The sequence below is a fragment of the Sminthopsis crassicaudata genome, chromosome 1 (assembly GCF_048593235.1).
Source record: "Sminthopsis crassicaudata isolate SCR6 chromosome 1, ASM4859323v1, whole genome shotgun sequence".
NCBI classification, from domain to species: Eukaryota; Metazoa; Chordata; class Mammalia; order Dasyuromorphia; family Dasyuridae; genus Sminthopsis; species Sminthopsis crassicaudata.
The window spans coordinates 9046819-9325336 of NC_133617.1; the positions used below are offsets into that span (position 1 = coordinate 9046819).

The window sequence follows — 278518 nt, forward strand, 5'->3', positions numbered from 1 at the left end:
AAGTCAGGCTTGATTTTATAATTTGACATTTGATTTTCATTTTTTTGGTGTATGGTTGTTCTTTCCATTTACATTGTTGCAATCACTATGTATATTGTTTTCTTTTTTTCTTTTTATATTTTTATTTACCAGATATATATGCATGGGTAATTTTACAGCATTGACAATTGCCAAACCTTTTGTTCTAATTTTTCCCCTCCTTCTTGCCCCCCAATGGCAGGTTGACCAATACATGTTAAATATGTTAAAGTATAAATTAAATACAATATATGTATACATAGACATTCATTTTTAGAGCTGGCCAAAGTGGGGATTTGTTTTGTTTGACTATATTCATGTTATAATGAAGGATTGTTGTTGTTTTTTTAATATGGGAGAGATTTTGAGGGCCCCTCAAAAAAGGAGAAAGAAGAAAATATTGTCAATTTAACAGTTCTTAAAATGCCCAGAAAAGAGCAGAAGAAAGAGTTGAGAAAGAGAGATGTTAGCATAGAAATGTATTACACCTGCATGCCTTGAATCTGGGATAGACAGTGCACCAGAATAGCGACTTGAGGGGTCAAAGACAGAGAGCCTATGTGAGCCCAAGGAAATAAACTAGGGACCTTTTATTCCACCAAAATGATATCAAGAGATCAACTATGCTTAGCTACCCTGGAATGGCCCTGAATTGAGGCAGGATCAAGGATATTCCACAGTTGATTTTCTTCTATCCCCACCTCCAAATCACTTGACAGCCTGTCTCTGAAACAAGGAGTATGATTGGGTAGCTTGACCTGATGAATATTGGGCTTCTTTTGTTCTTGCCTCTAATGATGCATAAAAGTTTATTTTTAAAATGTGTCTATCTCTTTCTGTTGCAGAGATTGGCTGCCCTATCAGACAATGTTAATTAAACTTTTTTATCTTCCAGTTTTGACTCTCGATTTATTGATTTCCAGTCAAAGGGACTTTGGTAGGGGGAATTATTCTCAGGAAGATCTAGATTTCCTAACACCTAGTCAGTTTTGGGATCCACATCATGAACATGTTTATGCTTTTTTTTTTTTTTTTTTTTTTTTTTTTTTTGCTGAGGCAATTAGAGTTAAATGACTTGCCCAGTGTCACACAGCTGGGAAGTGTTAAGTATCTGAGGTCAGATTTGAACTCAGATCCTCCTGACTTCAGGGCTGGTACTCTATCCACTGTACTTATTAGTTGCCTCCCACCCCGTGTTTATATTTTTTAAGAGAAAGACAAGGGTAAGAATTGGGGTTGATTGAGTCACTGGAACAATCATCTCACCCCACTTACCTCAAATATTTTTATTGAGTGAATCCAGTGGATGGGGGTGGGGACAAGCATTTATTTTATTTTTTTATTAATTTTATAATTATAACTTTTTTTGACAGTACATATTCATAGGTAATTTTTTTTTAAACATTATCCCTTGTACTCCCTTCTGTTCCAAGTTTTTCCCCTCCTTCCCTCCATCCCCTCCCCTAGATGGCAGGCATTTCCATACATATTAAATATCTTATAGTATATCCTAGGTACAATATATATGTGCAGAACCGAATTTTGTTGTTGTTGTTGCAAAGGAAGAATTGTATTCGGAAGGTAAAAATAATCTGGGAAGAAAAACTAACAAAAAAAATGCTCACAGTTTACACTCATTTCCCAGTGTTCCTTTTCTGGGTGCAGCTGATTCTGTCCATCATTGATCAATTGGAATTGGATTAGCTCTTCTCTATGTTGAAGATATCCACTTCCATCAGAATACATCCTCATACAGTATCATTGTTGAAGTGTATAATGATCTCCTAGTTCTACTCATTTCACTCAGCATCAGTTGATGTAAGTCTCTCCAAGCCTCTCTGTATTCCTCCTGTTGGTCATTTCTCACAGAACAATAATATTCCATAACCTTCATATACCATAATTTACCCAACCATTCTCCAATTGATGGACATCCATTCATCTTCCATTTCTAGCTACAACAAAAAGAGCTGCCACAAACATTTTGGCACATACAGGTCCCTTTCCACTTTTTAGTATTTCTTTGGGTTATAAGCCCAGGAGTAGTACTGCTGGATCAAAGGGTATGCACAGATTGATAACTTTTTGGGCATAGTTCCAAATTGCTCTCCAGAATGGCTGGATTCTTTAACAACTCCACCAACAATGTATCAGTGTCCCAGTTTTCCCACATCCCCTCCAACATTCATCATTATTTGTTCCTGTCATCTTAGCCAATCTGACAGGTGTGTAGTGGTATCTCAGAATTGTCTTAATTTGCATTTCTCTGATCAATAGTGATTTGGAACACTCTCATATGAGTGGAAATAGTTTTAATTTCAACATCTGAAAATTGTCTGTTCATATCCTTTGACGGAACAAGCATTTATTAAACCCTTACTGTATATCAGGTACTATGATCTCATTGGATTCTCCTACAATTCCATGAGATAGGTGCTATTATCCTTGTGTCACAGGAATTGAGGAAACTGAGGCAGACAAAACTTAAATTACTTGCCCAGGGTTACAGAGCTCCTACGACTCTGAACTTGTATTTGACCTCAGGTTTTCTAGACATTAAGTCTAGGCACAGCCCAGTTAGATACAGGAGGTAAACAAAGCAGTTTAGAAACTGCAACAACTTCAAGGCAGCTAAAAAAACTTGACGAGATTTTATGCTTTCTTGACACCTCCTAATTCTGGTGCTTTCTCTCTGTTAGCTACCTCCAAATTGTGGCTAATTTGTATGTAGTTATTAGTGTGCTGTCTCAAGAGACTGTGAACTTCTTGAGGGCAGGAACTATGGAATGCTTTTTATCTGTGTGTCCTCAGTGCTTAGCACAGTCCCTGGCACACATGATTGACTTACAAGGAAAAGGAAGGAATAAAAATTCTTTGATTCTGGAGAGCCATCTGGAATTATGCTCAAAGGGCTATAAAACTGGGCATATCCTTTGATCCAGAAATACCACATCGAGATCTGTATCCCAAAGATCCCAAAGAGATCAAAGGAAAAAAAATACAAAAATAAAGCAGCTCCTTTTGTGGAAGCTAAGAACAAGAAATCGAAGAGCTACCTATCAATGGGGGGAATGGCTAAATAAGCTATGCTAGATAATTGTAATAGGATATTATTGTTATATAAGAAATGACCAACAGGATGATTTTAGAAAAACCTGGAAAGACTTACATGAACTGATGTGTAGTAAGGTAAACAGAACCAGGAGTAACATTGTACATAATAACACTGTTTAATGAAGAACCATGAATGATTTAGCTATTCTCAGCAATACAATGATTCAAGACACTCCTGAGGGACTAAAAAGGAAACATACTATCTGCCTCCAAAGAAAGAACTAATACTGAGGACAGACTGCCATTTCCCCCTCTTTAAGTTTTTATTCAAGTTTTTATGTGGAAAATATATGAATATTGGATTACTTGCCATCTAGGGGAAGGTGGAGGGAAGGGGGGAAAAATCGGAGCACAAGTTTAAAATTAATTAATTAGATTAGAAAATAAAGTTTTTATTTTCAAAAAAAAAATCATGAGTTCTCTATACCAAAAAAAAAAAAAAATATATATATATATATATATATATATATATATGAAAATGTTTTACATGATTGCAAATTGTATAACCTATATCTGCTGAGGAGGAGGGAAGGAGGGAGAGAAAGAACAAAGAATTTGAAATTCAAAACTTTAAATAAAAATGTTTTTTAAAAAATTCATTGCAAATTAATTTAATCCTAAAAAATAGATGAGTCAACAAGCAAATCAGAGAAATAACCACTAATGCCACTACAGATAAGAGTGAGACAAATAACAAAACTCTTGGGATGTTTCCAAAATAGTTAAGACAAAATATATAACTAAACACTGTCATAAACTAAAAAGAGAAAGAACAAATCAATTAATTGGGCATGCAACTAAAAGTAGTCACAAAAAATAAAAACACCCAAACTTAGAAAACCAACAAATTTACCTCTCCCTTAAATAAACTGAGAAATCAAGGAAAAGATTAAAACACACACACACACACACACACACAAGCCCACAAATAAAACTGGCAGCAGGGTTGGATTTTTGGTGATAGGGGGAAGAGAAGTAATAAAATAGAACATCAGCCAACTTGCCAGCTTCAATGAAATAGATAAATCTTTACAAAAATGTAAAATGCTCAGATTAACAGAACAAAAACCAGAAGTGAAACAATCTAATTTTGGGGAAAGAAATTGAAGAGACAATAAATGAACTCTCAAAGAAGATTCTGGCACCAGATAGATTTATAAGCAAATTTTAACAAACATTGGAAGAAGAGTTAATTCCAACATAATTTAAATTAGTGGGGAAAATAGAGAAAGAAGGCCCCCCCTTAAATTCCTCTTATTATATAGATATGGTCTAGATATCTAAATCAGGGAGACTCAAAACAGAAAAAGAAATGCTTAGGAAATATAGATACAAAGATGTTAAATGTAGCATTAGCATAGAATGCAGAGTTATTTATTTAAAATATTATATGATGGATTGATGCCAAGAAAGCAAGGTTAGGTCAATATAAAGAAAATGATTAAATAGAGGCAGCTAGATTTCTCAGTGGTTAAAGCGTTGGCCCTGAAATTAGGAGAACCTGAGTGCAAATCCAACCTAACACTTAAAATTACTAACTGTGTGACTCTGGGCAAGTCATTTAACCCCAATTACCTCACACAAAAAAATTTAGATGAAGTTCCAATAATAATAATAATAATAATAATAATAATAATAATAATATAAACTACATTAATAGTAGGAACAATAAAAACAATATGATTATAGCAACTACTGCATAAAAGGCCTCTGATAAAATATAACTTGCATTTCTGTTTTTGTTTTTTTTTAAGACATAGAAATAAATGGATTTTTCCTTAAGATATGCAGTATCCATGTAAAACCAAGAACCAGTTTTATACATAATGGGGGGAAATTAGGGGTCTCTCTAATAAGATTGGAACAAATCAATAGGGACTATTATCACCAAAGTTATTTGATAGAGAATTAGAAAAAACAAGTTATACCTATAAACAAGGAGAAAATATCAAAGGAATAAGCCTAAGTGAAGAGGGAATACAATCGTTTTTTACAGATGACATGATGGCTTACTTTGAGAACTCTAGAAAAATAAGTAAAAATTAAAAAATTTTAAACAACTTCAGCAATGTAGCAGAATAGAAAATAAACAATAGAAATCATCAACATTCCTGCATATCACCAATAAGAAGAAAAAGAAGCTCCATTTAAAATAACTGCAGAAGATGGTTCTGTGTCCTGGATCTGGGGTCATGAAAACCTAAGTTCAAATGCAGCCTCAAATACAAATAGTAGCTGTATGACCCTAGAAAAGTTACTTCATTTCAGGGTTTCCTCATCTGTAAAATGGGGATAATCACAGCACCTACATTCCAGGGTTGTTGGTAGGCTTAAATATTTACATAAATATTTGTGAAATACTTTGTGATCCTCAAAATACTATATAACTCCTAGATATTTTTATTATTAATATATAAAACATTTGAGAATCTGCCTACCAAGATATGTATAGAAACTAGGTGAGTACATCTATGAAACACTGTATATGGATACAGAGACTTAACAGGTGAAAAATGCTCTAAATCATTATTGATTAGAGAAATGCAAATTAAGATAACTTTGAGGTTCCACTTTATGACTCTCAGATTCACTAAATGTTGGAGGGGATGTGGGAAAACTGGGATACTAATGCATTGCTGGTAGAGTTGTGAAATGATATGACTGTTCTGGAGAGCGGTATGGAATTATGGGTAAAGGGCTATAAAACTGTGCATGTCCTTTGATCCAGCAGTGTCTCTACTGGATCTATTTCCCAAAGAGATCATAAAAGAGGGAAAAGGACCCATATCTGTAAAAATGTTTATAGCATTTTTAATTTTTTTTGTGGTGGCAAGGAACTCGAAACTGAGTGGATTCCCCTCAGTTGGGGAATGGCTGAAAAAGTTACAGTTTATGAATGTGATGGAATGTTACTGTTCTGTAAGAAATGACCAGCAGGATGATTTCAGAAAGACCTGGAGGGGGGGCAGCTAGGTGGCACAGTAGTTAGAGCACCAGCTCTGAATTCAGGAGGACCCAAGTTCAAATCTGGTCTCAGACACTTAACACTTCCTAGCTATGTGACCCTGGGCGAGTCACTTAACCCCAGCCTCAGAAAAAGAAAGAAAGAAAGGAAGGAAGGAAGGAAGGAAGGAAGGAAGGAAGGAAGGAAGGAAGGAAGGAAGGAAGGAAGGAAGGAAGGAAGGAAGGAAGGAAGGAAGGAAAGAAGGAAGGAAGGAAGACCTGGAAGGAGTTACATGAACTGATGCTGAATGACATGAGCAGAACTAAGAGAGTAATTGTACACAGTACCAAGGAGATTATGTGAAAATCAACTGTGATGAACTTGGCTCTTCTCAGCAATGTGGTGATTCAAGGCAATTCCAATAGACTTGTGATGGAAATTGCTTTCCACATCCAGAGAGAGAACTATGGAGGCTCAAACTGGATCAAAGCACATTTTCACCTTTTTTTCTTATTGTTTGGTTGTTTTTCCTTTCCCTTTTTTGCCTTTTGATATGATTTTGTGTGTGTGAGAGCAGCATAATGAATATGAAAATAGGTTTAGAGGAATTGCATATGTTTAATCTATGTCAGATTGATTGCTGTCTTGTAGAGGGGAAAGGTAGAAAAAATTGGAACACAAGATTTTGCAAAGATGAATGTAGAAAACTATTTTTGCATGTATTTGGAAAAATGAAATACTATTAAAAAAAGAAAATTCCTAAAAAATTAGAGATGAATAATTACAGAATTATTCATTGCTTATGGCTAGGCTGAGCCAACATCACAAAGCTGATGATGCTATTTACAATAATTTATTTATTCAGTACCATATCAAACTACTGATGATTACTTTATAGAAGTAGAAAAAGCAGTAATAAAATTCATCTAGAGGAATAAAACAGCAAAAATCTCAAGTGAATAATGAAAATATAGAAATGAATCTTATAAAATGATTGAGCAACTGATGATGTAGGCATAACTCCTTGGTCCTGAAGTTAGAACTTGAGTTCAAATACAGCTTCAAATTGCACATGTCTAACATATGTTGGATTACTTGCCATCTAGGGGAAGAGGGAAGGGGAAGGGAGGGAAAACAAATTTGGAAAAGAAAGTTCTGCAAGGATGAATGTTGAAATCTAAGCATATGTTTTGAAAAAAGCTTTTAAAATATATTTTTTAATTCATAAAACCACCAAATATAGCTTCTGGTACTTAGTAGCTGTTTGAGCTTGAAGAATCAAGCTCCATCTATCTCAATTTTCTCAATGGCAAAATAGGGTTAACAATAGCCCTTATCTTGCAGAGGGGTATACTCAGTGCAGTTCCTGGTATATAGTAGGTACTATATAAATGCTTCCTTCCCTTAATCATTCTGGAAAGCAATTAGAACTATGCCCCAAATGGATGAAGCTATACATTCTTTTTGATCTGGTGATATCACTACCCTATACTGCAAAGAAAAGAGAAAAAAGACTGATATATTAAAAAATAATAATAATAGCAACTCTTTTTAAGGTGTTGAAGAATGGAAAACTGAGGGAATGGCTATCACTTGAGGAATGGCTGAACAAATTGTGATATATTCTGATGGAATATTATTGTGCTATAAGAAATGATCAGGGCAGTTGGAAACCTGGGAAGATTGCAGGGACATGGGAGGATGTTAGATTACTAAGTGCTAACTCAGGTTGTCTAAACAATTCTCTAGCTCAGAGTTCACACCTTTAGTTCAAATCTTTAAGGGAGTTTATGCCTTCGAAGGAATATTTTAAAGGAGTTTGCTCATTGGTCAGTAAGAAATTCCCACAAGCCCCTGGGAGTACGCACAAGCCCATTTTCTGGGAGGATAAAAAGAGGAACATTGAATCTAGAAAAAATCAGTCTAGATTGGGATAAGAACAAGATTTCTCAGGAGAACTTCAGGGAAGCTCCAGGGGATTCAGAGCCAGGATGCAGGAAGAAGAGGATTCCAGATTCTACCTTCGCTCTGGCTCTGGCTTCAGAAGCCTCCCAAGAAACCTGCTCACAGGGAAAAGGATTATAGAGAAAAGAAACCTCCTCCCAGACTAGGATTATAATTGAGAGACAATTAGAACATTACAGGAGGAACTAGTAAGGACAATTTGAATGGTCACAATATTGAAGAGAGACAGTACTGAAAAACTTCGGAGCCCTAATCTCCTCTTCCAGTCTTCTTTCACCTCACTCCAAGCACACCCTCACTGATCCAGAGACCCTAGCCTCCTGGTTGTTCCATAAATGAGACCCTTTTCTTGCCTCTGAGCATTTTCTGACTATACCCTGTGGCGGGCAGGCTTTCCTACCTGCTGTCTTGTGTGGCTTTCTTTAAATCCCAACTAAAATCTCATATTTTACATGAAGCTATTCCCAATCCCTCTAAATTTTAGTGTATTTCCTCTGTTAATTATTTCTTTTTCATATGAAATGTAATTTGCTTTGCATATGTTTGTTTACATATTGTTTTCCCCATTAGTTTTCCCCCCTTGAGAGCAGACACTGGTTTTTGACTTTAAAAATTCAGCTCAGGAAGGACTTATTAAGGGCCATTTATGCCAGGAACTAGTCCAGGTGCTGGGAATATAAAGACAAAACGCAGAGAGACTCTGCCCTCAGAGAGATTACATGCTCCCAGAAGATCATGATGAAGATGGACCTGAAGGGATCTTGTAGAAGGTGACTCTTGAGATAGAAGGAAAGCATGTAAAGAGGCAGGAGGGACAAGGAAATGTATCCCAGGCAAGGGAATCAGCCTGGCTGGGCAAAGGCACAAAGGATGGAGATGGCTTGTCAATTTCAATTGCTGGTCAGCAGTCTGGCTGTCCTCCACACTACGTGAACTATGCCTGGAAAAATAAGGAATTATCTTTAAACTGGTCGAAGAGTATGGAAGAGACAGATGAAAGACCTGAGCTCAAACTGGTCCCCGATACTTACTAGCTATGTGATCCCAGGCAAGTATCTTGACCCTGTTTACCTCAGTTTTCTCATCTGTAAAATAAGCTGGAAAAGGAAGTAGCAGATCACTGCATTATCTCAGTCAAGAAAAAACCCCAAATGGAGTCGTAAAAATTGGACATGATTGAAAACTTAAAAAAAAAAAAAAAAAAAAAGCATGTCATTCTAGAGGCAATAGGGAGCTGCTGAAGGCTCTTGAGCAGGGCAGCAGCATCTTCAGGATCATACATTTGTAAGATTATGTTGGCAGCTAGATGGAAAATGGATTGGAGAGGATGAGATTGGAGACTAATTGGAGAGACCAACCAGGAAGCCATCATCATAGTCTAGGTGAGAATAAGAGCCTTGACTAGGATGTTGGCTATTTTCTGGGTCTGTGTCTGCTGCCTTTTAAAGGCCAAGCTCCTATGCCCAAAGTACTATAAAACTGTTCATCCCTTTTGACCTAGAAATGTCTCTACTGGACCTATATCCCAAAGAGATCTTAAAGGAGGGAAAGGGCCCCACATGTGCAGAAATTTTTGTGGCAGCCCTCTTTGTAGTGGCAAGGAACTGGAAACTGAGGGGATGCCCATCAGCTGAGGAATGGCTCAATAAGTTACAGTGTATGAATATTATGGAATATTATTGTTCTGTAAGAAATGACCAGCAGGGGGCAGCTACATGGCGCAGTGGATTGAGCACCAACCTTGAATTCAGGAGGACCCCAGTTCAAATCTGATCTCAGACACTTAACCCTTCCTAGCTGTGTGACCCTGGCCAAGTCACTTAACCCCAGCCTCAGGGAGAAAAAAAAAAAAAAAGAAAAAAAGAAATGACCAGCAGGATGATTTCAGAAAGGTCTGGAGAGACTTACATGAACTGATGCTGAGTCCAATGAGCAAAACCAGGAGATCATTGTACACGGCCACAACGATACTGTATGAGGATGGATTCTGATGGAAGTGGTTCTCTTCAACAATGAGATGATTTCCACCAATTCCCAATGATCTTGGGATGATGAAGAGCCATTTGCACCCAGAAAGTGATTGTAGGCACTGAATATGGACCATATGGTAACTTTACCTTTTGTTGATTTGCGTTCTTCATTTTTTCTCTTTTTGATCTGATTTTTCTTGTACACTATGATAAATGTGGAAATATGTATAGAAAAATTGCACCTGTGTACCAATATTGGGGAGAGGCGGAGGGAAGGGAAGCAGAAAAATTTGAAGCATGAGGTTTTACAAGGGTGAATCTTGAAAACTATCTGCATATATTTTGGGTTTTTTAAATTTTAATTAATGCTTTTTATTTTCAAAACACACACATGGATCATTTTCAATATTCATCCTTGCAAAATCTTGCATTGCAAATTTCCCCCTCCTTCTCCCCACTCCCTCCCCTACCTGGCAGGCAGTCCAATACATGTTAAATATGTTAAAATACATGTTAAATACTATATATATATATATATATATATATATATATATATATATATATATGGTGATACAATTATCTTGCTGCACAAAAGCAGATAAAAATGCAAACACTAGCAAAAAGTGAAAATCCTGGTCTACACTCAGTCCTCTCTCTGAGTATATTTGGCCCTCCGTCCCAAGACCATTGATTGGAACTGGCCTCCATCATCTATCTCATTGTTGGGAAGAGTCATGTCCATCAGACTTGATATAATCCTGTTGTATAATTGTATAATTATTGTATAATTGTATAATCCTGTATAATTGTATGATTGTATAATCCTATTTCGGCGTATATTTTGGGGGGAAAAAAACTATTTAAAAGAAGAACAAGCTCAGAGCGACAGAAGCCATGCTTCAATGGATCATTGCCATCAGTGGATGGAACACGGGGCCAGGCCGAAGAAGATCCGATCCAGCCTCAAGCACTCGCTAGCTGTGTGGTGCTGGGTAAGTCACTTCCCCTCTGTTCCCCTCAGTTTCCTCAACTGTAAAATGGGGATGATCATTCCCAAATGCCTCGACTCAATCATCTGACTTGGGAATGGGCCCCAAAGCACCCAAGGCCAGTTTACTTCCCATCGAAGTGATACCAGCCAAGTCTCAAATGTGATGTCAGGTTTAATTTGGGGAAGGAAGAAAGTTGGGACCAAGTGAGCATCAGTTCTTATATAGGGAGAATTCTCCAAAGCAAAAAAGCACATCCCCTTAAACTTTCTTAATCACCTAGGCTTTTCCTGGGCACACCCTCCATAAGTAAATATGAGCTAATTAGGGGAGGGTGAAACACTAACAGCTGGAACATCAGGGAAGTCCTCCTGGAGGAGGTGGTGCCGGAGGTGAGTCTGGGAGGAGGATTCTGAGAGGAGACATCAGTAGAGAATGTGCTCCACCTGTAGTGGACACCTGGGGCAAAGATCCAGAAGTGGGAGATGGAATTTCAAGTATGGGGATCGGCTACTAGTCCAGTTTGACCAGAATGAGAAGTGGGCCGAGAGGAACAGGTCAAAATAGGCCTGGCAAGGTAGGGTGGAAATGCCTGCCCTGCCTGCCTCCCACGACTGTGCTGGGGAGGCTCCCGAGACTTTGGAAGGGCCTATCACTAGAACACAACAGAAAACCCAGGTTTCTCTCTTTGGGAGAGTTTTTGAGAATGCCGAGAGCTCAGCGCTACTTGAGAGCATCTGGGCTTCTGCTCTCCCCGCCCTCTGACAAACTGGCTGGTGTCCAGGGTGTTCACAAGAAGTGTTTCTCCAGCTGTAATCGTTTCAGTCGTGTTCAACTCATTCTGACTCCATCTGGGGTTAGAGATACTGGAATAGTTTGTCATTTCCTTCTACAGTTCATTTGACAAATGAGGAAACTGAGGCAAACGGGGGAAGTAACTAGTTTAGGGTCTCTCAGCTAAGTGTCTGAATTTGAATGAAGCAATTTTCCTGACTCCAGGTCTATCCCTCTGGGAGTCTCGTGGTCTTGAGAGGGATGCATAAGGCCAGAAGAATAACAGTAGCCATAATCAGCAACAATTTAGATGTGTAAAATGCCTTTGGGTGGATAATGGCAACATTATCCATTTGTATAGGTTATTTTCAAATGTTCTCTCATTTGATTTTCACAACAATCCTGGGATATCGGTCCTGTAATCATTCCCATTTGACAGAAGAGGAAACTGAGGAAAACAGAATAAAATGATTTCCCTGGGTCACACAGTGTCTGAGGTTGCATTTGAACTCAGGTCTTCCTAATTTTAGGCTCATCACTCCACAGCTTAGTTGTGGGAAGTGCCAGCTGCACATTATTTCCATGGATAACGGTAACATTTATATGAAAACTATTACGTGCCAGGGGCTTTACAAATATTACACTTGTTCCTCATAACCACCTTGGGAAGGAGGTGCTTTACCCCATTACCAATTACTTATCTCCATTTTACAGTTGAGGAAACTGAGGCAAACAGAGGGGAAGTGACTTACCCAGCATCACACAGCTAGTAAGTGCTTGAGGCTGGATTTGAATTCGGATCTTCCTCAGCCTGGCCCTGTGTTCCACCCACTGAACCACCTATCTGCCCACCGTTACCCAGAGGGCACTAGACTAGGACTTAAAAGACCTGGGTTTATGTTCCTACTCTATCAAGTAGTGGACAACTCGACGAGCCTGTTGTAACTCCCATCCCTCTGCCTCTTGGAAATGGCAATATGGAACCCCAACTTTGGAAGGGGCCTCTGAAAACATCTGGTTCCACTTTTATCTGAATAAGAATTTCCAACAAGTCCCCACTCGGGCTCTGTTTGAAGACAGGGAGCTCACTACCTCCCAAGATGGCCCCTTCGACACTTTTCGCTCCATTCATCTCAGGGATTTTGTGGGACAGAACATCCTGGGTCAACCCAAAAGCAGACCGATTATGGTATCAGAAGACTAATAAGGCATAATTGCCACTTCTTGGCATAGAGGTGGCAGATTGGAGACAGAAACAGTCATTTGCCAATATGACCTGGGGACCGGTTGTTTTATTTGATTTGTCCAATTGTGGCTGATTCTTCATGACCTGTATGGAGTTTTCTTGGCAAATATTGGAGTAATTTACCATGTCCTTAACCATTGGATCAATGGTAAAGAGAGACATTACTTGTCCAAGGTCACTAGTGTCCAAAGCCAGGTTTGAACTTGGGTCCTCGACGCCAGGGCTAGCGCTCTACCCACTATATCACTATATAGTATTTCTCTGTTAAAAGGAAGGGTTTCTCTTGGAGACTGAAGATGAGGCTAAGTTATCAATGGCAGAATTACAAAAAAAGAGCATCAATAAAACATGCAGAGAAGAAAGGGCAAAGTTCAGAGAGGGTTAAACTAGCAGGGCAATCTTGTTACTACCGTCAACTACAATATGAACATTCGACTATGTAGCAAGTCCACCACTTCAGACGTAATTCTTGTTTAGCTTTCTTGGCTCCTACAACATTCATGTTGGTTGATAAATTCATAATCCTGAAGATTATGGGATTTTAATTTGGAATTGTGATTCGAAATACGCCTGGAACACAGTAAAAATGGGAGCTCAGGCTTCGGAACTCTCCTCTCCACAGGGGCCATCGTCCATCGCTCTGGGGTAATGTTGGGGCCAGAGATGTCAGGCTGGAAGGGACCTCCGAGGTCATTGAGCTCAAGCCCCCAGCCCAGAGAGAGGAAGAGACTTGTTATGGGCTATAATGAATGGAACTCAGAGCCTCTTCCCCCAAATGCAATCTCTTTTTCCACCGTCCTAGGCAATGACAGAAAGGAAACCTGGGGCTTTGAGGCTATATGGTGTGTCTTTGGGCCTCAATTTCCCTGGAGAAGGAGGAGGTTGGCCCCTGGTTTTTGAGGCCCCTACCAGACCGGCCGATCTAGAATTCCAAGGCAAGTTCCCTCCCCCAAGGAGCAGTCTGGCTGTGCTGGGGATAGCACCTCTGCCCTCTACTGGCAGCTGAAGAGGAGACTCATGGGGGCTGGACAGCCCTGACTCTCCTGCTCTCCCTGCAGCTTCTGAATCTCCAAGTCCAGCTCCCTTGGCTTTCTTTTTGAGGAGAGAAAAGTAGCTTCTTGTGTAACCTATACTGGATTGCTTCCCATCTAGGGGAGGAGGGAGGGGGAAGGAGGGCAAAGTCTGAAACACAAGGCTGTGATAGGGTCAGTGTTGGCAAATTATCTTCGAATATGGTGTGAAAATAAAAAGCTTTATTTAAAAAAAAAGTTTCATAATAAGTTAGCATTTCTATAACACCTACTGTGTGTCAGCTGCACAAAGTGGCCCAGTGCCAAGTCTAGAGTCAGGGGGACCAAAGTTCTTACTTACCAGCTGTGTCACCCTGGATAAGTCACTTAGCGTGCCTCAATTTCCTCAACTATAAAATGAGCTGGAGCAGGGAAGAACAAACCACTATTTTTACCAAGAAAACCCCGAATGAGGGGCAGCTAGGGGGCGCAGTGGATAGAGCACCAGCCTTGAATTCAGGAGGACCTGAGTTCAAATCTGGTCTCAGACACTTAATCCTTCCTAGCTGTGTGACCCTGGGCAAGTCACTTAACCCCAGCCTCAAAAAAAAAAAAAAAAAGAAAGAAAACCTGGAATGGGATCAGAAACGACTAAACAACATGTGCCAGGCACTGGCACTGCACTTAGTACTTTACAAATATCTTACAACAACCCTGAGAGGCAGATGCAATTATTAGCCCTCATTTTTTACATTGAGGAAACTGAGGCAGCAAAAGTTAAGTGACTTACCCTGAGTCACAGCGCTAGTCCAAGTGTCTGAGGCTGGATTTGAACTCAGGTTCTCCTGATTCCAGATCTGACACTCTAGTCACTGAGGCTGTACCAACTACCTTTGGCTCTAAAGGCTTTTGGGAAGGACACTGAATGCCAGCTCTGCTCCCTACTGCATGACTTCACGTTAATAATTTAAGCTTCCCTGAGCCTCAGTTTCCCCGAGATGACTTCAGAGCCCCTTCCAGTGTGTAGAGCTACGAGTCTGGGACTAGGTGACCTCTGCAGTTCCTGCGGCTATTGTGTGTGCAGGGGTGGTGTTTTATTCAGAAAACTGGGGTTAGTCTAGGAAGTCCAGTTCTTCCTCTGACCCATACTGGCTGTATGACCTTGAGCAGTCACTTCCCCTCTGCCAATGACCAGAATCCCCAGGTCTGAGAACTGCAGGACTTCCTTAGACATCCAGGCCGGGGTACCGACTGTGTGCCTGTGGGACACTCAGTTTCCTCTTCTGTAGGATGAGGGAATGGCTGACGGGACCTTCCCTCTCTAATGTTTTAATGGAGCTTTCATGTCTTTGCTGTTGTTCAGTCATGTCTGACTTCCTGGGACCCGGAGATTTTCTTGGTAGAGATCCTGAAGTGGTTTGTCATCTCTTTTCCCGGCTCATTTTGCAGATAAGAAAACTGAGGCACTTAGGGTAAAGTGACTTGCCCCGGGTCTTACAGTCAGTAAGCATCTGAGACTGGATTTGAACTCAGAAAAATGATGATCCTGATTGCAGACCTGGCACTGTCTCTGTGCCAAACCCCCTCAGCTACCCTGACTTCTTTCTGTCCTTCTTAATTTCTTCCTCCCTTGGTCCCACAGCTAGGAAATGTGTTTGAGGCTGGATTTGAATTCAAATCTTCCTGACTTCAGGTCCTGGGCGACCTTTCTCACTTCCTGGGAGCCAGGAGAGCCCAGACATTTTCTTAGAATGAAACCAAATGACCAGCCTTTGGGAAGTGACTGCCCCACACTGGTTGTGAAAAATCCCAGGATGCTCCAGGCACCTCTCAGCCTTCCCCAGACCAGAAGCCACGGCCCGTGTTGTAGTTTCCTCTCCTCTAATGATTCCTCGGGTCTCCTCTATTCTTCCCATTTCTGAAGGATTTTGATCCAAGGCACTTTCCCTACTGCAGCCCTGCAAGGGATCTGGGAGGAGGAGGAAATGTGAGACTCCCCAGCTTTAAAGGTTAGGCTCATTTTACAGCAACCTCTCCCTCCCATCCCTGCTCTCTCTTCCCCTCCCTCCTTTTCTCCCTCCCTCCCTCTCTTGCTCTTTTTGTTTCTGTCCTTTCCTTCCTCTTTCTCCCCTCCTCCTCTACCTTTCTCTCCTTCCCTCCCTTCCCCTCTGTCACTCTCTCTCCTCTCCCCCCTTTCTCTTTCCTTCCCTCCTCAGACTGCCCGCTTCTTTTCCCTCTTCCCCCTCACACACAGCCTCTGTTCTCTTTCCCTCTCCTCCCCCTCCTTCTCTTGTGTCTTTGTCTCTGTTTCTCTCTGTCTCTCTATTTCTGTGTGTCTCTGTCTCTCTCTCTGTCACACACACACACACACACACACACACACACACACACACACACACACACACACACACACACACACACACACACACACAGAGCGAGCACACGGCGGAGCTGGGATTTGAATCCCGGCGCTCCGCAGCCCGGTGCAGGGGCTCCTCCTCCTCCTCCTGGGGCAGACTGGCCCCTTGATCACCTCTGCAGAGACAGCACTTCATCAGTCAGGAGTTTCGCTTCCCTAGTCCGTAAAACGACTGGATGTGGAGCCCCCCTTCCCCCCCTCCTCCCCCTCCCGTTTTGCTGTTCTCGCCAGCGGCGCAGGCGCGCGGCCCCGTTGCTAGGGGATTCCAGTCCCGGACCCCGGCCCACGGACGGGTCACCGAAATTTGCGTTCACTGCCCCCGGGGAGCCCTGGTGAGAAGAGCCCCCGAAGGGAGCGGCACAGCGGGGGCGGGAGGGCCCGGAGCGCCTCCTCCCGGCTGCCTCGATCTCCTCCTCTCTCCGGGCCTCAGCCCCCCCCCCCCCCGCCTCCCCCCAATGCAGCGGTTGGCCGGGATGCTCTCTGAGGCCCCTTGGGGCTCCTCGGCTTCGGGGCCGCCGCACGTGCCGGGGCCCCACCCTACAGGACGCGTCTCCGGAGCAGGCCGGCGGGCGCGGCGCACGGCCACAGGGGGCGCGCGGTCGGGGGTGTTGGGGGGGGGCGGGCGGCGCGCGGGCCAGGGGCGGTTAAGCGAGGCGTGGGGCGCCCGGGTCGAGGGCGAGGGCGTCGGCCGGCCGTTGCGGAGGCAGGCTAGGCCCAGGGGCCAGGCTGAGCTGAGCGGGGGCAGCGGGGGGTGGGGGGCACCATGACCAAGGACACACCGAGCCCCGCAGGGGGCGGGGGCCGCTACTCGCCCAAGAAATCGCAGGCCAGCCCGAGCCCGGCCGTGCTCCTGGAGGAGCAGCGGCGGGAGCTGGAGGCCGTGCGCGCCGAGCTGGAGGCCGAGCGGGCCCGCTCGCAGGCGGAGCGGCGGCGCTTCGCGGTGGAGGCCCGGGAGCTGCGGGAGGCCGGCGAGCGGGAGCGCCAGCAGCTGGCCGACCAGCTGCGCTCCCGCTGGGAGATGCAGCGAGTGCGGGAGCTGCGGCAGCTGCAGGAGGCCGTGCTGCGGGAGCGCGACGCCGAGATCCGCCAGCTGCTGCGCTGGAAGGAGGCCGAGCTGCGCCAGCTGCAGCAGCTGCTGCACAAGGAGCGGGACTGCGCCGTGCGCCAGGCGCGGGAGCTGCAGCGCCAGCTGGCCGAGGAGCTGCTGAGCCGCGGCTACTGCGGCCGCCCGGGCTCGGTGGCCGGGGGCCCGGCCGCGGGGGGCCCGGTGGGCGCGGCCGAGTGCCGCTGCAAGCTGCAGGACGTGCTGGCCAAGCTGCGCTGGGAGACGGACGGCGAGCAGGCCGCGCGCATCCGCCACCTGCAGGCCGCGCTCGACGTGGAGCGCAGCCTCTTCCTCAAGTACATCCTGGAGAACTTCCACTGGGACCCGGCCTCGGTGCTCTCGGCCCGGCCCCCGCGGCCCCACCTCGCCCGGCCCGAGCCCGCCACCGCCGCCGCCGCCGCCGCCGCCGCCGCCGCCGCCGCCGCCGCCCTCGTCGCCGTCCACTTCCAGGCGGCGGGCGCCGGCGAGCTGCCCACGCCGGGCGTGCCGGAGCTGCCGACCACGGGCGCCGGGGAGATGCCGGCCTCCAGAGCCGCGGCGGCCGCCACCCTCGCCGCCATCACCACCGCCCCCGCCCCCGCTCTCAGCCCGCCGGGCCCGGCCGCTCCCGCCTCCCCGGCCGCGAGCCCCGCCTGCCGCCCGCGGCCCGTCACCGCCGCCGGCCGCCCGCGCTCCCTGGACAGCCTGTGCTCGCCGCGCCCGCGCTCCCACTCGCTCTCCGCGGACGACGCCGCCGCCGCCGCCGCCGCCGCCTCCCGCTCCTCCCGCTCCCTGGACGGCAGCCCGAGCCGAGCCGAGTCGCCCGAGGCCGGCGGCCCGCTGGAGCGCGGCCCCCACCACCCCGCGCGCCTGCAGCTGGCCCCCGACAGCCTGGGCACCGGGGAGCAGGTGCCGTGCGAGGCGCCGCCGCCCGGCCCCGACGAGCTCCCGGCGCTGGCCTGGGCCAGCCTGCAGCCGCCGCCGCCGCCGCCGCCGCCGCCGCCGCCCGGGAGCGAGGGCGAAGCGGGCGAGGCGTCGCCGGCGCCCGCCCCGAGCCCGGCCCCCGGCGCGCCGCCGGACTACGAGGACCTGGTGAAGCGGAACTCGGAGCTGGCCGAGGCCCTGGAGACGCTGGCCAAGCACTGCTCCGGCCTGCGCGAGGAGAACAGCCAGCTGCGCCGCGGCTTCCCCGACTCCAGCGAGAAGGTGCGGCGCCTCAAGGTGAAGAACGCCGAGCTGGCCGTCATCGCCAAGCGCCTGGAGGAGCGCGCGCGCAAGCTGCAGGAGACCAACCTCCGCGCCGCCGGCGGCCCGGGCCCCGGCGAGGACGGCCCCAGCCTGGAGCTGTGCCGCCAGGCCTTCGCGCGCCAGCGGCCAAGGACCTCACGGAGCAGACCAGCGCGCTGCTGGCCAAGGACCGGCAGATCGAGGACCTGAGGCGGGAGTGCCGCGACCTGCAGGCCCGCGTGGCCTCCTGCCAGGGCCAGTGGCTCAACGTCACCGACTTCGACCAGCTGCTGCGCGAGTCCCAGAAGGAGGTGCTGCGGCTGCAGAGGCAGGTCACCCTGCAGAGCTTCCGGGGCCCGGCCGCCCCGAGGGCCGCCTCCCCGCCCCCCGGCGCCCCGCTCCGGGAGCCCGAGGAGCTGAAGCTCCAGCTGCAGGCCCTGGAGCGGAGCCTCAGCGAGCGGCAGAAGTGCTGCGAGAGCCTCGAGCTGGACGTGGACAAGGCGCAGCAGAGAGTCCAGGAGGCCGAGGGCCGCCTGCACCAGGTGCTCAGCGAGAACAGCTGGCTGGCGCAGGAGAACAGCCGGCTCCAGGACCAGGCGCAGTGGCTGGAGAAGGCGGGCTCGGAGAACAGCGAGATGCGGGGCAGGCTGGAGCTGGTGACGGAGGAGCGCGACTCGGCCGCGCTGCTGAGCAGCCAGCTGCAGCAGCAGGCCAGCCAGAGCGAGGCCGGCCGCCAGCAGCTGCAGAACGAGCTGCGCGAGGCGCTGAGCGCGCTGGCGGCGCAGCGCGGAGAGGTGCAGCGGATGCAGCAGGACCGCGAGCGCATGCAGAGGGAGCACCGGGAGGCCGTGCACACGCTGGAGGCCCACATCCGAGAGCTCGAGCTGCCCCGCGCCCAGCACGCCCACGACTCCAAGCCGGCGCAGCCGCTCCGGGGGAAGTGGGCCAAGAGAGCCACCCGCCTCCCCGACGCCCGGACGCCGCCCAAGCAAGCCGGCGCCGCCGAGGCCGCCGAGGCGGAAGACTTCGAAGCGGACGGCCTGCCCCGCCCCCCCGAGCCGCCGGGCCCCCCCAGGGGCCCCCGCGGCCAGGACGCTCCGGGCTCTTCGAAGCTCAAGATTTTCCTCGCCCGCTACAACTACGACCCGTTCGCCGGGCCCAACGATCAGCCCGAGGCTGAGCTGCCGCTGACCGCCGGCGACTACATCTACATCTTCGGGGACATGGACGAGGACGGCTTCTACGCCGGCGAGCTGATGGACGGCCAGAGGGGCCTGGTGCCCTCCAACCTGGTGGAGCAGATTTCCGACGGAGAGATCCTGAGCTTCCAGCCTCCGGAGGGTAGTGATTCCTGCCCGGACTCCTCCCAGGAAGGGAAGTCGCCCAGTGACTGTTCCAGCGCCGACGGGAAAGCCGCCGACTCCCCGGAGGAAGCGCCGGGCGGCGGCCCGCCGCCCGGGAAGGACGGCGCGGACGAGGCTTTGGACTTCTCGGGGCCGCCCTGCTCCCCCAAGCTGACTCTGATCCAGCAGCTGCCCCGGGGGGTGGTGGTGGACTGGGAGGCCCCCTTCGCCCCGCACCCGTACGGGGCCACGCAGGGCTACAACGTGTACGTGGACAACGAGCTGAGGCAGAACATCCGCGCGGGGGCGCAGACCCGCGCCACCATCGACAACCTGGACCTGAAGAGCAGGGCCTACCGCATCTCGGTGCAGAGCGTGCTGGAGCGCGGCTGCTCCAACCGGCTGCAGTGCTCCTTCCTGGTGGGCCGGGGCTTCTGCTCGGCCCCCACGCAGCTCAGGCTCCGCAGCCTCACCGCCACGTCGGCCGAGATCAGCTGGCTCTACAGCAACAGCAGCTACCCGCACATGGTCTACCTCAACGAGCGCGAGCACAACCTGACCAGGGCGGGCGTGTGCCGCTACACCTTCCAGAACCTGCAGCCCAGCACCAGCTACTGCGCGCACGTGGAGGCCCGGCCCCTCGGGGACGCCGCCCAGAAGCCCTGGGAGGAGAGCTCCTCCTCCATCGCGTTCACCACCCCGTGGGCCGGCCCGCCCGACCCCCCGCTGGACGTCCTGGTGGAGGGCCACACGGCCCCGGGCGCTCTGCTGGTCAGCTGGATCCCCGTGACCATCGATTCGGCCGGGACCTCCAACGGAGTCCCCGTGGCGGGCTACGCCGTGTACGCGGGCGGCCACAAAGTGGCCGAAGTGCCCTCGCCCACGGCGGGGAACGTCGTGGTGGAGCTGGCCCGGCTGCCGCAGCAGAAGCTCTCCCAAGAGATCTCGGTGAGAACCATGTCTCTCTACGGCGAGTCCCTGGACTCGGTACCCGCCCACATCCCCGGGGACTGGCTCAAGCAGTGCAGCCCCTCCAGATCGGCCCACAGCTTTCCCGTCAATCACGCGGGCGCCGAGCCGGCCCATCCCCACATGCAGGCCCCGCCCAGAGCCCCCGCCTCCCAGGAGAAGGCCGTTTTGGCCTGCTTGGGCCTCAAGACCTGCGGGAGAGCCAAAGCCGCCGCTTCCGACGGCTTCCCGGAAGACGGCTTCCAGAGGCGAGTCCCGAAGCTTTCGAAGCTTTCGGAAGGAGGGCCGGCGAGCCCGGGAGACGCCCCTCCGGGGCCCGCGGAAGCCTACGCCCTGAGCCTCCTGCCTTCCGGCCGGAGAGAGACCCCCGGACCCAAGACCAGCAAGGACTGCAGGTTTGGCGGCCCCCGGCATCCCGCCGACGGCCAGGTGATTGGGCTGGAAGAGCAGAATGCTAGGAAGGTCATCTCCAGATGGAACCTGATTCAGGAATTGCTCGAGACCACAGAGATCTACAGGGAGAGCAGTCCCGGAGGGAAGATGCCGAAGATCAGGCCCGAAGCCGATGCACCGAAGGGGACCGCTCAGCCGCCCGAGGCCCCCGCTGATCGAGGCCACGTGGTGGAGCTGGCCAGGCTGGAGGAAGAGGACCAGTACGGGAACATGTGGGGGACCAGGAGACCCGGCCAAAAGAAAGAGTTCAGGCTCCAGCAGGGCCAGGGCAGGCCCATGGGGCTGCCCAAGGAGGCCCCCTGCCAAGAGCCAGAGGCCTTGTTATATCAGGCCCCCTCCGGGAGGATGAACAAAATCCTGAAAGGCAGCCCCATGGTGCCGGCCCCCGAGCCGTGGTTCAGGGCCCCGGGAGGCAGCCCTCTGAAAGGAAAGGCCGCCAGTGACCCCATGCGAGTGTTTGTGGCCCTCTGGGACTACGACCCCCAGCTGATGTCCCCCAACCCAGAGGCTGCCGAGGAAGAGCTCACCTTCCACCGGGGCCAGCTCCTGAAGGTGTGGGGGGATCGAGACCCAGACGGATTCTACCACGGAGAGTGCTGCGGCCGAATAGGCTACATCCCCGGGGACATGGTGTCCGAAGTGCAGGTGGAGGGCAGCGACGTGCTCAAGCAGCTTCTGCGGCAAGGCCTCCTGCCCCCCGAGGTGTCCCTGGACAACCTCCTGGAGCTCTCTACACAACCACACAGCCCCAAGAGGAGCTTCTCCATGGCGAGAGGGGCCCCCCGGCCAGCCCAGTTCTGGCACCCGCAGACCATGGTGGCCGCCTTTGACTACCGGCCCCGGAAGGGCTCCAGCCTGAGCTTAACCGAGGAGCTGACCCTGAGCGCTGGCGACGTGGTCACCGTGCTGGGCTCCGTGGATGACAACGGCTTCTTCTATGGGGAGCTCAACGGGCAGAGAGGCCTGGTCCCGTCCAACCTGCTGAAGACCCCGGCTCTGAACGCAGAGTAACAGGCCCCCCCAGACCCGGCTCCTTGCCCCCGCCTTAGTCCAGGACGTGCCGGCCAGCTGCCGAGGCCTACAGCACGACGACAGTCACGATATCTATAAAAAACCAGACCCCCAAAACCAAAACCTTTTTTCCTCCATAGAGACTATAGGATTGTAATCATTCAAAGCCCCTTACCTCTGAGAACATGGTTTGAAACCTGGCTTCAGGTAATTAAAAGCAACAAAGAACAACCAAAATGAGAGTGCCCCTCAGCATGGTTATTCTGGGGGCGTCCCACCGAGGGGTGCCGCATTCGATTGATTTGGGGAATTCCCTCCACAGAAGCAAAAGATACCTCTTCTGCAACTCAGCAGAGCTGTCCCAGGGTCCTAACAGGCGCCTTGCCTAGGCTGGCCTAGCTACTAAAGGAAAGAGACTGGATTTGAACTTGGGGGGGGGGGGGCATGACTCCTGAGGCCCCTCAGAGTTATCCACTACCCCTCTTGGCTAATGAAGACTGAAAAGCATTAAAAAGAGTGGGCTGGCCCTGGCAGTTTGGAACTTGCCTAAGATCAGTCACAAGAGCTGATTGGGAACAGGGACAGGACTAAACTGGGGGCTCTCCACCTGGACAGGTCTCCCCTCCCGGGAGTTGAGACCACCATTTGGGTGCCTTGAGCAGGGCCACTGATCAGCAATCGGGTCCCCTCCAGGATTGGATGCTAGAAAACAGCATTTTGCACTCCCTCTATTGTCCCATGATTCCCCTTGTGCCTTTCAAAGTGCAGCCCTTATAAGCCCTAGGGTTTTTCTCCCAACTCCCACTATAAGGAATAAGCTGCATCCCCAGGCTATAATATCTCACCCCTGGAGTTCTAGAGGTACCTCTGGGAGTCTGGATTCTTTAACATCAACGCAAGCCTCTATTCCAATGTTTTCTCCCCAATATCAGTTTCTCAGCATCCCAGTTTCATTTAACCAATTACCATCAATTCATTTTTCCAAAGGGCTATTTCCTGAGACAACTTAGTAAGAAGAAAAGTACAGATACAATTCTCTCTACCCCGCCACGGGATCCCGTTCCTACATAGTCCTTGGGGAGATTTTACTTAACTTGAAAGCAGTTCCGATAAAGCCTTCATCCCTTCAAATGCAGTGTTTGAATTTATGGCAAAGCCCACAAAGAGACATGCCGACAATTAGTGATGGCGCCCAAACGAGGAGCCGGCTCCTCGATAATTGCAATATTTATATAATACACATATATATTCTTTACATCAATCATTCGAGCCCCACAATAAGATGCTACCTTCATTTTGCTGGAGAAACGGACCCAGAGGTGGTGGTTTGCCCAATGACACACAGGGTTGGTACCTGGGATGATCCTGACAGAGTCTAGCATCCTCCCCACTTTACTGGGCAAGTTACTCAATGTTTAATGCACTAAGTAGCAGAGATAACCAAAAAGGAAGTACAGTGTGCCCTCCAGTCACTAACAATCTGCAATAATCATCTTCAAATGGATCCTATGGATAGCTTAATCACCAGCGGAGGTAAGGTGTTAGAATTTAGAGTTAGGAAAGGTTTTCTGTCTCATGTGGGACCAAGAGATGGACAGTTTTGGCCGTGGTACAGCCCGGAGGCCAGTGTCACTGGAACAAAAAGGATGTATCAGGTATAAGACTGGAAAGGTGAGAGAGAGCAGGCTGCATTTTGAAGCCAGTCTTTATTGTATTTGATCTTAGAGGCAATGGGAGCCACTGGGGTTTACTGAGTATAGTAGGAGGGATACGGTTGGAATGGAGCTTTACGAAAACTACTTTCTGGATGGACTGGAATAGGGAGAGACTGAGGCAGGAAGAATAAAAAAGCTGTTGTAATAGTCCAGCCATGAGGTAACGAAAGCCTGCACCAAAATGATGACATTGTCAAGGGGAAAAGGGGAGCATGTTTGAGAAAGATGAGGTAAGTAAAGTCAGCAGGCCTTGGTGGCATTGGAACTGGGGTGGGGGCCGTGAGAGTGTGAAGAATCGCTGACATAGTTTGGGAGACTGGGAGGATGGGGAGGGTAAAAGCAATTGGGAAAGAAAAGGGTTTTAGGGGAAACTATGAGGGCAGTTTCGGACATGGGAGACAGCCAGTTTGATAGCTGATAACTAGAGATTTAGATTCTTAGAGCAGAGGAACGAAGGCTGGATAAGTAGATTTGAGAACCATCAGCATAGTGATTATAATTGGATCCGTGGGAAATTATGAAATCACCAAGTGAAGCAGCATAGAGGGGGAAGAGAACCCAGTACTCAGCCCTATGGGACAATCAAGGTCAGAAGGTTTGACCTGGTTGAAGATCCAGCAAAGGAGACAGAGGAGCAGCAATCAAAAAGGTAGCTGGTATAGAATGTCCAAGATGAACTTCCTCACTTTACAGATGGGGAAACTGAGGCCCAGAGAAAGGAACCCTGATCATGAAAGTAGGGGAACCAGACCAGATTCACAGAATGTGATTTGGAAGGGACCTGAACAGTGGCCCAGTTGAGCACACACAGAAAAGAAATCCCAATAGTAGTAAAAATAGTAACCAATGAGTATTCCTCCAGCTTCTGCTCAGTGATTTCCAATGAAGAGGAAATCATTGCCTTCTGAGGCAACCACTTACAGATAGTTCCAATTGGCTACTTGGCCGCCTCTTCCCAGGGTTGGGCTGGTTTGAGAGAGCCACCCAGGGGAGGACGACTCCTATTTCTGACTCATTTTCTCCCTGTCACTTCCCCTCTCCCACTTTTCATGTCTTTGGGTCCTGAGCAGCAATGTGGTCAGACAACATGGCGGACTGGGATGAGAGGATGGTTGGAAGCTTCTCTGGGCAAGAAGCTCCTGGATTCCCAATCAAAATGGAGCACGGGGAAGGGCATTGAAGTAGTTCACTTAGGACCATAATATTTCAGAGTTCTCAATTCAGTTTAGGGGGTAGAAAAAGTGGGAAGACGTGAGAATGAGCCCAGGAGGGAGATCACTGACCACTGACACTGACCCCTGACACCTACAGATCTTGGAGTCCTTAGCCTCAGTTTCCCCATCTGTAAAATGAGAAAATTCAACTAAGTCTCTTCCAACTGGGACGTTCAATACCATCTCTTTGACTGCTCCTTCTCTGCCTCCTTCTGGATCTTCATCCAGCCACACCTTCTAACCAGCCTTGTCCCATACCACTCAGTTTTGGGCTCTCTTCTCCCTTTATGCTGCTTCATTTGATCTCATCAGTTCCCATGGATTGTTATAATCACTACGCTGATGATTCTCAAATCTACTTAATTCAGCCCTAGCCTCTGTGCTGAATGGGTCTCAGACCTCTAAGCTACCATCAGATATCTCATCCCTGGCCATTTCTTTCACTAAGGCAGCTGGAGAAAGGAAGGAGTGGTGCTGGAGAGATGGGGAAAGGGCTGAGTGAGGAGGAGGGAAGGATACAGAGTAGTGGGTTTGAAGACCTGAATTCAAATCCCATCTCACCCCAAAGACTGATTTTCCTGCCTCATGTCTCTCATCTTTCCTGACTCTTCCAAGGTAGAGGAAGCAATCAAGGATAAATAACTTGCCAGGGTCAAAAAGCTAGTGTCTGAGGCTGGATTTGAACTCCGGACCTCCTGACTCCACACCCAATATTTTATCCATTGCACCACCAGAGGCTCCCAGACCTTTCTCTACTCATCTGAAGTTCTGGGGGCACCATACAAAGCAAACGTTCACAAGGTGGTCAGAAAAAGCAATGCAAGGAGACTCAAGGTTTCTCTTCAGAACTTTGGGATTGATTGCATGACGTGGGGAAGGAACACTGACACAAGAACGCCCAGCATGGCGTGACCTCGTCAGAAAAGGTGCTCAATGAGCAAAGCAGAATTGTTAACTCAGAAGAAATCCGAGACACACAAAGTAGGAGAAGTCGCCCCAGATGTTCACAGGAACCGCTTGTGTCCTACTCGTGGCAGAGCATTCTGAGCTTGGATCGCTCTGATCGGCCACAGTCGGACACTGTAACTCTACTCATTTTGGTGCTCTTTGAAAATAAAAGACAACCATATCGTGTCCTTATTCAGTAAAGTCCAGTGGCTCCCTGTTACTTCCAGGATCCAATATAAAAAGCCTCCTTTTGGCTTTCAAAGTCCTCCATAATCCATCCTCCTACCTTTCTAGCCTTCTTAGAGCATAGACCTCCACTCCTCCATATACAAATTAATCAGCAAGTCTCTCTCCCTTCTATTCTATTACTTCCCTTTACTGATTATCTCCAATGTATCATCCACCAGTCAAGTAATAAACATTTCATTAGTGCCTATTATGCCCCAGGTACTGTGCTAAGTATTTTATTTTATTTTTGCTGAGGTAATTGGGGTTAAGTGACTTGCCTAGGGTCACACAGCTAGAAAGTGTCTGAGGTCAGATTTGAACTCGGGTCCTCCTCCTGATTTCAGGGCTGGTGCTCTAACCACTGCACCACCTAGCTGCCCCCTACTGTGGTGTCTTATGAATGCAAAAAAAAAGGCATAAGACAACTCTGTTGTCAGGGAGCTCCCTGTCTAAAGTGGGAGGTAAGGGCCCTTGCAAATAATGGTACAAACCAGGATCTAGCTAGGATAATTGAAGATAATCTAGCATTAAGGTGGATCAGCTAGAGTTTACAGGGTTGTCTGCATTCATCTCCCATTGGACTGTGAGCTCCTCAAGAACAGGGACGAACTTTTCCCTTTTTTGTGCCTGGTATTTAGTTGGTGCTTAATAAATGCTTATTTGCTTCCCCCCTTAGTTGATCAACTCACTGACACTTGTGTCCTCAAATGTAATTCCACCTTTTTGCGCTTCCTCTTCCCCACCTGAACAGTGAAATAATTAGACTCAGTGACTTCAAGGAAGAAAGGGAGCAAATACTTGTTCCTTTATTGTGAGGCAATGGGGGTTAAGGGGCTTACCTGAAACTCCCACCTTGGGAGCCCTCCCTGTTCCCCGGGCTGCTCCTGAGTTCTCTTCCTCTCTCACCTCCTTTCCCACCTGGCAGACTTCCTGGATTTCACCTTGTTCTGCCAGATGACACCAATTCTGTTTTGTCAAGTTTGTTTCTCAATTACATGTAAACAAAAGCATTTGAATATTCATTCTCAGAAATATGATTTCCAAATTCTCTCCTTCCCTCCCTTCCCGGAAAAGGCAAGCAGTTTGGTATAGATTATTTATACATGTGCAATCATGCAAGTCATTTCCATCTTAGTCATGTTGGGAAAGAAAACAGACCCCCAAACCCCTCGAGAACAATAACATGAATTTGGATGGAAACCGCCTTCCCAGACAGAGAGGGGCCTGTGGAGACGGATGGGGATCGCCTAATACTATTCTCACCTTGTTTCTTTTTCTCTTTCTCGTGGTTTTTCCCTTTTGTTCTGATTTTTCTCTCCCAACATGACTCGTGTGGATATATATAAAAAATATATAAAATATATTTTAAATATATATATATATATAAGGTTATACATGTATAACCTAAAAAAAGAGAAAATATATAGTATTTTTAAAATATATATTTAAAAAGACAAAGTCTACTTCAATCTGCCTTCAGACCCCGTCAGTTCTTTCTGCGGAGAGCATTTTGCATCACGAGTCCTTTGGATTTGTCTTAGATGGTTGTAGTGTCCGGAAGAGCTGAGTCCATCAAAGACGAGCATCAATCACAGTTGCTGTTACTATATAGTTCTAATTCTTTGCATTATCAATGACCAACTCTGGAAAGCTCCTCTCAAATCTGCAGGGCAGCAGGTGCTAAGTGGAGTAAATTCCAGGTTCTGCCTTCTAGAAGGGAAGGCACTGGGGAAGCTAGGTGGTTCAGTGGATAGAGCACTAGTCCTGAAGTCAGAAGACCTGAGTTCAAAACTGGCCTTAGATGCTTAAGACTTTTTAGCTGTGTGACCCTGGGCAAGTCACTTAATACTAATTGACTGAAGGGGGGAAAAAAGGAGAAAAAAGAGCTCTCTGCCCCAGCCTGAGGTACCCTTGCTCCAATTACATTTTACTCATGTGCCAGACACAGTTCCTCAGCTTGGTGAAGGGAATTCTTTATATACATGTCCACTTTCTCTACAATTCTAAACTTTTGAGAACAAGCAACTTAAAAAAAAAATCATTTTGCCACTTTTGAGTCCACTGAAGTTTTTTCCTACTGGAATTACTTCTGTTATATTTGCATCAATAGCTTTCTCCCTTCCTCTCCCCCAGGAACTTTTCATTCTTATTTAGGTCATAAAAACCCTAGTATCCCCATTTTACAGATGAGGAAAATAAAGGCTTACAGAAAGGAAAAGCATATATTAAGAACTGGAAGATCATCGATGCTAGATGACCTCCCTGATATTTTACAGATGAGAAAATTGAGTCCCATAATCTAGCTGATTCATACAATGTCAAAAATAGGTACTCTGCCTTCCTTAAAATGCCATATGAATGTCAGCTATTGCTTGGCTCTTGTCTAGTTCATTCTCTACCACCAAAACAATAAGGGAGCCTTGGTATCTGACAAGGGTGGAGCTACCCACTCTTCTTACAAGCACATGTGTTTACAAGGCTTTAAGAAAGAATGGGTAGAGGGGCAGCTAGGTGGCGCAGCGAACAGAGCACCAGCCCTGAAGTCAGATGGATCCCAGTTCCAATGTTGTCTCAGACACTTCCTAGCTGTGTGGCCCTGGGCAAGTCACTTAATTGCCTCAGCAAAAACACCAAACCAAAAACAAACAAAAAAGAATGAATGGGTAACTAATGTCTCAGTGATAGAGCACCTAACCTGGAAATCAAGTTTCCTCATCTGTAAAATGAGCTGGAAGGGGAAATGTCAAATGACTCCAGTAAATCTGCCAAGAAAACCCCAAATGGGTCATAAAGAGTCATACGTGACCGAACAAGAAAAAATGAACCCGTTTCCTTATAGGCCGGGAAACACAAAGACAATCTCCACTGGGGCTTTTGCTTCTCACCCTGTGTTTTCTTCTGACTTTACCCATCAATGCTCTGAGGCTGAGGAAAATCAGACAAAATCCCAGAGAGTTTTGTGTATTATCTTCAGAGACGAGGCTTCTAAGTGAGGCTCCGGGAGAAATCTGGAGGGGGAGAGGATCTGTGGGCCACTGATGAGGTTGATTTGAGAAACTGGGCCTGTGGCCACAGCCATACTGGAGCATGGGGGTGTTGGTGGGAAACGGGGACTTAAATCGCAAGAGAGACTTCAGGGCTAGAGATGCAGAGGAGAGATCATCTCTGTGCAAGGATAGGAACTCAGACTTCAAGCCAGAAGGGACAGTTAGGGACCACTGAGCTTTCCCACCTCCTTTTCCAGAGGAAGAAACAAGCACAGAGCATTAAGAGGATTTGCCCAATCTGACACAGCTCAGAAGTTTTTGGTGCAAGATTTGAACCAAGATTCTCTAGCACTTTTTTTTTTTTTTTTTTTGCTTTTTTGCTGAGGCAATTGGGGTTAAGTGACTTGCCCAAGGTCACACAGCTAGGAAGTGTTAAGTGTCTGAGGGCAGATTTGAACTCGGGTCCTCCTGAATTCAGGGCTGGTGCTCTATCCACTGCGCCCCCTAGCTGCCCCCTCTAGGACTCTATCTTAAGACTTGATGAATCTTAGAGGAAAAATAGGGAGGCTGAAAAGTGGGCAGAGAAGTAGGAGGAGAATCAGGAGAGTGCCCCAACATGGAAGCCAAGAGGAGAGGATCTAGATTGAGGAGCAAATCCACAGCATAAACCTGCAGAGGAGACAAGGAGGATGAAGACAGAGAAGTCCATTGGCTTTGACACCTGAGTCTCTCTTAAAAAAAAAAAAAAAAAAAATTGATGAGGTGATTGGGGTTATGTGACTTGCCCAAGGTCACACAGTAAATCCTATGTCTGAGGTTGCATTTGAACTCAGACCCGGAGTGCTCTCTCAGCCTGAGGCACTCCAAATCAGTGGAGACTGCAAGGGATTGAAAAGAAAGTGGGTCATGAAGTGAAGGCCGCTAGGGGGTGTCACAGTGCACAGAGTCCTGGGCCTGGCTCATCTTCCTGAGTTCAAAGCCAGCCACAGACACTCTCCAGCTGGGTGACTCCGGGCAAATCCCTTTCCTCTGTTTGCCTCAGTGTCCTCCTCTGTAAAATGGACCGGAGAGAGAAATGGCGAACCACTGAGGGATCCTGGCCAAGAAAACCCCCAATGGGGCCATGGAGAGCTGGGCAAGACTGAACAGGAGGAAGCAGAGGCTTCCAGGCCAGGGGACAGAGCCAACGGTGACGGAAGCGGGAGAGGCAGGGAGGTTAAAGAGAGCTGGATAGTCTGCGACCAGACTGGCAGGAGGAGAGGCTCTGGGTGCCAGAAAGGGTGGTGGAGGGCCCAAGACCCAGAGGAAGCAGAGGGGGAGGGGATGAGGGGTCTAGGGGGAGGGATTAGCCCCGGCCCCAGGAGAGTAGGGTGTGGATGCTAAATGACAGATAAGGGAATCCACCCTCCAGGACTGCAGGCTTCCAGCTTAGCATACATTATGGCGGGGTTTATTTGGGGAGTTCCCCCATCAACTCCATGAACCTCCCAGGGAAGCAGAATCTCTGTTGGGGCCTGCCCATGGTGGGGGATTATGAACTGCTTCTGTTCCTTAAGGAGGATTAGCTGGCAGCAGGGACCCGAGCCACCCCTTTGTGCCGGGGCTGCTCTGGAGAGGGAGCCTCTTTACCCCTTGGCCGGGTTCCATTTTTGGAGGAGAGCCTAGAGAGCAACAGAGCTGGAAGTGCACCTGCATCCCCAGGGGGAAGGGGCTTCTGGGAGGGCACTTGGCAGCCACCTGGGGAAGGGGCTTCTGGGAGGGCACTTGGCAGCCACCTGGGGGAAGGGGCTTCTGGGAGGGCACTTGGCAGCCACCTGGGGGAAGGGGCTTCTGGGAGGGCACTTGGCAGCCACCTGGGGGAAGGGGCTTCTGGGAGGGCGCTTGGCAGCCACCTGGGGGAAGGGGCTTCTGGGAGGGCGCTTGGCAGCCACCTGGGGGAAGGGGCTTCTGGGAGGGCGCTTGGCAGCCACCTGGGGGAAGGGGCTTCTGGGAGGGCACTTGGCAGCCACCTGGGGGAAGGGGCTTCTGGGAGGGCACTTGGCAGCCACCTGGGGGAAGGGGCTTCTGGGAGGGCGCTTGGCAGCCACCTGGGGGAAGGGGCTTCTGGGAGGGCGCTTGGCAGCCACCTGGGGGAAGGGGCTTCTGGGAGGGCGCTTGGCAGCCACCTGGGGGAAGGGGCTTCTGGGAGGGCACTTGGCGCCACCTGGACCCTTGCTGAAGTTGGGGTTCCTGGCAATAGGTTGAAGGATGATAAAATCCACTGAGAATCTTGGTGGTTTTGGAGAAGGGGCCCCTGGGGATTGGATGCAGGAGGAAGCCGGGGATGGTGGAGAGGGAAGGAGGCAGGGAGAGAAGTAGAAAGGAAGGAGGGAGACAGAGACAGGCAGAGGCAGAGACACAGACGGGAGAGATGGAGACACAAGGAGATACAGAGACAGAGAAGCAGACAGGTGGGAAAGGGAGACAGGAAGAGGGAGAGGAAAGAGACAGACAGAGGGGGGAGGGACAGAGGCAGACAGACAGTAAGACAGACAGACGGGAGAAAGAGGCAGAGACACAGAGACGGGGAGGACGGGAACAGAGATGACGGAGATATGGGGGAGACAGATGAGGGAGACAGAGATGAAGGCCGGGCGGGAGGCAGCCGGTGACAGACCTGCGGGGGAGGGAGACACAGATGACAGAGATATGGGGAGACGGACAGATGACAGAGACAGAGATGACAGACAGTGGCTGGGGTTCCGAGCTGGGGCTGAGTAGCCTAGATCTGGGCCAGGTTCTTATCGGGGACTGGGGGGGTCCAGGAGCGCGTCACGGAGGAGGCCCCCAGCTCTGGCTCCGGGAGCAGCTCCCGCCCCCCATTCGGAAGCGGCTGCTCCACCAGGCTGGCCGAGCCCCTCCCCCGTGCCCCGGAGGGGAGCGCCCGGCTTCCCTCGGAGGTGACCCCGGGGCGCCCGGCCGCGGGGACGGAGACTGGCTCCGGTCCGGGCCCCTCCCGCCCCGCTCGGCCGGAGGGACTGCCGGGAGGGAGAGCCGCCACCTGCACTTAGCCCCCGCTCTGGACGGGGGATTGTTCAGCCCGCGCGGGGCGGGAGGTGGGAGAGGGATCCGGGTCCGCCCCGCTCTCGTCCCGGCCATGAGCCGGGGACTTCCCGGGCCTCGGTCTCCACATCTGTGAAATGGCACAGCTTCCCTCGCGAGCCTCCCCGAGCCCACGATCCCCAGGGGGCGGGGCGGGGATCTGCACCACGTCGCAAGCCTGACCCCGGGGCAGCCGGCTTAGTCCCCCCCCCCCCCCGGGGCGGGGGCTGCAGCCCGGAAGGGCCGGCCTGGGCCAGCTCCCCCGCAGGGAGGCGGCTGTATCCGGGGCTGGGGACTGCCCAGGCCGGGGGCGAGGGCGAGGGGACGGACGGCCCACCGGACCCCGGAGACGCGGCTGCGCACCCCGCTCCAGGGCCGTGGTCACTCCGTGGCGCTCCCCAGCATCCCCCGGAGGGCGGCTGCAGGGGGAGACTGAGGCGCGCGGGGCGCAGGGAGGGGCCGCCCGAGGCCAGACTAGAAATCCGAGAGGAGGCTTCCGGCCCCCGCTGGGCGTCCCTCCCCCCGCCCCCCGCAGCTGCTGGGGGAGCCAGGAAATAGCTCCCGGCTCCGGGAGGCCGCGGACTCTGGCTGCCGAGCCGCGTCTGGGCGCCAGGGGGAGCCGGAAAGCCGAGCCAGGCCCGCGGGCGGGAGCGGCTGTGAGAGTGTGTGAGTGTGTGTGTGTGTGAGAGTGTCTGTTTGAGTGTGTGTGTGTGAAAGTGTGAGTGTGTGTGTGAGAGTGTATGTGTGAGTGTGTGTGTGAGTGTCTGTGTGAGTGTGTGTGTGTGTGATGTTGTGTGTGTGAGTGTGTGTGTGAGTGTGTGATGTTGTGTGTGAGAGTATGTGTGTGAGTGTGTGTGATGTGTGTGTATGAGTGTGTGTGTGTGAAAGTGTGAGTGTTGTGTGAGTGATTGTGTGAGTGTGTGTGTGTATGTGATGTTGTGTGTGTGAGTGTGTGTGTGAGTGTGTGATGTTGTGTGTGAGAGTATGTGTGTGAGTGTGTGTGATGTGTGTGTATGAGTGTGTGTGTGTGAAAGTGTGAGTGTTGTGTGAGTGATTGTGTGAGTGTGTGTGTGTATGTGATGTTGTGTGTGTGTGAGTGTGTGTGAGAGTGTATGTGTGAGTGTGTGTGTGTGTGATGTTGTGTGTGTGAGTGTGTGATGTTGTGTGTGAGAGTATGTGTGTGAGTGTGTGTGATGTGTGTGTATGAGTGTGTGTGTGTGAAAGTGTGAGTGTTGTGTGAGTGATTGTGTGAGTGTGTGTGTGTATGTGATGTTGTGTGTGTGTGAGTGTGTGTGAGAGTGTTGTGTGAGTGTGTGTCTGTGTGAGTGTGAGTGTGTGTGTGAAAGTGAATGTTGTGTGAGTGATTATGTGAGTGTGTGTGTGTATGTGATGTTGTGTGTGTGTGAAAGTGTGTGTGTGTGTGTGTGAAAGTGTGAGTGTGTGTGTGAGTGTATGTGTGAGAATGTGTGTGTGAGTGTGTGTGTATGTGTGTGAAAGTGAGTGTGATGTGTGTGAGTGGGGGTGTGTGTGAGTGGGTGTCTGAGTGTGTGTGAGTGTGTGAGTGTGTATGTGAGTGTATGTGTGAGAATGTGTGTGTGAGTGTGTGTGTATGTGTGTGAAAGTGTGAGTGTGATGTGTGTGAGTGGGTGTCTGAGTGTGTGTGAGTGTGTGTGTATGTGTGTGAGTGTGTGTGAGAGTGTGAGTATGTGTGTGTGAGAATGTGTGTGTGAGTGTGTGTGTATGTGTGTGAAAGTGAGTGTGATGTGTGTGAGTGGGGGGGTGTGTGAGTGGGTGTCTGAGTGTGTGTGAGTGTGTGAGTGTGTATGTGAGTGTATGTGTGAGAATGTGTGTGTGAGTGTGTGTGTATGTGTGTGAAAGTGTGAGTGTGATGTGTGTGAGTGGGTGTCTGAGTGTGTGTGAGTGTGTGTGTATGTGTGTGAGTGTGTGTGTGAGAGTGTGAGTATGTGTGTGTGAGTGTGTGTGTGAGTGTGTGTGTATGTGTGTGAGTGTGTGTGTGTGTGTGTGTGTGTGTGTGTGTGTGTGTGTGTGATGTTGTGGGGTGGGCTGGGGAGGCCTGGGAGTGGGGGTGGGGGCTCAGGGCCCGGCTGTAGCTGGGAGACCCCAGATAACAAGAAGCTGGACCCAGGGCTGGCTCTCTCCTCTACCCCAAGTGGAAAGACAGCAGGTCATCTGGCAGGGAGCTGAGTTCGAGTCCAGGGGGCCTGGCTTTGACCTGCCTCTTAGTACCTGGGGGAGCTGAGTCAAGGGTGCCTCAGTTTCCTCATCTATAAAACGCAGGGGATTGGACCAGGGACTTCTAAGGTCCCATCTGCCCCGTCAGAAGCTTTTGGAAGGAGGCCAAATCTTGGCTGGGTAGATTCAGGGGGGCTCCGGCAGGTGGGGAGAGAGCTAGTCTTGGTCAGGAGACCCCGGCTTCTACTTCTGGATCCCAAAGGCAACAGGTCCCTGGAAGTCTGAGGGCCTCGGCCTCTCGGATCACCGGGGCCAGGCCCCCCTCCAGATGAGGAATCGGAGGCTGAGAGATGACATTTGGGCCGGGCCTCTGGACTCTGGCTCCCCCCCCCCCCCCCCCCCGCACACCCACCCGCACCCACATGCTTGTCCCGCTTTCTGAGATTCTTCCACAAAATGGGGCTAACAAGAGCCCTTCCCTTCCAGGACTGGAGTGAAAATGCTTCAAAGACCTCAAAGTACTATATACAAGTACCTGCCATTAATTAGTAGGGAGTGGGGAAGGGAACATTTATTAATCGCCTACTGTGTGCCGGGGCAATCAAATCAATTAAAAGTGTGTCACTTATACTTTAAATTTTTTAAATATAGCATACTTTCAAATTACATTATTTTCAAATATCTCATCTGACAACACGGGGAATCGTTTTGTGGGACTCTATAACAAGTTTTAGTTTTCTCTTGGTTTCCATTAAGGGGGGAAAGTTGGTGGGGGGAGGGGGAGAAGATAGGTTTTTGCTGATTGAAGAAATAGATGTCATTTGAAAAACAAATATGATCTCATTTGCTAGCTATTGCTCTTATTATGGTTGGATAATGCCCATGGCATGTTTTGCAAGCTCTCCGGTATCAGCCTTCATGATGATTGCTGTTATTATCTATATTGCGTATTTCTGGAAGTTCTGGTAGAACCAGGACTGGGGTTCGAGTCTCCCTCCCGCTATCGCTTTTGGCCCACTGGTCTGTGGGCCATCCCGCCATGGGATAGAGTGATTTTTGGGAATAAATTTAATGAAAAAAAGCACCAAATCTTTGGTAGGTTTGTGGAAATCATCCTCAGTGACACTCCAGAAAATTCGAGCCGACCTGGAAGACACAGTGGGGATCCTCTCCCTGCCCAAGTTAGAGTTCTTTTGTTAGATGCTATATTTTAAAAGGTTTTGTTCATTAGAGATCATGAATATTTGTATTTGATACAGTGAGGAGACAGTGGACCTGAGTTCAAATCTGAATTCAGATAATTGTTAACTGTGTGACCCTGTTTGCCTCAGATCTGATCTCAGGCAGGTCATTTCACTGGGTGTGCCTCAGTTTCCTCCCCTGTAAAAAGAGCTGGAGAAGGAAATGGCAAAGCCTGCTATCTCTGCCTGGAAAAACCCCAAATGGGGTCATGAGTCCACACCACTTCTGGCAGTCTGAAAGCTTTGGGTTTTGCATCAGGAGGAGATAAGGAGTCCTTTGCATGATAACTTCTCCTAAGGGCATTCTGAAAAAATGTTTACAGATCAATGTTAGATGAGGGCAATTGTGGGCAAAGTTGCCTTTGTGATAATGGTCCAGTTTCAAGCCAGTTTCTGGGGTGAGGCCTCCAGGACATTTAGATGTTTGCTGTATCTGTCATCTGAAAGGCAGGGAGCTTCTACCATGTAATTCTGAGCCCTGGGTCACGACTCCTGAGGCACCGAGTTTAATTTTTGCAGCCTGCTGTGATGGGGGTTCAGCTTCTGGTCCTTGAGCATAATCCATCCGTCACCCCCTCTTTTTTCCAGAAACAAATCCACCTGGCTCAGCTTTGTCACCTCCACCTTCAAACTTCTGCCTTCTCAGTGGGCCCCTCCCTCTGACTGGAGAAGGTGGAGGAGGGGAGACTGGAGAGCTCCTTCCAAATCCTCCCTCTAAGCAGGGTGCCCCGGGCCGCCATTTTTTAGTTTCCTACCCAGCTGCACTCCTCTGGACATCGTCAGGCCCCCTTTAAATTCCCCTTCCTTTCAGCATCCTTTTGTATGTTGTGTCCCCTCCTTACAGTATACTGGGAAAGGCAGAGCCCTTTTCGACTTTCCTTCATAGCCCAGCATAGTAGGCACTTCAAACCTGCCTACTGATTGCCTGATTTGTGGCCAACCAAGCTGGGGCGGGAGTCGCCCCCAAAGGCCTTTTTGATTCCGCTCCTGGATCGCGGCTGTTTCTCGATGCAGAAGTACAGTACTTTCAGTTACAAGCAGCAACAGGTCGACCTTTACTTTTGCTTGCTGAGATGAGCTCTGTTTCCCTCAAAAGCATTTCTAGAAAATTTTAACTTGTTTATCATGCTCTCCGAGAGCCACTACCTTTGTCCTTTTCGGTGAGTAAGTGTTAACCGTTCTTTGGCTGCCGCCCGAGGCTTGGCAGTTGTATTAATCTCCGATGGGTTTTCCCCTGTCTGTCTTGGTCAATTTTATAGTTCCAAATGCATAAATCAGAAAGGTTATTGCTTAGTTATTAATTGCTTTAAACTTCTTTTTCCCTCCAGTGTTGATTTCAGAACTCCAGAAAATCTCTTTCCACAGCCAGCATTAGCTTTATGCTCCACACGCTTTGCCTGGAGGACACCGAGGTACCTGTAATTATGGTCCTTGGCTATGGGTTCAATTTTGCTTCTCGGAGTCCGGCAGAGCCTTTCATCTCCAGCTTTCCTTGGAATATATTAAGGTTTTTACAGTCACGTGGCCAGAGGCCCAGTCTAATATCACTTGGAGCTTCTTAATGGATTTTTCACTGGAGACCCATTGTCTCCTGTCAGCTGTGAACAAGAACCATTATCACATGATTTCTGCTGGCCAAGGGCAGGGGGTACAAAGAACGGAAACAAGAAGTATAAATGTTCATCCCTATGTATAGACAAGTTATATGTGGAATGGATAATCTCAGAAAATAGAGCCACTGCGTGGCTCCATAGTACCCAGAGCTCTGAGCCTGGAGCAGGAGCTCCAGAAGTTCGAGACCAGCCTCAGACCCTTACTAGCTGGGTGACCTGTCTGCCTCGGTTTCCTCATCTGTAAAATGATCTAGAAAAGGAAATTATTCTGGTATCTCTGCCAAGAAAACTGCAAATGAGGTCAAAAAGAACCAACTCAACTGAAAAAGGACTGAATTGAACTCTCAGGGAGGGAGGGGAAGAGTCCAGGGAGAAACCTTCTGAGGAAGGGGGCACTTGAGGGGACTCTCGAAGAGGGTCCAGTTAAATGGAAGGGCCAAGTGATTGATAAGCTGTTTGTTCTTGACTCTTGTAGCTTGGGAGCCATACTACATAGGAGAAGTCATCAGGGATTGGAGGGTACACAGAACCACAATGAAGGTTCTGGGTTTGGATACTCAGGTCTCAGTTTCCTCACCTGTAAGTGAGGACATTTCTGTGGCCCCTTCCAATGCTAAACATATGCTCTAGGATCTGTATTGCTTGTTTGTAATATTACTCCATTGTGACATGTTTTAACTAGAAAAGAGTTTTCTCTATGGACATCAAAAACTCTCCCTGTGCTTGGGTCTATATGGTACAGATTTTCTGAGCTCTAAACTGAGTCAAAAATGTTTTGCTAATAAATGAAGGTAGAGTAAACATCCCAGAACTTTGGGGCCCAGTGTCCACTACTGACCTAAATCTATCCTAAGCAGCTCTTTGAACCCCTAGAATACCAGGGCAGCTCCTTCCCTCTCCACCCCCCATTTTTCCTTTCTTTGTTGTTGCTTTTTCTTTCTAGAGGCAATCGGTGTTAAGTGACTTGCCCACTTACTAAGTGTCTGAGGCCACATTTGAACTCAGGACCAATGCTCTATCCATTGAGCCATCTAGCTACCTCCCCAACATGGTTTCTTTTCTTTCTTTCTTTCTTTCTTTCTTTCTTTCTTCTTTCTTCTTTCTTTCTTTCTTTCTTTCTTTCTTTCTTTCTTTCTTTCTTTCTTTCTTCCTTCCTTCCTTCCTTCCTTCCTTCCTTCCTTCCTTCCTTCTTCCTTCCTTCCTTTCTTTCTTTCTTCCTTCCTTCCTTCCTCCTTCCTTCCTTCCTTCCTTCCTTCCTTCTTCCTTCCTTCCTTCCTTCCTTCCTTCCTTCCTTCTTCTTCCTTCCTTCCTTCCTTCCTTCCTTCCTTCCTTCCTTCCTTCCTTCCTTCCTTCCTTCCTTCCTTCCTTCCTTCCTTCTTTCTTTCTTCTCTTTCTTTCTTTCTTCTTTCTTTCTTTCTTTCTTTCTTTCTTTCTTTCTTTCTTTCTTTCTTTCTTTCTTTCTTCTTTCTTTCTTTCTTTCTTTCTTTCTTCCTTTCTTTCTTTTATTATTATTGTTGAAGTTTTTTTATTTTCAAAACATATGCATGGATAATTCTTCAACATTAGCCCTTGTAAAACCTTCTGTTCCAATCCCCCCTCTATTCCCCCACCCTGTCCCTTAGATGGCAAGTAGTCCAATATATCAACATAGTTTCTTTTTTAAAATTGTTATTATTTTTTTTAATTTTTTTTTTTTACAGGATATACACTTAGGTAATTTTCCAACATTGACCCTTGCATCACTTCTGTTCCAACTTTTCCCCTCCTTCCCCCCCACCCCCTCCCCCAGATGGCAGGCAGTCCCATACATGTTAAATCCAATCTATGTATACATATTTCTGCAGTTATCTTTACCAACATCTTTTCTTATAAGTGTCTAAGAGGTTTTTTCCATCATAAAAGCAGGGAATGCTTTGTAGAAGACACACTGGGCTGCTTTTGGAAGAACCACTCATCTTCTCCTCTTTGGGGACTAAGTATGGGATCTTTTTATTGAGCAAACAGGGATCAAGACTTGTGTCTGAAAGATCACTGGGAAAGTACGCTGCTTGTCATCCATAAATCACTTTCCATAATTTGAGCCCATAATTATGGCTCTTCTCTGGGCACATGCTGCTTTGCAGGAAAGCAGAAGTCTCGTTTTCTTGACAGGGGTTCCAGGTTTTGTTCATTTTGGGGCTTCTCACAACTGAACGATCAACCAGACTTCTTCAACATCTTCCTTTGGGGTTTCTCTCATGTGATGTCTTTTCTCCTAAGATTGCTTGAGTTTATCTTATGCATTTTGTTATATATGGCATCCTAAAGTTTCCAACTTATCGCTATTTAGCGGCTAGACAACCATGCCTCAAATAAGGAAATTGTTTTTTTTAATTATTATTCAGTCCTTTGCACTGGTGTCTGATTCTTTGTTTTTTGTTTTTTACCCTGCTGAGGGTATTGGAGTTAAGTGACTTATCCAGGGTCACACAGCCAGGAAGTATCTGAGACCAGATTTGAACTCAGGTCCTTCTGACTTCAGGGTTGGTGCTCTATCCATGGTGTCTGATTCTTCATGACCTAATTTGGGGGTTTTCTTGGCAAAGATTCTGGATTGGTTTGCCATTTTCTTCATTTAGCCCATTTTACAAATGACAAACTGAAGCACTTAAATCAGGGTGAAGTGACTTGCCCAAGAACACACAGCTAGTAAGTATCATAGACTTTCCAATTGCATGCCCAGTGCTCTATCCAACATACCAACTAGCTGCCTAAAGCACTTTATAAATATCGCATTTGATCACCCTGAGAAGTAAGTGCTGTTCATCCACATTTATTTTTAATTAAAAAAAATTATTTTCAAAATATATACATGGATAATTTTCAACACAAAACCCTGTGTTCTAATTTTCCCCTCCCTTCCCCCTCCCCTCTCCCCCAGTTGGCAGTGATCCAATACATGTTAAGCATGTGCAATTCCTCTATACATATTTCCACAAATATCCTGCATTTTTTATTGTCTTTTTGACTTTCAAAACATATTTCACCATTCCCCTTTGCAAAACCTTGTGTTCCAAAATATGTTCCCTCCCTTCCCCCACACCTTCCTCAGGACATTGAATATTCCAATACATATCATTTGCATTTTACAGATGGGGAAACCGAGGCAGAGTTCTCAGTGCCTTGTCCAGGGTCACACAGCTTAGAGTGTCTGGCGTTGGATCTGAGTTCACTCGGGTATTCCCAGCTTTCCATTCAGGGCTCTATCCATCGGCCCCACCTTCTCAACATTTTCACTGCTGCCACTGGCTTTTTTCAGTTGCTCATGAGGAAAGGCTAGAATCTTTTACACGCTATGGTTTTCTTGAGTTTCCATTTTTTTTCTGTATAATTGGGCAGTGCCAGTTATTGAAGTCTCCTCCCGTGCACACCGTCAGTGAGCACCACTGCGTGCCAGGCTTTGCGCTAAGCCGAGAGGGCACGCCAGCTCTGCACTGCCTGAAGCCTCCCAGAAGCCTTTGCCCGGGCTTGGCCACTGGCCGTCCTCCCTGGCTGTCAGAGGCCCCTGCCATGCTGCTGCCGAACACCTGCCCTCGGGAGCTTTCCTCGACAGCTCCGCTCTCCATCCTCCACTCCTTGCCATGGCAACTGCCGAGGCACATATTGCCATGTGCAAGTCCTGAACCGTTTTTACACGTCTCATAGAACACCGTGGGAGAATGGGTGTGTTTGGCAGGGAAGCAGAGCCAGCTTTTCTTTCTTCCCCTGTTCCTGGGGAATCGGTGTGCCACTTGGAAAGGAGCCATGGGCGTCAGAGGGGGCTTTGCAGAATCCCCGGCTGGGCACGATGCCCTTTTCCTGTTCCAGAGCATGGAGACATCCACATGGGAACTGTTTTGAAATCTGCTCCCTGCCTCCACAAGCTGGGGGGGGGGGGCGGGAGCTTTTCAGTAACTGGGCGTCTTCCCCTTTCCTCGCCTCTTTCAGAAGTTCAATCTTTTCTCCACTGTAATCTAGGTGCAGGGATGAAATGAGTTTCTGGGATCATGGGCCTGCTGTGATTGGCAAAGCCTTCCTTTTGCCTGCTTGGAAGCTCAGGGTGTGGCTGACAAAAGGCAAAGATTCAGCCCTTAACTGGTGAGAGCCAGGCTTTGCAAAACATTTTACAAACCTTATCTCATTTGATCTTCACAAACAGCCTTGGGAGGTCGATACTGTGGTTATCTGCATTTCAGAAGAGGCAATTGGGGCAGCAAGTGATGCAATGACTTGTTTTCTGACACTCACCAGCTGTGTGACCCTAAGCCAGTCACTTCAAGCTCTCTGCCTCAGTTTCCATCTCTGTAAAATGAGCCGGAGGCAGAAATGGCAAACTGCTCTAGTATCTCTGCCAAGGAAACGCTAAATGAAGATTAGACAGGAGTGAACAACAGGAATAAACTGAGACAGACCGAGAATAAATGGCTTGTGCAGGGTCCCACAGCTGATGAATACCTGAAGCAAAATTTGAACTCCTGAGTCTTTTACTTTATCCCCTGCGTTACCTGATGGCCTCTAATGAAAATATGTTTTCAATTCTTTACTTGCTTTAGGGTTCGGAGCCATCTATACCAAAGCAGGTCTGACTATTTCAAATTTGTTCCGATGTTGCTTGGCTTTCTGAGGCACTAAGTGCTTCTTTAAAAATATATATTACATTATAATTGAAGCCTTTTATTTACAAAACATATACATGGATAATTTTTCAATATTGATCCTTGAAAAACCTTGTGTTCCAAATTTTCTCCCCTTCCCCTCCCCTAGATAGCAAGTAATCCAATATATGTTAAACACATATAATACTTTTTAAAATTAATTTATTTATTTTTTATTAATTTTTATAATTATAACATTTTCTTTGACAGTACATATGCATAGGTAATTTTTTTTTTTAACAACATTATCCCTTGCACTCCCTTCTGTTCCGAGTTTTTCCCCTCCTTCCCTCCACCCCCTCCCCTAGATGGCAGGCATTCCCATACATATTAAATAGCTTATAGTATATCTTAGGTCACATATAATAATTTTAAAAAATTATTTTATTTCTGATTGAAGAATATTCTGATTTTATTTTCAAAACATGCATGGATAATTTTGCAACATTGATCCTTGCATAACCCCTTCCCTTCCCCTAGATGGCAAATAATCCAATAAGTTAAACATGTGCAACATTTTTTTATTTTTTTTAATCGAAGCCTTTTCTTCCCCCCCCCCCTGAGGCTGGGGTTAAGTGACTTGCCCAGGGTCACACAGCTGGGAAGTGTTAAGTGTCTGAGAGCAGATTTGAACTCGGGTCCTCCTGAATTCAGGGCTGGTGCTCTATCCACTGCACCACCTCGCTGCCCCTACATGCATGGATAATTTTTCAATACTGAACCTTGCAAAACCTTGTGTTCCAATTTTCCTCTCCTTCTCCCACCCCCTCCCCTAGATGGTAAGTAATATGTTAAACACGCTAAAAAATGTTAAATCCAATACATGTATACATATTTATACAATTATGGTGCTGCACAAAAATCAGATCAAAAGGGAAAAACATAAGAAAGAAAACAAAGCTGCATTTAGTTTCTGGGGGCCCTTCTGTGTGCCCCTCACACTTAGGAAGCTGTCAAGAGATGCTTATTGACTATTTCTGCCCCTGAGGATGCTGAGTCCAGCCAGGGTTTCCAAGCTAGTCATCATAACTGGAGGTTGGGGCTAGCCTAGAACTCGGCATTGCCCAGAATTCTAAAGCTTCTGTCAGGCCTTCAAAGAAACTTTAATGGTTTCAGGCAGGAGTGTGTTTAGAAATGTTTAACAATCAGCTTTCCAGGGGGAATAGGAAAAATATACATGATGTACTTTTTTTTTTTAATAGTTTTTATTTACCAGATTTATGTGTAGGTAATTTTTCAGCATTGACAATTGTCAAACCTTTTGTTCTGATTTTTCCCCTCCTTCCCCTTTCCCCAGATGGCAGGTTGACCAATACATGTTCAATATGTTAGAGTATAAATTAAATACAGTATATGTATACATGTCCAAACAGTTATTTTGCTGTACAAGAAGAATCAGACTTTGAGATAGTGTACAATTGGCCTGTGAAGGAAATCACAAATGCAGGCGGACAAAACTAGAGGGATTGGGAATTCTATGTGGCGGTTCATAGTCGTCTCCCAGAGTTCTTTGCTGGGTGTAGTTGGTTCAGTTCATTACTGCTCTATTGGAACTGACTTGGTTCATCTCATTGTTGAAAATGGCCTCATCCATCAGAATTGATCACCTGATATACTTTTAAATGAACCTGATTATTTCATATTTTCCCCATCACCTTAAGTCTAGTAATCCAAGTCTTGCTGGATTGCCTGTCGGATTTCTGGGCTATGAATGCTTACAGCTCAATGAGGATTTTACAGTTGACCTTTAGGAGTCAAGTGGCTCTCAGGAGGCTCCACCCTTGCTTTTTAGGACACATCAGGGCCTGGCTGGAATTCCCCTAGCTTGCCCCTATCCCCACCCATCGAGTGTGGGGTTGGAGGGGGCTATTCTTCTTCTTGGTTTTGTAGCCTGCTTGTTAGACCAGTTGGGTGACTGGCCTCCTAGATTGGACTCAAGAGGACCTGAGTTCAAATCATAATACTTAGCAGCTGTGTGATCCTGGACAAGTTACTTCTGCCTCAGTTTCCCCCATTGTAAACTGGGGATAAAAACAGTATCTACTTCCTAGGGAGGCTCATAGTAGGCACTATATATATATTAGCTGCCTACTACACCATTTCTGAGTAGGTTGAGGAGTTAATTGGGCCTTCTTGCCTGAGCTCCAGCCCATTTTATTTACTTTCTCCACGTCCTTGGCCCTTGACCTTCCCCGGGGTGGGTGGGGGGACCCGCATTCAGCAATTTATTTGCACTTTCTCAAGCCTTAGTCCCATGATCCGGAGTGAGAATCTTATCAGAGTCTAAGCTTATCCCTTTCCTGGATTGTGTGCCCCTTAAGGGCAGGGCTTGGGTCTAATCTTGTTTCATTATATCTTCCAGAACCCAATACCAGGCTCTGCATACTGTGGGTGGCTAATAAAAGTTAATTGAATAAGTGAAAGTTCCCTTTGGACCAAGGAAATAAGGCGCTGCCTTTCCCCCTAGACTTCTTCCTTCTGCTTTTGTCTCTCTGGTCTGGTCTCTTGTGGGTTTGGTTTGTGGTACTACCTGACTTCAAAACAGAAGGGAGAGATTGGGAAATCCCGGAGAGCTCCCGGGCCCCAGTGGCCCCGGGAAGCTGAGTCAGTGAGGGATGTTGTAACGTTCCCTGGATGTGAAGCAAGTCCGGCTTCTGCAAAGGACGGAGGGAGAGGAACTGCTCCAGTCCAGCCCAGCCAGTATTTATCTGGCCCTACTGTGTGCTAGGCGCCGGGCTGATTGCCAGCGAACAAGAGGGGACCTCAGACCCTGGGAGCCTTGATTATGGGGCTGGAGAATTTGGACATGTAAATACAAATGAACCGTCCTAGGGGTAGGAGGAAAGGCTTCCTGTAGGAGATGGCTCCTGAGTGAGCCTGGAAGGAAGCCTGGGATTCCAGGAGGCCCAGGGGAGGAGGCAGCACATTCCAGCTCTGCCACCCAGCCTTTGCAAAGCCCAGCGGGGCTGATCAATCAATCAGTTGGCAAGCACTGGCTAAGCGCCTACTGTGTGTCAGGCCCTGGGCCAAAAATCACTTTGGACTCACGAGGAGGCCCCTTAAATAGAGCACATCACCCTGGGGGAGGCCTGATCCCCAAAGAGCAGCTTACCGCTTCTCCCCCAATAGCTAGTGGCCAGGCCAAGGCTTGAACTCCAAAGGGGGGCTCCTTCAACGACTTTTTGTTAATGAGGGAATGAGCTGTGAGGGAGGCCCTTGTTCGAGGGGTATGAGCTTGGGGGGTGGGGTGGAGAGCAGGCATCCACCCAATTTAGGGATGGATCGGAGAAATGGGAGGAGAGCAGGACAGGAGTGAAAAAATCCACTGAGATCGTGGGTCCGGGAGACTGGAGGGATGGGGGACCCTCCACAGTAACTGGACGTTCAGGAGGAAGAATTGGAGAGAAAGGGAATGACCTCTCCCTGGGACACGTTGAGTTTCAGCTATCTCGGGGACGTCTGCTTTGGAGTAAATAAGGAGAGGTTGGGGGTCTGGAGAGAAATTAGGGCTGGATTTGCCCATCTGGGAAGCTTCTTCATAGACATGGTAATTTACCCCGGTGGGGAGGGGGGGGCTGAGGAGATCAGCCAGTGAGATAAAATAGAGGGAGAAGAGAAGAGAATCTAGTACTGAGCATTGGGAGGGGGTGCCCATGGTTAGTGAGAGTGACAGAGATGAAGAATCAGCAAAGGAGACAGAGAAGGAGTGGTCAGACAGGTAGGACAAGAATCAGGAGGTGGGGGTGGGGGAGAGAGAGGCAGAGAGACAGACAGACTGACTGACAGAGACAGAGAGATCGAGGGAGATGGAGACAGGCAGAAAGAGAGAGACAGAGGAAGAAAGAGAGGGGCAGAGAGACAGAGACAGATGGGGGAGGGAGTCCTGAAAACCTAGAGAGAAGAGAAGATCAGAGGAAAGAGTGGTCAGCAGGGACAACCCGTCAGATTTGGCAAGTAAAAGGTTCACAGCAGAACGAGACACGGTTTTGAATAGGGAAAACGTGTGGGTTTATTTTAGTTTTTAATTTGGAAGGGATTTGAGGGGACAGGGAGGAACTAGTGGCAGTGCTGTTAAAAGAAAGAAAAGAGGGTCCTTGAAACATTATTTTTAAAATGCACAGAAAAAAGTCTGGAAGGAAACCAAGAAAAAGAGGACAGCTTTGAAAGTGACGTACTGATTTATTACATATACTGTAAAAAAAAAAAAAAAAGCAAGCTGTACAGTTAGGCAGCCGGCCAGTCAATAAACATTAACTACTTGCCTACTATGTGCCAGGGGATTTGTGGTTTTAGATGGGATTCTCTTATTTTCTTCTATTTTATTTATAGGAAAATTCACTTGTGGAGGGATTCATTAAATACATATTTAAAAGAACTATTTAAGTGCCCACAAGACCAACATGAACTAATATTCAGGACTGAACAGTTAAAAAAAGGCAAGCTCTTAATCATCAGAGCTACATTTATATTAAACTTTGTTTTTAAATGTATTTTGAACTTAATTTTTTTCATACACATTTTGTCAGTTGTTTTCTGTGGAGTCTGACTCTTTTTGACCCCATTTAAGGTCAAAGATACTGGGGTGATTTTGTCATTTCCTTCTCCAGCTCACTTTATGGATGGGGAAACTGAGGCAAATAGGGTGCTGTGATTTGCCCAGGTCACCCAGGAAATAAGTGTCTGAGACTGGATTTGAACTTAAGCCTTCCTGATTTCAGGTCAATTTTTCATACACATACCAGGACACCAAAAAAGAATTACATATGGCATCCTCATAAATCCATTTCATATTGCTAGTTTTATTTTATTAAGTACATAATAAATGTTACATGCTGCTTTCAAAACTGTCCTGCTTGTCTATGCTTCCATCAGTATTTGCTTTTGTTCTCATACATACATTTTATTTTATTTTTTATTTTATAGCTTTTTATTTACAAGATAAATGCATGGGTAATTTTTTCAACTTTGAGCCTTGCAAAATCTTCTGTTCCAAAATTTCCCCTCTTTCCTCCCACTCTCTCCCCTAGATGGCAGATAGTCCAATACATGTTAAATATGTTAAAATATAGTATGTACATTTAAGAAAATATTTTGATGCTCCTCTGGTTTTTATTTAATCATGTCAACTGCTAACTTTGCCTTCTTTCATATTTTCTAACCCAACCTTCAATTTAAAACTGAAAGAAAAAAAGAAGCAAAAATTCTTGCAACAAATAAGCATAGTCAAGCAAATGACTCCTTACCATGGCTATGTACATGTGTCTCTTTCTACCTCTTGAATCCCTCCCTTGGATGTCAAGGGATCATGCTTCAATATATGCTCCCCCCCTGAGGACACTTATTTTCTTTCCGGTGATTGTGTCCTAATCTAAACTCTTCTACTTCTTCTCATTTTGCCGCACATCAGTTGATACTACCCAAGATTTTCTGATATTATCTCTTTTATCATTTCCCAAGGCCCAATGGCACAATAATATTCCATTATATTCCTAAACCTTCAATTGTTCAGCTTTCCCCCCATTATCCAAGAGACTGTCCAAGACACCCCTTTAGATTCTGATTCTCTCTTCTGTCATCTCTATTTTTCCCTTTTAAACCTCATGCAGAATTGGGAAATTTGTGTATGAGTTCAACCCTCTTTTATCGATTTCATATGAGTGAAATCCCCCCACCCCCCATGTCTGTATCTTCTGACACACCCCAGTTATGGGAAATCTCCGGTTCTCCTCTCTCCTTCCTCTTTTCTACATTAGTGTGGTCCCCTCTTCAGACTCTGAGAACAGAACCTAGCCATGCTCCAGATCTCTATCTTTCTTGTTTATTAACATTCTGTATTCTTTGAAAACATTCAAGTGGTTTTATCTGTTTCCATTACACTTTTATCACCATGTCATCAAACAAGCCTTCCAAAAGCTCAAAGACATTTGCTTTTCTAAGTTTCTCCAGACTCTTGGGTTGGTATTTCCAAAGTTTCTACTCAGCCTGTTTTTTAAACAGAAATTTGTAAAACTCTTCTCTTCGCTTTTCCTCCAGTTGGTTGATATTCAGCTTTGTAGAGTTTATTTGTAAGAATATATCTTTTTCCTCTTGTTACATTGTAGTCCAAGATTTCCTCTCTTTTCTGGCAGAAGCTCCCAGGTCTTATGTGATTTTGGATATATTGATGACAGTTCCATGGTCTTGGACGGTTTCTGGGTGCTTGTATTGGGAGCTCTGGATCTGGGCTGTGACATTCTGGTGGCTAAATAGTGATATGCAAAATAGAGATGATAAATTCAAAGTAAATAAGTCACTGGGAGAAATCAGGGAAGGCTTCATGTAGGAGATGGGAGGCGAGTTGGGCCTTGATAAAAACTAGGGATTCTAAGAGGCAGAAATGAGGAGAAAATCCATTCCATGCACAGGCCCAAAGAGAGGAGATGGAGGATCCAGAGTGAACAACTGCACAGAGGCCCTTGTTCATTGGATCCCAGAAAAGGGCGTAAAGCTTAAGAGCAATGGAAAGGTAGGAAAGGGCCAGACTATCAGAGTTTCAAAGGCCAAAGCCAAGGGTTCATAAACCATAAACACTGGGGGGAAGAGAGCCACTGAGGGTTACTGAGTGGGATGGTGGAGAGCGGAATGGTGGGATTTTTCAGCTGTGGGGGGGGTGTGGTAGAGTTAAGAGAGACTCCAGCACTGACATTAATTACAAAGCCATGGCACTAATGGTCCAGGTGAGAGGTGAGAAAGGCTGGAATGGAGTGGGGGTGGGGCAGGAGAGGAGAGAAGGGGATGGATTCAAGATGTGCCCTTTCTCCCTCCAAGGGGAGGATGTTTCCTGCTGGGCCGGGGCTGCGAGGGTTATTCACTGGAGTTTGCCGAGAAGACTCTGAGCCTCAGAGAGGGCAGATGATGAGCTGGTAGAGCCGGCGTGGGGACCCAGATCTGCTGACTTCCCAGGCCTGGCTGTCTCCTCTACTAAACATGATCTCATTTCCAGCACATGTATCTTCTCATACAATTCACTTCCCTCTTAAACCTCATTCAAAAAAAAAAAAAAAAAAATCTCTTTCCAGGCAAAATTCTTGAGCAAGCATTTCAATGACCTTTTCATGTTTACAAAGCCCTTGATAATCGTGATTTCATTCAATCCTCACCAGATCCTAGAAAGAAGGTGCAAAGAGCTTCCTCCTTTACAGGGCAGAATTTGAATCCTGTTCCCCCTGCCTCCACGTCAGCAATGCATCCCTGATGAAAGGAATGGTTTGTGACAAATACAAAGGTTTCTGATGATCCCCAGGATGCCTCTCAGCTCCTTCAGGAACAGGCCCCACCAGAATAACTTCATTCCCTTCCTCGCTGTGCTCATTAGCCCAGCAGATCTGGAAAATGCCACAGAGAAGCTGTCCTCCCTGGGACAGCCGAGGGTTGGCTCCTGGGATCTCCTGAGGAAATTCAGGAAAAAGAGGAGTATGATGGAAAAGATTAGAAATACAAGGGAGAGACAAATGGAAATGATATGGTAATGGGAGACCATGGGAAAGAGGCCGAGACAGGAATGGGTGTGGAAAGGGTGGGAAGCCCCATGTGCAGACTTGCCTCCGGGGCACTCCAGAACCAGGTCTTGGGTCCAGGACCTCATGGTTTGCCATATTGGAATGACTTGAATGAAAAACATACAGTCTACTCAATGGCACGTTCCAGGAGAGCCAGGACCCTTTCTCCCTTCCTTTGCGAAACTTTTTATCGTCCCCTGCCCTTCACACGTCCTCTGCGTGAAGGAGACATAAGATGAACATGTGTGTTGACTGAAATCAAAGGCACATCTGTCTCCTTGATCAAATGCAGATGACCCAAGGCCTGGAGTGATAGTTAACATGCTGGGTGTTGGATGTCGGATCTGGGAGCCCAAAAAATCTCCTATGTGGTGAGGTGGTACGGGCGGATGGGGGCCAGCTTATGAAAGTTGCCATTTCTAGTTCTAGTGGACAATGAGGGTCCGGCCTTTTGAGATAAGGAAGAGTTCCTTTATAGATAGCAGAGCCCAAAGACTGGTAAATGAGTTGGGAATGCCACTCCCCTCAGCCTCTCCTTTTTCAGCTAGGAATTGGGTCTGTTTAAGAGCCTGGGGTGGGGGCGGGGGGCAAGGAGAAGGGCAGCTGCCCTAACACTTCCCCCTCGCCCCCTTCACTCACCCCCGGCCTTTTGGCAGCCACAAGCATGTATGTGGCCTCTGAAGTCTAGGCAAGCTGCAGTTACCTCTGTTGGGTTTTCTCCTTCCTCATTTTAGATGGAAACGTCTAGGCTTGAAAGTGACCCCGGGAATTGGGGAGGTCTGGAGGTCCTGGGGCCAAGAGGAGTTAATGGGTAGCAGCAGAGGAGGCCCTGGAGACCCTCCAGCTCTCTCGGAGAAGGCCGCTACCAACAAGAAAATGGGCTTGAGTTGGGATTTTTTTAAATTTTTTTTTTTTTTAACCATCAGACAATAGTTTAAAGCCAAAACGAGAGTTGTGAATGGGCTAACTGGCAACCCCGAAAGATGTTTTAGGCACCAATTTGGCATAAATACCAGCAGATCATAACAGTAGTTTTAAGTCGTTACTAAATCCCGTTTAATTACTTCTGCTAGACATGTGCTGAGTCTTTTATTTTTAGCATTTCTTTTGTGTGTAGGAATAAATTACCTGTGCCATACCTGATTCACATGGTACACGGAGTACTCTTAATTTTTCTCAAGCGTGAGTCATCCCATTAAACTGTAAGAAAAATCTTCCCCAGGGCACCAAGTTGGGGGAAATAATCGTCCAAAATATGTGGGAACGGGGAGCTTACCCTCCTTTTCCTTAGAACTTAGGGTCTCCGCCTCATGCTTGGGTGGGGAATGGGTGCAGGACCTCAGCTCCTGCAGGCCCAATAGCAAGATTAGACAGAGATAATCCTCTTTTTATTCTCTCTATGTGGAGATGTTCCTATTTATTGATGTATGTCAAGTTGATAATTAATAATTTTTCATATGTGATCACGATAATAGTCATTTGAAGAAGCTGAGGCCATTTGGCCCGAATCAAGAAAGCCTTGGGGTTAGGGAGTTGTTGAGGGGGTAGCCTTAGTAATATCTCCCAGTAGCTGAAGAGTTGCCCTGAGAAAGAGCAATCGGTATTGCTCTGTTTGGTTCCAGAGGATAGAACAAGTTGGGAAGGGAACAGTTTCAGGCAAACAAATGTTTTATTCTATATAAGGAACAATTTTCTTTTCTTTTCATTTTTTAGCTTTTTATTTCCAAAATATATGGACGGTTTTCAACATTCACCCTGGCCAAACCTCTCAGTTTTTTCTCTCTTCCTTTCCCCCACCCCCTCCCTTAGTAATCCCACATGTGGAACAATTTTCTAATGATTAGCACTGGTGCAGAGGCAAATTGATAAAGGAGCAGAAGGGACTGCTCACACGGATCTGCCAAGTCGGACCCCCTGGAGGGTCAGGCTCAGCCTGGGAAGAATGGGTGTGAAGGGAACCAGTCATTCACAGGGGAGAATATTCAGGAAGATACCCATGATCTCAAATGCCTGCATACAAATGCACAAAGGATGGGCAATTAACAGGATGAGCCAGAGATGCTCCAAACAAGAGGCAAATTTGATTTCCTAGATATCACTGCTGCTTGGTGGCTTGGGATTCCACTGGAACTCTCAAATAAAGCAATAGAGGAAAGGGGTAGAAAATATAGAGATTCTTTCATTCTTTGGATCTTTAGCACTTGGTAGAGTTTCTGACATATAGAAGGCATTTAATAGAGGCTTAATGGTTAGTTGATGATGTGATACTTGTATGAGGAAATTCAGGAAAAGGAGAAGAGAAGAATGATGAAACAGATTAGAAAATCAAGGGAGAGAGAAATAGAAGTAAGATTTTAATGGATGTTTAAGACAGACCATGGGAAAAAAAAGGAAGAAATAGATCAAGCAGAAAGGAAGGGCATACTAGCAATGGGAACTCCAGTTATTCAGGGATCTGTAGGAGCACAAGAATTATTAAATGTACTCTGGGTAAAACACAGAGGAAACTTCTGAGGAGATGAAGAAAGATTTAACAATCTCCTAATTTGTTGTTGTTGTTGTTGTTGTTGTTGTTGTTTTTGGGGTGTGTGTGTGTGTGTGTGTGTGTGTGTGTGTGTGTGAGTATGTGAGTGTGTCTGTTTACTGAGGCAATTAGGGTTAAGTGACTTGCCCAGGGTCACACAGCCAGGAAGTGTTGAGTGTCTGATTTGAACTCAGGTCCTCTTGACGTCAGGGCTGGTGCTCTATCCACTGCACCACCCAGCTGCTCCTATAATCTCCTAATTTCAAGATGATTATATCCAATAGAGGTGACCCGATATGGATACAGATAAATAAATGCAGGGGGCAGATAGATGAGGCCATAGTGGACAGGAAGTCATGAAGTGGCCTGGAGTCATGAAGACCAGAATTCCCCAGCTGTGTGACTCTGAACAAGTCACCTCACCCTGTCTGCCTCAGTTTCCTCATCTGTAAAATGAGCTGAAGAAGGAAACCTCTCTGTATCTTTGCCAACAGGGGTCACAAAGAATTGGATGTGACTGAAAAGTGACCAGAACAACTACAAAAGGCAAAGTTGTTTAGAGAATTCTCAACTTTCCCTGGTACCTTCAGAGCACCGTCCGTGTGTGGGAACCAGATCAAACAGCCTGGCGAGAGTTGATTGTTAAATTTTCAGGGTGAGTTATTACAGCTTGGAAATGGACAAAAACTACGAATCTGGGCTTGCTTATTGTTTTGTGGCTTGTCTAGACTTAAGAAAGTATTAGAATGAAGATTAAACTTAAGAGTGTGTTGCTACTTTGTTTTTGAGACTGGTTACTAATCATTTGCCAGAATAGGACCTACTCACTCATCTTGGAGTGACTGCAGTGATGTCTCATATCCTTCTGTCTTCCCCAGTCACCTTTGGGTGTCTGTTTGACGAAGCTGCACCTTCAGCCACGGCCCCTCTCCTCTGAAAATACCAAGTCCTGGGTCACTCAGGGCTCCAGGGCTCTCTGAAAAGAGAGACTTCCTCACTTTGAGCTCTGTATACTCGTGAAATCACAAGCCCAATTTAAAAAAAAAATCATGTTTGCTATCGTGGAAGTTTGCAGTTCAGTCATCATTCATGCAGCGCACATTTATTAAATGTTTATTATACAAATCAGGCAAGCTCCCTAGAGAGAAGAGGGAGAATAGGTAAATAAAGGCAGCCAGGGGGACTGAGGAGTATCCATGAGTGTAACTCCTGCCTCCAAAGAAGCCCTACCCATCCCTGTGCTTAGCCTTCTCTGACCTGCTAAAAGCAGATGCATTCCTAGTCTTCAGCTAGATTGGACTCTCTCAATATAAAACTGCAAAGCCCCTAAGATCTGTGGGCCACCCAGTAGTCAGTCTATTAACGTCTGGGAAGAACGGATTTCTGGGAACAATTAGTGGGCAGTCTCATTTCTGCAAGCCAGAAAAAGACAGTGAGCCAAAAACTGGCAGGAAGGTGAGGTCAAGGAACACATATATGTTCTTGCATCCTTCTTGTCCAGGTGATTTGTCTATTTTGTACCTGACTCCACTCATGGCCGTTTATTGATAACTGAGACACAAAATGGAATATCGAATTGAAAACCAAATGGGTGAGGAATGCTTGTCAGTAAATCAGGTGGGACTGGATGAGTCCATCAACACAACATAGCTTGGGCAGCTGCTTAACTGGCTCCAGAATCCAATAGGAGGAGGAGATAGGGTGTTGAGCTAAGAACAATGGAAAGATATATGGAGGGCACAGGCAGATTACAACCTGTGGCGTGATCAAGCCTTACACAAGCAGAGCAGCAAAACGCGTAGTTAATGACAAGAATAAAATAACGCTAAAAATGGACAAAGTTCATGAATAAGAAACCAGTCCAAAATGTGCAGAAGTCATTTTGAAACAAAGCAGCTTCACTTTACTGAGAAACAAAAGAAGCTGACCAAAGGCACACATAGTTGGATAAGTGAAAGTGGTTTATCTCCAGACAGAGCTAAGATCGGGGAGTGGAATCAAAGAGCCCTCTGGGGCAAAATCCATATGAACTCAGCCAACATATGTCAACAGAGGAGCGTAAATGGCTGAGTCATGGCAATTAGTTTATAGAAATGGAGGGTTTAACAAAGCTTTTTCAGTATAAGGTCATTGTCCCTGGTAGTTAAAGAAAGATTATCTTTAGAGAATCCAGATTTACTAATCTATGCAGATTTCTTCAGGTTGGAAACCTCTTAGCACTCACAAAGACGTGATAGAGTAACAAGAACTACATGCCAGAAATTCACTAACATTCAAAAACTAAGAACCAACAAACACCTGCACTACAGAAATGAACCCCAAAATATCCTGGAGGATTCAGCTGCGCTGGACGTGAAGCATCCTTACAGACAAAATGATTCTCCACGACCTCCCCAATGTTGCATTGACTTGCAAAAATTTGCAAAAACATAAGGTACCTAGCCTATGCCCTACCAAACACTCAATCCCCAAACTATATAGAATGAGAAATATAGAGACCTAGAAAAAGAAATAAAAACCGTGAGGGAGCACGTCTAGGTTTAGCTCATCCAAGGGGTATGCTGGAAGCATTTCAATCCTGGGCTTTAGAGCTGATTATTAAAATTTCAATACAAACATTTACACCTCAGAAACAAGTCTGAGCTTGATTTATTGATTTCTACATTTTAGAGAGGATGGAGAAAATAACAACGCTAATTCAACTTCAATATGTATTTTGGGCAAGCTTTTTTGGAGAGCCGATCGTCAAACATTTGTCACTGTAGTTGTTGCTTTTGTAAGATCACAGATTTGGAGCCAGTAGGGACCTTTGGGGACATCTAGTTCTCCCCATTTTTTACAGAAGCCCATATCCTCCTCACACTGAGTCTTGAGCTTGACTGGGATGAAATACCCCGTCTAAATACTTTTGCTGTGCCCACACAATATTAAAACACACCACAGAAAGCTTTTAGGGAATAGGACAGATTCCCAGTGGAGGATGTGGGAAAAGAAATAGATGAGATTTGGGCTTTGTGAAGAGGGAGGACTGGAAGGGCAGCTTTTGAGACCTTGTCAGGCTCAACCCAACACACCATCTGAGTAAGAAAATAGGTAAAAGCCCCTTGGGGGATAAAAGTGGCTGCTGCAAAGGGTCAGCTCCCAAAACTTGTCCATATTCTGAGGGGTAGAGGAGAAGCAGGAGGTCAGAGAGTCCAGCGTGATCTCAATTATACCCACCTGTGACAATTAACTAGGTTTTGGTCTAGGAGCAATTGAATGGCCCCCAAATTTATGCAGTCTGTTTCCAAGTGATTTTAACAGTTTATTCAGACAAGTTATTTATACAATCAGAACTGTGCCCCTCAGCATTAGGGATATTTCTCCTGTTTGGCCAGAATCAGGGGGCTCTACCCTAATTTAAGTTTGGTATATTTTCAACTAAGCCTTCCTTCATTGGACCAAGTCCATTATACAAGCCTACTTAAACAATCCTAGGTTTCTATATCTATGAAAGCAATTTAAGATACAGGAAGTACTTATACAGTGGGGGTTGGGGGGCTCCTATACGAACTCCCATCTTCTTGCCAGTCTGGGTTCCCAGAGGGTGGCTATTATGTCTGCTGTCTGTAGTCTAGGAGTAACCCACAGAGACTGAGGAGGGTAGCTTTTCTATTATCCTAATTCATGAGCCCCCACCGGTGTGCTTCCCTCCTTGATTATCTGTTATCAGTTAATAAACCTGACAACTTTTAGAAATGGATATGTAATAATTAAGGTGTTATAGTAAGTGCTGCTGGTACAAAATGACCCATCCAAATGTGGGCACAGCCTTTCACAATATCCATACGGCATTCAGTAACAAACAAGCCCGAGCTTAGAGCACATGGCATGGCATAGGGGGTGCCGGCTCCTGGAAGTCCTTTGGCTAGAATGCCTTTTTCCCCTTTTGTGGGGCCCCATGAAATTCTCTTTAGGCATGGTGTAGCTTTGGTGTGTGTGGCCGGGGGAGGAGGGTCCTTGCAGAGTTTTCATTTTCAGTGTATCTGGTTTGCCCCAGGATCCCGGTACCAATTCCGTCTTCGGCGGTTCTGGGGATACTGTAAGGACATTCACAAAGGAGGAATTCATATTTATCAGGGTTTCAGAGTTCACCAAATCCACCTCTGCTCAAGAGCTAGTAGGGGTGGGTGAGAAAGCAACTTAAGACTCTTCTCCTCCCCTCTCCCCAAGCAACTTCCTCTCCGGAGCTGGGCTAGAACTCCTCTAGACCACCAAATGCTCAAATACTCCAGCTTCCAGACCAATTTGCTAATTTGATTCAAGACCCACAGGATATGACCAGGTATCCTCGATGCCAGTATCCTTCCTGGCCCCTGTCCTTTCATTTCTTCCAATAATCTTCATTTCTTTTTAATGGCTCAAGGACTTCTTGACCCTAATTTAAATATCCTTGATTGATTGATTTTTTAAAAATTAATTTTATAATTATAAATTTTTTGACAGTACATATGAATGGGTAATTTTTTTTTTTTTTTTTACATTATCCCTTGTACTCATTTCTTTTCTGAATTTTCCCCTCCCTCCCTCTACCCCCTCCCCCAGATGGCAGGCAGTCCCATACATGTTACATGTGTTATAGTATATCCTAGACACAATATATGTGTGTAAATCCAATTTTCTTGTTGTCCAGGAAGAATTGGATTCAGAAAGTAAAAATAACCTGGTTAGAAAGATAATAGTGCAAACAGTTGACACTCCTTTCCCAGTGTTCCTTCTCTGGGTGTAGCTGTTTCTGCCCATCATTGATCAATTGGAACTGGATTAGCTCTTCTCTGTGTTGAAGATCTCCACTTCATTGATTGATTGATTGATTTAAGGGAGAATTCCAGTCCCTCAGTAATTATTGAGACAGGGATATGGATCACTCCTTTTCCAGGAAGAAGAGTGTGCAACAATCACTAGACAGAGACATGGGAAGGGAAAACTGAGGAAACGTTAAACTTTTGGAATTTGCTTTCATCTTTGAAGACTGATTACAACTGGCAGTTTTCATGAATTCTTTGTGGCAAGATGCTTACATCTCTGTCTCTCCCTCTTTCTCTCCTCTCTCCTTCTCTTTCTTCTCTCCCTCTTTCTCTCCTCTCTCCCTCTCTTTCTTCTCTCCCTCCCTTTCCCCTTTTCCTCCTCTTCCTTCATCTCCCCTTCTCACCTACCCCCAATCTTTTTCTGCTTCTTTCCCTTTTTCTTCCCTTTTCTTTTCCCCTCCCTCTCTCTCCCCTCCAGCTCTCCCTCAGTCCCTCTCTCTCTTCCCCTCCCCCTCTTCCCCTCCTCCCCATTGCTCCTGTGTTGACACTTTTCCATAGCTCAACCAGTTGAGTCCCTGGGGTGGGGGTGGGGGTGGGGAGCTGAGGAATCCCATTCCCTCCCCTGTGCTGCGATTAAGCTAGTGCAATCCCAGCTCCTTCCTCTCTGTTTATTCTCTGGTAGACTGAAGAACACAACTTATTTTTCCCCCCAAACTCCCAGGTGTGACTCAAGTCTGCTCTGCTCTGAGATCACAGGGTTCCAGATCTCTCCGGGCCGCCAGAGCATTTGTTGCTCTGAAGCACAAATCCTCCCGTGCCAGTCGGTCCTCCAGCTTTTATTGCCTTGTTAAGGAAATCTTTCTGGGAGCAGCTGGGGTTTGACTCAGCTCCGGAATTCGGGAATTCAGGATTGCCCAATGACATAACCCCCAAGGAGGAAAACATCCATTTCTCAGGATTTCTAGTCACTCGAGCGGGCTGGAAAAACAAGATGGAAGAAGCAGCCAGGAAATCCCAGTTGGAAAAACTCAAGTGGGGGCTCCCCTGGCCTGCTCCAAGGCCCTTTCTGCCAGGTGTTTCCACTTGAAGTCACAATTATTGCTGAGCGGCCGTGGGGAGACATTCCCTATCATCCTTGCCAACCCCCGCCAGTGTGGAAGCCCAAGGGCAAGGAAGTCCAGAAAAGGGGCCCAAAGATGCATCATGTCATGTCATTCTTAAAGACTACTGAAAGGCTCCTCCCAACAAGTCCATTTTCTGGAGCTTCAGTCCACCACCTGGTCTAGCCCCAGTCAATTAACATTAATTAAGCACCTACTCTGTGTCAGGCACTGAGCTAAACACTGGGGCTACAAAGAAAGGCAAAAGACAGTTCCTGCTGTGGTGGAGATGACGCTCTCCCTGGGGAGGCGACGTGTAAATGGCTTCAGATCAACAGGGTGCATTGGGGGAGGTTGCTGGTGGTCTTTCCTTCTTCAAGAGGTCCATGACATTAAGACAATTCCCACAAGTGAATTGGATTTAATCGATGAGGGCTCTGGAGGTGGCCCCCAGGCAGTGGGAGAGAAAGCATTGGGGTAACTTCAGAAGGAAGGCACTAATCAGAGGCTTTCCTTCTTGGCAAAGGGCTGGGTCCATCGGAAAGATGTATCCAGGTCCAAGAAAGTGACCCTTTTAACAGTGACCCACAATGTCCTCCCTATTATCTCAATCACTTTGATAAACTCCTCCGAAGCAAAAGCACTGGAAATGTTGAGGCAGGAAATGGAGTCCTGAGTTCAGATCCCATCTCAGTCCCTGGCTGTGTGATCCTCCACAAGTCACCTCATTTTTGTCTTTCCTTACCTGTGAAATATGAGTAATAACAGCGCCCATCTCCCAAGGTGGTTGTGAAGATCAAATGAGAAAATATTTGGAAAGGGTTTAGCACTGCCTGGAACACAGAAGGTGTTTAATAAATGCATGTTCCCTTCTCTCCTGATCTCTTCTTCCTGATGTATCCTGGTGACTTTGTGTAAAAACTATTTGTTGGTTTGTTTTAATTTGAAATGATCAAATGAGTCTTTGGTCTTTTGTAATATCCAACCTCTTCTTGGTGAAGATGTCTTTCCCCAGCTTTACTTGTGAAAGGTAGCTCTTCTGATTCACTTCATTTAAAATCGATTTATTTATTTACAATACACATTGCTTTATAAATCATGTTGGGAAAGAAAAATCAGAACAGAAGGAAAACCCATGGGAGGGGGAAAAAATAGAAAAAAGAAGGGAACATAGCATGTGTGGATTTCAGTCCCCTGGTTCTTTTTCTGGTTGCAGATGACAGTTTCTATCCCAAGTCTGTTGAGATTGTCTTGGATGGGTCACTTCTAAAACCACTTTTAATAATATGGTTTTTTACATTCAGGCCAAGTAGCCACTGTGAGTTTATTGAGATAAGGGGTCAGGCTCCTCCTTGATCCCTCAATTCTCACCGCTCTTTTCTGCCAGTCCCTCACCAACTTCTCACTTTGAGGCTCATGCTCTCCAAATTTATCATCCAATCCAGGTCTTGGTGGCTGTTATCTAGGGACCACCAGCATGCTCTCCTCCTTCCTTCCTACTGGGTGGCTGGCTCCCTGGACTTTTCTCCTCACCCTCTCCAACCCTCATATTAGGGTTCTTCAACATACATGTCTATACAGATTCATTAAGGCTCTGTTTGCAAATATTTAATCACCAGCTCTCCAGGTAAAAAACTCAACACACACAAAAAGCAATCACACACACACACACAAAAATCCCACAAATCCACATGCATGACATTTTTAAGTTCAATCACCATTATTAACATATTCCTCCTCACTTTAAAAAATGTAATCAACAAAACAATAAATCAAGCCAAGATTTGTGGCAATTGCCAAATTCTGAGGTATAACTGCTCATATTTAACTTTTTTATAAAGGTTTTTATTTTCAAAACACATGCATAAAGTTTTCAACATTCATCCATTGCAAAGTTCCCAATCGTTTTTCTCCCTCCCTTCTCCCCACCTCCTGCCCTAGATGGCAACTAATCCAAGAATCACATTATATTTTAAATACTTTTAAAAATGTTAATGCTCTCTACATAGCACACCCATGTCCTCCCTGAGCTTCTAGCCTCCTCAGTTCCTCAGTCCCTCAGTCTTTTTCTTTCCCATTCTACCTAAGCTACAGTATGCAGACATGGTCACCCATTGGTCTTGCCATCACCCATAAACGGCTTTCCATGTGTGTGACTTCTGAAATCCCCCTATCTGATCATAACTCCCTATCGGTCCATCTTGCCCTGGGCCTTCTGACCCTTCACCTGGCATACTTCGTCCTTCCTGTGACCTCTGATGCCTTCACCTCTCCTTTTGGCTTTTCCTCAGGCTCTCACCCTTCCACCATCTCCCAGTGCCTCCCTCCCCTAACTTAATTCCTTGGACATTTGGTTCAATTCTAACCCATCCTCCAGCCTGAATCTCCATGCTGATCATTCTTTGCCAATCCCCCCGCCCTTGGATTATCCATCATTACCCCTGCTCCACCATTGCTGAATGGAGCCAGAGGAAAAAAAAAAAGAAATTATATCTAGTGGGTCCACTCTGAAGTTGCTTGCTCTCTAATCTCCCTTGAGCTGGGTAGAATAGTAGATAGTTCTCTAGTCTTGGAGTCAGGAGGACTGAGTTCAAACTCTTCCTAGATTGTGACTCTGGGCAAATCACAACCCCTGTTGCCTCAAAAAAAAAAAAAAAAAAAAAAAATTGGAGCGTCACTATACCCAGTCAACTTTCTGTTCCTAACAGATTTACTATCCTACCTGCCTCAGAGGAGTGATCTTGTCTCTCAAACTTCCCAGGAACCCCCAGCACTTCCCATCTTCTCCCTCTGTCTCCCCTTCTTATTCTCTAACCTACAAACATGCTGTTTCCTCCCCCCCCATCCTTAAAAACAAAATAAAACCAAAAAACTGATTCCATTCCCTCCCATCTTCTCCCTCTATGTCCCCCTCTCACTAACCTACAAACATGCTCATATTTCCCCCAACCTTAAAAACAAACCAAATACCAACCCTAATTTAATGCTGTCACTCTATGTCTCTCCTCTTTGTTATGGCTAAACTTCTTGAGAAATGAGGATATGACTCCTGTCTCTCTAACACGATTTAATAAATTAACCAATAACCAACCAGCACCCATTTTTTAAACCATTTGTGTGCCAGGCTCTGTGCTAAGTGCAGTAGGTACCTTTTCCTGTAATCAGTAAAAGGAGTTAAACAAAACAATCCCACCCATGAGTGTGTCATACTTATGGGAAAAGGTCAGAAACGTGATTTTCCATGTAAAATGTATGGGATTGCCTGTCATCAGGGGGGAGGGAGTGGAGGGAGGGGGAGGATAATTTGGAAAAATGAATACAAGGGATAATATTATAAAAAATATATAATAATAAAAAAAAAAAAAAAAAAAAAAAGAAAGGTGATTTTCCACTGGTGCTCTGGAATCATGGCTGGCAATGAACTGATGGGACTTCCTAAGTCTTTCAGAGCTGTTTTCCTTTACAATGTTGCCGTGGTATGAATTGTTCTCCTGGTTCTGCTCACTTCACTTTGGATCAGTTTCTACAAGTCCTAATCGCAGGCTTCTCGGAAATCATCCCTTTCAGCATTTTTTATGGTGTGACACATTTCTTAACTGTCCTTGCTCAGCCATTCCCCAATTGATTCAGCTGCATTTTCAAAGCTTCATTTATTTATTTATATATTTTGGGGGGAAGGGTGTTATACCTGTTAGATAGAGATGGATTAGCTATTAGCTCATGACAAAGCAAGGATCTGAGGCATAATTATAGTTACTTAATTTTCTCTTTCTAGATATCTATTAGATGCTAAATTTTTGCAACTTGGAAGGTGGCAGCTTCCATTCCTTATTGCATAATCTCAGTCACTCAGAGGTTCTTTTAGGAGAAATGGCTTCATCTTTTCTGTGGGTAATGACTTGATACTGAGTTACCCTCATAAAAGATACTCCCTTCACTTCCAGTTCTTTGCTACAATAAAAGTGCCGCTCTGAATATTTTTGTCTCTGCGGGTACTTTTCCTCTTTATTTGAACTCTTTGGCGTATGAGCCCAGTGTATCGGCTTATAAACTGGCTAAAATACAGGTTAATGATTTGAGGGGAGGGGGATAGTTAAATTGGATGAGCTGGACCAACTCACAGTTTCACCCACAGAGCATCAGTATGTCTATTCTCCATTTCCTCCTACAACTGTTATTTGTCTTTTTTTTTTTTTCTTTTTAACTGTTATTTTTCTTTTTGTCACCTGCCAACCTCATGGATGTGAGAAAGAAACTCAGGGTTGTTTCCATCAGCATTGCTCTTAGGTGACTTGGAACGTTAGCAGTTGATGGCTTGTTTTTATTCTTTTGAGAGCTGACAAGTGATATTTCTAACTTTTACTTAACGGGGTATGGCTCTTGTTCTTACACATTTTCATCAAGTCCCTATGTACCTTGGGTAGCCGGGTGGTGCAGCAGATAGAATGCTGGTTGGTCTTGGAGTCAGGAGACGGAGCTGAGTTCAAATGTGACCTCTGACACTAGCTGTGCGACCCTGGACGAGCCAAAACCCTCTTTGGCTCAATTTCCTAATCTATCCAATGAGGTGGAGAAGAAACTGGCAAACTTCTCCAGCATCTTTGCCAAGAAAAACAACTGAAAAGAACAAAAACAGGTGGATAGAGCACGGGCCCTGAAGTCAGGAAAACCTGAGTTCAAATCTGGTTTCAATACACTTAACACTTCCTAGCTGTGTGATCCTGGGCAAGTCACTCAACCCCAATTGCCTCAGCAAAAAATTAAAAAAATACCCTGAGAATCAGATTTTTATCAGAGAAATTTGCTACCAAGATTTTCTTTCCCAGTAACAGCTTCACTTTTCATTTTATCTGCATTGATTTTTTTTTAGTCCCCAAATCTTTTCCAAGTTATGTAATGGAAATTCTATTTGTGTCCCATAATCCTTGAAATCCTTTTGGTCAAGAACTCCTCCTCCCCCATTGTTATGAAAGGCACCTCCTTCCAGGCTCCTATCTTGACTGGTGTTCTTATGGGGCAGTGCCCCAGATTGTTATTTATCTTTAAAATCTAAGTTGGTTGGGGAGTTCCCCTTGTGTCCATATCAATCTCTTTAAGAGAATTCAGTTTATCCTCCTCATTGGAATTGTTTCTTGTTGGGGCTTTAGATTTCATTCCTGGGAGATTCCATTCCTGGGAGCTGCTTTGCCTGGCAGAATTTTAGCCCACAGGCCCCCACCTACTTTTCCTTTTTTGGGATTGCCTTTCAAGTCTGTTCTCCCAAAATGTACAGATTTCCCCCCCACACCCCGTTTTTCAAGTATATCACTTAATTTCCTGGGATTGGGAGTAGTGGTTGGAAGCCACAAAGAGGTAGATTTAGGCTGGCTGTGGGGACAAACTTCCCAACAATTAGCCCTTACCCCCAAGAGCAGGGGGCTTTCCCATGAGGCCATGACTTTTCTCTCTTTGGAGGCTACAGTCATGACATTTTCGAGTTTTAAGGAACCTCAGCCGTCTCACTCAAGCCCCCAAAAGAATCCCAATTACAGCCTATCCAGGTCATCTCTGCGACCTTTACCCAGGTGCCTTTGGAAAATGGTTCATAACCTTTCATCATTCACCTATTGAGGACGACCTCCTGGTCCTATAGATTTGTCTCAATTCCCCGTGTGTCTTGGATCTCAGATTTCTGTGGCTGAAATTTGATGCAAATGTTTGTTCTGCTCTGTGGTTTTCTTCTTTATATTCATTCATTTTTATTGATGGGAAAGATTTTTAAAATCTTATATAATCAACTCAATGCCAGAGGACTCTACTTCTTCAAATAATAATGCCTAGTAATCATGGACCAGGCATTGTACTAAGTACTTTTTACATATATTATCTCATGTGACCCTCACAAGATCTCTGGAAAGATCTCCATTTTACATATGTGGAATCTCATGGATGGAGGTGAAGTGACTTGCCCAAAGTCACACAGGAACTAAATGATCTGGCCAAATTTGAACAGTGTCCTGGGGCTCTAGAGGCTGTGTCACCTGGTTGCCTGGAAGTCTTGGAAAGACTGCCACGTGGGAGGAACCTGAGAATTTTTATGGGAGTAAAGGAGGATCCCTAAACGGGATTTAGAACTGGTTCGGATACACAGCAGCTTTCTGGGGAATTTGGAATCTAATTAATGCAGATATTTCCTTCCTCTGTGTCGGTCCAGTTGGTGAATTATTGCCTATGTCTTCCCATAAACTCAAGGTGGAGCTGGCTGGAGGGGTCACCCAATGGGCTAGAAGCCTTCCTTGGTCTTCCCTAGTTTAGCACAGACTAGGGAGCCCTCTCCCTCTTGTCATGTGATCAGCCTATCTTTCCTTTCCTTTTTCCATCTTTTCTTCCTATCAGACATTTATTTCCCTCCTGTTCTTCCTGTAGCTTGTTCACATCCATCATGGGCCTCTCTACTGTCCTCTGAGTGAAATTCATCTTTAAGCTGAATACCACCGGCTCCCCGCAGAGACAACCCTGAACTCTGACCCCAAGAGCCTTGGGAGTAACAGTGCTTAGGGCCCATGGCCCACTGCCCGAGGCCAGCTTCTTGGAGAGCAACCCTTATCCAAGCAAGGGCTCTTAAAACCCCAACTCCTGCCGGTGGGCCAGAATTGGGGCCACCAAAGTCCCGGAACTGCCCCATGGCTAAGCCCCAGAAGCTGGTAGGATTTTATCCCTGAAAAGACCATTAAAAACAGCCTTGCCATCTGCTCCACCGCTCTGCCCTAATGCTCATGAGTCCTTCCCATGTGTCTTGCAACTAAAGACCTTCCCAATGTGTCTTTCCCTTCTGAATGTGAAGTCCCTGGAACAGGACTGATTGATTAACTTTTCCTTTGGTATCCTGGGCACTTAGTGCTTTGTACATCTTAAGCACTTAAGCCTCCCTCCACTCATTTACTTCTTTAGAGAAAGGGCAAGGAAAAGCTGTGCTCAGGGCCTTCAGGAGAGTAGATTTGCTGGCCTAAAGAAAGAATAGATGAATTTTTAAAAAGGTACTTAATAAGTGCTCCCTGTCTAAGCACAGGGAAGAGCACAAATGGAAAAGGCTGACCCCTTGCTCTGAGTCCATGGGGGAGACGCCACATCTGGAAGGGTTCAGCTGCTGGTCACTGGCGGGACAGGTCCCATGTTCCTTTGGGGCAGCAAGAACCAGCTGACAGCCTTTCCCGAGAACCATTTCCACTGGTTTCTGATACCGAGCTTTGCGATTTTTCCACTGTGATCTTTCTTTCCACTGGAGGCGAGAATTTTCTCTTCCAGGGCCCTCAGAGCTGAGGCTGTTGTGGAGACGAGAGCCATAGCATGTGACAAAGGCACTTCCAGAGGGCCTTTTTCATTCCCTCTGATGGCCAAGGAGCTGGGTGGGGAGCGGGGCAAACCAGGCTTGCCGCCATGGCTAGGGTGTGGGGGTACAGGTTTCTGACTTGTGCACTCTTGGGTCCGTGGGAGGTGATGGTCTAAGGGGTGGCAGTGGTTAACATTCCGCCCAAGTCTCACCCTCGGGCCTCCTTGTGGTGCTGGCTAGCTGGCCCACCCGGCCCATCCCCAGGAGCCCCTTTGAGGCCCTTGGTGGTAGGGATGGGGCTGATGGGTGGATGACAGCTGTTGGGAACTGGTAGTCTGGGGAATGCTGCTGTTCTTGGGGATTCTAATGCTCACCTGCCCTTTTTTGGCAGTTGGAATGAGCGTTGAGGTAAACTGGACACAGAGCAGGGGACTAGGGAGCACTGGCAGGTGGCGGTCAAGATGGTGGTAGCTTGACCCGTCCTGCATACTGCATCTCCCATCTCTCTCCCTGTCTCTGTCTGTCTTGTCTGTCTCTCTCTCTCCCCTTTCTCTGTCTGTCTGTCTCTGTCCCTCTCTCTTTCAGGTGGCACATTGTGAATAGAAGCAATAAATAAATTTTCCTAGGGTCAGCAAGTAAAAACACTTCCCATAACAGACCTATCCCTGGGAACTGCAGAATTCAAATGATTCCTTGCCAAGGACCTGGCGTCCTCCAGCCTGAGTCCCCTGTTAGGGGGCCCTGAGAGATCAGAGGCCACAGGAGTCACCCAGCTGCTTGAGGCACCCAACCTGAGCCCAGAATTCAGGGGCCAAGCCCTCTGGGAGAGTGACTTGGGAGGGAGAAGTCTAGCAGTTGAATTCTAGTAGGAGTCAAGTGACTTGGGCAATTCCCTATCCATCAATATTTATCAAGCCCTAGCTATCCCAAACAGTGGGCTGGGCATGAGGGAACCTGGAATGAAACAGGCCCTGCCCTCAGGCAACTTACATTCTATGGAGGGAGGCCACAAGTACAGGTATTAAGTAAAATGGATAAGAGGTAGCTTGGGGAGGAAAGGTGGCACCTGGAAAGGCTTTGGGCAGAAGTCCTTGAGAATTGGGAAGGAAACTGGGAATTCTTAGAAATAGAGGTGAGAGCTCTGGAGGAAAAGAGCTCAATGCCTCAGTTTCCTATCCTGTAAAATGAGAAAGTTGAACCAGAGGGCTTCTGGGAATGTCCAGGCTTTGGAGTGAGCAGCCCTGGGATCTTCTGCTGCATACCTGAGCTGGTATGCTAGATAGAACTCAGGGCCCACACGCACAGGGTTATTCCGTCAAAGAAGCAGAGGCTGAGCAAGCCCTTGTGGGGATGCCAGCAAGGATTCCTTGTTGGTTTTTTCTTTGGGGAGGCCTTGGGGGTTGAGTGACTGGCCCAGATTTACACGGCTAGTCTGGCTGAGGTCACATTTGAGCTCCCATCCTCCTGATTCCAGGCCTGGGAGCTCTCATAAGCCTCTGGGTTGGACAAGGGGCCCCCTTCTCTCCATAACGCTTCTTCTCAGGGGTTTTGTGAGTCTGGGAGCAATGAATGAATGAATGAATGAATGGATTAAAAAGACATTAAGTACTAACTACAGTCCTGCAGTAAGGGCGATACAACTACTAAATCAGGACAGATTTTGCTCTCAAGCAGCTGCCGTGCTAATAGAAGACGATAAGGAAGTGGTGGAGGGGAAGCCATTTAGATCACCTAGCAATGGATAAAGAACTGGATCTGGACCAAGGAGGCCATCGGCTGTGTCACTGTGGGCAGATAAATTAACTCGTCTGCCTCAGTTTCCTCAACTGTAAAATGGGAATGATACCTCCCAGGGTCATTGTGAAGATCAAGCACAATGATCTTTGTAAAACACTCAGCCCACCGACTGGCACATGGAAAGCGCCATAGAAATGTGAGCTATTATCAAGTGGCAGCCAGGGAAGGGAGTTTTCATCTGGGTGGTCAGGTCAAGTCAAAGTCAAGAAGCGTTCATAAAACACCTACTAGGTGCCATGCACCCTGCCAGGCACCGGGGGATACATTGGGATACACCGTATAGGGCACAAAGAGAGGCAAAAGCCAGGGGACTGGTGGCCCGAAGGGAGAGGCGATATGTGCAAAGCCACGTCCAAGCAGTGGAGATGCAGCAGAGATGGGGGAGAAGGCCCTCTCGAGCCTTCTGTGACCGAGGCTTGATGGAAGCCAGGTGGCAGAGATAAGAATGGTGAGCATTCCAGACAGGGGAGTCAGCCGGGAAAACGCCCGGGTTTGGGCTTCTGGGAGCACATGGAGCAGCTCGTGAGGGCTGACATCTTCTCCGGGAGCAATGGTCAGGATGGATTTGATTGAGCCACGTGTGGCTTGGGGTAAGAAGCAAATGGGAAGATGGCGGCTGGGGGGGATGACTAGATGCATTGTGGGATGTAGTAAAGGAAGGCCAGGGCCAACCCCAGCTTCCCGGCAAATCCCTCCACCTTTGAGAGCCTCAATTTCTTCCTCTCCAAAGGTAGAACAATTATAATTAGGGTTGCAGGCTCTGGAGAGGAGGAAAACCGGGGCACCCTCTTAGCCAACGAGACATGGCGTCAGTGGGATAAAAACCAGGGCCTGAGAGGCTTCCAGTGGAAGAGGCCCCGGAGCGGGAGGGGGGGTGGCACAGGGGCCACGGAAGCGGCCTCTCTCCCGCCCACCTTCTTTATCTGCCTCGGCCGCAGGGAGCACGTCTTTTAATCCCAGGAGCCTTTAACTCATTGTTGGGGAATGATTAAAGAAATGGAGCATTTGTCCAATGCCTACCACATGCCCAAGCCGGGACAAAGCCCAGAGCCCGTCCCTGCCCCGAAGGAGCTCGGCTCTAAGAAGGGAGTGGGACCCTCATTGGCTGATTGGTTGATTGATTACTTGAGGGCCAGGCGAGGGAACTGGGGCCAAGCCGACGGGAGAAGGGGCAGGGCCAGCCAGAGGGCAGGGCAGATGGCGAATGGAGAGGAGGGTGTTCCTCTGAGGCCTGAGGACGGGGGTCTCCCGGAGCGGATGCCAGGGAAGAGGCTTAGCAGCGGGTGCCAGGTGGCGGACAGTCCCGGCCCTCCGATTCTTCAATGCCAAAGCATTTAGTGAGCGCTTCTTGGTTGCCTTCTTTATAAAGTACCTACTGGGCGCTGCTTCTGGGGAATAGCACTCAAACCCCCACTCCGCGGGCTCCCAGCCGGCATTCTCCCGGAGACAACTGGTAAGTGTGGAGGGCTATTTTTAACAATGCAGAGGCCTTCGTGACTGGGGGGTCAGGCTCCCAGACGCGGTTTGGCGGGGGAGAGGTCGCGAGCACGGAGGATTGTGGGCGGAAACCCGCAGAAATGGGAAGGGACCAGAAGGGAGGTTCTCCCCTGGGCTTTTAAGCCCTTTAAACCTGGCCCCCTCCAGCCTTCCCCATGCCACGTCCTCGCCCGCGATCCTGGCCTTCTCTAGGCCGTGGCACTTCCTCCCGCTCTCGGCCGCGGGCACCGTCTCGGCAGCTCCGCAGGAGCCGTTCCCGGTCTCCCTCCGCGCCGCGCCTCCCGCGGCCCTTCTCTCCACCCGCCCCATCTGTGTGTAGCTGCGTGCGGTTGTTTACGTTTCAGACTTTGCCCGCAGCCGGGAGGCTTTAGGAGCCTTGGGCCTTCGCTCAGCTGGCACTTAGTAGGTGCTTTACGAATGCCGCTCATCGGCTAAGGTTTAGTTTGGGAGAAGCGGGAGCTGACTCGTTCCCCGGGCCCCGCGGCCCCTCTCCCGGCGCCTTAGTAAAGTCTCTCGGCAGAGATTGGCCGGGAGCCCCTGAAGTGCCCCGGAGGGTTCTGGTCTGGGGTTGACGGGAGCACTAGGGAGCTACAGCAGCCCCTGCGGAAGGAGAGATGGCGGCGCCTGCTCTCCCCTACGCGGTTTAAAAAGGCACTTAAGGAGTAAGACCCATTGGGAGGCTGCCGCCGGCATCCGGGTAAGAGGCGAGGACTTGGGAATGAAGGGCAGAGGATGTCGCAATCGGACATAGGGGACCTAGGGGCCGGAGGGGAGGGCGCGGACAGTGGGAGCCCCCACTCCACGGAGGGCAGCGCCGGGCCTCGGGGCTGCTCGGGCGGAGCCGCAGGTTCTTAAAGTGCTGCGGGGGCTTCTGTTTTGCGGCCTTGGAGACCCTCCTGCTCCTGCCCGCAGCGTGGCCTCGGGAGAACTGGCGGCCGGGCCCTTGGGGCTTCTCCCTCGCTCGGTCGGGCTCTTCGTCCACTTGCCAGGCACAGCGGGACCGGCCCCGGCCCATCCTTCACCAGGTAAGGAGCGAGCGAGCCTCGGGGCCGGGGCCCGGGAATGCCCACCCGGCCGCGGGGCTCCGAGCCTCGGTTAAAGGCCGCTCTCTACGGCCTGACGCTGGCCCGGTCGCTAGAACGCGCGGCGCCGAGCTCGGCGGCCCGGCCCCCACGAGGCCCTTCCCGGGCAGGGGCCCCCGGACCTCCCGGGCTCGGGAGCGGCCCGCGTGCTTCCAGCCTAGAGGGGGCGGGGTGGCTGCGGGGGCGGGCAGCGACGGATGGGGACCCCAGTGATTTAGGGGGCCCGGGAAGTGCCGCACGTGGGGCGAGGCCCTTTGGGATGCTCAGAGCGCTCTTGGGGTCTGGTTTACATACTTGTGGGGGATGGGGCAGAAGAGGTGCTCAGGCCCCGGCCTCTCGGCCGGACCTCCACCTCGTGCCCGGGTGCCCTCGGAGCCTCCCTAGCCTGGGGGCGGCTAAAGGGTGGGTCCCAGGTGTTTCCGCACCCAATGACCTCTTCCCGCGATGACCACGCCCCCTCATTAAGCTCCGCCTCTCGACCTCTGGTTCCTGCTCTGGGGCCCCCAACTCGGGTGAAATGGGCTGGGAGGGGGAAATTGGGGGCGGAGTCCCATTTTGGCACTCCGCCCAAGGGCCTTGTCCCGCGTCCTGACCACGCCCCCAAGAGGTCCCTCCCCCAGGGCTCTCGGGTTGGATAGGCGCCAGGGGGCGGTACTTAATTTAATCTCTCCGACTCATTGGCCCTTTTGCCACCTTAACCCCGCCCCCCACTGCGGACAGGTCCTCTCGCCCCCTGACCGGGCTCGGAGCTAAATCCCCCCCCAGGGGCGGGGTGCAATAAGGGGCCGGAGTGGGCGGGGCCATATCTCCCCCCTTAGGCCATTCGTCCTCCGAGGCAGTGCTCCGCCCCCTCACGGCTCCTGGCCCGACCCGAGGGCGGGACCCTCCGTTGCCATTGGCCCAGCTCCCTATAGCCCCGCCCTCTATCCCCGCCCGGCCCCGCCCCCCGGCCCGCGGCTGCTCGCGGCTCCCGGCTCGCGGCTGGCGGCTCGCGGCTCGCGCTGTGGGTCAGGGGTGAGAAGCGGGCGGCGCCGACGTCACCAGCCTCCAAGATGGCGCCGGGCGGGCGGCCGTGAGCGGGCGCGGAGCGGGGCGCGGGGCGCGGGGCGCGGGCGGAGGCGGCACGGGCCGGGTCCGAGGTGGCCGAGGCGGCGGGACCAGGCCGGGCCGGGCCGGGCGAGGGAGCCGCCGCCGCCGCCGCGCGCGGCCGCCGGCGGGACCGATGCACACGAGGTAAGGACGGGGGCTCCTCCGGGCGGGAGCGCGCCGAGCGGGATCGCGCGGGCGGAGGCGCGCCGCGGGGCGTGTGGCCGGGGGCGCGCGCGCGAGTGCGGCGTGGGGGGCTAGCGCGAGGGGCCCGGCCGGGGGTGTGTCCCGACCCACGCGCGCGCCGCGGAGGGGGGGCGAGCGCCTCGGACTCGGCCGGTCAGTGCCGTCGGGTCCATGGCGCCCCCGGCCCGGGCTTTGTTCGCGCCCGCGGGCGGCGGGCAGCAGCCAGGAGGAGGGGCGGGCAGGAGGAGGAGGGGAGGGGTCGGGGTGCCCACCTCACAAAGAGCCCGGGCTGGCCGGAGCCCCCCGCCCGGCCCTTTGTGCCTGACAGCCCGGGAGCCCCCGCCCCGCCCTTGCCGGAGCCGGGATGCTCCCCGGGGGAGGGGGCGCTCCCGGGCGGGGGGGGGGGCACGGCTCCGGGTGCGGGGCTTCTCCCGCCTGGCTCCCTCCTCCCCCGGGGCCGGCACATCTGGAAAGGGGTGTGCCCGCCCGCGGGGGCCGGGCTCGGGCGGCCCGAGGTTTGTCACGGGCTCCGGCCGGGGTCCGCGGGCGCTCCGGACTCCGTCCTCCCGCGAGCCTTTGTCCGCTCCCTTGCTTCCCCCGTCGGCTGGCTCTCCTTGGCTTCCCCGGCCCTGGTGCCCGGCCGTGCCCCCCCCACCGCCCAGCTCTCCCCTTCCCCCTCTTCCTGCCCCCGCCCCCCTGCCCCGGTCCCCGCGCTTCCCGGGCCCCGACCCCCTCGAGGGGCCGAGCCCGCAGCAGATGTTCGGGGCCCATTTGCAATGCGGGCATTACTTAGCCCGGGCGGGGGGGGGAGTTCCGCGGAGGGCTCGGGATTCCAGGAATGGCCCCGGAGAATCCCCGAGAGGCCCCGGGCGCGCGGCGGGGGGGGGGGGGGGCGCCCCCGGGGAGCCTTTCTCGGTCCCGGACAATTGAATTTATTAGTTGGGAGCCTCGGGCTGCGGGTGGGCGGCGGCCGGGCGGGCGCCCCGGAGCCGCCGCTTCCTGCGATTCCTGAAAAGCGCCTCTACCTGCGGGACAGGTGGCCCGGCTTAAGCCGCTCCCGGGCTCGGGTTTCGCGGTGCTTGCGGCCCGTGCGCGCCGTCAGCTGTCGTGGGCAACAACAGGCGCTGCGCATTACTGGGATGACAGGCCTCCCGCTGCGCCGCCCGGTGGGCCGCCGGGCCAAGGGCTAAAGTCCAGTTTACCCGAGGCCGGGCTGGGGGGAGGGGGCAGAGGCCGCCCCCCCAGGTGGGCAGTGCCGGGCTCAGATGGTGAGGAAGCGCAGGAGATAAGGCCCCCTCCCCCCTCCCAGGGCTGTGGCTGGGGGGGCTGCCCTGGAGAGGCCCCTGGGGGCTGGCAGGGCGGAGGCCCCACCAAGATGGGTCTGGGAGGGGGCGGGCAGCTGGGCCCAGCTGGGGGGGGAGGGGGCTGACCTCCCGGCTCCTTGCCCATTTGTTCCTGCTGCGGGCCTGGATTAAAGCAAGAAGGACCGAAGGACAGTTAAGGGACTGGGCCCTGGGGTGATAAGTGGGGACCTTTCTCCCGCCGCAGCCTGGGAAGGGCAGGAAATGGGACATTGTCCTCCCAAGGCAAGATGCCTCCCTTCCCTGCGGGGCCCCAGAGCTGCCTGAGGGAGCCCCAACCTGCGGGGCCCCAGAGGCCCAGGAATCCCCGCGCAGCAAGGCTTCCATTTCCTTAGCTGTGTCTGCAAGCGTTTATTAAGCGCCTACGCTATACATGTGTGGGGTGAAGTCCTGGCAGTGCAGAGCAGGGCCCAAACATGGCAGAGGCGGGTGAAGCCCATCCCCAAAAGGCTTCTGGGAGAAGCCGATTCCCTTGGGCAGAATGGAGGGCACCTTGGGTTCAGGGGGCCCCAGGTGGGGCAAAGGGCTCCCCCTACTGTCCTTTGAGTGGGTATGGTGAAGGAGAGCGCCCACCCGGGGCATGGTGCCCCAGGCGGGGCTCACACTTGGCTGGAGATCCTGGGGCCCAGGGTCTGGACAAGCCGCCTTTGGGGGCCTCTCTCGGGGGGGGGGTTAGATTCAGGCCCCTTCCCAGTAGAACCAGAGAAAGAGGAAGGAACGGGACCGTTTCGGGCGGCGTGGGCACATCGCTGCCCAGACCCTTGGGTGCCGCCTGGCTTGTTGCCAGAAGCGACTCTCCCAGCATGGGGGCAGGGTGACCTCCAGGCCTTCTCCCGCCCCTGGGAGCACGGGGGCCGCTTTCCAGAACAGCACCTCCCGCTCCCTGGGCTTCCCTGGGGAAACGAAGGGGGGCCCTCTGGGGGGTGCGGAGGCAGATTGAGGCCTGCCAGGAGGCGGAAGGAGGGCGTGGGCGCAGGCTGCTCCTTGCCCTGCCTGCCAGGAATGGGTTCGTGCGGACCCCCGGGCCCGGCTCGGGAGAGGGTCGTCCCCCCGGCCGCCTCTGCGCGCCACGGGAGCCGCGGGCCCCAGGGAGGGTCTGTGGGGGAGTGTTTGTGCAAACTTGCCTCCTGCAGCCCTGAGCTGCTCTGGGCTGCCTGGGTCTCCTTCCTGGAAGGGTGAGGAGCCAGAGAAGGGGCGGGAGGCACTCCCTGATAGCTGCGGGGGGAGGGGCCCTCCCTGGGGTGGCCAGCTTTACTGCTTCCTTCCAGGGCCGCCCATTGGTTATCTCACCTCGCTGCCTTCGGATTTGGGGTCAGGAGAACTGTGTTTGATCTGGGAGTGGAGGCCTAGCAAACGTGGGCCTCCGTTGGACCGGGCGCCGCACACCTGCTCCGCTCAGTAACCCTGGCCGGCGAGGCGGGTCAGCAAGAGGAAGCACTCTCTGGGTTTTGCTGGTACCCGAACCCTAGTCCGGCCCCTCTGCTCCCCAGCCCATCTTCGGAAGAGGAGACGCCCCCTCTGGGAGAAAGGGGCTTTCTGGGGACTCGGGCCTACGGCTGCCGCTCCTCAGGTGCTTCCTGGGAAATAGGCTGGAGCAGGGGGAGGGAGGAACTGCCCAGAGCGGGCATTCAGTCTTGGCCCAGGGCCACAGGGACCCGGGGAAGCGTCTTCTGCAGAGTGCCCGGGGCAGGCTGGGCTGGACCCGGAGGGGTTCTGAAAGCGGGGAAAGCCTGGACACACGTCCGCCTGACTGCCCACAGGGCAGGGTGCTCCGGGTCGGCCTCCTGGCCGAGGGGGAGACGTGGGGGCGCTTTTGGGGGCTTAGAGCAGGCCCAGTCCCTCACCACCAGGTAACTGTAGGCAAAATGTCCCCCCTTAGCTAAGAGAAGCTGGCTCAAGGGCCCCACAGCCTTGGCAGCCTTTCCCGTCAGTCTTCCCGGGCCCTGGGGCTCATGGGTACCCCATGCTAAGTCTTGTGCCCCACACAGGGGTGGGGGAGAGGTGGAGAAAGAGGCAGGAGGCCGAGAGCAAGAGAGCCCAGACTAGGCAGGGTCAAACAGCCCAGCATCCTCGAGAGGCCTGAGGGCTGATGGAGGCTCCCGGGCAAGGGGCTCATCAGGGCAGGGACCACCTTGCTCATCTCCACTGTTCTGCTTCTCCTGGCAGAGTTCATCAGTTCTTCCCTTGGCCCGGCCTCTCCCGGTCTCCTTCCTCTGGGGGACAGCAGGGCAGGGCCGGGGCTTCCAGGAGGCGCAGCTGGGCAGAGAGGGCAGCTTGTGACCGGCCCCTCCCGTCCTCGTTGATCCCTGCTCCTTTAGGAGATGAGACTGATCAAGTATTTGATCAACGGGCAAACCGGGCTCCCGTTCCGTGGTGAGGCAGCGGCGGCCCCGGTGGAGGTTGCCCCCTTAACCCTTCCTGTCGCTCTGCTTTCGTCCCTCTTCTCACGCTTCCCCACTCTGCCCTCGACGGCTCTTTGAAGTGAGGTCCGGTGCCTCCTGCCTCTCTGCGCACCCCAGACCTGGGTATCCGTTACTTTGTCCGCTTCAGCTGCCATGATCCTGCCCAAAAGAAGGGGGAAGGGGCGGAGTAGGAGAGAGGGGGCTGCCCGGGCCAGGGGCCCGTGTGCGTGGGGTGGAGCGGCTCAGCCGGCTGGATCTGGGATCTGGCGTGGAGCTCTCTGGAGAGCTCCTCTGTAGGGATAGCAGGCCCACAGCCCTCCCTGCTCGGAAGCTCCTCCGATCCCTGGGTGTACTTCCCAGTGTTTCTGAGACTTTTCACCATTTCTCTGTTTTTCTTACATCGACCCACATTTTCCCTATTTTAATTTTCAGCCTTTGTCTCCCTCTTCAGGAGGGACACGTCCCTTCGGGAGGATTGCTCCTCCATAGGATCGACATGGGCAATCGGTATTATCTGGGTTTCTGCTTTAGTCATGTTGTGAAAGAATCTGAAAAAAGGGGGGAAATCACGAGAAAGAAAACGAACCAGAAAGCCAGAGCGGGCCCCAGAAAGCGAGGGAGTCTGAAGGCCAATCCAAGGAGGCCCTGGCAGCCAGTGAGTTCTGCCTTTTGGCCCCCGGGAGGCCCTGGGAGGGTGCCGTTCTCTGGGGGACGCGGGCTGGTTCTTGGGGTTCCAGCTTGCCCAGAAGGCCGTTTCCCATCTTCTCCAGGCAGGGGCTGCTGTGATTCAGGTTTTCCTCACCGCAGCACTTACGGTGACTGCTGCTCTCACTCTGTCCGAAACCCCGGAGAAATTGTGCTGCCTTCGGGCCGCCATGCCCCCCGAGCAGCGCCTCTGCAGACCTGGAAGAGCCTCTGGAGTCGGCAGGCGTCTCTATGGGGCCATTCTGGGAGGCCCCGGCGGCCCTTGTGCGCCCGGCCATGGCCCTCCCCACTAGCCCCCTGGCCCTTGTTCTTCCAGACCTCTGGGTAGATGTCTGCAGCAAGGAGCAGAAGCCTGGAGGGGACGGGGGAGGGGACAGGGCCTGGCTCTGGTCTCTTTGCAGGAAACTCCACCTTGGGAGCCCTGCCCCCACCTGCTCTGGGTGTTACTGGGTGGGGGCAAAGGGGCATAAGCTAGAGTCCCTTGGGCTGATGATTGACTGGGGAGGGGGCCCTCTCCCCCAGCCCAGGCCATGATCCAGTCTGTCTCTTGGGGAGCGCCGCCACAGGGAGGGAAGGGCTCCTGCCCAGCTCCACCTGCAGCTTGGCTCCGTCCAGCCCCAAACATGGCGGGCCTGACCCAGGGCTCGGGCGGGCGAGGCCCTGGTGCCCGACCGGCTTTTCTCGGGAGCCCCTCCCTGAGGAGCCAGCTGGCCCTTTTCCCACAAAGACGGGCAGGTTGCGAGGGCCGCCCGCTCTTGGGTCCGTGGCTCGCTGGCTTCTAGGGGGTCTTCAGGGAACTGCCATCAACAGGCCTTTGTTTGAGGGGGGTTGCTTGCTGTCCTGGGCTCCCCAGTTAGCAACATTTATCAAACACACACATGCTGAGCAAAGGCACAAGGCTTCGGCCCTGCCTGCCCGGAGACTCGGTCTGGTGAGAGCCAGATGATCCTAGGCCAGTGCCGGGGTCCCCAGACTTGGCTTTTCTGGCCCTGCCATCCTTCTCTTTCTCCAGGGGCTCTCGCAGGAGAAGCCCTTGTTATTCTCCTGTCTCCTGGGAGCTGCCACGGGCCGAAGGGGTGTGGAGCCCTGGGCCTGGCCAGGAGAGAGGGGCAGGAGCCTCCCGGCCGGCTGCCCCCCAGGCATGGAAGGCACTTAGAGGCCAGGACTGGAGATAGCTGGGAAAGGCGTCCAGGGGCAGGGTATGCAGCAGGGGCAGGGTATGCAGCAGGGGCAGGGTATGCAGCAGGGGCAGGGTATGCAGCGGTGCGAGGCTCAGGAGGCTTACTGGTTCTGTAGGCTTCTACTCCATTTTACAGAGAACAGAACTGAGGCCCGGCAGATGGAACAGCTCGGCTCTGGTCATAGCTGGGGAAGAAAGGGAAGTAAATTTGTGGTGGTTTTTCCCATTTTTGAGGCAGTTGGAGTTAAGTGACTTGCCCAGGGTCACACAGCCAGGAAGTGCTAAGTAGTGCTAGTCCTCCTGACTTCAGGGCTGGTGCTCTGTCCACAGCGCCACCCAGCGGCCCCTAAATTTGGTTTTTATACGGTTGAAAGTGCCTTTCTTAAACTTTTCCTTATTTGTCTTGTACAAGAAAAATGCCAAAAGAGAAAAAAGAAAAAAAGGCTGCGCTTGGACCCTAGATCTGTCTGTGGAAGCAGGGGACACTTCTGCCCTTGGATCTGGCGTCCGCAGAGCTCGTCCTTGTGTAGTTGCCGGGTACGCCGAGCTCGCCCGCTTCCTGTCCGTCTCTCCGCTTTCCTGAAATCCGCCTGCTGGTCCTTTCTTCTAGAACACTAACGTTCCCTGACCCTCAGGAACCTTGGCTTCCTTCCCACCTCGGGCTCCCCTCAGTTTCCCGTGCCAGCCCGCACACTCGGGGCCCCTTTTTTTATATGAATTCTTTGAGATACAGACCAGGAGAGACAGTGCAGGATCGAAGGGTTTGCAGCTTGACAGTCCCGGGCTGTCCCGCGGGCTTGGACCACTCCTTGCATTTCTCTCACGGGATCTAGAACGGATTTGTCATGAGTCGGTGGCTTTCATTTCTTTATTTGGAAATTGCTCATGAGGCTTGATCCTTGGTCAGTTGAGGAGCAGCTTTTATTCTCGTGATGCCTTTATCAGAAACACTGGCTTCCCTTTCCCATCTTGGCTGCATTGCTTTTGATTGTGCAAAACTTTGTATTTAGTGTGATGAGAATTGCTCTTTGTGCATTTCGTGGCCACAAAGATTTGAGAGGTGGACTAGCCGTGCTCTCCCCACTCGCGCGTAGCGTCCGTCACTCTCTAAATCATGACCCATTTTGACATTATCTCGGTAGAGGGGGGGAGACGCTGGTCTCTGCCCAGTGTCTGCCGGACTTTTCCCCGGTTTTCCCAGCAGTTCTCGGTGGGGCTTCTCCCGGGAGCCGAGATCTTTGGGTTTATCCAACCCTGGCTTACTCTAGTCCCCGCTGCTTGTGTCTTAGGAGTGCGCCCTGACGCCCTGCCCGCTCCCCGGACTTGGCCACTTCCAGATGGCCACTTTCATGGCATTTCCTCGCCCTCAGTAAAGCTGGCGTTACTTGTACCCGCCAGTGCCAGGGTTCATTTTATCCCGGGCAGCGGCCGCTGCCGTCGGCCCAGGCAGACGTGGCTCGGCCAGGGTCACAGCCAGAACGTTTCCTTGGCTCCATCCGGAGGCCGGACTCCCCTCGCGGTTCCGGCGGGCCAGTCTAAGGTGGTCGTGGCCAGGCCTTGGCCGTGGCGTGGATGTCTCAGCCCAGTTAAAGAGGGCGCCCGGGGACGGCCCATTTGCCTTGCTCACAGTGACGTCAGCAGCGCTTTCGGGGGACGGGCTGTCCGTCATCTGGTGGCCCGTCCTCCTGGGCCTGTGGTTGGGCCTTGAGGCTCTCCTTGCCCAGGCCGCAGACGCTCCACAGCCAAGAGCCAGTTCTTCTGTTTCCCCCTCCCACCTGCTTTGTGTTTCCTGATGTAGAAAAGTGGGGGTGGGCATCCACACATTTTGAGCTGGGTTCCCCCATCTGGCCCCACACAGAAGCCGAGCTTCTGACTCCGAGCTCTTCTGCCAGGGCATGAGGGGCAGTGGGGGCCGCTCTGGGCTTGGCATCCGGGCAGACTGGCCTGCTGCCCACGCCGCCTCCTGCCTTCTGGGGGGGCAGGGTCTCCTGAGGAAGGCTGGGGGGCTTGCAGCTCTTGGGGGGCTGGGAGAAGGAGCTGGTATGTGGCTGAGCACAAACGTGTTCCGGGCTTTCGAGCAGAGCCGGGAACCTGCAGGCAAGTTGGAGGCAGGCAGGTTGGGGCTTGACGTAGAAGGAAAAGCACGGCCGGCCTGGGCTTCCGTGAGAGCGGGCGCTCTGTGGGGGCCCCGGCTTTGGAGGTGACCTCCTTTTGTGTAAGTGAAAAGGGGGCCATCCGTTAGACCTTTCCGAAGCAGGGGGCGATCGCCTGTGGGCCCCAGAAGGGGAGCAGGTGAGCGGGATCAGTGTCCCCGGTGACTTGGGGAGAGCGGGACTGGCCGCGTGCCCATGGTTCCCGCTCTGGGCCCTTGGAAGCGGCCCCTCTGAGGGCCTGCTCCCCACCCTGCCAGCCGGTTGTCCCGGTGGGGGCACCCCTCTGCCCCCCCCCCCAGAACTGGCTAGCTCAGAGCCCGCCCTCACTGCCCCTACAGCCCCTGCAGCGCCAGTGTGGCCAGTGCGGCGGTGACAGTGACCGGCCTGAGCGCGTGCGAGGAGAGAGGAGGCAGGCCTCCCCTTAGAGAGCCTCCTTTGGAGACCGAGCCCTGGGCCTCTGGCGAGTCTGATGCTTTCCAGGAGGAGATCTGGGCAGGCCGCCAGGGAGGAGCTGGCCGCCTTCCAGGCCCAGGCTGGGCTCTGGGGCTGTGCCCATGCAGATGAACACTGGCACTGGGCATGGGCCCAGGGAGGGTGGGGAGGTCAAGGAGGACGAGAACACGGTTCCCATGGCAGCGCCTTGGCCCAGTCCTGGCTCGCGCGACCCTGCCCCGAGCCCCCGACTCGCTCTGAAGATCCCCGCATTCCTCCCGTCTTGCTTTGAAAAGAAGGCGCAGCCGGCAAATCTGTGGGGGCTTCTGGGGGCTTGCTCTGGCCACGGGGCTGTGGGCGCGCAGGGGGGGCCGGGTCAGTCGTGTGCCTGTGGATGCCCGGGGAGTGCCGGGAGAGGAGCCCGGAGCGGGTCTTTGGGAGGGCAGGGCCTCAGGCCGGGATGGGTGCAGGGACGCGCGGGGGAGATGGCGGCTGGAGAAGTCAAGGAGCAGAGGTCACCGCGGGCAGGGTGGCCGCACTGGAGCCTCGGGACCTCAGGCGTAGGAGCATTTCTGCCTGGGCCCCATCCCCCAGGAGCCCCCGGGGTTGGCACAAGCACGGGCGGCTGTGGCCGCGAGTGCCCTTGTTCCTGGTGAGAGTTTGTGGCGGCTCTTGGCAATGGGCAGTGTGCCAGACCGAGGGCACAGGGCTGCCCCGGGTGTGAGTGCCGGCACCGGGGCCCGGGCTGGGAGCTGCCTGCCGGCTCTGCTCTTTCTTTCCCTGGATGAGCGACCTTTGGCAGCCATTCTTAGAGGCTGCAGCCCTCGTCGGCCTCCCTCTGGGGCCGCATCCTGGGAGGCTTTGGAGGTGGGTTCTCTTCCCGGCTGGCGGACTTGGGGCCTCGGTCTTCCCGCTCTGTACACGGCGTGTAACCAGTCCTGTGGCCGGCCCCGTCACAGGGAAGGAAGGAGGGACCGCTTCCATCTCAAGTTAAAGGCGGCGTTTGCGGCGGGGAAAGGGATTCTGAGCAACCAGAGACAGTCTCCCCCCGGAGCCCGGCGGGGGCGGCGCAAGGCCGGGGGACCCCCTCCCTCGGCGTTGGGGAGGACGGGATGTCCGTTGCCTCCCGGCTGTGGGCTCCCGTAACTGTCCTGGCAGGTGGAAGGGCGGCCGGGACCCTGGTGCCGCGGGGGCGCCGTGCTCCCCCTTGCCGGCCCCGCACCCTGCCTGCTTCTTGGCGGTGGGGGCTCTGTCCGCCGGCGTCGGCCTGCCTCGGTGCTCGCTGCGGAGGTGAGCTCCCGGCCGGCTGCTCTGCCCCTGCCTCTTCTGGGACTGAGGCTTCTTTCTGGCCTCCACCCTTCCCGGGGCAGATCAGGAATTCTGCTGCTGGGAGGGAGTGCCCAACGTGTAGGGACATAACCTGGAGGGAGGGAGCGCCTTCCCAGGTGTGCGGGGGCCGGGCTCGGGGGGCTCAGCCCAGGGATGAAGTTCCCTCCGTCAAACCAGGCCGGCCGAGTGCTGGACAGAGGCGGAGGAGTGAGCTCAGGGCCCGGCAGGGGAAGCTGGGAGGAGGTCGAGGGGGAGGGAGGGAAGTCGGCGTCTGTCCCTGGGGACGCTCTGCCGGCTCCTCGGGTCCTCGGCCCAGATGCCACCTTGGGCGGGCGCCCTCCCGGCTCACCTTACCCGCCGCCTCCCGCGGGTTTCTTGTTTCCCCGACGGCGGCAGCTCCGGGAGGCAGGAAGCGCCGCTGCCTTTGTGTCCTCAGCCCTTGGGGTTCACCCCTGTGTCAGGGGTCAGAAAGATGGAGGGGGAGGGGGCGGCCCAGGAAGCGAGTTGGGGGCCTCCTGCCACGCCTGATTCTGGCTTTGGGGAGGTGCCGCTTGGCAGCTTCTCCCCCACCTGGCATCCTGGGGTGTGTGCTGGAGTCTGGGAGGGAGCGCGAGATCTCAGCGATAGGAGCGGTGGCCGGGCCCACTGCCAGCCGCGGGCTGGGTCTGCAGGAACTCGGCGGCGGGCACGGGTCTTTGCCTTCTGTGCCCGGAACTGGCTCCGGCCGGGGCTCGTCACTGTTCTCCCGGGGTCGTGGGCGCCAGGAGGGGCCGGCTGCTCCTTTGCTCCTCTTCGGCAGGGGCCGAGCCGGGGATGGGGGTGTGGGCCCGGGCCACTGTCCTCACTTGGATGTTTGAAAGTGGGAGAGGTAGCGTGGGGGCTTCCCCGGGCGGCCTAGACTGGCACAGACTCGGGGGTGCCCACGGGGCTGGGCCGGCCACGTCGCTGGGCTCCAGGGTGGGAGGTGCCTTCGTCCCCCCCCAGCCATCGGGGCCCTGAGGAGGAGGGAGGCGGCCCGGAGAAGGCTCCCTTGTGGCTGCCACGTTTTAGGGAGGATGTGGACAAAGAAGAGAGGAGCCCAAGGGAGGAGGGAGGGCCCCGGGAGGCAGCTCTGCCTGACCTCTGGCTCCTGTGGAGCCTGATTGGCCGCGGTCCCTTCCCCAGGTCTTGGCCCGCCCCGCACCCGGTTCTCAGGCCGGCTCTGGGCCCGGCCCGGTCTGGGTTAAGGACCTCGTGCTGCCCTGTGTGCGTAGTCGAGGGAGGCATCCAGGAAGGAGGAGGCTTCTCCGGAGGCTCTGGGACGGGGCGTTGGCCGCGGGGCCTGCTTGGAGCCGGTGGGGTGGAAGCTGGGAACAGGAGGGGCCCCGGGACCTGGCGTCCTTTGGGGAGAAGACCCCAGACACTAGCCCCCGATGGGGGAGCCAGCGACAGTTTGGTAGCGGGAGCGAGGCCGGCTGCTTTCAGGAAGTCCCCTTGAGGTGTGTTGGGGCTGGGCCCACAGCAACACCTCGTGCTCTTATTCCTGTTTTACGGACCAGGAAACTGAGGCAGGCGGCTTTCAGTGGTTTGTCCCAGGGGTCCTGACGAACCACAGGGCCACCTAGGCAGGGGGTGGAGGCCAGCAGGGAGGCCCATGAGGCAGCGGATCCAGGCTTCCGGCTCCTCCCCGGCCCGGTTCCTGTGGCGCGCAGCATCGGAACGGAGCCTGTGCCAGCCTGGCTCCCAGGCGGCCGCCCGGCCTAGGCCCGTGGGGGGGGGCAGGGGCAGGGCCTGGGTCCCCGGGGCCCCGGCTGACCACAGGAAGTCCTTAGGCCTCTGAACCCACTGAGCTGGTCTGGCTGGCCCTCTGAGCATCTGGGCCTGTGGGGGAGGGGAGGCACCGCCTGCTGCAGGGGGACAGCTGGCAGGCCGCGCCAGGCCTCCCTGGCCCCAGGCACCCCGGGTCTGGCCACATTCCTGAGGCCCCGGGGGAGGGGCAGGGCTGGGGGGGCTCCTCCCTCACCTCTGGCCCAGGCCGCCTGCCCTGGGCCCGGAAGGGCCACTGGGGGAGGGGGCAGCAGCTTGCCAACCACCCTTTTGCCTTTTGTTATTCAGATCGCAGCCTGCCCTGAGCTGCTGAGAGGCTGGGGGGCCTAGTGTGCTGCTCAGGGGGGGAGAAGGGCCCCAACTGGGTTCGGAGCGGGGGGGGGGCGCCCTTTGTGGCGTGTGACTGGTCGTGGTTGCCCAGCGGCCCCCGCCGCCCCCGTGCTCACTGCCCTCCTTCTCCCCAGGTAACCAGGCTTCCATGCTCCGGCTGAGAGACCGCACCCTGCAGGCGGCCGCCGCTCGCTCGCATGGTTTCTGAGCTCCAAGCTTTCGGTGAGCGGGGCCCGGGGGCGGGGGGAGCCGGGCCCGGGGGAGCCAGGCCGGGGGGAGCCGGGCCAGGCCGGGGCGTTGCCTGGCCGCTGCCAGCCTTTGTTTCTCCGGTGCTTCTGCTTGGTGTGGAGATGGAGGGCCCCTAACCCCGCTGGGGTCACCCTCCAACCCCTCCAGGTCCCCTCCAGCGGGAGGAGAGCGTACCCCTGTGATAGATGAGCCGCTCCTTGGCTTTTCTAGGTCACGAGGCCACGGTCTGGGGCGAGCGAGGGAGGAGGGGGCCCAGGGTGGCGCGGGGGATGGGGCCCGAGGACTTGGGGAGGGGATGAGCCAGCCTGGGCTGGGGGGGGCGTTCCAGAGCCCCAGTAGCAGCCGTGGCCGCCAGGTCACCCTTAAGCAGTGTCCTTCCCCCCCTTTTTGGAGCCCATTGAGCCACGTGGGGGCTCCTCCTGACATGAGAATGACCGGTGCCCACACTGGGCTCGGAGACCCCTGAGACGGGCAGCTCGGCTCTGAGCCATTCCCTTCTGTCTTCTGGGCCCAAGCCGAGCAATTGGCAGTGGCTGTTCCCTGCCTCGCCCTTCCTACAATGGGTGTAATGTCCCCAAATCCTCTGAGGCGACGGGGCAGAGGTCGCTCCTCCATCCGGGTGACAGACGTGTTCCCTGCCGTGAGAGCCTCGGCCCGGGGCGCTGGGCCCCAGGTCTCCCCCGGCAGGAGTCCCGGGCACACTGAGCCAGGCCCCGCCAGCTCCCTCTGGAAGGAGAGAGAACAGGAAGCGTGGCCAGGCCCGGCTTGGCGAGGGGGGCGAGCTCTTTCCCATCCTACCTCCCCTGTGTGTTCTCCCCCCCCCCCCCCCCCCCCCAGCAGCCTCCTGGTGGCTTCCAGAGCTCTGGAAGTGTTGCAGGGCCGGGCTGGCTCTCTGAGGCCCCGAGTACTGCTGGGGGGGGGGTCTGGGAGAGGCCCCCCCCCTGTGGCTCAGGTGTCTCTGTGGGGCATGTGACCCCTTCAGAACACAGAGGTGTTGGTGCTTTTATTACTTAATGGCATCAGTCTGTGCCCGCCCGTCTGGCAGGGCCAGGCGGGCCTCCCCCACAGCCGGGCAGCGGCCGCTTTTCCTAGAAAGGGCGAGAGGCTTCCGGGCTTGGCAGAGGGCCCTGGGGCTGGCAGGGGAGCGGGGGCGGGGCCCAAACAAGCTGCAGCGTTGAGCCCCGGGGAGCTCGGTAGAGGGGGCCTTGCCCGCCCCTCGAGGCCGTGTCAGGGAGCTTCTGGGCTCATCGCCGTCCTTGCTGGGGGGACTGTGTGAGCATGGGCTTCAGGGTGGGGGGAGAGTCTGGGAAGGGGCAGGCGAGGGCGGGGGCTGACGCTACCCTTGTCTCCCTCCCTCAGGTCGTCGGCTGGCACTCGGGGCCCGTGGCCATGGAGCTGCCCAACCATTCCAAGCAGCTGTTGCTGCAGCTGAACCAGCAGCGGGCCAAGGGCTTCCTGTGTGACGTCATCATCGTGGTGGAGAACGCGCTGTTCCGGGCCCACAAGAACGTGCTGGCGGCCAGCAGCATGTACTTCAAGTCTCTCGTGCTGCACGACAACCTCATCCACCTGGACACGGACATGGTCAGCCCCACGGTCTTCCGCCAGGTCCTGGATTTCATCTACACGGGCAAGGTGCTCCCCGGCGAGCAGCCCGCGGAGCCCAACTTCGGCACGCTCCTCACGGCCGCCAGCTACCTCCAGCTGCCCGAGCTGGCCGCCCTGTGCCGCCGGAAGCTCAAGCGGGCGGGGAAGCCCTACGGCTCGGGCCGGGCCGGGGTCCCCGGGGTGGGCAGGCCGGCCCGCGGCCAGCGTTTGGCCGCGGCCTCGGTCATCCAGGCCCGCTACCCGCCGGCCCCCGAGGCCCGCAAGCCCGCACACCCGCCCAAGGAGCTCCCTCAGGCCAAGGGCTCCGACGATGAGCTGTACCTGGGCGCCCCCGGGCAGGAGAACCCCCGCCCCCTGAGCCGGATGAGCTGCAAGAACGGCGGGGACGGGGCCGGCTGCGGGGGCTCCGGTGGGAACAGCGGCGGCAGCGAGCAAGAGCTGGGCCTGGACCTCTCCAAGAAGAGCCCTACCTTGCAGCCCCCGGCGCCCGGCCCCCTCCTTGGCCCCGAGGACCTGGCCCAGCTCAGCGACAGCCAGCACGGTTCCCCCGCGCCGGCCTCCGCCAACAGTGCCTCGTACCCGGAGCCCGCCGGGCCCCCGGAAGACCCCATGGAGGTGGAGGCGGCAGGCGCCCCCGAGGAGAACCACCTGGGGCTGCTGGAGGGCCCCGGGGGCCAGCCCCGCAAGAGCCTCCGGCATCTGACCCGCAAGAAAGAGTGGAGCAAGACGGAGGCCGTGGCCTGCGCCTCCTTCGAGCGCAAGGAGGCCGGAGACGAGGAGGAGCCGGAGGACGGGCTCCCCAACGGCATCCTGGGGGCCAGCGGCGCGGGGCCCTACGGGGAGCCGCCCTTCGCCTGCAAGGAGGAGATGGAGAACGGCAAGGAGCTCAGCGAGGAGAGCGGGCAGAGTGAGGCCGAGGGCGGGGGAGCGGCTGGGGGCGCCGGGGGCGCCCCCAACTACGTCTACCGGCAGGAGGGCTTCGAGGCGGTGCCCTATGGGGACAACCTGTACGTGTGCATCCCCTGTGGCAAGGGCTTCCCCAGCTCGGAGCAGCTCAACGCCCACGTGGAGACGCACACGGAGGAGGAGCTCTTCATCAAGGAGGAGGCCGGCTACGGCGCCCCCGACGAGGAGGCCGAGGACCTGTCGGCCCCCAGCCCGGCCTACGCCTCGGAGCAGCGGCCCTTTAAGTGCTCGGGCTGCGACAAGAGCTACAAGGACCCGGCCACGCTGCGGCAGCACGAGAAGACGCACTGGCTGACGCGGCCCTTCCCCTGCAACATCTGCGGCAAGATGTTCACGCAGCGCGGCACCATGACGCGCCACATGCGCAGCCACCTGGGCCTCAAGCCCTTCGCCTGCGAGGAGTGCGGCATGCGCTTCACGCGCCAGTACCGGCTCACCGAGCACATGCGCGTGCACTCCGGTGAGAAGCCCTACGAGTGCCACCTGTGCGGCGGCAAGTTCACCCAGCAGCGCAACCTCATCAGCCACCTGCGCATGCACACCTCGCCCTCCTAGGAGCCAAAGAGGGGCCGGGCCGGCCGGCCCCCCGCCTCCCACAGCTTTAACGGGCGCCCGCCGCCCGCTCCCTCCGCCCTGCGGCGTCCGCTCTACCTCCGCCCTCCGCCGAGGGCCGCCCCGCAACCAGCGTGTGTGAGTGCGTGCGTGTGCCACGGGTGCTGCCGGGCTCGCTGCCCCCCCCCCCCCCCCCCCAAAGCCGTCAGGGTCACCCCGTACTTGAGTTTGCTTCCCCGTCCCCCGGGCCCGTTGTAGTTTCTGTTGTAGTTTTTCTCTGGTCTGGATCTCCGAGTCCCGCGGCCCCGGGCCGGGCCTGAATGTAATCGGGGCGGCGGGCCTCCCCCACCCGCCTGGAGCCCTCCCGGGTGCCCCGGGTCTGTGACTTTCTTGGCTTAGAGGTACTCGCTCGGCCGGCCCGGTGTGTGTTCCCCTGGAGGGGCGGCGGGGGCGGGGCCACGCGTCTGTAGGTACTTTTTTTTTTTCGTGGCTGCATGAGTGGGTGCGTGTGTGCGCGTGTGGCGGCGTGGACGGCTGGGTCACTTCTTTCCTCACTGAACAAGGAGTCCGGTCCGAGACTTCCAGTTTTTTTCTACCTCTTAATTCACGAGAACAATAAGTCGGTGAGCGCACGGCCCCCGGGTCCCCCTGGGCCCCGGAGGATTGGGGGCCACGTGCGTGCTGAGCGTGTCTCAGGGAGCCGGGTGGGCGCATCCGCAGGCGCTGCTCCTCCCGCCCTCCAGCAGAGGGGGCCTGTTCTCTCCGAGCGAGCGTGTGCTGGTGCCAGCGTGCTGAGTGGAGTTTGGGTGGGCAGTGGGTGCTCTGCGGGGGGGGTGGAGAGAGGGCTCCTCCCCGGCCTCCCCGCTTTCCCCTGCACATCTGGACCAGAACTGGGGCCCACAACAGCTGTACGGGTGGGAGGGCAGGCCTCGGTCGGCCGATCCAAACCAAAGCGTCTCCCCGTCTTCCCTGGGCTGGGGGGGACGAGACCTCTGGGGCGAGGGGGGGCCCGGGCGGCCGCGCCCCGTTCTCCCAGGCTCTTTCATTTGTTGTGTTTTATAACTTCTTCTTTTGTAAGTTCAGACCAAAAAGTCCTCGAGTCTCTGCCCCCTTCTCCCTTTGGAGAAGGAACCTTGAGCTGAGCCTGAGCCCGCGCTCCGGGAGGGAGGGGGTCCCCTCTCCTGCCCCTCCTCCACCTCCGGCAGCCCCTCCTTCAGCACTTACCCAAGCACCCGACACAAAGTCTGTACCACAGCGGGAGCCTGGCGGGGGGCCTCCTCCCCCCTCCCGGGCCCAGCCGGCCCCGGGCGCTCACCGGACGCAGAGGAGTGGGGGCGGGCGGGCGGCCGAGCCCCCCAACTTCAGGGACGGGGAGCCCGCGCCCCCGACACTCAATGACATTTGTACGACCTAGTATTGTATCCAACCTTAGTGTTGTATCGGGACATTTTCTGTATTTTAAACGAGAAGACAGAACACTAGTTTCATATTTAAGATTTTACGGGTGGGGGTGGGGGGCGGTCACTTTTCTGTTTGTTTTGTAACTTCATGTCATGCGTGTGAGAGCGAGTGCGAGCGCGAGTGCGCCTGCGAGTGCGTGTGGACGTGATGAGCCTCATGGGGACCGGGGGTGAGAGCAGGGGGAGGGGGCGGGGCGGGGGCCGCGGGGCACCCCGGCCTCGCCCGCTCCCCAAGGTCTTCGGAGAAACAGGAAGTGGGAGTGCAGATGGCGGGCTCTGGGGGGGGAGAAGCTCACACCCAAAATCACAAAGCTATTTTGTAAACCAAAGCACATGTAGATGAGTCCGGAACCTCGCGGGGCTCCCGAGAACCCTAATATATTGATCTCATTGTTTACATAAACTTTTACAGTTTCAGACCTCAGCAGAAGGAAGGACCAGTCCCAATGCATCCCAGTTCGTCCACTCCCGGCCCCGGGGATTTGCCTTACGCTCCCAGCAGCCACCGGGAGCCTCGCCCGCCGGGCCGGCTCGGGACCTCCCCGGGGGGCCCCGGCACCAAAGAGCCCCGACCGAGCCCCGCCGCGGGATCCCCGGTTTGGGCTCGGCGCAGAGGGGGGGCCGCCAGCAGGTGGGGGGGCTGCGGCGGGGCGGCGGTCCCCCCCGGCCAAAGAGTGGAGCTTGTGCAGGCGGCCTGGCCCTTCTCCAAGATGGTGCAGACACTCTTTGACAGTGTTCCTTTTGTATCAATCTGTACGTGCAGTGATGAATGTATTTATTTCTCAGCCTCGGGCACGCCACTGGCCCCGCTGCCCGCCTTGCGCCCGCCGGCCAGATCGCAAACAAAGACCACCAAGGCCGCACTCGAGAGCAGAACTTGGGCGCGGCCTCGCGCCCCTCACCGTGGGAGCCCAGGCCGGCTCCACAGCGTTTGCTCCTTTGGTGCGAGAGCGCGGCTGGCAGGAGGGAGCCAGGCCCGGCGTTTCCTTCCGTCCGTCACACACATCCACACACATCCACACGCGCGCGCGCTGGGCGCGGGCTGTGTCAGCAATAAGGTTCCTGAGCAGTGCCCCTCCGGGCGGCCAAAGACAGGGCAGTGGAGGGGCGCTCTTTGCCCCTCAAGCCCGGGGGTCTCCAGCTTCCCCAAATCATGTGCTGAGGGCAGGAATTTTGAGGCTGAACCTGGCTCCTGATCCCGGGGGGCGGGGGCCAACCCGGGCCGAGCCTCGAGCCCACATTCCGCAGAGGGGGGCGGGGGAGATCGGGAATGGCAGCAGCCCCCCTCGGGCCCCCTCCCCGGGCCCTTCCCGGCCAGTGGGGCACGGCGGGCTTTCCTCCCCACCCGCTCGTGCCCCCACTTTCCAGCAGGAGCCCCCCCTTCTCCCAGCCTCACTATTTATTGCTGTAATTTATTGACCTCAGAAATGCTGCATCAGGACCTCGGGGCAGGAGGATTCTCCAGGGCTCTCCCCAGGGGGCCAGGTGCTGAGGGGAACCTCCGACGTCCGTCCCTGCCCGCCCTTGTCGGGGCCCTCGGGGCCCCGGCCTGGGTGCCGACCCATTTTGCAAATACCTCGTCTGGGGGGTGGGGGGTGGGGGGGTTCTAGCTGTTATTTAAGTAAAACTGGAAGAGGGGTCTCACTTCCCGGGAGGGAGCAGTGGGCTCCCAGGACTGCACTCCCTGCCCGCCACGCTCGGCCCGTCTCCCTCCAGGTTTAGAAATTCAGGTCGGGGCCACAGGCCGTGGCCCCCGAGCATCAGAAGAGAAACTCGAGCGTCTGATCTCCACTCAGAAGCGTGCAGTCTTAATGTACAGTGACGAGAAACTGCTATTTTATGACCTTTTCATTAAAAGCTTGGTTCAAAATGGTCCGTGTCCTTCACTGCCCCTTCCGGGGCTCGCGCTCCACCAGGGTTCTACCCCTCCCTGCCAGAGGGAGGCCGTCCCAGCCTCCCCCCAGCTGGCCTCCATTCCCCTCACACCATCCAAGTCCTTTCTCCAGATGTGACCCCCTCAGGCCAGGAGGAGGGAGAACCCATCCCTTTGTGCTACCCTTGGGAGAGGGGATCAATGCAGCTGTGCGCAAGGGGAGCCAGCCCTCCACGCACGGGCCAGGATGGGGCCCGAGATGCCCTGCTGCGTGTCCCCTCGGGGACCGGGGCCTCTGTAGAGGAGCCCACATGGGGCAGGATGGGGCCCGAGATGCCCTGCTGCGTGTCCCCTCGGGGACCGGGGCCTCTGTAGAGGAGTCCACATGGGGCAGGATGGGGCCTCTGAGACGGCCCTACTGCGTGTCCCCTCGGGGACCGGGCCTCTGTAAAGGAGTGTCCTACATGCGGCAGGATGGGGCCGAGATGCCCTGCTGCGTGTCCCCTCGGGGACCGGGCCTCTGTAGAGGAGTGTCCTACATGGGCCAGGATGGGGCCCGAGATGCCCTGCTGCGTGTCGCCTCGGGGACGGGGCCTCTGTAGAGGAGCCCACATGCGGCAGGATGGGGTTTCCTTTGCCCTCATTCCAGGGCCCTGCGGTAGTCTGACTCTGCCCTGCCCCGAGATTCCCAGTGGGAAGGGGGCCCCGGCCCAGCCGTTCATGGACAACCTGGGGGAGGCGGAGGCCCCCCGGAGAGCGGCCGGGAAGGTCCCAACAGCCGTCCCAGGGGAGGGGCACATTCTGGTCCCGGGAACAGCTGGAGCCGCGTGGGGGAGGCGAGGAGGGGGGCGGTAACTGGCCCAAGCCACACTCATGTGGGAGAGCGGGGAGGCTGAAGACCCTGAGATCCTGGCTACTGGAGGCGGAAGCCCCCCAGCTTTTAGGTACTTGTGGGGCTCTCCCGACAAAACCTCAACTTGTCCTTTTCAAGGTCCGCTCGACGCTTGGGCTGTGCCCTTGGGGGCCCTTCCCCGCTGACTGGACCCCCACGTCTTCCCCAGTCTCCCGCGCCCCCTCTGACGGCGTCTGGGAATCCTGCGGCGGCTCCCGGGCCTTCCTGCTGGGCCGCCAGCCCGGGGAGGATCTCCTTCGTCCCGACGTCGCCCCCTGCTGGTTTGCGTCCATCGTCGCTCCCCCCCCCCCCCCCCACGCCCCAAGTTACTAGTTGGCAGATGGGGAAGATTCCCGAGCAAGTGCTGCGGCGGGATCCTCCCGTTTTGAAATACCCAGGAGCTCTTGGGCAAGTCCCGGCCTCTCCGGCCTCTCCGGGCCCCTCGGGACCCGGCGGCCGCTTCCGACGGTCTCGGCAGGCGGGGAGGACGCTGCGGAATGGAAGCCGCGAGGGCAGCGGCTGGCCGCGCTCCTGTCTCCTCCCTCCCGGCTCTGCCGAAGCGGCAGCCGGGGTGGGGGAGGGGAGGGTTCGCGCGGAGGGCCGGTGTAGAGCCGGAGAAGGCCGCGGGAGCGGGGGAGGGGCCGCGAGGGAGCCCGAGGTTGGGTCCGAGGGAGAGGAGTCCCCGGGAAAAAGGGAATGCTGCCTGAGCTGCCGCCTCCGGCCGGGAGGGGGCGCTCGGAGACCCAGGCCGCTCCTCAGGCGCCACTGCGTGCGGAGCCCGGGCCATTGTGATGCCCGGTGACCGTCAGGGCGGGCCCGGCGGGGGTCGCCCGGGCCAGGCAGGGCCGGGGCAGCAGGAGGGGGCTCTGGCCCGGCGGAGCCATGGCGGAGGCCGAGGAGATCCTGCTGCAGCTGCAGAAGGACAACAGGGACGGGCGGCTGCGGAAGCAGGAGCTGGAGGAGCTCATGAGGATCCTGGAGACGGAGAGCGACAGCCTCGTTCTGACCCTGAGGAGCCTCAGGGAGCGCGAGCGCAGGTGGGCCCCTTCCCGGGGGGAGGGCGGCCTTGAGAGCCTGCGGTTCTGGGGCAGGGAGTGGCCGCGGGGAAACCAATGAGCCCCGGGGAAACAAGCGAGCTCTGGGGAAACAACCCGAGGGGAAACTGAGCCCCGGGGAAACTGAGTCCCGGGGAAACTGAGTCCTGGGGAAACTGAGCCCCGGGGAAACTGAGTCCTGGGGAAACTAAGTCCTGGGGAAACTGAGTCCTGGGGAAACTAAGTCCTGGGGAAACTGAGTCCTGGGGAAACTGAGTCCTGGGGAAACTGAGCCGGAGGGGAAACTGAGTCCTGGGGAAACTGAGTCCTGGGGAAACTGAGTCCCGGGGAAACTGAGCCGGAGGGGAAACTGAGTCCTGGGGAAACTGAGTCCTGGGGAAACTGAGTCCTGGGGAAACTGAGCCGGAGGGGAAACTGAGTCCTGGGGAAACTAAGTCCTAGGGAAACTGAGCCGGAGGGGAAACTGAGTCCTGGGGAAACTGAGTCCTGGGGAAACTGAGCCGGAGGGGAAACTGAGTCCTGGGGAAACTAAGTCCTGGGGAAACTGAGTCCTGGGGAAACAGTCCTGGGGAAACAACCGAGCCCCAGGGAAACTGAGCCCCGGGGAAACTAAGTCCTGGGGAAACTGAGTCCTCGGGAAACTGAGTCCTGGGGAAACTAAGTCCTGGGGAAACTGAGTCCCGGGGAAACTGAGTCCTGGGGAAACTGAGCCGGAGGGGAAACTGAGTCCTGGGGAAACTGAGTCCTGGGGAAACTGAGCCGAGGGGAAACTGAACCGGAGGGGAAACTGAGTCCTGGGGAAACAACCGAGCCCCGGGGAAACAACCGAGCCCTGGGGAAACTAAGTCCTGGGGAAACTGAGTCCTGGGGAAACTGAGTCCCGGGGAAACTGAGTCCTGGGGAAACTGAGCCGAGGGGAAACTGAACCGGAGGGGAAACTGAGTCCTGGGGAAACTGAGTCCCGGGGAAACTGAGTCCTGGGGAAACTGAACCGGAGGGGAAACTGAGTCCCGGGGAAACTGAGTCCTGGGGAAACTGAACCGGAGGGGAAACTGAGTCCTGGGGAAACAACCGAGCCCCGGGGAAACAACCGAGCCCTGGGGAAACTAAGTCCTGGGGAAACTGAGTCCTGGGGAAACAACCGAGCTCTGGGGAAACAGCCCCGGGGAAACTGAGTCCTGGGGAAACTGAACCGGAGGGGAAACTGAGTCCTGGGGAAACAACCGAGCCCCGGGGAAACTGAGTCCTGGGGAAACTGAGTCCTGGGGAAACAACCAAGCCCTGGGGAAACTAAGTCCTGGGGAAACTGAGTCCTGGGGAAACAACCGAACCCCAGGGAAACTGAGCCCCGGGGAAACTAAGTCCTGGGGAAACTGAGTCCTGGGGAAACAACCGAACCCCAGGGAAACTGAGCCCCGGGGAAACTAAGTCCTGGGGAAACTGAGTCCTGGGGAAACAGTCCTGGGGAAACAACCGAGCCCCGGGGAAACTGAGCCCCGGGGAAACTGAGTCCTGGGGAAACTGAACCGGAGGGGAAACTGAGTCCTGGGGAAACAACCGAGCCCCGGGGAAACTGAGTCCTGGGGAAACTGAGTCCTGGGGAAACAACCGAGCCCTGGGGAAACTAAGTCCTGGGGAAACTGAGTCCTGGGGAAACTGAGTCCTGGGGAAACAACCGAGCCCCGGGGAAACTGAGTCCTGGGGAAACTGAGTCCTGGGGAAACTGAGTCCTGGGGAAACAACCGAGCCCTGGGGAAACTAAGTCCTGGGGAAACTGAGTCCTGGGGAAACAACCGAGCCCCGGGGAAACTGAGTCCTGGGGAAACTGAGTCCTGGGGAAACTGAGTCCTGGGGAAACAACCGAGCCCCGGGGAAACTGAGTCCTGGGGAAACTGAGTCCTGGGGAAACAACCGAGCCCCGGGGAAACAACCGAGCCCCGGGGAAACTGAGTCCCGGGGAAACTGAGTCCTGGGGAAACAACCGAGCCCCGGGGAAACTGAGTCCTGGGGAAACTGAGTCCTGGGGAAACAACCGAGCCCCGGGGAAACTGAGTCCTGGGGAAACAACCGAGCCCCAGGGAAACTGAGCCCCGGGGAAACTAAGTCCTGGGGAAACTGAGCCCCGGGAAAACAACCGAGCCCCGGGGCTGCCGCTGCTTTGTAAAACTTGGGGGCTTACCTCAGGTGCCCGGAGCCCCAGAAGCTCTGAAGCCCGGGGAAGAGGGGGTCAAGGTGCGGGAGAGAGGCTCCGAGAGGGGATTGAACTGAGCCTTTATTAAGCGCTTGCTGCGTGCTTGGCCCTGGGGAGGTGAAGAAGAGAGGGGCCGGTCCTCCCTCCCTCGGCCTAGGTGACGCACTGGGGCTGCGCTCGCCCGCGGGAAACTGGAGGAGGAAGCAGAAATATAGGAAGGTCACTTTAAGAAACCCGCCTTTGTCAAGCGCCTACTGAATACCGGGCGCTAGTGCCAGGGCTCCCAGAAGAGACAAGCCCGCGGGGGGCAGGGGGGGGGCAGAGCCAGCCAGGCAGCGCTGGGGAGCAGGAGGGTTTTAGCAGTTTGGGGAGATCAGCGTGGGGGGAGGGGCGCAGGGTTCGGCGCTGTGCATTTGGGCCCCGAGGTCACGCTTTGGGGGGAGGTCACCGGCTCCCGGAGGGGGGAGCCTCGAGGCGTGGCCCGGGGCCCCGCTGCCGAGCTGGCGCTGGCAGAAGCCGGAGCTCCCGGGCTGGGGGCGGGGTCCGGGGGGCGGGGCTGGGAGGATGACAACCTTCCGAGCCAGAGAACCGGGGCCCTAAAGGGCCGTCTGAGGTCCTCGGGAGCGGGGGGGTTGGGGGGGGCCGAGCCCATGGGGCGGCCGTGGAGACAGGACGAGGGGCCCTCCACACCGGGACAGACTGACTGACGCCCAGGGAGGAGGGTCCGGGAAAAGGGATCCGTGAGACCGGGCAGGCGGGCGGGGGCACGGAGCCGAAGGGGGAGGCCGGGAGAAGGCTGGACAGCGTCTCTGGCGGGTGGCGATCCCTTCTTGGGGCCGGGCGGAGCCCCCCCTCCCCCGCCAGCGCTGGGCCCTCCGGCCCCTCCCGTCAGCGCGGTGCCTTAATGGCCCCCGGCTCTTCCTCCAGGACTGGCTTTCTTTCTCAGTGGGAATTGTGCCTCCCATCCCCCCACCAGAGCCGGAGGAAGTTTCACTTTTTGGGGGGAGGTAACTGGGGCTAAGAGACTTGCCCGGGGTCTCACAGCCAGGACGTGTCAAGTGTCTGAGGCAGGATTTGAGCTCGGGCCTCCTGACTGTCCCCTGCGCCACCCGCTGCCCCCGGGGCGGTATGGCGGAGGCCGGAGCGGGGCCGCGGGGCCCGGGATCCGCCGGCCCCTCCGCGCCCGCACGTTCCCGTCCCGGGTTCTAGCCCGCTCAGCCCTGGCGGGCCCCTGTCCTCCCCTCCCCCTTGGGGTCACGGCGCTGGCGAGCCTGTGGGGCAGAGCAGCGCCCCCCCGCGGCGGCCGGCTCCCGTGGGCTCCGGCCTGGGTCCGCGCGGGGCTGGTCCCTCGGGCCCGCCTCGAGAGGCCGCGCTCACCGCCGCCCATGCGCTCCTCGCCTTTGGAGCGCGCGGGCAGGGGAAGGGGGGCGACCTCCCGACCCCGGAACCCCGCGCCTTCCGCCCGGGACGCCCCCCCCCCCCCCGTCTGGTCTCTAATGTCGCCGCAGCGGGAGCCCCCGCCCCCGGGGACAAGGGGCGCCACCCAAAGCGCGGCTGCGCCCCCTCCCCCAGCCCGGGAGCCGGCGCCGCGGGGACGGGGAGCCCCGGCTCTTCCGGGCCCTCACGGGCCTTGTCCCGCAGCCTCCAGCGGAGGCTGAACCAGGCCGCCGGGGCCCTCCGCGGGGAGGCGGAGGAGGTGGTCAAGAGCCGGGCGGCGCACACCCTGGAGCTCATCGCCGACGCCGCGGAGCAGAAGCTGATCTTGGTGAGGGGGGGCCGGGACGGGGGGCGCGGGGGGGCAGTGGAGGGGGCCGGGACTTGAATCCGGACCGAGGCCCTTTCTTGACCTTTGCCCCGCCTCCTCTGCAGGAGAGGAACAACCAGCTACTTCAAGAAGAATGGGAAGAACTTTCCAGCCAGGTACGGAGGGGGGGAGGGGGCGCAGGGAGGCAGCTGGGGGGGCCCTCGCGGGCGGGGCGGCTCCCTCCTCCCGGAGCCTGGGGCGCAGCGCGGCGGGAAGGGGCAGGGGCTGCACCGAGGGACTTCTGGGGGCCCTTCCGCCCCTCTCTGCCTCGGTTTCCCCCGCTGTAAATGGACGAGGCTACGACCTGAAGTGCCCGCCGGTGCCCAGTGCCCCCCCCAGAACGATGGGAGAGCGCTCGGGCGGCCCGCCTCCCCGCCCCCCCCCACCCCGCTTGTCTCCCCTCCCCCAGCTTTTCTACTACGGCGGGGAGCAGCAGTGCCAGCGCAGGCAGCATCGGCGGCTGCAGGCGGAGCTGCTGGGCCTCCAGGTGCGGGGCCAGGGGGGAGGGGGCGCGCCGGGCGGGGCGGGGCCGGGCCGGGCCGGGGGTGACCGGGCCCTCCTCCTGTGCGCAGAAACAGCTCGAGCTAATGGAGTCAAGGTCCGCCCTGCAGGCCGAGGGGATCCAGAAGGTGAGGGGGCGCGGGCGCGGGCTCGGGGCCGCGGGTCTGGGGGGAGGGGCGCCCCAGCTCAGCCCCCTCCTCCCCTACTCCACAGGGCCTCTTGCAGAAGGAGGAGGCGTGGTCCAGCTTCCAGGAGCAGAGTGGGGTGCTCCAGGTGCGAGAATTCCCTCCTCCGTGCTCCCCAGCCTCCGTGCTCCCCAGCCTCCAGCTCCCCAGCCTCCGTGCTCCCCAGCCTCCCGCTCCCCAGCCCCCAGCCCCCCAGCTGCCCAGCCTCCAGCCCCCCGAGCTCCCCAGCCTCCGTGCTCCCCACCCTCCCGCTCAGCAGCCTCCGTGCTCCCCGGCCTCCAGTCCCCCCCCAGCTCCCCAGCCTCCCGAGCTTCCCACCCTTCAGCTCCCCAGCCTCCGTGCTCCCCAGCCTCCAGCTCCCCAGCCTCCATGTTCCCTAGCCTCCGTGCTCCCCAGCCTCCAGCCCCCCCCCAGCTCCCCAGCCTCCGTGCTCCCCAGAGCCCTCGTGCTCCTCAACCTCCGAGCTCCCCAGCTCCACTCACAGCTCGGGAAGCCCTTGTCCACAGTCTCGCCCCTCCCCCGCAGGAGCTCCAGACCAAGGTGATGGAGGTGGCTTCCGTGCTGGACACACCTCGAGAAGGGATGGAGCTGTAAGTCCCGCGCTTGGAGGGGGCGTGGCCGGGGCTGAGGGGGCGGGGCCGCGGCCCGGGCTTCTCACCCCTGCCCTGTTCTCTGCAGGAAGGCCGGCCAGGTCTCCCCCACGGCCAAAACCCCCGGCTCCCTCATGGAGGAGGTGGCCGAAGCCAACTGTGTGAGAGGGGAGGGAGGGAGGCTGGGGGGGCGAGGGTGTGGAGGCCAGAGGCTGGTGGGGGACGGGGGAGGCTGGGGGCCTCCCCTGCCTTAGAGAGGACCGAAGGGGCAGGGTCCCGGCCCCAGCTCGGACGCCCCTCTCAATGCCCGCTCCCCTTCCTTTGGCAGGAAAACAGGCTGAGCAGCCCCGGGAATTTCTCCGGGCTCAGGTGAGGTGGGCTGGGCGCGGGGCGGCTGGGACACCCCTCCTCCCCCTGCCCCCCCCCCCCGTGCTTCTGGGGGAACCCTCCCTGAGCCGGCCGCCCCCCCTGTGCCCGCAGGCTGCTGGCCGTCACCGGCCTCCGGCTGCTGCTCCCGCTGTGGTTCCTGAGCCTGCCCCTGTTCTACCTGAACCTGATTAACCCCAACGCCATCCGGGAGGCCCTGCCGCGCCTCTGCTCCCAGGGCACCTTCCGCCGCCTGCGCTACACCCTGTCGCCCCTGCTCGAGCTGCAGACCAACAACCTGCTGCCCACCTAGGCCGGCCACGGGCTCGGCTCCTCCCCGGCCCGCCCATTCCAGCTCAGGCCCGGCCTTAATCCCCCCGTGAGCCACCCTCTCCCCTCCCCGCCCCCCCCCCAGCCTCCCCGCCTCCGCCAGTCCTCACACCCCCGTCTCCCTCTCCCGGCTCGGCAGGGACAGGGTGAAATCGCCCCCGGCCCCCAGGGGTTGTGTATGTCCCTGGATTGATCATGGATTAATGGATCTGGGCTCAGACTGGAGGTGTGTGCGTGCCTACGTGTGCGCGTGTGTCCCTGCCACGGAGCCCAGCCACCGGTGCCCCTGGGGCGGGCCGGGCTCCGCGGCGCAGGGTGTACCTGTTCTTGTGCAGGGGCGGGCGCAGGGCCCCTCAGCTGGCCGTGCCCGGCGGTGGCCAGACGTCAGCCGCAGGTTTCTGAGGATGGGGCCAAGGAGCCCCCGGGGAGCCAAGTCTGGGGTCTCCTGTGATGCAGAACCGAGACGCGGGAGTAGGCGGTGCTGGCCTCGATCCCTGGTCTCGGGATCTCGGGGCACCAGGCTCAGCCACGGGAGGGGGACCGGAGGCCCGGCTAACGCGCTCCCTCATCATGGGGGTGTCAGTGCCGGCCCCATTGGGCATCCCCGAGAACCTCGCACTTCCCTGGAGCACCCGACCTGCAGCGTCCGCCGCCGACACAAAACAGAGGGCCGGCTTTTTGGTGGGAGGGGAGATGGGGATCGGAGCTGAAGCACAGTGGAAGAGGCAGCGGGGAAGGGACAGCACTGGACTCCCTGCAGTCACGGAAACATGAGATGGAGTGTCCTCTGCGAGGAGCAGGGAAGCGCATTTGGCTCCCCGCCTCCATTATTTATGCAATTAGCAAGCATTAAAAATAAGTATTAAATAAACCAAAAAACTCACATATGTAAGTGAAGCAAAAAAATTCTCACGCTGGCCCCGGAAAAATAGCCAACATGTACGGGTGCTTTGAGGTCTGGGTGAGAAATGGATGGGAATTTTCTAAAGTTTCCATAGTTATGAAAATTAAATTGGAAAAATAAAATTTAAATCACTGGAAATGCGCGAGGACATCAAAGAATGGTGGAGGGGTTCGATTTGAACAGGAGCCCTCTGGACGTGGCCAGCTCCAGTGATCTTCCCCACCAGGATGTAAGAATATAAGCTCCTGAGGGTCAGGGACTGGCTATGTACTGAAGAGATTCACACTCTGCAATATCCAATTAATGGAGAGTCAGGGGAGGGACTTGTGCTCCAAGATAGGACATACAATCTTCCCTTGGTGTTTTCAGAAGTGTGCCGGGAGCACCCATTCTTGCAAGAATGTAAAATCTTTCCCGCAGCCATCAGGGAGTCAGGAGTTCCTGGTGAGACAGTTTTCTTTTAGAAGAGGGCTCGTCCGGGATCCAGACATCATGAGTTGGGGGCAGCCCATGTTGATTTCAACATTCTCCTGGATCAGCTCCTGTGTCCCCCACTCAAGACTGTTGATGAATGAAGGGTAGAGATTCACACTCTAACTTCTGTAACTAACTCACTTTAATGGGGAATCAGAGGAGGGACTTGCACTTCAGGAGAAGAAATAAAATACTTTGTGTTTTCCAAATTGTGTCCACTAACCCATGCACCCATTCTTGCAAGTGTGTAAAATAACTTTCCCCGCATTCATCAGTGGAGTTCTTGATAAAATATTTTCTTAGTTTGCAAAGCACATTATACATTAGGCAAGACTCATTCTGCACAACTCTACCCGAGCCTGCCCAGTCCATCCCGTCAGCAGGTGGGTCACTGCTTGGATCAGAGTTGTTTTTTTTTTTTTTTTTTAATTTTGTAATTATAAAATTTTTTGACAGTACATATGCATGAGTAATTTTTTTAAATAACATTATCCCTTGTATTCGTTTTTCCAAATTATCCCCCCCTCCCTCCACTCCCTCCCCCTGATGACAGGCAATCCCATACATTTTCCATGTGTTACAGTATAACCTAGATACAATATATGTGTGTAAATCCCATTTTCTTGTTGCACATTAAGTATTAGATTCCGAAGGTATAAGTAACCTGGGTAGATAGACCGTAGTGCTAACACTTTACATTCACTTCCCAGTGTTCCTTCTCTGGGTGTAGCTGTTTCTGTCCATCATTGATCAACTGGAAGTGAGTTGGATCTTCTCTATGTTGAAGATTTCCACTTCCATCAGAATACATCCTCATACAGTATTGTTGTTGAAGTGTACAGTGATCTTCTGGTTCTGCTCATTTCCCTCAGCATCAGTTGATGTAAGTCTCTCCAGGCCTCTCTATATTCCTCCTGTTGGTCATTTCTTATAGAACAATAATATTCCATAACCTTCATATACCATAATTTACCCAACCATTCTCCAACTGATGGACATCCATTCATCTTCCAGTTTCTGGCCACTATGAAAAGGGCTGCCACAAACATTTTGGCACATACAGGTCCCTTTCCCTTCTTTAGTATTTCCTTGGGGTATAAGCCCAGTAGTAGTATGGCTGGATCAAAGGGTATGCACATTTTGATAACTTTTTGGGCATAGTTCCAAATTGCTCTCCAGAATGGTTGGATTCTTTCACAACTCCACCAACAATGCATCAGTGTCCCAGTTTTCCCACATCCCCTCCAACATTCATCATTATCTTTTCCTGTCATCTTGGCCAATCTGACAGGTGTGTAATGATACCTCAGAGTTGTCTCAATTTGCATTTCTCTGTGGATCAGAGTTCTTAAGGCTTTCAATGGGATTTTTCCTTCACGCCATTGTTATTATTTTATACATGCTTGAATTCCTTACTCTGACCACTTCTCCTCCCTCTCATTAAGAAGAGGTTGATGGGGGAGGGTAGTTCTTAGGTTTGATGCAATCTACTGCTTTCCTATTCTCTTCCATTATGCAAAGCCCAATTTATTTATTTATTTATTTTTTTAAAAATACCTCTTCACATCTGACCATTGTTAGAATTTGTTTTGCTCAGGAAGAATCTCTCTCTCAATCTACACCCCCACCACAATTTCTTCTCCCCTATCCTTTCCTGCTGTGCTTCTAACTGTGCATGTTCTCTCTGCTGACCAGTTCAAATGCAAGTGAGGTTCATGTGTCACTCCCCCACTGCATCTCCTCTTTATAGATATCTACTTGTGCTCCTTTATTACGTAAGTTCTCACTTTTCTTTCCCAGCTCTACCCCCACAGGAACTATTTCTTTTCCCATTCCATTTCTTCTAAGATAATCAAAACTCTCTGCTCTTCTGTCTTATCTGACTTCTGTGACTTGTAATGATATGGCATTTAGAGGGGAAAATGCTTTAATTTCCCACTGTAGAAGAACCCTTTGATGGATCACTTGTGTTTACCTTTGTTTCTTCTGACACCTGGGCTGGTACTTCCAAGGGTTCTATAAAGCTGTGTCCTTTCCATCAGGAATGCTTGGAAGTTCTCAATTTCACTTCCTCCCTATGGCATTTTATTTAGTTTTTCTGGGTTATTTTTAGCTGAGTTCACATCCTTTTCCTTCTAGAATATCGTATTCCAAGTTCTTGGCTCATTAATAGTGATGGCTGCTAAATCATGTGTCTTCTTGACTGTGCTTTCCTACTCCTTGAATTCTTCCTTGTTTCAGGCAATTTTTTCTTCAACCTAGAGCCTTGAGATTTTGGCTGTATTATTTGAAGTTTTTATTTGCTTTCAGTAGATATTTCTACTGTATCTTTTGGCTCTAAGAGATCTGGGTAATTTGGGTTTTTTTGAAGCATGATGTCTTTTTGGGGGGAGGGGGAAGGCCTTTTCAGATAGTCTAATGAATCTTCAATGCTCTCTTCTTGATCTGTATTCTCAATCACTTGTCTTTGGTGAGAAATGCCTTTTTTTTTTTTTTCATGTCCTATTTCCCCATCATTTGACTTTATTAATCTCACACAGTCGTTATTTTGTTTGTTCTTTATAATCTTCAATTTGTTGCTTGTTTTGCATCTTTTCTGCCAAGCTGTCAATTCTTCCAGTCCTTTCTTCAATTCTTTTCCTATTTTTTTCTCTAATTGGTCCCATTTAACTTATTCAGAAAATTAATTTTAAACTCTTAAAAAAAAAATCCTGAACTCTCACTTCAGCCCTTCCAGAAATTCTAGTTGAATTTGGGCCCAAAGTGAGCTTTCCTTCAATAGTTTACATGTTTTGTTGATAGTGACTTCTCTTTTTGCTTGATGTCTTGTGCTTTCCTGTCACCACCCTGATCGGATTCTTTTTTGGGTGGGAGGAGGGCCAGTAGTCCGGTTTCAGCCACAGCCGATGTTTGCTACCCTTAAACACAGCCTAGGAGCCGAGTCAGATTCTTGCCTGGGAAGGCCCCCTCTGGCTCGGGGCTCTTTGTCCTCCCTGGATCTGTGGCCCCTCCTTGGGTGAGAGGCACAAGGTGAGGGCCACTCTAGGACTTCTTTTGTGTGGGCGTGCAGAACGTGGCCTGGGCAGATCCAAAGGTGAAGGGGTGGATCTCTGCAAGCAGGACAGCTGCTGGTTTTCCCCTCTGGTGTAGGTGGTCACTCCCGTCACACACCTGCCTTCACACCAAGCTGAAAGATGAGGCAGGAAATCCCCCCTCCCCCCAACAGCTATTCCATAGTCCAAGTGTGTGGTGATGGGGGGGGTCTGCACCAGGATGGAGGATGGTGTCAGAGGAGAGGAGGAGGTCACATAGGGAGGAAACATTGTAAAGGTAAAATGAACAAGAGAAACTGCCCATGTAGAACCTACAGGCCTTGGTATGAGCTTGGATGTGTGTGAGAGAGAAAAGACAGAGACAGAAGCAGAAGGAGAGACAGACCAGAGAGGAATCCAGAACGTCTCCTGGCTTGGGAGCCTTGACAGTAACAGGAAGTTAGAAAAAGAGAAAATGGCGTCTCTGAACAGGATTTGGACTTTTATTAATGGGAAAGTTGGCCAAGGGACCATGTAATCATTGCTTGAGGAGCCATCTGGTAGAAGAAATGGTGACCCCAGGGCCAGTGACATTTCATTGCTTGTTTGATGTGCTCGGAACTGACGCCGAGTGACGGGAGCGGAACCAGGAGATCCCTGTGCAGGGCAACGAGATTACGTGACGTAGTTGTACAATATAACAAAAACTGCACGCAGGGCAGCCAGGGGGCGCAGTGGAGAGAGCACCAGCCCTGAAGTCAGGAGGACTGAGTTCCAATCTGGCCTCAGACACTGAACACTTCCTGGCTGTGTGACCCTGGCCAGGTCACTTAACCCCAATTTTCTCAGAAAAAAAAAAAAAAAGAGCCTATATTTAGCCTCTGTCAGATTGCCCGCCATCTTGGGAAGGAGAGAAGTCGGGAACACAGAGCCTTACAAAGCCGAGTGCTGCACACGATCGCTTCACAGATTTGGTAAAAAAATACTGTTGAAAATTAAAGATGGCATGTGAAAGAACCCATTTCTCATGTGTCTGCTGTGTACCAGGCTAAGTACTGGACTTGGGGGGGGATGGGAAGGGGACAGACAGTGGGAAGACACAAACAAGCTGCCTTCTGGGTAAATGGGAAATGACCGAGGGGAAGCGTGATGGTTCCTGCAGAGGTTTCCACAGAAGCCGGGTTTTTGACAGGCCCATAGTCAGAGGGGAGGGGGAAGCCTTCCAGGGATGACGGGCCAAGTGGAGAGGAGGGAGCCCTTGCTCGTGGGCCAGCCAGAAGCCAGTGTCAGCAGAAGGGGCGGGGGGGGGAGGGGGGAGGAGGAAGGGCCTTATGAAGGGTTCTGAAGGCCTTGTGGCATTTGCTCCCAGAGGCGAGAGGGAGCCACAGTGACACATGGAGATTTCAGAGCTTCTCCGTGGAGGCCATTTCTGGCCCCGGCAGTGGGACGGGAATTCATCTTCCTGGGCTCGTGGGCCCACCTCGGCCTCCGCCGGGGTCCCAGGAGCGGCCGCCAGAGAAACCGCAGGCTCACACAAAGCCGGTGCTATTTTGGTCCTTTTATTCTTTCGGGTAGATTAAATAAATCTTTCATAGAGTGATTTTTATTTTACACACAGAAGGAAAAATACATTCTCCTTGTACCTATGACATAAAGGAACGTGGCGGCAGGGCCCATGCATGGCACCGGGCTGCCCCGGGATGATTATCTTCCACCTCTGAGGATCCCCACAGGATCGCCCCGGGTCCCACCCCGACCCCATCCCGGGACGCTCCGTGACTCCATCCCCCACAGATCCACCCACGTGGGGGCATTTGTGACCCCTCAGGGAGCCCGGCCCAAAAGGACTCATCTACTGATTGCGCTAAGGTGGAGGAGCTGGTGAGCTGCAGGGAGCTCTGGGGCGCGCCCCCCCGCACGCACCCGCGCACACACAAGCATGCACACCCCCGCGGCCCGCCCCCCCACAGACCAGAGCCGGAGCCGGGTACGATTGCATAGTGCATGAGACAAGACTGGAAGCAGCATTGTTGCCCCGGAAACCCCCTGCCCGCGGGGGGCCTCAATACGGGATGTCGTTCTGATAGTACTGGATCATGTCGTAGGTCCGGCTCCTGCGGGCAAGGGAGGGAGGGGGTTAGACTCAGCCGGGAAGCCTCAGGGACCCCGAGGTCAGTGCAGTCACAGGCTGTCAGAGGAGGGAGGAGAGGAGGGAGGGAGGAGGAAGGAGCAGGGGAGGGAGGGAGGAGGAAGGGAGGAGGGGAGGGAGGAGGAAGGAGCAGGGGAGGGAGGAGGAAGGAGCAGGGGAGGGAGGGAGGGCTCCACCAGGCAGGGGCCAACAGGGTGGTGGCCATCCGCCCGAAGTTTCACCAGGCCCTGAACGCCAGGCCAGGCCCTTTAACTTAATTTGGTGGCTATCAGAGAGCCAGGGGCAACTCGAGATTCCTGCCTATGGGGAGAGGATGAAGGAGGGAGCTGTGGACACAGGAAGAGGAGCAGAGAGGTTAGCTTGAGCCTCCTGGCTACTGAAGGCCGGAGACAGCAGGGGGAGGGTGGCGCCTGGGGTGGACATGCTGGCCAACCTCCTGCACTATCACCGCTGGATGACCTCTTGCCCTCTCACCGCTGGACAACCTCTTGCCCTCTCACCGCTGGATGACCTCTTGCCCTATCACCACTGGATGACCTCTTGCACTATCACTACTGAATGACCTCTTGCCCTCTCACCGCTGGATGACCTCTTGCCCTCTCACCGCTGGATGACCTCTTGCCCTCTCACCGCTGGACAACCTCCTGCACTATCACCGCTGGACGACCTCCTGCCCTATCACCGCTGGATGACCTCTTGCTCTATCACCGCTGGACGACCTCCTGCACTATCACCGCTGGACGACCTCCTGCCCTATCACCGCTGGATGACCTCTCGCCCTATCACCGCTGGATGACCTGCCCTCTCACCACTGGATGACCTCTTGCCCTATCACTGCTGGATGACCTCTCGCCCTGTCACCGCTGGACAACCTCCTGCACTATCACCGCTGGACGACCTCCTGCCCTATCACCGCTGGATGACCTCTTGCTCTATCACCGCTGGACGACCTCCTGCACTATCACCGCTGGATGACCTCCTGCCCTATCACCGCTGGATGACCTCTTGCTCTATCACCGCTGGACGACCTCCTGCACTATCACCGCTGGATGACCTCTCGCCCTATCACCGCTGGATGACCTGCCCTCTCACCACTGGATGACCTCTTGCCCTATCACTGCTGGATGACCTCTCGCCCTGTCACCGCTGGATGACCTCTTGCCCTATCACCGCTGGATGACCTCTCGCCCTATCACCGCTGGATGACCTCTTGCCCTATCACCGCTGGATGACCTCTTGCCCTATCACCGCTGGATGACCTCTCGCCCTGTCAGTGCTGGATGACCTCCTGCCCTATCACCGCTGGACGACCTCCCTGTCTCCCATCTCTGTGCTTGTCCCGGGCCCCCTCCCTAGGACGCGCTTCTCCTCCTCCTCCACATCCCAGGGCCCCTCTCTTGCTTGCAGGAATGGTTCAGGCGTCGAGCTGGCTCCGTAGGAGCGTCTGCAGGGGGTTCGGGCCCCGTGGGCCGGGCCGAGTCTGAGGGAGTGGGTGCAGGTGCTGAGCGCCGAGGGGAGGGTGCAGGACGGGCCTCCGTGGCCGGAGAGGGGCCTGAGGTCAGGCAGTGTGACCCGCAGCCCGAGTCCTAAGGAGCAGGGCCGGGCCCGGCGCCGGAGCGCTCCGGGGTCCCAAGGCTAAGCTGCCGAGCTGCGCCCGGGCAGACGCTCACCCTCAGAGCACGCGACGGGGCTCTCAGGCCTCCAAGTGCCCAGAATTCGGTCGGGCAGCATTAAGGGTGTGCAGGGCAACAGGCTGAACATCGGGGGGGGGGTGTGAGGAAACGCCCCCACGCGGCCCTCCCTCGGACATCTCAGAGCCCCCCGTGGGAGCCACCTTCCCCAGGCTCGGGCACGCCGCCCAATGCCAGGGAGCCCGGCCCTTGCTTTTTCTGTGCGGCTGCTCCAGGCCCAGCTGAGAACAGCTCCAGACTCTCCTTCCCCATCCCTTCTTCTCCCTCCTGACCGCAGGCAGCCTTCTGGAAGGCACCGGAGGGGCGCGAGCACCAGCAGAGGCCTCGGGGCCGGAGGTGGGACCGGGCGTCCCGGGGACGGCCCGGGCTCTCTGGGCCCACACCACGGGGGGGGCAGAAGGACCGAGATGTCAGGGCTGGGGAGGGCGCCCCCCTGTGCCAAGTGCAGGACGCAGATGGACGGGCCTGAGCGGGGGGAGGGGGTAAAGGGGAGGGGGAGGGGGACTGACCTGTTGCTGAGGAAGCAGTTCTGAATGACCTTCAGGATGAAGTTGGCCGCCTCCCGTTCAGTCATGTTCGGGCTGAACCTGTGCCTTTGAGGGAGACAGAAGGAGATGTTGCCCCAAGAAGCCCCCGGGGCAGCGGCCGCCCTCTGGGGAGTCGTGGGCTGGGCTGCCAGCGCGGGGTGGCGTCTGATGGGGAGGGGGATTCTGGGGAAGATCAGGGGGATGATCCTGACAAGGGGTTCTCCACAAAGGGACACTTGGGCCAGGCCCGCCCCCGGCTCTGCCCCGGCCCTGCCCGCAGCCTGAGGGGCCAGAGCCCGGCTCGACCTTCCCGCGGTCACCGCCCCGAACGTCCTGCCGCCGGAGGCCACGCCAAAGCCCGACTGGAAGTCTCCCCTGAGAACTCCCGGGCCCCCAAAGGCGGGAGAGATGACCCCCCACCAGGTGCTGCTACAGAGGGATAAGGGCCTCCCCGGAGGAAGCCACAGCAAACAGCCTGACGGGGGAGGGGCCGACGCCTTGCCAGGACTCACTTCAGCAGCTTGATTGTCTGTCCTCGGAAGCAGGGCAGCCCGGTGTCCAGCATCAGGGTGACCAAGGAGACCACGGCGTCCATGTAGGGCCTGAGGGCAGAGCAGGGGGTCTGGCAGGGGCCAACTAAAACCTTCCCCCTCCCTGCTGGGAGGGCCCGGGGTTGCCATGTGACCATGGGCTGCCCTGGTGCCCTCGGGATGGGGGGGGGGGGGGAACAGGCCCAGCATCCCTCACCTGACCGCCAGGTAGCCCCGGACACACATCTCCATGAACCACTTGAACGGCGTGGCCTCCATCTTCCCGCCCATGATCATCACCATCTCGTCCGTCAGCTTGATGTCCGGCTCCCAGCCCAGGTTGCCCCCGGGGGAGCTCTCGAACATGAAGCCAAAGTCTGCGGGGCCGAGAGGGGAGCCCCCGGTGAGGAGGTCAGAGCCAAGGACCGCGGGAGCCGGCGTTCCCCCAGGGGCCTCCCCTCCAGGCGGGCAGTGGCCGGGAGCAGGTCTCAGACACGCCCCAGTGGGTGAGCCCGGACTGCCTCGGTTTCTCCCACTATAAAATGGGCTTAAGACAAGTACCGCCTCCCAGGGTGGCACAATGGGGGCGGTCACACAACAAGTGAGGGATGCCTCGCCTCAAGCAAGGACTTGTGTCCACAGCCACTCCTGTGAGGGCATTATCGTGCCCATTTTACAGAGGAGGACGCTGAGGGCCGTGGTCAGACCCCAAGAACTCGCCAGCCCCCTCCCCTCCCAGGGGCTCCCGCTGACCGATGTGGATGATGTGGCCCTTCTTGTCCAGCATGATGTTGCCATTGTGCCGGTCTTTGATCTGCAGCAGGAACAGGAGGAGGCTGTAGGCGGCCATGCTGCGGATGAAGTTGTAGCGAGCCTGCATGGGAAGAGGGTATGTGGTCACGGGGAGTGGCCCCCAGGCCCTCCCAGAATCCCCTGCAGCAGTGGCCGTCACCGGACCGGGGGGTCTTCTTCCGGCTCCCTTCGGCACCCACCCCGAGCCTGGAGCCCAGAGGCTGGGCCCTCTGCCTACAGGTGGAGCCGGGACCCTTGGTGCTGCACCCAGAAGCCCCCTTGCCACTGCCCAGAGCCGCTTATTCCGCTGCTCCCTGACTGGGGCGCTCGGGCCGGCCTCGCTTTCTCACAATCACACATAAGGCTGCCAGAAGAACCCTGAACAGCGAGGTGTACAGTGGATCCAAAAGATCCGAGTTCAAATCGGGGCCCATCAAATGTTCTGTTCTTTATGTCTGTAAGAGGGAACCACCACAGCACCTTTCTCCTCGGCCTGGGGGGAGGGGGAAGAAGAGCTGGTGCACACAGTAGGTCCCTCCCGGGTCACCGCCTCGTGGTGGGGGAGGTCCTTGTGTGAAAGGTGAGCCAGGCCACGCAGGGCGGCCCCAGAGGGACAAGCCGCGGTGCGGAGCTCAGACCCAAAGGGATCTGCTGGAGAAGGAGATGGCAGATCCCTCCCAGACCCTGGCGGGCACACCTGGGCAGTGCCCCAATGACAAGAGGGGAGGGGAGGAGCCGGGGCAGTACGAGAATGCCCGGGGGCCCACACATCTGGGGGAGGCTCCGGAGAGCAGCGTGGTGCAGGAAGCCGGAACGAACGATCCATGAGCCAAGGTAAGCCGGGTGGTCCGGCAGGAGGGGAAACAGACACCCTGGGGCTTGGGCAACTTCAGTGGATGGGAACGAGTGAACCTGACTCGGGATCGCTGCCCGGGCTACTGTGGGCAAGATGAAGTGGCACAGCGCGCAAGGACGTAGGAGGGCGAGAAAAGCAGGAGCGCGGCCCAATCTCCCAACGCCAGGATGAGATCTGGTCACATCCAAGGCAGAGCCCCGAGTGCCGCGGGGACGCCGCTCTGTGCTCCGGCCGCTGAGGGCCAAGAGGCCGGAGTTGCTCAACTCTATGAAAAGCCAGAAATCCCGGCCCCCCAAAGCTCCCATGCACCTAAGTGCTAAAGCAGGGCATCCAAAGGGAGCGGGGCCACCGGGCAAGCTGGGCCTTGGGGTACACACGGAAGCCGTTCTGTGCAGATAACCTGCCGGAGCCACAGACCCGAGCTGCCAGGGATCTGCCTTGCCCTCTCCAGCAGAGCTCCTCGGGTCTGAGCTCTCCTTGCCCACCCCTTTCACTGAGCTACCCTCGCCCTCCGCCGCCACAAAGCGGTGACCCAGGAGGGACCTAAGTGCCCTGAGCAGCTGGCAGCTCCTCTCCCTCCCCCCAGTCCGAGGAGGAAAGGGCTGCCGTGATTCCCATTTTATAGACCAAGTCTGGGGCAACTACCCGTGGGCACCCCAGACGGCGGACCGCCCTTCCGCACTTTGCCGCCAGCCTGGAGACGCTCTCGCCCTTTAAGGCCAGAGCTGGAGCTTCTTATTGCAAAGTTCAGACCAAAAGCGAAGTTGGGAAAACCACCCGATTGTCGGAGTGTCACCTAAATGACCCTCCTCGTGAACACGAAGGGGCGAGATCTGGGCGACCGAGGGCCCGGACAGCTCCTGACCGAGGGTCACAACACGGAACGGGACGCAGCGGCGAAACATCCCGAAGAAACACGGAAGCCAAAGGGCTTCTGATGAGGAAAGAAGGTAAGGGAAAGGAAGAGGGACGGCCGGTCCCAGGCACAATTCCACAGGGAAGCAAGGGGGGGAGCAAAGAGAAAATGGGGAGGAGAAGAGACAAAAATGGCGGGGACTCCGCCCGGGCAGCAGAGACCGGCCGAGCTGCCAGGATACGCAAGAGAACGCTCTCCCGTCCCCGGATACGGCACAACGGGGTGATCACGGAGGCCGAGCCAGAATCCCCGACATCAAGGGGCCTTCGGGAGCCTGCCGACAAGCAGCTGGAACGCCCGCTGAGCTACGGATGAGTATGCAACCTCTGTGATAATGTGTAGTTATGAGATGTGTCATCTTGCATAATGTTACTGATACATGGTAATAGAGAATATTTATGGGTCATAATTACGTATCCTGCATATTATATATAAATTATATGACATCATAATTGTCCATATAAATAAACAGATAACGAAATAAAGAGTGATATGGAAACCTAGAGACAGTGAGTTTTTGAAGCACGCCGCAGGGGCCACCGCACTAGGAAACAGCTGTTTATGGCCCAGCACTGGGGAAGGGGACGGTCACGGACACGCAATCACTGAACTGAGCGAGCTCATACTTTGGCTTCGGCGCCTGAGGATGGCCGCAGGAGCGGCCTGGCTTCCAAAGCTGCCTCCGGATCGCGGAGTTCCAGGAGGACACGCGCTGCTGCTTCGCGGGCTCCACTAAAGCCGCCGACCGCCGAGTCCTCGGAGCCGGGGGGACCAGAGCATCTTACGTGGCTCCCGAGGAAAGCGCATGTGGCCCAAGAAGCCGCAGTTGGAACGGAACGTGTGAACGGTTTAGGACGGAAAAGGAGTAAAGCGCGGCCGTACGTTCTCGCCTTATTGAACTCGTACTCAAGCAGACCAAGCAAAATGCCAGAACGAGTGAGTGAAAGGCCAGAAACAAGGTCGCCGGGAGACATCTGGGCCAGCGCGGATGGGGGCGGAGAGTGAAGGGGGGGGAAGAGGAGGCCGTAAGGGCTGGAAGCTAAGACTGTGGCACTCGCTCCCGCCGCTTCCTGGGAAACAGGGGAGAAGAGAGAGGCAGGATCAGCCTGCACGTCCTTGGGCTCACGGACACCACAGAGCGCGCGCTGCCCTGAGGCGCGACGGCCTCGGCTCCCTGCAAGGAAAGCTAGGGCCCACCGCGTCAGCGCGCTGAAAAGCAGAGCCGGCCGCCGCCAGGGTCCGGGCGGCTCAGGCTTCTCCCGCGGCGAGGTACCAGCGTGCTGCGCGCCACAAGACCGACGCTTTCCGATCAGCTGCTGGGGAAGAATCGTGTGAGGGCCAATCGCTCAAGATTTACGGGAGTTGATTCGGACCATTCACCGGAAGGTCAAATACTGAAGCTGGAAAACTTTGGCCATGTGGAGAAGAGGCGACTCACTGGAAAAGCCCCAATGATGGGAGAGATGGAAGGCCAAAGGAGAAGGGGCAGGCGGGGGAGAGGGAGGACAGGGGAGCGGCGGCGGACACGAGCTCGGACGGACGGGCCTGGGGGTCCCAGCCAAAGCCTGAACCACTTCCACCAGACTGAGGTCGCCTCCCAGGGACCCTGGAGGAAGCCGGAGCAGCCGGCGAGAAGGGGAGCGCGAGGCAGCCCTAGGCCCAGGTGACTGGGTCAGTGGGGACTAAGGGGTGAGAAGCCAGGACAGAGGGAGGGGCCGGACATGGAGGCAGAGATGCCGGACTTGGGACGGGCGGCTGAGTGGGTGTGGAGGGCCTGTCCCGGGCTGGGGGCGGTGACGAAGGAGAAGAGGGGCCTCCTGGAGAGATGGTACAGAGGGATGTGGCCAGGAGGGGCATCGTGCTGGGGAGGGGTCCAGGAGGAGGATGGGGGGGATGAGTTCCGCTTTACGGTGTCTCCTGGACAAGCCAGGTGAGCATCTGTGGGAGGTGAGAGGGCAGAGGACAGTGGGAGCCGAGGAGGCCGGCGAGGAAAGCAGTGGCGCGGAGGAAGAGGGGGCGGCCGGTCCGGCCCTCTCGGCCCAGGGCGCCCTTCCCCCCGCGTACCTGCTGGAAGGCCAAGGTCGATTCGTCCCCATACTGCCGAGTGAAGTAGTCGTACATGCCGAAGTCCGTCTGCCGGCCCAGCTGGTCTCGAGAGGTGCAGTCGGGAATGCACTCGATCACCCCGCACTGAGGACCGGGAGAGCCGGCCTGAGCCCGGAGCCGCCCGAGCTCCCCTCCCCCGCGGCCTCCCACTCCCCAGCGGCCTCCCCCACCTCCCAGGCCTGGCTATGGCCGCTACACTCACCCCCGGAGCCGTGGCCACCACCCTGTAGGGAAACACAAAGAGGTCCAGGCCCACCAGCTGGAAGATGTTCTTGAAGAGGTCGATGATCTGCAGGGCCAGCATGTCCTGGGGACGACACGGGCCCGCTCAGGCCGGGGCTGCTCCCTCCGGATCCCCCCACGCCTCACTCGGCCACGCCCAGGGGAAGGAGAGGGCTAATTTCCTCCCCAAGCACCTGCTTGTTGCAGGAGGTGAAGGCATTAGCTGGGGGGCGCCCCCCAAAGGCTCGTGCCCCCCTGAAGCAGCCAGGGCTCAGGTTACCTGTCTGCAGTCATCGCCCACTTTAAAGATGGCTGCCTGCCAGGAAATCTTCCCACTGCTCTCATCCTCGTCCTCGGTGGTGGTGACAAAGTCTGAGCCGCATCGCAACCCTGGCGGGCCGAGAGGCCGGGCGCTCAGCACTGGGGCCCGGAGACCCCCGGAAGCTCCAGGCGAACCCACATCCACAGCAGCCCAAGTGCCTCCCACCCGAGGGTCACCCCCTGCAGCAAACAACTCCAAAGGTGCACCGAAATCTATGCATGTGAACATGCAGGGGAACGTCAGTGCGTGCAGTAGGTGCTTAATCGGTGCTGGCCGACGGGCTGCCAGGAGAGGGGCTGACGAGAGCCTAGCCGGTGGGACTCCGCCAGCCCCGCCCCCGCCCCGGACTATGGCCAGGGGTGTGCCCGAGGCCGAAGCTCTGCACTGACCTTCCTTCTCGAGCTCGCTGACCCCGCAACGCTTCACCTTGAACTTGGCCAGGTACGGGGCCTTGGCGGCGCTGCAAAGACGAGGGCACAGGTACGTGAGTCACCGGCCCCCCCAAGGCAGCGGGGGCTCCCCGGCCTATTTCCGGCCCCGCTCGGGGCACTCACCTCTGCATCGGGGTCCCTGACTTGTAGTCGATGTCCAGCACGATGGCCTCGGGGTTACTGGGGAGGTAGCAGCCTGGAAGGGGAAGGAGCCCTTCACGGGAGGGCCCGGGGGCGGATCCCCGGGCGCTCAGCAACGCGCGCCCCAGGGGAGGGGGCGAGCAGCGTTAGGTGCCTGGGCTCCTCGCCATGGCCCGCCCCTGACCTGGCCCGCCGTCCCTCACAGGCCCCTCACAAGGGTCTGTCGCTGCCCACCCAGCGGGCAGTGCCCGCCCGCCCAGTGACTTTGCTGCGGTTTCCTCGTGCTTGGTGTTTTTTTGGGCTAGAATTAGGCCAGGGGCCCTGCGCACAATGAGGGTCTCCTCTGGCTGAGGGGCTCCACCCCTTTGCCCCAGAACCTGCTGGGAGGACACTGGCAGGGGGGTGGGGGTGGAGAGGGGGGGCCCCCCGGGACAGACTGCCCGTGGCCCTGAAAAGCTCGGCTCCCTCTTGCCGTCGGGGGCCACCCAGCCCCGGCCCAGGCTCCCGCCGCCTCCCCGGGGCTCCTTCCCCAGCCTGGCGCAGCGGCCACTTACAGGGCTGCACCTTCACGTCGGCCAGGGCGCTCAGACACGCCTTCTTCCGCTCGTCTCCTTTGGGGTACGGCCTGGGGGAGTGCACAGAGCCGCTGGGTCGTGCCCTGGGGCCGCGGGAGCGCCCCCACCCTCCGGGGCACCCCTTCAGGTCCCCCTCGCTCCCGCCCGGGGCCCGGCTGGTGACCCCCACAGTCCCTCTCCTCGGCCCCTCACCCCACAGCTGGCAGAGAGGTAACAGAGCGCCTCAGAGCCGCCCACACGGCCAGCTCTGGGGTCGGGGTGCCCAGTGTGTGCACGCATTAGGTGTGGGGGGCTCCTCATGCCCTGCCAGGCTGGGGCTCCCTCTGACCCCAAGTCTCTTCTGCCCCAGCATGAGCATGAGGCTCTCCCCTTTTGTTCCCTGGGGGCTCCCTCCTCCTGGGCTGGGGGCATGAAGGGGAGATGGGGACTCCCTAGTGTGGGGGCTGCCGGGATCTAGAGCAGCCTCGGAGCACGCTCCTTTTTGGGCTTCTGTTTTGGGGATACCACCCTATAGACCGGGGCCCGCTCCCTTCTGCCCCCAAGGCCCCGCAGCCCGGCTCACTTGATGATGGCAGACACGTTGGTGATCTTGTTAAAGAAGTCAAACTCGCGCTGGTAGAAGTCCTTGGCGGGGCCGGACAGGGAGCCCGTGATCTCCTCCACCAGCTGCTCCAGGAGCTCCCCGATGTCCGCTGAGGGGGCGAGGGCGCGGTCACACTCCCGGCGAGGGGAACCCCAGAGCACAGCGCAGCCACCTCTGGCCCTCCCCCCACCGCACGGGTCGGGGGGCCCGGTATCTGCCGTACAGGGGCTGTGGGGGGGCTCTCCCCACAGCGGGGGCCCCAAAGGTCACGTCCCCCAAAGTGAACCAACAGGAAGGGGAAAAAAGAGCCAGGGGCAGGGGGGAGAGGGGTGTGGGGGAGGGGGCCTGGGGCAGGAAGGTGGGGGATGTGGGGGAGGGGGCCTGGGGCAGAGGAGACGGGCGTCAAACCGGGACCCCAGGCCGGCCCGCCAGCACTCACGGTCCTTCTGGTGGCCCTCTTCGTCCAGGAAAATGTTGGTCTTCATGTTCCAGATGAACTGGTGGGCCAGCAGCTGGGACTTGGACGCCGCCCACAGGATGTACTCCCGGACGTAGCCCATCTGCGTCAGAGCGGGCCCTGAGCGCGGGGCCACCCCCACCCTTCCTGGCCCCCCACCCCAGGAAGGCAGCAGCAGGGGAGGGGAGGCCTTGGCCGCCCCCAGAGGACCCCATGAGCCCTCCAACAGCATGGCCCACCGGGGACCCTCCCAGGGAGCCAGCGCCCCCATCCCGGGCTGGAGGAAGCCAGGAGCTCGAAGCTGCTCTGCTTGGGCGCGGGCTGGAGCTGAGACCCCCAAGGAAGCGCCGGGGCGCTGTCTGTGCCAGGGCCACGGAAGCTCGTGGCTGCGGCCTCTGCTCTCGGGCGCTGGACCCTGCTGGGCACGCAGGCTGGCAGAGGGCCAGCTCCCCTCCAATGAGGGCCCCCTAGCTCTAACGCGGGGCGGAAGGGGCACTGGTCGGCAACACGAGGCTCACCTTGTCGTACCTCAGGGCCTGCACGATCTGGGGGATGTAGAACAGAATGGCGTCCTACAAAAGGGGGACAGGGAGCTTTACAGATGAAAACCGAGATGAAAACCCCCCGACTCTGATAGGAGCCGGGGCCGCCCGGCCAGGCTCGCTCCTTTTTGGGGCGGCTGGGGGAGGAGACGCCCAGAGCTGCCCCACGCGTGTGCCAATGGTCCCCGGGAGGACTCCCAGAGGGAGCACGAGAGCAGCTGCTGGCCCGCCGGCCGGAGGAGGGCTCGCCATCAGTGGTGGCCAGAACCAGGAATGGGCCCGAGCCAAAGCTCTGGAGGGGGCGGGGATCCCGGGGGGCTCTTACCGGAGGAAAGGAGCGCAGGACCTTGACCCCGTACTGCGCAGTGACCGGGTGGGGCGGGTACATGCTAGAGAAGTAGGAGAGGCCAGTGGGCGGGTCCGTCGGGGCCCAGCACAGCACGTGGCTGAGCTCAGGGGCATCTGCGTCGATCGTGTGCCAGGTCACCAGGTACTGCAGGGGAGGGACCAGGGGCCATTTAGTAGGTGGACACCCGGGCACGAGGCCCACCCGATTCTCCTGCAGTCCGGGCTCGAGAGAGGGCGGTGGAAGCGGATGTGGGGGCCGGGCGTGCAGCAGAGGCCCTTGGGGCACTCAGGTTAACGTAACTCAATCAGGACCTCTCGGTTCCACCCCCCAAGGGGCTCCGACCCAAGCCCCGGGCAGCCAGAGGGGAACCACGGCCCTGGGGAAGGGAGGCCCGCTACCTTGATGGCCTCTGGCAAGTCGCTGACCGCGCCCGGGTCCAGCCGCACCAGCCGCGTCACCTCGGTCCCGATGGCTTCCGTGTTCTTGAACCTGAGACAGACCCCGGCCTCAACATCACTGGAACACCCACCGCGCCCCGCGGCCGGCTTCCTTCCCCTGGGCCCTCAGTGCTCCGCGGGTGCCCTCCCACCGGCCTGGGGGCCCCAACAAGGCAGAGACCAGGGCGGCCCAGGGGAGGAGCCCCCTCTGCAAGCCCTGGGCCTGCCCCCAGCCCTGCCCCGTCCCCGGCCCACCTGGAGGGCAGCTGCACGGCCAGGTGCGGGGAGATGCTCCAGGCCAGGTTCACGTTGTCCTTCCACTGCTTCTCGCTCATGCTGACGTACTTGGACTTCCAGTTGGCCACGCTGCTCTCCCCGGTCTGGTCCAGCTCCAGCTCGGGCGCCGACAGGGGGTTGTACCAGGTGATCAGACGCTCGATCTCCGTGGCCTGGGGGGACCGAGAACGGGGTCGGCTCCTCGTCCGCGGCCTCCACCGCCAGCCCGGCCCAGCTGGCGTCGGGCCTGCGCCCGGAACTCAGGCCAGCCAGAGCAGGCCGGGCTGAGCTCTCCCTGAGCTGCCTCAGCCCATCCGCGGCCCCGGGGGAGGCCCAGCAGCCCAGAGCCTCCTAGGGAGGGAACCTGCGGGGCTGTGGCGAGCCTTCGGGAGCCCCGACTCCCACTTCTATGGGCCCTGATCGAACACCTACTGTGCGCGCGGCCCCGGGATCAGCCTTAGGGAGGGAAACAAGGGACAAACAGGGGCTCTGGAGCGAGGGGGCGGGAGGCTGTTGGAGCGCCAGCGGTGGGGGCGCAAAAAGGCGAGATATAAAGGGGGAGGGACATTCTGGAAGGGGAGCAGGAGCAGGGAAGGCCTTGGGCAGGAGGGTGACCTGGACAGGAGGCTTCCCCTCTCCGGGCCGGGCTCCCAGGAGAAGGGAAGCTCCCGGGGCCAGGGGCTCTCTCTGCCACTCGGTGCAGGGCCTGGCATTCCAAGCACTGAGCCCGAGTGACCAAACGCCAGGGTGGGCCCTTCTGAGCCCGGGGGGTGGGTCCGTGCTGGGGGCGCTGGAGAAAGGCAGGCCCTGAGACACCTGGCATTGGCCCAACTGCTCTAGGAGGCTCATGGACCATGCCCGGTGCCCACCGAGGGCTCCTGCTCTTCCTAGCGTCTCCATGAGCCTCTGCGGCCGAGCTGAGCCCCCCATGCAGCGGTTCCACCTGGCTGGGCTGGTGAAGCAGCGACCCGGGCTCCCCGTGCCCTCCCAGAGGGCCAGGAGCTCAGTGAGTGTCGGGGGCCCGAGCCCCGGTCCCTTCCCCTCAGGGGTCTTTGGGGCCCCAAGGAGGAGCCGGGGCCCTGCCCAAGGGGCCCGACTCACCAGAAGGGAGAGCAGGAGGGTCCTGCGCTTCATGTAATACTTGTGCAGCTGGGTGCCTCGGTTGGTCTTCTTGGACATCCCTGGAGAGGAGGAAGGAAGGGAATTCTTCAGGGGGCGCCAAGGTCCGGGTCAGTGCCCAGGAGCCTGCCGAGGCCGCCCGGGGACAGCCGCCCGGCGCGGCTTGCTCATCCGGGCAGGCCCTAAGTGGAGAGCGGGGCTGGGCGCTCAGGCCGCCTTGGGCTCTTCCTGGGGCCCGGGCCCGAGGCTCCCCGTCCCACGGCCGGGCGTGACCCAGGGGTGACGAGGACGATGGGATGGCAGCGCTGATGGAGGAGCACCCCGATGATGATGGCGCAGCCGTGCCCGAGGAGAGGAGAGACAGGGTGGCGCGCGAACAAAGAACTAGATGACCTGATTTCTTGGAGATGGTGGACATGCCGCTGGACAGCGGGTAAGTATTGATCCAGCCCTGCGTGGCCTGCTGCCGAGAGCCCACGGTTATGTCCAGGTTACTCCGCGTGTCTTGATTATCTACAGTCAAACACAACAGGGACGCTCGAGAAGGAGCATGGCCGGCGGGGCACCGTGCGGCGGAGTTGGCGGCCCGGGCCGCGGGCGGGAGGGGGGGCCGCAGCCGCCCGCCGGCTCCCTCCCCGCGTCGGCATTCCGTGGCCCCCATCACGGGGCCGAGCTTCCGGGGGCGCCTGCCCCTCTGCCACAGTCCCAGCCCCGGGGCCATTTCCCCGCAGGTCCGGGCTCTCCGAGCTCCCGGCTTCCATCTGCGCCGCGCTCTCCCTCTGCGCCAGGAAAGCTGCCCGTCTCCTCCAGCCCCGCTAGACTCCTGCCTCCTCCAGGAGGCCTCTCGGGCTTTCTCTGCTGACACCTGGCCTTCCTCCTTCTCCTCAGAGTACCCTGGGCACGCCCTGCGGGCGTCCCTGACCCCCAACTCCTCGGCCGGGGGGCCCCGAGGACGAGTGTCCCTCTCAGAGCCAGTGGGATGGCTCAGAGGCTTCTAGATCGGGGCCGACTCCCACGCCCAAGGGCTTCTGACGGCTGTGGCGTCCACACTTCAGGAAGGAAGGTTCCCTCGGACCAACGGGCGGCCTGGGCCCAGCCCCGGGGAGCGCCGCCGGCCCTCCTCCTCCTGCCCTGCTGGGGACTGTGGGTAGAGCCGCTGCGGGGGCCGAGGGGCCCGTCCCTCTCCAGAGACCCCCAGGTCTCTGTGCCCGAGAGGCTTGAGGGATCCTGGCAGGGGGTGCCATTGGCGGAGGTCCTCCTGGCCGGGGACTGCTGTGCCCCCCGCACCTGGGCGAGGTGCCCCAGAGGTGCGCTGCCACTCTGATCGACGCCGGGCACTAGCGCCCAGTCCCACAGGAAGCGTGGCGTCCGTCACGGTGCCCGAGGGCTCGCCCCTTCCTGGGGAAGCCGCCCTCTCTCTGAGTGATGCCGCGCTCTCCGGAGGTGGCCGGCCCGAGCCGCAGGGCACCAGTGTCCCGAGGGACTCCCGGGAGGAGGACCCGCCTCTCGGCCACCCGGCCCGGACTCTTCCCTGGTCCTCAGCTCCAGGTGCTGCTCTCTGGGCGGCGCCAAGCTCAGTGGGGTCCCCACCCCCTTCACCCTAAGACCACGCCATCGCCTGTTACCGGGGCCTGGCTGGCAGAGCAGGCCTGGGTCCAGGTGGAGGCCGCAGGGGGAGGGGTCCTGGGGAAGCCCGCCCCACGTCCTCCCCCGTACTCACCGGGGGGCACCAGCTGGCTGGCCGTGAGGTACTTCTTATCGGAGAACATGGCCGTCCAGAACTTGATCAAGATGCTGATGTCCTCGCGCAGCTGGTTCTCTCCCTGGGTGGGGAACCTCGGGGGGCAACTGAAAGCAAGCCGGAGAAGAGAGGGGCTCACGGGCAGGCAGCAGGGCAGGGCGGCCCCTTTGGAAGGGGGGCCGCGTCAGGGCTTCTGATGCTCGTCAGATGGGCTGCGGGGGGAGCAGCAGTCGGGCAACGCTTCTCGAGGGCCTCCTGGGGGCCAGGCCCTGCCCATCAAGGGCGGGCAGCGGGCAGACCGAGGGCTGCCACCAGTTTCCCCCAGGAGGGAAGAGCCCAAATCCAGCCTCAGTTTCCTCATCTGCAAAATGGGGCTCATCCTGGCCCTGGCCCCTCAGGGTGGTTGTCAGGGAGCCCTAATGGCAGTTTGTGAAGCTCCTGGTCCAGGGCCTGGCACAAGCAGGTGCGGCATAAACCATAACTTGCTGTGATGGGGGAGGCTGGAGAGGCCTACAGGGGCGAGGGGCTGGAGGCCAGGGGCCGCAGTGCTCCCTAAGAGCCGGGGGTCATCGGGGCAGGTCCGTCCTGCTGCAATAATGAGGCGCCGCTGTCCGCCTTCGGGAGGGGGCCAGGCCCGTGGCCAGGGTTCCCGGACAGCTGGGGGGGGGGGGCGCACCTGAAGTAGTCAAAAGCCGTGGAGTAGACCTTCTCGCGCAGGACGTTGCGGATGGTGGCGTTGGGGACCACGTCGGCGTGCAGCAGCGACAAGCCGAGGGTCAGCAGCCTGGAGGAGGGAGCGCAGTCAGGAGGCCCCTGCCCATCCTGCCCTCCCCAGGGGCAGTACTTGGCGCCCCAGGGCCGGGACAACGGGCCGAGGTTACTGACGGGACTGGGGCTGTCTGCCTGGGCCCCGGAGCCCCGTCCGCCACGGGCCAAGACCAGCAGCTGCCCCCTGAGGAGGGCCCTGGGGGGCGCAGTCTGAGAGGGAAGTCCTGCCCCACCCTCTGGACCTCCTCTAGGACAAGTGCTCGGCCTGGCGGACATCCTGCCCGTGCCAGCCCCGGTGCCTGAGCCGTGCCCTGCTCTGCCCCCAAGGGCCGCGGGGAGCCGGAGGGAGCTTCGGAAGGCCCAAACACCATCCTCCAGGCTCTTTTTTCTGCTCAAGTCACTTCCTATTTCTAGGCCTCTGTTTCCCCATCTGTAAAATGGGACTGCCACGTGCTGCATCCCAGCCTTCTGACGGCCGCTGCTGGACAGCGCTCCGGCCACGAAGAGCTCCTCCAAAAGGAGCACTGCGGGGAGCACGACACGCTGCTCAGGCAGGATCCGTGAGCGTCACTAAGACCGTCCCTCTTAGGAGACGGGAGAATACGGACCCGCTCCCCGATTACTGTCGGATGGCAAGCACCCGTCTGGGACCGAGCGGACTCTGGGGTCCCAATAGCAGCCGTGCCGGCACAGGCCGCCCAGCAGGGGGCAGGCTGAGCTCTGGCCCAGGGCAGCAGCCGGGCAGGGGCCGGGGGAATGCCTCGCTGGGGGACAGTAGGACAGTGACCTCTCCTTGATCCCCCTTAACCCCATCTGAAAAAGGGGGCGCCTGCTCGGCCCTCGCTGCTGCAGCCGGGGGCTGGACGCCCCTCTCGGCTCGGCCGTCCCCGGAGCAGCGCCCTCCCCGGGGGCCCACGGGAGGCTCACTTGAAGCGGGGACCGATGGCTGCCACGTGCCGGTTCATGCTGCCCTTGGTGCCCCCGATGTTGAGGGACATGGAGCGCTGGAGGAGGCTGGAGAAGATTTCCACCTGGTCGGAGCTGCAGTACTTGGCGATTTCAAACCTCTGCACCAGGAACTGTGGGCAGACACAGGCCGCGGGATGGAGCAGCCTGGCCCTGCCCGGCCTTGCCCCCTGGGCCAGCTTGGCCAGCTTTGTCTCACACGCCAACCAAGGAGGCGGCTTTCTGCCCCCGGGGCCCACTCTGGCCTTTCTCCTTCCACATCTGAGCCCCCCGGAGCCCCCTCCTGTGGGATCCTGGGCCTCACAGTTGCCCGTGTCTGCGTCTCGGCCCCAGGAGGCGGCGAGCTGCCGGGAGTGGGGTCTGACGCCCTCGCCCCCTCCCCTCTAGCCGGGGCCCGGAAGGGCACTCACGTCAATCCAGATGTAGTGCGGCGTGACCTCGGGGGGGCACGGCTTCGGCTGACTCACTTCGGAAGCCGCCAACGGATCCGCTTCCTTCACCTCCACAGAAAAGAGCCCGTATTTCTGCTCCACCGTCATCTGCCAGGCGCCGGCCATCTCGCGCATGAACTGCAAGCACAAGGGCCCTGCTCAGAGTCCCGAGAAGGAGCCGGCGCGTGGGGGGCCCCGCGTGCAGCGGCCTCCCGGGACTGCCCGATGCCCCGAGCTGCCGCTGGATCCCCTGGGCAGAGGCCCGTCTGGCCTTGTCCTCTCCTCTGTGACCTGCTCCAAACATGTGCCCTGAGGAAGCCCCGGACGGGCAGCGAGAGCCCCGGCAACCCCAGAGCCTGGGAGGAGGGGATCTTGCGGGTCCAGGACAAGCCGCCATCCGTATCCCCGTGACGGCGAGCCCACCGCCCGCTCCGTCCTAACAGCAGCTCTGGAGGAAGGGGCCAGGAAAGGAGGGGAGAGGGGCCGGAACCCAGGCCCGAGGCCCTTCCTGGCCTTCGCTCTCCAAGGAGCGGTGACCGTCACCACGTCATGCCCAACGGTGGCCGCTCAGACCCACGTGACCCCGGAGCGCTCGGCCACAGGTGGGACACACGCAGGCCCGGGAATGAACGGGGAGGACTCCCTAACTTTGGGCTTTTCCCATTTCCTCGGAGCTGCCTCAAGTCTGCGCGGCCCCTTCCCTGAGGAGGGCACGCCACGCTGGGCGTCTCCCCGGGCACACAAGTGATTCTAACGCTCTTCAGAGAGACCTTGAGCGTGTCCTTGCTCGCTCTTTCCGACCACCTGGTGAGCACTGTGGGAGTGGTCCATAAAAGTCTTTTTGGCAGGGGAGCACGGAGCAATCGAGCAGCGCGGCCGGCCCAAGGGGGCCATGCGGCTGAATGCTGGGAAGTTTAGTGCGAGAAAGGAGCTCAGCGTCCTGCCCGGGATCTTCCCAAGACAATTCAAATGGGAGGGCGCGGCCTCCTGGCCCGGCGCCGGTCCTGGTTTCACAGACACAGCCGGGAGGTCGGGACCTTCCGCTGGGGGTCAGTGTGACGTCTCTCCTGGCCCCACTGCCCCCGGAGCCTCCCCAACACCGAGCCGGCTGCGGCGCTGCGTGTCCCTCCCGGGAGGCCGCCCTGCCAAGCTCGGGGCGCGGAGGCCAGCATTCACCACTTCTCTGGGCGCTGGAACCCATGGCTCCCTGGGCCGCGGAGCAGCAGGTCTGCTCGGAGCTCATCAGGCCAAAACAAGCCGGTGCGGCAGAGACTCGCCCCACGCTTTGGGATCTCTGCTCCGGGGCCGCGTCGCACAATCATCCGCAGACAGAAGCCGCAGACCCGCGGCCCCCGCTCGGCCGCACTTCCTTCATAAACACAAAGGCGGAGGGAAACCGGGGCCCGCGCCCAGAGGGCAGCATGGTGGCGCCCACGCTGCCCACGTAAGCTAGAAATCTCCTTGTCCTTCCGAGCCCTTCTTTCTAGACAGATCTCAAGGGAGACACCAGTGTAGACAAGGATCTAAGCGTGGACACGCAGACCCAAAGGTGGACACGGACAGAAAGGGACCCAGGCCCGGAGAGACGCGCGTGGGCCCAGAAGTAGACAGAGACGTGGGCGCAGACGCAGACCAGACAGACGCAGATGTAGTCGCAGACACAGATACAGACTCAGGGACACACATGTGGGTGCGGCCGCAGGCACAGACGTAGACACGCACAGATGCAGCTATAGGTGTAGACATCAACATAGACATACAGGTGGAGATGTAGCCTTAGACATAGACGTGGCCATAGACGTAGACATCAAGAGATGTAGACGCAGATGCAGACACAGACACAGACACAGGCGCAGGCGCAGGTGTAGACACGGATGCAGCTGCCTTCTGTGACGGGAGCACAGCCGTGTCCTCAGGGTGGTCTCGGCCCCGGAGGGGCCTGGCGGACGTTCTCCCGCCATCGGCCCCGCTCTCCCGGCTTAAAGGCAGGGCTCCTTACCGGCACTTCCACGCCATTCTTGCCCGCGAGCAGCCACTCCCAGCACGCGATGGCCGTCTCCATGCCGTGCTCGTTGAACATTCGCAGGGGGCCCCAGCACAAGTGGTGCAGGAGCTGAGGGTCACAGTCTGAAACCAGAGAGAAACGGAGCTGCGGGGGCGGCACCCAAGGGCTGCAGGAAGCAGAGATGGAGCGTTTGAGACTGAGGCGCTAAGTGCGCCCCCCCAGGTGCTGCTCCGGCGGCCACGGCGACCGCAGCTCCCTCTGTGCGAGGAGGAGGAGGAGGAGGAGGAGGAGGAGGAGGAGTGTCAGTGGGCGTCTGTCCTGGCCGGGGTCTCCCACAGGGGGAGGGGGGACCCAGGGGCAGAGGCCTCAGAGACTTACCTGGGATGCTGATCAGCATCGCCGTCAGCTTGAACATGGCCTGCGTGTAGTCCTGGGCCTTGTGCAAGTCCAGGGCGGTGTTGAGCTGCTGGACCATCAGCTTTTTGAGGTCAGACGTGTGGCCCGTGCTGTCTGAGAACTGGATCATCCCATAGACCTGCGGGGGCACAGGGCGTGGTCAGGAGCCGGGGCGGACCCCCGCTGAGGCCGAGCAGCCGGGCCCCCCCAGCAAGCCTCGGTTTCTCGCCCCATGGGCCCCCTAAGTCTTCGCTCTTGCAGGGAAGCGCCCTCGCACCCAGAGAGACGTATGGGATCGAACGTGGGGCGCTCTCTGGGCTTTTTGTCTGTTTGCTTTTTTCCTTCTCACGGTTTTTCCCCTTTTGAGCTGATTTTTCTCGTACCACACGACAAATGGAAACGTGCTTAAAAGTATCCTGGGCTTGTATCCTGGGGGGGGGGGGGTAGAGAAATGTGGAACCCGAAGGCTTACAGAAGTCAGTTTGAAAACTATTGTGTCAGGTGTTTGGGAAAATAAAGAGCAACTGAAAATTTTAAAAAAGGCCCGAGCAGAGGCAGGAGCCTGGCCGCCAGGCCTGGCCCGGACAAGAAGCCCTTAGAGGGGAACTGGCCGCAGACCCTCGGCGCCGCGCCAGAGTGTCTGAGGAAGCAGATGGCGGCCCCGAGCCGAGGAGCGTGGAGGGCAGAGGCCGCCACTCCTTCCTCTATCAGTCGAGGCGGAAATGACACCGTGTGGTCCAGGGGCCTCTGGGGCTCAGGGGGCCGCCCTGAGAAGCGCCCGGACCACAGGATGGACACTCAAAGAGCTGGCACAGTGGGCACGAGGGGCGGACCCTCCAGCTTGCCCATGTCCCCCCAGGGGGCCTGCGCGGCCTGGGGCCAAGGGCACCTCTTAGCCTGCTGCGATGGAGCCAGCTGGAGGGATCGTTCTAAGGCCCAGAGCTGATCCCCTTCTGTCCCCAGGGCCTCTACTGCTGTCCGAGGGACAAACGCCACCCCCTCTCCTGACTCTAGGTGCCAGCGGGCTGTGCACACCCTGGGCACTCAGGGCCCTCTGGCTGCCAGTGCTCCTTGGGCGCGGGGTGGCAGGGCGTTACCTCGCCTGCGTAGCGGTTGCGCAAGTTCAGGGAGGCCATGAAGTTGGAGTAGTCCTTCTTCACGCAGGCGGGCCGCTCCGTGAGCTGAGTGACCTGGAGACGGAGAGCAGAAACGTCAGCCCGGCCCACGGGGCAGAGCACGCCTGGCTGCCCCCCTGGAGGCTCTCCTGGGCCCCGGCCCTTCCTAGACCTCCCCAGCCTCGTGGGCAGTCACCAGGCCCAGAGGCGGGACGAGAGGGACACTTCTCCCGGGCGTGGGTGATGCCCCTGCAGAGCCAGACATGCGGACCCAGGGCTCTGTGAGCCCCAAGGTTCTGATGTGGACAATGACAGGGAAAGAAGGGCAGTGTGGTATAGAGGTCAGAGCGCTGGCTTGGGAGTCAAAGTCCCAAATCATGCTCCCGGCTTTCCCAGTGACCGGAGACCCCTCCCAATGGGCTGCTCCAGGACCCCTGCTGGGTCTGCCTGCTTCCTCCACTCAGCCAGGAAAGCACAGACCTGGCCGTGCCACCTCCGACTCAGTCGGCTCCTGTGGCTCCCCATGACCTCCAGGAGCAAATACAAAATACTCTGGGTGCCCTTCAAGGCCCTTCCCAGACTTCTCCCTCCCTTCCCCCCAGGCTTTGGTCTCCCGGCCGTCCGCCACAAGAGCCTCCGTCTCTCGGCTTGGAGCGCTTTCCCTGGCCGCCCCGTGCCTGGACCACGGGGCTCCCTAGCTCCCTTAGGTCCTGACTAAGGGCCCCCCTTGTTCAGCCGGCCAAGGCTGCCTGGCCTAGCCCACCCCAGCCCAGCACCTTCTCTCGGTCTCACTCCTGTACGTAGCATGGTTGCTCGTACCCGTTTGTTTGCTGTCTGCCCTATCAGACCGTGAGCTGGCCCTGAGCCCAGTGCTGGGCTGGGCACCTAGTAGGTGCTTAATGGCTGGCCGACTGAAGGGCAGCTTTGCTTTGGGACCTCCGCTGATGGCTGCTCCCCGCAAGGAACCCCGGCACTCACCCCCAGCGTCGTGTTCTGCCGGTTGTAACCGGCGAAGTGCAGGATGCTCTCGGTGGCCATGGCCAGGCCCGTGTGCTGAGACAAGCCCGACACCCAGTTCTGGTGCTTGTTCAGATATTCCTGAAAAGGAAGGTCGGAGCGTGCAGTTAAACGCAGAACAGGCAGGCCTTTCGCCAGCGCAAGGCCAAGTGCAGCAGGCCCGAGGAGCCGTCTCCTAACCGCCCTGGACATGGGAGCAACAAGCAGAACTTCCGGCCTAGACTCGGGGTGGGGGTGTAGAGCCAAGAGGGAGAAACAGCAGGAGATGGACAGCTCAGCTCTTCCCACAACGTCCAGCACAAAGGGTCCCAAGTCAGGAGACCCAAGAAAACCATCATAGGAAGGGCCCCGAGCAGGCGAGGCCAGGAGCCCGGAGCCTTCCCAGCCAGAGGAAATGATGGCCGCCCACAGCACAGCCCCGGGGCCAGACGGGGTCCCAGCGTGGGCAGGCTGCACGCAGCCAGGGCAGAGCAAGGAGCAGGAGCCGCCTCGAGGGAGGAGAACAAGGGGCATTCAGATGCAGGCCCGAGCTGAGCCTGAAGCTGGCAGAGCCTGAATCAGCCGAATCTGCGTAGCTGAAATGCTCCTTTTTTTCTGACCAACCTCTTCTTTATAATGTGGGAGAAGAAACAAATAAAAATAAAAGGATAAAAGAAGAGGATGGAGGGAGACAAACACAATAATTACTGTAGATTTCAATGGGACGAACTCCCTCATAAAATAGAAGAGAACCGCATAACTGATCAAAAAGTGGAATCAGACAATATGACGCTTATAACAAACACGGATTCGGAGTTAATTAAGACAAATTGCTGTGGCAAAATCCATAATGTTTTAGCTAAAGTAAAGAAGGTAGTGGTAGCAAGCGTGATCTCAGACGAGGCAAAAACAAAACTGACTTCGCTAAAAGGTGCCACAGACAGGGAATCATCATCAACACTAAATGTTTGCTCTAAATACTTTATGGGATAATCTAAATGAGTTCCGGGGAGAAATAGCCAGTGAAAGTAGAATAGGGAGGAGAACCTTAACTGTCTCCTTTCACAAGATAAATATACCCAAAGAGAAAGAAGATAAAGACTAGAACAGGATTTTAGAAAAATCTATAGAACAGATCTCTGTAGAATAATGAAAGAAAATTTTACATATTTTAGCTACCAATGACACCTTTTGGTCATTTTTACAATGTGAAAATCTCCCCCCCCCCCCCCCCAGAGGCTGGGGTCAAGTGACTTGCCCAGGGTCACACGGCCGGGAAGTGTGAAGTGTCTGAGACCAGATTTGAACTCGGGTCCTCCTGACTCCAGGGCTGGTGCTCTACCCACTGCGCCCCCTAGCGGCCTCCAATGTGAAGATCTCACAATGAATTTGGAAAAGCAGAAATGTTAAACATATATTTATTGGGGCTGCCCAATGCAATAAGAATTACAATAAAAAAGGACCATTGGAGAAAGGATTAAATTGGGAGATAATATAATTTGAAAAAATGAGTATCAAAGAACAAGTAGTAGAAACAATTGATCATTTCATAAAAGATAATAAAACAATGGGACAACGTAACAAAATTTTTGTATGCCAAAGTCATCCTGACCTCTAAACACTAAACAGTAAAGGTGAAAAAGAAGAGATCAATGAATTGGGCCTACAGTCCAAAAAAAAAAGTCTAAACAATTTTAAATTAAAAAAAATTTTAAAACTCCCGATATGGATCAAAAGAATTCAAAGATGCAAAAGAATCAAAGAAGAGATTAACAAATTAAAAGCAAAAAAAGTGAATTAGTAATCGAAACAAGAAGCCATTTCTTTGAAAAACTAATAGAACAGACAAGCTGTTATCTCATTTGATCCTTAAAAAGAAAACCAAGTTATCAGTATCAAAAATGAAAAGATAAATTCATAACCAATGAAGAAATAAGAGCCATGATGAGGAGCTATTTCACTCACTATCTAACAATAAAATTGACAATACAAATAAAAAGAACAATAATTACAAAAGTGTAAAATGTCAAGAGGAGCAGAACAGAATAGAGACATCAAACAGCTCCATCTCAGCAAAGTCAGAATGAACAAGTCAGAAGTGACCCTTGTAGGGAAAACTCCAAACCAAATGGATTCACCAGCGAATCTCTGAAGCATTTAAAGAAGGAATTCAATGGGAGATAAATGAGTCTTGTCAAATTCCTTCTGTCATGCAAAAACAGTGTGAATACCTAAAGTAAGGGATCAAAGTAGAGGGAAAAAACCTACAGGTCAATATCTCTGATGGACGTGGAAGAATTTCTTAAATGGGCGAGAAGTCCACAGGGAAACGCTGCTAGGAGCGCACAGCAAGAGCAGGTTGATTCGTACAAGTCGGAAAGGCTGGCGCGTTAATATCACGATAAAACCTATACAACGTGCCAAGTAATACCAAGAATGACAAATGTCACACGTCAGTAAGACAGAAAAAACTTCGACAAGCTACCACACGCGCGCTTTTAAAAACACTGGAAAGCTCTGGAACAAGCCGATCTTTCCGTAACAAGTAATATCCTCGAGCCACTAAGTTCTCCTAAGTTCGAGGCCTTTCCGTTAAGGCCAGAGATAAGGCCAGGGCAGCCCCTCTCACCACTGCTACTCAGTCTCATGCTAGACAATGCCGGTTGTACGATAAGAAAAGGAAACCGAGAGAAGGAGCATAAGAAAAACCTTTTTGTACAAATGATCGTTTCCTCGCTGCACTCACAGAGCCCATCTCCACAAACCCGGGGCCTCGTCGCCGGCGGCACACGCCCGGCGGCTGGACGGGATGTTTCACGCCCTCACCTGCAGGTGGGATTTGGTCACAGTTGGGGCCCATTTCATGGCCTCCTGGAGAATCATCTCACAGCGCGCGGCAAAGTCCTTCACGATGTTCTAGAAAAGGGTTTGGAATGTCAGTGATCTCTGGGGGAGAGCACAGCGCCCTCCCCTGGTGGGTCAGAGGCACTGCTCCAGCACCAAGGCCAGCTCCAAGGGCTCAGGCCTGGCCCAGCAGTCTATGGGCCCCTCCCTCATCTGATCCCCATCCCAGGAGGCGGGGAGGGCGGCACTGGGGGCTGCGTCTGGAGAGAGCCCGGCCCCCACGCTCGGCTGAGGCCCCGACAGACCCGTGCCCTGCAGGGGCTTTCCCTCTCCTACGGCTGGTGAACTCACTCCGCGTTCCCACTTTCCAGAGGACAGCCCAAGGTCCTCGGGGACCTCCCTGCCAGGGAGCGGCCATCTCTGGCCAGGCCCAGGGCAGGGCCTTTCCTTGTTATTTCCACGGATACGCCGGAAACTGTGCGGAGATTAACGAGCTGGGGGAGCCCCCAGTGACTCCCGCTCCGACACCTGCCCCGAGGGGAGGGGGCTGAGCCCTGGGCACCATAAACCCGGGGAAGTCTGTGGCGCGGCCGCGCTCACCTCTCGGGCTTCGCCAGTGTCGGGGACCGTGATGCGGTAGGGAGTGTCTGGAATGTCATAGTAAGGTTGGTCCTTGTGGATATCCTGGAAGGTAAAAGCCCCCGATGTTCTCAGGCCCAATGAAGGACTCTTCCCGAGCTGCCTTCAGAAGGCCCGGCTCCAGAAGGGGAAACCCCAAGTCTAATTAGAAACAGAATCACCAAGAAATGCAAAGTGTTGGGCTGGGGGGGGGGCGGGAAGAGCGCTCACTGGGGGGAACCTTTGGCAAGGCTCTGGGCCCCTCGTGGCCATCTCCGGGCTTCTCTCAGCTTTAGGGTGCCGGCCAACCTGCAGCTCCTCCCTGCTCACCCGTCTCCCCTTCTGGGATCCCGGGCTCACGGCTCCCCAATTCTGATGGGCTCCCTGCTCCCCGGCTCCGACTGCTAAGGTCCCTTGCAGTTTTCACAGCCCAAAGTTCTCTTCAACGGCAGGGCCCAGACCTTCCCCTGGGGGCCTGCGGGGGGACAGGGAGCCCGCGTGCCAGGCAGCTCCACTCACCGCGCTGAGGGACAGCGACAGAGTCTGCAGGATGTCCAGCATGGTCTTCAGCACAGTGCCGCTCCACAGCAAGTGGGGAAACCTGCCGGCGACCGTCCAGACAGAGGTCTGAGTCCGGGCTCCGGACGGGCTGCTGCTGCTACAGCCCTTGGGCCGAGCCCCGTGCTTGCTGGAGGCCCCCCGCGGCCCAGCCCCGGACCCAGGCCCCCCACCGCCACGAGCAGCCTGGGAGCAGACAGGGGCCTGCCGTTTGCGAGCTCCCCCAGCCACCCAGGAGGCTCAGAATGCCAGCTCTGCCATGCCCCCAAAAGGGGGCCGTCCCTGGACAAGACCTGCTTGCACTTGGCTCCCAGCCTGCGAAGCCTGGAAATAAGGCAGCCGGGGCCAGCCCTAGGTGCCATGCCAGTTGGGGGCTGTGGGGTCAGGCCCCCTGGGGGACACGTGCGCCTCTGCTCTGAGCTGCTCCCTGGTAATGGGCCCAGGTCAGATGTCTGCCCTCAGCCGAGATCACCTGCCTGATACTGGGGAGGGGGCTCTGGGCATTATGGGGGAGCCTGTGTGTGGGGGGGGTACATGATGTCTTATAAAAAGCCTTTCTAAAAAAGGTTGGGGGGTTTGCCCAGTGCGGGGGTCCAGGCCTGGGCTGAAGGAAGGGGGAGGGCCGGCCTTGGCTCCAGGATCAAGGAGCTGCCTCCAAGTGGAGGGACTGTGCTGGAAGTGTCCCAGGAAGTGTCGAGAGGAGGCTGGGGGCCCACTGGGAGGGCGTGTGCCTCCAAAGCCCCTCAGGTTAATGACGGCTGGTGCTGACCGTAGGGCCAGGGACTCCAGCAGGCCCAGGGTCTGCCCTCCTCGCCCAGAGAATGACGGGGACGAGACCGAGGACCTGCCCCCACCGGGGCGGAGAGACCGCACTCGGCCGTGACTAGCAGCCACACGGGTTCGATCCCTGACATCGGTGGGCGGCCCCGGACTCCCGGCTTGCTGCCGGCTGGGGAGTCCGTTTCAAAAGGCTTCCTTCACTATGGGAGGTGCACGCGGGCTGCCTCGGCTACCGGGAGAGCCTTCTGCACCCTGGCGCTGGGAGACCCAGCAAGCCCCCCGCCCCCTCCCGGCTCTGCCCAGATTTCGGGGAGTCTCCTCCATCCCCCACACGGGGACGTACTTGTCGACCAGCCCGGACAGATACTTGTCGGCCACCCTGCGGATCCTCTTGTGGATGTGATTGAAGTTCACCAGCAGAAACTGGGCGTGCCGCTCGAGCTCCTCCTCGTTCTCCTTGGTTTTCGCCTGGACAGAGAGGAGGACAAAGGCCGTGAGACCTCCGGGCCGTGCTCGGGAAGGGCCTTGGCAGGGAGGGGGAAGCCAACGAGGTGTGCCGGGGCCGGGGGACTGTGGGAGGGGCCCTCGCTTCCTGGGGAGGGCCTCTAAGAGCCCCCCCCATCCCGGGAGCCCCTGTGGCCTCTCCCCCAGAGTGTTCAGCACAGGGAGAGTCAGGACGGGACGGAAGGACAGGCAGGGAACCCTCAGCAGGGCCGGGGGGACAGGAGCGGCGAAAGTGGAGTCCCCTCCCCGGCCCCCCCCACCGGCGGGGGCAACAGGTCCGAGCAGCTCCCAGAAGGCCGGGGTCTGCGGAGGCAGAGGCCTGCTGGCAGCCGAGGAGCCGGGGCCCAGGCGGGGGGCAGAGGGGGGTCCCCTCACCTTTTCGGCCATCATGTTGAGGAAAGCGTCAAAGACTTTGTCCGCCACGGCGATCACACACTGCATCATGCCTGAAGAGACAAGGGATGGGCGGTGAAGGCGAGCACCAGGCGAGGCAGGGAGGCGGGAGCCTCCTCTCGGGCCTAGGAGGTGGGCACCAGGGCAGTGGCGCCCAGCACCCACACCCATCCCCCACCAGGGGCCCGGGCTCCGACCACCACGGCGGCCCAAGGGGCACGACCCTGCCAGGGCAGGATCACTGGTTCCAGAAACTCCATCCCGGCAGAACCGCGTCTCTCCAGACCTCTGTGCTCCCGCTCGCCCCTAAGCTGGCGAGGGCCCTGAGCCATCCCACGGACACCGACAACTCCTCGCCTCTAAGTCCCACCCCAGCCCTGGGCACGTTCGGTCTCCAAGCCGCAGAGGGCGCTGCCGATCTCCTTCCTTCTCGGCGAGCTCACGGCCTCCTCCACGCGGCTGGGAGGGAGGGGGCGCTGGCCTGGGGGCTCTCCAGGCACTGCTCGGGGCCTGCAGCTGCCCGCCATGCTCGGGGAGCGCCCCTGGAGTCGCCCTTCGAGGTCAGTCTCATCACGTGCCGCCCTGCCTCCGTCAGTATTTGTGAAGGACCTACTACGTGCTAAGGGCCAAGGGCACGCGGGAGGCAGATCTATTTTAGATAAAGAACTGAGACAGAGACCATCTCGAGATGCAAAACGGATTAATGGGAGTACACTGAATAAAAAGGTTGTGCACAAACAAAACTAATGCAAGCGAGGTAATAAAGAAAGCGGAAAGTGGGGGGGAACTTGTTTTTTAACAAGAAGTTCTCGAACGAGGGTCTCAATTCTCAACTACAAAGAACTAAGTTAAATTTAGAAGAATGTGAGTCGTTCCCCAAACGGGGCAATGGATACGAAGGGACTCGTGAGGGAAAATGCTATCCGTCCAGACTGGAGGTTTTTTGGTTTTTTGCTTTTTGGGTTTGTTTTTTTTTTTGTTTGTTTTTTTGGGGGGGTCTATATTTTCTTTTGCAATATGGCTAACATGGAAATGTTTTGCACAACTGCACACGTACACTCTAGAACAAATCGCTTTTCTTGTCAAGGAAGGGGAAGGAGGAAAGACGGCAAAAATTGGTTTTCCATGAAATTGGAAAAAAGACTTTATATACTTTTTTTTTTTTTTTTTTTGCTGAGTCAACTGGGGATAAGTGACTTGCCCAGGGTCACACAGCTAGATCTTTTCTTTTTTAATGGTATAATTCTGGATCCAATTTGCTGTTCAACTAACTATACATCATTGAAATGTCGTTACCCAAACTTCTTTTAAATGTTCTTAACTCTTGCCGTAGGGGATGTTCATTTAAATGCAGCCGGAATCTGGGCAGCAGCCTTTCTTCCTGCATTTGGGCTTTGCTGTGGGGATGGACAGTCTGGACTCTCCTCCCAGAATCCTCTGAGTATCTGGGGCTGAACATCACCGGGAGAGCGTCCTGCACAAACAGGAGGGATTGTGCCATCCAGACTCAGTTCTCCAGAACAGGGCAGAAAGCCATGGGGATCCACACCACTTTTCCCTTTAGAAATGGGATGATGAGTGATTCTACTTTTGCACGAGAACATTGGGATTAAACCCGTCTGTTACTTCTGGGAAATCTCGATTTCCCCTAATGCTTTGTGAGCTCGTGATTCGGTCTCCAGCGTCTGGCTCGATGGTCAGTTCTGGGTCAATGCTGGATGGGTTTCCAAGGCCGCCACCGTCAGAACCCTCCCACTCCCCGCCCAAGACGTGGGCTTGGGCTTCCTCCATCATGACCCTCACTCTGCCAATTCCATCTGCCAATTATGCAAACAATTTTGTTCAACTAGAGAACTGTGAACCCCAGGATCTCTCTCAAGCTTTCTCGGACTCTGTGAAATAGGCAGAGAAGGGAATAAGCATCTATAGAGCGCCTGCTGTATGCCAGACCCAGTGCTGAGCACTGCGCACAAATGTTCTCTCATCTGCTCCTCCCAACAAGCCTGGGAAGCAGAGGCTGATATTTTGCCTATTTTGCAGATGAGGAAGACGAGGCAATCAGAAGTGACTTGACCAGGGTCCCTCGGCTCCTCTGGCCTCCACTGGGCAGTCGTCTCAGTCTGTCCTCCCAAACCTGAGTGCACATCCGGCCTCTCTGGCCACTTTCTCACGCCGGGTCTTCTTACTAGTGGGAAGCAAGTCCAGAACCAACGGTGCCCTCGTGGGGCTGACGCGGCAGCCATGGCGTGGTGCCCTGTGGGGGCGGGGGCTTCCTCGGACTGCGGCTCGGGGCTCTCGTCGCACAGCACCCAAGGGCACCGGGGCTTGCGAGTCTCCCCTCAGCCATTTCTGCCTCCGCTTTCTTCTCGCCTTCTGTCTCAGATCTTATTCTTCCATTCTCTGGACTGAGGGCGGCACTGCCTCGAGCACCCCGAGGGGGCCCTTCGTCCCACTTTTTAGAGGAAACGTCCTCCGCGCACTGGCTACGGGCTGCCGAATGTTCTGGCGATGGCAGTGATTCCTAACCGCGGCTTGCGCCCGGGCAGAGAGCGCACAAGGGCAGACATCCCGCCGGCCAGCTCGGCACGAGCCCTCCCCTCCTCGCTGTCCTGAGTCATCTCCCCGCGGAGCTCCTCCAGGACGGGGGATCCCCGGGGCGGGGCTGGCCGGCCCACGGAAGGGCCTGAGCTGTGCTTTATCCCAATGCAGCGCCCCTAACACGCCTCTACCTCCCAAGAGCAGGGACGGGCTGGGGAAGGGCGCCTCCCCCAGGAGCAACATTAGCGCGGCTTCCTTCTTTCCAAAGGAGGAAAAACAACTGAAAAATGGAACTGCTGCTGCAAGGTGAGCGAAGAGGAGGGAGGGGGAGGGGTGGAAAGGGAGAAGGAGGAGAAACAGAGATAAAGACAAGAGACAGACACAGAGACAGAGACACAGAGAGAGAAAAGAGAGAGACAGACGGCAACAGAGAGACAGAGACAGAGAGAGAGGCAGACACAGAGACACACACACAGACAAAGAGACAGAGACAGAGAGATACAGAGACACAATGACAAAGAAGAGGGGGAGAGACAGAGACAGAGAGAGAGAGATACAGAGACACAATGACAAAGAAGAGGGGGAGAGACAGAGACAGAGAGATACAGAGACACAATGACAAAGAAGAGGGGGAGAGACAGAGACAGAGAGAGACAAGAGACAGACACAGAGAGACAGAGAAGGGGGAGAGAGCGCCAGAAGGCCCGCATCCGGGGCTGCTCCGGGGGGGGCCCTGCCCTGACTGACAGCCCCTTTGATCCCTGGGCCCTGGGGGAGGTGCAGCAGCTGCAGGCCCCCTCAGACTCTTGGAACCTGGCATGGGGGGGTCTGCATTAACCTCTTCAGGCCTTTCTGGGAAGATCAAAGGGGGCAGCTGGTTTAAGGGCACAGCTGTTTTGGCGATCACTTCCTGCAGGGCAGCCCCCTCCAGTTACAAATCCCAAACCTTAAAGGGGCAGTGAGGCAGCACAAGGCCGGGCCCTGGGGGGGAGGCTCCCCGAGCCAGACAAATCCTTCTGCCTCTTGGGGCCTCAGCGCCCAAAGCCTCGGGGTCTGACGGGGCTTTGGGCACAGTGGGGGAGACCTCTGGAGGCAGCTTCTCTGACTTCCCAGCCCTGAGCATACAGGAAGCTCTCACTAAAAGCTTTCCCACCCCCTCCTTGGGGGGGAGGAGGCAGCCTGGGCAGCTGTCCCTCTCCAACCCACAAGGAGGGCAGGGCAGCCCTGGGAGGCGGCACAACAAGAAGCAGCTCTTCTAGAGGGCCTACGCGCGCCAGCTCCGAGCTGGGAGGTCCATATGTGACCTCCCTCGACCCTCGCGCAGCTCTGGGAGGCAGGAAGGAAACTGAGGCAGAGGCAGCTCAGTGGCCTAGCAGGTCCCAGCCACAAAGCGCCCGTGGCCGAATGGGCCTCCCGGACCCCGGGCCCTGTGCTCTGCCACCCAGCTGGCTCTGAGAACTTGAGCCGCGTCCCGAAGGCCTGGAGGGTCTGAGAGGGGACAGGCGCCTTCCGCGCCCGGACTCCCGCTGCAGAGGAGAACTCCGTCCCGGGGGAGGAGGGCCGCTCCCAGAGACGCCTCCTGAAGGTGCTGAGAGCCATTCGGGGAGGACAGAGGGCCTGTGCGGGACTGGCAGCGGGCGCATTCGGGCCTGCCGAGACCCCCTTGGGGGGCTGCCGGCTGGGCTCCTCTCCCAAGCTGCCTCCGAGGCCGAGGCCCCTCCCAGCCCGCGCGGCGCCCCCTGCTCTCTGCCTGCTACGGCCCCACCACTCACGCCGCCGGGAAACGGGGCCCGCGCACCTGCCCTCGCCTCGCAGCTGAGCGTCTACACTTCCAGGCAGGGAACCAGGCCATCCTCAAAGCCACGCTCTCCGGCAGAGGGATTGTGCAAAACCCAAACCCCCGGAGGCCTGTGAAATTCCTGCTCCCCAGTGCAGACGCGGCAAGGCGCTCCAGATGCCCCGGGCCCGATCCTGGTTTTGGCCTCTGGTCCCTGGGCCGCCCAGGACCGCCAGGGGGCAGCAGAGCAGGACCGAGGGCTTCCTCCCAGGAGGGGGCCCACTTCTGAGCTCCCAGACCTCAGAGATCGCGCCCCCTGCGGAGGCGGCCGAGGACGTCGGAAGCGCCGCGGCTGCCATCAGGGCCCCCTCCCGGCGTGATTACCCCGTGAGCCGCCGGGGCACCATGCAATGAGGGGCCCCCACCTGGCGCCTGGAGCCCCGGCTCGGCGGGGGCCGCCATTCTGAGCACGGCGAGGGGGCGGCTTACCGGACTTGTCTTTCTGAATGGCCTTGTCCTCGAAGTAGTAGAACATCACCTGGAAGCGGTCCGGATCGGTGGAGCGCAGCACCCTGCGGAGGAGAGCGGGCATGGCAGGCGGGCGGCAGCCCCGGGCCTGCGTAAGCCTGGTGTGGCTCAGACGCGGGGAGCTCGAGCTGTGCGCAACAGCTGTGAGGTCCGCGTCGGGGAGAGGCCGGCCTCCGTCCTCAGGGATGATCTCCGGGGCCCGGAGGCCCGAGGGGCCCAGTCCGACACCCTCCCTCGGCGGCCTGCTCTCCCTCAGGAACCCCTGCGGGTGCTTGGCTGGGACCCCAGGGGGAGAGGGGGCCGGGGGTAGGAGCTTGGCCAGGGCCCTTGTCCACGCCGTGCCCCCCGCTGCCTCCGCCAGGAGCCGGGCCCAGGACAGACGCACCTCATGTACTCCAGGCGGTAGACGGACAGCAGGTAGGTGGACATGGCGAAGTCCAGCTTGTTGATGAGGGCGGAGACTTCCGGGGGCGGGTCCAGCAGGTTGCTGATGGTGCCGCGGAGCTCGTTCAGCTCGGCCTGGGGAGACAGGAGCGCTGCAGCAGGGGGGCTCCCGGGCCGGGGCGGCCTCTCCCCTTTCCAGAGGCCGGAGCTCCCCGGCCACCACTCCCCCTCAGCCCCCCCGTTCTCGTGACTGGATGGGAAAGCGAGCCGGTCGGGTTCCGGGGCTCTGGACCGCCAGCGTCCCTCCCACCCCCTTCATGACCAGGGTCAGCTCCCCTCTCAGTAAGAGGGAGGGGACCAGGCGGAGGGCCCTCTACCCATCGGGGGGCAGCCCCAGGAGGCGGCCCCCTCGGGGGACGAGGAGCCGGCCCTTACCGGCGTGACGGTGTCGTTCTTCATGGCGGAGTTGTACTGGAGGACAGACCGCAGGGGCTCCTTGCTGGGGAACGTGAGCAGGGGGGACTTGGTGGCGATCTCACAGACCCCCTCGTACCATTCCTCGGGCCACAGTCCTGTGGGGACCGAAGGGACATGGGGACACCGGGGGGAGCTGGGAGTGCCCGCCTTCCTGTGCAGGGCCGCTCTGCGAGGGCCCCCGCCCCCTCAGAAGGGGACAAGTGGGACATTTGGGGCTGTCAGAAGGAAGCCCCTCCCCCACTCTGGGGTCCAAGAACCGCGGCTGAATGAGGCCCGAGGCCGCCTCCCTACCTGAGCCTTCCACGGCGAAGCCCATGAGCACCGAGTAGAGCCAGAAGTCCCGGAAGAGCTTCTGCAGCCTCGGCTTGGCCTTCTTGATGGGGAGCAGGCGCCTCGTGAGCTAACGGGACACAGACAGAGAGGGGAAAGGGGGCTTCAGAACGCCCGAACAAACCAAGATCCCGGAAGGGCACGCCAAGGGCGTGGGGGGGCCGGCAAGGGGGCTTCCTTGCCCAGCATCCCCCGCCGGGCCCCTCCCAGCCACAAGGGCCTGTGCACTGTGCTTTGCCCACTTTGCCTTGCCAGTGATTAGTCCAGATGCCCACGAGAAGGGACCCCCAGCCACGTGGCTCATTTTACAGATAAGGAAACTGAGGCCCAGCAGCTGGTCCCAGCCTCCCGACATGACGCGGGGCTGAGGTCAGACTTGCTCCATGTGGTGCCTAATAGATGCTGGTCAGAAGGGGGAGCAGCATCCACAGGGCCTCCCGGCGGGCACCCCCAGCTGGGGATCCGTGGGAGAGCCTCCCCGGGGCCGGGCGGCCTCCCTGAGCAGCCCTATCTCACCCGGGGGGCCCCCAGACAACGAGCTCTGCGAGAGGAGAGGCCAGCGGGCCGCAGGCCTGGGCAGTACCCAGAAACTTGCTGTGGGAGCCCCCGGCCAAAGGCGAGCCGAGACGGGCAGAGCAGCCAACGTCTGGGATGGACGACGGCCGCAGAGGAGGCGGCGCCACCCTGACACCGGGCAAGCCTCGAGCTCCTCTCGGGCCCACGGCGCCCCCAAGATCTCAGGCATCCCTCGGGGGCCAGCAGGATGAGGACCGTGGGGGGTGACGGCGGCAGCCCCTCCCCAAAGAACTGTTCTGCTCGATGACCAAAGCCCTTCCACGTGCAGGGGCCTGGGCTCACAGGCTGGAATCTGGGTCCCCCTTCAGCCCCCATCTGAGCCGTCCAGCTGGACTCAGTTCTCCCACCTGTACAATGGGATCCTAGTCTCTGATGGTTCAGAAGTGGACGAGAGCATTCCCTAAGGGCCAGGCCCGGGGAGATTGCCGCCCTCGGGCGCTTCCTCGCTTGAATCAGGCTCAGGCTCTTCCCGACTCCCACCTCCCTGACCCTTTCCTTCTCTAGTGCTTTGGACAGATGAGGAAACCGAGGCAGGCAGGGTGACTTGCCCAGGTCACCCAGCCAGGGGTGTCTGAGGCTGGATTTGAACTCAGGGAGAGGGGGGTCCTCTCTGCCCTGCGGTATCACCCAGCCGTCCACGGTCGTCGCAGATGCCCCATGGGCAGCTTCCGGGCAGGGGGCACAGCCGAGGCAAAGGCCCGGAGAGGCGGCCAGAGCCAGCCTGGGGAGAGCTTCCAAAGCGGAGGGGCCAAAGTGCTCCGAAAGTCCTAAGGGCTCAGGAGCGTTCCCACGCCGAGTAAGGCCTGGGGGGGGCACAGATTGGGGGAGAAAGACCTCAAGAAGTGACCGGGGCGCCGAGGGTGGGGCGGGGCCTGGCTCCCCGAGGCCCTGCGGGCAAACACGGGGGAAGGCGCTTTTTGCTGACAGAGGCAGTTGGCGGTGTTTGGTTTGCAGCCTGTTTACCTTGGAAACTCTGCCCCAGCCGGGCCCCAAAGTTCACATTGAGACTGCACCGGCGCCTGGAGGCTGCTCCTCTCGGCTCCACGCTCTGCCAGCTCAGGGGCACTGAGGTAAGACTGGCTCCCCGTCCGCCCCGGCACCTCCTCCGCCCCTACTATGCGCTCCTGTCCGTTCCCGGCACCTCCTCCGCCCCTACTATGCGCTCCTGTCCGCCCCGGCACCTCCTCCACCCCTACTATGTGCTCCTGTCCGTTCCCGGCACCTCCTCCACCACTACTCCCGGCTGCCTCCCATCCAGACCTGTCCTTCCCCGAGGAGGGCGCGGGAAGGCCACAGGAGGAGCCCCGTCAGTGGGCGATTTGTAGCTGCGTGAGACCCCCCGCTTCCTCTAACTTGCTGGGCAGGGTGGGAAACCCCCCTTCCTTGAGCCTCAGTTTCCTCCTCTGCACAATAAGTGGGGGGCTTGTTGGAAGGTAGGGTTCCAGGCTGGTGCCCATTTGGAGGGGAAGACGGGGCCGAACCCCGACAGAGGAGCTGGAAGGGAGCTCAGCGGCCGCGCTGTGGGGCGCTAAGTTCGTCTAGTCTCGGGAGAAGGAACAAAGAGGGCTTGGGGCGGAGGCCGCCCAGATGGTGGAGGAAAGGGCTCAGTTTTGTGCAGGACAAAAGGGCAGGTCACGGCACGTCCCCGGCCCTCTGGTGGAGGGCAGAGGCTCCCGAGCTCCCCGCACCTCCTAGGGCCTCGCTCGGGCCCGTCAGCGGAACGGAGAGCTGAGACACCGCTTCCCACTGGGCACGGCTCCCACGGCCCTTCCTAGTCCGGGACCCGGCTCCTCACAGATCTCTCCTGGATTAGTCGGGGCCGCCCGCCAAGCTCGGTCCCCCCCAAAGCCCGGTTTCCTTCTCCCAAACAAAGGCTCCCCACAATTGCTCCAGGAATAAGGATTAAGAACTAGATTCCCCTCAGTGTGCGGGGAGCAGCGTTTCCCGGGCCGGGGCCGGGGCTGCCCCTGCGAGCCACTCTGATCCCTGCGCTGGACGGAGGGAGCCCTTCTGGACTGTGCCCGGCTGGGCCTGGGACGAGGGCCGGCGGGGGAGAAGGGCCTCTGGGGGAGGGAAAGGCCGGCCCAGGGCCCGGGGCCGCCTCGGCTCCCTGGGGACGCTTTGGGCAGCGAGGGGTCCGGCACGCAGCAAGTGCTTACTAAAGGCTCAGGCCACCCGGGTCACTTCCCCGCCTTGATTCCCTTCTCTGTCTAGCGAGGGGACGCCCGCCTTGGCTTCCTCCGAGGCTGAAGGGAAGGGCCTGGGTTAAGCTGTGCGGCCTGCAGCCTCCTCCTGGCCGCCTCCCCACAGCTTCCTCTCCCAAAGGGGAAAAGGCCCCTCCGGGCCCCCGCTGCCAAGTGGCCGAAGCAGCCCGGACCCCCCTCCCCCCCACCCCCAGTCAGGCTCCTCCCAACAAGGCCTCGGGAGACGGCGGGGGCTGGGGGAGGGACGGCGGTCTTGGGCCCAGAAGCCTTGCTGCGACACTGCCTTGTGGCTGGAACCTGGGTAACTACGGCCTCCTCTGCTCCCATTTCTTCAACTACCAAGTGGGGGAGCGTTCAGCAGCAGCACCCCGTTACAGGGGCTGGGCTCCGGAAACACTAAGTCACTCGAGCTCGGAGCCGTCCCCCTCATGAGCCACCAGCTTCTTGGAGCGGGCAGGGGCGGGAGGATCAGGGGGAGCAGAGCAGGCTGGGACGGGGTGAGAGGATCAGGGAGCACAGCAGTCCAGGGAAGGGTGGGAGGATCAGGGAGCACAGCCAGGTCGGGGCAGCTAGTCGGGCTCTCCTGGGCTAGGGCAGACAGGGCGGGCCGAGAGATCACCTCAGGGTTGGAGCCAAAGGGGAGTGAAGGCCTAAGGGCCCAAGGAGTGTGTGGCACTGTGAGCGTGTGCGGAGGAGGGCAGTGTGTGGAGGAAGGACGGAAGGGACCCGGAGCCAGGAGGAGGCTAGCCCCGGGAGCTGAGCGCTGGGGCCCCGGGAGCAGCCTCTCTCTCCTGAAGCCCGTGCACTTTAGCCAGAGCTCCTGACCTTGGCCCTCGCTCGGGACGACCCCGTGCGGACGCTCAGCTGACCGCAGCATGGCGGGAGAGGAGGAGGAGGGGATGCTGGCTAAAGGAAAACAGGGCGGTTCCGAGGCAGGAAGCTAGCAGGCCCCTGTGGGGCCCAGAGGCCCGGGCCGAGGCCTTGTGTCCCACACACTCGTTCACCTGGGCGTCCAGCCCAGCCACCCCTGACCTCAGCAGGGCTTGGAGGGGGATCCAGGTGAAGGCGGACCTCCACAGAGCGGGCGCCATGCCCCGGTCACCTCCCCCGGCTCCCTCCTCTCTCCAGAGTGGGCCCTGGCATCCGTGAGCTCCGAGGCCCAAGGCCACAAGCAGCTGGGCGGGAGGGGGGCGCTCCTTAACACCTGGGAGAGTTTCCTCTGCCAACTCAGTTGGGTCACGACTGTTGGTGAAGCGGCTCAGCGGGCACTGCCCCGGACGAGCCTCGAACTGTCGCAGGTGGCGTTCGGCACTGCTGGCCGGCCAGTCCTCCAGGGCCCCTTTGTGGTCAGAAGCACAGTCTGCCCTTGGGGGGTGCCCGGCTAGTTCAAGCTCCAAGAAGCCAGGGTGAAACATGGGCAGACGGGGAAGGGGAAGCAGCGAGGAGCCGTGGAAAGGGCGGCCCGGCCTCTGCTTGGGGGAGGGTGCACAAGGCCTCGGTTGTGCAGTCCCAAGAGCAGCCCCGTCCTCCTGCGCCACGCCCACCGCCCTTGGCCCCCATCTGTCCGCAAAGGGTGAGCGCTAACGGATTCCCTTCCTCTTCCGATGGCAGGTCTCACCATGAAACTCGGGCTCCAGCTCTTCCTCCTCTCTCTCGTCACTTCGCCGGCGTCAGGGAGGCGCAAGGAACCCGGGGGCCTCGTGGAGAAAGGGGGGAGATCCCCGCCGGCCGAAGGGCAGTGGGAGCCCCTCGACCTCGGCAACCTCAGCCTCCCGGCCGACTTCCACAGGGAGAACACGGTGACCCACGACCTGCTGGTGGAGGAGGAGGAGGAGGAGGACTACCTGGACCTGGAGAAGATCTTCAGCGAGGACGATGACTACATCGACATCATCGACGCGGTCGTCCCCCCGGACCCCGAGGCCCAGCCCGGGAACGTCCTGGAGCTGTTCCAAGGCAAGAGCCGCATCCAGCGCCTCAACATCCTCAACGCCAAGTTCGCGTTCAACCTCTACAGGATCCTGAGGGAGGCGGCCGGCCCCGGCGACAACATCCTCCTGGCGCCCGTGGGCATCTCCACGGCCATGGGCATGATCTCCCTGGGCCTGAAGGGAGCCACCCACGAGCAGGTGCACGCCGCCGCCTTCTTCCAGGACTTTGTCAATGCCAGCAGCAAGTACGAGACCCAGACCGTGCACAACCTCTTCCGCAAGCTGACCCACCGCCTCTTCCGGAGGAACTTCGGCTACACGCTGCGCTCGGTCAACGACCTGTACGTGCAGCGGCGCGCCCCCATCCTGCAGGATTTCCAGAACAAGGTGCGGGAGTTCTACTTCGCCGAGGCGCGGCGCGCCGCCTTCTCGGAGCCCGCGTTCATCGCCAAGGCCAACCACCACATCCTGAAGGTCACCAAGGGCCTGATCAAGGACGCGCTGGTCAACATAGACCCGGCCACGCAGATGATGATTCTCAACTGCATCTACTTCAAAGGTAAGGCGCCGTCCCTCTCGCCGGATCGGCCTGTGGGGGGCGGATGGGCCAACAGCCGGGCCGTGATGGGGCGAGCTCCCCCGGCTCCGCGAGAAAGCCGAGTGTCCCGTCAGCAAAGGGCGATCACGGGAGGCAGCAGCGGCTGGAGGGCTGCGGGGCCCCAGGGAGGGGGCTTCTCCAAGCCCACCAGTCAGGAGGAGATCCTGGAACCAACGGAACCCAAACTCGGCACACGGGCTCCAGGGTCCTCGTGATAACCCTGCGCAAAGGAGGCTCCTATGAAGAGCCTTAAGAACTGGAGGCTCAGAGAGGGATTCATTTGTCAATTAATAAGCCTTCCCTTGCTCACCCCCGGCCCATGGCTGTTAGAACCCCCAAGTTCTTGCTAGAAACAGTCAGGAAGAAGCATTGCTCTCCATTGGCCCAATCCCAACGGCCCGTCTCCCCCTGACCGTCTGTGCCCTCTCTGCAGGAGGCGGCGCGCGCTCTGCATCATGGGCACTCCCGGAGGCAGCCAGCCTGCAGAGCTGTCCCAGTGGGTTTTGTGCCCGTGAGCTCCTTTCCCCCTGCAGCAGCTCCTCAGAGCCTTTCTGGGAGTCGCTGACGGCCCGCGGCCCCTCTGGCAGTGGGCACTTCCTTCGTGGCCGCCATCTGCGGAGCCGTTCCGGGAGCGCCTCTCCGGGGGGCTCCTTTCCTTCACTCTCTCTGCCACAGCAGCTCAGGGTCAAAGTGCGTGCTTCCCTCGGTGGCCTTGCGGGCACAGCTCCGCACTGCTCTGTGGAAGGGCTGGACCACATCACGCTCCGGAGCCTTTTTTCCCATGAGCCCCTTTCCTTTTTGTGGGTGCAGACAATCTCACGGATGGCGTTTCTGATTATGAGTGCTCTGGGGGATGCTTTCAGGTGCCTGCTGGGAGCCGGGACTTCTTCCTCTGAGAACTGTTTCCTTTGATTACTGATGGGGAGTGACTCAGTCAGACCGAGGAAGCGATTTGCTTGTGCTCCCGTGGCTCACCGGTGTCCTGGCGGCAAAGCCAGTGTTTCTGAAGGGCGAAAGGCAGTGATGCCATAGGGCACTGAGCAATGGGAGAGGGCTAAAGGCAGCAGCTCGGGGACCACAGCTCAGGAGGCTCGTGAGGGCGGCTTTTCCCTAACGGCATCTACAATCCTCCCAGAGGCACGAGGCCGTGTACCGCCTGTAGGGCCTTCGCTGCAGCAGGAGGGGGTCGGAGCCGGCCGCTAGCTCAAGCCCACTTCCTGGGGCCAGGCCAGGGACAGAGCAGCAGCCTAAGGCCCCAAAGAGGGCACGGCCTGAGAAAGGCAAGGGAGAGGGAGTCCGCAGGAGCTCGTCCACACCGAGGCCGGTGGAGGGGCAGGCTCCCAGGATCAGCGGCGCCTCCTCAGGGTTTAAAGCAGGACTCCTCCACCTGGGCCATCAGCATGGCGCATGTGGCCAGCCCCCAGGGTGGGTGCTGGGTCAGGGGTCGAGCTTATGCTGCTCCAAAGTCCACCCACAGAACCAGAGAAGGAAAGGAAGCCCAGCCCCGAGCTCCTCTGATTAGGAAGCAGCCAGACTTGCTTCTGCCTTCTGTCACCTAGAAAGGCAGGTGGCAATGAGCGCGCCTGGGGAGCTTTGGCCGTGTGGGAGGGCTGGACACCCCGACGTGGGGAGTGGGCTTCACGCGGTGGCCTCCAGAACCACTCCACGTAAGCGTTGGGGGAGAGCGTGGGCAAGACGCGGTCTGTGCGGGCCGAGGACCCAAGCACGCCCTTGGAGAGGCGGCTGGCGACAGCCCCGCTCCAAACTCCACAGGGCCCGGTCTTCGCCTCTGTCTGCCCCAGGGGGCAGCATCCCGGGGTCGGCCGGCCCACCACGCTCCCTGTGTCCCAATAACCACCCAGGGTCGCCGTGACAGCCCCTCTCTTGCTGAATCCACAGGAACCTGGGTGAACAAGTTCCCCGTGGAGATGACGCACAACTCCAATTTCCGCCTGAACGAGCGCGAGGTGATCAAGGTTCCCATGATGCAGACCAAAGGCAACTTCCTCGTGGCCAACGACCAGGAGCTGGACTGCGACGTGCTGCAGCTGCAGTACGTGGGGGACATCAGCATGCTGATCGTGGTGCCCCACAAGCTGGCGGGCATGAGGACGCTCGAGAACCAGCTCAGCCCACAGGCCGTGGAGAGATGGCAGAAGAGCATGACCAACAGGTAGGGGCAGCGGCGCATTTAGGCCCAGAGACTCCTGGGCACTTCCCCAGGACTCCCCCACTCAGAATCCGGCACCCCCGCCAGCCTGGCCCGGGGCCTTGGGCTCCGGCTTCCAGGGGTAAGAGGGGAAAAGCAAGAAGCAGCGCCCTGACAGCCCCTCCTTTTAAAAAAGCATCACCCCTCAGACTGTCGGCCCGCCCATTAGGGTTAGCTACAGGTTTGCTCCCGGGAGGGCTCTCCCTGGGCCGACGCCCCTCGCCTAGTGTCCTGAGGGGAAGTGGGGGGGGATGGAAGGAGGAGGGGCTTCCACAAGAAGCCCCAAAGGCTGCTGGGGCGGGGAATGCGCTAAGCAGGAGAAGGGAGAAGGGCTGGGGAGGCCGCAGAAATAAAAGGAATCCCAAAGGAAGGAGGGCCAGGCCTGTCTCCCAAGGCAGCTGGGAGCGGGGACGGCCACGCCGAGCTCCCATGAGACTCAAAAGATCCCAGCATTTGGAGCCCCGTCTACGGCCTCCAAGCCCTGGGCCTGGCCAGTCAGGAGGCCGCGGCCTCTCCCCGCACAGGCTGGCACCTTCTTCCACAGCTTCCGGGAGGGCCGGATGGGTCAGCTGGGGCTCTAGGCCCTGGACCACCCTGAGTGGTCACATGAATAATTACCCTGAAGGACTTAAAAACAAGCCCAAAACTTTCTAGAGGCAGAAACCTGAGTTCAGTGGGCCTGGAACTAGCTGCATTTCTCTGGACAAGTTTCCTCGTCTGTAAAATGGGGACAACAGCAGCTCCCCCCTCCCAGGGGGGTTGTGAGGATGCCACAGTAAGGCACAGTAGAAGGAGCAGCCATCACCAGCGTTAAAAGGATGACGGAGGGGGCTCTGCTCTGGGCCTCAGTTTCCCCAGAGCGCCCTCCAGGGCTGGGAGGGGCTGCTGTAGCCCCCAACACAAAGCCACCCAGGCAGAGGCTGAGGGAAGTCTCTCCTTCTAGTGAAGGTTTCCTCACAGCAAGCTGAAGGGCACATACGCACCCTGACTAACTCGGGGGGCAGCACGGAGGACGGAGAGCGTGGGCGTTCCGACCAGCCTCTCCTCACAGCCCACTGGGCACAGCCAGGCGGCACAGTGTACCCCCTGTTCCGGGCCCACAGCCAGGAGGGCCGGCCTACAAATCCAGCTCAGTCCAGCTGTCTGCCTTAGTTTCCTCATCGGTCCAATGAGCTGCAGGAGGATCTAGCAGACCAAGGGGGTCCCGGGGAAGCAGCTCCCCACAAATGGCCGGCTCCCTCTGCCAATCCAAGCACCGCTCCGGGCGTCCCCGCACAGTAAAAGTGCCACGGGAGGAAGAGACCTTGAGGATCACCGAGCCCCCTCGGGTGACAGAGGAAACCCAAGAGACAAAGTGGGGCTCGAGCCCATGTCTCCTGACCCCACCCAACGCGGCCCTGACCGTGGGTGTCCGTTAGAAGGGTTCTTCTCAGGGTGGGCCAGGGTCTCCCCCATTTCCTGCAGGTGCTGTTCTCGCCCACGCTTTGGATGTCTTGACCATGGCAGTGCCAGCATCGGGCACCAGCATCGGGCACCGTGCGCTCCCCCTCCTGCACGAGCTGCTGCTCCGACCCCGGGTGATACTTCCTCTCTCTGACAGAACCCGCGAGGTCCGCCTGCCCAGGTTCAAGCTGGAAAAGAACTACAACCTCGTGGACGCCCTCAAGGCGATGGGCATCACGGCGCTGTTTGATCACACCGGGGACTTCTCTGGGATATCCGACCAAAAGCTGGTCATTGACTTGGTAAGTGCAGGCTCCCTCTGCCCCCGGCAGGGCCGGCCCCGGGGCTCTCTTTGTGGCCCCGACACGCCGGACCCGACTCGGGAGCGGGGACAGCGCCAGTCTGGCTTCGAGGCCAGGGAGCTGCCAGTGCAGTCAGCAGAGGCGCGGCACAGGGCGGGAGAAGCTCCCTGAGGGCCCGTGGGCGCACCAGACCAAGGGCTCTGGCTCCCGAATTGGCGGGGATTAAGAGCTTCTCTTTCGTGTCTGAACAGTTCAAGCACCAGAGCACCATCACGGTGAACGAGGAGGGCACCCAGGCGGCCGCTGTGACCACGGTGGGCTTCATGCCCCTCTCCACGCAGGTGCGGTTCATCGTTGACCGCCCGTTCCTGTTCCTCATCTACGAGCACCGCACCAGCTGCCTGCTCTTCATGGGCCGCGTCTCCAATCCCAGCAGGTCTTAGAGGGGGGCTGGGGCTCCCGGATCCGGTGAGAAGTGGCTCGCCCGAGGGGAAGCCGGTCAGGATCCGCCGTGGCCCCGGAACGTCTGTGTCGGGAAAGGAGTCACAGCTCGAGAGCGGTGTGGGAATCACTGTAGCCAACGGCCCCGACCCAGCGAGGCCGTGTGCGCCCCCGTGTGCCCCCACGCGCCGTTGATAAATACATTAAAGTGTCCCCAAGGAGCCGAGCCTCCGACGGCTGGTTCTTTAGCGCCTCCGCCTCACACAGGCCGATTTCTGGGCCCTTCCCCGCCGGGCTGGCATCCCGAGGAGGTGCCCCATCCAGATGCCAATGAATATCAACCACTTTTAATCTGTGCCCGCCAGCCTTCTCTCCACTGGCAGACCCCCACTAAAGGCTAACGTACGAGCCCTAGTAAATCAGTCAGCGCTCCCCGGGGCCCCAGCTCTGGGCCTGGCACACAGTAGGGCTTTCACTCGGGCTCCTCGGAGAGGTCGGAGGAAGGATCCTATTTCTGCAGCCCTCGGAAGAGGGCAAAGGGGCTCCTGCTTCTCGGGACTGTGGGTGGAGAACTGGGCAGGGCCTTCAATGTCACACGGTCAGAAGACATGGAAACGTGAGTGATTAGAGCCGAGTCCGTGGGCCTGTCAGCGGGCAGTCAAGCCCCGAAGACTGAGGGCCGGGCCTGGATCCTGCAGCGTGGGGGGATGGGCGATGGCGTGGGGGAAGGGGAAGGAGAGAGTCTTGCCTGCTGCCTTGCTACTGAAGTGTGTTCTGCAGCAGGGGCATTAAGAGCCAGCAGAAATGGGGGACACGAAACTGTCCGCAGGAGCGGCGGCCCCCCGCCTCGAGGCTCCACGCCTGTAGAAGGGAGAGACTCCTTGTGGGACCTCCCTCGGAGGGAGTTCTAGAAAAGCTCTGGACAAGCACAAAGCCCCCGGGGAACCACGGGGCTCTCCTCTCCGCCTCGTGTATCTGGGATTTGGGGGAAAGTCTTCGTGGAGCCTCCGTGGCTCAGCCCGCAGGAGCCGCGGATGCGGCCCTTGCTCTCGGGGCTCCCGCCGGCTTGCAGCAGGATGTGCCGTGGAGCAGGAAGGCCCCTCCGTCAGCCCTCGGGAGCTCGTCGCCCCCCACTTCCCCGGGAGCTGCCTTGTCGGTGCGCCTGCTGTTCCATCCCCTGCGCAGGCGGGGCCTTCAAGGCTGCGCTAATTCTAGCACAATCACTCCAAGGTCAGACCCGCTTTCCTGCTTCCTCGCCACTCTCTGGTCTGTTACAAAGTCCCTGTCGTGGGTTTCCCGTCACCGCCGCCCCCTGTCTTGTCAGACGGTCCCCAAAACCCTACAGAACACCTGCCCCTCCAGACCGCTTCCAATGCATCCCACGCGCCATTTCTGATCTGCTTTTCCCCCGAGTTGTGCTTGGACGGGGCGCTTCCAGCCGGGCTCCCAGAGAGGAGCCCGTGGGCCCAGGCCCCGCTGAGACTCGCCGAGCGCTCTGGAAGTATGAGGCCTTCCCCAAAAGGGCCGGGGGGCAGCTGGGTCTCAGCACATCAGCGTCAGTTTAGAAGCCTGGGCTCTGGGCGGAGCCTCCCTAATCCACAGCTGGGATGTCCAGGCTCTGAGATTCGGGCCCTGCCAGGATGGCCGGGGAGCGGCCCCGAGAGGCGGGGAGCCCGGCGCTCTGTCCCGGCCTCCCAAGGCGAGGGTGCAGGAAGGCTGCGGACGCCGGGCCCATCCGAGCCCTCCCAGCTTGATGAATCATCCGCGGGAGCCGAAAACAGCAGCGGGTGCCCCGGCGAGTCCAAGAGGGCGGCGGAAAGTAAACCGAGGCAGGCCTTGGGATGTGCCCTCTGTTGAGCAAGTCCAAATATTTGCTTCCTCCCCCGCCGTGTAACCATTAACTTTGGCTCAGGGCCCTCCGGGGTTTCGGTGACTCGTGCTAAGGGTCACGCCGGTTGGAAAACAAACATCTTTCGCAGGTTTGAGGGACCTTCCATCCGCCCGCATCGGGACAGAGAAGAAAGCAGCCAAACGCCCCCGCGGCGGCTCGTGGGTCCGGCTGCCGTCGGATCCGAACGCGAGCCCGCCGAGGGCCCGGAGCCCTCCCAGCCCGACTCCCGCCCGTGGGGCTCCCGGGATCCGCTTCTGCGCCCACGTGTCCGCCGTGCCCCGGCTCTGCACGGCTCCGGGTGCTCCCCGGACACCCCTCCTCGTGATTCCCCCACAGGCCGGCTCCAGCCCCTCGGGCAGAACCACAACAACGGACAGGCCCCAGTCAGCCTAAGGGAGACGGTCCAAGGCAGGGGGTCCAAGTCACACCCGGCTAAGTGGATGAAGGTGAGGTCGCCCCCCCCAGGGCGTCCTGCGCAGATTGGGAATGGCCCCTCCCAGAGGCCACTGAGCCAGGAAGCCTGGGCTCTGCTGGAAACGGCCTCAGGAGAGGCAGCAACCGGCGGCGGAGGGAGGGGGAGGCGAGGAGACCCTCCAGCCACATCCGTGGAACAGCTGGCGGGGAGGGCGCTGAATAACGGAGAGAAACCCACAACCTTCGAACCTAAGCACTCGCCATTTCCCACAGTTCTCCGCTAGCAAACGCTCCGCCTGCACTCGGGCTGCTTCCCCACAGGGCCGGGATCTCTCCCACCTCCTTAGGGGGAGCCAGGCTTCCCTGCCCTGAGGGGGAGAGGTCGGCCGGCAGGGCCCGGGTGGGGGGAGGCTGCCAGCGACGTGACGCCATGTTTTGGGGAGGCCATGCCAGAGCCCGTCTCTCCCAGGCGGAGGTGGTTCCGGCTCCGGGGTCAGAGGCTGACAAGGAGCTTCCCGGAGGGCGAGGGCTCGGCCTCCGGCCCTCTGGGGCCGTGTCCGCCCGGGGTGTCCCTGGCCACCTGTGGGCCCTGGGAGAGGAGGCCCAAGGGCTGGGGAGACCCCAGGAAGGCCATTTCATGGCCTAGAGGCAGCACAGGTGAGCGCTGCCCCTGCCCGGCCGGGGCCTGGACGCATATGGACGCAGGGGGCCCAGCCTCAAGGTGCTGCCCAAGCCCCCGGAGGCAGCGAGGAAGACGACGACTTCCTGGGTGGTGGCAGCAGCATGCGGGGGGGGGGGGGGGGGGGTCAGAGACTTCATGGGCAGGAGGGGGGAGGGGGTGGGGGTGGGACAGAGGAGAGCAGGGCGGCTCCGGGCCCTTGAGAGATGCCACCGCTGCGCTCCGGAGCCGGGGGGGGGGGGGGGGTCGAGGCTACTCACCACAGCGATGACGGGGATGAGCACGCCAAGGTTCCCAGCGCTGCTGGACGCCTGGAGAGGGAGAGAGCAGACGTCCCGTCAGGGCCCGGAGCCAGGAGCGGGCAACGCCAAGCGGGCGCTCGGACCCGAGCTCTGGACCAAGGGCGAGAAAGGCAGAGCTCAGGGGCTCTTACACACATAAACGGGGACGGGCAAGCAGGAATGCCCACTCTTGGGTGGGGGCTTTGAGGTGCCTGAGGCTGCATTTGGACTCGGGTCCTCCTTCCTCCAGAGCCGGCGCTCCCACCACGGGCCACTGAGCTGCCCCTGAACGGGGCGATGTGCGGAGGCAGGCGAGGGCTGGAGGACGGAGGCTCCATCCATACCCGCAGGGACCGGGGGGCCCCTGGTCTACACCCGAGGGGATCTCGAGGCCCCTCCGCTGCCTCTTGCAGGGTCTCCTCCTCCTGTTTCTCCCCTCCTTGGTTCAGTCATCCAACAACAAACACTTCAACTAAAAGAAGCGAGCTCCCCCCAGAAGTGCCGGGGCCAGGGGCAGCCCCCCCTGCGCAAGGCTCCACCCACGAGGGCCAGGTCCCTACGGCCCACCAGGCTGCGGGACCTTTCGTGCTCCGGGATCCCCAGTGCCGCGCCCCTTGGCTGTCCAAGCCCTTCCAAGCAATGGGGCACGGGGTGGGGGGGGAGGGGGGCGTGCAGAAGACACCACCTGAGCCCCCAAGCTCCAATTCTTGGCAGTGTGTGACCCTGCCCAAGTCACCTGACCCTCTCCGCCTCCCAAACCCACGCGCGGTTCCGTCAGGCCCCAGTGAGTGGCGCTGAACACCTGGGGGAGGCCCCTGTGCCAGGCAGGGCGGCGGCTGGCCTACCTTCAAGGCCGGCCCCTTCTCGCTGGCCCGCTCGCTGGCGCGCTTGCCCTCCAGCCCCAGTTGCACGAAGAGCTCCAGCAGGTTCATGAGCAGCTCGTCCACCAGGTGCTCATCCTGGATGTTGGCGGCGATGTTGGCCAGGGCGTTGATCACGGCCAGGGAGCAGTGCCTGGGGAAGGCGGAGGACACGTGACCCCCCGGTCCTGGGAACCGTCCTGACGGGCCCGGCCCACCTGGCCCAGGGCCCGCGGAGCGCCCGGGAGCTGCCCGTGGGCCGCCGGAGGCGTGATGCTCTGGACGGGAAGCAGCCTTGGAAAAGAGAGGCTGCCCGGGGGGAGGCGCGCTCTCTGCCGGACCTCTCCCTTTACCCAAGCTCGGGGGGTCCAAACCTGACAGGGAAAGAGCCCCCGAGTGACTGCAGGGAGCGGCCACCATGGACACCAGGAGGAAAGACCACTTGGGCTGACGGCTCCTCCTGGGCCTGGGCCACGGGACTTCGGGACCATCTCTGACCTGGGCCGCCCACAGCGGAGGCCGCCCGCCCCCAGGGCTGGCAGAAGGGGCGCGTGGCTCAGCTCGGGCCAAACGGGGAATGAGAGAAAACGTTCATGGGACACTCAGGCCCCTCAGCTGACAATCTCGGGCCCCCTGAGGAGGAGGCCTTCTCTCCCGCCCCCATTTCACAGACGGACAAGGAGAGGCCGAGAGCAGCAGAGCCATGTGCCTGGCCCCGGGGCTTGAGCCCAGCAGCTTCTCCTGTGATGGAGGCCCGGCCTGGAGACTCCGGGGAACCTCTGCGGGGTCACAGCGAATGGCACAGGGCACAGAGAGCCCGTGGCAGGGGCCCAGGACGCCCCCACGGCCCCACGCTCGGAGCAGGAGAAGGGGGAAGGCCCTTCTGGCTGAACCCAAGGACCGAAGCAGGGAGGCTCGTGGGCCACCAAGTGCTCCTGCCCACAGCCAAAGTGCTCCGGGAAAGTCCCCGGGCCTCCCCAGTCTGCTCGGCCTCTGCTCCTTTTCCAGGCCGGGCCGTACCTGTAGCCGTGATCCTTGTGGTCTTTGGTGGCCGAGTACACCACGGAACTGGCCTTGACGCTGATCTGCTGGAACAGGTTCCACACCTCTTGGTAAATGTATTGCTGGAAAAGAAGCCGTTGGCCCTGAGCGCCAGCCCTTTCCCAGAGTGCCCTGAGCAACCACTGCGGGGCCGGGCCCTTCTCCCGGGCCAGGGGGACCTGGGGCTCCTGAAGCTGCCCAGGAACACGCCTGCCGGACGGCTCCCGCCCACTGGCCTGGCGGCCCCCCTGCCCAGTCCCCGAGGGCGGCCCCGGCCCATCGGAGCAGGCTGGGGGCTTCAGGCGAGCGGGAGGAGCAGTGTCTGGGCCTGCTGAGGATTTCCTGCCAGGGCCCTTCCACCTCGGAATCCAGCTCAATTCTAGGGGTCAGAAAGGGTCTGTTCAATGCTTCCAGCTCTTCCCTGGGGTCCAGTGGGCGCTGGGAGCTCCTTTCCTTCCCTCAAACCTCAGCGGATAGGACGGGGGCTACTCTGGGGTGTCTGTGCCGGGCCCGTCCCTTTTCTCACAGGAGACGGGCCCGACGTTAGCCTGGGAACAGGCCCTGGCGGCGCCCTGGCTCCCGTCTCCCGGAAGGACGAGGAGGGGAAGGCCGGCAGGGACAGAGAAGAGGGCTCCCACAGGACCCTGGGGCCTTTTGGGATCAGCGTGACTGTGGCACCTCCGGGGGGGCTGGGGGCACCTACGTTGCCAGTGATCACCAGGCAGCCCAGCTGGTCGATGATAAGCACGTCGAGCGGAGACGGAGGCTGGCAGAACTTCTGCTGCAGGATCTGGAGGATCGGCTCCATGACTTTGGGGGTGTCCCTCAGAGCCACTGCGATGTGGCCCAGGGCCCGGATCGTGTGGTCGGGAATCAGGTGGGCGTCCCTGGGGGCAAGGATGCACCCTGACTGGCTGGCAGAGGCCCCACCTCCGGCCCATTTCCCAGAGGTCTCCAAGAGGAGCACCCCCCGTGATTAGTGGGGTCCTCCTCACCACCATCCCCTGCATCCCCCTGACCGGACGAAGCCCCAGGGAGCCACGGCCCGTGGCCCCCTCGCCGTCCCACCGCGACACCGCTCACTGAGCCTTACTTGTCACTCTCCTGCGAGATGTAGAGCCTGTTGGAGAGGCTGGCCAGAAAGGCCTCCACGATCACCGGGTCGATTGTCAAGCCTGATTTCAGGCACCTGAGGAGGAGGAGGAAAGCCCCCGAGGCCTTGAGGAGAGCGGCCGCGCGTGGGGAGCCCCGCCCAGAAGCCCCCAGGACAGCGGAGGTGGCAGGGATGGGGTCCTGCTGCTGAGGGGCCTCTCTCCGGCACCGTGGGCAGAGCCCGGCCCCCTCCCCCGGCCCGGCGAGGCCCTCGGTCTCCAGGCCGTGCGCCCTTTCCCGGAGCCTCACCTGCAGATGTTGTCAATGGCGATGTCGCGGAGCTGCTCGTACATGGAGGGCTGGCTCTTCTTCCCCGATATCACGTTCACCGTAGGCTCCGAGTGCTCGTTGGTGATGCTGATTTTGATGTCATTACCGCCAACTAAAGGCAAACGTGGGCACAGTTTGACTAGTGCCCGCCCTGCCCGCCTCAGCCTCCCTGTCGGCCTCTGGGGAGGGGGTGCCGGGCACGGGGCACCCCACACAGCCAGCTTTCTGACAGGGTCGCTTTCCAGAGCTTTCCTCCTTTATGTTTTTAGTTTTTATCATGGGGAACAGCTGGGGGGGGGGGGTGAGAGAGGAGAGGAGGCGTGCAGTGGGAACACGGGGATGTTACAGAACAGCCCGCCGTGCAGGCCGACAGCCCGCCCCCGGCGGAGGCTATGGGCCCGCTGCGGCCCCGGGCCCCCTGCTGGAGATTGGCGCATGTGGGGAGGGTGGAGAGGAGGGAACGAGCACTCGGGAGGGCCTCCTGCGCCCCCTCCTCCCAGTCTCCCTGGTCTTCCCCATAGCACCAGGGAGGAGCCCCGGTACCTGCGTGGTACTGGCTGTGGTACTTGTACAGCTTGATCAGCACCGGGGACGGGATGACCAGGAAGTCCCGCAGAGACGGCGTCACGGAGTGGACCACCACCGGGAAGCGCTCGCACAGGCGCCCCAGGCCCTGGGAGACACCAAGAGGCCACGGTCAGCGGGGGGCCCCAGGACCCCGGAAGGAGAAGCAGCGGGGGCAGGGGCAGTGACCGGATGAAGGCCTTGACAGGCCTGGACCCAGGGAAGCTGACCAAGGAGCCCCAAGTCTCTGGTGCCCGGCCCTGAGGACAGACTGGACCGCAGAGGGAGGGTGCCCGAGAGGGGCATGTGCCTCTGGGAAGGACAGTGCTGGCAGACGGCCCTCCCTGCCCTCAAGGAGCCACAACGGGCCTGCAGGCCGGGACCAAGGACATGTTCAGAGATTATCCGGGCCCAGAAGAAGGCCTCCAGGGGGAAGAAGTCAGATGCCAGCCCGGGTGCCAGGAGCAGCGTGCTGTCCAATGCCCCCGTGTGGGTCAGTCGCCAGGCAGCGCCTAAGCGCCCATGCTAAGCCAGGCCAAGCCCTGGGCACACAAAGGATGGCAAACAGTGGGTCCTGCCGTGGGGAGCCCTGGCACAAGCACGGTGGGGGAAGGCCCTCGGACAGAAGCCGGGGCAGGAGCTGAGCGTGGCGCCGGGAGGCGGAGGCGCCCTCGCCATTGGGACACCGGAGCCCAGAGGGGTTCAATCATCTCCCGAGGATTTGAGATTCTGAGATGGGAGAAAGAGGGTTGGGGGGAGGCTCCCCCAGCCCCGGGGCACAAGTTTCCCAGCACAAACTTGGAGGGGAGGCCGCCCCGGTGCCACATGGGAGCCGAAGAAAGCACGCCTGGCACAGGGCGAGGTGGGGCTCTGCACGGGCAGCGTGCCCGCTGCCAGAGAGACTCACCTGCAAACAGCAGATGAGCAGAGGCAAGTGGGCAATGATGACTTTGCTGGAGGTCTTGGACTGCAGCTTCTCGGACAGCTTCAGGCAGAGGTTTTCTGCTCCTGCGGGGTCAGGGGGAGAAAAGGGGACATCAGTGAGCCCCACAACGCGCCACGAGCCCTGCTGGGTCCGCCAGAGGCCGCGGCGGGACCGCAGGCAATGGCGCGCCCTCCACGCTCCAGATCACGGCCCACCGGGGCTCGGCCTGTGGGGGGTGCGGGCTGGGGCGCACAGGAGAGGAGGGAGCAGGAGCTCGGACGCTGACGACGGCGTGGGGCGAGAAGCCAGCAGCCGTCAGGCCCATCCCCCTTCCTGAACATTCGGAGCAGTCCCGTGGCCCGGCACACAGCAGGCGGCACCTAAATGTTCCCTTTCCTTCCTTCCCCTTCTCATAGATGTGAGGTTCCAAGCCAAGGCTGCAGGACCTGCAGGGGTGGGGGTCCCTTCTCTCCCCGCACCCCGGCAGGCCACAGCCTCCATGGACTTCCTGACCTGCACCCGACCTTCCCCCCCCCCCCCGCCCACCCCCGGCCCGCCCCCGGCCCGCCCCCGCGCCCACCTTGCTCGTCCTTCACGGCCCACACCATGAGGTCCACGCAGGCGGCGTTGGCCTGGCAGCGAAGCTTCAAGGGGCTGAGCTCGCTGGGGATGCGGTCGACGTCGTGGAGGATTTTCTGCAGCTCGGCCTGGCTCAGGTTGAACTGCTCCAGCACGAAGTCGTGCACCTCCTTCACGAAGGACATGGGGAGGTCTGCGGAGAGCGAGCAGTGGACACCTGCCTCAGGCTGGTGCGGGGGCACGTGCCGCCCCCCGAGCCAGAAGTGGAGGCCTCTGGGGGCCGCTCCGTCCCCTGCCCCAAGGCCTCTCCCCGGGCCCTGGCAGCGAGACTGGGCCCAGCAGGGCCCAGCATCAGAAAGGCCCTGGGCCGCCTGGCTGACAGGCCTGGGCCCCGACACAACTGATTCAGCGACAGCCGCGAGGCCGCCCACGGGAAGGGGCCCCGGGCCCAGCTTCCTGCGGGGGGGCAGGGGGCCCACTGCTTCTCTGAAAGACGCTCAAGATTACTGAGGGGAGGGTGAGAGGCCAAAGGTCAAGCGGGGGGCCCAGAGGAAGGGGGCCAAGAACAGGAAGTGCCCCAGGGCAGGCCCTGGGTGCCCAGATGGCAGAAGTAGAAGGTGTCAGAGCCGCAAAGAGAACCCGGCGAAGGCGGGCACTAGGGGGCAGTGAGCTGGGCTGCTGGCCATGGCCCCTTGGGCGGCCTTGCCCGGATGGCAGCTGACCCCCATGCCCAGGGCCGTGGCCGCTGACCCTGAAAGGCGGCCTTCGGCCCTGGCCCAGCCCCTGCGCCGTGCCCACTAAGCCAGGGAGCGGGCGTGTGTCTGGCTGTCACTCACCTTTCATGTAGTTCAAGGTGTCTCTCAGCATCTTGAACATGGCGACGTAGAGGGGGTCGCTGAAGGTGGAGTAGTACAGATCGATGTTGGGGTTGGCCTGAAAGAAAGCCGCGGTCAGCACGAGAAGGGCGAGGAGGTGGGCCCTGGGCCCCCTGGGCCGGGCAGGCTGCGGCTGGCCGGAAGCCCTTCCACTCTGGCCCCCCCAGCCCCGGGCGCCAGCAGGCAGATGGCGCCTGACCAGGGGTCCTGGTCAGACCTTCCTCAGACCCTCACCCTCCGGCCCAGAAGGGCACCAGGCTGCCTGAGCCTTCCCATCAGCTCCAGCTCCTAGAAGGGTCAGGACGCAGTCCATGCCTAAAAACGGGGGACGTGGCGTCACCTGAAACCCGAGGCCGGGCAAGCTGCCCACCACTGCACAAGCTCTGCCTGAGCTGCCCTCCGGGCACCGAGGGGGCAGTGCCCCGGGAACCAAGCCTGCCCTCAGGCAGCTGGGTGAAAGACACGGAAGGGCTGGACGGCCTTTGCTCCTCTGTGCTCAGTGGCAGGGAGAGCGCCCACCGCACCGAGAACGGACTCTGGAGGCCGACTGGGCCTCGCGACTATTTGCTTTTTGTTTCTCCTGCTTCTCCCTTTTGTTTTGATCTCTCTTGCAGGACAAGACTGATGCGGAGATGTATTTAAGATAATGATACGTGCAGCCCCTGCCGCAGATCGCCTGCTGTTTTGGGAGGGGGGACGTGAAGGAATCAAAATCTTAAAAAAAACGAATGCTGAAAATTGTCTTTCTGTGTCCTTGGAAATATTAAATACTATTGAAAAATTTGACATAAACGCACGCAGCCGGAAGGCGTCGGGCTGATTGCTAGAAAAAGCCTCCCTCCACCAGGCGGAAACTCTTAAGTTGGGGAGCCACTGATCAAACCAGGCTGAAAACCATCCAGCCTCTGCCCGAACGCGGGCGGAGCCCGAGTCGATCCCAGCCATCCAAGCGGCACCGTGGGCGGGACGGGACCGGGCTCTGCAGAGAGCTGATATTCTAGGGCCCCTGTTCCAAGGCCCCTTCACCCCCCCAGAAGCATGTACGAAACTCACCTCTGTGACAGAGGCCACCACAGAGTCCAAGGCTTTGAGAACAGGTTCTTCCACAACCTTCTTCACCTACCAAAGAAAAAAAAGTCAAAGTCAAGGCCACAGCACGACGCTGGTCCCAAGGAGCCGCCCCGTGGACGCATCAGCCAGTCCCACGCCCAGCGCCCAGCAGAGGCTGACAGAGGCCGAGGAGGCCTCCTGGGAAGCCTGCGCTCAGGATGCCTCCCTCACAAGGTGGGAGCCGCGCACAGCTGCCCCCCAACCCACCCTGGAGGCTCCGGGGCGACCGTTTGTGCACAAGGCGTCCTACGAGTGTGCCCCTTTTTACTCATTTCAAAAGGTCCAACAAATGACACGTTGACTTTCAGGAGAAAAACGCAGTTAGTTACAAGAAAAACTAAATTCTTAAACAAAAGAACTTTCTCCTGAGAGGGAATGTTGCAAAGACTCAAGTGAGGGACTTCCCACAATGCACCGGCCGGCCGCCGAGAGGCCACATGGCATTTCTGCAGCCCCTGCCAGCGTCTCAAGCTTCAGGGACCCCCCCACCTGGTCCTTCCTTCTTTTTACAAAGAGACAAGAGATCAAACTCGGATACCAGGAGCACCCCAAACACCCAGGGATTTACACGAACATGCATTCATAATAAACTTGGGGTGTAAAAACAGCCTCTAAGACTTGGGGTTTCAGAGGGAGGGTTCTGAATGGCCCCTGACATTGTCATTCCCACACGGCTGCAATCCCTCCGCCCCTCGGGGACCCTCACCGACGCAGCCGGCAGCCCCCGAGAAGGCGAGCCCATCCCCAAGGGCCCGCCTCTCTACCAATCCTGCATCGCAAACAGTTATGACTTAAGGTTGTGGGCTTGTGGTGTGCCAGGCTCTGGGCTAAGGCAGGAGAAGGCAGGCCAGGAGGCACACCCAGGGGGTGCCAGCCTCCTTCTGCTGCTCGCTCCCCCACTGGGCTCAGCTCTTTAGGGGCAGAGGCTGTTTCTGCCTCTCTGTGCCCTTAGGTTGGTGCCCGGCACACAAGAGGCGCTTAACAAATGTGAATGGACTAACAGAAGAGACAGTTTGGCGCAAGGAAGCGCTCGAGGTGACCCCAACGTCCTATGGCGAGCAGACGTGGCGATGCAGCAGGGAGCGAGAGCAGAAGCGTGGCAGGGGGCGCTGCTGACTGAACTGGCCGGGCCCCGGAGCCCCAGCACGACTTACCAGGCTAAGGAGGTCATAGAGCATTTCCAGGGGCACCTGGTAGTCGGCATTGATGGTGCCCGGGAGCAGAGGAGACACGGAGAAGCTGGAGCTGACGGTGAACAAGCAGCACTCTGGATCCAGGGCCTGCCCGTCGGGAAACAGAGGTCCTGCAGACAACAAAGCACTCCATCAGCAGAGCCTCCCAAGGATGGGCACCGTGCCAAGGGCAGGGAGGGCACAGAAATGGCAAAACCATTCCCTGCCTCAAACCAAGACCCTGCGCTAGTCTGTGGAGGAGAGCAGGGGACATGGAGGTGGGCGCAGAGCCAAAGGGAGCGGGAGCTGGAGGCCCTTTATTGTACTTCCCAAGGGGGGGGGGCTGGCGGGGACCCGGATTCAAAGGCTTCACAAGGCCCAGCTGGCCACTGAGGGCAGCCTGGACGCCAAGGAGAAGCCGGACTGGTCAGGTAGGAGGCAAAGGAGGCCCGCGCCGGGGGTACAGGATCAGGGGAGGGGGCCTCCAAGAGATGCTCTGGAGGCAGAAGCGACTTGGCCAGTGCTGGGCTATGGGCAATGAGAGGGAGGAGACCAGGACAACCCGGGGGGGGGGGGGGTGAGCCGGGGCCTAGACAACACTGGAGGCAGCAGGAAAGAGAATGACCCCTGAGACCCCAGAGACCCGAGGCATATGCGAGGCTGAGGGCACGAGAACCGTCTGCAGAGAGAAGAAAGGAGGTCCCCGGCCCCCAACCCTCGATTGGCACCCTGAGCACCAGACAGCACACGGCTGACATCAGCAGGAGGTTAAGACCCCAGAGGAGGGGACGCAAAAGGTCAGCTGGGGGCCCTTGATGAATTTACATCCGTTGGTACAGATGAATGAGACCCTCAAGTACAAAAGAAGGGGCAGAGAGGTACCATGTGGGCAGCCGGGGGCACAGAGGAGAGTACCAGGCCTGGAGGCTGCAAATTCTGAGTTCAAATCCTGCCTCAGACACCTCACCCCGTCTGCCTCCATTTCCTAAAATGAGCTGGAAGAGGAAGTGGCCAACCCCTCCTGTGTCCGGGCCAAGAACACCCCAGATGGGCCCGGCACCAGCGTGGCTGCCAAAGGAAAGGGAACAGACTCTGCTAATCGGATAGGGATTGCTGGGAAAAGGCCCCAGAGGATGGTGAAAGAGTTGGCTGGGGCAGGGAGAGCCAGAGCACCGGGAAGGACCTTCAGTGACCGGACCCTTCCCAAGTGGGCTGGGCCCTCCCAGCCGCCCTCCCCGGCAGCTCTTCCAAACCTCCCCCCTCAGCTCTGCCCTCACTCAGGGGTCCTCCGCCACCTCCTGGCTCGCGCTGTCTCAGAGGCTGCGTGGCCGCGCTCCTCACCGAGGCTGGCCCCCGTCCCTGTTCAGTGACCCTGACCCCTGCCATCTGCTCTCCAGTCCCCACTTTCACTTTCCTCTTCCCTCCCTGCTGACCCCTTTCCTTCTCCTGTCCTTCTGTCCCTGGTGGCCCTCGTCCTGGTTCTCCCCTGCCCTGTGATGCCGAACTCCCCGAAGAACCGTCTACACTGCTCTCCTCTCATTCTCTCAACTCCAAACAAGCTGGATTCATTGCACAAAACCACCCCCTCCGGAGCAGGCAGGGCCGCTCATGCGCCAGATCCGGAGGCCCTTTCTCACCAGCCTCCCTCTGGGACCAGCCCTTCTCGGTCTCCTCTGAGGGGTCCTCCCCTGGATGACGCCCTCTAACCTTCGGGGTCCCTTGGGACTCTCCTGGCCCTCCTCTCTTCTCTGTGCTCCTAGACTGGAGACCCCCTCAGCCCGGCAAGTTCAGGACCTCCCTCTGCCTCTGGCCCTCGGGGCCAGGCCATCCTTGTTTCTTGCTTCCATGAAGCAGCAATAAGACCCCCCCTTCCCAGCCCCCTCCCCTGTGGACCCCAGCTTATTTAAACACATCTGCTGGTTTTCTTCCCCCTCAGACTGGGTGCTCCTTGAGGCAGGGACTTTTTGCCTTCTTCTCTCCCCAGTTCTTAGCACAGGGCCTGTCACTTAGTAGGTCCTTAATGAACAGATCGTCCTGTCTCTCAGGGGTCCAGAAGCCTCGCCCTTGACATCATGGAGGCTGCTCGAGGGCGGCTGAGCTGGCCACTGACAGCTGTGAGCAGGAAGGACGAGATGTGCGGGAGGGAAGCCCGGAAGAACAGCGGGGCAGCAACCAAGGGGCAGGAGAAGGGGATGGTCAGCAACCGCCAACATCGCCTGCGGGAGTCTGGCCTCTGCAGTGGCCGGAGGGTCAGGGAGAAGCTGGGATGGGAAGGGCCTCTGAGGACTGGGCGGGAGGCCAGCTGGACCGACTGCTTGGGACTCCCTGGTTCAAAGGACAGGGAAAGGAGAGGGCCAGGCCTACAGCCAGGGCCTACAGGAGAGGCCCGACCTCTGGCAGCCCAAGGGCGGATCCCGGGGAAAGACACGGGGACAAACTAGGCCAGCAGACACAGACCTAGTGGCCAGGCCGCAATCTGCCCCTCGGAAGCACGCCCGCATCAAAGGGAATACCAAGATGGAGCCGTTCGGGAGAGAGGGAGCCTGAGAACAGAAATCTAAGGCAATCACTGCCCTCCAAGGACCTGAAGGGAGGGGAAAGGCAAACGGGAGGAGGAAGGTCAAGTTCTCAATCAACCTATACCTCTTAGTGCTTAGGAGAAGGGCCCGGGAGAACACGCTAACATTTCAGATCGCACACTAACCAGGGACATTTATCAGTGAGTTGACTCCCAGTCTAACTTTTTTGTGAAAAACTATGGAAAAGAAGGTTACTCTGCAATGATTCTATTGAACAAGTCTTTCAAAGAGCTTAGTCTCTGCAAGAGATTATGGTGGGAGGCAAGGAAAGGGGAAAAAAAGAAGCAGAGTCCTGTCCCAAGCAGCTTTTTTATTCTACAGAAAGCTGTGAAATATCCAGGGGCCCATGGATCTGGAATCAGAACACTGGGTTTCCCACGCTGCCTCGATACTGGGGGGGGGGTGCATCTAAGAGACCTCCCGGTGTGGAACCATGAAGGCAGAGTGAGCTCCCCCCCAAAGCCTTCAGACAATCACCTGGCCCCAGATGACTTGGAAGTAGGAGGAAAGGCGCACCAGGGTCAGAGTGGACCGCAGCCCAGCACAGACCACCCCAGCACAGTCCTAGCTGCAGAAAACCAGGGGCAGGCCTTTGGAGCCACAAATCAGCAGCAGCTTCCAGAGGTCTCAGCCCATAGACAGTAAGGGGGCTCACAGAAGGTCAGAAGGAAATCACAGGGATCCCTTTGCTGGCACCGAGGCCAGACTCGGAGGCTTTGTCCTTACTCGGGTCTGGGGCACAGTCCCACCAGCACACAGAGCTTGCTGTCACAGTGGAGTGGGGACCCTCATCCCCACTCCAGGGCAGAAAGGAGTGCTTGTGGTCACTCGCAGAGCAGGGCACGGCCCAGGAGAGCAGCAGACCTCTCCTTAGATCACACCCCCTTGGAAGAACTGAAAACTTACAGGCTCTAGATCTATCTCTGAAAACAGCTGCATAAAACCCTGAATCTTAGGACAGTATCCCCTCCGTCTTGGAAGCAGAGCCCCACTTAAAACAAAAAGTCAAAATTCAAAGAGGCTGGAAAATGAGCAAACAACAGAAAAAGAATCTAACCACAGAAAGTTACTATGGTGACAAGGAACTTCAAAACAAACACTCAGAAGATAACAATGTCAAGGCTCTTACATCCAAAGCCTCCGAGAAAAGTATGGTCTCACACCATGGAAGAGCTCAAAAAGAATCGTGAAAATCACGTGAGAGAGGCAGAAGAAAAATCGGGAAGAGAAATGAGAATGATACAAGAAATCAACAGCTTGATAAAGGAGACACACACACACACACACACACACACACCCAAACAAACAAAAACAGACTAGGCCAAATGATAATGGAAGTACAAAAAGCCAATGATGAGAATAAGCCTTGAAAAGCGGAACTGACCAAATGGGAAAAAATATCCACTGAAGAAAATACCATGTTTAAAAGCAGAATTGGACAAATTGAATAAAAAGATCATTGAAGAAAATAATTGGAACTGAGTAAATGGAGGCTAATGACTTTATGAGAAATCGGGAAGCAATAATAAAAAAACAAAAAAAATGAAAAATAGAAGACAAAATGAAATATCTCACTGGAAAAACAACTGACCTAGGAAACAGATCCAGGAGAAATCATATAAAATTATGCTAACATCTGAAATCCATGAGCAAAAAAAGAGCCTAGATATCATCTTTCAAGAAGTTGTCAAAGAAAACTGCCCTGATGTTCTTGAACCAGAGGATAAAAGAGAATCTGAAAGTATCCACCTATCATCTCCAAATGAAAACTCTCAAGAGTCAGCAAGAAGCAATTCTTATATTGTGAAGCCACAGTAAGGATAACTCAAGATTTATCATCTTCTACGTTAAAAGATCAGAGAGCTTGGAATATGATATTCTGGAGAGAAAAGAAGCTAGGATTACAGCCAATAATCACCTCCCAGTAAAACTGAGTATAATTCCTTTAGGGGAAGGAATAGAGAGTCAATGAAATAAGGGATTTTCAAGAGTTCTTGATGAAAAGACCAGAGCTGAATAAAAAACTGACTTTCAAACACAAGCTGAAAACAGCTGCATAAAACCCCGAAGCTTGGGACAGTATACCCTCCACCCTGGAAGCAGAGCCCCACTTAAAACAAAAAGTCAAAATTCAAAGAGGCTGGAAAATGAGCAAACAACAGAAAAGATAAATCATAAGCAACTTAATAAGGTTAAACTGTTTACATTCATATATAGGAAGATGATATAACTAATAAGAAATTTCTTATAATTAAGGTAGTTAGAAGTATATACAGACAAAGGATATATATTTATATATTTTAGCCAAATGTGAAGGGATCTAAAAAAATCAATTTAAGGGATATGAGAGGAATGTACTGAGAAAGAGGGAAAGGGAGAGGTGGAATAGAGGTAAGAGAAAGCTTTTACAATGGAGAGGAAGAGGAAGAGGTGAGGGGACTGAGTGAATCTCATTCTCATCCAAATTGGCTCAAAGAAGGATTAATTTACACCTCAATTGGGCATAGAACTCTTATCTTACACTATGAAATAATAGGAGGGGAAAGGCATGAGGGAGGTGATAAAAAGGATTGACTGGTCAAAAGTAAAATGCTTTTGAGAGAGGTTGAGAGAGACAGACAGACAGACAGACAGAAAGAGAGAGAGAAGGAAGGAAAGAAGGAGGGAGGAGTAAAGAGATAGAAGAGAAAGAGAGAAACAGAGACAGAAAGAGATAGAAGGAAGGAAAGAGGGAGGAGGAAAAATGAGAGAGAGAGAGAGAGAGAGAGAAAATGGAGTAGCAAGAGTAATTGTGAAAAAAATTTGAAGCAAATTTTTCTGAAAAAGGCCTCATGTCTCAAATATATGGAAAACAGCTAAATTTGGAAAAAATAAGAACCATTCTTCAACTGAGAAATGATCAAAAGAATGGTTTTCATTCATTTCATATGAAATATTCAGTTATCTATAACCATGTGAAAAAAATGTTCTGCCTCACAACTGATGGAGAAATGCAACCTGAAACAATTCCGAGCACTACCACAAACCTATCAGATTGGCTACCAGGACAGAACAGGAAAAAGTGACAAATGCTGGAGGGGATGTGGGAAAAATGAGACATTGGTGCTGTGGATGCAGTTGTGAACTGACCTGACCACTCTGTAGAGCAATTTGGAACTAAGGGTTATAAACTAGGCCTATCCTTTGACCTAGCAATACCACTCTAGGTACAGATCCCTAAAAAGATTTAAAAAACAAACAAACAAAGAAAAGGACTTATATATCCCCCAAACTGGGATGCCCGTTAGTCAGGGTGGTGGAATAAACTCCATAAATGATGGAGTATTATTATGCCATAAGAAATGATGAGCAGGATGATCTCAGACGAACCTGAAGAGACTCCCGTGAGCTGATACAAAACGAAATGAACTGTGTACAAGTAACGGCAATACTGTACGATGATCAGCAGTGAATGACATAACTGTTCTCAGCAATACAATGATGCAAGACAACTCTGAAGGACTTACCGTGAAAAATGTCATCTATCCCCCGGATAAAGAACGGATGCACTCGGAAGGCAGAGCAAAGCTTATTTTTTTCATTTAGCTTTACTTATTCTTTCTTGTTTTTTTTCCCCTTTTTATGTTTTTTTTTTTCCTTTCACAACTGTGATTAATATGTTTGACACAGCACGTGTATAAATTAGATTAAACTGCCGCCTTTTTTGGAGAGGAGGGAGGAAGAGAGAAAAAGAGGGAGAAATATTTGGGACTCAAAATACTGGAAAAATGAATGCTGAAAATCTTCTTGTGATGTATATGGGGACAAAGTGCTATCATAAGCTAAAAGAAAAAAGGCCCTCCCCAGACAGTGCTAGTTTTCTTCCCATAAAAGGCACTCATTTGAAAGGCCCTTTGCAGCTCAAACGTAAGCTTTAGGGCACACTAGCCAGGTGCCTCCCAAGACACCCAAGAAGAGCTGACGGGATTGGAGACTCTGGGAGCAGAGGGCGGCCTCCAGAGACCTGCAGGAAGCGTGAGCTGGGAGGACTGGCTGGTTCGAGATCTCAGGCCACAGAAATGGCACGAGCTCCTTGCTTAGGCCGTGAGCTCCCTGTCACTGGAAGGATTTAAGCAGAGTCTTGCTGGAAAGACTCCTGCGGTGGGCTGGGGTGTGGATGGGACAGTCTCGACAGCCTCTTCCACATCTCCATCTCTGTGACTCTATGGAGGGGCGTCACGGGCAAGGAGAGAGATTCAGGCCAGGCAGCCGGAGCAGGCCAGAAAGTTGCCCCAGTATAATGGGTAAGAAGTGGCCTGATCTACTAGGGGCAGGATGGGGAAAACTGCAGCTCTGGAAAGACAAGGCAAACACGCTTCCTCCGAGCTCTGCATGGCGACGGAATGCCTCTGTTGTCCCAACGCGCGCTAGCTCGGGGCAGCCTCAGAACCAGCCCCTTCCCCGGACGCTGGCGCTCTGAAAACCCATGCTCCAACCCACTAACCCTCAGGCCAAAGACACGCTCCTACCATCCATGGAGTGAAAGAAGGTTCCTCCGGGAGAGTTGGGGGGCGGCACTCCTCGCTCAGGGCTCACCTGAAATAGGGAACAGGAAACAGGGTCCCTGATTATTGGAGTCCCCGGCCCAGCTCCGCCAGCACACCGGCCTGGCCGGCCCCACTGAGGTGGGCACCCTCTGACCGTCAGGCTCTCCAGACCAGTTCTGTGAGGGCACAGTCCTCCGCGGGGCCCAGGCCAAGTGAGGAAAGGAAAAGGAGATTCTGACACCCCTCAGACTGCTCCGGTTTTGAAAAGGCCCTGTCTAGAGGGCAAACTCAGTCACCTACAGTCTCCTGCCTTGTTCTCTGCCTCAAGACACCAGGTCTTTGCTACCTGGAGAGATGATGGATACTGTGAGCACATGACCTGCATCTTCTGCTCCCTTCCCAGTAGTGGGAAGACAGACAATTGGATCAATACCTGATCATCCTTCAGGGGAACTGCTGCCATTAACCTGGAAAAACCACTGAAGAGCAGCAAAAACTGAGGCAGTGACTTGCCCAGGATCACACAGCCAGACGTGGTCTGGGGCCAGACTTAAACTCACAACATCACCCAATTCCAGGCCCCAGTGCCCAGGCCTATGCCAAGGGGCCAGGGCGGGCAGGGGAGGGGTTGGGCCCAGGAAGCAGGCAGCGGCTTTCTCCAAGGGCCAGATTCAGCCTGGCTGAGGAGTTTGCTCGCTGGTGACCAGGAGAGGCCCACCGTGGCCAGGCGGGCTGCTGCCCAGGTCTCCCCATCTTAGTTCGGTGTGACCGCAAGGAGAACCCCAGCTCACCTGAGTAATGCTGGAGACGCTGCTGGTTTTTCTCTTCAAGGTGCCTTCCTGGTAGACGGTCAGCAAGTTGCTGGGCAAGATGGAGCGGAAGTCGTTGAAGGAGCGCCTCCGAATGCCCTCCAGCTCCTCTGGGACTTTGAGTGACTGCGGCGGGATCTGGGGGAAGAGCTTGGAGAGCAGGGGCTCCTCCGTGAGGCTGAAGCGCCCAAAGGCCCGAGCAATGCCCAGCAGGCAGGGCACAGTGTAGCGACACAAGTACTCTGGAACAAAGAGGAGGAGGCGGCTTTAGAGACAGGAGGACAAGCCATTCCCCGTGTGCCAGGCCCGTGGTCAGGGGCGGGGTCACTGAGAGCAAGGTGCGCCCGGTCCTCCAGGAGCAGACATCAAACGAACGGGGAACAGCAGGAACCCCATGGGATCCAGGGGCCAGCCCAGCCCCAAATGAGCAGAGAGTTCGCTCAGCTGGGGCAGCCCTCCTGGAACGGGCAAGGCCTCCCCTGGGCAGGAGCCACCCCCTTCAACGTGACCACTGACAAGCGTCGGCAGCAGGCAGACCGCATGGCCAGGGCCTTGGACACTTTATCCAAGCGCTCAGACTGTGGCCACGTCGCACATGCTGAGCTGTGAATGGGCCGCGCCAGGCTTCGGGGAGGGACAATCCCAGATCTCTAGGGAGAGGTTGGTGGCAGGCCCAGGGCTCTCCCATGCCAGTCCCCTCTTGCAGACGGGCACAGAGAAGGGCAATGCAAGAAGCCGGGACAGCTAGCTCCTTCCCACATCAAGCCGGAGGGACACAGAGCCCACTGAGCTGGGGAGGGGGAAGGGCCTGGAGCAGTGTGGCTCTGGCCTCCCCGGGGAGAGACCCGGTGAGTCCCCCCCCCCCACGGTCAGCGACAAGTGTTCCCCAGCCAGTGCTGTCTGCGAGCTCCAAGTCCAACGTGCTCCATGCGGGGCTCCCTCCCCTTGGGCTGTGATGGTACTGAGCAGGGCCAGGGGCCGCCCAGGAGTAGTCCGGATGCCCCAAGGCAAGGGGCACATGTGCACACCCTGACAAGACTTCCATTAGATCCAAAAGACAAACCCTAAACCATCAACTTTGCCCTTCAGAGAAAGAGAAAAGGGAGCGACAGGGAGCAGGAACTGCCCTCCTGGGAAGCACGCCATGAAAGAACACCCAACATACCCTTCTCCTGAATCTCCGAAGCCTTGCACATTCCCAAAAGGAGGTCCAGAACTTGCAGAACTGTCTCGAAAATCTGGCGGTCGAGAAAACAGATAAAAGCAATCCAAAGGTTAAAGCAACCCATCATGGGTGAAGGGGTGCAGTGCCCAGTGCCAGCCTGGCGCCCCAAGGAAGCGTCCCATCTCTGCCCAGTCCTACTCCCGGCATTGCTTCGTGCCCTCCTAGGCCTCCCCTCAGAGCCCTGGGAAGGCCCATTTAACTCGGTCCCAAACAGCTGGGCATCTGATCTGCACAACAAGCTCAAGAGGCTGACTGGGGACGAGGGCAGAGGTGGGCTAGAGGCAGCCCCCCAAAATGGTAAAAAGTGGGTGCAAGGACGACATGGGGGAGAGCCTCGCCACCTCACAATCTCAAGGACATCACCGGGACAGCACAGGGACGAATGCTCACAAGGACAACGCAGGGCCAAAGAAAAGTCTGATTGGGTTTGGTTAATGAGGCATTTAAAACGATTTCCACCCCAAATCACCGAAACTGAGAAGCTTCCCTTACGGCCCTGCCCCAAATGGCTGGAGACAAAGGGGTTTGCCCCGGACGGCTCCCGGAGAGCAGCGGCTGCTGGCACACAGAGGGGCCGAGACGCTCAGGCCGGCTGGGAGGGGAAGCATTCTGGGGTTCGGGGCTATCTGTCCCCCAACATCCCACTTTAGCCCACGAAAGTTTCCCGCTCTTGGTGGGACCAAGCCGGTCATAGGCCCAGTAGAGAACTGTGGGAAATCTCACCTCATCGCGCAGGGAGGAATCCCGATAGGCCACGTCGGACAAGAGAGTCACCAAGCAGAAACTGAAGTTCTCTGCGACAGGAAGCATCCCTAGGAGACACGAGCACGTTAGGAAGGACTCCCGGGGAAAACTGGGGCGCTGCAGGCGGGACTGTCGCCCGATCGCCCTGCTCTGGAAGCAATCTGGAGCTAGACCCAAACACGCCCGGGTCTCTCTGCCCCAGAGGAGACACAAAGGAAAGCACCGATTTGTACAAAACTTCCTAGCAGCTCCTTGTGGTGGCAAAGACTTAGAACCTGAAGGGGCGCCCAGCGACCGGGGAACCGCTGAGCGGGCGTGGTAAACGACCCAAAAGAATCGAAGAACAGGACGGTTTCAGAAGGACCTGGGAAGGTTTACACGAACCGATGCAAAGTGAAGTGGGCAGAACCAGGAGAACACTGGACACAGGAACAGCGACAGGATCAACTGTGAAAAACCCGGCTACGTACAATGATCCAAGACAGTTCCAAAGGAGGAAAAATGCTCTCCGCTTCCGGAGAAAGAACTGAGGGAATCTAATGCGCATCAGAGCAGACTTTATGAAAACTTTATCTGGACTGGGTTGGGGTTTTTTTTGAGGGGGGAAGGGGAGTCTATTTTCTTTCACAACATGACAAATAGGAAAATGGTATAACTACGCAGACATGATTTTATAGGTGCACAATTTGCTTGTTTTCTCAATAAGGGATAAAGGGGAGGGAAGAAGAGAATTTGGAACTTGAAATTTTAAAAAAGAAAAGCTAGAAATTGATTTTACGTGAAATTGGGGGTGGGAGGAGAAAGACCCACAAAACCCAGCTCGTTAGCCTTCCGGGACAGTGCAGAGGAAAGGTTTTTGAGGAAATGTGGTCATGCCCGCCCCCAATGGGTCAGCCTCGCAAAGGACAGAAACTTAACCTCCACAGCCCAATGGCCTCTTCTACACTAAACTAACACGATTCTTAAAGAGCCACGGACGCCTTCCCCCCATCGCACCTCCCGACATCAGGCCTTCCTCGTGGGCCTCTCGGCTCCTCTCAGAAGCTCAAGTCCGAGGAAGCAGGATGGGTGAGAAGCAACAGGGCTGACGCAGGCTCCTGGGCCCCTGACAAAAACTAGAGCCGCTCACTGGGATCACGAGAGGACGCTGTCCCACTGGACCGGCTTCAGGAACCGGGGGCGCCTCCCCGCCGCGGGGAGATGACTTTGCAGAGGAGCAGCAGCCATGCTGAGACGTGACCCCAAGGCCTGGAGGCATCAGCATTTAGTCACCAACCCGGCCGTCCCCGGAGCCGGCTCTCGCCAAGGCAGGACACCCTGGGCCAGAGAAGCAGGGCTCTGTGATTCACCAGCTTTTCTTGAAAAGCAAAGGGGAAAAGGGGAGCATGGACTTCTCTAAGAAAAACATGGCCGGAGCCACCAGGGGGTGCTGTAGTGGGTAGAGTCCCAGCCCTGGAGTCAGGACCACCTGATTTAAACCCGGCCTCAGAAGCCTAATGTGTCCTAGCTGTGTGACCCTGGGCAGGTCGCTTAACCCCCACAGCCTGGCCACAAACAGCAGGGGCCCAGTCTAAGGTTCAAAGTGCAGCAGGATTTGTCTAGCTGTCATCGAGAAGGGGGCTGGGTCCGAGGACCCCCACTCTGGACAAAGACGCCCTCAGCTGGGGCTCCTCACAGCAAGGCCTCCAGAGGGCCATGACGGGCCTCCCATGGACAGGCCCCCGCCGGAAACCCGCTCACTGACCAGCCTGGGCACAGGCAGGGGGATCACGGGTGCACAGCAGTTCGGCCTAATAAAGCCGGCTCTGAACGATGATGCAAGGCAGCAAGCAGTTACGGAAGAAGGGGGCCCTGAAGGACACCCCAGAGAGTGCTGGGGCAACCCCTCCTGGGACTCTGAGCGAGTTGTGCACCCCCCCATCTGCACAAGGTGATGAGACGGCACAAGGACGCCCTTTGGGAAAGGTCCCAGGCCGGGAGAGCTCTCATCGGAACCCATCTGGGCACCAGGAGCTCAGGGCGCAGAGGAGGAGCCGGAGGAGCAGAGAGCGAAGGGATGCAGAGACCAGGTGAGCCAGGGACTGGGGCTGAAGTCACCCCAAGTGCCAAAGAACCAAAGGCATTCCAGAACCCAAGAGGCTGCCGCCCACGCCGGGGCAAGATCAAGGCAAAATCAGGGTCAATGTGACGGCAGCTACCCACGCCGTGGCAAAAACAGGGCCGACAAGACTGCCGCCCACGCCGGGGCAAAAACAGGGCCGACAAGACTGCCGCCCACGCCGGGGCAAGAACAAGGCAGATGAGACTGCTGCCCACACCGGGGCAAGAACAGGGCCGACAAGATGGCAGCCACAGAGCCCTCTTACAGGTAACTGAAATTTGGTAACTGAGTGTGAAGACTGGTGTCGGTGCTTCTTCCAATAACAGAAAAAGCACAAGAAGTGTAAGGAAATGAAAAGTGGCATTTGTGGATGCATCGGAGCCCCATGATCTGGGGGCCCCCCAAGATTCAGAGGGGCCAGGAGCTGTAGGAGCTTGTGCCCAGGGAAGGCTGTCAGCCTCAGGGCAGCTCGTGCAGAGGGCACCAGACCTGAACTCGTAAGGACCTGGACTCCAATCCCGCCTCAGACACGCATCCGCTGCGTGGGACCAACTTTCTTCTCTATAAAGTGGGGAGGGGGCTTGAGATCACTCACAACTACCCTCCTCCGGCCCCTATTACAGAGAGTCACAATGAATAAACTCTCTGGTAACCAAAGGATCTCCCCCCCAAAAAAACCAGAAAGAAAATAAGTGAAGCTATAAACCAAGAGGAAAATCATCACCCCACTTTTCATTCTGAAAGAAAAAGCCCAGAGCCCATGGCCACTGCCAGAACCAAGCTCAGCCAGGGCACCCAATACCTGGAGATGGGCTGGGGGAGGCTGAGAACCTAGGGTCCTTCCCCCCTCCTCACCAATCAAGATAAAGCAGGGGAACTCTGGGAGGCAGGGAGGTACACCGCCTGGGCCCCAGCGGGGGATCTTACAGGATGATGACGGCTGGGAGCCCACTGTGAAGGATGCCCGCTGGGAGCCATTGAGGAAGGCCCTGAGGACCTCCTCCTGGGAGGCAATGAGCCAGCAGTGCGGGGGTAGTGGGGGGGAAGGGCCCTAAGAGAGTGACGCAACCAAGGGGGTCTCACCTCGTTTTTTCCGAGCTGCACTTTCCTCGATCCAGTGCACTTTGGGAAGACCCTTCAGAAGGCGAAGGAGGTAGGGGACAATGTGGTCCTTGTGCTGAAAAGGAAAGAGACACACACTGAAATCAGGGATGGCCAAACTATCCCTAACCACCCCCAGCCCTGGGGCCCAATGTGGGGCCATGAGTCCCAATGAGGTGGAAGGACAACTTCAGCAAGGCCCGAAGACCCCCAAAATGGAGGCTCAGGAGGCAAGAGAGAGGGGCAGGGCAAATTAAAGTACCCATTGGGGCAGAGGCAGTCAGAGGGCATAAAGCACCACCTCTTAGAGGGCCAGGACAAATAAAGATACCCACCGTGGCAGAGGAGGCAGCTGGGAGGGCATTGAGAAAGTGCCACCTCTTATTGGGCAGGGCAAATAAAGGTGCCCACCGTGGCAGAGGAGGCAGCTGGGAGGGCATTGAGAAAGTGCCACCTCTTAGAGAGGCAGGGCAAATAAAAATGCCCATCAAGGCAGAGGCAGTCAGGGAGGGCACTGAGAAAATGCTGCCTCTTAGAGGGCAGGGCAAATAAAGGTGCCCACCGTGGCAGAGGAGGCAGCTGGGAGGGCATTGAGAAAGCGCCACCTCTTAGAGAGGCAGGGCAAATAAAAATGCCCATCAAGGCAGAGGCAGTCAGGGAGGGCACTGAGAAAGCGCCACCTCTTAGAGGGGCAGGGCAAATAAAGATACCCGCCATGGCAGAGGAGGCAGCTGGGAGGGGACTAAGAAAGCGCCACCTCTTAGAGGGGCAGGGCAAATAAAAATGCCCATCATGGCAGAGGCAGTCAGGGAGGGTACCAAGAAAGGGCCACATCTTCCCCAGCCAGAGCCCAGCTGAGGACTGAGGACATTGGGTGGGGTTTGAGGCATGGGATGGAGGAAAAGATGGGGGATCAAGGTGGACAATCTGGGCTGGAAAAGAAGTGACAGAGAACCCGGGAACTGAGGACAGAAAATGATACCCGAAGCCGGATGAATAAATAACGTTCATCTTTATATCTTAAAGATGGGTTTCATTACAATAACCCTCCATGTTCATTATTCAAATACTTGTGGAACACTTAACGCTGCTTTAGTTAAATCGGATCATTTAAATATTGGTCTTTGGGGAACAAAAGCTCTCTGATGGCAGAGTCTGGCAAAGATTCACTCATCCTCGACAATTCACTCCTAGTCTGGGGATGCTTTCCCTCCCTGTCACTTCTTCGTCTCCATTGGCAAATAAAATGGCCAAATTATCACATGGTTTCCAGATACGATTGCAGAAATGCAATGGGAAAAAAGTCTCTTCAATAAAATGAATCGCTTTTAATGTGCTTAAAAAAGTCATGCCCTCAGTAAATCTAATGACTGAAATGTGAGAATAACACACCAGATTAAAGTTCTAGTGAAAATGATTTGATTAACTTGTCTTTAACCTCCTGACTTAAATCAATTCTACTCTAAGCAATACATTTCACAACCTAATAAATCCATACCTGCAGATTTGATTCGATAAGAAAAATCCCCAAAGCAATGACAGCATCTCTCCGACGTTCATCTAACTGGAAAATCCCATGAAAATCAACTGGACACATGCAGAGCAGTTTCTGGACCTAAGCAAAGGAACAAAAACACGTACTCTCATCAAGAGAAAGCTAACGCAGGAGCAGCTAGGGGGCGCCGTGGATAGAGCACCAGCCCTGAATTCAGGAGGACCCGAGTTCAAATCTGGTCTCAGACACTTAACACTTCCTAGCTGTGTGACCCTGGTCAAGTCACTTAACCCCAACCTCAGAAAAAAATAGAAAGCTAACCCAGCCTTAGACTGGGCCCCAGCTTACATGGGGGTCCTCAGAAAAACCCGCCCTTTTTCACTAGGTAAGACATCATCTTCTAAATGCATCCAAAAAAGCCTCACAAAGTCTCGTTAAAACCAGAGGTCACTGACCCTACTTGAGACTTTTTCCAGTCCAGCAAAAGAGGCTGGAAATATCTACCACAAAGCAATTCCTGGTGCAAGGCAGTCTGGGAAATCTCCCCCAACTTGGGATCCAGGCAACAGCAGTGAATACAAAGAAAACATGGCTTCACTTCTCATTTTTTAAGACACTATTTGCAGCAACAAAAATGCTGTTAATATTTGGGATGAAAAGTAGAGGGGATCAATGGAACTCACTAGACAAAGAAAAACCCCAAAAGGACTCAATAACCCAGTGTTTGATAAGCTCAAATTCAAATTCTTTAGGAAAGAAGTCCCAATTTTATTTTATTTTATTTTTTAATGACGGGAAAACTAGAAAGCAGGCTGGCCAAAATTTAGGCCGAAGCAGCATCTTAGGTCATGTCCAAAATAGAGATCGTATCATTAGGAAGTTGGAAAAGAGGCAGATCAGCCTCCCCACAGCTATGGGCAGAAGGGGTATTCTTAACCAAGGAAGGGCAGGAGATAATTATAGAAGATAACACAGTTAAATAACTAAGAGAAACTTCTGCGCAAACAACACTGATCCATCTAGGTTTAAGGGAGGTGGCTGAAAAGTAAAAAAAAAAACAACACTTTGTCTCAAAGTTCTCAGATAAGTTGGTATCCAAGATATGCAAACACCCAACAACCAGGGAGATATGGCCGAGAGTTATTTCCCAGGAACAAACAGCTCCCAGAAGAAATGCAAACTATGCACAACCTCAAGAAGGCTCGGCACCACGAACGAGAAGAGGAATGCCAGCAGAACCCCCAGGAGCCTTTGCTGCCCGGCGGAGAGCCGTGCTGGGTGGGCAGCCGGGGGCACGTGGATGGAGCTGAATCAGCACCAGCAGCCTGGACAGCGATCTGCACCCAAGTGCCTCACCCGTCTAGACCCCAGGGACTCCCACATTAGGCTCTGACTCCAGGGAGGTCATTGTATCAGTCAATAAATATTTAATAGACAGGCTGTGAGCCAGCTGCTGTGCTCCAAGTGCTGCTGGGACAAATAAAGATAACAGTCACTCCCTGACCTCCAGGAGGTCGCCGCCCAATGGGGGAGACAACAGCCAAGTTGGAGCCCGGATAAAATGGAAGGAGCGGGCAGAGAAAGCCCTGGAGTTAAGAGGGGCTGGGGAGGGCTTCCTGGGCAGGGTGGGCTCTTAGTTTGGAGCCTGGAAGGCCAGTGGTCGTTGCCGAGGACAGATTTCCAGCCTGGGGGCAGCCAGGAAGAATGGGGGGGAGCAGCAGCAAGGAGGCAGAAGGGGCATGGGGCAAGAAGACTGGGAAGGAGAAGGCGCTACTTCCACCCTAACCCTCCTGCAGCACTTTGTGTAGGCGCAAGGAGCAAGACAAAGGTCACGAGGGGAAGCCCTGGCAGAGCAAGCTCCGGGGCGCGATGACGGGGAAGGCAGCAAAGCCAGTGGCTGCCAATAATGAGAGCAGCTGGCGGGGAGGGGGGATCAGCAGGACGGCTTCAAAAACACTTCCTGGTCCCAGGCAAGTCACGTCTCCCTGTTTGCCTGTTTCCTCCTCTGCAGAATCACCCAGAGAAGAAAATGGCAAGACAGCCCAGTATCTTTGCCACCAGATGGGGGCAGAAAGAGTTGGACACGACTGAGCAACCGTAGAATAAATGGAAAGGGCCCCAAACAAGTGCAAGCACAGTTATGGAGAACAAGCAGGGCCCCAAAGGCACCGCGCCCCGCCCCATGCCTCCCGTGCTCCTGCAAAAAGGATTCACCCACCAGTGTTAGGATTCTGACCAGGGGCTGAGTGGGTGGGGTCGATAGAGACAATAGTTATCTCTTGGGCTCAGTGGGATTGATCTGATCCTACAGGAGATGTTTGGGCCGGAACTGGAAACAGGGCCCTGAGTGGGACTGAGGAGACAGTGGTTAAAGCTAGTTTAGCGCTGATTTAATCCTACAACAAAGAATGGTTTCCTTGTGACTGAATGATGGGTCTTTACTCAGTGTGGGGCACAGAAGGAGGAGCTCTCAGGCCCAGGAGGACAGCCCAGAGCAGCTCGTTTGGAGGGAGCTGGAGGCTGACGCTGGCAGGAGCTCTCAGAACCAAGGACAGAGACGGGCCCCAGAAAGCTAACCGGGCGCAGGAAGAGAGACAGTAACGGATCTGCACCTTAATCCCTGGCTGCATTTGGGATTGAACTGAACTGAATCGAAGACTGCTCCTAGAAGCTCCCCAAGAAACTGCTCGCAGAGAACCATATCACACACAAGCAGGGGGCGGGGGCGGGTTTCCAAACTTTTCCACTATTCTGATCAGTTTTGCTGATTTTTTCCCATCCTTCCTCTTTTCTTTTTCTTATTTGTGGTTACACGCACGGGGCCTCATGGAGGGGAGGAGAGACCCACGAGATTGTCCCAGAGCAGCCCTGAGGCCGCGCAGGGACCGCGGCCTGCGGTCAAGGGTTCCAGCACCCCGAAGAGGGCCAGAGGGCTCAGGCGGCCGGCGGCTTCTCACCGGAGCCAGTGCCTTCCTCGGCCCAACATTCCGAAGCATGAAGGGGCCCATTTCGATTTAAAGGCCTAGATACAAAAGCTGGAGAGGAATGCAGGGACTCAAAGTCAAGCCTCAAGGAGGGAGAGCCAATCAGCAAGCGGTTCCCCTGCTCTTCCCTGGGGGTCTCGCGGCTCTTGCCCCCGCTCCCGCCACGGGGATGCCCCTGCCGGGTACACACTCTCTCGCTCTGGATCCAGAGCAGGTTCTGGTCCTGGCCGTGGAGGCCCGTCTCTCATAGCCTCTTGTTGCCCCTTGTGAAGTGCTAGCTTTCCCTCCCTGCTCCTGCCTCCGTTCCACACCCACCATCCCTCTCCTTGGGATGAGGAGCTGCCCCTTCCCACCCTTTCTTCATGAAGCAGCCGGGTATCCTCCCCTTCCACGCAGCCTTCCCTGCCGCCCCCCCGGCTCCAAGGCATCCTCGAGCTCCCTTTGTGCTGATGACTTTCTAACCTGAATCCTATTTTTTGGTCTGTTGGGAATCCCAGACTCTGGGGAGAGGCAGAGGGCTCGAGGGTCACCAAGAACAAAGCTCGGGTGGAAGGGTGCCCTCACCTCCCTGACTAGCGGCCTTCCTCTCGGCCTTGACGTTCAGACAGCTCCTGGAAAGCGGGTCTGGCTTCCCTCCAGAGCCCACTGTATACAGCAGGGGCTTCCTCACGCTCAGTGAGCTGACGCACACTTTCAGACTGCGGCGCTGATTCATCTGCTCGTGAGCTGGACTCCAGGGTAACCGAGGCTTCTGAGACTCCTAACAGCCTCCGTTGGATCTGTGAGAGACGGCTCAGCGGGAGGCTGTCCATGGGCAGCCCCTCCTTATCTGGGCACCAGGCCCCGCACGCTGAAGCGTGGGAGTCGGCAGACTAGAGCAGGGCCCTTCCCCAGGATTCTTTTAGCACCTTCCTTGTCCTGAGTCGCACTGCCCTCATTAATCCCTTCTTCGTTCCACGAGAAATGACTTCGTGGGAGATGACAACGTAAACCAACAGGAATTTATTAAGCAGACACAATTTATTAAGGCCTGTTTTAAACAAGTACACAGTCAGTGCTTAATAAATGCTCCCTGACTTGACTTGCCCAGGTTTCCTAGGTAAGTGCCTCAGCAGGATTTGCCCTCAGCTATTCCTGAAGTTCAGGGACAAGGTCACCTGATAACAAGGAGCTGACAAGACTTGAGCTCAAGTCCACAAGCAGCATTTTTTCAGGCCTCTGGCACCTGCCGAGCGGCACGGGGCAAACACTCTAGGAAAACCGGGCCAGCATCTACCTGGGCAAAGGGGCGCGAAGGCTCTGGGCTTCTCTCCTCAGACTAGAGGGCAGAGCCACGCCCGGGCGAGGGCAGCTCACTTCCTGCGGACTGTGCTGCTGGGGGCGCCGTCCCCCCCAGGGGGCCCTGCCCGGCCACCACATGCCCTCTCATCTCCTGGAGCACTCAGGAGTGCCTGGCACCAATTGGCACCCAGGCTGGCTGACAGGAGGCAGAACCCCCACCCCAGACTAAGAGAGGGCTCTTGTTGGCAGGAATGCGGGCAGACGGGGGGCAGCCCGCTGACCGTGTGCATGCCCGAGAGACGGGGCCACGAGGCAGCTTGGCTGCAGGCCCCGCCTCCAACCTCCGGGGCTTCTGACTCTGGCGGAGGTGCACGACTCGCTCAAAGAACCCGTCTCGCCGAAGCCTGATCCCCAGCTGACTTCCCCGCTAATCAAAAAGAGACGTTTGACTCCAAAGAAAAACAAACTACAGCCCAGAAAGTTAAAACGGAACATTCCACGGCAGGTTTTGGAAAAACAAACGCTCTTTGAAAGTTATTACGAGGAGAAAGGCAACGGCCCGGCCCCACAGCGCCCCGAGTGGAGCCGAGGTGACCGGGGCCGGGGGGGGGGGGGGGAATCCCACAGCTGAGAAAGCAGAACGGCCCGAGCCCTCCTCGGAGCCTGGGAGACGAGGAAGCGCGCCGAAAGGATCAGCAGCCTGAGCCACGCGGGGCTTTTCAAGGGCCAGTCATGGGGGCTCTGGAATCCCTGGAGCCCACGTGACTTCACAGGGCACAGGGGCTCACGGTCCCTCTCTGACACGACCAAAAGTCTCAGAAAGCTGCCTGAGACTCAGAAACAAAGTGACCTATCCGGGGTGCCCGAGCTCGTGCCAGTCAGGGGCCAGATCTCGGGGGCCTTGGTCATTCTCCACACCCCGCTGCCTCTCTCCGACCGCCCCGGGTGCCGGATGCGGCACTGTCGCCCAGCCCTGGGGCAGCGAGGACGGGGGCTGCCTTTTGCCTGTGCCTGGCACACAGTAGGCCCTCACTTAGTGCTTACTGAATGGCCTGCAGCCATAGTGGTGGCTGCGCACAGTGGGCTTGCTCCCAGGGCGCAGAGAAGGCAGACCCCCTCTCCCAAGCCGGAGATTTGCTCGGGGGGAGGGGGCAGTATTCAAGGGCATCCAGCTTCACCGTCCACAGAATCCTAAGCACAAGCGGGAGTCCCTGTGCAACATCCGTGCAACTGAACAGAACCGACGCTGCAGAGGGAAGATCCCGCCAGAGCAAGTTTCATCCGGGCGCCCACGGTGGGACTGAACGCCTCAGAAATCTCTTCTGCAGTGACCAGGATCCCGAGGCGGCCGGCCCTCCCCGGAGCAGCGGGAGCAGCCGCGGGGGCCCGTCCCACACTCCGGCAGCCGGCGGGGCCGCAGTACCCACGGGCCCGACACGGACGCTAACCCCGGGAGCCAGCGGGGGCTCCCCGTGCAGCCTCCCCCGGCCGTCCTCCAAGCGTCTCCTCTTACAAAGGCTGTTTTTCTGCAAAGGCCCACGACCCCTCCCTTCCTCCGGGAAACCGGGCAGGCCTCAGGTTCGACTTGTCCGTGGCTCGTTGGCTCCAGAGCTGTTTCCTCATCGCCTCTGAAGTCCCACACTCTGCGCGCGCTCACTCGCTCACATACACGGCCCAAGTCAGAACCGGAGCACGAGGAGCCTGGGGACCCCGGCATGAGGCTCGCCCGCCTCCCTCCCCCCGGCTCCGGGCCATTTCCAGCCAGGCTCTGCTTCCTCCGGCCCCGGCGGGGGCCTCTGCCTCCAGGGGAGAAGCGGGTGGACTGCCGGGAGTGGCCTTGGGCTCCTCGGTAATTGGGCCGCTGCCTCCCTCTACCTTGCAGAGCTCACTAAGGGCTTGCTGGGGAAGGCTTTCCCTGCAGCAGAGTCCTCCCAGACCTGCCCCTCTTTCACTCCACTCCTCCACGAGCGCGGACGACAGCCGGGCTCCCGAGGAGCCCACCCTGGGAAGGCCCAAGTGGCCACGGAGTAAATCGGAGGCGGGCGAGGGAGCTCAGCCCCGCGCAGGCGGAAGGCCGGAGCTTCTCGGAAAGCCCCGCGTGGGAGAAAAAGAGCCTCCAGAACTGGAGGAGTTACTACATTTCAGAGGGAAATCGCGCTCTGGTATCCGGCTCCTTCCCCCACGGCGGCGCGGTCACGGGAAGCAAGAGGGGAGAGACGGGAGGCCAGGGAGGGCCGGAGGAGGTGCCGGCCTGGTCACCGGCGCCCGTTATCGGGTGGGCGTGACTGCCTGCCCCTGGGAAGTAGGGGCCCTAAAGCGCTGATGACGTCACCAACAATGACCCTCTAGCTCGGGAACTCGAACCCCTGGGCAAACGAGAGACGAGCACTTCTGTGTGGGGGACAGCCACAAGCCCTCCTGCTGGGGGAGAAGTCTGCGCCCTCAGGCAGCCCCGGCAGGCGCCTCTCACCACAGGGTGGGCACAAGATTCCGGGAGCTGGGGGCCGCGCCGGACGCCCAGGCCGAGGGGATTCTCATCTGCGCGGCAGGGTCCCGGCGTCAGGAAGGCTGAAAGAAGGAAGTCTTTTCGGGAACGGTCTCCGGTGACCTGTCAGTCACGCCGGCCCCGCCAGAACGTCTGCGTGAAGCTTCCGGGAGTCTGCGACGCTCCCACGTTAGAAACCGTCTCGGGAAGCCCGGTTTTGGGGGCTCGGGTTAAACCCCGAAGTTCTCGTTCTAACCTTGGGAAGCAGGACAGTTGGGCCCGGTTCACAAAGCCTTCCCCGCCACAGCCACCGCCTCCGACGGGCTCCCGTGGGCTCGGCCCCGCCGGGAGGAAGAAGCGGACGAGGCCCGGGGAGGCTGGAGATTCCCCCCCCCCCCAGCGGCGCCTCCCACGCCCCGGCTCCGGTTTCCAGCCTCGTTGCGGACATTCGATATTACGGCCAAACTGGCCGAGCAGCCGCGGCCTCGCAGGCCCCGACTCCTTCCCCTCCTGCCAAGCTCGGGCCGAGGCCCCTCGGGGCCCTCCCAGAGCCCAAGTCACTCTGCCCGTATCCGGGGCCCCCGCGCCTCCAGCACCGGACGCCTGGCACCGGCTCAAACGCCGCGCAGGCCGGCCGGTGACTGGCAGCTTCCGTGCCCCCGGAAGCCCGAGGCGGGCTTTCTTGCGCTCATCACCTGGATGCGCTGGCGGTGCCCGACAGCCGGAAGCGGCGCCAGCCCGGGCCCCTCCTCACCAGGTGTGTCTGTGCCCCCCACGCGGGGAAAGGTGTCCCACGGGTCACGGGCCGGACCGCCGGGACCCCTCGGGAAGCCGGGCTCCCTCCGAGGAATGGGAGCAGCGAGCCGTGGGCCCGGAGGGGGGCCGAGGGAGCGGGTCTGTGGGGCCTGGAGGAGGCTGCCCCCTCCCCCAGCCGGAGGAGGAGCCCCTTCACCCTGAGCTCCTGGGACCGGTTGGACAAGCTCCGGAGCTGCGCTGCAGGGACACTTTCACAAGCTGGGGCTGCGGCCCCGCCCCCCGCTCCCGGGGAAGAGCCCGGGGGGCCGCGGGCCCTGAGAGGAAGCCCCCACGGACCGGGCCGGTCCCCAGTGACGTCTGGGCCTCCTCTCCGAGCCTGTCTGGGCAGGGAGTGAGCTCCCCGCGCCGGGCGGGCAGCAAGTCGGCTTTCCGGGTCCGGGGGAGGGAAGGCCCGCCCCGACCTTTCACCTCTGGGGGGGGCTCTGCCATCTTGGCCCCTGAGGAGGAGCCGCCCCTCCCTCCCTCAGCGCCCCCAGCCAGGGGTCCCTCCCGGCGGCCGTCCCTCCGTCAGCGCCGCCACGCGCACCCCGCGCTGGGCCCCAAAACCAGCTTCAAGGAGGACCGGGGGGCACGTGATCTCACAGAGGGGGCGGAGCCGCGGGCTTCCCCCCTCCTCCAGCGCCCAGCGCCGAGCCCCGCGCTTCCCCGATCCCCAGAGGGAGCCCCGGGGCCTCTCCCCCGCCCCCAGCGCACGGCCAGGGAGGAGCTGCGGGGCAGGGCCCGAACTCGGGCCCCCCGGAGGGAGGGGCTGTGGGAGCCCGGCGCGGACCCGCCTGCCCCCCAGCCCCCGTCCGGACAGCGCCGAGGGGGAGGGGTCGGGGACGCGGCGGACGGACCTTCCCTCCCTCCCCCTCCCCGAGCCGGCCGGTCACCTTGTCCAGGGCCGCGGGCCTCTGCACGGCCAGCGAGCGGGCCAGGGACAGGACTGTGTTGAAGTAGAAGCCGCGGGCGGAGCTGCGGCCGGGGCAGGGGCCGGGGCAGGCCGCCGGCCGGGCCGCTCCCGCCGCCATGGCCCCAGCCGAACCGCCTTCCTCCACCTCGGCCTCAGGCGACTAGGTCTAAGAGCTCGCGGCCCTTCCTGGCCGGGCCGCCACGGCGCAGGCGCAGGCTCTGCCCGCTTCCGGCTGGCCGCGCACGTGACTTGCTCTGTTGTCAAACCCGGGCCGCGGGGGTCTTCGGGCGAGTCCATCCCGGCGGGAGGGGGAGAAGGGGTGCAAACAACCGCTACTTCAACTCCGGCCTGCAGGGAACGCCCCTCGGCGTCCGCGCCGGGTGGTTGGCTCCAGGGGCGTGGCTGCGCACGCGCCTTGGACTGGAGGAGCCGTTCGGGGGCAGCTGGTTGAGGTGGCGGCCGCGGCGGAGACGGCGTAGAGCTCCCAAACGGCGGCTGCGGCGGGTAAGGAGGGCGGGCCCGGGGCCGGCGGGGACCCCGAGGGCGGGAGGCCCGAAGGGAGCGGAGGGTAACCCGGGGCGGGGGCAGGGGCGGGGCCGAGACTTAGAGCCCTGAGGGCCGAACCCCGAGAGCGGAGGGAGGAACTGAGGCCTCCGGCGCTTCTCAGAGAGAAGGGGAGAGGGCCCGGCTTCTGCTAACGTCGGTGGGAAGTGAGAGACTAGGCGGGGGGGGAGGGCGCAGAGCCCTCCGGGGCTCTTAGATTGTCAGCGCGCTCCTGTGGCTCTTCCGTCCGCGTCCGTGCGCGTGCACCCACCCCCCCCCCAGATCAGCAGGTCCCGGGCCCCCTTTAAGGGAGGTCTCCGGGGCCTGCTTCTGCCGGGCGCGGGCTGCGCGCACATTCCTGCGCGCTCACTCACGGCCCTGGGCCCCGGGCTAGGATGGTTCCAGGCTGGAGCTGCGGCCGGGAAATGGCGGGCGGGGCTGAGTGCGGGGGAGGCTGGGGGGAGGGGCAGAGGAGGAACCAGAAGGTCCAGGTTCAGATCCAGCCTGTGACCCCCGGGAGGTCCTGGGGGGAGGCGGCGCTAAGTCAGGGCTGGGGTGAGAGTCAAGGTCACGGAGTCCCTGGAGGGGGGGGAGGACCGGAGGGCTCGGCTGCCCCTCCCCCCACCCGCCCCGTACTCCACTGCTTGTTCTCTTCCCAGCGGAGACTTCCCGAACACCGGCCCTCGGGCGGGCGGCGGGCGCCATGTCGGCCTATTCCAGAAGCTACAATCCCTTCGACGAGGACGCGGACGAGGAGGACCTGAGGCCCGCCAAGTGGCGGGAGGAGGGGGAGGACTCGCGGAGGCCGCGGGAGCCGCCGGACCCGCAGCAGTGCCTGCGGCAGGAAGTGCTCCGGAGGACCGAGGCGTCCCTGGAGAGCACCGGCCGCTCGCTCTCCTCCATCTACGAGTCCGAGAAGGTCGGCATCGCCTCGTCCGAGGTAAGGTCCTGAGCGCTCCGCGCCTGGGCAACCCTGATTGGCAGTAACCATAGCAACGGGGTCCCGCCCAGCGTCTCCGGTTGGGGAGTCTGAATCTATGAGGTCCCCCGCGTTAAGGTAGGTCCCCGGGCAGTGTCCGTCTCATGCGGAGCCTTGGGGGGGCGGGCCCAGGGTTACACAGAGCCGGGCTTGAACTCCCTCCTCCTGCCCCCTGGGGGCGCTCTGCTCTGGCCGTGCCTCATTTGTTCCCAAACCGCCTGCACCGTCTCTGAGGGTCTTCGGAGCGGGAAGCCGCAGACCCAGGAGGAGGCAGCTCCCGCAGCGGGGGCAGGGAGGAAGGGCCCTCTCACCAGGGCCCCCGAGGGTCCTCCCGGCCTTCCTGCCTCCCGAGGGGGGGGGCGGGGGCGGTGTCTGCCTTTCTTTGCGCCAGTGCCCGGCCCACGGTGAGGGGTCGGGCAGTGCCCACGGACTGACTGAGCACGGCCCCATGGGGGGCGTCGCCGAGGGGCCGTGACCCCCGGCCTGAGCCACAGGCCCTCTGCACTGGGGCGTCGGCTGCTCCGGTAGGGGGGGCCTCGGGTTCTCCTTGGTCTCTCCCCCTTCCCCTCTGCCCAGAAACGCTCCGTCAGCGCTCCTGACTTCCTCCCCAAGGGCGGGGGTGGGGGAGCTCCTCCTGGGAACCCAGCTGAGCCAGGGCGGGGAGGAGCCCCTGGGGGCCAGGGCTGTGGCTGCCGGGGTCACTGCCCCCCCCTCCTTGGGCCTCTGCCCCCCTGGGGGCGCTTCCTTGCTGCCTGCTTCTCCCTGTTGGGAGCCTTGGGGTTGCTCGAGGGCATGGGCGGGGAGTCCTCCTGGATCCGAGGTTGTGGGGGGGGGGCTCCTCTAGGGGTTTCCGGTCTCCCTGGGGAGTCTCCCACTGCCTTTCCCAGCTGTCCCCTCCCCCTTCTCCCAGGAGAGTTTAACACCTTGGGGACAAGTTGTTTGCTGAGTCCTGACTTCCTCATCTGTGCAATGCGGTGATAACTTCCAGCCCCTGCCTGGGGGTTCTGGGAGGAGCGCCCTCTGTCACAGATGAGGAAACCGAGGTAAAGGACAAAGTTGTCCTTTGTGTCTGTTGCATTTTGCAATGGCCAGAGGCCGGTTTTGAAGGAGCCTCTCAGAGGCGGAGGCCGGGGAAGCTCCTCTTACTGAGGGGAAAGTCAGACCCGAGAAAGGGGGGGTTGCGTCAGGTGATGCAGCAGGACTTCGCCAAGCCAGGGGTCCCCCTCCCCCCCCCCCCCCCCCGCACTGGTCTCCCCTCTTCACCGCCCCCGTCACGGAGATTCCTAACCGCAGCCGGAGAGCTTGTTTGTGAAGCTTCAGTCGCTGTGTCCCATAGAGTGGGTTTCCTCTGTCAAGCCAGCAAGCGCCATCGGGCACCGTGTGCCGGGCACCTCGTGCAGCGCTCGACATCCCGTCCCGCTCTCGTGGGGCTCACGGATCCGCAAAGAAACACGAATCTGAGGAGAGAGCCGGAGTTTCACCGGACGGCCGCGTCTGCCGGGGCGCAGAAAGAGGTTCAGAACCTGCTCTGAGCAGAAATCTGAGGTTCTGGCACCGGGGATAAAACGCCGGCTCCCCCTCGGGACCCGCGAGCTCCGAACGCCGGAGTCGAGGATCTCGTTGGAAGAGGGCCGGGAGCGGAGGCTTCGGAGCCGGCTGCAGCTGGAAAAGGAGGCCCCGGCAGGATGGGGCTGGTAGAGAGCCTGCTTCTGTCTTCTGAGCCCAGGTCAACTGAGCGTTCTTGAGTGTGCCCCCTTTGCTTCAGGCTGAAAAAACATTCTCCAAAGAGCCCAAACCGGGAACAAGAGTGGTAGCAGTTGGGTAGGAGGGGGCGCTTGGGACGCCTGGGGCTCCCTGGCTGCCGTGGGGAAGGCGGCGTTCTCTGGGCTCTCTGAGCTTTTGGGGTGGGCTTTCAAAAAGGAAATGCCACAGAGGAGGCGCTGTCCTGGGGCCGGGCCCCCTCTGCAGCCCCCACGCGGCTCAGCACAAGTTCGGGATCCAGAAAGGAAGAAGGGATTGGGTGACGCTCTGGCCCCGGGCCCCGCCCTCCTGCCGCCCCTCTCTCCTCAGTAGCAGCCGGACTTCTGGTTGTAGAGTCTGACTGGGCGTCGCCCGCTTGGCGCTCGGTTTGGTCTGTAACCTGGCGTTGCCAGAAGGACCCGAGGACTGTCCTGGGAGTGACTGAGCACGGCCCTCCCGGCCCATCTGCCGCGACGCTGTCAGAAAGAAGGCGACGTCAGACTCCGGGACGTCCCTCCTCTCTTCTTTTCAAGCATGCCCTCGTTTTAAAATCCCTGTCACCAGAGTTCTCCCCAAATGAAAAGAAAATCCTTTTAACAAAAAGTCCCCAAAGTGCCCACGTCAGCCCCTTCCAGAAGTGCCCGTCTCACTGGCACCCCCCTTCGGCTGGGGAGCTGCGCGGTCACCGGGCACGGCGGTGCTCAGTCTCTCTTCAGCAGGGCTGCTCCTGGCCCCGCTCACTCCACTCAGCAGCCCTACGGGACCTCTTTAGCCGTCACCTTGCCGTGTATGCAGGTAGCCCCCCTTTGGTTTCCTCTTCGGCGTGTGGGGTCAGGGGCACCTTCTCTGGGACTCCTGCTGGCCAATGACCCCCGTTCCCCTTCCTCAGAACTCCCTGGCCCGGAGTGGGAAAATGGGCCCGGACCCCTTTTTATGGTCCAGAAGCCCCGGGGGGTGGCTCAGAGATCCTCGACTGCTTAGCCACAGCGTCGGCCCCGGGCTCTGGTTCGGGTCTCGTATTTGAAATCAGGCGGCTTCTCTGGTCTCACCAGCTCCGGCCCGCAGGGCCTGCCTTTCCCCAGCTGCTTTCTCCTTTCTCTCCTTACGCTCTCCAGCTCTAAGTCTGAGCCTTGGGCAGCGTTTTATAAACAGGTCTCTAAACGGGAGGAGATGCTGGGGCACCTGGGGCACCGAGGGGTCTGAAGCCGAGGTAGCTCCCAGGCCCCCTGCACAGCTGGGCCCGCTTGGGAGGATTCCGCCCTGGGTGGAGCAGTCCCAGTGGGCTGGAGACCCGGGGCGTGTCTGTTCTCCGCCCAGCTGCGCTGTCCTTTCTCTGCCCACTTGTTTTCTCAGTTCCTCCTCCACGGGCATGATTGCAGATGGGCTGCTGTGGGGGATGGGCTTAAGCCGTGGCTCTCAGGGTCCCAGAACGGTTCCTGCTGCCGAGCGCCTGCGGCTCTGACCCTTTAAGTCCTGATTCTGAAAGGAGTCTTTCCATCTCTGCGGGGAAGGAAGGAGAAAGCTCCTCTCGCCATTTCCGTTAGGCCCCGCTGGCCCAAACACCTCCATTCAACGGGGGAAAGAAGGTTCAGAGAAACAACAGGGCCGGTGCAGATGCCCTCTTTAAGGCACGGTGGGCTCCGGGCAGCACGGCCCTCTCCTCATCGCTCTCGTGGGGAGCCTTCGTAAAGGAGCCTGGCTTGGGTTTTGGAGACGTCGGGCCAGAGCCCCTGCTTCCTCTCCCTGGAGGCTCCGGCTTCGGGGCTTCCCTTTAGGCCAGCCGCTCTTCCCTGAGGATTGCTGTTGCCTGGCTCCTCTCCTGTACTGATCTGGGAGGGAGAGGTCGGGTTCCCTCCGGCTGCCAAGTCCCGGTGTGCCCTCTGGAGACAAGTGCTAGCAGAAACAAAACACAAAGATGTATAAGTCAGCAGAGATGAGCTTGGCAGGAAGCCTCTCGATCTTTTTTTGGTTTTTTTTTTTAATGATCATTCATGTTTCGGGGATTTCAGGGGCCCGGGTTCCCGAGCTCTGCCCACAGCACAAGCCGCTCAGCCCGGGAGGGCTCCTGCCTTGGCCGACTGCGTGTCCTGTCCAAGGATCAGCCCGGCCGGGCATGGAGGCTGCATCTCAACAGACCTAGTCGCTGACGAGATGACTCAAAGGGGCAGGGAGGGCTTTGAATCCCTCCCTGGGACAGCCAGGACCCCACAGGTCGACAGAACTCATCTCCCGGACGGCCCGAGAGCCACGCCGGGACAGGGCTCCGGGAGAAGCGAGTCATGGGGCAGCGCATCCTCTCACCTGGGAGGGGACCAGTCAGTGCCCATTTGTTCGCCTTAGCCTGGCGCTTTAGGCTCAGGTTTCTGCCAAAGTGGCTTCTCTGTGGCGTCTGCCGGTCCCCAGCCCAGGAGCCCTCTCCCTCAGAGATGAACCCCTCGAGCGCTGTTTTGATCTAAGTTGATTGTCTTGGTGCACGTGTACATTACCGCATGTGCCTCCACGTGCACAGGCTCGTCTGGCCCGATGGACCGTGAGCCCCCCGGAGGGGGCTCTGTATCTGTGCCCTCGGGCCTGGGGAGGGCAGCCAATGCTTGCCAATGGGGCCATTTTGGGGGCTTCCCCAGGCCCTCTGCCTCGGTTTCCTCTTCTGTGGGTCCCCCCCCAGCTGAAGTGGATGTGGGCGAGTGTCCGTCCCCCCGGTCACCGTCCTGGTGCTAAAGCACAGTTCCTGGGGTCTCTGACCCTCGGCCAACACATGCTCGTGGCTCCCCAGCTTTGTAAGGAGGTGCGGGCCACGTCTGTCTCCAGGGCACCAGGGAGCCGGCCCCTGTGGGGCCTCTGGTACACAGCCAGAGGGTTTGAGCTCGTGCTCCTGGAAGCGGTGCTGGGGTCAGATCCAGCGTGGCATGGAGGAAGCAGTGGCAGCCTGGGAGCCCTCAGCCACGGGTTCAAGGGGCAGCTGCTCCTGCTGGTCACCACAGCCTCGACCCCAGCTGTCCCCCTCCCTCTGGCCTCACTAGGCCCCAGGCTGCGCATAGAGGAGTGGGAGGGCCAGGGGCCAGTTTATTGTCCGGTGTCGGTGGTCCGCTCTGGGTGTGTGGGGAGCCCCCCAGGAGCTCTGGCCCCAAGCCCCTCCCAGCCTCCAGGAACTTAAACGGGAGCTTCTCTTGTTGCTTTTCCTGTAGGAGCTGATGCGTCAGCGCGGAGTGCTGCAGCGCACGGAACAGATGGTGGACAAGATGGAGCAGGACTTAAAGACCAGCCAGCGGCACATCAACAGCATCAAGAGTATGTTCGGGGGCTTCGTCAACTACTTTAAGTCCAAGCCTGCGGACACCGCGCCTCCCCCGAATGGCGTCATCGACCCCCAGCCTAACACGCGGTGAGCGGCTCCACGGGGATGGAGGGGCCGGCCACGCCCAGATCCTCCCATCCAGGGAGCCCCAGAACCTTTGCCAATGGGTACCTGGTCCCCCGCAGCGGGGGGCCGTGAGAGAAGGAGTGAGCCCCTGGGAGATGGTCATTCCAACCGGGTGGTCAGACCCACCCCGGGGCCGGCTGCTGCTCGGCAGAACGCCCCAGGGACCGCCCCCTCCTCTTTGGTCCTTAAGTCCGTGGGTCGTAGATCCTTTTGTCTAGATTGCGCAGGTGGGAGTCGTCGGCTTGGAGTGAGTCTCCCTTTGCCCATGAGTGACCTGATCAGCCTCTCAGCAGAGTAGACCCACCCTTCTCTCATTAATTAATTAGTTAATAATTGACCAGTAGAATTGATTTCTGCCTGTGGCAAACACCCACTCTCCCAAGGGCCTGTGAGCTTGGAGGAACCACGATTCGACTTTGGTTTATGAGAGAGAGCCAAGTGACCGTCATTTATCTGCTAACCAGAATTAACAGAACTGATTATTAACTGCCCAGAAATGTCCGTGTCACATGACTTTAAAATGTCCGCAAGACATCTAACTCAAGACGTCTTTTAGGCAGTTGGAAACGTGACCCTGGAGCTCAGGAGAGAGCTTAGGGCTGGATCCGTTTAGATCTGCCTCAGGATGGTCATTGGCCCCTGGGAGCTGACGAGACACCCATAGAGTGTTCTGGAGGCGGAAGGGAAAGGGGGCCCTGAGGGCCACCTGCAGTTGGAGGTCTGGAGGAGCAAAGGAGGCAGAGATGGGGCCGTCCGAGAGGGAGGAGAGGCGCTGGATGAGCCATTGGGGTTCGGGAGGGGACGGTGTCAGAGGCTCGGAGCCCTCGAGGATGAGGATTGGGAAAAGGCCACGAGGCGCCGGACTAACTCTGAAGGCGCCATCAGGTTTCCCAAATCTTCTCTGCCTGGATGTCCTCACTTCCCTCTGCCGCTCCTCATGGGATGGGAGCAGGGCTCTCCATTGATCATCCCCCCAGAGGCGGACAAAGCTGGGCCCCGCTCAGAGCACCCCAAATGGTGCTCCTTCGGGGCCGCCGCTTCACAGCAAGCTGGCAGCCCACCCAGACTCTGAAGGAGCTCGCTCTCAGCGACTCCTCACAAGGCACAGAGGAATGCTTTATGTTGTGGACAGATGGTGGTAAGGGGCCCAGAACTGGCTCGCCCGGCCCTGTCAGGGGGAATTGTCCAGAACTGGCTCACCCGGCCCTGTCAGGGGGGATTGTCCAGAACTGGCTCGCCCGGTCCTGTCAGGGGGGATTGTCCAGAACTGGCTCGTCTGGCCCCGACGGGGGATTGTCCAGAACTGGCTCGCCCGGCCCTGTCAGGGGGGATTGTCCAGAAGTGGCTCGTCTGGCCCTGTCAGGGGGGATTGTCCAGAACTGGCTCGCCCAGCCCTGTCAGGGGGGGGGATTGTCCAGAACTGGCTCGCCCGGCCCTGTCAGGGGGGATTGTCCAGAACTGGCTCGCCCGGCCCTGTCGGAGGGATTGTCCAGAACTGGCTCGCCCGGCCCTGTCAGGGGGGATTGTCCAGAACTGGCTCGCCCGGCCCTGTCAGAGGGGATTGTCCAGAACTGGCTCGCCCGGCCCCGACGGGGGGATTGTCCAGAACTGGCTCGCCCGGCCCCGACGGGGGGATTGTCCAGAACTGGCTCGCCCGGCCCTGTCAGGGGGGATTGTCCAGAACTGGCTCGCCCGACCCCGACGGGGGGATTGTCCAGAACTGGCTCGTCTGGCCCTGTCAGGGGGGATTGTCCAGAACTGGCTCGCCCGACCCCGACGGGGGGATTGTCCAGAACTGGCTCGTCTGGCCCTGACAGGGAATTGCTGCAGGTCCCCCAGAATTGGTCAGCTCAGGACCAGGCTTGGCGTTCTCTCCACTGCACCATGTTGTTACTGGACCCAACAGACTTGATAGACTGGATGTGCAGCCGCCTTTTTCATCCTTGGTTCTTTTTCTTCCTTGTGCCCCTTGCAGGCTGAAAGAAGCCCTGGCCACAAGTAAGGAACAAGAGGAGAATTACCAGGCGAGCCACCCCAACCTCAGGAGGCTGCAGAGTTCAGGTCAGTACGAGGCCGGGTGGATCCCTTGGGGTGGGAGGGGGCAGAAGCTGCTCTGGCCTCCACTTGGCAGAGTCCTCCCGGTGTGCTGGGAGCTGGGGCTCAGGGAGTCCACCAGCCAGAGCCAGTTGACCGTCACGCTGATCTTGGCAAGATGGGGCTGGGCTGTTTGGGGACACCCTTGAGAGTGGGGGGTAGGTGTAGAGGCTTCCGTTGGGAGACCACGATTGCCCTGAGGGCCCTGGCAGTCACCAGCCTGTGGCCCCTCGCCACTCCAACCATTTCTGGGAGCGTTGTGTGGAATAGAATGTCTGGAGGGCAGCGTTTGCCCCACGTCAGCCAGTCTCCTCGGCAACGTGGCCAGATCTGTGCTTTCAGCTGTAGCCTTAGAGCCGTGAAAACCCAGGGAACTTGGGGAAATGAGCCCCCTTTGGGACATTGGGAGCTCAGGGCTGCAGGCAGCCCGGGGGAAGGGTCCGCAGGGTGCTGCCCGGGAGATCGGAACTCCTGCCCAGAGGCCCAGAGATGGGGGGTCATGGAAGCCCGGACCGTCCCCCCGGCAGCCACTGCCGGTCTATGGAGGCCAAGCTCATGACAGTCTTCCAAAGTCAGGCCTGGGGTCAGCTGAGAGTGGGCCAGAGGGAGGGCCCTCCCACCTCGGCCCCGGGGAGCTACGTCCAAGGCCCAGGAAGGGACCTCGGGGACGAATCCCTCAGCAACTCCCCTGACTTGTGATCGTCCAGCTAAAACGCCGCCATGATTCCAGGGCTTGTTCCCCTAAGCCACAGCCTTAGTGGGGGGAGGGGGGTCATGGGGGCAGGGAGGGCCCCTAAGGGAGCATGGTGGGGGCGCTTTGGGCAGCCAGTGGGAGAGAAAGTCCTACAGGATGAGGTGGGCACGGCAGGGTCCGGGCTGGCTCTCGGCTCTGGACTGGCCTCTCTTGATTGGACCCCTCTGAGCATTAGAAGCAACGAGCATCCCTGGTGGAGAGGGCGTGTCCTTGGGCACGGACTTCCCCCTCCCCCGGACTCCTGGGAAGCGCTGGCAGGGCAGCATCCATCTGGCCCCGTGATCTTCAGAGACTTTGGGTCCTGCCCTCTCGGACCCCGGGATCTCGTGATGGTCACGCCTTCCTGACTTCCTGGTTGATGTTTTTAGTTGCTCCCACAGCAAACAAGGAGGTGGTGCGAGCACTGTTGTGCCCATTTTATAGCTCACAAGGAGGGCTGCGTTTCCGTGTGGAGCGAGCTCCTCGGGCCCTGACCTTTCTGGCTGCAGCTCCCAGGGCTGATGGGTAGTTTAGCAAAAGCCCGTTCTTGGGGGGGAGGACCCTCACTTTGCCGCCTTTGTAGTCCAGAGGGGAGACCCCAGCAGAGAGGGGTGCTTGAGACACCTGCTGTGTGCCAGGAGCTGGGGGTGCAGAGACAAAAAGGGGGTGCCCCCTGCCCTCCGCCCTGATGTTCTTAGGAGAAACGGCCTGCCCCCATCCAGGCCCCCGCAAGAGGGGAGGGGGCTGCAGGGGCAGCGTCGAGTCACTGCTTCTCTCTCAAACAGATGCCATTGGTGGGACCCATTCTGGCGCCAGTACGGACGCCTATCCCAAGAATCAGCATCTCCGACAATATCACCAAAAAATCGACAGCAATCTGGGTAAGCCTTCCTACACCGGGCCTTGGGGACCAGCCCCTTCCCCCTGCCTAAGGGGGCAGCTACTCAGCCTGGAGAGCCGCTGCCCCCTGGCTTTGGTGGCGTTGTTGGGGGACACTGGGGTTACACAGCTCGTGTCTGGGGTCAGATTTGAACCTGCCGTCAGGGCCACTGCTGCATCTACTGCCCCATGAATATCTATTGTTCAGTCGTATGTGACTCCTTTGGGATTGTCTTGGCAAAGGCGCTGGAGGGGTGGGCCGTTCCTTCTCCAGCTCCTTTTACAGGTAAGGAAGCTGAGGCAAAAAGTGACTTCCCACAGCTAAGAAGGGTCTGAGGTCAGATTTGAACCCACAGAAAGGAACTTGGCCTGGCGCTCTCTCCAGGGCACACCTCGCTGCCAGTCCTGCCCTCCGGGGGGGGGGCCGCTGGTCGGCCCCTCACCCTCTCTCCCCCAGCCTCACCCACCCATCCTGCATGGGTAGGTGCAGTCTGCACTGACTCCATTGGCACCCGCCTTGATGCCCTTCATCTCATCGCCCGCAGGGCTTCACACAAGGCACCCAGTAAGGCAGAAGACTGGAACGAGCTGGGTGTGTGTCCCTTCTGACTGTGCCTCTGTAGGGGAAGAGTCAGTAGGAGGATCAGCTCCGACATAGAGCTCGCAGAGCAGCTCTGTCAGCCACGAGCTCCAAGGGCCTTGGACCGAGCGGCTCCTCCAACAGCCGCAGACGCTCTGGGAGGCCTCCCGCTATAACCCGCTGTAGCCCTGCGTGTGACAGTCACTCTGCATCTGTAGGAGGTTCCCCAGCACCAAGAAGCTTCCCTGCAGAAGCTCTTCGCCTTTCTCAGGGGACATAAAGGCACCTGGACTTGTGTCAGGACCGTGAAGCCCTTCCAGGATGCGAGGCGGCGGCTCTGATTCCTGCTAGCTCCGGTTCTAAAAACACAGGATGCTGGGAAAGTAGTAAGTGACGAACCCAGCCGGTCTCGTGAGCCCTGCGGAACACAGCCAGCACCTGGTGATGGGAAGGAGGACTGTGTGGCCGTCAGCGATCTGGGGCGGTTCCTACCGGTTTGGACGGAAAATGGCAGCTGCAGAGGGTTTACGCCGCTGCTTGGAAGAATTTCAGAAGATGTGGGAAACGTTCAGTTGTAAAACCAGCCGAGCTCACGAGCAGCAGATGTGGTCCCAGCAGTCCAACCCGGACAGCCTGCCTTTCCTCAGCACTGTTAAACCCACCTCAGGAATGGGCGGATTGACCAGAATCCCTAGGATGGCGTTAATTGGCTCGGCTCCAGAGCCTTGTCTGGTCATCTCTTGATTGAATGGGCTGATAGCTCTCTAAGTAACTGTCGAGGGTTTTTGAGGATAAAACGAGTCGTGATCCCAGTCGTGGGCTCAGACTGTTCCATCGCAAAGGATGCCCACGCTTCATTATTGACGACTCGGCCAAAGATAAGAGCGCAGGCGTGGCCGGCTGTGCTGGGTACGCAGGTGCCTTAAAGGACGTGGGGAGGGGGGGGAGGGACACAGGAAGTGGGCTCTCTGAGGGCAAGTTTCTGAAGCGTGCCTGACCTCGCCATCTTACTCTCCTCCTGTCCCCCGCTCACCAAAATCCATCGATTCCTGTTATGAGGGAATCTGTGTAAAGCACTTGGCAAATCTTGAGGGAGGATCACCCTTAACTCTCCATTTGCCACCTGAAGTTCTCTATAATCTGCCCTCCAGTTCTGCCCCCTCTAAGATTCCAGGTTCCGTGTGTGCCCTGCAGCTCTTAGTTCCTCCCTTTACCCTGCCCCCCTATGCCTGAATGCTTCCTCCCCAGCTGGGCTCAGATACTGCAGGACGTTTTTCAGGCCCTGCCCCTTGGCAGTGCCCTTTCCTCCCCTTGGGATGTGTCTCGGACACCGCCAGCTTTGAGCAGGAAAGATGCTCCGTCATGTCTGGCTGCTGGATCGCTCTAGAGTCTCCTGCATCGTCACAGCAACGGCTTCGAGCTGTTGCCATCTTCTCCTCAAAGTTGCTTGTTATGGGCCAGAACTTGAAACAAGGTGCTAATGCTTACTTACTTGGCTCACACCTTTAGAGAGCATATATAAGGCGGAGTTCCCAAGCCCACTAAAGGACAAGCCCACTCTTGGACTTCTGGGAGATTCACAAGGCAGAAACCCACAATCCCACTCTCAGAGGCGGAGTCAGATTCATTCCCACTTCCCCCCTTGTGCTGGCTGGAGACACTGGGAGGAGGAGAGGCTGAAGCTGGCAGAGACAAAGGACTAGCACAAGAGCTCTCGGGAACCAAGGAGAGAGAGAGGCCTCCATTAAAGCTAACCGAAGGGGGCCGCTAGGTGGCGCAGTGGATAGAGCACCAGCCTTGAATTCTGGAGGACCCGAGTTCAAATCTGGTCTCAGACACTTAAAACTCCTAGCTGTGTGACCCTGGGCAAGTCACTTAACCCCAGCCTCAGGGGGAAAAAAAAAAAAAAAGCTATCTGGGCCCCAGGAAGAGATTCAAGACTTGGAAGGAGACAATAAAGGATCTGGACTTTAACTCTTGGCTGCATTTGGGACTGTTGAACTGAACTGAAATGAAGGCTGCCTCCAGAAGCTTCCCAAGAAACCTGCTCCCAGAGAAGGTTACATTTTAGAGAAGAATATCCCAGTTGCTCTTTTGTGTCTCAGGATTTCCTCCCTGAGCGGTTCCCATCCAGCCTCCCTGTTCTTCCCTGCAGAAGTTTAGACCTTGGGCTCTTTCCTCTGCTTGTCTGAGCCCTGGAGGTGACTTTGCTCTCCCCGGTTCAGCAGGTTCGCTGCCACCTGACATGATTGTGAGATGGGGGGGAGCATTTCTACTCCGGCACAAGGCCCTCTCCTTCCCTTCTCGCGAGCTGGCGCTCGTCTCCTTGCATGTGATAGGCCGCCCGAGCGTGAGGAGCCCGTGCGTTCAGATTCCTACGTCTGATGCCCTGGCTCTTCTCCATGGTGATAGAGAGCCTGGAATAGTTCTGTCTGCCATGGAGTCAGACCCCAGTGAGGGGGGCAGTGTGGTGGCTGAGGCTGGAAATCCAGCCTGGGTCACTGCTGCGGGCCAGTGCTGCTGCTCTCTGGAAGGTTGGGCAAGAGACCGGGCCCATCTGCACTTCGATGAAGCGTCCTGTGTGCTGGCACTGGCCTAAGTGCTGGAAGGACAAAGAAGTGGAGGACGTGGGCCCTGCTCCCGAGACGTTCAGTCTAAACGAAACGGTGCAGGGCGAATTTCAGATCCTCAGCAGACAGACTCGGAGGGCTTGGGACAGGCGGGGTTCTGGGAGGACTTCAGAGAAGCCAGGAGGGGAGGGGAGGAAGGAGCACTCCAGCTCGGACATGGAGGGTCTCAGAGGAGGAGCGTGGCCAGCTGCCCCGGGCTGCAGGGAAGAGGGGAGATATGTAAGAAGACTGGAGAGGGGACATGAGGGGCCCACAGAACTTTGTACTGGATCGTGGGGGGTAGCGGAAAGTTTGCCGGGTGGGGGTGGCTGCACAGACTGGAGCGGGCAGACATGAGGCAGGCCCGTCTGCAGTAGCCCAGGTGTGCACCAGGTGGGAGCAGTGTCAGGAGGAGGGGCCGTTTTGGGTGAATTTTGGAGAGGTGACGTCCAGCCTTGGCAACCGTATTAGCCGTGGAGGGTGAGAGGCTGATGGCTCCCTGCTGTGAGCCTGTGGGCCTGGGAACTTGGGGGTGCCCAAAGGTGCTGGGGGGTGAGAAGGGGCCCGTCTTGGGCGTGCTGAGCGCACCAAGGGGCCGGTACCGGCGGACAATCTGACCTTGCTCCTGTTTTCTCCCGGTGCAGATGAGATGTCCAAAGGACTTGGGCGGCTCAAAGACATCGCCTTGGGCATGCAGACGGAAATAGACGAACAAGACGAGCTTCTCGGCCGGCTCACGACAAAAGTTGAGAAGTTGGACATCAACATCAAAAGCACAGACAAGAAAGTCCGGCAGCTTTAGAGACAGATAAGGTTTTCTGGTCTTTCGGCCCAGAATGATTAGAGAAATTCTTTCCTTCCCAAGACGTTCTCCAAAACCTGGGAGAAAACCATTTCACTGCTTTACTGATTTAAGTTACTGATCCAACCGTGTCTGCACGTGATCCGAGAGCAGGAGGCTGCTGAAGGGTTAGTGAGCCGGGACGGACCGGAGGGAGGGCCGGTGCCCTGGATGCTTTGCTGGAATGGAAATCACCCTGGGAAACATTGCTGATGTGAACACTGGAGACCTGCCATGCTCTTCTCCCAGAGCCATCGCCCCTCGAGGGCCCCCTTTGTCTCGTTGTTGGAGGTGGGATCACCCCTCCTGCCGACGACGCTCCATCCGACGGCACGACGTCCTGCACAGGTTCTGAGACCTCTCTCCCTCGGGTGTTAGCCATCCCAGCTCCTCCCATCAGCCTTTTTTCCCCAGAGCAGTAGCATCCCTGGCTGCTGGGTGCCTTCTTTCAGACTCCCCTGGCGGTCCTTGCTGACTGTCCACCCACAATTAGGAGTAGACCACCCCTCTGAGGCCCTGGAGACCCCCAAGAGTGTGTGCCATTTCCAGCAGCTCCTTTCCCAAGAACTGGACAAAAACCTCTCTTTGTGCCATCTTACCCCTCCCCCTGCACATTAGCGGCTTGGGACAAAGCCTTGGGGTGTGACTGCAGGTCTACACAATTACAGTGCTTTGACCTTTAATCCCTGAACTCAATCTCCTGCAAGTCTGCCTTTTACTAGAGGAGGATTTGAAAACTTAGGGTCTGACTCCGAGTCCCCCGCAGGAAGGGGCAGACGGATCCCGTCACCAGCTCGGCCTCCACTGGACTTTGTCCCCTCTTCCGTGGCTCGGGCTCTGCCCAGTCCTTGTCTCTGGTGAGAATCTCTGAGACCACATGGTGCCCCAAGGCTGGGGGTGGGGACAGACCCTCACATCCCACTGAGGCAGAGGTGTGCCCGTGAGTGTGAGGGAGAGCAGACTGTCTGGGATGGGCCAGCCGACCCCTTCCAGCCGAGCCTGTTCCTTGGGAACCTTGCCGTCTTAGGTGAGGATCGTACTCTCTCTCTCTCTCTCTTTCTATCTCTGTCTCTCTTTTTTTCTCTGTCCTTTTTTTCCTTCTCTCTCTGTCCTCTCTCTCCTTCCTTGTGTCTCTGTCTCTCTGTGTAGCTATAAAACACACACATACATACACCCCCATATAGTGCTGATTGCTACCAATCATGGGTACCAGGTACCAGCAAAGAATTGTGGGTCCATTTAATGGGCCTGACCCAGACTCAGTTCATTTCCCAAGCTTTGAGGGAGAGTGATTTCTTAAGTAAAAGACACTTGGCTAGGGGAGCAGTTGCCTCCTCACTGTAAAGCATCATGCTTCTTAGGGGCCTTTTTCACAAGTGGGAGTTTCCACTGCCCTTCGTGCCTGTGACACCTTCAGGTGCTCCGTGCCTTTCTGACCTTGGACGTTTTGCTCCTTTGCCACCTGCAGAGGGCCCGAAGGCTGGGGTGTGGGCCTCCCGGCTTGTTCTCTTGGGGATGGCAGCAAGGCTGGAAGTTTTGTGGGCACTAGTTAGCTGTAACCAGAACATGTCTTTGGGACATAATCTTACTTGGAAAGAAGCGCAGCGGGACCCTCATTCTCTTCCCTCTGTGTACTTTGGTGAGAACGCGTTAAAGTATTTCTCCTTAACTCCTACAAAATGTGGGTTTGGCTGGCTCTGAGTCTCAGGTGCAGACCTGCTGGAGACCAGGGGGAAGAACATGGGTGCTGATTCCAGGACCCAGCCCTGGCTGTGCTCCTTGCCTACGGCCCCCAGACAGAATCGTCCCCAGGGTGGGGGATGGGGGATGGGGGGGGCACAGAACACTGGCGCTAGCACAGAATAACCTTGGAGAGCCGACTCAACGAGCTGCCATCCTGCCCTTCTTCTGCCAGCTGACCCAACCCGAGATTGCTGCTTCTCACAAAAACTACAAATGCGGTGCCAGCCTGAGGAGGACCTGGGGCCCGGGATGAGCCTGGAAATAGCCGTGGCTCATCCTCCATACCACAGCTTTCCCATTATGGGGTTGCGTCTGAAGGCTGCTGCCCAGCTAATACCAGTTCTCTTGAAAGAAGACTGCTGTGAACCCTCAACCAGGGCAACCCTTTCTGTGCTTCCTCTGGAAAAGAACACTTGGAGCGGAAGGCAAGACTGTTACACTCAGATCAAAAGGCAGGCTCAAGGATGCAGTTTATCTTCAGTAAATCTAGTTTGATTTTGTTGATCTGTGATTTTAACTAATTAAACCATATCTGTTACTAATCTCACATTTAACAGAAATACAAATCCTTTCATGGAGACTAAAAGCAAAAGGCCTTTTAGCAATTTCATCTGTAAAAAATGAAATGTTAGATCATTAAAAGTGCTTACTGTACAGTGGAGGGAAGTGCTCGGCTTTTCATTGTGTGAGTCCTGTCGACAAAATCGGAAGCATCTTCACAGTCTCTACTCAACTAAGCGATAGTTCTAACAATTCACATGCTTATATAAGATCATTCGGTTGGGTGTAGAAATCTCTTAACAAATAGGAAAGTAAGGGAAGAGGATAAGAAATGAGAGGTAATAAAACACGATTAAGAGAGTGGTCAGAAGCAAAACAGACGAGATGAGATTAAACAGAAGAAAAGATGGGGGAATGAACAGGTCGAGCTCATCCACAGAACAGAAGCAGATAGAATGGATTAGAAACTGTAATACAACTTTGTTTGCAGGGGATATCAAAAGTTAAAGCACTGGAGCAGAAGCTATCATGCTTAAGCTGAAGTAAAGTCAATCTCCAACAAAGCAAAAATAGACCTAGATAAAAATAATCAGAAACCTCATTTTACAAAAATGTTGCATACACAATGAAATGTTTTTGCAATAAATTTCTCTGATAAAATTGAGAATTGAATCAGATTTATAAAAAGAGCCATTCTCTAGTTGATAAGTACTCAAAAGAGATGAATGGGCAATTAAAAAAAAAAACGATATTTATTCATTGAAAAATATGTTCCAAATCACTTGATTCGAGATGCAAATCAAGATAATTGAGGTTACCAACTTGCCTATCAAAAATAATGCTGGAGGGGATAAGGGAAGAGAGGAACACTAATAAATTGTTAGTGGAGCTGTGATGGTCCAACCATTCTGGAGAATATTTTGGAACTATCTCAGAGGGCTATAAAACTGCATATCCTTTGACCCAGCAATACTGCTGGTAGGTCTGTACCCCAAAGAAGATTAAAGGGGGGGGGGAGGAAAAGGAAAGGACGTGTATAAAAAAGCTATTTCTGGTAGCAAAGACTTGAAAATCAAAGAGGTGCTCGTGAATTGAACGGTTAAATAAGTTGTGGTATATGATGTGATGGACTACTGATGTGCTGTAAGAAATGGTGGTGAGGATATTTTCAAAAGAAACATGACAAGACCTGTGTGAACTGATGCCAAGGAAGTGAGCGGAACCAGATCATTGTGCACAGTATCAGCAATTTTGTAATAATGATCAACCCCAGTTCCTAAAGATCTAGTTCTATGTCAGTGTAGAGACCCTTCCTTATCCTGGCTCCATTCGGTCCTCTACAAGCACCCACTGTGCTAAGTGCTGGAAATGCAAAAAGCATTTCTTGCTCTCGAGAGCTCCCAATTAGTGATTAACAGATGGGTTTCCAGGCCATTCCATTCCAAGGGTCTAACAAAGCTCAGAGAAGTATAGCTTTAGCCGGGCGAAGCCCCTTCATCATTACCAAGGCTGCTTTTAAAGTTAAAACGTCGCCATATTCCTTTGCAACAACAACAACAAAATGCGGTTCTGCACATATATATTGTACCTAGGATATACTATAAGATATTTAATATGGGAATGCCTGCCATCTAGGGGAGGAGGTGGAGGGAAGGAGGGGAAAAACTCGGAGCAGAAAGGAGTACAAGGGATAATGTTGTAAAAAAAAAAAATTACCTATGCATATGTACTGTCAAAGAAAATGTTATAATTATAAAAATTAATTTTAAAAAATGCTTAATAAAAAACAAAAGAATATTGCCAGAATTGACTAAGAAAGAGTACTCCTACTCTCACCCATCCTCCCGTGATTGTCGCAGGAAGTTTATAGAAATGGACAATGAAGACATCCGTAACTCCTGTGGCATAAACTCCCCTTGCCATATAACATAAATAATTTCAGTTAGCTTTTGCATGACCAATGAACCTTGCACTTTGTAAATATCAATTGCGATAGAATTGGCACCAAATGTTTTGCCCCACAAAAAGAACTTAAGTGCATTCAAAATCTCTTCTTCAGTTGGAATTTCAGCTAGAGAGGGATTGACTCCAACCTGTTGTAAATGGTCCATAGCTTCAGCACTGATTGACTCAACTCTGTTGAGAATACTAGGGAAGTATTCTGCCCATCTCCTAGGGTCATGTACTTATCATTAAGCAATGGGACTTCATTCACATTGAAGAGTTGAGTTGTGTCACAGATCTTTGGCTACAAATAGCCTTCGGGACATCAGAAAAGCACTTTGGATTGTCACTAGCAGCATAAAACTGAATTTCATCTGTCTTCTTACTGAATTAAGAATCGTGCATATCTCTAAGTTTCACTTGTACTTTACTTTTGATGGAATTAAAGACTGCTTTCTTAGAGATGGATGAACTATGCTGCTGGTAAAAACCTGTGGAGTTCTCATTTTTTATTCAGCAGCTTCTGAATTTCCTTGTCATTTTCATCAAACCTATCCCGATGTTTGTGAATGTTTGGACTCAGATGAACAAATGCAGTGATGTGCACTAACTCTCTGGAAGATTCCTAATTTATTTATTTATTTATTTTTTGCTCCATTGTTACCAACTGTGTGTTGGTTCAACTTTTCCTCCAAGTTTGCAACAGATGATTACCTGCTATCTAGGGGAGGGGGTGGAGGGAAGGAGGAGAAAATTGGAACAGAAGTTTTTGCAAGGGTCAATGTTGAAAAATTACCCATGCATAAGTGCTGTTAATAAAAAGCTATAATAATAATTTTTTTTAAAAGTCGCCATATTCCTTTTTCCTACGTGGCTCCTTCTTAATATCCGGGATGTGGTTGCTGAGAAATTAAGGAGTGCTCTCCGAGCAAGTTCCGATGATTGCTCAATTACCTCATTACTGCGCTTACATCGAGTTCCTCTGATCCAGCCAGTAAGACGCTGCTTCTTCCTCTTTTCCAGAATTGGTGGAACCCACTATTCCCAGCAGCAGCTCTGAATGGTAGAGTTTTTTCCCAAACGTCAAACCAAAATCTTCCCCTCTCTGCACCTGACATCTGTTGCTCCCGCTTCTGCCTCCTGGGGCCAAGCAAAGTAAAGCTAATCCTCCGGCAGCTTTCTAATGGATGGATGAATGGATGAAGGCTGAACTGAAAGTTCATGGAGAGACTCAGCGGTCCTAAAGCTGACTTTTCTCATTCTCTTAAGTACCTCAGATGTGATTTTGACCCAGACTTATGCTAGGAAACTCCCAGCGTGAGGAAACTACCTTTCCCGATGCATGTCTATATTTGTATAAAAGCTGAAAATCACAAGGAACTGCAGGGGGCCCAAGATTATACAGCTGGTAGGTGAGAGAGAGAAAACTTGAATTCAGGTCTTCCTGACTCCAATTTCTGTCCTCCATTTCGCCGCCCCCCACTCCTACCCAATGTTTGTCTCGGGTAATTCTGGGGCAAACCACTTCCTACAAGAAGCCTTTCCCAATATCTTTTTAGTCAGACCCTTCCCTCTGAGGTTACCCCTAATTTATCCATTATATGACACTTGTACTTAGTTGTTTGCATGCGATTTTCCAACCATTACATTGTAAACTCCTTGAGGTCAGATACTGTCCTGCCTGAAGTGATTATTACACAGAGTTTGACACACAGTAGGCACTTGATGAATGGTTTTGATTAACTGATGTCCTTAATGAGAATGAACCCTAAAATCTGAAATAGTTCATTTATTAATTAGGTCATTTAATAGCGAGAGAGCCAGAGAAAAGGTGTGACCTGCTCCTCAAGTCTTTGTGAGGTTTGGCCTCAGACATACTTGCTGTGTGCCTGGGTGGGTCATGTTACCCTGTTTGCCTCAGTTTCCTCATTTGTAAAAGGAACCACTCCAATATTTCTGCCAAGAAAACCCCAAATGGGGTCATGAGAGTTGACCACAATTGAACAAGAGGCAATAGTTGACCACAATTGAACAAGAGGCAATAGATATTCTCCAGAAGGGTTGTTTAAAATGTATGTCAACGGGAAAGTCCATTAATTTAAGGAGTCTAAAGCATGAGCTTTGGGTGGATCCAAGATAAGATCCCAGCGGGGAAGGTGTTGGACCCTAACTTTGGGCCCTAGGCTAGCCTATGAAAATTACTAACATAACCATTTCCTAAAATGATATATGTTTAGACTTGCTAAGGCCACAGAAGGCGTGCTTCCTGAGTAATTGTTCTTTGAATCCAGGCAGTGCACATAGAGGCTGATACCTAGAGCTCCCAGACCCGCAGGGGAAGAAAGACACCATGAAGCAGAACATTGTGGTGGGCTAACCTAAAAGAGATTCAGCAAACAAACAAAGAAACCAAAACAAAAAAGATAGAATGGGCCAAAAATAAAAATAAAAAACAAACAAAACAAAACAAAACAAAACAAAAAGATGGAATGGACCAAAAATAAAAATAAAAACAAACAAAAGAAAAAGATAGAATGGGCCAAAAATAAAAATAAAAAACAAACAAAACAAAACAAAAAGATGGAATGGGCCAAAAATAAAAATAAAAACAAACAAAAGAAAAAGATAGAATGGGCCAAAAATAAAAATAAAAAACAAGCAAAACAAAACAGAACAAAAAGATGGAATGGGCCAAAAATAAAAATAAAAACAAACAAAAGAAAAAGATAGAATGGGCCAAAAATAAAAATAAAAAACAAACAAAACAAAACAAAAAGATGGAATGGGCCAAAAATAAAAATAAAAAACAAACAAAACAAAACAAAAAGATGGAATGGGCCAAAAATAAAAATTAAAAACAAACAAAACAAAATAACAACAAAAAAAGAATGAATGGGCCAAAGACGGAAGAACAGATTTCTAAGGAAAATATAACCTCGGGGTTTGAGGTTGGCTTTCTGATTAGACACAATAAGGTGGAGTTACTCAAGACCCCCATAGGAAGTGCAACTGGAAGATGGATCTGATCTCCATCCATTCCCTTCCCTGCTTGTGGCAGGGAGCAACTTTACTAGTACTTTAAGCTTTCTCTGCCAACCCCACCTCGTGACCCAAGATCTCATCAGCTGCAGACTATATTGCAGAAAAAGACTCCATTTCAGATCCATACCGCTAATTTCTTCCAATTCATCAGCAAGCAACCCAGAGGGGAATCTCTGCGGATTGAAGGTCTCTGTCCCATGTCTCACAGCTTTCTTCCAAAAGGAAGGAGAAAAATGAAAATAGACACAGAGAGACCTTCACGGAGGTTATAAAACAGAGCTACCATAGCAGGGTACACAGCAGTCTTTCCAAAAACCAAAAACCACAGAGTTCAGGGCTCTTCCAGGGGATCAGCCATGAGGATGAGGGATAAGGGAAGGGAAAGAGAGAGGCTGGGGATGGTAAGGGGAAGTACCTACCTCTGTTTCTTGGCTGACAATCTCAGAATCCACAAAGGGGATTCATGTTCCTGGGTTTCAGAATCAGGAAAATTACTGTGGGAAAGTGTTTGGTTCGTTCAGAGGAAGAATACTCACACAGGATTCTTTTTCAGTCAAAGCTTCATTGCGCCAAAACAGACGGGCTAAGTAGCATTTAATTGGCATTTAGGGTCAGGAGGAAGAATGCTGATGTACCATAAATTTGGCTCTAATTCATAGTTAGGAAGACTAAAATAGCTACAGAAATGCAGAGATTGTTAGAAATAGTAGAAATAACCACAGAACCTACAAATGCAGAAATAGTCAAAACAAGGAAGAGTTACCGGGAAAACATTCTTCTTGTGGTGTTAGCAAGTCTAAACATGCTTGTATCATGATTTTAGAAAATGGTTATGTTAGTAATTTTCTTTTTCTTTCTTTTTTTTTTTTTTTTTTTTTTTTTTTTTTGCTGAGGCACTTGGGGTTAAGTGACTTGCCCAGGGTCCCACAGCTAGGAAGTGTTAAGTGTCTGAGGCCACTTGGAACTCGGGTCCTCCTGACTTCAGGGCTGGTGCTCTAGCCACTGCACCACCTGGCTGCCCCCCTGTTAGTAATTTTCATAGGCTAGCCTAGGACCCAAAGTCAGGGTCCAACATGTCCTGAAACAAACCCTGGGTGGGATCTAAACCTTCCTACAAACATCCAGATTCCTTGGATCTTCCCTGAAGTCTGCCTGACCTCTACAGCAAGCTTCTGGATGAGGCAATTTTCTAGCTGAATAAAACTAGGATCAACAATGTTAATAAAGATCATCTAATATTTTCTCTATGCTGACCATTTCAGACATATTCATCTTTCCTTGTTCATGGTCATATGGTGCTAGTCACCTATTTGTGTTGATTTTGAGATCCAGAACTTGATGTCCATATCTTGGACTCATACTTCTTGTTGTAGGAGAATTCTCTCCTTTCTGAGTTCATTGGGTAGTTGAACTGCTGCCACCCTGCAGAAATTATAGAGGTGGGTTAGAGGTAAGATTAAAAACCTAGGTTTTATTAAGTTTAAGCACAGGTTTTCAGTCCAAAAAAAGTAAACTCGAACACCAGATTCTAACAGGGCCACCAGTAAAATTATATCAAAGTGTCAGAGAAATAATCCCTTTACATATTTGCAACCTTGTACATTCCTCTTAAGTCATAAAAGTTAAAGAAAAGGCAGATTCATAATCCCCCGCATCCTTCAATGTCTTAAAAGTCCAATAAATTTAGTTAAGCAAACTCATAATCTCATATATTCTCTTAAAGAAACAAACTTAGTTAATTAGACTCTAGAGATAAATTAAATCAGGTTATAGATTAAACTACATTTAAAAGGTTCACAATAGTTTGAAGAAGATTTATGTGTCACTAAGATAACTAAGATAACTGAAATTCTTCTTTACCCAGTCAGCTAGAGGAGCTAACGAATAACTAAATTACCTCACATTTCCCTTTGGCTTTTAATGAAGGAATGTCAAGTCTTCCTTTAACGTCATTATTCTAAGAGTCAGCTTTTGGTCAGGTAAGGTTAATATTAACAGAAGACAGTCTTTTAGTTAGCTAAAACTTGCAGGAGGAATGACCCAGAGCGGCAGACAATAAAAATTAATAAAAGGAAGATTTTAAATTCCATTAACACTATCAGTGATGTGCTCACATCCTAGGACACCACGATCTTAGAAGATCCATAGCCACTGTGATCCAAAGGGCCATTGGAAAGATGGGTATCAGCAAGCTGTAGCATGGGACCTATAGCAGTTGATTCATGAGAGATCACAACAGGGTTGGGTCGGATCAGAAAAGCAGGAGGATTGTTTCTACATCAAGAACAATGGTTCGTAGGTGGCCATCTTTAGTGCTACCTGAATGCCCACAAGTATTGAAACTGGCAGAAGAAGGCTCCAGTCCATTGCCTAGGTCCATATCCCAACCTGTTACACAAAAATTATAGGACTAAGAGTTTTTACAAAGGCATCGGGTCGACCAGTGATGTAGAAATCCAGCAGGTCCTGTATTTTAGCCTATTTTAATTGGCAATGTGATGCAGGTTCAGAATTTAAAGCAAAACTGATGGGGTCAGCAGCATAGGGGAGCAGAAAGGAGTCAGCCTGCAGTATAGGAGTCTGTGTACAGCCACAGCCTCTGGATTTTCTTTGGTATCCTGATGGGATTTAAGGGAAGATCTGACCCAGAATCTCCCAGGAGGAGCAGGTATGATTGGTACACAGATTCTTCAAAGAGTGTGTCTGTCATCTTGGGGTCAGCCCGGCTGCTTCTAATGATAATGATAATGATAAAAATAATAACTGCCATGTTATATAGCACCCTGAGGTATAAAAACAAGTACCATCCATACATTCTCTCCTTTAATCCCAATAACGACCATGTAATATGAATCCTACGTGTAATTATCCTCATTTTATAAGCAAGAAAACTTGAGTCTCAGGTCAAATGATAGATACCCATGATTCCACAGCTGAGATTGTAATCCAGACTCCAAGTCTGAACTCTTTCTCTGTCACTTTGTCTTAATTCATTTCAGAGAAGCCCAGCATTGGGTGAATGGTCTGTGAGGGAGACATTTATTCAGGTATGGAAGATCTGGATCTGCACTTACTTGAGGGCAGGGGCTGTTTTTAGCTTTTGAAGTCTCTGGGTTTTGTTTTTTTTTCTTGTAATTGCTCCACTAGCTCTTAGTTCAACAACAAAATACTTACCCACTTGACAGATATTTATGGACTATTGAAACTTAGGATAAAGGACCTGCTTGTAGATGAGAGGGCTCGTCCACCAAATAAAGAGGGAGGGATTGAAGCAGCAAGTATGTGAAAAGGAGATGGGATCTTTCTTTAGCCGGAGCAGGGAGTGAAGGCCTTTCTTTCTGTCTCTGAAGAAGGGCTGAGCTTCACCTTGCTAAGGCCGGGAATCCCTTAAATCTAATAACCCAGAAGAAAAGACGGCGTCCTAGCCCACTCCTCTGAAGAGGATGTGGAATATGGCATATGTTTTTCATACTTTTTTATTTTTTTATGGATGAGTTTTACCACCATCCTCTCCTTTCTGTTCTTTCTCCTTTAAAAATATTGTTACATGAAATAGTTCTCTGGGAGGAGGAACACAAGGATGTATCCCTTAGACATCTAAAAATGAAAGATATAAAAAAAGATTTAAAAAGCTTTAAAAAATAAGTTCTCGTTAAATCCTTTTGAGAGTTTGTCTTTCCCACCATCTCTGCCTTTTATAGTCTCGTCTTATTATCAACGGGCACCTTCTCCGCACTTACCAGCTGCCAAAGCCTCTCCCAGAAGACCTCCCTTTGGCCCTGCCATCCTATTGTCCCGGATCTTTTTTCCATCTCCTGCTTAAACTGCCCATGTGGTCCCCACTCATTGCCTCCACTTCCTCGCAGCTTCCTCCTTCTACCACCCCACTGTCTCTATTCTCTCCATGTTTACCTATGGTCTTCTAAATGCCCATCCATTGGTTTCCCCCCCCCCCCCAGCTTTCCTCCTTGACCTCTGGGTGGCTTCTGATATCACTGATCACTCCTGGAGGCAGGTAGATGGCATGGCAGATGGGATGCTAGAATAGCATTAGGAATCCCTGAATTGGAATCCTGACTCGGATACTTCCTAGCTGTGCAACTCTGGATGCATCATTTAAGCTCCACCTGCCTCTGTTTCCTCATCTGTAACATGGGAGTCATGAAAGCACTTGCCTCCCAGAATAATTGTGAGGTTTGTGATATTTGTAGACTACTTAGCACAACGCCTGGCAAACAGTGGACACTTAATATATGCTTGGTCCCTTCACTGTTGCCCCCATTCAAAAAATCTTTCCAGAATGGTTTTGTTCACAACTCCATCAAAAGCATGAGCCTAATCCCCATGTTCCCTTAAGCATCTGTCATTTCAGCCAATCAGAATGGGGTTTGATGCTGTCTCCCAGGTATTTTAATTTACATTTCAGGGAGAACACCAGCTCTTCCAGGAACCCAGCTTCAAAGCTTTGGTATCATCCCTGACTCCTCACTCTCTCTAAGCCATTGCTACCTTTTGTTTCTCCCATCCACCTCTCCCCACTTCTCTACCAAAGTCTGGATAAGCCCTTATCACCTCTCACCTGGAATATGCGCGAACTTTCTGACTGTTTCCCCCGCCTCCATCTCTCCCTACTCCACTCCATCTCTCAGTCCCTTGTGGGGGCATAGGTCTGATTATGACAGCCCCCCTCACCCAAGCTTGATAAACTGCAGTGGCTCCCTATTACCTCCAGGATCAAATAAAGCAAATCTAAGGCATCTAAGACTCTACCCCTTGCCTTTGCAAAGTATCCCTAGTCGGGAATGCTCTCCCTTCCCACTCAGGACTCTTGGAATTCCTTGCCTTTCCTGGTCCTCCCAGCTGCTGGTGCCATCCTCTCCTCTCTGTATCCTGTGTTCTGATTTGTGGGGGGTTACCTGGTTAGAATGGAAGCTCCTTGAGGGCAGGGACTTTTCTTTATCCGAGCACTTAGCACATAATAAGCACTTAATAAATGCTTGTTAATTGATTGGTTGATGTTATAGGTTCCGGCGTAGCCCCCTCGATTGTTTAACTTGAGTCCATCTCATCCAGATGAGGAGGAAAGTGACTTGTCCAAATGTCATACCAAAAGTAAGTCAGTTACATCCAGGGTAGTAATTGACCCTCCTCCAACTCATTTTTTTTAATACCTTTTTATTGACAAAACATACACATGGGAAATTTTTCAGCATTGACCCTTGCAAAAGCTTCTGGTCCAACTTTTCCCCTCCTTCCCCCCCATCCCCCTAGATGGCAGGCAGTCCCATACGCGTTAATATGTTAAATCCAATATGTGTAGACATTTATACAGTTATCTTGCTATACAAGAAAAATCGGATCTAGAAAGGAAGAACAAAATCCGAGAAGGAAAACAACAATATAAGAAACAATAACAGAGAGAGTAGAAATGCTCTGTTGTGGCCCACACTCATTTCCCATCGTTCTCTCTCTGGGTGTATCCGATTCTCTTTGTTCCTGAACAATTGGAACTGATTTGGTTCATCTCATTGTTGGAGAGGGCCACGTCCATCAGCATACATCCTCATACAGTATCATTGTTGAAGTGTATAATGATCTCCTGGTCCTTCTCGTTTCACTCAGCATCAGTTGATGTAAGTCTCTCCAAGCCTCTCTGTATTTCTCCTGCTGGTCATTTCTTACAGAACAATAATATTCCATAACATCCATATACCACAATTTATTCAGCCGATCTCCAATTGATGGGCATGCACTCAGTTTCCAGTTTCTGGCCACCACAAAGAGGGCTGCCCCAAACGTTTTTGCACACATGGCTCTGTTTCCGCTCTTTAGTATTTCTTTGGGATATAAGCCCAGCAGTAGCACTGCTGGATCAGGGGGTGTGCACAGTCTGATAACTTTTTGAGCACACTTCCAAATCAGAATGGCTGGATCCATTCACAACTCCACCAACAATGTATCAGTGTCCCAGTTTTCCCACAGCCCCTCCAACATTCCGCACTATCTTTCCCAGTCATCCTAGCCAATCTGACAGGTGTGTGGTGATAGGTGTGTTAATTTGCATTTCTCTGATCAATGATTTAGAGCAAGCACCTTTTCAAGTGACTAGAAGTAGTTTCAATTTCTTCATCTGAAAATTGTCTATTCCTATCCCCTCCAAATACGCTTTTTGATAGGGAAATTGTTTTCCCATCATTTCTGTGTGTCCTACATGAGACACTGGGGACACTGTAGTATAAACAATCCAAACGTGGCTGTAGCGCTGCCTTCCCGGGCCTGCTGGATGACAGCAGGCCTCTCTGTTAATTATCCGCCGAGGGAGCCCGATACTTGTATTTTCCACCGGTGGTATTCACTTTGAACCATGAACCCAGGAACCTGGGCCGTGCTTTTCTGGGACTGCAGTACCCGCCTTGGCCACTAGAGGGTAATCAGCCGATAGACATCCATGCTGTGCCCCCGCTGGGCTCCAGCAATAGCTGCTTTACGAGGTTTGCCCCTTGGCTGGGGGGGCTCTGGAATATTGCTCAGCACTGCGGCTTCTTCTCTTTACTCGGGCCCTCCCCATTTAAGAGCCGCAGGGGCTCAGAGCAAAACTCAAGGGGACCTTGTCTCGGAACCTCTTCCCTCTGGCTCTGCCGGCCCGAGGGGAGTGCCTGGAGCCCGGTATCCAGGCTCCTCGGAAGGCGTGAGGGCAGGGCCGTGCGTGTCCCCGGGAGAGAAGCGGACGCAGAGGGCGAGGCTGCCTTCTCCTCCCCGCGCCCTCACCTGTGTTCTTCTCCTAGGCTAATCTCGAAGGGGGGGGCCGCTCGAGCCCCGGCCCCAGCCCGGCTTCCTCGGGAGAGTCTCAAAATCTCCGTGGGCGGCTTTACCCCTGCCGCGGAAGTGCGGCTCTGAGCACCGGTCTGGGGGGCAAAGGGAGGCCGCCGTGGAGATCCGTGCCCGGCAGCGCCCCCCGGCGGCCAGGTGAGGAATTCTGCCATCCCCAAGCTCCGTCATCCCTGACTCGGAAGAGCTGTGCTCCACAAAGGAAGGGGCGAAGCGACTAACACGTGGGGGGCCGTCATTACCCCCCGGCCCTGGTCCGGAGCAGGCTCCACGCAGCCTGCGGAGAGCCATTGGGGGGGATGGGTAAGGGCGCTCAGGACGGGGTGGGTGCGTGTCTGCCTGGGCCCTGGGCCCTTCCTGCGGTGTGACCCGGCCCGCTTGGGCGGTGGACGAGCTGCAGACCTGGAGTCTGCAAATCCCGAGCTGAAGTGCAGCGGTGGGCGACCCTGGGCCTCAGTTTCCTCATCTGTAGAGTGGGGAGAGCGCGACCTGCGCTCGGGTCTGGGGGGAGGATCCGGCCCCCGGGCGGCAGCTGCTCTGGTGCTGTTGGGGGCGAGGGCCGGTGCCGCGGGGCCACCGTGCCTCGGGCTGAAGTGGGGCGCGGAGCCCAGCGCCGGGCTCAGGTAAATCCCGGAGGGGTCAGCTGCCCCTCCCCCGCTCCCCCGCACTTCCCGCGGGACCCAGTGAAGCTCTCGGGACTCCGTGTGGGGCTCAGGCCTGTTACGGACACTAAACCGGGGCGGTGGGCAGGGGCGCCTCAGTCTTGCTGCGGTTCATCATTAATAAATACGGTTAAAGAGAAGGCGGATCCTTGGAGGTCCTCATCCTAGCGCGGATCATTACTAATATATACGGCTGAGCCAGTCCGGAGACCCTCGGACATGTTGGGTCAGATTTGACTTATCTCTGTGGCCCGAGGCGGGGTGGGGGGCAGGGATACCAATCTGATCTCGGTGCGTGTCTTTACTAATATATACGGCTGACGGGGTGGGGCAGGGACACTTAAGGTCCGAGCTCAGGGCGAGTCATTACTAATTATACCGCGGGGTGGGGAGGGAGGTACCAGGCCGGATCTTGCTGCGGATCGTTATTAACTATACGGCTGACGGGGAGGGGGCAGGGACACCTTAGGGCTGATGTCGAGGCGGGTCGTTACTAATATATATGGCTGGACCGGGAGGCGGGGGAGCGCTGTTACGGATCACTACGGCCGGGTCGGGGGCCGCCCAGCTCAGCCCCGCCCCCTGCCGCCGCTTAGACTCCGGCAGAAATTTCCCCTCCGCGGCTCGGCCTTTCGAAACCAAAGGAAGCTCCGAGCGCCCTTCTCTCCTCGCCTGCCCCCTCCGCACTCCCCCACCCCCACGCCCGGCCGCGCACGCGCGCCTGAGTTCGCTCGCGCAGACGGGCGGGAGGGCGGCGCCGCGAATGGGCGCGAGCTCCGGGGCAGCGCGAGGACCGATAAGTCATTGGTGCCGCGAGGCACGGTCCGGCCAATCGGGGGTGGTTCCGAGGGGCGGGGCGGGCGCCGCGCCGGCGCCGCGCATGCGTAGAGGACGCCCCCGGAGAGACTGGGGAGGTGGCCGGCCGCCCGCCATTTTGTTGCTGTGGCTCTCGGGAAGCAGGGCTGCTGCTGAGCGCGGAGCGCGGAGGGCGGCGGGCTGCAAGGCGGCTGCAAGGCGGCGCGGAACGGCGGGGCCCGGGCCCCGGCGCGCGATGGTTCGGGCGCGGCGGCGGCGGAGCCGCGGGCAGGGGGCGGGTCGGGGCCTTTGAGGGCGTGAGGGCGGCGGCGGCGGCGGCCGGGAGCGGCGCGGGGAGCGGCCCCTCGGCGGAGCGGCGGCGGCCAGAGATCGCCCGCGGGCTTCCGTAGCGGGCGCGCGGCCCCGGTCTCGCGCGGCCCCGCGGGGCGGCGGCGGCGGCCATGGCGGCGGCGCGCTTCGACTCCTCGGACCGCTCGGCCTGGTACGTGGGCCCGCTGTCGCGGCAGGAGGCGCAGGGCCGGCTGCAGGGCCAGAGGCACGGCGTCTTCCTGGTGCGCGACTCGTCCACCTGCCCCGGGGACTACGTGCTGTCCGTGTCGGAGAACTCGCGCGTGTCGCACTACATCATCAACTCGCTGCCCAACCGGCGCTTCAAGATCGGCGACCAGGAGTTCGAGCACCTGCCGGCGCTGCTCGAGTTTTACAAGATCCACTACCTGGACACGACCACGCTGCTCGAGCCCGCGCCCAGGTACGGGGGGGGGGGCTTTGTGCGGCCGCTTCCTCGGGCCGAGTCCGGGCGCGGTGACCTTGGGCAGGGCCGGATCCCCCCTGACTGAACGGGCAGGGCCGGGCCGAACCGCGGAGCCGCCGTTAGTGAGGGAGCGGCCCCGCCCGCCCCGGGAGGGGCTGGAGGAGGGAAAGAGCCGAGGGTCCGGGTGGACCCGGTCCCTGTGACCTTGGATAAGTCATTGCCCGGGGCAGACCCAGGGAGACCCCGCGGGAAGGGGAAGCCTGGAAGTGAGGGGGTGGGGCCGCGGCCGGGAGGTCAGTGGTCCCGAAGGGAGCCTGGGGGGGGCAGGGTCCGAGGGGAGCTGGGGGGGCGGAAGGAGGGAGGAGTGCCGTAGTCCCGGCCCCCTTGGAGCCCCTGGAGGTTGGGCTTTGGGGCAGGGAGGGGGCCCTGGGGATGGCCAACCAGCTCGGGTCACTTTGGGGGAGGCAGCTTCCATTGAAGCAGGAGGTTCGGAAAAGTGAGGGGGGAGACCTGGGGGGTCTTGTGGAGAAGATCGCCCTGGGCAGGGAGGGCCCGGGCGTGTTGGGAGCGGGTCAGCCTCGGTGAGCAGCAAACAAGGGGTCCGAGCCGCTGGGGGGGGGTCCGGCCCCGCACTCAGAACAGGCTGGAGGACCATCGGCGCTGGGAGGCCCCTTCTCTGCTCCTCGGCTTCCCTCGGTTTTTGGAAATGAGAGAGAGCCCGCCCGCCCAGGTCATCCTGGGAGATCCTCCGGGCCCAGGGCATTGTGGGAGCCGCTGCCGGCCTCCAGGCTCCGAGAACTTCCCTGACCTTCCTTTGTTGAAGGTGGAGGGGCCGGGGCCCTGGGCTGGGAAACATTCCCCCTCCGGCCCCGGGCTCTGTGCCCCACCGGGCCGGAGTGGTGTTTGCCAGGGGGAGGTCTCCCAGTCCTGGCTGGTCCTGCTTCATGGAGCCCCTCACAGCGGCCAGGCCCGGCCCGGGAGGAGGCCGGAGGGCCCGGGGTCCGGCCCTGTCTGGGACCGCCCTGGCCTCCGGTTCCGCTCCTCCATGCGGAGGTCAGCCGGCTCCGGGGCCTCTGGGAGCAGGAACCTCAGGCCCCCAGGCCCGGCCCTCAACCTCAGTTTCCTCCGGGGTCACATGGGTTAAGATGGGTAAAGCTCCCTGTGCCAGCTGTTGCGCTCGTCATTGCCAGGGGGACAGTGAGGGGGGGTCCCGGGGCTGCTAGTTCCGTGGTTCGGTCGGGCTCTAAGCGGGACCTTCAGGGCTGCAGGAGCTGGAGCCTGGCTCAGCCCCTCCCCCGAGTTATGCTCGGGATAGAAACGCTGACAATTCCCATTGGCGGGGTGCTCGTCGGCTTAACGAAACCCATTTCTTCCCGTCAGCCCCAAGCTGTGGGGAGCGTCCAGGGACGTGCCAGGCGTTGGGGGCCGGGGGCCGACGGCTTTGTGAGGGACCCCCGGTGACGGAGCTCGCCGCCTCTGCGTCCCTGCCAGCTGTTCCAGGCTGGAGCTTGTGTCACCTCGCACCTGGGGCGGGACCCGACAGAAAGGAGACTGAGCCCGGCCGGCCTGAGCAGGAGAGCGCTACCCGGGGGGGCTGAGTCTCCGCCGGGGGGGGGGGGGGGGGGGGGGGGGGGGGGGGGCTGGCTTGTCCCAGGGACGGCTAGGGGCGTCCTCCTCATTCCTCCTAGCCGTGGCCTCTGCAGCCCCTGCTCTTTGGGGACAGTTGTCCCTGAGTCTTCTCTGGACTAAAACAGCGCAGGTTCACTCAGGGAGACCCCAGGACCCCAAGAATGAGGGAGCCCCGTGTTGTGTCTCTGTGTCTGGGGGATGAAGCAGGATTCTCGGGAGAGCTCGGATCGCTTTGCTCTTACAGATTTCCGGGAGGCCCTGGTCGCAGAGCTCAGTTTGGGTGCAGTGTGAGGGCTCCTCTCCCCCCCCCCCCCCCCCCAGCTCGTTCAGTCAGGCTGCGGCCTTGGGTCAGGCCCTCTGTGGGGGGGAGCCCAGGGCTGGGGCATGGGGACAGAGAGAGGAGACGCCCGCCCTCGGAGAGCTTCTGCACTTACCCCGGCCGGGAACGAGGACATAAAGCATTAGGGGAGGCCACCCTAGGACCCGGGGAGAAGGCTTCCTTGCAGAGCTCGTGGTGCCGCTGGATTTGGAAGGAAATGAGGAATCCTGGGAAACGGGGCTCCTTATAAGTGGTGGGGAGAGGAGGCCGAGGCCACCGCAGGCAGGACGAAGGCCAGTCTGCTGAGGAGGGGACAAGCTGCAGAGTTAGGTGCGTCTTGGCTGGAAAAGGCTTTAAAGGGCCAAGAGTTGTGCATTTGGAAGGCAGGCGGGAGCCACGGGGGTGAATGGTCTGAGGAAAGTCCCCGAGAGCTGGAGGGAGAGAGACCGCCCAGGGAGGGGTTCTAAACTCTGCTTCTGGGATCCAGCAGCTGGTACTTGTGGCACAGTCAGGCCACGCCGGCTCCACTTTGAACCTGTACGGAAAGCTGCCAGAGAGGCTGATGGTACGCCATGATTACGGCCACGAGGAGAAGGGGGGACCGGGCGAGTTCTGGGACGGCTGAGACGCTTGGACCCGGTGTCTGAATAAGCCCTCTCCAAGGGCAGCAGATGGTGTGGACCTCAGGCCAGGCTGGATGCCTCGAAATTCCAGCTTAATCTGACAAAAGATCATGAGATTTAATCCGTAGCCGTGTAGGAGGGAGCCCGTTCCTGTTCCAGGGCCAGACGCTGCTCAGGTAGTATAGGAGACCCCGATGCTGCCCCACCAGAGGGAGAGTCGCACCTTTGATAGCCGGGGAGCTCTTAGGAAATCTGGGTCGAGGCCATTCTGGAGGTCCCGTGGCCTGTGCAGACATTAAGGGCCCACAGCTCTGGATGGTGATGCCATCCTGTCTTGTTCCGTGTTATCAGTGATTTGGACAATGAGAGAAAAAGGCCCATTTTTGTGGGAGTTTTAGGACTGGAACAGATTTAACATGGGAGATTGGGAGACATAGGAGAGAAGGGGAAGGAAATGATCCCAACAGGCTGGATCCAGTGCAATGAGCCTGCCCCACAGAGGGGGGCGCGGTTCTGGTGAGAATAACAGGGATTTTGGTGAACCTGAGCTCGAGGATTATCATTTCAGGAGAGCCAGAGTTGGTCTCATTCAAAATAGGTGGGCCGTCATCCGGGCCCGCGGGCTGCAAAGGCCTGCCGAGCAAGGGCCTCGGGATGTCTGGGGAGCCATCCAGGGCCCGGGCTCCCCACTCCTCCTTCCCCCCTGTCCAAGCTGTTGTTGCCAAGGCCTGCGTCTCCGGTGTCTCCCTTTCCTCCAAGGTGACCCCCACCCTCGGAGCAGGCCTTCTGGCCCCTTGTCTCCCCTGGGCTTGTCCAGGAAGACTTCCCCACTCCCCTCTGAATCCTTGCCCGTTTACCCTGAAGTGTGTTTGCTTTTTGTCTCCCCAGCACTCAGCCTAGGGCTTGGCATGCAGTCGGTGCTTAATTAGTGTTTGTGTCCCGGCTCCCAACCCAGCCACGCTAGTCCCCTCAGAAACCAGCTTCCGAGCCTTAGATGGGCAGTCATCGGTCCCACGGGCCTAGCACTGCTTTTAGCGTGAGGACGCGTGCAAATATGGGGTTTGTTCCTCCTCTAAGAAATGGGAGAGAAAAATGGGTTTTAAGAGGTCACATTTAACGACCACGGTTTAAGGCTTCCAAGCATGGTTTGGAGATGGTAGATGAAGTTGGTGTGAGGGACGGCAGCGGGGAGAGCGGAAGTCTGGGAAAGTGACGGGATTCAGCCAAATAGTGGATGGAGTTTGATGCTGGAGCCAGAGAGGAGCCACTGTTGGAGGTGTTGGAGCACGGGGTGACCTTCGGACCCAGCCTGTAGGTAAATAAGGCCCTTGGGCCCCTGGGGGGGTGGACCTTTGGCAGAGCAGGCCAGCTCAGAGGCGGGGAGGGCCCGGCAGGGTGGCCTGGGAATGGAGGGAGCCAAGCAGAGAAGTGCTACTTGGGAGGAGGCTTTGACCTGGCCGTCTCAGGGTTCCCTTAGCGGACACTAGGAAGGCCTTCCAGCTCGAGTCCCTGAAAGGCGACGGGAGGCACTGAGGCCCTGGCCTGAGCTGGGACTCGGCATACCCAGGGGTCTTCCACAGCGCCCAAACGTTGGCAGAGCCTTCGGGAGGCGAGCTCTGGGGCAGGAGGGATCTGGCAAAAGCCCCTTGGCCCTGAGGCCTGCCTGAGATGGGGGCCTTTGGTAAATAGTGAATGGTGCTGGGGATGGGGGCAGTGGTTGGACTTAGAAGGACCACTGGGCAGTTCTCTGGCTCTGGGTCCCTGCCCTTGGTGGGCAGCTCCTCGTCTCCTCAGATGTGCTGACCTCCGACCTTAGACAGGTAGGAGGGGGTGGGGCCCCAGTCTGTGATCCCAATGGTCTCTTCCCATCATTTTAATTGGATTCAAGTCCAGAGCCCCAGAGAACCGGCCTAAGGAGAAGTGGGAATTGGGGCAGTCTTCTTGTAGGAGGCGGCACTTGAGCGGAAGGAGGGGGGCCCCTCTTAGTGCCTGGGTGATGACCGGGGCAGGGAAAGGGCACATGCACCAGCTGGGGAGATGATGGGATTGGTGTGGTGGGCAGCCGCGGGGTGCTGAAGGGCCCCCCCTGCTCATGGCTCCACGTTCCCTGCTTGGCCCTCTAGGGTACCCTGCCCAAGGGCGGAGGGTGATCTTGCAGACTTTAAAAGTGAGCGCCTTCTCCGCCTAAGCAGACACAAGATCACGCTGCATTTCTCTGCTCTTTTTAAGTTGGGGGCGGCAGCTGCAGCCAGATCTGGCCTTGTGCCCCAAGTGAAGGACACTGCTTATAATTTTAAGTAGGAGAAAGCTACATTTACAAAAGCAGTTTGGTGCCCCTTGTTGTCACAGAGAGCTCCCACCCTTTCTCCTTTGGGACTCTGCACCCGTTCTTCCATAAGCCAGCCGCACACCCATCTGGAGCGGGGGGCGCGGGGCCTTCCTGGCTCCCCCTGACTCTCACAGGTCTTGGCGGAGTGCAGAGCCTGTCTGTCCATCTGGTTGCCCCGGATCTCGCCACCTGGCAAGCCCCTCTTTTCCTCTCCGAGCCCATTCTTTCTCTGTCTTGTGCGACGCCTCATACTGTCACCGCCTTTCAGTGCCTGCACTCTCAGGAGGCGCAGGGCCTGGGGAAACCCCCGGGGGCCGTTAAAAGACGCGCTTTCCTAGTCGGGGACACCGTCATTTGTGGGCTCCGGAGATTTGCAGTAATGTTGCCTCACCGAACAAAGATGCGACTGTGACTTTGTAAGAAGGGAGCTGTCTCCTGGCAACCGGAGGGGTCCAGCGTTGCCGTGGGAGATAGGAGAGAGCCAGCGCCCAAGCTTTCATGGAGTGCTCCCTCTGTGCCCGCCATGCCCCCCAGCTAAGGCTAGGGCTTAGCTGAGGTAGTGTGAGGGGCCGTGTCATGATGTCCAGTTTTACAGTCTTGGTCCTTTACACGGGGCTCCGGTTGGCGAATCCCAGCTGCTCATCTGGGCCAAGCTTTCCCTTGCAAACGTTGCCCTGGCCTTGTTCTGTCTGAGGTCAACGGGTCAGCAACTGGACAGGGCTTTGGGGAGCTCAGTTCAGCCCTGGGCTATCCCGGGAGAGCTGATTGGTGGGCCACGGGGGCTCGGAAGGGTCGCGGAGGGGGGAGCCCGGACATTCAGGGCTGACTGCAAGTGGGCAGGTGGGCTTGGCTTCCCAGATATCTCCTTCACTGATTCTGGCCTGGCTTTTCCACAGAAGTTCCTGCTAAGGCCGGGCAGTCCACCCATACCAATAGGTTGGAACTTTGGGGCAATCCTGATGCTTTTTCTAATAAGCATTTTTTCCTCCCATTAAAACAAGAAAATAAAACCCTCCGGACAAACATGAACAGTCAAGCAAACAGATACCCAGAGCGGCTGCGACCGAGCCAGGTGGCTTGGCCGGTGGGACGCCAGGCCCAGAATCAGCACGCCTCATCTCCTGAGTTCAAGTCTAGTCTGGGACACTGTGAGCCCCCGTGGGGGGGAGGGGGGGAGGGAGTGTTGGGACGGTCCCCTGTAGTGGAGGTGACTTCTCCTAGTAAAGAACAGGCTGAGGAAGCTCCTGAGGACCGGGATGAGCCCAAGGGACCCTCCGGGGCAGGAGGGAGGCAAAGCTGGAGCCCCGGGGACGAAAGCAGCTTTGGCGTTTTTATTTTGTGGGGCTTGGAAGCTTTGCCTTTGCGGTTGTCAGAATTTTATACACTGATTTATAGTTAGTTAATTTCTTATTTAATTAGGAAACTTGAGTGCATTTTTTTCAAGTTTGTGATTCCTGGGTTCATCGTCCAGGATGTAACAAAGTTTACCACAGCGTGTGAGTTGGAAGGGGCCATCGTGGTGGGCAGGGCCAGCCCGCTGCCTCATCTGCCCGAGCCCAGAGAGGGAGGGAGCCGGGCCCTGGGCTCGCGCTTGGCTGGAGCGGGGCGGGCTCCCTCCTGGAACTTAAGTCCGGCTCTCTCCACCGGGCCTCTTTAGGCCGGGCTCATCCTCCCCGTACATGAGGCCTGCCTTCCCTTCCAAGGCAGCACGTGGATCTGCATGGCCACCCCCCCAGTCCCGTTACATCACAGAGGTCTCGGCTGCCGGGCCGTGGGATCCTGGGGGGCTGCCTCTTCGGGGCCCGCGGAGTCCTCGTCCGGCCCGGCTTCCCCTGCCTGCAGCCCAGGACCTTGCTGTGGCGGCTTGTTGGAGGCAGCCTGTCGTAGCCTGTCGAGGAATGTCCGCTGGAATGTGCTGACCGCACAGGAGATTTTCTGAGACAGTTAACCTCTTGCAGGCTCGTTTGTTCTTTTAAGAACCAGTTACACTTTTTTATTTTTGCGCCCCCTTTGAATTGAAACATACCTCCTAGTTTCCATTCATGTAGTGCCTCGGAGCCCCACGGTTCTGAGGCAGGTAGGAGGGCGCGCTTCCCATTCTCCCAAAGTCCTCGGCAACTCTCTGGAGCAAGCGGTGCTGGGCCATAGCCCCTCTTCCTCAGAGCAAACGGTCCTCGGGTCCGTGCTGGGTACCAGGACCCAGATGGTCCTGCGTGAGCGTTGGAGCTTCCGTCATTGCCGCCCCCTTTTTCTCCCACCCAGCCTGTGGCATGTTGTAATGGAGGGGCAGTAAGCTGGAGCCCTTGGCGCTTAGCCTCTGCAGCAGATTGGGGGGTTGGCAGCAGGGGAGACAGGAAAGCAAAGGGGGTGGGCTTCAGCCAGCAGGCAAGTGCCGGGCCCCGGCATGATGGTGCCTCAGTTATTATTATATATCATATATTGTTATTATAAAGCTCAGTTAGCTTTGGGAGAGGACGTTTCTCTTGAAATTTTTACTTTTACTCTAAACCTAAATTAAATTCCAGATATTTCTCAACTTTGTGACCCTCAGCAAGTCCCTATTTAAATATCTGAAAAGCTGCCATGCTTTCTGACTGCTTCTGAGGCATCTTAAAAGCAAAACTGCCTCAATAAACCACTTTGCTTTCTTGTTTTCTCTTCCGTTTCTCTTCCCCTCTTTCCCCCCCATCTCCACCAGCCTTGTAACAATATAGATCCTCTCTGTATCTCTTTGAGTCCAGGACCTCTCCGTGGGGGCTGGGGAGCAGGCTTGGTCATCTCTCCTCTGCTTCTGGTCTCACAGCTTTCCCATTGGTGGAAATTGTTCTAGAGCTCGCTGGGACTGAAGGGACAGGCCGTCAGGGGCCGTTTTGTTGGGGCCTCCAAGGACCTCGAGGGTGGAATTGGAGCCATCATCTGAGTCTTGTGGAAAGCCTCAGCCCCTGAAGGTTTTTGAATGGAGATGGCCTCTCACAGCCTTTCTCTGCTGTCTCTCCCTTGTACCCGGCTCACTTCTCCCTCCCCTGCACTTTTCTGCTCATTCGGTGCTTTGTCCGGCTTGGCTGTTGACCGCGTGGCCTTGGCCAAGCCTTGCTCTTCTAAGGGAGGCATGCTTCCCCAGGCCTCCGAATAATGTTTTTTAAATGCACAAAACAGGATTGCAAAAGGAGCCACTGGTTTTGAAGTCCCGTTATTAGTCCCGTTATTAGAGTATTTTACGAGTTACTAGCCTGCTGCCCTGTCAAGAGCCCAGAACTTCCAGGCTGGGTTCAGTGCTTCCCGCAGGCTTAAAAAGCCTGACCTGTTACGGATTGGGCTCAGCTCTCCTCTCAGCAAAATGGGTGGGATTTCGGCTTTCTCAGTTGTTTTGGTCACCCCCCCCTTCCCCCCAAGGTACACCGCTGTGGACAATGACGGCCATTTTCAGTACCTGGAGCACTTGAGGAGGCAGGAAGGCCAGGGGTTCAGATAATAAACCACAGCTGCTGGCCTTTGATTGGGGGTTGGGGGCTGTCCTTCTGCCTGAAGGGGAGCTAATAGTTGGATCCCCCCACCCCCCGCCCCCTATCAGTCATTCCCCAGGTAGAGTCAAATGCTCATGAGAGTTAGCTCCTCACCTTCTGTTGTAATACTCTAGGTCTTTCAAAAAAACATACTCCTAATTTTCAGATGTTCCAAAGACTTCACAAGGAGAACGAATTGAAAGGGCCCTGGAGGATGGGAGAGATGGGGAGCCTTGTTGGCAGTGGGCACAGTGACCCCTTTTTGTATTTGATTGATTGATTGTGGAAGCTCGGGCTGAGCTATATTTGGTCCCACCTGCCCCTTCGTCTATCTTCTTAGCGGCCTACTTAAAGATTGGCCCAATTAAGAGTTTTTAAATAGGGCTTTCTGAAGAGCAACTTGACATCGTTGATGGTGGGGTTATAATTAATCTGGTGACAAAGCCAAAATAATGGAACCAATTATCAGTTTAAGCCCCATTTAAAATTGGAAAATTAGTATTTGACCTGAAAGACCTTGAAGTTTCAGTCGAGGTAGCATTTAGCTCCTTACGAGGCTAAGGCCTTCATATGGTTCCAGTTATCTCTTTATTGTCTCCACTTAAAGAGTTGGGGTTCGAGCCCTCCCTCTGCGCTGTAAAACATTTTGTAAACAGTATTAGCTTTCTTCTGACTTCTTTTGTTTGAGAAATCTATAACTGAGTCTCGTGGGCCTGGCATCTATTTTGTGGGGAGGATATTCTCGGGGGTTACGATTCCCACAGCACTTTGCCTCAGAGTCTGAGGGGTGCCATCATTCACCCGGGAGATGGGCCGTCCGTGGCTTTCTCTGGGGCCTTGGCTGAATTTCAGGGAGTCCTAGGGATACTCTCCCCGAGAGATCGAGCCTTTCCTTTTGTGAGTGTGGGCTGCAGGCTTTGCTGGGGGGGGGGGGCATCCTTAGGCTTTCAGATCGGGCACACAAAAGCGCCCACGCCTGTTCCATGGTCCCTGAGAGTCTGCTGACTGACTGAAAAAAGGGAATTGAAAGTAAGAGAGCATAGGATTCCGGCCAAGGGAGGCTGGGAAGGGTCTCTTCTTTGGTAGGAGAGAAGCCGAGGCTGCTCCCTTGTACAGACTGACCGGGAGTGGCAGGGGGCTGAGGCCGGCAGAGCAGGGCTGGGATACCTCCTTGGTCCAGGGCAGGATCCTTGGCTCTCCGGCCCAGCATCTTCCCCTTCTACAAAATGAGGAAGCAGAGGAGCTCCTTTCTCGGGGCCTGTCCGCTCTCACGTCCTCCTTCTGTAAAAAATGTAGTGACTCCTAGGGAGGAGAGTCGGGGTCTAACCCGTGGCCTGGTCCGATGGCAGGAGCGATTTCCTCACTTTGAGCTCTGCGGAAACCCCCGGAGGAAGTCGCTCCCACCGCAGTGGTCTCCGGGCGGCCCTTCTGTTAGCAAGCCTCTTTCACTCTATTTCTGTCTGTCCGTCCTCTTGCCTGGATGAAGCGCACTTTGTTTACCTTCCTCCTGACTTTGTCAGACTCGCGTCCTTCAGGCCCCATTCCCCATCCATCCCTTCTGCGAAGCTTTTCCTGCCCGTCCCCAGCTGTATTGATGTCTCCCCTTCTGGAGAACTTACTGCTCTACAAGAGATCTCTGAATCGCTCCTTGCTACACCTGGCAGATACAGAGGAAGTAGACAACAAGACACCTGTTAAATCAGTGAAACACTTTGGTTTTTTTTTTTTTTGTTTTGTTTTGTTTTTCTAAGAATTTTTTTTCCCCACAGTATATATGCATGAGTAATTTTTTTTATAACATTATCCCTTGTATTCATTTTTCCAGATTTTCCCCTCCCTCCCTCCACTCCCTCCCCCGATGACAGGCAATCCCATACATTTTACATGTGTTACAGTATAACCTAGATACAATATATGTGTGTAAATCCCATTTTCTTGTTGCACAGTAAGTATTAGATTCCGAAGGTAGAAGTAACCTGGGTAGAGAGACAGTAGTGCTAACAGTTTACATTCACTGATGAAACACTTTGTAAAAACTGGCTCCTGATCTTACGGCGAGCTAGAGTGCAGAGGGGGATGTTGAGAAGGGTGAAAGATCTGGAGCTCCTGCTGTGCGGGGGTGGGTAGAAAGAACTGGGCCAAGAAAAGTCTCAATGGGAACAGGAAAGCTTTCGCGAAGTAATTTGGAGGAGGGAACAGGCGGTTCTCTTTGATTTTGTTTGCTTTTTGCTGAGGCATTTGGGGTTAAGCGACTTGCCCAGGGTCACCCAGAGATTAAGAGTTACCGGTCTGAGGCCACATTTGATTGACTTTGCGGCTGGTGTTCTCTCCGCCGCATCAGGTAGCTGCCCCTTCTCTCTGACTTGGGAGAGCAGCAAGGGGAGATTGCAGAGGGGCAGATCGAGACTTCACTTTCCAACAGTTAGAACCGTCCAGAAATGGGCCGGTTACCCCGAAGGTGGCGGGGTACCTCTGCCTTTCCGGGAGGGCTGTGGGGTTCCTCTGGTTATTATTCTGTGCTTGGGGGAATTAGACAACCTTTCGTGATGCCGTTCAGGTGAAGGACACTGCCTTGGGTCTGGGTAGTGCTGTTTGAGGGAGAAACATCATCTCTGCTCCTGGGAAGCAGGTCACTCAGAGCCCCACATAGCTGGTAACCAAGTCTTTCTGAAATATATGTAATATAAATATATAAATTTAGGGTTAGGGTTATATATATATATATATATATAGCTAACTTTTCTATAAAGCTGACCGTGTGCTAAGCGCTTCACAAAAACCTCATTTGAGCTGTACAACCACCTGGCCATGTAGGGGCAGTTACTGAACCCATTTCACCACTGAGGAAACTGAGATAAACTGGTAGAGTGACTTGCTCAGGGGTCACCCAGCGGGTAAGAAAGTGTCTGGGGCCAGATTTGGATTCGGGTCCTGAGACCTGCACCACTGCCTCATACCCTTCGCTAATGGCCAGTCGGCCTACTCCAGGAAAGGGGCGCCTGTGTGTGCTGGGAGGGGGGCGATGGAGGGTGCTTCCGAAGCAGAAGTCGCTTCCTTTGGAGCCGGGTCAATTCATTTTCAGTGTCAAGCCCGAGTTTTTCCATGGAAGGGAGATCACTGGGGAGTCCCGGGGACTGAAATGCTTTTTGACCTTGAAGGAAGTCTCCCAGACTCTCTGGCCCTCAGTTTCTCCAAGCCATTCATAGCATTTTTCTTGGAGTCACACTCGGTTCTGTTTGGTTTTGCTTCAGGTATCCAAGCCCGCCGATGGGCTCTGCCTCAGCACCCAACCTGCCTCCCACAGAAGAAAATGTGGAATACGTGCGGACTCTGTATGAATTTTCTGGGAATGACCCCGAAGACCTGGCCTTCAAGAAGGGCGAGATCCTGGCCATCGTAGAGAAGCCCGAGGAGCAGTGGTGGAGTGCGCGCAACAAGGATGGGCAGGTGGGGATGATTCCTGTGCCTTACGTAGAAAAGCTGGTGAGGTCTTCCCCCCACGGGAAGCACGGAAACCGCAATTCCAACAGTTATGGGATCCCCGAACCCGCTCACGCCTATGCCCAGCCTCAGACGGCCAATCCTCTGCCAGCGGTCTCCAGTCCTCCGGGGGCAGTGATGAGCCCCCTGCCCTCCACCCAGAATGGACCTGTCTTTGCAAAAGCAATTCAGAAGAGAGTCCCGTGCGCCTATGACAAGACTGCCTTGGCCTTAGAGGTAAAGCCATCAGCAGGGGTGGGGTGGGGGGGTGGGGGGTGTCTGTATGTCTCGGTGTTTTAGTCTAAGGTTAGCCCTGCAAAGTGTTGATCACTCAGTGAAGCTTTAAGCAGAGATGGGAACCCAAGATCCCCGGCATTTACCTTTCTCTCCTTCCCGCAATTTCCTGGTCTTCTCCGTTGAATCTGTTGGGAATTTTCCTGACGTCATCTTATGGCATTCTTGGGACTTTATTTCTTTTGATTATTTAAGGAACTCTCCCAACAGCTTGGCCTTGTTGGGTCACTTGCTGAGCTTTTTCTTTCTTTTTTCCTCAATAGGATTTTATTAATTTTTAGTATTTATTTTTGTAAATTCTAAATTCTTTTCTCCCTCCCTCCCTTACCTTCCCCCTTTCCAAGGCCACAAGAAATCTGATGTAAGTTATACGTGTACAATCGTTCTAAATATTATTCTGTATTTCATACATTGTGCAAGAAAAATTGGAACAAAGAAGGAAAAAACCTTGAGAAAGAAAAAATAGCAGGGAAAAGTGAAATTTGTATGCTTCAGTCCACATTCAGCCTTCATAGTTCTCCTCAGGATGTGGGTCATATTCCTGGGAAATCTTTTTATTGACACTTGATCAAGGGTTAATGGGCAATGGATTGTGCGACCTTGGGGGGGTCATTTAATTAAAATCTCTGAGCGTCAGCTTCCTCCTCTGAAATAAAGAATGAGGGGTTAGTCTTGGGTGATTGGTTTAAGAACTGAAGTTGAGCCAGTCATGGAGGTGAGGGGCCGCTGTGAGAGGCAGCGCGGGGTCACCGTGAGGAGAGCTTGGTCCGTGAAGGGCTTCAGACTCCCACGGGAGCAGCGGGTGGGCTGCTGGGTGAGAGGAGGAGCCCCAGGGTCCGCTGAGAAGGGGTTGGGAAGTCACGTGTCTGACTTAGCAGCCCAGAAGAGAATCTGGGTGGCTGAAGCCCTTGACCACTGGACCCCTGCTGGGGTGACTGCCGGGTCAGAGGTTGCCGTGTTTGCTCCAGAAGGGTAGAGAAGAGAGGATCAGGGCGGGTCCCGTAGTGTCTTTGGCCAGCTCAGGAAAGGAGGGGGCCCTTGGGCCTGAGTGTGAACTGCCGCCGCCCCAACGATTTTATCTGGAATCTCAGAGAAGAGGCGCTCAACACTTCCCCCTGCCTGCGGCCTTCTGGAGGCCCCGGGGCTCCGAACTGGACAGTCCCTCTGAGGGCGTTCTCTGCCTCTTGTCCACAGCGGAGAATTCGGGGGGAGACACGGGAAGGAGGCCGGCTCGATGGCAGAGGCCACTGGCCATGAAATGGAGTGGGGGGGGGGGAGCTTTCACTGGCATGGGAGACTCCCTGCCTCCAGTGTGGACTCCAGGGGAAAGTTTGGCCTGAAGACTTGGTAGTGATTTACCTCTGTTAGCCTCACCCCATTTCTCTGTAATTCTCTGGGTACTAGCACGAGAAACCTATTAACTGAAAGGAGGCTAAGGGAGCCCTTGAGGGACTTGGGCCTGGAAGGAAAGCGAGTTTGATGGAAGGGGGCTGGGGGGGCAGATGAGCCTGCAGTAATGCAGCCCTGAGGGAGACACAGGGCTTGGGGGATAATGTGGGACTAAAGTGCACTGGAGCCCTGGTGGGGTAATTGGGGGCCGGTGCACTGGGGTGAGCAGTGTGGACCTCTTGCCTTCATCTGCTGCAGGTGACGTCGCTGCTCGCTTCCAGAGAAGCAGCGAGCAGACTCTGGCTGTGCTCCTGGGAGGGGGCAGTTAGGTTACTGGAAAAATGGGAAGTGGGGGGGAGGGCAGGGCATACCCCAGGTGACCCTTCTGGAAGCGATTCCAGCAGTGGCGTCATCGGATTCGTTTTCCCGAAGGGTTGGCAAAGGCCGCGGTATTTGAAGCTGACTGCCCCAGCTGTTTGTGGGAGTGCGGCCAGCCGGTCCAGGAATGCCCCGGGGCCAGTCGGGCAGGGAAATGTGTGTGTGTTGGCAGTGCCCCAGACCCTTCGGGGGGGGCTGCGGAGAAACACCGAGCAGGGACAGGCTCCTGGGGCATCAAATCCTGACAGCAAGAGGCTCCCAGCTTGGGGGGTCGAAGATCTTGGGGGCTGGGGGACTGTCTGTGGAGCCCGGGCATCTGCTGCCTCCAGCCTGGGAGGAGCCAGAACTGCAGGGAGCGCACACGGCTCCCAGCGGCCTCTGCCGAGTCACCAGAGGCCAGCTGCAACCTCAGGTTCTGTGCTGCAGGGAGAAGCGAGAGCCCGCTCTAGGTTCTAGGGGTGCTTAGAGCCCTCTTCCACTCCCAAGCAAACTTTAGGGGATGGGGGGGCAGGGATGATTTCTAGCTGCAAGTCCTGTACGCTTTGCAGTTTCGCTGGCTCTGTCTCGTGCTGTCCATGTGCATGTGTGTACACACACACACACATTAACACACGTGTACTCTAGAGTGTACCAGCCCCTCCGTGACATGGTACAGGTATGTGCAGCGGTCTGTCGTGGGAGTCTCTGCCTCTGGAGGCAGAGTGGCCCTGACCTTGCCACCGAGCTCTCCCCACCGCCTCAGAGGCTGCTCTTGGACTCTTCATGACATCCGTTCCTGGCTCTGGCGAGAGGTGGAGCTTTCTGTCCGGGGGGGGGCACTTCACTTGGGCTCGCTGTCCCACCTCTCTCTCCTCCTGCCGCCTGCCACTTCCTTTTCTTCCTCTGATTTTAACTCCCCTGGCAGCTTAATTTGGTCTCTTCCTGGAGGACTTTGTCTCCTGCCCCCAACTCCACACAGGTGACCGTGATTGTGCCCATTGGGACTTCCTCCAAAGCCTGCAGAGCAAGCGTGAGCATGCCCGTCGGACCAGCCGCAGGGCCTGTGGGTGCTGGTCTGACCCGGCACATGCTTCCGAGGGGCAGAAGGTCACACGTGGGGTGGGATGGGACCGTTGGAGCCATTATCTCCGTGACTTTGGCCACTATCAAAGGGGAAACGCAGGCCTGTTTGAGGTCACGTTGGTGCTGAAGTAAAGGTCAAGTCTAGAGTCAGGGAGGGGGATGCTAGGTTTGTATGTTATAGTTCATGGGGAAACAGCCGGAAGCTCTGGCCCTTCAAGCTTCTGCTTGGTCTCCTTTGTGGATTCTTCTCTTAAGAAGTTTGACTCCCCTATAGGAAAAACCAAGTTGATGAGCAGCTGTTGGTCAGAGGGCGGTGTCCCACTGAGAACCTGTCTGGGACACGCAGTGCGAACAGACTCAAATAGAGCTGGGGAGGCATCTTGTGGGAGCAGGGGAGAAAGACAAGAGGACGAGACAGCGAGTGGCAGGGGCCCTGGCAGCTTCGGTAGGGAACAAGGTGTCAGCCAGCTAAGCGAGTCCGTCAGGTGAGGGAGGAGCCCGGTATGCTAGTAGCCAAACAAAGCTCCCATTGAAGCTGGCCCGGGTCACCTGGGAGGTGATGCCTTGGGAGGGAGCCGAGATCGAGGCAGGGTGCCCGTACTGATGGCGTGGCAGAGCCCACGGGAGAAGATGAAAGGCCACGAAGGAAGGAACGGCTTCTCCTCAGCTCGGCACAGAGAACTGGGATCCATAGGAGCAGCAGCAGGTGGAGAAGGAGGCAGCGCTTATTTTTAGGGCTGACATTTCAGGGCAGACAAGGCCGGGCAGCCCTCCTTTTGTCTGAGATGGGGTTTGTCTTGCCTGCGTGGCTGGCTGGCTCTGGTGAACGGGAGCAGAATGGTCTAAGGAGAAGGGAAGCAATGTCTGCCCAGGGGTGCTGGGAAGAGGCTCCGCTGGTTCAGAGGCCTCCCCGGCAGCAAGGGCCCTGGTCAGGCTCCCCTTTGCACTGCCCCTGCTTTCTCACATCGCGGCCTGCTCATTCTGATGTTTGCTGTGGGTCTTCTGGAAAACCCATTCTTTTTGTCCCCAGGACAAAAATGCGAGCTCCCCGACCTGCTCGTGAGGGCTTCCTCGACTGCCTTTGCCCCGTCCGTTCACAGGCACATGCCTGGCGTGGATTCCCAAGCTCGTCATTTCTTGTCCACACTTCCTGAACTAGTCTCTTCTTTCAGGGTCCTCTTCCTGCATTAAGCCTTCCCTTAAGACGGTTTGTTTTCATGGAGCAGACACTGTTCCACCATGTCCCCCGTGCAGATTTGTCTCGAACCAGAGCAGGAACGCACCCCTTTAAGGTGGCTCGTTTGTCATTGTTTACCTAGTCCATTTCTGCCTCTGCTCTCTTCCCTCTGTATCTCTTTATACAAGTCTTTCATTGTTTCTCTGAATTATTCCGCCGCGTTACTTCTTGTGCCTTGTAATATTCCTTCATGTTCACAGACTCTCCGTTTTGCTTATTCATTCTCCATCCATTGGACATGTTTTATTTTCATGTCACAAATGATAGTGTGCTGCTGATAGAAACATTTGTGATCCTCCCTGTTGGGAGGGTGGGGGCTGTCTGGTCAAAATATATGTTAAAACCAACATCTGTATACATATTTATACAATAATCTTGCTGCACAAGAAAAATCAGATCAAAAAGGAAAAGTGAGATGCCCTGTTGGGATCCACGCTCAGTTCCCACAGTCTCTCTGGGTGTAGACAGCTCTCTCCACCACAAGATCATTGGAACTGGCCTGAATTGTCTCATTGTGGAGAAGAGCCACATCCATCAGAATTGATCATCGTATTATCTTGTTGCCATCACACATTTTAAGAATGAATAATAACCAGTTCATCATTTGGGGAATGGATGAACGAGGCATGATGGAGTACTGTTGTGGTCATAAGAAATGACTGGGCGGGGTGGGGTTGTTCCAAAAAAAAAAACAAGACTTTTATGAACTATTAGAGTGAAGTGAGAAAAACCGGGAGATCCTTGTGCAATTGCAGCTGTGCACAAGATCATTGCTGTGATGATGACCAAATGTGAAGGCTGGACTACTCTCATTAGCACAGTGATCCAAGACAATTCCAAAGGACTCCCCCCACCCCAGGCAATTGGAGTTAAGTGACAAGGGATCACACAATCAGGAAGTGTTAAGTGTTTGAGGTCAGATTTGAACTCGGGTCCTCCTGACTTCAGGACTGATGCTTTATCCCCTGGGCCATCTAGTGTTCCCCCCCTTCCCCCATTCAGTTTTTTTCTGCTGATCTATGATATAGTCACAATGTGTGCTGGAGTTCTTTTGGTAATAAGCAATCAAAGAAGCCATGCCAGGGGTAGGGCAAGGATTTGAGCGATGCCGATTCTACACAAAAGTCCTATTATTTTCCTTTTTTTATTAGGAATTCCACACTTCAACAAAGATGAGAATTTCCCCAAAGAACTTCGAAAAACTATTGTGTATAAAACCAAAAATCTGTTATATAAAAACATGGTGCCCATCTCCTCTGGGAATCCTTCAGAACTTCATTCTACTCTCTTCCATGTACTTTAAAATGTTTGTTTGACATGTTTTTAATTTTTCAGCCCTGCCTTCTTCACACACACCCCACCCCACTCCCATCCTTCCTTTGTAACAAATAAGTAGAGTCAAGCAAAGTAAATTCACATCTACCACATAGGTAAAAATATTAGAACTCACTTAATCCTCACCTAAGTCAAATAGGAAGGTTCTATTTTTGTGTTATGTGAAAGCCTAACAGTAATAAGCAGCTCTTTAATAATATTTTTTTTTCAAAATAATTATTTTAATTTAAAAAGTTTTTATCTTTTATAGATTCCTAATGTTCAGTAAAAATTTGATGAAGACGATCTAGTTGCTCGCTTTTGATTTGCCCTTACTTGTATTTTCTTTATTGCCCTCTTCTTTCTACTTAATTCTTTTCTCGAAATTGTTCTGTGTTAGGTTCTTTACTAAGTGCTAAGTCGGTACTTAACAATTCTCTGGTTCCACCCTTTAAGGGGAGTTTTACTCCTTTGAGCGTCTGGGGAGGAGCTTAATGTTTAAAAGGAGCAACTTCATTGGTAGAAGTAATTTTCCCAGAAACCCCTGAGTTATTCCACGCCCATTCTCTGGGAGGATAAAAGAAGCAACATAGAGCAAGGGGGAGGAGTCTCTGCTCTAGGTCAGAGTTGGTGACTCTCTACAGGAAGAAGAATCTGGCCAAGAGATTGAGTTGAGACAGCAGACCTCCTCCCAGAGAGCAATCGGCAGTCTCTGGAGACAACAGAACTTTACAGTTCTGGAATCAGTATTGTTGAAATATGCTTTCCTTACTCAGCTCTCAGGTGATATTTTGAACTTCTTGTAAAATGATGTGTTCTGGTCTTCCTTGTCTCAACTGAGGGTAGGACTTGGGTCAGATTAAATCCAAGTATCCTTTGGGCCCTGTAGGTAGGAGGCACTTAATAGAATAAGAGTTGAACTAGAGTAGGAGATTGTAACTTTATATTAGTTGTCTTTTATTGAAGAGAAAATGCTAATGCTCCCTTTCTCCTTTTCAAATAGGTGGGTGACATTGTGAAAGTGACAAGAATGAACATCAATGGTCAGTGGGAAGGAGAAGTCAATGGCCGCAAAGGGCTCTTCCCTTTCACACACGTCAAGATCATTGACCCTCAAAATCCAGATGAAAACGAGTGATTCCTGTTACCCACCGTATGCTGCTGCTGCTCCTGCTTCATGTTCTGGCTCTCATTAGTAGCATCCTCTGAAATGGGATTCCATTGTCTCTCACAGGCAAGCTAGGGAGCCTGGCCCAGCTCTCCGGCTTGCTTCCGTTCGGTGGTCTTTTCTACACATCTGGAATGCACACAGCTGGCAGCCTTCGGGCATCGTATCATCGCTGGATTGCCTCAGACTTAGCCAATTGTAGGACCTTTTTGGAGCTTAGCTGGAAGGGGGGGAAAAAAGACATTGAGGAGGAAATGTTTCCCTCATTTGGATGCTCTCTTGGCTTCAGCCCATCAAATTCAGCTGAAGAAAGAAAGCATTTGGCAGTTATACTTGAACTTGGTGCATAACTTGCCCTCCAACTTGGTGTGCCATCTTCATCTTGTTGAGAGGAGAAATCATGGAACTAGAAGTTGAGAGAATTCTGTCCTATCACAATAAAAACCGAATTGGGACTTGGAAAAAGAATCATTGAATTGTGTATTCTGAACAGTTATAAATTATGAGTTTTCTCAATACAGGGGATTCTGCTTGCCTCTGAGCTTCGAAGGTGAAGTTTCTTTGATTTAAAGAAAGAACTACATTGAAGCCAAGGCCCATCTTTATGTCATGTCTTCATTGTTGTAAATGGTAGCCTGTTTTGCCATGCGGTAAACAAACAAACAAACAAAAACATTATATTTAATTCCAACTTTCCAAGTGTTGTAAACGGTAGAAAACAAATTTCAAGGAGAGATACGTCCTTTTACTTCTCCCCAATGAAACTATCTTGAATCTGCAAGTATATACACACACACACACACACACACACACAGCCATTTCTTTTTTTTTGGTCTGCTTTCAATGAATGCCCATTTTAAAGGTGAACCAGCAAAAACTTCCCTAAGGGAGATTGTTCTCTGAGCCTAGGAGTTGGATCCATCTCTGTGGAAAGTGAGCAATCTCTTTGCCCTTTGAGAGGCTGGAGAGAGCAGTCAAGCTCCAGGCTGTCTCTAGATTGCATTATCATCAGCTGGAGATACCCAGAGTTTGGGCTCCTCTTGGGCAGACTCAAGGGATCCAGGAAAAGCAGGGTACTAGTTGGCTAGACCTACCAGTAGAGCTTTTGTAATGCAGGATAATCTTGTTAGATTTTTTTAAAAGCCCCTTGATTACACATGGCAATAGGAAAAGGCAAATAGGAGACTTGGGAAATTTTAACACACTTACAGAAATTCAAACTTTTAATATTATTTTCTGCCAGATATTAGGAAAAGGAAAGGCAGAGATTCAAACAGAAAATCAGCACTGACTATAAACCTGGAAAGAGCCCCTTAATTAGTGCATTTGGTCTTTTGGTCTGCCCTTCCTGCTGACTTATTTTTTTAGTCTTTATATATTTGCAATTTAGAATGTGTTCTGTGTTTTTGAGCCAAAGCTCATAGACTCTTGGATTGTTACAACTGGAAGAGATGCAGCATAGAATTCCTCACCACAAAACAAGCTCAGTTTGATAGCTGAGGAGACTGAGGTCCAGGAGGGAGGGTTGAAGCCCAGAAGCCAGCTCTGCTTCCCCTTGCGCCGCACGTAGGACAGAAGAGGTGGCTGCCCAACAGCCGGGTCCAGCACGGTTGGGCTCACAAGCATCGCGAAATTCACGAAGAAACTTGAACAATAAAATTGAGAAACTTGAGCCGATCAGAGTTGGCCTGGGTTTCTCCAGCCGGTGATTAGTCCCCATAGGCTGTGTGTGCAATGACCTACTACAAAAATGCCTTCTCTTCAGCCAACATTTCCACAACTACTTGAAGCTATTTATCAATCTGTCCTACTGAAAACACGCCCGTTCTGGTTCCCCTCCTGCCAAAAGCCAAGGTCCAGCACGGTGTTCGCCTCAAACGGCCCCAGGATCAGCCTTGAATCCACTCGATCTTTTGTGCATTCACTGTCGGACTTGCCCCCGGTCACACCTTCCAAAGAGAGCTGTTCCTCCTGGCCCCGGTGATCTGTGAAGGGGGAAAGTCCGCCTGGTTTCTGAAAGACACAAAGGGCTCCCTGGGCTGCGTCTGACTCCATTTCGCAGAGAGTCCCTCGGTCCTCCCGAGGAGTCGGAGCTTGCTTGCACGCCCGATGTAGATGCGTTTTCCTTTGACTTGCTCTTCCTAGTCATCTTCTTGTTCTGTGTGGGTTGATGTAGGTCACCAAGCAATAGATCAGAAAATGTTGGAGAGCAAGGGGCTAACTCCCGTATTTATTCTTTACACTAAAATGCACAGATCCCCCAAGGGGGTACACGGTTCTAGTGCTGCCGAGGATGTTCCGGAGCCCGGGAAGCGTAATCCAGGATTCATGAAGAGACTGAGCAGAGTCCTAGAGACCAGGACTCTTAGAACTGAAATGGACTGGGGAGAGCTCTGCTCTGTTCTGGGATTTGTTGCCAAGCCCTGGGGATTGAGTCTCGCCTCAGCTGCTCTCCAACTAGGTCACTGGAGGCAAGTCCTCTCCCCTGTCTGGGACTGGATGCCTTTTAGTGTCCCTTCCAACTCCTAAATTGCTCCGAGCCTATGAGCTTAAGTCACCGCCACATTCTGCAGAAGAAGGGGTGTGAGAGAAGTTCAGAAGGGACAGGCCCCACGAGAGCCTCCCGTGGCCCGGCCCCATTCTGTGCCCTCCCCCCTCAGCTCGCAGACACGGCTCCCCAATGGCCCTGTCTGCTGTGAATCTGTTCTCTGCCCTAGGAGGATTGCATGTGCTCCGTGGGCAAGCATTTCCCTTTGAGCTGCTGCTTGTGCTGCTTGCTACCCTCCCTGCTTTGTCGCCCTGATCTCTGGGTGTTCCGTGAGCCATCACTGTGGTTCCATCGGGACTTAGCAGTCCCGAGGCTTTGGATTCGATGCACTGTTAAAGGGCTCACGTGCCACCCCTTGTTCTTTTGTCATTTGTGGACTGAGAGGGAGCTCCTGGGCCTTTGAGCTTCAGCCAGATCCTTGGTCCAAGTTGACGAGGTAGGTGATGTCACTCGACTTGGGTCATTAGCCCCATGTGCCTGTCTTTGTGCTTCTGGCTTGGTCTCAAAGGGAGACTACCCATGCCCCTGGCTCCCTGGGCCGGTGCTTGGCCACTCACACTGCTTGGGAGGAGCCCAGGGATAGTGTGGATCCCGGGGCCTCTGACCCGAAGCTGCTCAGCTGCGTCTGGGAAAGGAGACAGCTGTGGAGTTTGGTTTTCACGCAGCCTTGCCAACTAACGCTGAGGAGCACGGGGCCCCGGGACTAGGGCGTTCTGTGGTGCCGGCCTCAGGCGCCCAACTTTTTCCTCAGCAGATGAGGTCCCTCTGCATGAGGGACGGCTGCTCGGCTTCCGAGACGGGCGTCACTGTGCTTTCCAGCCCCCAACGGGACAGATGATGAATGACTCTTTCAACCTGTAACTTAAAAATCATGAACTTCAGGCAATAATATTTTCTGTGTAAGCTTTTAAAATTATTTTTGGGGGATCATAGCTTGTTTTATTTTGTGCTATAAAATTAACAGTATTAAATGACTTCTATTCTTAGAATACATCGAGTGTCTTTTCTTAACAGATTAGTGCCTTTTTTATTTTCCTACTCCATCGATTCCATAGTACTGGGCCCAACATCAAAGCCAGTGTTTTCAGTGGCCTGTTTGTACACTGTCTGAATAAACCTTGCATCAACTCAAGGCACTTTGGGTTTGTTTTGCTCATTTTAATGTCCTCACTGATTTCTTGAGGTTCCTGGATATACATGCACCACACACTCTTCCGTGGAGGCTGCAAAGAGTGCAGGGCTACCTTATGCTAATACAGGGGTGGTGAGGCCCTAAGATTTCCAGCCTCATGGCAGCGTCAGCTGCCCTCACTTCCCAGATCTGGTGAGTGGGCAAAGGATGGAGCTGAACAGGGAGACCAGAGCACTCACTGGAGCCAAGGTTTCCAGCACTCTCCGTTTCCTCTATCAGCCCCACACTTTCACCTGGATTTCATCCCACATTGGACATGCTGAAACATTAAACACAGGCCATGCTTTCGGTGTTTTTTTTTTTCTTTTAAATAGCACGTAGTTGAAAAAAAAAAAAAATAAATAGCACGTAGTTGAAAATAATAAAAAGCAAAAATAGTTTTTAACTATTATTTTTGCAAAACCGTGGGTTCCAAATGTTTCTCCCTGTTTCCCCCTTCCCTTTCTCCTACATCCAATACAGATTACATGTGCATTTCTATACATTTCCATATTCACCATGCTGCATAAGAAAAATCGGATCAAAAGGGAAAAAGAACACTAGAAAAATAACAAGCACACCAACAACCAGAAAGGTAAAAATACGATGCTTCAATTCACATTCAGTCTCCTTGGCTCTCTCTGGGTGCAGATGACTCAAATTGCCCTGAACAACCTCATTGCTGAAAAGAGCCAGGTCCATCACATTGATCATCATATAATCTTATAACTGAGTACAGTGTTCTCCCTGCTCACTTAAGTCGGCATCGGTTCTTGTAGGTCTCTCCAGGCCTTTGTAAACTCAAACTCCTTAACATTTTTTATAGAACAATAATACTCCATGACATTCATAGTCCATGACTTACTCAGCCATTCCCCACCTGATAGGTGTCCACCCAATTTCCAACTGTTCCTTGCTACATTTTTGCACCCATGGGTCCTTTAACCTCTCAATGAAAAGATACTGCTGGATCAAAGGTTTCTCACATTCCCTCCAACATTTATCAATGTCTTTTCCTGTTAGTCAATCTCTCAGGCTGCTTTGTAAACTGAAACTCGATTGTTTCCTTTCCCAGGGGTCTCCATACTTCCTGCCCCCATTCTCTGCTGGCGTAGCCTGTTTATAGTGCCAAATGGATCTTCATCATTGCTTTGGCAAGAACCTCCTTGCTTCCCATTGCTTATGTTCTTCCCCCTTGACAAAGTAGGTCGAGCTCTGAACTTGAGAGAGGAGGGTTTTGTGCTCTTCATCATACACATGGATGAATTTGAGGGAGTCACTAGCTTCAACTTTGCTGCTTTTGTAAAAGGGAGGGGCTGATACTTAGAATTCGAAGAGATCAGATGAGGAATGAATGGGATTTTGTAAACCACAAAGTGCCCCTTGAGCATATATGGAAGTAGAGTTGGATCAAGTCCCAGCTACTCCAGAGGGGAATCAGGAGCCAGCCCCGACCAAGGGTGCCTCCTGGAACACTTTGACTTGTACCATTCCCACACCTGGAGGGCCCTCCACCGTCCAAAGTACTGCCAGACTTAGGAGGGTTCATGAAATTAAGGAAAATACCAGCCCCCGTTTGTTACATTCTCATTTCATGCTCACAACCACACCGTGACGAGCAAAATTGGTAGTTCAGTCTGGAAATGAGAGGCGACAATGACCCCAGCTCGGTGAGGGCTGAGACTGCCGGACTCCCAGTGATATTTCCAGCTCATTGGCTATCTTGGGAAATGGCTTTAGCCTTCTGCAAACCCCCGAAGCTTTTCCAGGACACGGTCTCATGGGATCCTGACAGCCGCCAGGCCAGGGCAGTAATTATCCGTGTTTTAAACAGAAGAAACTCCTCCCTGAGAGATCGAGTGACTCCTGGAGCAGGCAGTCCGGCTCTCATCGAGACAACGGTCAGGTTACTTTGTCACGTTTGGAATCTGATTTGAAAAAGCATCTTTATCCCAAGAATCCTCAAGGCAAAGAGCCTTAAAGGCAGTTGGGGTTGTGACTTAGCCAGGCTCTCGCCGCTGGCCAGTAGCTTCCCATCACAGCATTCTTTGGCCTTGCAGCTCTCCCGAGCCACCTTATTTTATTTTACAAAGTGACCCAAGCTTTGCCTTCTGGTGGGTCCATTGCAGCAGCCTATGTCCAGGGGTCAGCCACAGGCTGAGCCCTCAGAGGCCAGGCTCTGCCCACTCTGATCTGGAATCGTGCTGGCACAGCAGAGTATGTCAGCAGAACGGGTTCTTTGGTAATCCCCACCATTTAGGCATTTAAAAGCTTCTGAAAAGGGGTTCCTAGGCTTCAACAGGCTTCTGTAAGAAGACAAAAGGGTAAGAGCCTCTGTCTTAGATCACTGATCAATTGGGATAATACAGTAAATGTAATTAGCTAATAGGGTAGAAGTTCTTAAACTAACTTCTTAAACTTTTTCCATTTGTGACTCCTTTTGCCCAAGAAGTTTTTGTGTGACTTCGGATGTATAGGGACATAAAATAATATACAAACATTTCCTGATAATCAGTTTCATGACCCCCACATTCGGTTACAAGACCTCATGGGGTCGAGAACCAGTTTCAGAAGACCACATGGTGGCCAGGACTGCCTTCCAGGAGCCCAAACTGCCCTCAGGACAGGTATGTAGACCTATGTGAAAGACATTTGAGAACTTGGGGGGAGAAGTTCCTTCTGGCCAGGCTGAAAGAAGGATGGAAGGGAAGGATGGGGCGAGCAGAGGTAAGCACCTGAGACCGTGTGGGAAGGAGTGTGGTGAAATAGGTCTGAGAGGGTGAATCTTGGTTGAGAAAGTCCCCCGGAAATCAACAGATGAGGGATCTAAGACTCTGGGATGGTGCTTTGTAAACATTAAGGCACGTTGACATTTCATAGCAGAAATGTCCCGAATCATTGTGACTGTCACCTGGACTGGGGAGGCAGTGGGGAATAGGGGGATGTGGCTGTCAGTGAAAAGAACTGATGGGCCTATAGTGTTGTGCCTGCCCTCAGGTTAGGGTTAAGGCTCTGAGAGTGGAGACTTGTCTTTCTGACCCCATTTGAGGTTTGATGTTTTTGTTGGTGGTGGTTTTTGTTTTTGGTAAATAGTACTTTTTTCCAATTACATGTAAAAGTAGGTTTTTTTATAAAATTTTGAGTTTCAAAAAAATTTCTTCCTCCCATTTTGCTTTCCTATGACAATAAACAATCTTATATAGATCATACTTGAACAGTCATGCAAATATTTCCACATTAGTCATGTGGTAAAAGAAGAAACAGACCAAAAGGGAAAACCCATCAAAAACAACCCAAAAAGTGAAAAGACTAGATTGCTTTGGTCTGCAGTCAGACTGCCTAGTTCTTCCTCTGGATCTGGATGGCATTTTCCCTCATGAGACTGTTGGAATCGTCTTCCATGAAATGTGTCGCTGAGAGGAGTTGTCAGTCATAGTTGATCATCACACAGTGTTATTGTTGAGTACGGTTCCCTCGGTTCTGCTTTCTTCACTCAGCATCGGTTCATGTAAGTCCAGGTTTTTCTGAAATCTGCCTGCTCACTGTTTCCTGTAGCACAATAGTATTTTTATATTCACAAACCACAGCTTTGTTCAGTCATTCCCTAGTTGATGGGCATTCCTTCAACTTCCAATTCTTGTCCACCACAAAAAGAGCTGCTGTAAGTATTTGTGTACATGTGTGTCCTTTTCCCTTTTCTATGATCTCTTTGGGAGACGGGCCCAGCAGAGGTATCGTTGGATCAAGGGTATGCACAGTTTGGTTGCTCTTTGGGCATAATTCCAAACTCTTCTTCACAACGGTTTGATCAATTCACAATGTAGCCAACAATTCATGTCCCACATTTCCCACAATATCTCCAATATTAATCATTTGTCATGTTAGTTTACCTAATACATGTGATATGACATGGTATTTCAGAGTTGCTTTAATTTGCATTTCTCTAATCAATAGTAATTTAAAGGATTTTTTTTATATAACAATAGATAGCTTTAATTTCTTCATCTGAAAACTTCCTGTTCATATTCTTTACCCATATATCAATTGGGAAATGGCATGGTTTTTTCTCAGTATTTTATTTTTCCTATTACATGTATTTTTAATTTTTATTTTTTCCAGTTACATGTAAAAACATTTTTTTGGCTATACATTTACTTTAAAAAAAAAAACAACATTATTTGTGAATTATGTCAGGAGAAAAAAACCAGCATAACAGGGAAAAACTAGGAGAAAAAAAATCAGCATGGCGTGTGTTGATTTATATTCTGTCTTTACATTCTCGTTCTGAACGTGGATGGCGTTTTCCATTCAAAGTCTGTTGAGATTGCTCTGGATCACTGAACTGAGGAGAACCAAGTCTTTCACAGCTGATCATCGCACAATCTTGCTGTTACTGTGAACAATGTATTTCTGGTTTTGCGGGTTTCACTCAGCATTAGTTCATGTAAATCTTTCCCGGCCTTTCTAAAATCAGCTTGTTCATCATTTTGTACTTTCATAAGCCATAACTTATTCAGCCATTCTCAAATCGATGGACATCTACTCATTTTCCAATTCTTTGCCACCACAAAAAGAGCTGCTATAAGCTTTTTTTGCACATGTGGGTCCTTCTCTCTTATTTCTTTGGGACACAGACCCAGTAGGGGCAGTGGTGGATCAAAGGGTTCAGAGTTTGATAGCCCTTTGAATATAGTTCCAACTTGCTCTCCAGAGTAGTTGGATCATTTCACAACTCCACCAACAATGCATTAGTATCCTAGTTTTCCCACATCCCCTCCAACATTTATTAATATCTTTTCCTGTCATTTTGGCCAGTTTGAGAGGTGTGAGATGGTATCTTGTTTTAATTTGCATTTCTCTAATCAGATTTAGAGCATTTTTTTCATATAACTATAGAGGGCTTTAATTTCTTCATCTGAAATCACAGATAGTGTTTTCACAATATTCAATGACTTTAATAATTTTCTGATTGAAAAACCTGTAGACTTCAAATTTTGAGATAAGAATATACTATTTAACAAAAATTGTTGGGAAAATTGGAAAACAGTATGGCAGAAACTAGGCATAGATTAATATCTCCCATCCTATACCAGGAAAAGATCAAAATGATTACATGATTCAGACAGAAAGAGTGATGCTATAACAAATAAGAAGAGCAAGGATAATTTACCTGTCAGATTGCAAAATGCAAATGGATAATTTTGATTACATTAAATTGAAAAGTTTCTGCACACAAAAAATGCAGCCAAGATTAGAAAAAAGAAAAAGCAGAAGCCCTTTTTGTATTAGCATGGAATTGGAAATTGAGTGGATGCCCATCAGTTGGGGAATGGCTGAATAAGTGGTGGTATATCACCGTATTGGAATATTGTTCTATAAGAAGTGATCAGCAGGATGATTTCAGAGAGAATGACCTGAACTGATGCTAAGTGAAGTGAGTAGAATTGAGAATATTGTGCACAGCAACAACATTGCGGGATGATCATCTGTGATGGATGTGGCTCTTCTCAACCATGAGGTGTGATTCAAGGCGATTCCAATAGACTTGGGATGGAAAGTGCAATCGACATCCAGAGCGAGAACTATGGAAACTGTTGTATCTTTGCTTGATTTTTTTTTCTTTCTTTCTTTTTTTTTTCTTTTCTCTTTTGCTCTGATTTTCTTTGTGTGTTTGTGCAACATGAGGTATATGGAAATATGTTTACATATTTAACCTACATTGGATGGCTTGCTGGAAGGGGAACAGGAGGAAAAGGAGAAACATTTGAAACACAAGGTTTTGTAAAAGTGAATGTTGAAAACTATCTTTGCATATATTGTATCTACCTCTTCTTTCCCTTTTTGATCTGATTTATCTTGTGCAGTATGATAATCATGAAAATATGTATAGAAGATTGCACATGTTTAACATATATTGGATTACTTGCTCTCTAAGAGAAGTGGGCGAGGGGAAGGGAGGAAGAAAAATTTGGGACACAAGATTTTGCAAGGGTAGAAGTGGAAAGCTATCTTTGTATATATTTTGAAAATAAAAAAGCTATTATTAAAAAAAATAAAAAGATCGGGTTATGGTCAACTAGGAGAGACTAGCTCGTCTCAGCAATGTACTGAATCAGTTCCAACAGGGTTTGGATGGAAAATGCCAACCACAGCCAGAGAGACAATTATAAAGACTGAATGAGGATCAAAGCGCGCTCGTTTCCATTTTTTTCTTGGTTTTTCCCTTTCGTTTTGATTTTCTTCTACAGCTCATATGATGTTTAAACGATTGTACATTTAGAAGATTGCTTACAGGATTGGGGAGAAGGGAAAAAGAATGGAAGAGAAAATGGCAAGTGAATGTTGGAAACTGTCTTTACACGGAGGTGGAAAAATACTATTAAGTGAAAAAAACCCTAGAAAAGAGAAGAAAGAAGCACTTGCTGTGAACTTCGTCACTTTCTGCTTTCCTCCCAATCCTGGTTGCATTGTTTTGTTCCTACAAAACCTTAATTTAATGTAATCAAAATTATCCATTTTACATCTCGAAATGTTTTCTATTTGATTTGAGGTTTTCTTGGCAAAAACTCTGGACTGCTTTGCCATTTCCTTCTCCAGATCGCTTTGCGTTTGAGGAAACTGAGGCAAAAAGGATTAAGTCCCGGTCCGCGCCCCACGGATTATTATTATTGTCTGAAAGGATTCTTGCACGGTTCTGCGCGCTGCCGCCACCTGGTGGTGGGCGAGGAGCCTGCGGGCGGCCTCAGCCCTGCCTGCCTGACCCAGTATCGGGCTGGGGGGAGGGGGGTCCCTTGGCCCGGGGCGAGTGAGAGCTGGGAGGGCACGGGAGCAGATTCGAGGCCTCTCCAGGCCACCCCGTCCAAGGGGGAGCCCTCCAGGCCTTGACGGATAGAGTGCCGGGCTTGGAGTCGGGAGCCTTCGCTGTCTGCCTCCGTTTCCTCCTCTGTACAATGGGAATAAAAGCAGCGCCTCCTTCCGGGGTTTTGGGGAGCAGCGATGGCGGTTCCTAGCTGTTACCACTCTGTGAGGCGGCCTGCTCTCTCGGCCCCACCCCCACCCCAGTCTGAGGCACAGTGCCCGCAACACCTTCCACTTCACCCGCCTTCCAATAGAGCGAGCTGCGGCCCCTTCGGAGTGACGTCAGACGCCTCGGACCCCACTGCCGGGGGCCCTGGATCCAGCTGCCCGGAGTCTTCCGTTGCTCTGCCGGAGGGACTTCCCTCCTGCTGGAGTGGTCACCAGTCCGGGCGCCATCGTCCTCCCGGAGCACCTCTCAGATAGCCGAGGGCAGCTCCCCTTAGCCCCTCACCTCGGGTGACTTGCAGTAATTCTCTTGCGGCCATGTCCTCCCGACCCTTGCGGCCTTAGCCCGCCGCCCTGGCGCTGTCTGCAGTGCTCCCCGTGGGAGCACTCTTTGCCCGGTGCCATGTTCTGCCTTGCGGGTCTTTCCTCTAAGACGTTACTCAGATCTTCCTCCTTCCATGAAGTCTTCTTCCATTCCCTCATCTCTTCTCGCATCTTGTCCTCCTTTTTAAAAATCGCACAGTGGCCCCTCCGCAATTTGAGGACCCCCTGTGCTCCCCGAAGGCTGGCAGTACAAAGCCCGTCCTCAGAGTCCTAAGGGAGATCCCTAAGAAGGGACAGAAAACACGATACGTGGGAAGGGGGGAAATCTCAAGAGGTCCCGTCATCCGCCCATCGAGGTTCGAAAACCGTCTCTGCCGAATAAAGGGGCGAAAACCCGGGAGAGGCGGGAGGCCTTGGAGTGACCGGATGGACTGGAGCGATCCCACGCGGGATCAGGTTGGAGGGGCCGAGCAGCGCCCGGCCCCCGCTCTCTGCCCAGGGGGCTCAGAATCCTAGCAGCTTCCCAGCAGAAGCCCGCCGTCCCGAGGACGGCCTTGGGAGTCTTGGCTGAAGCTTTGGGACTTTCCATCCGCATCCTGGGTGTGGCTGGTGCTCCCCGCCAGCTCCCACAAGGACTTTGGAGGTTTTGCCTTTCCTTATACCTGCGGCGCTTAGCCCAGTGCCAGGCACACGGGTGCCAGCCGAGTGCCCGGGAGGCCCGGACAGAGCCGGCGGGCCGAACGAGGGCAACCTCGATATTCCTCACGAGCCCCTCGCCTAAAGTGATGTCTACCTATGAGTGGTGGTCCCGGCAACCGGGAGCCTCTTACCCCTGCCCCGGGAGACGGAGCCCCTCTGTAAGGGGGAGGACGCCCCCAGCTCTGGGGAACAACGCTTTGAACTACATGAAGCCGCCGTAGTAAGCGCCCCTTCCTTATGCTTTTATTGTTAGCATATAAATGATTCTCCTTAAACAGTGTGGTGCAATGGGGAGCGCCCTGGGAGGTGCATGCAGTTCTTCCTGCCCCTCGGAACTAGTGAGGTCTTGGACAAGTCCCCGGCTGACCTGAGTGGCCAGAAGGGCCAGAGGACCAGGGCTCAGCTTCTGCTTCTGTTTCTACTCTGGGCCTCGGCTTCCTCATTTGTAAAATGCAAGGAGGAAATGCATTTATTAAGCACCTACTGTGTGCCTGGCGGATGCTAAGCCCTTTACAAATAGTTGCTCCTCCCCAGTTGTGAGGGGCAGCGGTGCCCCCCCCCCCCAGCTGGGAAAGCGCCCTGAGCATAGCGAGGGCCTGGGGCTGGATTTGAACTCCGGCGGACGCCAGGTCCGGGGCTCTGCCTCCTTTACAGTCCCCGGGGCGGGATTCTGTGGCGACTTTCCCCGCCCCGTCCCCATTTCCTCCTCTGAGGAATGGAGGCGTTCCGGTGAGTGCTCCCCCTCGGAGTCTCAGTTTCCCCATCTATAAAGTGGGACTACAGTTCGTGCTCTCCCTGCTGCCTGGAGCTGAGCCGGGCTTCGTGAACGTCGGGAGGTAGAAAGGCGAGCCCCGGCTCGTGTCCCCGGGCTGGGCCGGCTTCCCGGACCCTCCCTCCTCCCCAAAGTCTGCGGCGGCTAATCCTGCCTATTCCCACTCAGCCACCAGGGGGCAGGAGTGCCCCACCTCCCCGGGCCCGGGTCCGTCCGCCACTGTTAAGGGCTTCTCGCTCCGGCTGGGAAGAGCTGGAGAGTCCGGGAGCTGCGCTCTGGCGGAGGAGCCGAACAGGGAGGCCGGAGCGCGGGGCCAGGATCGCCCAGAGGAGGGGCCCGGGGAAAAGCCCCGGATCAGAGCGCTCCCGGAGGAGCCTCAGACGGAGCTGGAGGGGACCGCGGGGGCGGCCAGCGGTGTCTCCCCAGCCTTGGAAGGGAGGCGCCCAGTGAGAGGAGGCCGCGGAGCCGTAGGGCCAGATGGTCTGCAGAGAAGGATGAGCAGGACGGGAGGAGGGGTCCCGAGCCCGCGGGGAGGAGGGGTCCCGAGCCCCAGGGGAGGAGGGATGCGGAGCCCCAGGGGAGGAGGGGTCCCGAGCCGGCGGGGAGGAGGGGTCCCGAGCCCCAGGGGAGGAGGGGTCCAGAGCCGTGGGGAGGAGGGGTCCCGAGCTCCAGGGGAGGAGGGGTCCCGAGCCCCAGGGGAGGAGGGGTCCCGAGCCCGCGGGGAGGAGGGATCCAGAGCCCCAGGGGAGGAGGGGTCCCGAGCCCCAGGGGAGGACGGATCCCGAGCCCCAGGGGAGGAGGGGTCCCGAGCCCCAGGGGAGGAGGGGTCCCAAGCCGGCGGGGAGGAGGGGTCCCGAGCCCGCGGGGAGGAGGGGTCCCGAGCCCCAGGGGAGGAGGGGTCCCAAGCCGGCGGGGAGGAGGGGTCCCGAGCCCCAGGGGAGGAGGGGTCCCGAGCCCGCGGGGAGGAGGGGTCCCGAGCCCCAGGGGAGGAGGGGTCCCGAGCCCGCGGGGAGGAGGGGTCCCGAGCCCCAGGGGAGGACGGATCCTGAGCCCCAGGGGAGGAGGGGTCCCGAGCTCCAGGGGAGGAGGGGTCCCGAGCCCCAGGGGAGGAGGGGTCCCGAGCCCGCGGGGAGGAGGGATCCAGAGCCCCAGGGGAGGAGGGGTCCCGAGCCCCAGGGGAGGACGGATCCCGAGCCCCAGGGGAGGAGGGGTCCCGAGCCCCAGGGGAGGAGGGGTCCCGAGCCGGCGGGGAGGAGGGGTCCCGAGCCCGCGGGGAGGAGGGGTCCCGAGCCCCAGGGGAGGAGGGGTCCAAAGCCGGCGGGGAGGAGGGGTCCCGAGCCCCAGGGGAGGAGGGGTCCCGAGCCCGCGGGGAGGAGGGGTCCCGAGCCCGCCGGGAGGAGGGTGCAGGTCCCCCCACCGGTCCCCAGAGCCTTCCCCTTTCAGCTTGCTTTAGCCCGTGGGGCCTCCACAGCTCCTCTCCCTGTTCGCATGTGACTCTGGCCGGCGGGGCCGGGATGTCCCTTTCTCTGGATCCCGACACTCAGCCCGCTGTGGGTGTGATGCCCCTGGAGGCAGCCCCGCCCACCTGGGCCGCTCCCACTGCCATGGCTCTGACTTTTGCTGAGCTGGGGGCGGCCTCCCCGTAGCCTTTACCCATCACCCCTGGGTCTCTCCAGAATAATTTGCAGATTTTTTTGTCAAGGGACAGGCCAATCCTGGGGATGGGGGAATGCTCACTCCTGGGGGGTCTCCCGGGGTTAGGTGTGAGCCCCCTCCCCTCCCACAGCCTCCAACAAGGGCCACGGGGCTTCTTCGAGGCTGGGACTAGACCCCCCCCCCCCCCCCCCCCCCCCGTCCCCATCATGACTCCCCTCCAGGTGTATCCGGCTCTGGCTCCTGCCCCGGCTGAAGCTTTGAGCCAAATCGGCACAGGGCTGGAGCTTCCCCCAGGCCTCGGAGCTCTGGCTGGGAGCCGGCCCCACGGCTGGCTCGGGGATTGGGTCTGACCGCACTCGCTGGGAGCCCCTCGGCCCAGGGGCCTGAAAGCTCCTTCGGTTTTCCGGATGCTCACGGTAGGTGCTTAATAAATGCCTGTGTATGAGGTCTGTACCCGAAGCTTTCTTACCCACCTTCCCCCCAATATTCCTCCTGCCCGGATTAGGGTTTTCCCTAAATTCCATCTGCAGCCAAGTCACTCCTTTCCTCTGAAGCCATCTGTGGCTCCCCAGGGTCAGCAAAACGAGCTCCGGCCTGTAACGGCTATGGAGCCTCCTCCACTCAGCCCAGTGGGTGGGGGCTCAGCTCCCTTCCTTCCCAAGTTGGGCCCCAAGGCCTCCCCACCCCCTGCCAGTCTGCCCTGGCCAGCCTTTGGGGGCGGGAAGGGCCCTGGGGAGCGAGAGCCGGTTATGCTCCTGCCACAGCTATTTCCCTTCTCTTAAGCTGGTCCCAGGGAGCTCTGACATGCCCGTTTGTCATCAGTCAGGTGGGATTTGTCCCGGCCCTTCTCGCAGACCTTCAGGGGCCTCCAACAGCTCCCAGAGGCAGCTTCTCCTATTCCATTTAACCAAGGGCAAAGGCCCGGGGACGGCCCAGAGCATTTCAAACTTGGAGCTCCGCTGGTGCCTACACTTCCTCAGGGGCCACGCCCAAGGCTCCGGGTTCTCCCTCCTTGAGGGCGGGGCTGGCTTTGTGCCTTTCCTGGAAACCCCTGCCCACCGGGACTTGTCAGTATCTGACACACAGTAGGCGTCTAATGTTTGCTGGTTCCAGACTGAGCACAGCACTGCTGCTCTGGGCATCCATGGCTTCCCAAGGCAGCCTGGGTCCCTCCGGGATGGTTCCCCATGTGAGCTGACCCGGCTTCTGCCCAGCACGAGATGGTTGGGGGGGCCCGGTTTTCAGGCCTAGGTTGGGGCACCCTTCTGTGAAGTCCGCACCAAGCTAGTCTACACCACCCAGCCCGAGGGCAGGCCCCCTCCCCCCTGGGGGGCCAGGCCCAGACCATTGGGTCTCCTCCATGGCTTTAGGCTCCTGAGGGGGGGAGGGGGCACCTCCCGGGGGCCCTGCAAGGAGAACCCACTCAGAGCAGAGACAGTCTGGGTTATGATTATTATTTTTATTAGCTACAGATCAGGGTGCAGAGGAAGGAGCGGGCCTGGAGCATACCAGGCCTGGGTGTCTGGGGAATGGCGGCAGAGGGCGTACTGATGGGGTTCCCTTCCACTCAGAGGAAAGGAAGAGAGGAAGAGGAAGGAAGAGAGGAAGAAGAAAAAGAGAAAGGAAGAGAAAGGAAGAGAGGAAAGAAAGAAGGCAAGAGAGGAAGAAGGAAGAAAAGGAAAAGAGGAAGAAGAGAAAAAGAAGAGACGAAGTGGAAGGAAGAAAGAGGGAAGAGAAGGAAAAGAGAAAGAGGGAGAAAAGGAAGAGAAGAAGAGAGAGGGAGGAAGCCAGAGCAGAGCAGGAGAGAGGGAGGTTTGATGGGGGGCATCTGGTCCAGGTTGGGGAGGGTCGGACCTGCTGGGATTCCCCATGTGGCTGAAGCGGAGCCCTTGGGCCCTCTGCCCACGCCAGTTTCCTAGGCCCTGAGAGAGGGCAAAGCCAGCGAGACCTCCTTGAGGCCAGCCCCCGCCTCTCCCTCCCCTCCCCAGCCTCTGCTTCCGCTCAGTCTCCAGAGGGGCCGGGGCTAGTGGTAGGAGAGCAGCCGGGCGTTGTCCTTATTCTCCCCGGGCCCGTGCCCACCGCCTCTCACCAGCAAGCGTAGGAGAAGAGGGGGGCGCTGGCCCCAGTCTGGGGAGCCCCCGTGGGCGGCACCATCCAGGGGAGGGAAGGGCCGGGGCTGTCCGTGGGCTGCGGCGTGCACCAGCCACTGCCCTGACCCCGCCTCGGAGCTGTAAGATGGGTACAGGGGCCCAGGGGGGGCCAGCCTTGTCTGGGGGAGCACGGACCTCTGGCTCGGGACATGGAACCACAGTGGGCCGCCGATCAGCACCGGGGACGGCTTCCCAGATGCTGGGGCCGTAGTCTTGGAACCTGGGGGAGAAAAAAGGGCACATCTGGTGAGGGTGCAGAAGTGCCCACTTGTGCTCCTGCCCCGAGTCTGAGGGCTGAGTGCTCTCTAGAGGCAGTGAGGAGGGGCTGGGGTCCACACTGGCTCCCTCCCTTTCTGCCTCTGTCTTCTCCTCTTTAAAATGGGAGCATGAGTAAAACATGGTGGTGCCACAGGCCACTACTGGTAGGGGAGACCTGGGACAAGTGCCCTCCCCTCCCCCCAGCTCGGTGTCTCTCTAAAGTGCCATCCCTCTCAGACCTCCCTCCAGGCATGTCCCACCAGACTGGCCCCGCTTCCCATCATGCCCTTCCCTTCGCTCTGTTCGGGACACTGAGAGAATGGAGGGACCACGGCACAGAACAGTCCATCCGGAGACTCCTGGACTTGGTGGAGGCAATGATGAGCTTGGCTTATATTCAGAAACGTAGGAGGAATAAAAACACTGAAAGTGTGGGAGAAAACAGCTTTGAGAGAACTAGGAAGACCTTTGAGACCCTGCTGAGAGATCCTTCTAAGATCCACCTGGGAGATCCTCTGGATCCATCAACCTGAGAGGATCTCCTGAGACATCCACCTTCAGAGAGCTGCTCCTGAGACCCTGGGAGATCCTCCTAAGAAATTCTCCTGGGAAATCCAACCGGGAGATCCTTCAGAGAGCTTCTCCTGAGAGGGCCTCCTGGGACATCCTCCTGAGAGATCCTCCTGAGAAATTCTCCTGGGAGATCCTCCTGAGAAATTCTTCTGGGAGATCCTCCTGGAAGATCCTGGGAGATCCTCCTGAGAAATTCTCCTGGGAGATCCTCCTGAGAAATTCTTCTGGGAGATCCTCCTGAGAGATCCTGGGTCATCCTCCTGGAAGATCTTCCTGAGAGATCCTGGGAGATCCTAGGAGATCCTCCTGGGACATCCTCCTGAGAGATCCTCCTGAGAAATTCTCCTGGGAGATCCTCCTGAGAGTTCTTCCTGAAAAATACTTCTGAGATATCCAACTGAGACAGGCCCCTCAGAGATCTCCTTCTGGGACATTCGTTTGGAACATCCTCCTGAGAAATTCTCCTGGAAGATCCTCCTGAGAGATCCTGGGACATCCTCCTGAGAGATCCTCCTGAGAAATTCTCCTGGGACATCCTCCTGAGAGTTTAACCTGAGAGTTCTTCCTGAAAAATACTCCTGAGACATCTGACTGAGACAGGCCCTTCAGAGATCTCCTTCTGGGACATTCGCTTGGAACATCCTCCTGAGAGATCCTGGGAGATCCTCCTGAGCAATTCTCCTGGGAGATCCTCCTGAGAGATCCTGGGAGATCCTCCTGAGAAATTCTCCTGGGAGATCCTCCTGAGAGTTTAACCTGAGAGTTCTTCCTGAAAAATACTCCTGAGACATCTGACTGAGACAGGCCCCTCAGAGATCTCCTTCTGGGACATTCGCTTGGAACATCCTCCTGAGAGATCCTGGGAGATCCTCCTGAGAGATCCTGGCACATCCTCCTGAGAGATCCTGGGAGATCCTCCTGGGAGATCCTCCTGAGAGATCCTGGGAGATCCTCCTGAGAAATTCTCCTAGGAGATCCTCCTGAGAAATTCTTCTGGGAGATCCTCCTGAGAGATCTTGGGAGATCCTCCTGAGACATTCTCCAGGGAGATCCTCCTGAGAAATTCTTCTGGGAGATCCTCCTGAGAAATTCTCCTGGAAGATCCTGGGAGATCCTCCTGAGAAATTCTCCTGGGAGATCCTCCTGAGAAATTCTTCTGGGAGATCCTCCTGGAAGATCCTGGGAGATCCTCCTGAGAAATTCTCCTGGGAGATCCTCCTGAGAAATTCTTCTGGGAGATCCTCCTGAGAGATCCTGGGTCATCCTCCTGGAAGATCTTCCTGAGAGATCCTGGGAGATCCTAGGAGATCCTCCTGGGAGATCCTCCTGAGAGATCCTCCTGGGAGATCCTCCTGAGAGATCCTGGCACATCTTCCTGAGAGATCCTCCTGAGAGATCCTGGGAGATCCTCCTGGGAGATCCTCCTGAGAGGGCCTCCTGGGAGATCTGGGCCCCTGCCCCCCTCTCCATTTCACGGCCTCCTCTGGCGATGTCCCCCTCAGTCACGGGTGGGCGCCCTGCTCAGCATCAGGACTCCGGCCTTCTGGAGGGGCAGTGCCGGCCATCCCGGGATCCCCACAGTCTTGCACCGAGGCCTGGCCTTTGCCGCGGCAGCCCTCCTCCTCCAGGCCGACATCTCACAGAGAGACGGACAAATAAGGTTTCATCTGGTCTTCCCAATCATCTTGGCAGATTGGTGTTCTTCATTGACCCCATTTTACAGATGAGAAATCAGAGGCAAAGGGTTGAGATGACTTGCCCAGGATTACACAGTTGGTGAGAGTCTGAGGCAGGATTTGAACCCATCTTCCTGAGAAGGACCCGGCTCAGAAACCGCCTGCTGCCACAGCACCCGCCGGAGGCTGATTCAGCCCCGTTTCCTCCTTAGCCGCTGACCCTCAGCGGGGGAGACCAGAGGAGCAGAAGCCCGGGGTGTCGCCTCCCACTGGACTGCTTCCATGGCGACCATTCTCTGGGTCTGCTCTCCAGGGGTCTCCAAGTGGTGGTCTGAGCGCCCCCCAGCGGAGCCTCCAGGGCAAGCTTGCCCCCCCCCCCCCCCCGCCCTCCCTGAGGGGAGCCCAGCAGAGCAGAGTGATGGGAGGGGGGAGCTCTGGCTTGGGAGGTTGCCCCACAGGCCCTCGCGGTCCCCTCAGCCTCAGAGGCTGTGTCCGGGCCCGGCCTCTTCCTGGGAAGCGCCGTCCCACTGCGGAATGCCCGGCGCTTTGCCCGGATTGCGGCTGGCACTTCCCCTCTGCGGTCCGCTCCTCTCGGTCTCCACAGCAGGGCGGCAGGATCCCTGGGCCCACCGGGCCCACACCGCCCTGCTCAGCGCCCTTTCCTCCCCACCAAAGCTCGCTTTGGGGCTTCCCGCCTCCGGGCCCCTCCTGATGTGCTGTAGCCACAACCAGCCAGCACCCCCATTTTACAGATGGGAACGGAGGACCGAGTAGCTGAGGTCACACAGCCAAGGCAAAATTCAAACCCAGCCCCCCTTCCTGTCTGTAAAATGCCACAAAAGACCCCCCATCTGTCCCCCCTTCCCCAGGGATTTCTGCTGCTTGTTACTCATGCTCACCTGTATGCAGGGTATGGCCCCGGGGTGGGCCCTGCCGCTTCTTGTGGGGGCTCCCTGGAGAGCGCCAGGGGACCCCAGAAGGGGGAGTACCTGCGGCTGACGGGCCCGGGGCTGGCATTGTCCTGGACATCTCCAGTCTCGTCCTTGGCCAGACCTACCCAAAGGGAACATGGAAGAGAGTGCCCCCGGCCTGTCACTACCCTGGGCCCACACCGATTGCTCTGCTGCCTCAGTTTCCCCATTTCCATGCCACCCTGGGTGTCCTGAAGCCTCCCTGTCCTGGCTGGAGCAGCCGGTCCTCCCCTATCCCTCCCCTCCTGTCTCCTCTTACCTGGTTTCTCGGCCACGGGGCTGGAGGCAAGTTCCCCCGGCCTCCTCCTCTTCGGCCCCCGGGGTGGGCTGACTTTGTGGACCCTGCACAAGGGATGGGGTCGCCTCAGTCATTCTCCTTTCATTGGAAGCAGGAGCAGAGACAGGGAGAGGGGCTCATTGCCTGGGGGAGCTCGTCTTCTAGGTGAGGGGCTCATCGCCTGGGGGGGGGCTCATCGCCTGGGGGAGGCTCATCGTCTAGGAGAGGAGCTCATTGCCTGGGGGGGGGCTCATCACCTGGGAGGACTCCCCCAAAGGGGGCTCTGGTTACCTTCTCGGCTTCTTCCCCTGCTCCCGGAATCCTTTCGCAAAGGGATTGTTGTCGATCTTAAGTTTGGTGATCTTTAGAAAGGAATGTAGTCGATGTTGTGGTCACTCAGTGGGGGCCCCCGGGGGTCTGGCCCCCGCCTAGAGGAGCGAGCAGCTGACTCCCCAAGAGCCGAGGGCCCGCGGTTACAGGAGCAGGCCCTGCCGAGTCCTGGGGCCAGGGTGACACTTGTGCAGAGGCGCCCGAGGGGCACGTGCCCGTCCGGAGAGGAGCACAGTCACAGCTCCTCCCCAAGTGAAGGGGAGGGAGAAGCTGGAACCACCCGGGGAGGGCCTGGGGAACTGGGTGGGGTGGCTGCCTCCTAATGGGGGAGGGGGTCGCTCCGGGCTCTGCTTCTCCCCCCAGAATTCTCCAGGCACAGCCTGAATCACTCTTCAGGGGGCACGTGGGAGATGATCAGACGGCCATTTGAGCCTGGTCTGACTTTCTGGGCCCCCAGATACCAGCCCATCTTACAGATGAGGAAACTGAGGGGGCAGCTCCTTGCCAGGGCAGTGGCCCTTGGGCTTACAGGACACAGTGGTGGCCTACAGAAGTGGGTTGGGGGGGTTCAGCCTGTTTTCTCCCAGGGCCCACCCCTTCTCCCCCAAACACCCAGGATGTCCATCTTCAGGAAACCTCAGAATTTTAGTCAGAAGGGAATGAATAAAAAAAAGTCGTTCTACACATACTGAATGTGGCGCCAAACATGGGGCTGAATGCGGTGCTAACACTGTGCTCCAAGGAGCCCAAAGGTGAAGAGGAAGGGACTGCATACAGAAGGGGCGCACTCCCCCCTCCTCCCCGTCCAGCCCTTTGGTTTCCCAGAGGAGCCCCCAGACCCCCGGAGGCATCCTCAGCCCTGCTCCGCGCCCCCTCCCCAGCGCCCTCTGCTGGCGGGGTTCCGGCGGGAGGCCGCCCCACCTGCTCGTTCTGGTAGGCTGTGACGGAGACGAAGACGGTCTGGGGGAAGCTGAAGACTTGGAAGCCGCTCCAGCAGACGTTGAGCAGGTCGTCGGCTTGGACCACGAGGAAGCGCGGCTGGTAGCGGTGCATGGAGTGGAGGATGATCTGGGGAGACAGGAGGCCCCGGGCTGAGGTTCTGGGAGCCTCTGGGAGGGGACAAGCCTTTCCCTGCTGCCTATGAGAAGGAGCAGCTCCAGTTTCAGAGGGGGGCCTCTGCAGGCGGGGCGCGCCTCCTCCCCGGGGAAGCTTCAAATGGGACTTTTCCTTAGAGAGAGAGTCTGGGGCTGAGCAGAGGCCCTGCTGGGGATGCTGGGGTCCGGTGGGGAAGGGGGGGGCTCTGCTTACGTGGCCGTGCTGGTCCAGGGTGTTGTTGGTCAGCTTCATTTTGTGGAAGGACACGGGCTCCTTCATCCAGTGGCTGCCGTAGGCCGGCGAGTCCGGGTGGACGTAGGAGCGGCCGGGGAACTGCGGCTCCGCCTTGCCCGCCACCTCCCACTGGTCTTTGGTCCACTGCGGGACAGAAGGGCCGCTGAGAGCAGGCGGGGAGGGGCGCGGGCAAAGGCTGGTGCGGACCTCAGTCATCCAACGTCGTCCCCAGACGGGGGACCTGTCCCATGTCCCACAGCCAGTCCCCAAGCCCCGGGGGTCCTGAGCCGCGGCCCCCTCCCCTCCCGGGGAAGAGCAAGTACCTTATACCTGAAGTTGTCCATGGGCACGAAGTCCGCCAGCACCACGTACTTTAAGTACGGGACCAGGCCGGACAGCCGGATTTTGCACTGAGGAAACATCCGCCTGCGGAGGACAGAGTGCGATGTTGGGAGGGCCATGGAAGCGGCATGACAGGCAAGCCAGTGGGATTTAAGGGAGGGAGGGATGGGCAAAGGAGCCCGCCGTCTGGGGCCAAAGAGCCATCAGGACGACGGGAGGTGGCCCCAGATGCGGGGGGAGACCTGGGCCCTCGGAAGCCTCTGTCTGACCCAGGCTGCGTCTACCAGTCATGGCCCCGGGCTCTGCAGAGTCCTCCCTCTGAGGGGCCACTTCCCCCAAGAAAGCCTGAGCCCAAGGCTGCCCTAGGAAAGGCCCCTGAGGAGGCAGTGGCCGGAGGGAGGCTCCCCAGAGGCACAGGCTGAGAAGGACCAGAGGAGGTTGAAGAGGAAGGTCCTGCTGGTAGGGCCAGGAAGCCAGCCTAAGCCCTCCTCTTCTCCCTTTACTCCCAGTGCTCCCCCCTCCCCAGGACCCTCTTCCAACGTTCAGCCTCAGCCAGAATCCAGGGCCAGCTCCCCAGGCTCCCCGCGTCGGGCCCGGCCCCGGGCCTCTCCTGGCCAGGCAGCTCATGAGGGGTTAAGCTCAGCTGGAGAGAGCTCCCTGGCCCGGCTCACTCCCAGAGCTTAGCAGCAGGGGACTCTGGGGCACGGCCTGCCCGAGCCAGCCTCACCTGCCGGATTTGGTGATGACCATCTCTGTGCCGGCCTGGTAGAACTGGGTCCAGAGCTCCAGGTCCTCCAAGGAGGCGGTGATGGGGCCATGGGCACCGGAGGCTGTGGGGCCCCTGGGGGTCGTGGGCTCTGGGGGGAGGAGACAGCCCACGGGGCCCAGAGTCACGAGGGGCTCTGGCCAAGGCTCCTGAATGCCGCTGCCCACTGCGCTGCCCGGCCTCTGCTGCCTCACAAAGTTGCCTCGCCATCCCCCTTTGGGCTGGTTCCGGCCCCTGGGTTCAAAGCCTCCCAAGTGCTGGTCACGGCCCCCACTGGCACCTCAGCGGCTCCTGTTACATCCAGCTTCCGTGGGGCGTTCGAAGCCTTTGCCAGACTCTGCTGTCCCTCGCCAGAGATCCCCCCTCCCCCTGCTCTGGGGTCCTTCCATGGACCAGGCCTGGCAGAGGGGGCCCGGGGCACACAGAGCGGGAGACTTTGCCAGGCTCGCCCGGCCCGAGCGCGGGGGCTGTACCGGAGGGCCGGTGGCCATCAGCCCGGCCCGAGCGCGGGGGCTGCACCGGAGGGCCGGCGGCCATCAGCCCGGCCCGAGCACGGGGGCTGCACCGGAGGGCCGGCCGCCATCAGCGCTGCCAAGCGCTTTGCAGCTCCCGCCTCCCTCCATGCTCTCTACCACCATTTTCCGGGGCAGGAAACGGAGGCAGAGTGAAGGGACTTGCGCAGGCTCACACAGCAGGGTTGGAGCCGGTGCTCTGACTTCCAGGTCCAGGCCCGGCGGTGCGTCCCCCTGCGTGCCCTTATCCCAGCCAGACGCTTCTCCCCGTACTGATCGGGCTCGGTCACTCATCCGTCCTGGGGCTGGCTCTATCTTTCCAGTCAGAAGCCAGCTCCTGACCCCCCTCTCCCCCTCCCAGCCAGCGGCCCCTCCCCACCCTCAGACCCCCAGCCAAGCCTCCCCACCCCCGCGCTCTCCCCTCCCACCCCCTTGCCCCCCCGGGAACACATGGCCGCCCCGAAGCAGGCTCTCCCCGACCTCTCCCTCCCTGCGGGAGCCTCCCCAGCTCCCAGGGCCCGAGATCATTGTTCTGCTCGGAGCCGGAGGAAAGACCTCGGGAGCAGGGGGTGGGGAGCTCTAAGGAGGCAATTGAGGCTGAATATCAGGAAGGGCTTCCTGGCGGAGGCGCTGTCTGGGAGGCTGGGGTGGGGGGGGTGGGGGGGACTTAGGATTGACCTTTGTTTGCGTTTCTTCAGAATCTTACATGGCTTCCAGTGGGCTCTGAAGTCCCTCCTCCCTGGGTCCCTCGGGGTCCCCTCCAGGGGCCACCTTCGGATCACCCCAGGACCTCCCCCAAGCACTCCCCAGCCCCCCCAGCCGTTTGCAGCCAGGGCATCCTCCGCGCCAGCCAGAGGTGCCTCCCCCCCCCCACCCCGCTCCTTTGCAGACCCCCCATTCTTCTGAGATGGCCTCCCTCCCCGGCTTTCTGGGAACTCCCCGATTATCCGGAATCCCCCCAAAGAGCCCCTCCCTTCTTCCAACCACTCATGCTTCTGATCGGCCCTTTCTCTCCGCAAGATCCCCCCTAAAATGTCCAGCGCCCCGGGCCTTCCGTCCCCTCCCAGCCCGCCCCAGTCTCTCCGCAAGATCCCGGAGCTCCCCCCCACAACGTCCAGCGCCCCGGGACTTCCCAGCCCCTTCCCTCCTTTCCCGGGACCCCGGATATCCCGGCCTCCTTTTCCTTGTCACCTGCCTGCCAAAGCCGCAGCTCCCCGGCCCTTTCGGGCTCCCGCTCCCCTCCCGACCCCCTCCCGCTCCCCTCCCGCTCCCCTCCCGGCTCCCTCCCGCTCCCCCCCGCCCCCCCCCCGGCCCCCTCCCGCTCCCCCCCCCCCGGCCCCCTCCCGGCTCCCTCCCGGGCTCCTGGGGCTGACCTTTCGCAGAAACTTTTCTCCTGCCCCCCCCCCCCCGCTCGGCAGGCTTCTCCGAGCGCCCTGTCCCGGTTCTCCCAGCACTGGGGGGTGCAGCTCCCCCCACCCCGCGGCTCCCTGCGCCCCCCCCCCCCCGCCGGCGCTCGGGCTGATCTTCCCCAGCATCCTCCCCTCCCTCCCAACCTCCGCTTCCTTCAGCTACTCCCCGGGATCTCCCCCCCCCCGCCCCGGACCCCTCGGAGGAGCGGCCCCCCGGGGAGCGGCCCACGGGGGGGGGCCCTACCAGGTAGAGCTTGCATCTTCCATGGGGGAGGCGCCCCGGACCCAAGGCGACGAAGAGCGCGGCTCGGCAGCGACGGGCGAGTGGAGGGCAGTGCAGGCGGCGGGCCGGCGGCGGCCCCAGGTTGAACTTTAAGGAGCTAATGAGGGGGGAGGAGCCTGGGGGCCTGGGGCCCGCCCCAGACGCTTTGAAGTCCCCCAGCACAAAGGCTGCGGGGGAAGCCCATTGGAGACATTAGCCAAAGCCGGCGGGTCCGGAAGCCGGGAGCTCCTGGGGCTGCTAATGGGCCCGGGAAGTGGCCCAGCCCCGGGGAGGACGCCCCGGCCCCATCCCCCGCTGGGGAGGAGGCCCGAGGCCAACAGGTCAAACTGAGGCATGGAAAGACACTCGCCAGCGTCACGCAGCCAGTGGAGGGGAAACAACCCTCCGGGTGGAAAATGGCCCGAAAGGCCTGAGTCCTGGGCCCCCTCCGAGGCTCGGCTTCCCCTTCTGGGAAATGGAGCCAATGAGGCCCCGGACGGAGTGAGGAGCCGCTGGACAGCGGCTATGGCGGAGCCAGCACCTCGTGGGGGAGGGGAGGGCTTCTGGACCCTCCCATTTAGGCACCTCTGAAGAGGAGCCCGGGGCGCAGAGGCCCGAGCGGGGTGAGGCTGGCCCGTGGAGGCCAAGGTAGAGAGCCCCGGTTTCTGGTTTTGTTAGGAGGGGCCTGAGAACAGGGGATGTCAGGGCTGGGAGGGGCCTGAGAACAGGGAATGTCAGGGCTGGGAGGACTTTAGAACAGGGGATGTCAGAGCTGGGAAGGTCTTAGAATTTAGAGTGGTTAAATATAAGAAGTAGGAAGGGTCTCAGAGCAGGGAATTTCAGCGCTTGGAGGGAGCTCTAGAACATGGGCTATTGTATCGGGGAGAAGTCAGCTGAGATCTCCTAAAGATCTGCCTTTAGTCCTTACAGAGAAGGAAACTGAGCCCAGGCACCGGTCCAGGTTCCTATGAGAAGCCAGGGCAGAGATGGGACAAGAAGCCAGGCCCTCTGACCCCGGACCATGGCTACTCTCCACCCATCGGGCTGCTGCTGGGGCAGTGAAGGCTAAGGCCTGTTCCGTGCAAAAAACGGGGGGGGGGACTCAGTTTCCTTCTCTGTAAGGATAAGGACTTGAGGCCGCCTCAAAGGCCTCCTTTCCCCCACTTGCCTCCAGTCCATGGTGCCATAGGGCCAGCCGGCCTCTTACGCGGTCTTTCTCCATCCTTTGGGGTCTCATAACTGAATGAGGAAGTTGAAAAGTCATGATTTGCATCAGTTAACGTTTGATTTGTGTATCCATTTTACGGACCGATATAGCCGGGATCCCGTAAAAATGCCTATCCCAAAGGGCTCTGGAGTGGAAGGAGGTCTGGAGCAGGGGCACCCGCGGGCCCCCATATGGTCCGCCTTGTATGGGCCGCGGGACCGCCCTCCGCTTCCCCAGATCCCACTGGCCAGGAGCCAGGCCCCCAGTCTTCCAGGAGCCTGGCATCCTGACTGGAGGAAGCGTCCGAAGGCCTCCCATCTTCCTCAGGGGGAGAGTTTTCTTTAAATCCCACGTTCCCAGCCTGCTCCCTTCCTCCTTCCACAGCCAGACGCATTAACAGGAGGAGGGGGAGGGCAGGAGCAAAGCTAATGGCCAGGGCTGGCAGGGAGGCACAGGTGGGCCATTGGATTTCCCATTTCCCTGATTCATGAGGGTCTCCTCAGCAAATGGGCAGAAACCATTACCGGCTTCTCCAGGCCCCTGGGGCTGCTCAGTCTGGCCCCGCAGAGCTGGGTGACTGGGAAAGGGGGGAGGTCTCCCCAGCATCAGCCCAGTGGCCTGCCCCTCCCACAATCAGTGGCTTCTATGGCCTGTTCCCCTCCCTCCCCATCCTCTCATGGTGGGCCCAGGCCTCCAGAGGTGGGACATTTAGGACTCAGAACCCTTGGGTGGGAGGAAGTTAGGAGTCCTGGATTTCAAGCCTGGCTTTGCCCCTTACAGGCCCTCAGTTTCCCCATCAGTAAAACCAAGGTATTTCAGTTGGTTCCTTCCAGCTCTGACCCTATAAAACCTTTCTTAGCTCTCATTGGAGCTTCATAAACACAGCCAGGATGCAGAGTGGTGGCTTTGTGCAGACCCGGTCACACCCCATGGAACCACTGAGTCCAGGAGAGAATCCAGAGGAGCAGTAAGACCAAGGAGAAGGCCTGGAACAAGGACAATTGATCAGGACCCTGACCTGGGGCTGAAATCCCGCCTCAGACATGGCCATCCCAAGCAAGCCACTTACATTTCTCTGTAACTCAGTTTCCTCCTTTGTAAAATGGGGATCCCAGTTATATCTACCTCAGAATTGTGGTGAGGATCAAATAAGACACTTGGTACAATTTATAAATGCGAAGGGGTGGCCCCTCCAACTCTCACAGGGAGGGGGGGTTGCAAAGAGACAGATTTAGGCTTAAAGTCAGGAAAAGTCTCTTAACAAGAGCTGTCACTGAGGCTGGAAGAGCACAGGTGCAGGATGTGGACCTGTAGGCCTTCTTTTTGGGAGGCTCAGTTGGATCAGATGCCTCCAGTTTCTCTCTAGCTCCTATGGAAGACTGATTCTCCAAAATGTTCGGTGGTAAATGTCGAGCTAGGGGCCTGAGAAATCTTTCCAATCAAATAAATTCCTCTCCAATAAAACAGTTGGGGAAACTGAGCCCTATAAATTCTGAGATTCAGCGGGAAATCCAGCTAGGAGTAAGTGCTGTTTTTTTCCTCTACCATCCTCCACCGCGGAAGGTGGACCATCCATTGTATTCAGAGCTCCCGGCAGGGAAAAGCCGGTTTAAGATTAGCTGCGCCCTTGCCTTCAGGGAGTTTAGTCTCCGTTACTCGTCCACCTTGGCTCCAAAGAAATCTCTTTACCAAATCCTAGGGCACTCGGCTCAGTCTTCCAAGCCTCAGGCCCAGTCCCTTCCAAGCCTCAGGCCCAGTCCCTCCCAATCTCCGGGGATTTGGGAGTTTTGTCTCCATCTCTCACTCTTCCTATTATGGTAGCACCTGGAAGGCAGCGAGCGCATCCTTTATATCTCCATATCCTGTGCTCTCATCAACAAGGTAGGTCAAGTTACCATTATTGGCCAACGGGGAGGTGGGGGGGGGGGGGAGGAGATCTCTGACTGGGAGGATCAAAGAGGGCCTCCTGGATCTGAGCTAGAGGTGGAGATTTGGGAGTGGACTTGGACTTTATCTTGTCCTTCGTTCTGGAAGAGGACCAAAATGACATCACTATGTTAGTGTCGAGTTACAGAGTCTTCCACTGTTGCCATCCCAGCTTGGAAGGCTCTGCCACAGATCGGACGCAAAGAGTTCCCGTGAACCTTAGGGGTGGCTTCTCCAACTTTGGACTATATCTGCTGGCTAGAAGGAGGAGGAGGTGCCGAGGTTCCCAGGGGACCTCAGAAGGCACTTCAGGTTCATATTCTTGTGGTGGCTTCCTAATATCCCAAGGAGCCATAAAAACTCCTTTTCTATGACACGTCAAGCCCTTCATCCGCACCCCACCTCCTGCCATTGTAAGCCTTATCTCAGAGTGCTCCTCTTCCCCTCCACTAAGGTCCAGCTGAAGTGGCTTTCATACTGCTCTTCAAAGACAGCCCTACTTTCCCCATATCCCAGCCTTTGAAGTGGCCGTTCCCTCTGCCAGGAATTTCCCCCTCCCATCTACCTCCTCCAGTTAGAATATCCTTCAGGTTTTGACTTCAATGTGACTTGCTTCACAAAGCACCGAAATCACTCGTCTGGTCAGTCAGGAAGCATTTATTAAGCACCTACTCCTTGCCACTCACTCTGCTAACCACATTTTAAAAACCTATTTATAGGCACTAAAGAGTGATCTCTAGCTAGAGTGGAAGCTTCTAGAGGGAAGCTATTTCATTTGGGGCTTTGAATCTCCAGGGCTTAGCTTGGAATACAGCGTAGAAAGAGGTCATTAAAGCAGTGGTCATGGCTCCAAGGACCAGCAGGGTCACACACACATTCTGAGAACCAGGATTTGAATTCAGGGCCTGAGGCCCTCCTCATCTGGCCCCAGCTCAGGCAGGGAGTTCAGGCGGCTGAGGCTGCTTTTCTCACTCATCACCAGTGACTGCTTTCACTCAGCCTCTTCCCTTCATTTTCACCAACCTTGTAGACCCCGTTACCTCTTGGGGCCTCCGTTTCTCACTCTGAAAAATGCAGGGATTGGACCAGACGGTGGCTGGAGAATCCCAAGCCAGCTCACTTACTGGCGGAGGGGCTCTGCTTCGGCGGCTCCAGTCCTCATAGACTCAGTCTCCACATTCTCACCAAGATGGAGGAAAACCTGTGGTCAAGCAGGAGGAATACAGAGAGGCCTGGAGAGACTGACATCAACTGATGCTGAGTGAAATGAGCAGAACGAGGAGATCACTATACACTTCAACAATGATACTGTATGAGGATGTATTCTGATGGAAGTGGAAATCTTCAACATGGAGAAGAGCTAATCCAATTCCAATTGATCAATGATGGACAGAAACAGCTACACCCAGAGAAGGAACACTGGGAAATGAGTGTAAACTGGGAGCATTTTTTGTTTTTCTCCCCAGATTATTTTTACCTTCTGAATCCAATTCTTCCCTTGCAACAACAACAACAACAAAATTCGGTTCTGCACATATATATTGTACCTAGGATATACTATAAGATATTTAATATGTATGGAAATGCCTGCCATCTAGGGGAGGGGGTGGAGGGAAGGAGGAGAAAAACTCAGAACAGAAGGGAGTGCAAGGGATAATGTTGTAAAAAATTATCTATGCATATGTTATAAAATTAATTTTAAAGATTAAAAAAAAATTAAATAAAAAAAAAACACCCGGGGTCAGATGGGGTGTGAGTCAAGGTGAAGTGCTGTGAGTGGCTCGTGGGGGCCCTAGGCCAAAGCAGCCGCCTCCGGAGGCCCTCTCCTTCCTGCCCCGCCTCCAGAGGAATGGGATTCCTCCCCACTTGTCCCCCGGGGTGTTGGGTGCTGAGCACAGGCGTCTGGCTCTATCAGGACGTAGAGCTTGGGAAGGTCTCCCTGCCTCTGGCTGCCTTACAGCATCTTCCTTAAAGGCAATTCCCTCAAAACTGAAGCCATCTCCTTTATGAAGCCCCCAGATGAGAGAGAGGTGTTTTTTGGGGAGTGGTGGAGGTGACTTGCCTAGGGTCACACAGCTAGTAAGCCTCAGAGGGCATATTTGAACTGGTCTTGACTCCAGAGCCAGTTACCCACTGCACCACTTAGTTACCCTTCCAAGAAATGGGTCTTCATTATCTTGGCCTCTTCCTTCATAGCATTCCGTGGGTAAGTTCTCACTGGACAGAGTCTGCAGCCCGGAGGCCAGGGGCCGGAGCCCAGAGTCTATTACTGGAATCTAGAGCCCAGAGCCCAGAGCCCAGCCCACCGAGCTCCAGGTCCAGCCGAGCTGTTTTAGGGGAGTTCAGTGTCTGGGGCACACAATGGGCTGTGAAATTTGAAAGGAAATGGTGCATTTGCCCTTTTCCAGGCCCCTGGGGCTCCCCCGGGGAGGTGCTGGCCAGGCTGGTTCCTGCTCCTGGGGAGGGGGAGGAGCAGGGGGAAAGTGGGTAGGCCAGAAGCTCCTTCCTCCCTTTAGGCCTGAAACCCCTCAGTCTGTCGGCTCCTCGTCGGGTCTAAGTCTGAAAGCAAAAAAGGTTTTGGGGGAGCCCCTCCCCAATCCTGCCCAGCCTCAGGGATCTGCCCCTGAGAACAGGACCCCAGCCCTTCCTCGCAGCCCTCAGACAAAAGACAGGGAAGTGGAGAGAGGCAAGTATAGTGAGAGTGAGCGAGAGACACAGGGAGAGATAGAGGAATTGGGAGGGAGAGATAGAAAAAAAAGACAAGAGATAGAGAGAAAAACACAGAGAGACAGACACAGTGAGAGAGAGATTGGGACAGATAGGGACAAAAAAGAGAAACACACAGAAAGAGAAAAACAGATGGAGGCAGAGAAACAGAAAAGCAGGTAGACAATCACAGAGAAAGAGAAACTGGGACAGACAGAAAGACAAGAGAGGAAAAGAAAAACAGGGACAGGGAGATAGAAAGACAAACATTAACACAGACAACAGAGAGAGGGATAGAAAAAGAAAAAAAGGAGAGAGAGACAGAGACAGTGAAAAACAAGGGGAGAGAGAGAAAAAAGAGAACATTAGAGACAAACAGAAAGGGGACACAGAGAAAAAAAAGAGAGAAAGCAAGAGAGAAAGAGACAGAGACAGAGAGACAGAGAGAGAGAGAGAGAGAGAGAGAGAGAGAGAGAGAGAGAGAGAGAGAGAGAGAGAGACAGAGAGAGAGAGAGAGAGACAGAGAGAGACACAGAGAGAGAGACACAGAGAGAGGGATAGAAAAAGAAAAAAAGGAGAGAGAGACAGAGACAGTGAAAAACAAGGGGGAGAGAGAGAAAAAAGAGAACATTAGAGACAAACAGAAAGGGGACACAGAGAAAAAAAAGAGAGAAAGCAAGAGAGAGAGAGACAGAGACAGAGAGACAGAGAGAGAGAGAGAGAGAGAGAGAGAGAGAGAGAGAGAGAGAGAGAGAGAGAGAGAGAGAGAGACAGAGAGAGAGGGAGAGAGAGAGAGACAGAGAGAGAGAGAGAGCAGCTCCTTCTTTCTGAGAAGAATTGATGGGTACAAGTTCTTACCTCAGGTCATGGAGAAACCCTTGAGGACCCTGCCTCCCCACGCCCTGACTGCAGACAGCTTCCCATCAGTCCTTTGTCCTGCCGGATTGTGTATGGAGTCTCTGGACCCAAGGAGAAGGGAGATGACTTACCAGTGAGTGACCTGACATCTGGGCCCCTCAGTCCGGTCCCATCTCAGCCCACAGCAAGTCAGAGCCAGGAGCCCCTTTTGACCTAATCCGCGTGCTCCCCCTTTTGGAGGAGCTGAGACAGGGTGGGGAGGAGATTCACCCTCCAAGCTGCAAGTGAGCCCCTGAGCTGGGATTTAAGGGGGCTAATTTTCAGGGATACAGAGGGAGACAAAAACTCAGTCGCTGCCCCAAGGGAGATCCCATTCTTCTCCCCGTGAGTCCGGAGAATGTGCTGGCTTTGGGGCGCAGCCAGGGCACAGGCAGAGATGGGTGACGGCAGTCCTCGTTGGGGAGCCTCCACTGGGGCCAGTGTAGATACAGCCAAGAAAAAGGAAAGATAGGAAGGGGCTAGCTTGGGAAGGGCTTTCAGAATAAAGGAGGATTTTGTAGAGGATCCTGAAGGATTGTTCCTTATTCCCAGGGAGGACCAAATCTTGTTCCAGTGCGTCCGACTGTGTCCGGACAGAGCGGTATGAGCTCGGGATGCTCCGCCACTGTCGGACACAGAAAGTCCCTGTGAACGTTTGGGGTGCTTTAACTTTGGGCATCTTAATTCAGTTCTGCTTGGTTCCTAGCCTACGGCCCCTTCTCTGGCGAGGGCCCGCCATGCTGGGCGGTCCTGTGTCAGTGTCTCCCTCGTCATACAGTCAATTCTAAAATCTCCCAGAGGAGCTTGCGAGTGTCCTTGTGTTGCTCCTTCTGCCCACCTTGTGAGCGCCGGCCCTGTGGGATTTCTCCTTCAAATAATCTTTTGGGCAAAGGGACATTTGGCATTCGAACACTGTGGCCAGCCCAGCGGAGTTGTGCTCTTGGCAATAGAGTGGGGATGCTTGGAAATTGCGTTTGAGAAGGGACCTCAGTGTACCTCATCCCGCCAGGGGATGTTCAGAATCTTCCTAAGACCATTCCATTTCCCGGCCTGGCTGGCAGAGTGTCCAGGTTCCACTGAGGTCAGCCCAAGGGCTCTGCGGACCTTCAGTTTGGTGGTCAGTCGGATACTCTCCTCTCCCGCACTTTCCTTCGGAGCCTCCCAAATCCTGGGTTGGCTCTGGCGATGCGGGTGTCAATCTCATGATCCACGTGGACACCCCCAGAGGGGGAGCTGCCAAGGTAAGAGAACTGGCCCACAGCGTCCCCAGCTTCTCCATTTGCCGGAACTGCTGGCTCCACCTCTGGGTGCTTGGTGCTGGCTGGGGGAGCGCCATGTTTTCTTGGTGTTCGTCGTTAGGCCAAAATGAGCCCCAGCAGCAGAGATCCCATCCCTACCTTGTCTCACATCGGCTTCAGAGCGTACAAAATCTCCCGCACCAGCGCTCCCTCCACGTCCGTTTGAAATAGAAGAATTTTTCATCCGCACAGAAACTACGTGCCACACCTGGAAAAAGATCATCCACCTGAGAGCCAGGGCAGCTTCCGAAGGGGCCGAGGAACCATCAGGAGGGGTCTGCTGCCCGACGACTCCGGGACAAACGCCAGGAGCAGATCAGAGGACTACACGCCACCTTTGTAGATCCGACCAAAGCTTTTGGACCATCGGTCACAAGGACTTGGAGAAAATTGTGTCAAGATGGTGTTGCCCAGAGAAGTCCATCGGCCCTTTCATGATGTCACGCTTGCCCGGGCTCTGGAAAATGGACAAACCTCCGGCGCTCTCCCGGGCACCAAAGAGAGAAACGAGCCTTTTTGCTAGATCCGTGCTTTTTAACATCCTGGAGGCTCCAGGGAGCCAGTGGAGGTTATTGAGTAGAGGAGTGCCGGGGACAGAGCCATTTGTTTCTCTAGCTCATTTTACAGATGAGGAAACTGAGGTTGTAGTGACTCAACAAGAATAATATCGCTCTGAAAACAGATTTGAACAGAGGGAGACGAATCTTCCTGACTCTAGGCCCCGATCTCCGTGTGTAATGTGGCCAGGAGCTGTCCTAAGAGATAGAAGGATGAGAACAGGTACTCTAGGAGCCCAGGTCTCTGCCAGAGGATTGGGAGATGGACTGGAGCCAGCAGTTGGAGGGCTGAGGCAGTGGCCGGAGCCATGGCTTCCCATTGCAGCCCCAGGGCTCGGGGTGCTGTCCTCCCCTTGGGCGGCCTTAGATCCCTCACTGCCTCTGTGCTTTAATATTCTCAGAGTGTCAGGAGCTACCTCAGCCCCTCAGTTGTTCCTCAGTGAGGGCTGGGATTCTACCTCTCCTACAATCCTTCCAAGGTTGTGGAAGTTGGGGGGCTGCTCTCTGTGATGACCTCTCATCTCTGACCAGCCCTTGGGCTCTTCCCCAGCAGAGCCCCCAAGCTCTCGCTTCTTTCTTTCCATGTCCACCTCCTCCCTCCCCTCCACTCCCCCGCTGGTCTGGCTCCCAGAGGGCTCATTTTGTCACTGAAGGAGCTGGGATGAGTGGCTAAAGACAGTGATTAAGTTTTGGAAGAGGCTTTTAGCTGTTGGAGCTTAGGCGTTAACAACTTTATGGCCTTCTGCTCTTAAGTCTTTTATGGCTGATGAATTCTCCCCAAGGGCCCCTCCCCTCAGTTTCTGCCTCTGCAGCCACTTTCTGAGATTGCAAAAACATTATTCCAGTTTTAAATGGTACTTAGAGTTACATTACCTTCCTAACACACTCACACAGAAATATATATGTATGTGTGTATTCCTAAACCTGTGTGTCTATCCTTCCATCCATCTATATCCTTCTATCATCTGTCCATCCATCCATCCATCCATCCATCCATCCATCCATCCATCCATCTATATCCTTCTATCATCTGTCCATCCATCCATCCATCCATCCTATATCCTTCTATCATCTGTCCATCCATCCATCCATCCATCCATCCATCCATCTATATCCTTCTATCATCTGTCCATCCATCCATCCATCCATCCATCCATCTATATCCTTCTATCATCTGTCCATCCATCCATCCATCCACATTTGTCTATATCTATCTATCATCTATTTACCCATCTACCAACCTCCTACCTTCATGTCTATCCAAACTTCTAGACATCTGTCTACTCCATTTATCTATCTACCTATCTGTATGTGATTCTGTCTACCTGTATCTATGTGTCTGTCTGTCTGTCTGAATATCTATCCCCTCTCTATATATCTGCCTATCCATCTATCCATCCATCTATCTACTGTCTATCTACCTGTTTGTCTGTCTATCTACCTATCTCTATCTATATATCCATCCATTCATCCATCTATCCATCCTCTATCCATTTATCTATCCATCTGTCTATCTACCTATCTATCCATTTACCTATCCATCTATCTATTCATTCATCTATCTATCCATATATTTATATTATCTATCCAATCATCTATCCATCTATTTATCCATCTTCCATTTATCTATCCATCTACCTGTCTATCTATATCTTTCTATTTATCTATCTGTCCATGTCTGTCTGTATATCTAGCTACTTTCTATCTAACCATCTGTTTGTTTTTCTATCTATCTATTTCTCTGTTTGTCATCCATCCATCCATTCATCTTTCTATCTTTCTCTCTATCTACCTGTTTATCTGTCTTCTAGCTTTACATCTACCTGTTTACTTTCTTTCTCTTCCTTCCTTCCTTCCTTCCTTCCTTCCTTCCTTCCTTCCTTCCTTCCTTCCTTCCTTCCTTCCTTCCTTCCTTCCTTCCTTCCTTCCTTCCTTCCTTCCTTCCTTCCTTCCTTCCTTTCTTCCTTTCTTCTTTCTTTCTTTCTTTCTTTCTTTCTTTCTTTCTTTCTTTCTTTCTTTCTTTCTTTCTTTCTTTCTTTCTTTCTTTCTTTCTTTCTTTCTTTCTTTCTTTCTTTCTTTCTTTCTTTCTTTCTTTCTTTCTTTCTTTCTTTCTTTCTTTCTTTCTTTCTTTCTTTCTATTTATTGCCTGCCTAACCATCTGTTTGTCTTTCTATCTACCTATTTATCTATCTATCATCCATCTATCCATCCACCCTTTCATCTCTATCATCTGTCTGTCTCTCTAGCTATCCAGTTACCTATCTATTTACTTCCTATCTGTTTGTCTATCTAGCTAGTTATCTTCATAGATTTATGTAATGGCAGAGTTGGGAGAAGCTTTAGAATTAGCATGTCAAAGGGAAAGAATCTTAGAATAATGAGTTCAGGGAATCAGAGCTAGATGTGACCCTTAGAACATAAAACTTTGAATGTCAGAGCTGGGAAGGAATGTAGAACCCAGAATATGAGAACTGAAACAATCCCAGGATTTAGGGCTGGACATCAATGAAGGAGGGGGCTTCATCAGGGAAGTTAATGAAAAATTGATATTTCTTCAAAAAGAATATTATAAATTAACCAAGCTATGGGATCAGGTTCCTATTTTCCCCCTGCCTTTCCTCATTGGTAAATAGTGCCCAGACTAATTGTAGATGGAGCAATTCTGGGAGGGTGTAGAGCAGACTAATTGAATCGTAATCTACCCAGCTCATATATTGAAGGCACATCTCAGGGTCAGTAAAAACCATGTCTTTGTTTAAATTTGAATCTATGGGTTGCTTCCCCATTTGCTGTAGTTTTTGAGCTTAGAATGTAAGGTCACATTCTCAGTCAATCAGGATGAACGGGGGGGGGGTTAATGTTGCATCAGATATAGTTTCTTTATTAGACATTTTTGGTCTAATTATTTTTTGTCAAGTTCATTTTGGAGGAGGAGGGAAATAATTGTGGTATAGAGATACAACAGACACCAAGAAAGCATTTTTTTTTAAAAGATCTTATTGGGGGGCAACTAGGTGATGCAGTGGTTAGAGCACCAGCCCTGAAGTCAGGAGCACCTGACTTCAAATCTGGCCTCAGACATTTAATACTTTCTAGCTGTATGACCCTGGGTGAGTCACTTAACTCCAATTGCTTCAGAAAAAAATTTTTTTTAATTTTTATTTTTTTTTAATTTTATAATTATAACATTTTTTGACAGTACATATGCATGGGTAATTTTTTACAACATTATCCCTTGCACTTACTTCTATTCAGATTTTTTCCCTTCCTCCCCCAACCCCCTCCCCCAGATGGCAAGCAGTCTTATATATGTTAAATATATTACAGTATAATTTAGATACAATATATGTGTGTAGAACCGAATTTTTTGTTGCACAGGAAGAATTGGATTCAGAAGGTAAAAATAACAGTTTACATTCATTTCCCAGTGTTCCTTTTCTGGATGTAGCTGATTCTGTCCATCATTAATCAATTGGAATTGGATTAGCTCTTCTCTATGTTGAAGAAATCCACTTCCATCAGCATACATCCTCGTACAGTATCATTGTTGAAGTGTATAATGATCTTCTGGTTCTGCTCGTTTCACTCAGCATCAGTTGATATAAGTCTCTCCAGGCCTCTCTGTATTTCTCCTGTTGGTCATTTCTTATACAACAATAATATTCCATAACATTCATATACCATAGTTTACCCAACCATTCTCCAATTGATGGACATCCATTCATCTTCCAGCTTCTAGCCACTATGAAAAGGGCTGCCACAAACATTTTGGCACATACAGGACCCTTTCCCTTCTCTAGTAGTTCCTTGGGGTATAAGCCCAGTAGTAGTATGGCTGGGTCAAAGGGTATGCACATTTTGATAACTTTTTACGTATAATTCCAGATTGCTCTCCAGAATGGTTGGATTCTTTCACAACTCCACCAACAATGCATCAGTGTCCCAGTTTTCCCACAGCCCCTCCAACATTCATCGTTATTTGTTCCTGTCATCTTAGCCAATCTGACAGGTGTGTAATGATATCTCAGAGTTGTCTTAATTTGCATTTCTCTGATCAATAGTCATTTGGAACACTCTTTCATATGAGTGGAAATAGTTTTAATTTCATCATCTGAAAATTGTCTGTTCATATCCTTTGACCATTTATCAATTGGAGAATGGCTTGATTTCTTATAAATTAAAGTCAATTCTCTGTATATTTTGGAGATGAGGCCTTTATCAGAACCTTTAATAATATGTTTATTATAATTATATAATATAATTATATAATTATATAATATATTATATAATTATAGTGTTGTAAAAAATTACCCATGCATATGTACTGTCAAAAAAATGTTATAATTATAAAATAAAATAAAAATTAAAAAAAAATAAATAAAATAAAATATGAATTAAAAAAAAAAGAGAAAAAAAAAGAAAAAAAAAAGTTCTTATTCCATCCTAAGTCTGGAATCTAGCATGTTAGTTGTTTAATCAATAAGCAGTTATCTATTAAATACCTACTATGTGCAAGGCTTTATGCTTTTTATTTTATTTTCAGTTCCAGATTATCTCTCTCCCTCCAGTCCCTCCCCCACCCACTGGGAAGGCAAACAATATGAATCTCGTTGTACATAGGGAGATGTGTAAAACATATTTTCACTTTAGCCATACCTAACTCCCCCCCAAAGCAAGAAACATAAAACAAAAAAAATGCCCCCTTCAATTTGTACTCAGGATTAGTCAGTTCTCTATGGAAGTGAATTTTTCAGCATGGGTCTTTGGAACTGTCTTGGATCATCGTCTTGATCGGAGTAGCCAAGTCTCTCACAGGGGATCATCCTTACAATCTTGCTGTTGCTGTGTACAATGTTCTCCTGGTTCTGCTCACTTCCCTTTGTGTCAGTTCATGCAAGTCTCTCCAGGTGGTTCTGAGAGCATCCTGCCCATCATTTCTTCTTTTTTCTTTTTTGTTTTAAAATTTAATGTATTCCCCCCTTGTTACATGTTAAAACAATTTTAAACTTCTTTAAAAAGGAAACATCTTTTAAAAAAAATAAATTAAAAAATAAATAAAGGAAATAAAGCTAGATTTGAATTTGTGTTTTCCTGACTCCAGGCCCCCTGCTCTATCCATTGGGCCCCCTGGAGGATATATTTAATGAGGGCCTTTGTCTGGGTCAGTAATACTTAAGGGGAACTGATAGTTGTTCCTTTCTCTTCCCTCAGTCTTTCTCCAGAACCGGCTTTCACTTCTATTTCCTGCATGTGCTGTTCCCGTTGTTCCTTTCAGGTAAGTCATCATTGGTTACAGGCTGTAACCTGGTCACACGTACCCACCTTGAGCATCTCCATCGCCATTAGACCGCCTGCCATCTGAATCGAAAAAGATTATGATTCACAGCCATGGTGCATCACTGGGAGAACATGGACGTTTAAGAGATGGACCTTCGCCACAAGGAATAATCTGGACTCATGGGAGGTATCGTGGACCTTTCCAAACCTGGACTCTTCCACCTCATTTCTGGGCCCAGATCATTGTCAGGAGCTCTCGGGGTCGGAAGGGTCCTCAGATGCCACATGGATATAAACTACTTGAGAGCAGGCAATAATTTCATTCACAGCCCCTGTTAACCCTACCCCTGCCCTGAATCCTGAGTGAGAATCCTCTCTAAATATCCCCACTCGGTGATCATCTGACCTTTGCTTAAAGACCTCTGTGAAAGAGGAAATGGCCATCTCTCTCAAGCAGCTCTTTCTACATGAGGGCAGCTCCAACTGCCATAATATTTCCTGGCTCCAAACTCACCTGTTTGTAACTTCCATTCATAGAGCCTGATTTTGTATTCTGAGGTCACCTGGCCCGCCAGAGCTAGCTCAGTGTTTGGGAGGCTCTGAAAAAAAGTGTGGGAGAGGAGAGGAGAGGAGAGGAGAGGAGAGGAGAGGAGAGGAGAGGAGAGAAGAGGTCAGTCTAACAACTGACTACCAACCAAAGATCTACAGAGCCGTGGTGCTGACCTCATGGCTGTGTGCCTGGGAAATCTAGACAGTCTACCAGCGCCAGGCCAGGAAACAGAGCACTTCCATTTGAATTGTCTTAGGAAGATTCTGAAGATCCCCTGGTAGGATGAGGTACCGGACCCTGAGGTCCTTTTCTTTTCTTTTCTTTTCTTTTTTTTTTTAATTGTTTTTATTAATTTTTATAATTATAACATTTTCTTTGACAGTACATATGCATAGGTAATTTTTTTTTTACAACATTATCCCTTGTACTCCCTTCTGTTCCGAGTTTTTCCCCTCCTTCCCTCCACCCCCTCCCCTAGATGGCAGGCATTCCCATACATATTAAATATCTTATAGTATATCCTAGGTACAATATATATGTGCAGAAGGTCCTTTTCTTTTCTTTCTTTTTTTAAAATATAATTTATTAATTTTATAATTATAGTTTTTTTGACAGCAAATATGCATGGATGATTTTTTTTACAACATTATCCCTTGTATTCACTTTTCCAAATTTTCCCCTCCCTCCCTCTACTCCCTCCCCCCGATGACAGGCAATGCCATACATTTTACATGTGTTACAGTATAGCCTAGATACAATATATGTGTGTAAATCCAAATTTCTTGTTGCACGGTAAGAATTGGATTCCGAAGTTATAAGTAATGTGGGTAGAAAGACAAGAGTGCAAACAGTTTACACTCCTTTCCCAGTGTTCCCTCTCTGGGTGTAGCTGTTTCTGTCCATCATTGATCAACTGGAAGTGCGTTGGATCTTCTCTATGTTGAAGATTTCCACTTCCATCAGAATACATCTTCATACAGCATTGAAGTGTATAATGATACCATAGTTCTGCTCATTTCACTCAGCATCAGTTGATGTAAGTCTCTCCAAGCCTCTCTGTGTTCCTCCTGCTGGTCATTTCTTACAGAGCAATAATATTCCATAACCTTCATATACCATAATTTATCCAACCATTCTCCAATTGATGGGCATCCATTCATCTTCCAGCTTCTAGCCACTCTGAAAAGGGCTGCCACAAACATTTTGGCACATACAGGTCCCTTTCCCTTCTTTAGTATTTCCTTGGGATATAAGCCCAGTAGTAGTATGGCTGGGTCAAAGGGTATGCACATTTTGATAACTTTTTGGGCATAATTCCAGATTGCTCTCCAGAATGGCTGGTTTCTTTCACAACTCCACCAACAATGCATCAGTGTCCCAGTTTTCCACATCCCCTGAGGTCCTTTTGTGAACTGAACTGCCAGGCATTCAACTCTCCTGAAGAGAGCATGACTTCCTTGGGCTGGTCACATTGTTCAAATGCCATCTGCATACTTGTCAAAAAATTTATTTTATGGAGAACTCATAGAGGGCCAGCGCTCACAAGGTGGTCAGGAAAAGTGATACAAGGACACTCTCAAGGCCTCTCCAAAGACACTGGTACAATATGACCCAGCATGGCGGGTCATCATCAGAGAAGGGGCCAAGGACTATGAAAAAAGTAGAATTGAATTAGCTCAGAAGAAGTGTAAAATGCTCAAAGTTAGAGATGTCAACCCAAATATTCATAGGGACTATTTGTGTCTGATCCGTGGCAAAGCTCATATCGGTCTGATCAACCACCATTGGACATAGTAAAATGAGTTTTAGTGTATTGTTGGTGAAATTGTGAACTGCTTCAGCCATTCTGTGGTGCAATTTGGAATTATGCTGAAAGGGCTATAAAACCATGCATACCTTTTGACTTAGTAATGCCACTACTATCCCCCAAAAGATTAAAAAACAAGAAGGAAAAGGAGCTATATGTACAAAAAGATTTATAGCAGCTCTTTCCCGGGGACAAAGAATTGGAAGTTGAGGGAATGATTGGGAAATGGCTGAATAAACTATGCCATGAGATTGTGATGGATTACTATTGTACTATAAGAATGATGAGCAGAATGCTTTTGGAAACAGGGAAAGATTTCCACAAGCTGATGCAAAAAGTATTCTATACAAACTAACAGCAATAGTGTAAGATATGCAGTTGTGAATGGCAGCTTTTCTCAGCAAAACAATGATCCGAGACAATTCTGAAGGACTCAAGATGAAAAATACTATTCAGAACCAAAGAAAGAACTGATGGTTTCTGAATACCCATTGGAGCCTCCTTTTTTTAAGTCTCTTTATTTTTCTTGGGGTTTTTTGTTTATATTTTCTTTCACAACACAACTATTGAGGACATATTTTGCATTTCTAAACATTTATAATCTAAATAGAATTGTTTGTCTTCTCCTTTTCCTTCCCCCCCCCCCCGAGGCTGGGGTTAAGTGACTTGCCCAGGGTCACACAGCTAGGAAGGGTTAAGTGTCTGAGATCATATTTGAACTCGGGTCCTCCTGAATTCAAGGCTGGTGCTCTATCCACTGTGCCACGTAGCTGCCCCTGAATTGTTTGTCTTCTCAATGAGGAGGAGTGGGGAGGTAGGAAGGGAGAAAATCTGGAACTCAAAATTTGCAAAATGAATGTTAAAAAATTGTTTTACATTTAATGGAGGGGAAAAAAAACTAAACAAACAAACAAACAAAAAAAGACATGAAGGACATCAAGAGGCAGCTAAGTGATGCACCAGCCCTGGACTCTGGAGGATCTGAATTCAAATGTGGCAAGTCATTTAACCCCAATTGCCTTGATGGGGAAAGAATGAGGGATAGCTACCAACCAACCAGCTTTATAGGGAGGATGTGATTCTGTTTATAACCCATACAAGTCTTCCCAAACTTCCCTGACTTCCTTCTAATTTCCATATCATTTCTTATGGAGCTGTGATGTCCTATTATATTCACTAAATTCTACCATTTGTTCAGCCATTCCCCATTTGCGGGACACCCATTTTCCTTCCAAAGAAACTTGCTATAAATGTTTTTGTATATGTAGGTGCTTTCCTTCTCCTTTTTTTTAAACTTCACTAAAAATATATGTGCCTAGTTGTACCACGCCAGGGTCAAATAGTAAGCCTTAGCAACTTTTCTTCTTATTAAAAAAAAGTTTTATAGATGACATTTGCTTTCTTTTTTTTTTTGTTTTCATAGTAACATTAAGATATTTTAATTTCTAATACAATAAGTATCATTAGATATAACTCACATAAACAGCTACTTTGTGGAAGAGTTCTCAATAATTTTTCAAGATATAAATAGGTTCTAAGATCAAAAAGTTTGACATTTGCTTTCTATGAGAAGTGGTGATGATTTAGTGGAGAGACTGCTGGTCTTGGACCTGGGAAAACATGGATTCAGGGCCTGCCTCTTGCAGATCCTAGCTGTGTGACCCTGGATAAGTCACTGAACCCCTTCAGTACTCTGGACAGATCCGAGATGAGAAGTTAAGGAGAAGATGCTGCAGTGTAGTCTTTAGTGTAGAGGAGAGAGAAAAGCATCACTTGGGCAGAACAGCAGGATGGAGGCATAAAAGTGAGAAGAAGCTCTTGCCTCAAGCTGGAATTTTGTCCATAAACTATGAAGTGAGGTCTTCTACTGGCAGGGAGGAGAAGGGGAGAAGGAGTAAAGGGAAAAGAAAAAACTGGTATCATGGGATATCAGTAGGGAAGATAGACACCTGTGTGTATGATGGAATAAACAACATGGATATTTTTTTTTTATAGCTTTTTATTGACAGAACATATGCTTGGGTAATTTTTACAACATCATCGCTTGCACTCACTTCTGTTCCAACTTTTCCCTTCCCTCCTTCCATCCCCTCCCCTAGGTGGCAGGCAGTCCCAAACATGTTACATGCGTTATAGTATATCCTAGACACAATCTCTGTGTGCAGAACCGAATTTCCTGTTGCACAGGAAGAATTGGATTCAGAAAGTAAAAATAACCTGGGAAGAAAGACAAGAATGCAAACAGTTGACACTCGTTTCCCAGCGTTCCTTCTCGCATGTGTTCTGTATAAGGGGGAGACTGGCCAGTGAAGGCCCCAGGACACCATCTGCCCTGCTTAGTTTCAATCTACGTGGAGCCCCCCATGCAGTCATCACCGGGCGGATGATGACGGGCCCTTCCCCTCACTTCGCAGTACACAGAGGATTCTATTTACTTTCTTTGCCTGCTAAGATGCAAGTGAATGCAGGTACAAAGGCTCCAGCAGAATGAGCTCTTGCCATGACTTTGAGTGAGGAGGATTGCTTTGATCTGCCAGAAGGGGGAGCCCTAATCCCATGTGGCCACTTCATTTTCATGAACTCATGGTACCTTCAATCTTGTCTCACTCATTTTCCCTCTCAGGTAAAGGAGGATCTGGAGATGGACAGACCATGTCACCTTTCAAGGGTCCAAAAAGCCACCAGAGGTCCAGCTGCTCGATTCAGTAACAGTGTGCTGGTAGCTTCTCTGGCTTAGGAAGGACTGTGCAGCAGCCTGCTTGTCCCAATCCAACAGGGAGCTAGCTCAGATGGGCAAGGGAGCAACTTATCCATCCACAACGCTACCCCCGGGGAGTGAAATGGGGCCAAAAGAAGGGGAAAAAAGACTCTCAGGTGCAGGAAGTTCTCTCTGGTAATATATGTTCCCTTTGATCGGGCTTCTGTCCCTTTATGTTTGCAGGTTATTCCCACTATCCCCAGGGATGTTGTATGTGCAGGAGGAAGAGTGTTCAGTGTGGTGGGGAGGAGGGCTCGGTCTTCTAAGAGATCAAGTGAAGTGAAGAACATGGTTCTTTTTTATTAAAGCTTTTTATTTTCAAAATATATGCACGGATCATTTTTCAACATCGATCCTTGAATAGCCTTGTGTTCCAAATTTTCCCTTCCTTTCCCCTCCCCCCTCCCCTAGATGGCAGGTAATCCCATATATGTTGTACAAGTTAAAATATATGTTCAATCCAATATCTGTAAATATAGTTGTACAATTATCTTTCTGCACAAGAAAGATCAGATCAAAAAGGAAAGAAGATAAATAAGAACACAAAATGCAAATGAACATCAACAAAAAGAGTGAGAACGTTATGTTGTGCTCCACACTCAGTTCCCACAGGCCTTTCTCTGGGTGTAAATGGCGATCTTCATCACAAGATCATTGAAACTGGCCTCAAACCCCTCATTGTTGAAGAGAGCCACGTCCATCAGAAGGGATCATCGTATTGTTGTTGCCGTGCACAATGATCTCCTGGTTCTGCCCATTTCACCCAGCATCGGTTCATGTCAGTCTCTCCAGGCCTTTCTGAAATCATTGTCCTGATTGCGAAGAGCATGGTTCTTGTTTGGACAAGAAGTTGCCATTCAGTCTTCCCTATAGCTTCTCGAGTTGATTAATTAGTTGATATTGCAAAAATATTAAGTAGTTAAATCCTGGTTAGGGGTGGGGCTCATAAATGATAGTATTAGAATTCTAAGTCTCCTTCTTAGGATTATGCCTAAGGGGAACAAAAGCTAGCTGCCCCACTGAGGACCCAACCTGATAAAGCTTGTGGGACATTAGCTTAGGAACATATTAGGCGTTTAAATAGGTCCTTGTTTGTAACGTGCTCTCCTGGCAGTTACAATTACTAGTCTGTCCTAGACCCACCAGAGTACCTTTGACCACTGTGCTTAGCAGTGTGAACTCTACCCGGCTCGCCTCCTCTGAGGCCTTCAAAGGTCTCTGGCCACAATCTCTTGAATCTATAGCTTAATAACTGGTAGTGCACTCAAGAACAGCCACGTGTAATCTTAAAAACCTTTATTATACCTACTCACATAATACCCTAACTGATGCCCTGACTTGTTGGTTTCCGAGTGAACACCTGGTCAGAAGACCCACGTGTTCACTACCAAACTCCTTACCTCTTTTGGCTACCCATCTCGGCTTGGCCTCCCAGGCTAGGGAGCCAGGGTGAAGAACGCCAGGTTAAAGAGAGCGACTGCTGTCTGCAGTGGGCTTATATAGGGCCTGTGAGGTCACACACACAGCCAATCATCGAGAGAGTCACCCATTACGAAGCTATCTCATCATGGACAGGATCCCACCTACAAGGCAGTCCTAATATCCACAGAAATTACTTCTGGACCACTCAATCTCCCGATCCACTGTGGCGCCCATTTAAAGGGCTCTTACACTTGTTGACTGAGTGAATTAGTGAGTGAGAGCCAAAAGAGATTTGTAATTTAGTTGTGTCTACCTCTCCACGTCCCCATGTGGAGTTTTCTTGGCAAAGATACTGGAGTTTTTTTTTTCTCCAGCCCATTTTGCAGAAAAAGAAACTGAACAAATAGAGCTAACTGACTTCCTCAGAGACACAGAGCTCACAAGTCTGATGGTAGATTTGAACTCAGGGAGTCTTCCTACTCTAGGTCTGGTGTTCTATCCACAATGGCGCCATCTAGCTTCCTAAAGATTAGAGGACATCAATTTTCTTTTATTTTTAATTAAAGCTTTTTATTTTCAAAATATATACATGGATAATTTTCAACATCCACCCTTACAAAACCTTGTGTTCTAATTTTTATAGCTCCTCCCCTAGATGGCAAGTGATCCAGTAGATATTAAACGTGCAGTTCTTCTATCCTTTCACAAATACATGCTGCACAAGAAAACAAAATGCAAGCAAACAAGAAGAAGAAGGAAATGACTATGTTGCGGTCCACATTCAGTTCCCACTGTCCTCTCTCTGGGTGCAGTCGGCTCTCTTCATCACAAGATCATCGGAACTGACATCAGTCATGTCATCGTCCATCAGAATTGATCTTCATGTAATTTTGCTGCTGCTGTGTATAATGATCTTCCGGTTTTGCTCATTTCACTCAGCATCGGTTCATGTCAGTCTCCTTAGGCCTTTCTGAAACCATCCTGCTCATCATTTCTTAGAGAACAACAAACACTGAATAACATTCATATACCATAATTTATTAAGCCACCCCCCACTGAGGGGCATCCACTCAGTTTCCAGTTTCTGGCCACTACAAAAAGGGCTGCCACATGTGGATCTCTCTCCCTCCTTTCAGCTCTCTTTGGAATATAAGCCCAGGCATTGAGCAATTTTCACAAAAAAGTATAGCAGGCAGACAGTGGGTGTAATCTATGGTTGTGCCAAGTACCTCATGTCCTGTTCCTTTATGTTTTTTTAATGACATGATAATTTATATTTAGGTCATGTATCCATTTGGACCTGGCTAATTGTGGATATGGCATTACATATTAACCATTTCTTTAATAAAACATGCTCAGTTCTCCCCAAGAATCCAAGTTAATTTGCCCTGCCTGTTGTGATTTGCCAACTCTTCTCTTCCCTTTTGTGAGAATCAGGACAGCATCTGCCCTTCTCCAGTCTTCTGGCACCTCTCCCATTTTCCATGATCATTCCAGGATCACTGACCAAGGTTGAGTCATGTTGACTCTTTCAGTTCTTGAGGACCCAGTTCACCCAGATGACCCAAATTCATAGATGGTGTCACTTATCTCTGGGATCAACTTCCTGCTAACCACTCTTGTTCTGTCATTTCTAGAATGACAAAGGTTGTTCTTAGCTGAGAAAAACAGAAGCAAAATCCTCACAGGGCAGCTCAGCCTTCTCTTAGTTGGCAGTGACTACTGTCTTCACCCCAAGTAAGGGCCCGGCCCTCTTCGATCCTATTTTTTTCTGTCAAAATATGTGTTTAAAAGTATTTTATTGCTACATGTCCCCCCTTCAGTCCTGTTACCTTCATGTC

At 55.2% G+C, this 278518-nt stretch overlaps 7 protein-coding genes across 14 annotated transcripts; 6 read left to right on the plus strand and 1 right to left on the minus strand.

Annotated features, from left to right (window-relative positions):
• Positions 1-17118: 17118 nt before the first annotated feature.
• LOC141557093 (RIMS-binding protein 3A-like) lies at positions 17119-23667 on the plus strand. Its single transcript, XM_074292243.1, is given in 2 exon segments — positions 17119-18905; positions 18908-23667. Coding segments are annotated over 2 exon segments (5322 nt in total). The 5' UTR covers positions 17119-17212; the 3' UTR covers positions 22537-23667.
• Positions 23668-68039: 44372 nt separating this feature from the next.
• On the plus strand, positions 68040-86549 carry HIC2 (HIC ZBTB transcriptional repressor 2). 6 transcript variants are annotated; one of them, XM_074292326.1, is made up of 3 exons: positions 68040-68074; positions 83168-83255; positions 84642-86549. In XM_074292326.1, exon 3 carries the CDS (start codon positions 84672-84674, stop codon positions 86409-86411), a length of 1740 nt encoding a protein of 579 aa, XP_074148427.1. In that variant the 5' UTR covers positions 68040-68074; positions 83168-83255; positions 84642-84671; the 3' UTR covers positions 86412-86549. The 6 variants fall into 6 exon arrangements, with proteins under 6 accessions (XP_074148427.1, XP_074148436.1, XP_074148418.1 ...); XM_074292335.1 differs by lacking the exon at positions 68040-68074 and adding an exon at positions 68913-68937; XM_074292317.1 differs by lacking the exon at positions 68040-68074 and adding an exon at positions 69556-69678.
• A 4869-nt stretch (positions 86550-91418) lies between these two features.
• Positions 91419-97875, plus strand: LOC141557147 (transmembrane protein 191-like). 2 transcript variants are annotated; one of them, XM_074292383.1, is made up of 10 exons: positions 91419-91670; positions 95521-95644; positions 95749-95799; positions 96093-96170; positions 96256-96312; positions 96398-96457; positions 96895-96959; positions 97048-97120; positions 97288-97328; positions 97440-97875. In XM_074292383.1, the coding sequence occupies exons 1-10, from the start codon at positions 91516-91518 to the stop codon at positions 97636-97638; spliced, it is 903 nt and encodes a 300-aa protein (XP_074148484.1). In that variant the 5' UTR covers positions 91419-91515; the 3' UTR covers positions 97639-97875. The 2 variants fall into 2 exon arrangements, with proteins under 2 accessions (XP_074148484.1, XP_074148495.1); XM_074292394.1 differs by lacking the exon at positions 96093-96170.
• A 5729-nt stretch (positions 97876-103604) lies between these two features.
• On the minus strand, positions 103605-182009 carry PI4KA (phosphatidylinositol 4-kinase alpha). 2 transcript variants are annotated; one of them, XM_074292287.1, is made up of 55 exons: positions 181771-182009; positions 173336-173452; positions 171820-171913; positions 168615-168703; positions 167832-167904; positions 166649-166908; positions 165840-165906; positions 158735-158883; positions 157524-157589; positions 156432-156528; positions 155597-155788; positions 154999-155099; positions 154071-154200; positions 153507-153639; positions 153199-153294; positions 152809-152992; positions 152085-152188; positions 151050-151218; positions 150184-150234; positions 137197-137305; positions 136864-137000; positions 136430-136563; positions 136006-136088; positions 131184-131254; positions 130648-130772; positions 129486-129567; positions 128949-129032; positions 128331-128420; positions 125487-125606; positions 124491-124583; positions 123376-123532; positions 122992-123119; positions 120972-121130; positions 120523-120674; positions 119504-119611; positions 118807-118934; positions 117480-117599; positions 117069-117148; positions 115947-116140; positions 115653-115743; positions 115231-115398; positions 114882-114935; positions 114346-114466; positions 113886-114015; positions 113303-113373; positions 112731-112803; positions 112566-112636; positions 112135-112244; positions 111835-111939; positions 111591-111716; positions 107716-107836; positions 107180-107339; positions 106945-107034; positions 106415-106498; positions 103605-104179 (listed from the first exon to the last, which is right to left on the minus strand). In XM_074292287.1, the coding sequence occupies exons 1-55, from the start codon at positions 181906-181908 to the stop codon at positions 104128-104130; spliced, it is 6291 nt and encodes a 2096-aa protein (XP_074148388.1). In that variant the 5' UTR covers positions 181909-182009; the 3' UTR covers positions 103605-104127. The 2 variants fall into 2 exon arrangements, with proteins under 2 accessions (XP_074148388.1, XP_074148382.1); XM_074292281.1 differs by having other exon boundaries at positions 165840-165977; positions 166627-166908.
• Positions 138748-147160, plus strand: SERPIND1 (serpin family D member 1). Its single transcript, XM_074292359.1, has 5 exons — positions 138748-138881; positions 141627-142505; positions 144444-144717; positions 146354-146498; positions 146750-147160. The coding sequence occupies exons 2-5, from the start codon at positions 141635-141637 to the stop codon at positions 146939-146941; spliced, it is 1482 nt and encodes a 493-aa protein (XP_074148460.1). The 5' UTR covers positions 138748-138881; positions 141627-141634; the 3' UTR covers positions 146942-147160.
• SNAP29 (synaptosome associated protein 29) lies at positions 181939-198611 on the plus strand. The gene is made up of 6 exons (XM_074292410.1): positions 181939-182294; positions 182993-183273; positions 188238-188434; positions 190449-190534; positions 192086-192181; positions 196013-198611. Exons 2-6 carry the CDS (start codon positions 183037-183039, stop codon positions 196168-196170), a joined length of 774 nt encoding a protein of 257 aa, XP_074148511.1. The 5' UTR covers positions 181939-182294; positions 182993-183036; the 3' UTR covers positions 196171-198611.
• A 13528-nt stretch (positions 198612-212139) lies between these two features.
• On the plus strand, positions 212140-234763 carry CRKL (CRK like proto-oncogene, adaptor protein). Its single transcript, XM_074292372.1, has 3 exons — positions 212140-212496; positions 224154-224619; positions 231060-234763. The coding sequence occupies exons 1-3, from the start codon at positions 212186-212188 to the stop codon at positions 231192-231194; spliced, it is 912 nt and encodes a 303-aa protein (XP_074148473.1). The 5' UTR covers positions 212140-212185; the 3' UTR covers positions 231195-234763.
• The last annotated feature ends 43755 nt before the right edge of the window (positions 234764-278518 follow it).

Bases quoted from the DNA above. Each gene is read 5' to 3' on its own strand.
- HIC2 (XM_074292326.1), top strand. From the start codon at position 84,672: ATGGAGCTGCCCAACCATTCCAAGCAGCTGTTGCTGCAGCTGAACCAG.
- SERPIND1 (XM_074292359.1), top strand. From the start codon at position 141,635: ATGAAACTCGGGCTCCAGCTCTTCCTCCTCTCTCTCGTCACTTCGCCG. The intron at 144,718-146,353 runs GTAGGGGCAGCG...TCTCTCTGACAG, and splicing joins CAGAAGAGCATGACCAACAG to AACCCGCGAGGTCCGCCTGC. The intron at 146,499-146,749 runs GTAAGTGCAGGC...GTGTCTGAACAG, and splicing joins AAAAGCTGGTCATTGACTTG to TTCAAGCACCAGAGCACCAT.
- PI4KA (XM_074292281.1), bottom strand. From the start codon at position 181,908: ATGGCGGCGGGAGCGGCCCGGCCGGCGGCCTGCCCCGGCCCCTGCCCC. The intron at 156,529-157,523 runs GTGAGTTTCGTA...GCTTTCTTTCAG, and splicing joins TGGTGGCCTCTGTCACAGAG to GCCAACCCCAACATCGATCT. The intron at 107,035-107,179 runs GTGAGGGATGCT...CTCTGCCCTCAG, and splicing joins CGGGGCTACCTGGCGGTCAG to GCCCTACATGGACGCCGTGG.
- CRKL (XM_074292372.1), top strand. From the start codon at position 212,186: ATGGCGGCGGCGCGCTTCGACTCCTCGGACCGCTCGGCCTGGTACGTG. The intron at 212,497-224,153 runs GTACGGGGGGGG...GTTTTGCTTCAG, and splicing joins CTGCTCGAGCCCGCGCCCAG to GTATCCAAGCCCGCCGATGG. The intron at 224,620-231,059 runs GTAAAGCCATCA...CTTTTCAAATAG, and splicing joins AGACTGCCTTGGCCTTAGAG to GTGGGTGACATTGTGAAAGT.
- LOC141557147 (XM_074292383.1), top strand. From the start codon at position 91,516: ATGGCGGAGGCCGAGGAGATCCTGCTGCAGCTGCAGAAGGACAACAGG. The intron at 95,645-95,748 runs GTGAGGGGGGGC...CCTCCTCTGCAG, and splicing joins CGGAGCAGAAGCTGATCTTG to GAGAGGAACAACCAGCTACT. The intron at 97,329-97,439 runs GTGAGGTGGGCT...CTGTGCCCGCAG, and splicing joins GGGAATTTCTCCGGGCTCAG to GCTGCTGGCCGTCACCGGCC.
- SNAP29 (XM_074292410.1), top strand. From the start codon at position 183,037: ATGTCGGCCTATTCCAGAAGCTACAATCCCTTCGACGAGGACGCGGAC. The intron at 188,435-190,448 runs GTGAGCGGCTCC...TGCCCCTTGCAG, and splicing joins GACCCCCAGCCTAACACGCG to GCTGAAAGAAGCCCTGGCCA. The intron at 192,182-196,012 runs GTAAGCCTTCCT...CTCCCGGTGCAG, and splicing joins AAAAATCGACAGCAATCTGG to ATGAGATGTCCAAAGGACTT.